Source organism: Microtus oregoni, unplaced genomic scaffold (genome assembly GCF_018167655.1).
Source record: "Microtus oregoni isolate MIOR12 unplaced genomic scaffold, Mior012 000060F_ref0000265, whole genome shotgun sequence".
Taxonomy (NCBI): domain Eukaryota; kingdom Metazoa; phylum Chordata; class Mammalia; order Rodentia; family Cricetidae; genus Microtus; species Microtus oregoni.
In genome coordinates, this window is record NW_024543870.1 from 6,820,010 (window position 1) to 7,108,367 (window position 288,358).

The 288,358-nt window shown below is 41.4% G+C and overlaps 3 protein-coding genes across 7 annotated transcripts; 1 reads left to right on the forward strand and 2 right to left on the reverse strand.

Annotated features, from left to right (window-relative positions):
• Positions 1-39,018: 39,018 nt before the first annotated feature.
• Itga4 (integrin subunit alpha 4) lies at positions 39,019-107,721 on the forward strand. Its single transcript, XM_041639799.1, has 29 exons — positions 39,019-39,428; positions 39,752-39,873; positions 57,108-57,214; positions 57,308-57,437; positions 59,082-59,149; positions 60,372-60,501; positions 62,240-62,325; positions 62,985-63,047; positions 63,135-63,272; positions 67,620-67,731; positions 69,550-69,644; positions 70,947-71,037; positions 71,622-71,667; positions 72,027-72,181; positions 74,706-74,860; positions 83,204-83,353; positions 84,483-84,559; positions 95,873-96,023; positions 97,073-97,168; positions 97,807-97,886; positions 98,153-98,242; positions 100,367-100,457; positions 101,322-101,429; positions 102,235-102,360; positions 104,046-104,165; positions 106,315-106,413; positions 106,835-106,954; positions 107,364-107,489; positions 107,582-107,721. Exons 1-28 carry the CDS (start codon positions 39,235-39,237, stop codon positions 107,457-107,459), a joined length of 3,096 nt encoding a protein of 1,031 aa, XP_041495733.1. The 5' UTR covers positions 39,019-39,234; the 3' UTR covers positions 107,460-107,489; positions 107,582-107,721.
• Positions 92,117-218,937, reverse strand: Cerkl (ceramide kinase like). Of its 5 annotated transcripts, XR_005973242.1 has the most exons (16): positions 218,829-218,937; positions 215,421-216,048; positions 179,705-179,947; positions 150,265-150,396; positions 144,007-144,070; positions 135,760-135,902; positions 120,270-120,344; positions 119,395-119,572; positions 119,261-119,320; positions 118,510-118,535; positions 118,316-118,424; positions 115,966-116,062; positions 110,501-110,679; positions 109,207-109,732; positions 108,356-108,423; positions 92,299-92,320 (listed from the first exon to the last, which is right to left on the reverse strand). XR_005973242.1 is itself a non-coding variant. In XM_041639798.1 (14 exons), exons 2-14 carry the CDS (start codon positions 215,614-215,616, stop codon positions 109,651-109,653), a joined length of 1,584 nt encoding a protein of 527 aa, XP_041495732.1. In that variant the 5' UTR covers positions 215,617-216,048; positions 218,829-218,937; the 3' UTR covers positions 107,793-109,650. The 5 variants fall into 5 exon arrangements, 1 of the variants encoding a protein (XP_041495732.1); XR_005973241.1 differs by having other exon boundaries at positions 92,117-92,320; positions 108,356-109,732; XR_005973240.1 differs by lacking the exon at positions 92,299-92,320 and adding an exon at positions 100,292-101,698 and having other exon boundaries at positions 108,356-109,732.
• Positions 218,938-233,344: 14,407 nt separating this feature from the next.
• On the reverse strand, positions 233,345-237,513 carry Neurod1 (neuronal differentiation 1). Its single transcript, XM_041639673.1, has 2 exons — positions 237,327-237,513; positions 233,345-235,736 (listed from the first exon to the last, which is right to left on the reverse strand). The coding sequence occupies exon 2, from the start codon at positions 235,723-235,725 to the stop codon at positions 234,655-234,657; it is 1,071 nt and encodes a 356-aa protein (XP_041495607.1). The 5' UTR covers positions 235,726-235,736; positions 237,327-237,513; the 3' UTR covers positions 233,345-234,654.
• Between the last annotated feature and the right edge of the window lie 50,845 nt (positions 237,514-288,358).

The following is a 288,358-nucleotide window of genomic DNA, read 5'->3' on the forward strand; positions in this document are numbered from 1 at the left end:
CTGCTTCCCAGGCCTATCTTCTTGAAATCCTTTGTGCGTCTTTAGAAATGGTCTATACAGATTCCCCTTGTCAGTAAATGAATCTAGATTTTGTAACTTCAGGAGAAACAAGCAATCTCTCTTATAAGTGAATTGGGGGTTGCTTAGAGAAAGCATCTGTTCATCTGTTTATTATTTCAGACATTTGCCCGGTCATCTTTAAATTCGACCCTCTTCCTCTTTGAAATACAATAAACTCTAGCACTGTGTGCTGTTTTGACAATTTCGCCGTGGTTTTAACAGAACACTTTTTAAGTGGGAGCCAGAAGGACATTTAGGGTGGGTACTGGGTATTGGGCAGCCTTATTGTCAGAACACCGCATTTTCCTCGGTCACGGAGATAAAACTTTTCACATAGGCGTGGGGAAGTTTAAAACAAACAAACAACCATATCCACATGGATTCTAAAGTGTCACGTTTGTGAAGCTTTTTGTAAATTTGTGGTTGAGGGATCATTAAGCATAGGGCTGACTCCAAGAACATGGAAACTTAAGAGAGAACCAGGAGGCTTCTTGTTGAGGGGGATTGTTGTCTGGATTGTGCCTTTTCTTTGCCTTGCTACTTGTGCATCCTTACTGGCCCTCACCTAGAGTCCACAGAGCCTAATTTTATTTAAGTGTCCGATCCCAAGCCATCCTTTGTCCTTGCCATGTTTTCTTCATTGTGACTCTAGCCAAGGTTGCTCTGTCATGCGGCTCTTGACCTAAGGCTATTTCTGAGGTTCCCCAGTGCGTCAGGTGGTCCTCTCATAGCCCTGTCGGTCCCAATCCTCTGCCTCCATCTTGATGACAAATCTTTCCATTCTGATCTTGACTTTTCTTTGCTCTCCTGACTGTTTAAAGGTCTCCTGTCTTCCTCCCTGTCTTTGCTGAGAAGTTTGCCTACCTGAACATATAGCCGGTTCCCTGTCCACTGTCACTTTGTGAATTCTTGTCTCTCCATTCATCTTCACTCAGAAATCCAGTTATGGCTGCAAGTGCCTCCAGAGACCTGGAAATAGGATCAGTCTCCTGGACCATAAGACAAAGAACAAGATTGAGGTGATTTTAGCAGTGGCCAACCTTCCCCTGGCTTCTTCCCATAGCCTCTCTTGTTTTCTGTTAAGCTATGTATCCTCACTTAAATGCAGAGACCCAAAAGCTGATCTTTCAGAAGTAGAAAGAACAGTGATTATAGAGTCTAGAAAAAGAATGGAGGAAGGATAGAGAGAAGATGGTTAGTGGATTCCCATGTGCAGCTGAATTGGAGGAATGGCATCTTATATTCTACAGCACAATATGGAAGCTATGGCTGGCAACAATTAATTGCATAATTCAAAATAGCTGTTAGAGAAGGGTTTTCATGCTCCCAACTTATACATACATACATACATACATACTTGTCCATCATCTTGATCATTACAAATTGTAGGTATGTATTGAAATTTTATTCTGTTATATACACTTACTATCTATCAATTTTAAATATATTATATTAGTTTAGTTCTGTTGAATGTTCTTGCATTAATTACATCACCTATATGTAACAATTTAAAGTAAGGTAACCAATGCTGGTAACTCATGTCCCAGCAGAAACAGGAAGAGGAGGGTGACCCAGAAGGGTCTGTGACAGTCTGCTTCTGTCATCTCTGCTTAGCTACTCTCAAGTCTCCAAAGGGCTTCCAATTCTGAAGCAAAAAAAAGCACCCTTCTCCAGGGTTCTCAGTGCATCCCATGCTGGGTCTACTCTCCCCACATCCTTCCCTGACCCACACTCCCCCGTGGGCATGAGTGTGACTATTGCCCTCTCACCAGCCTTGGCCTGGGTGTGAACACTGCTCTCTCACCAGCATTGGCCTGGGTGTGAGCACTGCCCTCTCACCAGCAGCAGGGCTTTCTGTAGTAAAGCAGCTCTGCCCTCTCACCAGCAGCAGGCAGGGCTTTCTGTAGTAAAGCAGCTCTGAAATCTGCTCAACCATGGATTTTACCCGAGTTAGTTCAAACCCGAGTGCCTACAGACAACTACATTACTAGCTGTACTTTCTCACCGTTGTGTTTCAACTTCCTACTTTATCCTTACACTTAGAGTCCCGTGTTTGCTCTGTGCCTCAGGTTTTAGGCAAATGCTCCCTTTGATGATAGCATCTTCCCTACATTAATCCTTTTGTGTCCCATTAATTCCTGGAGAAAAATAAAGTTAACCTCCCCACAGCCTGACTTTTCGCCCTCCAGGTGTTGCCATGTCAGATTTCATCTTTTTGTTGGGAGTGGTCGGCGCAGTTTGACACGTTGTTTCTCTTTTCCTCTCAAATTTGCATCTGGAGCTCAAACTGCTTCTGATTTCCTCCCAGCTCTCAGAATAATGGGGTTTGTTCCTTTCTTTCCTCTTCCTGCCCACCTGCCCTGTTGTGTATTTATTCCGTGTCCTCACAGCCTTCGTTTTTGGCCCGCTGTGTACTGACGGGTTGGCTACCCTCATATCTACTCTTTGCTCCTTTGTCTCTTCTTCTAGCCTCTGGCTCTCACTGGCCATCTACTGTTTCTTTGCTTTACTGAACTTTCCACTTGAGCATTCCCTTGGGATCCAAGGAACACTGTCCTATTTACTGCTTTAGCTTCTTATGACACCATTATGTAGGGGCCTCACTTCTGACTGAAGCAGATCTCCGAGACGCTGGTTCTCTACACTTGTGCACACTCCACTGTCAAAGCAAAGGAGACTTGGGTTCTAATCCCAACAGATGTACTCTGGTAAACCATTCCAGTGAGATCCCAAGGGTCCTAAATAGCTGGATTGATTTTGTCACATATCCAGTACGGCCCCCATTTTATGTAGTCTTTATGTGTGCTCTCACTGAATTCTCCTTAAAGCTGGGGTATGGAACATCATCAGCTGTATTCAAGGTAAGATCTTCAGCACAGAGGAGTTTGTGACTTCCTTGTTACGCAAGTCCTTATTAGTAACCAGATTTGGCCAAGGAAATTTGCCTTCAGATCCCATGCTCTTTATTGTCAGTGTCCACAGCATTTTTAATATCTATATTCCTGGGTTCCATCTCTTCTCTCAGTTCCTTTAAGTACTTTTAGAGACGCAAATCCTTTATTTGGCCACAATCTAAATAAACAGAGAAAGAAGAGTCCTTCTTGAACTCAAGAAATCGTACGACTTCCTCTTTATTCGTCAAACTTCTATTTCTTTGGCAAATCAAGCAGTTCCTTCCTTTGGATGACATGCCTTCAGAGCCTTGCTCATGACTCATTTTACCAAATATAGATGAACACTCGCAGTTCTTTGCAGACATTTCCTTTGTCAAGAAGAGCAGCCCGGTGAGAGCATAACTCCCCCTCGGATACTCACAGCCCTCATTTGAGCTCCACGCGCTCCAGATCCTATTTCCCTCTTTAGGTCATGTGTTGGCCATTGCACGGTTGACGTCATTTTGTAGCACAGAGGACCATTGTAACCCTCTGCTTCCCAAGAAAGGGTCCCACACTTCTTTGCTACTTTTGATTTCTTCTTACAATGGCTAACATGGACCCTGCTGATTTTTGAGTCCTTGATCTTCATTCTTCTGCTTATTTCCTTCTGTCTTCCAATCTAGAACTTTTAAGATATATTTTTCTGGTTTTCAGAGGCAACCAAGCCTTATGTTTGCTTTATTCTTTTCTATCATCTCTCCTCCTTATCCACACACTACTTACACCGACCTTTCTATTGTGGGTCACGTTACTTTTTCTACCTCAAGACCTTGCTAGCTTTCCTCTTTGGGGGACAGTCTTGTCTCTGACTTTCACAGAGGCTTTCAAAGGACACACTTCAAAGGCTCGATTCAGTGCCTCCGTCATTACACCTCATTTTAACTTTCTGTGCAGTTGTAAGGTCTTAAATTTCCAATCATGACTCGAGTTTCAAATGAGTTCACAAAACAGTAGGCAGAAGAGGTTTCCACATTGTAGAACGAGGTGTCAGACCACCTTCAGGACATTTAAAAGGTGCAGGTCAACTGGTTTTTCCAACTCCCAGCTGCACATCAAACTGCAGCCTAAACAGTGACCTGGCAGAATCGTGACAAACACTGGACATTAGCAGTGGCTGTTTCAGAAAGGACTGACGGCATGTTGTGGGTCTCTCCTCACAGACAAACACACTGATGGAGAAGGTGTGAATGTGGGAGTCATCATCCTCTGGTTTGCCTGCTGGAGATCACTGAGTAAAACTCTATGACCTTGACTTACATCCATAGTAGGCTAAGGATTACAAATGTCTACAGGTGAGAGGTGAGTTACTCTGACTGAGCGGCAAAGAGGGCACAGGATGATTTCCAGCATTGATCAGAACTAAGGACACACACACACAGAGACACACACATACACACTCCATTTTGGAACAGATAATGGTCACCGAGAGAGTGCCAACTGAACACTCTTTAAAATCCCGTCAATAAGAGCCACTGTGAACAAGGGAGAACTTGCAAAGACCTGGGTTACTGGATTCCCGGCAGCTGGAAGAGGAAGCGCATGCCATCACACAGAAGAACGGAGGCAAAGCTGCAGAATACATGCAATGATACATTCCTGATTCGATTTCTCTGTTCGTTCACTGCCCTGCTTTCATACTGCCCGTCACTTACGATTAGAGAATAAATTTGACAAGAAAGAGTAAGAACCTTGGAATGTCATTAGTATAGTTATGAATGAATAATTAATAGCTATTGATTGCTTGATTGGAATAGATAAAGACCAGGAAATCGTAAACTGCCTCTCAACTCACAAGGATCCACTGGCCTCTTCCCCCAAGGGCTGATATTAAAGTCCTGCCATCATGCCTATCCCTGGACCAAAATCATAAATATCAAATACATAAGTTTAGACAATGTGATACTGGAAAATAAGAGTTTATAACATCATAAGATTACAGAATATTATCCAAACGTTATGACATTTTAGAGCAAAAGTAAAATGTCAAATCTTAGCAAAAGTAATTTCACTTGTAATGAACTTAATGTAAACATTTACTTAGTACTCATAGAATTGACTTCAATTTGTATTCATGTGTATAAATATACATTTCATATATAATAAATGAAGCTAGTGTTTAAGTATATATTTATATATTTCAACTTATAAGAATTATATACTACTTTCTTAACATGAAACTAGAGTATTTATAGAATATTGATAGTTTAAACAATAGTTTAGATTTCAGATTTCAATAGGAAAAAGACGCAACTAAACTATAAGACTGAGAAAAAGTATCTAACAATTATTATGTTAGGTTATTCCCTAGCAGTAATTACTTTAAGTATAAATAAATACCCTAATCAAAAGATCTGTGGTCATTGAATATATTTTGAAAAAGGAAAAGCAAAACATAATTGTATGTTGTGTATAAGAGAATCATTTTATACTTAAAACACATATAGACTGAAGTTAAAGGTATTTGAAGAAATAGTTTGTGCCAGTGTTAGCCAAGAGAGCAGAGGTGGCTATACATGTATCAAACAAGATAGACTTCATGTCAGAAATTGTCACAAGAAACAAAGAGAAACATTATATTGTGAGAAAAAAATAGTTCATAAGAAAACACCACAATTTTAACTATATAGGCACCAAATGAAGAAAATACCACCTAAATATATAAAGCAAGCCCTGAGAGAACAGAAGAGATATAAATCAGTATAATAATGCGACAGGAGATTTCAAGACCCCACTTTCATCTAGAGATCATCTGTGTAGAACAATCCACAGGGAAATAATGGCTTGACTGGCAGTGTATACCAAATGTTTTAGGAGACATACATAGGGCTTTCTATCAAAAAAGGGCAGAATCCATATTCTTCTCAAGTAGGCATTGAATGTTCATCTTCAGGAGAGATGACGACTTTAATTTTAAGAAGACTGAAACCATATCGAATATTGACGCAACTGACAATGGAATAAAACTAGACGCAGGGAAATCGAAACAAAACCACAGATACATTTGAAGTTAGATTTCAGTGTCACTCAAGATGCCATCAAAAGGGAAGCTCAAAAAACACGGAGACAAGACACCACAGTGAGAGGGTGCAGGAGGACCAGGACCAAAGGGGACGCTAACATAAGGGTGAAGATCTGGATTTGATCAGTACAGTGTACACACAGGTTTTGCCTTGCTGCCAGGTGTCCTAGAAGTATTTTAATGACTAAAAAAGAAAATATCAGACTTGCTACCTCCAAGAAGAATACGTTAAGCTCAAAATTAGCAAAAGAAAGCAAATCCACACATTAGAACAGAAATGAAATGCAAAATAACAACGTGAGAGCTGATTTTTGAAAAGATTAAAGTAATGATAAACGATGTTAATATTGAAAAGATTGATAATGTCTAGTTAGATTAGAACAAAAGACATAAATAGATAAAGTCAATAATAAAAAAATCATCATAATCAACACCACAGAAATCAAGAAGGCTGTTCAGAGTCTATTAGAAGCAATTAGACTCCTAATAGAAACATTCCTCCTACAAATACAGTCATGAAGAAGTGGAAAATATAAACAGAGCTATAGCCAGAAAGAAAATTGAATCAAGAATTATTAATTAGCTGCTTTTTTTTTTCAAAAAAAAATGACATCCCAAAATTTGCAGGCAAATGGGTACAACTAGAAAAAACCATCTTGAGTTAGGTAACCCAGACGAAGAAAGACAAATATGGTATGTACTTATTTACAAGTGGATATTAGCTGTTAAATAAATGATAATCAAGCTACAATTCACAGACTCTGAGAGGCTAGGTAAAGAGGAGGACGCTAGTGGGGCTGCATGGATCTGCTGTGTAGAGGACAGAGATGTTTCAGGTGAACTGTGTGGCAAGTGGGAACGAGAACAGAAGGGACCAGGTAGAAGAGGGACAACTTCTGAGTGGCATTTGGTGGGCAGTCAGGAAACCTAGTGCTGTAGAAACTTCCCAGAATCCATGAGGGTGACACTAGTAAAGTCTCCTAGCAATGGAGTTTGAACTGTCCATCTTTTGTAGCCAGGCAAGGCTTCCAGTGATGCGACTAGGTTTCTTTCAGTTGAATTATTGGCCAAGGGGGTCCCATAGAGGTCCCTAAACAACCCAGGATGATGCAAGGGCAGAGATCACTCTCCACAAATTGACAGTAAACCCCACTGCTGAGACCAACATCTATTATATGTAGAGAGGTCGAGCGGGTGCCTACATAGGGCCTTACCCCTATGTTCTAGTCTTTGGTGTGGGCAGGTACTTTTCAGGATATGGAAAGAGGAACCTGGACACCAACCCAGCCACAAAACCCATGACCTACAATCTGTCCTACCTGATTGACGTACAAACCTGGACACCAACCCAGCCGCAAAACCCATGACCTACAATCTGTCCTGCCTGGTAGACGTGCTGGAGCAATGGTGGCCTAGAATTGTGGGGGTGTCTAACCAGTGTCCAGTTTAATCCGAGGCCCACAGAAGGAACTCATGCCCTATGCTACCAGGAGGGCCAGGAACTAGAGACTGGCTAGCCAAGAGACCTAGGGCAGAACCAAACACAACTAACAACAACAACAACAAAAAAAAAAAATCAATAAAATGATACCTAGTGATATTCTGGGATACTCATAGATCAGTGCCTTGTCCAGGCATCATCAGAGAGGCTTCCACTCACAGCAGAGAGAAATAGGTGCAGAGACCCACAGTGAGACATTATGAAAACCTCAATCAGGCCCCTCCCCTCAGAGATCCAGGGACCAGTGGAAGAGGGGGAGGACAGACTGTAGGAGCCAGGCATGGAGGACACAGGGAGAATATGGTTCCCTGAATCAACTAACCAGGGCTCATTTGGGCTCACAAAGACTGAAGTGATGATCCCGGGCCCTGCATGGGTCTGCACCGGGCCCTCTGTGATTATGACTGTTAGCTTGATGGCTTTGTGTGAATCCTGAGAGGATTGTGTGTCTCTGATGCATTCCTCTGTTCCTGGGACTCCTTTCTTCCTGCCTTGTCTAGCCTCACTGGGAGAGCGTTTACTTTGTTGTATTGTATTGTATTTTGTTATGTTTGGTTGTTGTCTCTTGGAGGCCTGCTCTTTTCTGAAGGGAAACAGAGAAGTGGATCTATGGGAGAGGGGAGGTGTTGGCAGGAAGTAGAGAGAGGGGAACCTGTGGTCGGGATGTAGTCTATGAGAGAAGAATCTATTTTCAAAAAAACCAGAGTGAAACAGAGAAAGAAACAAAAGCCAAGGGTAGAGTTACTTTTCTGATGAATTCCTCCATCAGTTAAAGAATAAATACATAAACTTTTCTTCCAAAATATCTAAGAGGGTAGGAGGCTTCTGAACTTATTTTTATAATATTGTTCTGATATCAAAACTAGGCATGGGCAAAGAGAAATCCTGTTGTCAGTGATTCTACGAAGCATTTGATGGAGAATGCTAGGAAGAGCAGGGTGGCCGGAAAAACTCACTGAAGAGGTGTGATGAACTACAAAGGATGAGGGTCCATGCATGGGAACTACCAGAGTAAAGTAAGCTGGACAGTCAGTGACTACGAGGAGGAAGGACAACCACAGCCTTGAGCGAGGCAACTGTTGGTCAAAGGAGCTCAAGGAAAAGCTGGGAGCTTCCATACTTGTGTGGAGTTTTTCTCTGCCAAGGCAGCCATAGATCATCTTAAGATAAAAATTATTAAGAGAAACGCACGCACACACACACACACACACACACACACACACATATATCACTGGGCTGTCAAGTTGAGATGTGAGTACATGTTTCACAGTTGTTTGGGACAACTTATTTCAAACACTATTTCCTAATCTGGCTTACAGATCTTCTGAACTAAGGCTTGAAATCTGTGCTTTAGAAAGTATAACAGGAGACGTGGGTGTGATGGTGCACACCTTTAATCCCAGCCCTCAGGAGGCAGAGGAAGACAGCTCTCTGAGTTCCAGGCCAGGCTGGTCTACAAAACAAGTACCAGTATAGCCAGGGCTACACAGAGACACCCTGCCTTGAAAAAACAAAAAACAAAAACAAAAACAAAAGAAAGAAAGGAAGGAAGGAAGGAAGGAAAAAAAGGAGAAAACAATTTCCCTTTGTCCATAAAGTCTGAATTATATAGCATTGTGTTAAAACCCCCTTCAAATTTGAACTCTATTTTCCTTACAGTTTCATACGCCATGATTCCATTTGAGGTTGTGTCTTTAATAAATGCTTTAATTAGTATATAAATGAAAGAATAACTGTATAGTATAAGCATGACTTGGCATTTTAACCAGATAAATATTTTATAAATGTATTTTAAAAGTAGCAATTTTCAAAACCAATTAGCATGAGAAATCCATATGTATTTCAAGTATTAAATGCCCACATTTTAAATTAGACCTTTGATAAATTTTATTAATGCAAAATAATAAATTTATTTATGCCTCTTCTAATTTTACCTATATATGGCTGGAAACCTGCCATAGAAGATTATTTACATGGTAGTGAGTGCTACAGCCTGTGAAAGGGAAGAAAGCAAATACCTGTAGTTTTGTTGTTTAAATCTCAGTGTTTAGAGAGAAACAAGGAAATAAATAAAACTTGCACAGAAGGAATAGCAGTGTTTTCTTCTGACACTTCTATTATTTATAATTTCTCATAAACAAGTACAGGAGTTCTTACAGTTATAATGATGATGATCACTTTTTCTCCTAAAGTCAGAAGGCACATTAAGCAATACAGTAACAATCTGTAAAACACATATAAATATATGCTCCAGCTCATAAAGGACCAATATTTGAGATACACTTTTCATAAACAGAAATAATGTATAGGAATTAGCATAAACTATAAACTATTGGGACTTTTGAAAGTACTTGAGAATAGCACAGAATAGTCTATAAAAATTATTTCCAATAAAATATAAATCGCCTCTACAGGTAGCATAAGCACACTAATTGCATCTTATCATTTAGAAGACTAATCTATGCAGACCTTTGGCTTTTGCTGTTCAGTGATTGACACATAGTGGGCTTTCCATAAATACTTTGCGAATTACTGAATACTCATTCCAGTCCATTCATATCATGAATTAATAAGGCCAAGTTCATGTTAATTCATCTCAATATCTTTGCCAGCAGAATGCACTCCATCTGTAATGCTAGCTAAAACCTAGTCTGTAATGTGTAATGTTGCTACTGCCCTGGTCACTCACTAGTCAAGAGGAACTGAGCAAGAAAATGCATTCAGACTAATAGACTCCAGCATGGCTTTCCCACAAATACCCATACCTGCGTATGTACACATACTCACAGAACATATATATTAACATCATACGCGTATAAAATTTTAATGTTAAACAATATTATTTGTTCAATAAACTATTAAATTTGCATTAGAAAGAATCAGAACTTAAGAGCTTGAGACACAATATTGGATTCTGAAACTGTGTTCTGAGGATAGCCTACCAAAGAGCTAAATATATTTAAAGGTAATAAAAATGAAAGTTGTAAAAATTACGTTAAAGCTCTTTACATAACAACCACTTCTACTGCACTCTCTGTCAAAGCTTAAGTGCTTCCAAGGGAGTAATTTGTGCATTTTCTGTTTCTAAATGCATCTTCTGTTTTGAAATCATTTATTGTTCTCGTTCAATGTTATGAGTGCATGCCAATTCCTCAAAATCCAAGCAAAGATAGTGGATGCAATTGTGTTGTACTCAAAATAAGTTCCTGGGGAAAGAAAATACTTAGCAATTGTCAAATATTGGCCTGCACATAGGAAAAAAAACCCAAACTCTTGTAGCCGTGAGAAACTAAAACTGCAATCCAGGCCTTCCTTCTGTGAAGTATAATTAGAAAACCAAGTGGGGAACTTCCCTGGGCCGCCTGGCTAGTTCAAGAAACCCCACCTGTTTTCCCCTTTAGAAAAAAAAAAACATTTCTGATTAATATGTTTAAATAGAGGAAGGAGTCAAAGCCATGTGGTTCAGTATTAGACAAAAGAATACCCTTTTGTGTGTGAAGAGGACAATGGATTCAGGATATACCTCAGGTTATATGTCCTATGAGGTATCAGTTATAAACAATGCGCATTGAGAAACAGTTGCATTCTGAGTTTGCCCAGAAGACATCGCCTGAACGACGCAACCATCCCACGTGACTAGTCTCATGTCCGACGACCTTTACATCCTTGCCATCAGTGTCACTATCGGGAAACTATCTATGATTTGCCGTGTTCCTGCCACACAACAGAAAAGATTCTCGTGAGAGACAGGAGTGTTCGTTCATACGCCGACGTTAGGTCATTGTACGCCCCTCCCACTCCATTACCCTTTCATATTTCCCTGTATTTCCTGCTAACACTCCTCCTCTCCCTATCAAGCCCCCTCCTACCTGTTTTTTCTAACCTGCATTTAAATATAGTTGCCTGCCCAAGTGTGACGAGGGGGTTGTTTACTGGAACATGGGCAGCTTATTAAAGACTATAGCACTAAAGAAAACGACAATCCCCCCTCTGTACCCACTCGTTGCCCACAGTCCCAGAGTGAGAGGCAGATTTTTCATGGGCTCCTCCTCCGTCCATGATGAAAGAGTGCTGGGCCTGGTCTCACTCAGGTCTCGTGCAGGTAACCATAGCAACAATGAGCTCATGAGCGCTACGGCTGGGACCTGCCCAGAAAATACTCTTTTGCACACCTCTCTCCAACTTCTGGCTTTCTACTTTTGTCTTCCTCCTCTAATATGTTTCCTAAGCCTTGGGAAAGTGATAGAGATGTTTAGAGCCCAGATTCCACGGTCACTTAATTTCTGCACTTTGGCTGGTTGTTTGGCACACTGCAAACGGAAGCTTCTTTGATGACATTTAAGAGCAGTGCTAGTCTATGGGTATAAACATAAACACTTGGGAAGAAGCTTTATACTAATTCCATTGAGCAAAACAGCACATTCGTTCTTCCCCTGGGTCTTTGATTTTTGAGTCACAGATTCTTGACTAAGTTTACCCTTCAAGGCATAAGTTTCTTCATGTGGAATGGGCCCCAAAACCAATCAGTTACCCCCATGATAATCATCCCGCTACTACATATCCTGTCAAGCAGATCATTCTTGTAGCTTTTGAGCTCCATAGATGTGTAGAGCCATTGAGGACTCTTCCACCTCTGGGGTTTACGAAGTACCCTAGGAAAGCTAACTGCCACGGTGGAAACTTCGGGCTCAGATCTGTCTTGATTTCTTAATGTCCTGCAACCCACGTATATGGTGTACCCAACAACCCTAGGGTCTGCCCATCTGATTGTGCTGGACAAGCAAGGGCCTTGGCAATCAACAGCCTGTACTGTTTGGGAGCCTCTGGGGCTACCTGAGCAAGAGCTCCTAGGAAGTGATCACACCCTTGGTACGAGGATTTTCATCTAGTAACCTTAGGCTTCTGGGAGGACCATTGCTTCTCCATGAAGGATGCTCCCATTCAAACTCTTTGTTAATTTTCTTAAAGAGAGAATTACAAAATTTTTAAGTTTCCATAAAGATTGTTCATACCACTTTAATTTGGCTTAGCCTCTTTCTACCTTTTCAAAATCCAAATTCCTCATCCTGATTCCCAGGTTCTGCCCTGTCCTTTATTAGGCGTCGGCATACTCCATTCCTGCAGAGTGAAATTTGTTCTATTTACATAAAGCAGGCAAGTTCATTATCACCCATGGGTCTGTCCTTTTCACTCTCGACTTGGTGTTTGGCCGGCCCATTCTTCTTCGCTTTGCCTTCAGGTCTCAGGAAGAACGTCATTTCCTTTGAGGAGTTTCTTTTCATAATTCCAACCTTGGTCTTATTCCTGTCCTGTTGTGGTTTCCATTCCTTACCGTAAAACATGTTTGTTCATAAGCCTTTCTGGGCTCTTAAGCGTTGTGTGCTCAAGGATGGTATTTTTCATTCTCATGGTTGTGTCCCTGCCATCTCGCAATGCTGCAAGCCTTTTCAAATGAGTAAGTGAAATCACCTCTGAGAATAGGAAGGCTCTTTACAGAGCAGGAGACAAGTGCACGTGGGCGAGGCTGGGGCGCGGGCGAGGCTGGGGCGTCTGCCTGCGTCATGCACTGATCCCGCCGCAACGCTGCCTGGAGTTTTACACTTATTCTGGGCTAGCGGTGAGCAGCAAAACGTCCATGAACAGCAGAGTGACGGGCAGACGTTGTTTTAGAGAGAGCAGTTTGCCTTCTGTGTGTGAGGAAAACGGAAAGAGAAAAGGACTTGAGGTTGGGAAAATAGCAAACTCAGGCAACGAGTGGAATTTTTGTAAGACTGTAAAAGAGGCTGGGGAACGGGGGCTGTCGGGAAAATACGACAAGCAGAGCATCGGCTGGAAAGGTGCCCTAGAAGGGGAAATGGGAAAAATGGCTGTGGTTGTGGTCCTTGGTAACCAAGGGAAACACCGCTGCCATTTACTAGAATAGGGAAGTTGGAAAGAGGAAATCATTTAGAGGAAAATTTATAAAGAAGTTGAAAGGCTACTGTGAGGTCATAGCATCTCAGAACAAACTCTCTTCTAAAGCATGGAATGGAGGACGGGACAGAAATATCACCATGGCTGTTCAAGAAGCAGTAATTCTTGGTAAGCCCAAAGCATGTGGCCTGGCTTCAATTCTGAGAGCAGCGCTCAAGGACCTGGATTCTTAGTGTGAGCTGATGTATAAATGCTGGGTCCTAGGAAAGACTGATACTGGTGTTGGACAGACAGAGGCGTAGCTACATCAGGTACATATGGCCCCTTCCTGGTGAGATGGTTCAATAAACAACAAGTCAGACAAACCCAAATCCCCACTACTTTCAATTTTTCTTTTGGTCCTTGAATTTCAGAGCTTTATTTCACAATAGAGAAGGTCACACTTCTGCCTGATGGCCCCTGCATTTTGAAATTCATATTCTTTTGAGATTGTTGATTTCCTAGTTACAGTTTCTGTTTCTGCAATGAAATACCATAGCCCCAAGCTCCTTGGAGAGGAAAGAGTTTATTTCTGCTTCAAATTCTACATCACAGTCCATCAGGAAGGGAAGTCAGGACAGGAACTCGGGACAAGAACTGAAGTAGAGACCACAGGAGATTGCTTCTTAATGGCTTGCTCCTCATGAATTGCTCAGTTTGTATTCTCATATAAGTCAGGGCCACCTGTCTAGGGGTGGCATCATTGAGCTGGCATTTCTTAATTGATAAGTTGCTTTAAATGCTCAACAAAATCTTCTTTTCGTCTGAGAGTCCATAGCTTGTGTATACACCCATGATATGGCATTATGACTTCTTCAGACTCTACCTTCATGGTAAGAACTTAATCATGACCTGACACAAGAATGCCTGCTACATGTAAAAAGTCCAGCAAAGACATTTAAAGATCAGATAGTGACTAGGTATGCATCCTTCTCTGCAATTTGAAGCTGTCTTGTAGGATCTCCTCCCGGAGGGTCAATGTCCTTTCAAGTTGAAGGGGCTCTTTCCCTTGTGGGCACTTCCTGGAGGCACCTTGAAGACTCCTTCCAACCAAAGACTTCTGTATGTCTCAGCATCTCTAGCTGGCTCTCTGTTCTTTGTCCTTTAGCCCCCACATATCTAGGCAGATATGGGGACTTTTTGCACCCCCGTACCCCAACATGCACATCAGCCTTCTCATCTAGGACTCAGGCAGGTTCCCTGCATTTCTCTCTTGGGTTCTCCATCCAGCCCCAGCAGGCCATGGTGTTACTATAAGAGCACACCCTTCTCTGTCATCATGAGTCATTTCAGCCAGCTACCTGCCTCAGCATCTTATGCCTAAGGTAGCCCACCGTACTTGAAAGATCTGGAGTCACATAGGAAAGCCTGCATGGCTTCCTTGAAGATCCTCATACGTTACCTAGAACAGCAAAGATGAACTTTTCAGATCCTCTGTGACAGTGGTTCTCAACCTATGGGTTGCCACCCCCGCAGGGGTCACATATCAGATATCCTGCATATCAGATATTTATATTATATTTCATAACAGTGGCAGAATTACAGCTACAAAATAGCAAGAAAATAATTTTATGGTTGGGAGTCACCACAGTAATGAGCAACTGTGTTAAAGGGCAGTGTTAGGAAGGTTGAGCATCTATAGCATCTTTCTCCAGAGAACCTTCCTGTAGTGTTTTCTTGTCTTCAGTTCTCGGAACTTCTTTATAAAAGAGAGTCCTGCAGATAACTAAGGGTGACAAAGACTTGTTCTTGCACTCGCCCAGCTGAAGTCAGTCAGCTCCCCATTTGCAGGGATAGCTGAAACCCCAACAGGAGCCAACCATAGAACATCCCGTTACAACAAAGTAGAGATACACTTTAGACACCCGCCAAGACCATCACTTCACTGTTAGGCTGCTCTGCAAATCATGGTCAGTAACTCCTAGAGAAGACTCATAGGGAAAACCATGGCATGTGGAATGGCAAAGCTGTGCTCGTGGGACACACACACTTCATCTAACCAGATCTACAGTGCTGTTCCCATAGAAACTGTGTATCAACTTCAAAAGCAGAATGAAGCCGCTATGTTGTAGAACATAACTGAAGGAGGAAGAGATAAGTCAAATCACGGATGTCAGAACACCTGCACGTGTTGAACCAGAGCACAAAGGAGAACATATATTAAATATAATCCATGGAATTGCTCAGGCTTGGAAATTAGTTTTCTCATAGCTCTTGTTTTTCATTTGCAGTGTTAGAGGTGAAACCCACATGGCAACCTTGAAAGCGAAGTCAACCGCTTTGCCACCGTGCCGCACTGCCCTCTCAATACCTGACTTTGTAAAACCCAGTGTCATCCTCAACAAGAAATCTGAGGATTTAGGAAGGGCTTTAGACCTTCAAAATAGGGTGGAGGGAATTAACAATTCCCAAAGATCTCATTGGGGGTGAGCTGCCATCTCCTGCTAGGTGTGCTTACTTCCTATTCCCTACACTGAGTGTGACTTCATTTGAGAAAAGGTCTTTGCATCCTTAGTCAGATTAGACAAAGTCATAGACTGACCTGGGTGTGACACCACACAATGAGAAAGGCAGAAAATTGTTGACATAGCCACTGAATACTGAGTTCCAGCTGCTGCTTCCAGAAACAAGGATGTAAAGAAGGATTTTGTTCAGAGACCAAGAGGGAACAGGGCCAGACTCACACCTTAATTTCTGAATTCTACCTTCAAAGCTGTGGAAGAATAAATTTCAGTTGTTTTACATGCCAGTTTTGAGTGCTTTGTTAGGGAAATCCTGGAAAACTAAGACAGGAAGGGAAAAAATCATTTGAAAATGCACAGTCGGAACCCAGTGTGGTTCCCTATGTGCCTGTAATCCCAGCACTTGGGAAGCTGAGACAGAATCACCGGAAGGCTGAGGCCTGCATGATCTACATAGTGAGTTGCAGGCCAAACAGAAAGAAAAAAGCGAAAAGAAAGCATGAAGACATGGCCTGCCTTGAGGAAGCTGCTTGAACCAATTGGCAGCATCCCCAGACATGTGCTGCTAGGACAGCTTCCACAGCTGTCTCTGCTAACCAGCTGGCCTCACCCTTTCAGGCTTGGGTACTGTGCAAATAGAGCTCCTTAGCGGTCAGGAAAGGAAACAGACTCATATCTTAGCACCATCAAAGGTCTGCTTGGCCAATTATTTTGTACAGATGTGAATTTCCTTGTCATAGGAAAAAAATCTTGTTTAGTTTCAGACATTTTGATACAATATAAAAATAATTCAGTCCAAACTCTAAACATCTTCATGGTTTAAAAATAAACTTAGATTACTGCATTCTCTCCCAATAGGTCTTCAGCTCAGTGAGAATCGAGCTTTCTGCATATTACTCTAACTGAAAAATGTACATATTAACTAATAACCTCACACTAGGAGCCTATTGATTATATGTTGCATTGTATTCTTAAAGGGGAATTAATTTATATGTAAAAATAATATACATTGAAAATTATAATATATAACATATTATATATATAATTATAATAATTATATATATATATATATATATACTTTCATTTTAAACCAAGGAGTCCTGTGGATCAATAGAAAAACCTAAAAGAATCAGACTTCAGCCATCATCACATAACTCACAATATAAACTTTTTGTAATATACATGTAACACGAACGAACTATGAAGTATGGAGATAATTAAAACCCAGACTCGGCCATCCTGGGAGGAAATATCAGCTGTGGAGTTCCTTGCAGACTTAGGGTTTAGAAAGAGGTAATCAAGGATGGCATTTACCTCATTGCGGTAACAGCCAAAGGGAGACAAAGATGTCACGAGTATGTTGCCACAATGTCTTGCAAAGACAATCTGGCTGCATAAGCCAGGATCTTGTCAGATGAAAGAAATTCCAGAGACAATGGCCCTCCAGAGGATAAATAAGTGGTTTTCTGCTATCTATAGCCTGCACCGAGGCGTTTGAAGACCTTTCAAGGCATTATCCCTGTCAGGATCTCTGTAGGGAAAACCACGCCAAATACATCAATCCATTTGAGGCTCGGTGGCATATTCCAAAAGCTACAAGCAAAACTGCACTAATACAGGGCGTAGTTGCCTTGGTTTTTAAAAATGGGGTGGGGTATGAGTGTTTCTCAAGGAGATTTTGTGGAGCCCTAGTTTAAAAAACCTTCAAAGCAACAGCTCTGTGAAAAGTATAGAAGTGGGGGAACAGGGGTTCAGGTTTGGTTCCATGCCATAACTGACTTTTATCTGCTAGTTCTGCAGTGAGTTTTGCTTTTTATCTTACAAGATCTTGCTAACGCCAGTGGCAGACCCCATTTTTACAATATTTTCTCATAGTTTGGTATGCAGTGAGAACCTTCTCTGATAAATTGTTTATGCAAGCCATTCTCCTCTTTAGTCAAGTAATCTAAAATATAATTTACCAGCTTTTCAAGTATTTGTTTTTTCACTTCTAGGAATTAATGACTTTGGTTACTTGGGAGACTATCGTGGCACATTTTCCTGCAAATGACTATTTAAATGAGTTTTCTGTACGGGAAAAATATGTCACTTGCAAGTAATAGATTCTGATTATTTTCTAATGTTAATAGTCATTAATAAAAATCATTTTCAGCCATTTAGGTCATATTAAACTGTTAAATTCATTATTATTATTAATTATTATTATATTATATTAAGTAAATGTGACTCAGAAATAATAAGGGATATGACTGCAAAGGAAATAATATAAGAGTAAAAAGTAACAGATTTCTGTCTGCCAGTGCTGTGTGTAGAGCTGGAAAAGCCACATGGTGATTAGTCTTGAGCTTGGGAACTTTATAACCTCAGCTTTCCCCTTTATAAAACTGAACGTCTTAGGGTATGGTCAATCCATATCACCAGATTTCTTTCAGTGTTAAGCAAGAAGTGCGGGGCACCCAATACAGAATGGCCCTCCAATGTGGTACTGCTTTACTAACGTGTGAATTTGTGTTTTCCGTTAAGATGATATTGCCTTCCTAAGTCCACGGTGTGAATACCTGTCCCGGTTATTCTTGACTCCACCCCCTCTCATTCCTGCTCTGCAGATGCCCTTGGAGCTAAGGAAGCAGTGTGTAGGCCCAGGAAAGGCACACCCCCACCTCTGATCTTGATCGCTCAGTGAGTCTCCTAAGCCGTCTCTCCAGCAGTGACCATGTGAGTGAGAGAAGAGGGAAGTGTTGAAGTGGGCTTTCAAGAATGTCACCACATCACAAGTATCTTCAGCCATGTCACCAAAAGCATTCTTCGATGTAATACAATTCCTATCAAAACACTAATATCATTCTTCACAGAAATAAAGAACACAATCTTAAACTCTTTCACCGAGGAGCACAAAAAAGACCAGATAGCTGAATCAACCCTGACCAGAAACCATGTGGGAAGTATCATCATCATTAATTTCAAGATATTGAGTGATACTACAGAGCCATGGAAAGAAAAACAGTGTGGTGCTAGCACAAAACAGGCATGTCAATCAATGGGACAGACCGGAAGCCCGGACATAAGCCAATGCGGCTGTGTCACTTCAACAAACGTGTCAAAAATCATGGGGGGGTCAGCTCTCCACACACAGTACTGGGGCAATACACACATGGGGGAACAAAACTGGGTTATCATCTCTCACCTTGCTCAAATCCAAAGTGGATCAAAGACCTTGGCATAAAAACTCTGAAACTGACAGAAAGAAAAACAAAGAAGATGCTGCAAAATATAGGAATAAGTGCATACCTTCTGCTTAGGACTCAGTTGCTTGGGAAAGAAGACCAATAGTGACACACAGGGCCCCATAAAACACGAGAGCTTCCTGAGGGCTGGGATATGGCTCAGCTGTAGAGCACTGCCCCAGCATAGCCAAGGCCCTCGGTTGAACCACAAGTCTCTCTCTCTGTCTCTCTGTGTGTGTGTCTCTCTCTGTCTCTGTCTCTGTCTCTGTCTCTCTCTCTCTCTCTCTCTCTCTCTCTCTCTCACACACACACACACACACACACACACACACATACACACACACCCCTACCTTTACAGCAAAAGAAACAGTTAAGCAAGAGAAGAAGCAGCCTGTAGACTAGAGGAGCATCTTTGCCCACTATATACCCGACAAAGGCTTGATACCTAGAATACACAAAGAACTCAAAAACACTAAACAAACAATGTAGTCACAAACTGGGCTGAGGAGCTGAACAGACTTTCGCAGAAGTAAGTTCAGTAAAACAAATCCAAATCAAAACCAGCATTTGGCGATCCCTTCCCTTCCACACAGCCAATTAATAACCACCGATTTAATGATCTATAGGCACAAACAGTAATCCTTGGTGCACTGTAAAGAAAGTACATGGTAAAACACTAAAAACTGCGCATGATCCAAATTTGTTGGAAGGAAACCCCTCTCTAAAAAACTAGAAGAATCCACCGTATAACCCAGCAGGACCCAGGGTTGCTGTCTAGAGAGTCACGTCCTTAGAAGAAGAGGGCACACAGTTTCCTGTGGGGGCTAGTTGAGAAGAGCAGGGCCACCGTTGCCTGTGAGGAACTGAGTGTCAGAGCTAAGCCTATGCCATCCATGTGACAATCTGCTTTCCTTCCCCCTACCCAGCCCCAATCTTTATGTAAAGCCAAACTGCTTTTTAGGATCAATTTGAATAATCATCAATTTTATATTAAGAGAAGCCTGAAAAAATATACTCCATTTTTCCTTGGCTGTTTTGGTATATTTTGTCATATTTTCAAATATTTTCTGTGTTTACAGACACTGAATGTCTTAGCACAAACCAGTCTCTTTCGCAGTGACATTTGTGTGAATTCCTGCAACCCACAGGCCATCAGAAAAATGCTACCCAATTCTGTCACACAGGGAAGAGACAAAATTGTTTGATTGTCTTTTCAACAATATGCCAATACGCTCTTCCTCCAAGTACTAAGAGCCTTGCCTTGGATATAGTAAAATCATAACCAAGTCTTAAGATCCACTGTATTCCATCTTCCTTTATTAAGGTTGATGACTTTGAATAAATGAATGATATCAAAGATTACACTCAGAGGACTGATTTCTTAAGAGAATATGTGAGACTTGGAAAGTTAAAACATTTTTTTTCATAGATACAAATGTCTTCCCCTGCTCATTCTCTGACCATGTGTGCATTCAGCTTTTCTCTACATTGCATCATGGGTAGCGGTGCAGGTCATTAGTTCAGGGTCTGGATATGTTCATTCACAAGATGAACTACTATGGCAGGCTTTGGAACCACAGCAATCAGTCAGGAGCATCTCATTTCACTTGGTCTATGTTTTTGGGTGTGTTGAATGTTTTGTAGATTTTACTATCTATAAAACAATCAATAATGCATTTAGCTCTCAGGCTCTGCATCTAGGTGTTAACAACACCATGCTGTAATAGAATATCAAGAATCCAAAGGCAGTGTGTAAATTATTTTAAAATTTAGAATGAACACTTTGTTCCTAATCCGTTTCCTCTTCCAAATTCAGACATGCTCCAGACAAACCAAGCTTCTTCTAACTCATTAAAGAACCTGCCTCTTGCATGCGGATGTGAGCTTTGATGCCTTCCTGGAAAGGATCTGCAGGGACTTTGAGAAACAACAGCCTAGATTTGTCTCTGATTAAGAATCTGCAAGCCATTTGGTTGACCCATCTGCTATGATGTGGTTAGTGACCCCAGGCAAATTCATACTATGGGGCGATCTCCTTACTTTTCCATGGCAGTATTCTTACGTGGTCCGTAGAAACAGCGCAACTTGGGGAACTGGTTTTTATAGAATCAGGAGGAAATCAATAATTATGTGCAAAGATGTGGAAATATGCAGCTCACTCTTCTGGACACTGGAGCTTTGTAAAGGCTGAGTTAGAAGACTCTGTGACAGTGAAGTAGTAGGTGGCATCCATAAAGAGGAGCTGTCAAGTTTCCACAAAGAGGTGAGAGACCAAAGTAAAATAAGGTTATCAAACCTTATTTCAAATAGTAACACATTTTACATCACAGCTCAGCACACACACACACACACACACACACACACACACACACACTTACATTTATTTCTATAGAACTATAACTAAAACTTCATAAAACAGTACTACTGGAATTATAACCAAAACACTAATATATTCAATGCCATGCACCCTGTTTCTTTATAAGCTGACCATGACCTAGTGAAACATTTCATCTCTCACTTAAGGACAGTTTCCAGTCCTGGAAGAGCACCATGACGTGGGTTACAGAGAGTGAGGAGGCTGGGAAGACAGTGTCTGGGCAGACACATCATTTCTGTCCTCATAAAGACTGGCTAAACTGAGAGGGACAGGCTAAGGTCGCACTCAAGTTCATGAGACCTTTCCTAGGTCAGTCCCCTTGGTTACCATAAATTCAGTTATACAGAGCAATTGTTAATTATTTATTTAGTCCAAGTCATTTGGTACAAGAATTAAGTCTGTTTTTTCAGTTTAAATTGGAAATGATTCCATAAGCTATTGGGAGAGTCCAGACCCCTTTCTGCTCCCTTCCTATTTTAAAAAGAAAGTCTGTCCTGGGATCCAGCCTGACAATCTGCAGGTAAGATTATTTGCATGCACAAGAGAAAAGGCTAGCATTGTAGAATATTCTAGTCAGGCCCCCAGAGGTTCTGGGAGCTCCTCCAAGTCCTTGTATTTGGGTTGAGATTCTATCTCTGGGGAAAATAAGTGCTGATAAGAAGAAAGGTCAGGGGCATTTGAAAAACTGAGCCTTTTATGCCAAAGGTCAATGGAGCAAGGCTCAAGGGGGGTAGAGGAGCAGAGGAGAGGACACTGGAGCTGATTGGGTACTCTTGTGACTTCCCCACGAGGAGGTAAAGAAGGGGAAGCCTGCAGAGAAGAGACTAGAATTCCTGTCCAAAAAGGAAAGTTATGTGTCCTGGGTGGGGACTGTGCGTAAAGCACGTGTGTGTGTGTGTGTGTGTGTGTGTGTGTAAATGTGTGTGTCCATGATTACATAGACGCCAGAGAATCATCTCAGACGTCATTTCTCGGATATCGTTCTGAGGTTTTTGTTTGTTTTTAAGATGGAGTCTGTCACTGAACCATAACTCAGCAAGTGTGGTGACCGGCTGGTGAGCCAGGGGATGCTTCAGTTCTGCTTCCCCAGTGCTCCTGGCTTTTTACTTGGGATTGAATTTGGGCTCTTGTGCTTGCAAAGCAAGAGCTTTGCCAGTTGAGCTATTTCCCCGGCCCCGTGTAGCATTCTTCATAGTGTAGATTTTACTAGAACATCTATCATCAAGTTCCTGAAACAACTACAAAACCTTTTGAAAACTAAGCTCATGTATTAATTTGAATCAATGTTCAGCAGCTTGAAAAGAAGGCTTTACGTTAAAAGTGGGTGTCTTCATTTGTTCCAGGTTTCTAATCTAACTTCTGTGGTAAATCGTGCCCCATATTTTGATATGTAGAACGAGAGACAAGGGATGATGGATTAGTAAGCCTTAAAAACAGTAGAGAAATCCTACTATGAGTTAAGATCTGACTATATCACCTGCTTTCAATGCACATAAGAAAAATTAGCTTGGGTTCTTTATATTTAAAACAATGCATAGCCCAGACAATTGTCTGGTAAATGAATAATCTAGGTTTGAATTTTAATGTCTTAGAAGATGTTTTCTAAGGAATATTTTTGGAGGAATGTAATATTGGAAATCAAAATCCAGTTGTTGGAAGGCATTACTGCTTATAACTCGGTGTCTGCCCATCTCAATATGGAGGATAACTCCAGGCCCAGCCACCTGTTCCTAAGGCCATGTAGGAGATTCCTTATTTGTCCTGATGCAGAAAAAGTCTCTGATTCCAACCCTGACATGTTCTTGTTCTCAGTAAGCACTACAGGTGTGAGCAAGGCCTGCAGGTGGAGTCTGACCTGAACGGGACTGGAAGCACCAGATTTCGAAAAGAAGAGTTGGAAGTGCTTTTTGTTTTGTTAACAATAAACTCAGCCTCATTCTCAGGTTTAGATGAGAAAAAAAAATCCCAAGAAAGTTTTTACTATTCAGGGTTCCATAGTAGAAGTCTTCATATATATATGAATATATCTATATCTATATCTATATCTATATCTATATCTATATCTACTATATCTATCTATATCTATATCTATATCTATATCTATATCTATATCTATATCTATATCTATATCTATATCTATATCTATCTATATCTCTATCTCTATCTATATCTATATCTATATCATCTATATCTATCTCTATCTCTATCTCTATCTCTATATCATCTATATCTATATCTACATCTACATCTACATCTACATCTATATCATCTATATCTATATCTATATCTACACTAATGTTTGGTACAAGTAAAACATTTTTAATCAATAGCTTTGTAGATGTCATTCATTCCTTCCGAAAATATCTTCAAGTCCACATTGTAAGACTATATTGTGGGTGCTGAACACTCAAAGACAAGGTCAGTTTGCGCTTTGATATTTAAGTAGAAATGGCACAAAATAAAGCAAAAAGTATGTTACAGGAAATTGTATTTCAACATGAAAGCAGACCACATTTTCCAAGCGTGTGTGTGTCTGTGTGTGTGGTGTAGAAGCACAAAGAAGCTAGGACTAGAAGGAAGCAAACAAAGCCTGAGAGGAATTCGTGAAAATTCACAGACCCTTTTACTAGCGACCAAGGTGGTAGAATGTAGTTAAACACAGGGGCAAAGCATTAAAGGGCTTGGGCAGGAGAGCACCATTATGTGAATTATGTTTCTTTTTTTTATTTTTTTATTTTTTTAATTTATTTATTTATTAAAGATTTCTGTCTCTTCCCCGCCACCGCCTCCCATTTCCCTCCCCATCCCCCAATTAAATCCCCCCCCCTCCTCAGCCTGAAAAGCAATCAGGGTTCCCTGTCCTGTGGGAAGTCCAAGGAACCCCCACCTCCATCCAGTTATAAAATGGGGCATTGAGCTGAACAGAGAATTCTCAACAGAAGAACTTCAAATGGCCAAAAGACACTTAAGGTCATGCTCAACTTCCTTAGTGATCAGGGAAATGCAAATCAAGACAACTTTAAGATACCATCTTACACCTGTCAGAATGGCTAAAATAAAAAATACCAATGATAGCCTTTGCTGGAGAGGCTGTGGAGAAAGGGGTACACTCATCCATTGCTGGTGGGAATGCTATCTTGTGCAACCACTTTGGAAAGCCGTGTGGCGGTTTCTCAGGAAATTCGGGATCAACTTACCCCTGGACCCAGCAATACCACTCTTGGGAATATACCCAAGAGAGGCCTTATCATACAACAAAAGTATATGCTCTACGATGTTCATAGCAGCATTGTTTGTGAATTATGTTTCTAAATGTGCATGCCAACAGCTGTGTTGGGGACAAAGGGGACAAGGATGAGACTGAGAGATAAAAGGTGGCCACCTGAACCAGCGCAAGAGCAGTGAAAGCAATTCCTCTTTGAGAGCTTCCTACAGGCATTGGTTAGCCGCCTTCCTGGAAGCCACCCGTCCCATTGCAGTCCTTCCCGACTGACATACGGAAGTCAAGGTTGCCTAACTCTACTCTGAAATCGCACTCCTATTATTATCCCTTCTCCTGCCTGGTGTCCAACACCGCTGCACAGGTCAGGTGTCCACAGAGCTTCTCAGAAAGCCAGCTGGGATATGTCAACCAAGAGTCTAGCTTTATTCCTGATAGAACGGAAGGGATTCTATCCAGCTCTGTCCTCAACCCAAACCAGATGGAAATGGTAAAATAGAAGAGGATCTCTGTCCAGGGTGTTAGTGGTGGACATACATAGCTAAGCATCTCTGCGATGGTTTACTTTCTCAACGCCAATGTGCTGCATTCACATGCACAGGACAGCACCTACATCCCCCTGACGGGTACGACAGCAGGACTCCCTTTTGGGAAATAACCTGGGTTGTAGAGCTAGTTCCCAGGATCCCATGATGGGAAAAGTAAAGGTAAACATGGCTGAGGAGAGCACGGAGCTGTCAGGGAGACCTCTGCAGGGTTTCCAGCCAGGTTCCTATCACTGTCGGAGAAAGAATGCACAAGTGTGCTAAAGCAAAGGATTGGTAAAGGCTGGAATGCACAAGGAAAGGATCCACTCAAGAGAATAATGTAAGCTACTCCATGGGGTGTCAGTCACGTCACGAGGGTGGGGGAGCAGCACTTTTCTAGGAACGCTTACTGGAGTAAAATCTTATTTATGATCCAAGGTAATAGAGTTGGCTCCTCTTTTCTGTCATTATGTGGGGTTCAGGCATGTGCTGTGGATTACATGTGTTTGCTAGCAATACTGATTGTGAAAGGTTAATGGCAGGGGGTGTTATTATAATGAAGCAAAGGACAGTTAGCATATCTTCTAAGTCTAGAATGTTGTCCTAGGTGGTTCTAGAAAGTTCTGAGTGTCACTGTTGTGACAGGAAATCCTGCAGTACAAATGTTCAGTTTAGGAATCAACCTCCAGACACCATGAAATTGCTTCTTCCCCTATGGAATCGAGCCTGCCTCGAAAGCAGTGGATTTTATAGCATCAAATAGCATTCCTCAAAATCATGGTACATCAGTGGTGTGCTCAGAAAGCCCACAGCAGGCTGCAAACATCTAAAGACATAGGTGGTAAGCCTGAGATGAAAAAAGATCAACTACTGGGAAAATCTACTAAAGTAAATGTTTGATGTTAAGATCTGAATACTCAGGAGTCTTATTTTTCATCAAGAATTGGAAGAGTTTTTAAAATCCAAGGTCCAGTAATGATGCAGGTAGAAAATTTCTTACTGGACCCTCCTTTTTTATTAATTAAATTCATTATAAACTTGAGTTTCTATGGAAACTCATATGTACCTTCTTCTCCTTCTTAGAAAAAAGAAATGGAAAGGGGAAAAAGGGAGAAAAGGAGAAAGAGAGGGAAGGAGGAAGGGGAAAGAAATGAGTAAAGCCCTTCACTAAAGGTAGTTTAGTTTGCGGTATAAAAAGCATTTAATTGACTTTAAAAATTGGAACTATCTTAGACATTGTATTGTTACAATGTCCAGAGGCAGGATTTTTAACACAATTCATTGATTCTGGTAATAAAAAATAGAAAGCTGTGAAATTTTATCTCATCATAAAAAGGATTAATATGGCTTATAACTAAATGTCAAAGTAGATTTCATTACATCATTCAATTTCTCAGCTCTGAGATGTTGGCAGAAAGGAACAATATATGCTACACATTTCAGTTCAGATTCCTTTTCCTTCCTGCCTTCCTTCCTTCCTTTCTCTATTTCTTCCTTTCTTCCTTCCTTCCTCCCTCCCTTCCTTCCTTCCTTCCTTCCTTTCTTCCTTCCTTTCTCTATTTCTTTCTTCTTTCTTATTTTTTGACAGTACTTCTGACATTAGGTTTTATACTTCATTGGATGAATTTGCAATGAAACTCAACCAGGAGTGTTGTCTTGAAAGTGTTCCATTTAGAGTATTATTCTCCATAGTTAGCAGCTGTGACGTCACAGAACCAGGAAGAATCTCAGGACCCATGGCAGACTTTCCAAGTGACGATTTGCATTTTGGCAAGGTCCCCATTGATCCATGCTCACCTGGCATTCTGAGGAGTTCCACCTCAGGAGACAGTCTCAGATGTTTCAACATCACGGTTCCTGCCACCAGTCTTCGGTCACTGAGTTCCTGAGAACAAGATCCCTACTCTGTTAGACACACTTGATGCCTAGACTCTCAGCTGAGGTTTAAGAAATTCTTCCAGCATATCTAAAACTCAGTCTGCCTTCAAATATCTCACCAGATTGCTTCTGTCATGGGAGCTCACTTAAAATTCCAAAATCTTCCATTTGTTTCCTTGTCTGGCCTCAACCCACTTGTCTAAAAGGCAGCAGTATAATTCCATGCTGGTTGCTCATGAGGATGGTAGCAGGATGATCTGTGCCATGAGGATGGTACCAGGATGAGTTGTGCTGTGAGGATGGCACCAGGATTATCTGTGCTGGGAGGATGGTACCAGGACGATCTGTGCCATGAGGATGGTACCAGGATGATTTGCAGCCATGTCCTCTAAAAATTTTGTATCACTAACCCTGCAGGTACTTTGCCTGGCATTCATGTTCCACATGTAAACCACTTCTCACTGCCCTTTACTCTTACTTTTCTGAGACATGTCCCTGATTGAACCTGATGATCCTTTTTATACCTAATTATGGGTTGTTTCCCCTCTGTCTGATCTTAAACTTTGTTATGCCCAAAGAGTCTTTCTCTAATTCTCTTCTGGTATCCTCAAAGATGCTCTTCACCATGCCCCAAAAGATTAATAATGCTATCAAAACAGTACCATTAGCTCAGGTGTCTCTTCTGAATTCCATACCGGGTGTGTATTTGTGTGTGTGTGTGTGTGTGTGTGTGTGTGTATGTGTGTGTGTGTACAAGTGCATGCATATGTGACACTTTACTTGCAAGCTCTCGGAACGTTCACACAGAACATAATCAAAGGGTACCAGAGTAACTTTCTGTCTCAGTCCACTTACCTAGCTATACCTTGTCACAATGAAGAGTCACCCAGACCTGTGGATACCAAGTCTTGCCCTCCCCCTTCCCTTTCTTTTCAGTTCTCTCACACTCATGTACCTTGAGTTCTGGTTATCTTTCTCCTGCATCAGCTATTTAACTAAACTCTCTAATTCCTCTTATGCTAGTCTTCGTAGACACACTATTCTACTACATAAGATTTGGTTTTTAGATTGCAGTAAAAATCCATCCTGCTTAGTTTGGCATACTTCATTTTCATTACCCATCCTCTGCTTCCTTCTGTGGATTTTCTGACCACCACAAGGTCCACGCCATGTGTATAAAGTATTCTAAATGGACTGTGTGACCTCACGTTTCCTGGTTCTCTGCTCTAGCATGTCTAACTATGGGCTAAGCACTACTCATCCCTAGTACCTAGCAAGCCCTGCACTACTCAGGAGGTGGAGGCAGAAGGAGCAGAGGCCAAGTCTAGCTTGTACTACATGGTAAGTCTGAGACAAGTCTCACTTCCACAGATCAATGTTCAGTGGGTATATGAGCATCTATTCATATTTATCAACCATGAAATGAAGATTCTAGGTAGCTTCCTTCCTTTGAAAGATGTTTTTCTTCACACTTCATTCTTAAGTGTAATTTGCATTGAAAAAGAAAAGCATTTTCTTTTGTTTACTTTTGTGTCTGTCCTATACATGCTTTCTATATTTTGATCCTAGTAAGTGTAGTGCTTGGATAAGGCGGATATCACTAAAAATTCAGGGAGTGAAAGGTGGACACATAAATATGGGATAAATTCAAAGACTGCAAACTTGATCTGCAGTTTAGTTTCCAAAGTCTAAAATGTATTTATCAGGACAAAGTCATCTTGAAGCAAATTCCTCTCATGGACTAACCATTGCTCACCTCTAGGCTCATGGGCTGATGTCAGAGTCATTCTAGCTGTGATGTGGGGATGTGAAGGAGGAGGACCACAGGCCTAAGGATTCCAGAACTGCTGAGTGGTCAGGATGGCTCCAAGAGACAGGGGCTAGACTATATCTGCTGAAGACATCAGAGCTACTAATACAGAACTAAAGAACCAGGCTTATCCTCCAACAAATGCTTCTCTTGTCCTTAATTCCCACACAGAAGGCCCTTTGATGTTGTTGTTTAAAAGGCAGACTTCATCTCAACGTAAAGCGTTGTCCTCATCCTTTGTAAACCCCATGTCTCCTTTTGCTGACTTCTCTCGTGAAAAGGGAATTCCCCTACTTGAAGTCAAAGCTCATTTAGAAATTCCATCTGCAAAAGATTATCAAGTGACGTTTTGAGATCTGGAAGAATTTTCTACTAGAGCATTCTCTAGTCTTAATAGCCTGGTGCTGAGGATAGTCTAGTTTGGAAAGAGAGTCTGCCATGAAATAGTAAAATGTAATCCCACCCCTACCTTCAGGCTGTTATTATAAATAGGTGATGGGACTCAGAGTTACAGAAATTCTCACCATTAATAACGACACGGACCCCATGAGAAGGATTCACTTCAGCAGAGCCAATTCAATCTTCTTGGACTTGGTAAAAGTGTGCTCAGCCACTCCTGGAACTATTGGTATTAGCTGGAAAGGAGACTGGAATTCAGAGCTTTGTAGGCAGCTACACTTCATCCATTCGAACACAGCATGAGGCTTGTGGAAGTGACGGTTGTACAAAATGATGTCATCAGTTTCACAGCATTCCCACCATGCTTTGCTCTGTCTACTGCAAGGCAGGTGGTTCTGCCATTTGGCTGGACCTTCTGCCCCTAAAGAATTCTTCAAAGCCTTAATGGAAGCCTTAAATGGCAGCCATTATATTATTAATTTGTGGAGATTCGATTCAGTTTTGCTAGAGGCCACTCATAATTATCATCATCAATACATGTTATGTCTCAAATGGGAGCAAAATGAAAGTCCTGAAAAGAATTAAAATAGATTTCTGTTCTGATATGTATACTTGAATCTGGATAGATAAGTGGGCCTACAGATTATTTTTAATAAAACCTTTAACTATATGCAAATATGACTTACAAGGATCTAGAGGGGCATTCTGATTTTATTTCTTTAGCCTCATGTCTTAGTGCTGTACACTTATGGGCATGACAAGCACTGAGCTAGGCAGAGTGGCCTTTGATATTTGCTAGAGAGAGAGCGAGAGAAAGACTGAAGAACTAGAATTCCCATCGCTTCTGGGTACTTAATTATTGAGAAAAATTTAGTCTAAAGTCAGATAAGCCAGAAGTTAAAATAGATTATATCAACATATAAACGTGTCATTGGTTATTTCATGATTATTAAGAACAAAGTCTTTCTCTGGTGACTTCAAACCCTGACACATGGATAGCATTGGCCCTAAGCACATGGAAAAGTATAGTTAGTAAAGAGCAGACAGTCACCTCGGACAGACAGACAGACAGACAGACTGTGGTGGTGCACGCCTTCAATCCCAGCACACTTGGGAGGCAGAGGCAGGCAGATCTCTGAGTTCAAGGCCAGCCTGAACAGAGAAAAACAACAACAACAAAAAAAAGTAGACAGTCTAAAGACCAGCCAGCCAGGAGTCTCATTTGGTCAGTTTTTAACACAGTGACTTTCTGGCCCAGAAAAACCCTGCATCTTTAAGACTCCAAATCCAGCAGAGATAAACCCCTGCAGCTTCTGCCCCTGCAGAGCCTCTACCCAGGTCCTCCAACTTGCCTTCTGCTTGACTGCTTTCTACCTGGTTTCTGTACCTCAGCTTTGTCTCCACTCCTCCTCTGCTTCTGCTCCTTACTGAGTGGATTGATCTTGGTGTCACAAACTGTAGTATGTTCTTCTTCCTGTTTGGCCTCATTCTGTCCTGAGGCTTGAAGCCTGCCACCCATTCTGATGGCTGTATCTCTGGATAGGTCAGTGCAGTTCTTATGGAAGGTACTCTGAAGAGTAAGAATATGAAGGTCATCTAACATGGTATAAACCATTGCCTGACCTGAATGAAGTAAAGAATTGTGTTTAGTGTTTTATAGTGAGTATCAGTTGAAACTATAATCTAAAAGTTACATAAGCCATTGGGAATACATTTTCATAGGCTGCATTTCCTGCTATTCAGGCATATGTTCTGGGTATCAGAGTTCTGATGGCAACCTCCATTCATACGATTCTAGACCAGAACCACTTATAATGATCACTAGTATCTCCATATTTCATAACTGCATTTTCAGGGCTGGGCTGTTTTGTTTGGGTAATTCTTATCTTATAGAGGTTTTGTTGATATTATTGTTTGCTTCACTTTTCATTTTGTGGTGTGTTTTCTTTTTGGAGAGAGGGAGAGACAGAGAGAAAGGGAGAAATAATATGCAGTTGGACGGGTAAGGAGGTCGGGAGGTCCTGGGAGGAGTTGAGAAAGAGAAAAGAATATGAAAAGTATATTGTATGGAAACATTTAACCACGGCTGACTAAATTCACAGAGAAATATAAACACAATGTGCAGTTCTTTTGCACTGCAGACTTCTAGCATCAGTGTGTCATTTCTGCTTCCTGTAAACTCATCGATAATCTCTGAGCTGCAGGCAGAAGCCATCGTGTTGCCTGTGTGGCTATGGATGCTTCTTGCCCTCTTGACCTGACTCTTCTGCTTTCTTTTCTTTCTTCGTCCTCATCTTGTGTCTGTATTACATTATCTGGAGCTGAGATGCTGTGTGCATGTGGGATGTATGCATTCATGCACAGGTGTTTGTATCTGTATGCGGCAGCCGAAGCTTAGCCATGGATGTTTTCCTCAATTGCTGTTTATCTCATTCTTTGAGACAAGGTCTCTCCCTAAGCTTGGAGCTCATGGATTCAGCTAGACTGGATGGTAGTGTGTTCTAGGGAGTTTTCTTTCTCTTAACTCCACTCCCAATGGACTTACAGACAAACAGCCATGATTGACTTTTATATGGGTTCTTGGGAGCCAAACTTAAGGTCATACGCTTGCATGGTGAGCACTTTCCTGGCAACCGTCTCCCCAGCTCCAACACTTCCTCTTAAGAGAGTTCAACACTGAGACTTCTCAGTCTTTCTATGCATAATGACTTGAAGTTCAGTGCTCTTTAGCCCAAGTTTCCATGTTCTCTGATTTCAAACTATAAGCTTTATTCAAGTCTATAATTTTCCTGGGACTTTAAAAAATGTTGTTGATCAGTCTGGGATAAATCATCCATATAGATTTTTTTTATTTGACATTTCTGTTTTTGAGTTTTGCAACACTGATTTTATTAATCACTTATTGATGAGAAGAGAAAACCCCAGGTTAAGCATTAAGTGAAAAATCACACCTGCACTTTAAAAACAGCTCAGGTCGTCTTGGCTGGCATAATGCCCTCTGCATCGTCTCTCCGCCCCACCCAGAACCCCACGGAATCCAGTTTTCCAAGTTTTAACCTCATAGCTACTTCGGTGCAGTTGGGAGCATATGCTCTTAAAATTATAAAAATTTACGTAATACCCATTTAATGTTTGATCATTCCCAAGAGGGCATACATGCACATGTACAAAGGGAAATGAACCTGCAGTTGAGAAACACTGAGGGAAAGTGCCATCCAACAACCCCGGGTGAGGTTAACGGTTTCTATCCTGCATATACCTAAGCCAGCACAGGAGATAGGCAGAAGAGAGACGGCAACAGGCGTACACAGAGATGTTGCTATCTAAACATCTGGACATTGGCATTGCAGATGAGCTTCATCTTCTGCACCTGCATGACCTCACCTGCTTGCACACAGTCCTCGGCTGAACTGAGGGGCCCTCACGCCTGTCTGGCTGCTTTCACGCTGTGCAGCAGACTGGGAAAGAATAGAAGTTTCCTGCCGCTAGCAGAGATGAAAGTGAGTATTTTAGAAATAGATAGCTCTTTACTTTTGTATCTCAACAAGCAAACTCTAAAGATATATGTGCGGTTCCGTTTTCAAGGTTTCCCGGAGCCTTATTTTGCTTATAAAACTGTAGGTTTTTATGTAGATCATGGAAGCTAGCAATGCTCACTATGTTTTAGGAACCCAAGCTCTCATGATTTTCTCGGAGTCTGCTGGACGCAAAGCTTCTCAGGAAACTGGCACATGATTGCTCTTGGTTCCCACCGCTGTCCCTAGAAAGCAGAGGCCTCTGTTCCTGTTTACATTCTTGCTCCCTTCTGTCTTCTGATGACACTTTGGTCCCTGGTGTTCCGTTACCTCTTTCATCTTGTCTGCAAAGACTAATCTGTGTCTTTCTTCATTTTAGTCTGGCAAAAAAGAAAGAAAATGAAAGAGGAAAGGAAAGCCGTTGACTTAGGGTTTAATTGAATGCTTTCTGACAACATTACTATATCATATCTGATGCTACACACGTAACTGCTGTGTTGGAAGCTTTGAAATTCTAGTAAGGTTTCAAGGTTATACGTCTTGTTTTTCTAGGCCCTCAAATGTTTGACTATGCCTTTAATTTCTTTCGTGTTTTCTAAGTCTTTTGGATACATGGAAATAAATTTGTATGATATCATTTTTTTCCTGCAAACTATTCTCCTTCCACTTTTCCACCACTCTCTTTTCTGAAATGACTATAAAACGCTGCTTTCATCCGGGGTCATATGTGCAGAGGCTCGGAATAAAGACAGTGTTTCAGGAAGCACATTTGCGTGGCCTCTACCCTCTGACAGCAGGAGAGAGTGGTGTTGTGAGCTCTGTCTCATGAACTGTTGGCATCATACTTGATCCAGTTGTTAAATCATTCCAGTGCATACATCCAATCTTCCAGGTCAGATTACTCATGAGATAAAGGGCTGTCACATAATAGCCATGTGCTCCGGGACAAGAATGGCCTTCCACAAGGTCTTTTAGACACGGTAACAAGAGAAGCAACTGTTTCTGTGTCTGAATTGAAGCATGAAATAGACTTGGTTTAAGATGTTATTGAGTATCAAGCAATTTCTTGAGTGTAAGTTTAAAAAAAAAACGTGATAAAAATGCGATTTGTTAAAATCACCCATCTACTATAGACGAGTTGCCCTGAACATACCACCCAGAGTAGAAAACTCTCCTACTCTTGAGTGACTTGTCTGCACCTCCTTGCCTGGCATCCAACAGTCCCTCGTTTGGGGTCATTACTTGGTCTCTACCAAACTAAAACAATATGACAAGAGGGGGGAAATGACTATGTTTGAGGCGCATAGAAAGCTAGTTTGAGAACCTCTTGGAGGGTGTTACGTTCCAGGCAAGAACTTAATGAGGATTTGAGTTGAGTTGAGAGGAACTACTAGAAGCATCAGAGGTGAAGAGTATGGTGTAGGAGAAACTATGTACTGACATATATATCCATGTACCAAAAAGTGAAAAGTTAAAAATGGGAAATATTTGTTAATCATTTATGGCTGCTCTATTGAAATCCATCACTCAATGAAATATGGGCCATATGCCCTTTAGCTTTACATATTGCTTGCTATGTTGGGAGCTGTGAACCCCTCAGATCCTGAATTTCTTGTAAACAACTTGTAATGTTTGCAGCTGCTCTGAGCACGAGACCCTCAGGAGTTCCTGATGGCAGGACAGTGGTTTCTGGTGCGTTTGGCTGGGGCATGGCTATCAGTTAAGGATCCTATATAAGCTGCCCCTGGACACAATAAAAGGGGGCATTCTGGCATCAAGGATGTCCTGTGTCTCTGTGAGTCTTTGTGAGTTTCAATCTCCAGCCCCTTGCCCGGTTCACAGACTGTATGGTAATGCAGAGAGTGCAGACAGACGTGGTACACTACATTGCTGTCTCAGTAACACACAGCCAACGCTCAACACATTAGCCCAACAACCAAAAAAACAAACAGGAAATACACATGGATACAATGCCTAGCAGTGCTGTTAGGATAAAAGGACAACACTTCTTGTTTCCCGTTGGGAGCTTCACTACGATGAGAAACAAAGTCTCACAGTATGAATCCATGAGAGTGGCCCTTGAACCAATACTTGGACACACAGTTCATCACAGGGAGGGACACATTCACAGGGGAGATTAAAAGAAGGCAGAGAGATGATAAACATTTTCCCTCATGTATATATTTTTATTTTACGTAATATTAATCATATAATAAGAAGCAGTTTAAACCACCACTCGTCAGCTGTATGCTGGTGTATTGTTGGTGCTCCAACAATACCTGGGTATATTAACTGTGGACCCCGGCCAGCGTCATCCAAGTACAGGTTTCTCCCTAGTCTGATCTTTCCCGCTTCTTCTCTGCTAGCCGTTCCTGATTTCCACGGTTCCACCATTAGCTCAGCTCCTGAGACTAAAGGAGCCCAGTCCTGCTCTGCTTTTCTGTGTCCCACCGTGGCGTGGCGGTATTCTCTGTGCCCCTCCCCCGTGCTCCGTGTGCTCCTTCATGTCCCCTGCCCTGCATATAGGGCTGAGAACTGATCTTCAGGTCTGCATGCCTTGCCTGTGGTTACTGCCTCTTCTCTCCCCACCATGAATGACAGTCACAGTTGGCCACAGACATCGCTCCCTAAAGCACAGATATTCTTTTTCAGTTGTAAGTGTTTGAGATTAGGATCTGCCTTTTGCACAGTTTGCAACCCCTCCCCCTCCCAACGTTAGCAAAGCTCCCGAAAGGGACATTCAAAAATACCCATTTGGTGAGTACTGTTTGTCAAGCACATCTGGGTGGCCAGGACGGCAGCAATAGCTCCAGTGTGTTCTCATTCTAGCAAAGACGCAAGGGAAATTAAACGTGGGGTTCCTGTAGAAAATGAACAGGGTTATCTGTCAGATGGCAACAGAGAAGGGAAAAAAAATCTCCATAGAAGGAGTAGAAGGGAGAGAAGAAAGACGGGAGGGAAGGGGGGAAAAAGGGAAGGAAAACCACATAAACTTAAAGTCAGAGAGGAACCATGTGCCCAGGCAGAGGGACAAGACAACTGAAGACCTGGAGAATAGTGGGAAAACCTTGGGAGATTTAATGGATTAAGTAAAGCTGAGATGGCCTAAGCAAAGGGGTCCAGGCCCAGGCTTGGCATAGTCTGGGGCTGTGTCACAAGGATCAAAGGGTTGGAACTATAGATCAATGGGAAGCTGAAGGAGCTAGAGAAATGGTTGAAAATGGATTTAAAATTTTACAAGTTCATCTTAGCTTCTTTGTAGAAAACTGATGACTTGGGGGACTTTAAAAGGAGACCAAGTAGCAGATTATTAAACAATAGCCCAGGTAAGATTATGCCATTGTAGGAAAGGGTAATGACTGTACAGCAGAGGTGTCATGGAAACTGAGTCTGCATCCACTCTGCCTCCAGAGCAAGAGGAGGAATTGGAGAGGGGGGAGGAGCAGGGAAGGGAAGGAAGGAGGAGGAGACTAGGGAAACAGGGAGGGGAGGAGGGAGAAGGTAGGGGAAAAGAGGGAAGAGTGAAAAAAGATGGGGAGGACATTCATATTATTCGTCAAATTAATAGGATTTGGTGGATTCACATTAGGGATGATAAGGAATCCATGATTTCTGGTCAAACTGGCTTTTTGTTGTTGTTGTCGTGGGGGAGATTGGCTGGAGGAAGTTCTGCTAGGGTGAGACAGAGCTCCAGTTTAGTTGCAAGCACGCTGGAGAAGCATTCTGAGGCGTCAGACAGCTGTTTGTAGACCAAGACCGGGCTTAAGGTCCAGGCTGGAGGCTTGAACTGAATACTGGTGATATTAGGTTTCGTTTAAAGGCAGGACAAGGATGTGTGTGTGTGTGGGGGGGGGGGGGGATAAATGCTCCTGAGTTAAAATAAACCCTGGGACTTTCAGTCTTTGTCTTGGAAGAAAAGGAGCCAGCAAAGGACTGTGACACTGTGGAGAGAGAGCATTGATTTTGGACTTTGTAAAGCAATGTCAAGCACCTTTTATTGCTCAGGGGACAGGCTTCGATGAGACTTACCCTCTGAGCGCAGCAACCACCATCTTGGGAAATTCAAACTGGCCAACTTGCAAAACAATTATCCCAGCTGGACTTGTTGACTCTTTAAACAGGCACCGGGGAGGGGGGCGTGTCCTAGATGCTCACCTGAGTAAGCAGGGGCTCCTTACCACCTGGTATAAGAAACTCTGCTTGCTTTAATTGCACTTGGTCTGGAGGAGGGGCTGGGTGAGAGGAGCCTGGGAAGACTGCGGATGGGGCTCCACTAGGGATGGAACTGCATCTAGGCCTAGAGAGAACCCCTCATTTCTGCTGCGGTCCAGCTCTTGGTGGGTACCACTCCAGGCTGTATTCTTGGTGCTGTAGGAAAGCAGTCTGCGCCATCAGGAGCAACCCGGTAACGTGGTCTTCTCCAGGTTCCTGCCCAGTTTGAGTTCCTGTTTTGGTTTCCTGCAATGGACTATGATTCAGAATATGTAAGCTAAATAAATCCTTCCCTCCCCAGGTTGCTTTTGATCATGGTGTTCTGTCACAGCAGTGGGCGTCCTAACCAAGACAATTCTCCAGGGTAACCTTTGGAACCGTACCTGGCTTTGTCACTGGGACATTAGAAGAAGGGGTAAACATTGCTTATGTCTCCCACCGGGAGGGATTTTTAGCAAGAGGTCTGTTTTCAAAGCTTAGGAAAGGAAGGACGGGTGTCATAGCGGGTTGCTTAATACCTCTGGAAACGTAGTAAATTGTAATCAGAATGGTAGAAGCCAGGTTCTGCCCACTAGGCAGCTATCATCTCAGACCAGAGTTTAACCCCTCCATCAGTGCCTGTGGGTGTCAGGAGGTACCTGCTCTTTTTTTCTCAGTTCTCCACCTGGCTAAGGAGCCAGTCCCATGAGTGTGTGTAGCCTGACTCAACTATCACTGTCTTTTAACCGGAGTCAAGTGTCCCCAAATATTCAGACTCTGTAGAACGTTTGTTTTCTACCACCTGGCCCATCTTTTACTGGATGCTTCTTCAGTCTTGCAGGTTGTCGGTGGTGTTGCGGGGACCGGATACGTCTGCTGCCTAAAAGGATCCAACTCAGTGAACAGCGACAACGCGGGCTGTGCGTGGGTTTAAGTGGCAGGCACACTCTTCTTTTTTCAATCGTCTTTTCACGCAGCAGGGGCAAGGAGGCCCGCGTCTCTCCTCCCAACAGCTGTCTGCACTTGCTGCTTCCTCCAGCACGAAACCGGGCTCACGTGGCGTGTGCTCAGCCGAGGACCATCACCTGGCTCAGGTGTGCTGTGTCTTAGGCCTCCAGTAGCGCTTTGGAGACTCGGTATGAGCTTGTTTCCTGCTCTGTCTACATTTCTGGTGGCGGGTGTGTCCTGGGGCAACGGAACAGCTCCCTGTACATAGGGACGGCTTATGAAGAAGTGAAGAGGGGGTGAGGGGGAGGAGATTGCTTAGTGAGGCAAGTCACAGAATTTCCTTAGCCAGCCTGAGTTTGGGGACAGGCTATTGCCTGGCTTGCTCATGCATACAGACCCTACTTAAGAGGAAGTGTGGAGAGGAAGGAAGCCAACACAAGAGGGTGCAGGCCTGGGAGCTTTGAAGAGACTAGTCATAATATGCGTTTGTCACCAAAATGCTCCCTAGGCTCCTCGGGGTATATGTAGGGGCAGTTTTTAGTTCGTGACAACTGTTTAATTTCTCTCGCTTACAGGGCACTTCATTGCCAAAGGAAATTCTGGAGGTTTCGCCACAGTCCTAGTCCCCAAATTGGGGGGACCGCTATTGGTCACAGAGGATAGCCATGGAGGTCAGTCACTGCATAAAGTACCTCAAGGCTGGCCATCGAGCCCTGGTCAACTTTGAAAAGGGAAAGTCCTGCCCCGTTTGTGTCCTTCTCAGGGCCATTCTTGCTAAGCCCCAGAAACCTAAAGCCATCCGAATGCTCTGAGGGTTGCCAGAACCTGGCCAGGATGTGAGTCCCGGTAACCTAGGTCCCCTAGCGCCCCCTACAGCTGCGGCGGGGTGGGGGTGGGGATCTGGTTGGGGAGAGCGAGCTGAGGCTGTGAGCCACAGCACCACACCCAAGACCCCACCCAGATCACAGGAGCCCCCAGGCCACAGAAACGGGGCGTGGGCCAGGGCCTGAGGCATCCCTGGCCACCACAATTGCTCCGCCTGTGGCCACCAGTTCCCCTCCCCTGGCGTCCCTCTCTCCGCCCCTGTCGCCTGCCAGTACCGGACACGCTGCTGCACTTCATCTCTTGGGGCGCTCTTCGCCTTGGCCAACCGTCGCATCCTGCGCAACTCTGGTCAGTGGCCGTTTGGTGTTGAATGTTCCCCACCAAGAGTGCATGGCTGCGGAACCGAGGCGCAGACCCGGGCCCCGAGGGGTCGCCCTCTGGGAAGCCGTGATGCTGTTGTACCTGGGAGTGCCTTCGGGGTACCCCTACAACCTGGACCCAGAGAGCGCGCTGCTGTACCAGGGCCCCTCCGGTACTCTGTTTGGCTACTCGGTCGTGCTACACAGCCACGGGGAAAAGCGCTGGTGAGTGCGCCCTCCCCAAGAGGCATGTGGCAGCGTCTCCGCCTCTGGGATTCCTTGTTTGAATCAAACTTTCCGCCCTCCTGGGAGATCAGAGGAAAGCCTGGCTCCAGCCAGTTGGCTCACTGGAGAGCCTTGGGACTAACTTATCTTAGGATAGCAGCCCTCAGGGTGCTCCGGGTACCTGGTCCCGGGAGTCTTTGAGTTCTGGGAGATGGTGATGGGCAGAGGACGTGGGCGCCACCTCCACAGCTGTGGCAACTTGGGGTAGGGTGGGTGGTCAGGCTGGCTCACATCTGAGCGAACTAGCATGTTTCTCGCTTTAGGCTCATTGCAGGGGCACCCACTGCCAGCTGGCCCTCCAATGCCTCAGTGGTCAATCCTGGGGCGATTTACAGATGCAGGATCGGAAAGAATCCAGGCCAGACCTGCGAGCAGCTCCAGCTGGGTGAGTTGGGTCCTGGACCAGGAGATAATGAACTTTCTCTCCCCCATGGGCCCATTGCTGGGCAAATCCTGGAAGGCGTCACGATGCCAGTTTCTTCTAGTTTAAAGTGCATGCGTTTCAGCTTTAACCCCGTGGCAGCTTGCTTCTGGTGATATTTGCCTTTCTCTTGCTTGCGGCTGTAGTTTAGTTGATCTCACTAGCTGGCATAGCTCTTTCAGGGAAAGGTTTGTAGGATGCCCTTCTAGCCAGCCACTTCTTATCACCCACCATGAAGAAAACCTGCCTCAAAGCCAGAGGATCCAGCCCAGGGGAGAATTGCTGAGGATTGTACTTGATCTTGGACTTTTCATCTTTGATATAGGATAAAGGGCACATCGGGAGTGAAAAGTTAGATTGATCATACATCCCATCATCTAGCCCAAGGGCTTTTCTTTCTCTTCCTTTGAAAAAGAAACAGATACTATATTTTTCCTCCGTAGAATATATACCATAAAAGAAAGGGAGGGGAAAATGGTGCGTCTACTGTGTTAAAATCATTAATATAGGAGGTCTAACATACAGTTACTAAATTTCCTCCCCTCCGATTCCCCTGTGAAGCAGGCCTGTCTTTGGCCCTCGTTTTTTATGTCTTTATTTAGGTTTGCAGCAACTTGAGACATGTGTGCTGCTGGGGGAGGGGAAAAGTTTCATGTTTCAAAGTCAAAAGCAAATTTGCTGCGCACAGGCCCATGGGAAAAGAAAGGGGAACTAATATCATATTTAGATCTATCTTGCTCCCAGTGTTAAGCGTTTGTCGTGTATATTGCTCAATGTTTCCCCCCTCAAAGCAACCCTAGGTTATGACTGCTTTGTTTCTGCTTTCCGCAGTGGGGATCAAGCACAGAGAACTATGGGTTCCTCCTTCAAAATTATGTATGGAGGCTTAGCCTTACACTTCAGTGGTACACATTCAGTGAAGATAGGACTAAAGGAAGGGTTTCGTGTGCTGTCCATAGGGATGCGCTCTCATCATGAGTTAGTTATAGGTAATAATTGGGATTTTTCTTTATCTGTAAATGGGCTATTGGAGATTCCCTTATTTTGTCTTTAACTTCTATAGTCATCTCCATGTTGTTTTCTTGCTTGTTTTTTTTTTGTTCTTTTTGTCTCTTCACATTTTTACTTCAGCACCCATAAAAAGGCAGGAATTGTCTGCTCATTGGCCTTGGCTGAAGCTGATAGAAAAGTACAAAGGCTATCGAGGGAGGGAAGACACAGGAGGAGGGGAGGAGGAGGAGAACGAAGGGGGGAGAGGGAGAGAAACAACATAAACAAATTTTAGTCAGGAAAATAAGAGTTATTATGAACCTTAATTCTTTGTGAAGGAGAGATGGGCCTCAGAGCATCATTAGGAACCCCTGGTCCAAGTGGTAGACTGGGGTGCATAGAAGACTCACAGAGATGTGGATTCGGAATGATTTTGCAGAGTATTTTCATTGCCTGAGAGAACTGTGCAATGAAGGAAGCCTTGATCTAACAGAGGCTTCCCAGGGTCTCCGGTCCTGGCATTCTTTCCAGATCTGTGACATTACAACTAGTGGTAGCTACATCCTGCCTGGAGGGCACTGGATCTATTTATGGATGCTTGTATTTAACTGGAAAGATCGTGCCCTGATAAATTATATAAGCTTTTAGATGAGGGCAGCTGCCAATTAAGGAAAACCTAAATCCACCGTATAGGGCACAGAGTTCTCCAGAGACACTGAAACACAGTAGTAGATACAGAAGGAACATTACAAGTTCTAGGATGGATGGATAAAGGAAAGGACAAGTCTTATAGTTATCAGCTTGATTAGTGGGTAAAAGAGTTAGCAATGGTAAGCCAAAGCGATATTTCTCACCTTCAACAACTGAGTGCATCACAAAAATGCCGAGATGAAAGAGACAATTGAGTGTAAGCTCCTAGCCAATTGATTGGTTCCAGTGTCAACTACGGCATCATTGAGAATATTTTCATAAGGGAACTGACTGAAGTCATTTCTCAATACAGTCTCAGCTTCTACAAGAAAAAAAAATGTTTATTAAGAACAAATTCAAATGTAATTTAAAGCTGTGAGGTAAAATATGGATGTTAATGTCCAAAAAGAAAGTTTAAAAAGTCACCAATTGATGAACAGAATGATATTTAAGACTGTAAGGTTTATAGACTATGGACTATTACTTAGGAACACCGTTTGTGTGTGTGTGTGTGTGTGTATGTGTGTGTGTATATATGTGTCTGTGTGTATGTGTATGTGTATGTATGTATGTATTGTGTATAGAGAGGAAACAGAAAGCTACCTACATGCACACACACAAAATCCTCTGTATGATTGAGCTATTTATAATTTTAAAAATATTTTTATTTATATTTAACTATATTACATAGTTATATTATGAATTACTATGTTAGCAATTACATAAATAATTGTAATTATCTTATCTAGAATGTGAGTGATTATTATAAAGTTTAAAAACACTTAGCCAGGCTTGGTGGCATATGTCTTTAATTCTAGCACTCGGGAGGCAGAAGAAGGTAGATCTTTGAGAGCTCAGATCTAAGCCAGCCTAACACAGGAGTCCAAGGATCGCCAGAGCTACATAGTGAGACCCTGTCTAAAATCCTGCTTCCCAAAATACTTAGTTCAATATCTGATACATATCAGACACTGAGAAATAATTTATTTTCTACTTAAAATATATGTGATATCTCCAACAAAATGCTATCAAAATAAGTAACTAGGGTCAACTAATGGCCTAAAAATAAAACGTTAGTTGCATAAACAAAAAAATATAACAAACTGAAATGAAGCAAAATGAAAAAGTCACTTAGCCCATCCAAAATAAAAAAAAAGTTGTAAGATAGAGCGAGCTATTGGAGCTATCTATCTCAGTTAGTAACCGCTTGTCTCTGGAATACCGTTACTTTTTATCACGATTCTAAAAGTGTCCAGTCTTGTAAAATGGTGCCTACCAGCTGTTTGGTTCAAAATATCCATCATGAGGTGTTTCCAAGTCTCTGTAGTATGTCAGACAAATGGCTGGTTTAGATAGGGGGCTATGCTCTCCCACCTTAGCCTGTACTGCATATCATGTTGTGTTCACTACAGCCATAATCAGAGTCAAGCAGGCATACACATTTATCTGGCATGCTCGGGGAGACGTTGGCAGTGCCCCCTAGCAGACCCAATTGCCTGCTGAGGTAACACTGACAGAGTTGCTTCTGTAGCACCCAGAGTGTTTTCTTCCTGTGTTCTCTCCCTCCCTCTAGCATCCTGCCTGCTTCAGAGGTGGCTGCTGTTTTTTACCCCCTTACTGCTTCCTCCCATGGACAAAAACATGGTCTTCCTTCAGGAGGCCCTGGGACTACATCCACTTGTGTCTAAATAGGTCACAGTGATTTCCACATGTCCATTCTCCTCTCTGTCAGCTGCTCTGTGCCCTTCCTGGGGGCTGTTGAATGAATTTGCTCTCTGATAGCTCCTGAGTCATGGTGTTAAGAATAGTGACTCAATCTATACATTTAAGCATGGTCCATGCTTAAAATCCAAATAGTTAGCCAAGCAGAACACAATAACAAGGCATGAATGATTATCAGATCTATCTGGGTATGAAAAGACACTCTGGATTTTTAATACTTCATAATTGCCACAGATAGTCTGTCTTCTACCCCCTGGGTGTGTGATCCTGTGTGTATTTGTGTGGGCGTCTGTGTGATCCTGTGTGTGTGTGTCTCTGTATATGTGTCTTTGTGAGCCTGTGTGTCTCTGTGTGATCCTGTGTGTGTGTGTGTGTGTCTCTCTGTATGTGTGTCTTTGTGAGCCTGTGTGTCTCTGTGTGATCCTGTGTGCGTGCCTGCCTGCCTGCCTGCCTGCCTGCCTGTGTGCCTAGAGAAGTAGCTCTGAATGACTGACTTACCTGGTCATAGAATCTATGAAGTTTAGTAAAGTAGTCTCTGGCCACATGTGGCTTTTGAGGACAGGAAATGTCCATAGTGAGTTTTATTCAGTAATTGACCTAGTAGATGTCTAAGACAGTACAAAGTTAAGAGTACCTTATGAAAGAGCTATCTTGAAGTAGTATTGATAGTTTGATATCTTGAATTGATTTAACATTCTTTTTACCTCTGTAATATGGCAGTCCTTCAGTTAAAAATGTCGTGTGAGCACACATTACATTCCTATCAGACAGCACGAATCCCCCTGCTCCTGTGTCTGCTCTCTTGGTGAGTAGGACCCTCACTTCCCCTGCAGATGCAGAGTTCTGGCTGCTGAGCTGTTAGGCTTCCTGTCTGGGCTTCTGTTTCTCTTGCTGGAAGACCAACGGTCCATAGCAACTTGGTCACTGTTACCGGTTTTGAATATATTTCTGGAAATAACATTGTCTTAAGAAATCTCCAGTTTCTGTATTTTTTACCCTACTTGGGAACAGGTCAAGTTTCTAAGCATTGCATCATTTCTACCTGATTAGCAGGAGTTGGTAATACTAAAATACAAACACCTAACTGTTAAAACCTTACGTATATTCTGAGCAATGTTCTTTTTGTTTGCAGCGAGATGAAAATTATAGTTTATAAAACTAAGATTAGTAAAGTTTGCTCATATTGAAAAATCATCCCTGAACACAGAAAATCATGGTATAGGATGCCATTAATAAACTGAGGTTAAAAGGTAGAAACTGGGGTTGGCCAAATGGCTTAGCTGTTGAGGGTGTATATCACTGTTCAGAGGACCCAAGTTTAATTCCAGCATCCACATCAGGAGGCTTACAGCTACTTGTAATGATACCTGTTCCAGAGACATCCAATGTGTCTGGTCTCCAAGAGTAGCTAAACCCATGCCCCCACCACATAAACACAATTAATATTTTAAAAGATTAGAAGTTCCCAACCCCCCATACTAGAGTTCTCAAAGGGAGAGATGTCCTTCTAATTGGAGAGATGCTTTCTTTTTATTATGATTATTATTTTTCTTTCTTTAAAATTCATTTTACCAACCACAGTTCCCCCTCCCTCCCCTCCTCATGTTCCTACCCACCTCCTTCCCAATCCCATCCACTCCTCAGAGGGTAAGACCTCCCATGGGGAGTCAACTAAGCCTGGCATATCCAGTTGAGGCAGGACCAAGCCCCTTCCCCCTGCATCAAGGTTAAGAAAAAGAGGTACAGATCTAAACAGAATTCTCAACAGAATAATCTCAAATGACCGAAATACATTTAAGGAACTGCTCAACACCCTTAGTCATCTGGGAAATGCAATTCAAAACAACTCTGAGATACCATCTTACACCTGTCAGAATGGCTAGGTTCAAAAATACTGATGACAGCTTATGCTGGAGAGGAGGAGGAGTAAGGGGAGCATTCCTCTACTGCTTGGTGGGAGTGCAAACTTGCACAGCTGTTTTGAAAATCAGTATGGCAGTTTCTCAGAATACTGAGAAACTGGGAATCAATCTACCTCAAGACCCAGCAATACCATCCTTTGGCATATACCCAAAGGATGCTCAATCACACTCCAGGGATACTAGCTCAACTATGTTTATAACAGCATTATTCATAATAGTAAGAACCTGGAAACAGCCTAGATGCCCCTCAACCAAAGAATGAATAAAGAAAATGTGGTACATTTATACAATGGAGTATTACTCAGCAGTAAAAAACAATGACATCATGATATTTGCAGGCAAATGGATGGAAGTAGAAAAAATTCATCTTGAATGATGCAAATCAGACCCAGAAAGATAAACATGAACCTTCACTCAAAAACTGATGAAAGCAGATGCAGAGATCCACAGGCAAGGACTGGGCTGAGCTCCTGGAGTTCAGTGGAAGAGAGGAAGGAGGGATTATGTGAGCAAGGCAAAGGAGAGGCAGGTTAATGATGGGGAAACCCACAGAGACAGCTGACCCAAGCTAGCGGAAGCTCATGGACTTTGAATTGACAGCTGGGGAGCCTGCATGGGACCCAACTAGGCCCTTTGAATGTGGGTGATAGTGTGTGGCTTGGTCTATTTGAGGGACTCCTGGCAGTGGGAACAGGATTTATCCCTGGCCCACAAGAGATGCTTTCTTAAATCCATTTCTTTTTGATACATGCTTCTATGCTCATTGGCTAATATTTCTAATGGTTAAGATACTTTTCCTTGGCAAATGATCTGGGTCCAGGTATTACTAGTCCATTGTGCATGTAGCTCTTGTATCCATCTGGTCATTAGCTGAGGGAGACTGAGAGACCAACTCTAAGGGCAGAGGAGCAATAGTACAATAGTTTGCCCACCTATACGTTCATTGTTGTAGGAAACTCTGATGGGAAGATCTAGGGACAAGAACAAAGTAGGAACTGAGACCCATGTGGGGCCAGAGGAAGCCTCAGCTGGAAGAAGAGATCATAAAATAATATGCCACTTAGGGTGTGGCCACTGGTTGGTTCCCATGCTGCAGGTATGGCTCCAAAGCCCTTGTACATATGGGCAGTTAATCGCACTTGGTGGATTATTAGAGACAGGAAGAAGGGTGGTAAAGGGAGGAGCAAGAGAAGGAGGAAATAGTCGCATGGGGAGAGGAGGGGTTAGAGGAAATGAAGGTACACCTGTTTATATTTCATTGCATATGTGAACAAAATTCTCACAGAATAGGAAAGAAAAAATATGCCAGTCAGAACAAGCATTGGGCATGGAGGTCTCTGCGAGCACTGTACCTCTGAAGAACTGAGAACCAGGCAGGATGGCATTGCAGCCTGATGGATTACAGAGGTGATGAGATTATTTCTGGAACAATTTGTGACTTTGAACCTTTCCTGTGAGATTTACAACTGGGAAGTGGATGTTCAGATTGCGTGTCTGACACTTGGGAGTCTAGTGTAGGGTAACGAATACATTGGAGTCAATGTTTCAAGACTAAGAGTGCTATTACAATTATAGGGCAAACCTCCTGTGGTAGAGGTTACTGAATCCTTAGCTGGGACAGCGGCAGGTGTGCTGGGGGAAAACCAGAGTTCTAGAGATGTTCAGAGGATGGATTCAGAAACACTTGGTAGTTCTTGAATGAGTAACACTAGGGAAAAGACATTATCAAAGATGTCACTAAAGGTTCTGAGTTGGGGGTACTGGGCAGATAACGGTGATAGGTACCCCAAAGAGGTAGGACAGCAGGGTTTCTGGGAAGGCAATGTATTCCATTGGTGTGAGGTTTATACAACACAAAACATAGATACCTGTGAGTTAGATTTTTATGCCTGAGGACCAGAAGGACTGTATCGGCAAGTCAGAGTCAAGGGAGATTGACGCGGAAGGGATGGTCAATGAGCTTAACCTGCAAACTGTAGGGGTGCAGGCGAGATCAAGGGTAGACCCTGGTACTCCTACAACTAGAGAAGGGCTTTCTTGCACTCAATTCCACTTCAACGTAACCTAGCCAATGGGCTTTAGGAATACCTGCTCTAGTGGCCTAGTCTCAAATTAATTGTCTCTAGGAGTCCATTCAAAAAGGGGATGCAGGAGTTTCCAGAGGTTCAAGGGTGATTACCATGTTCATCTATGGTGGAGAACCTCTGGAGACGAAGGGAGGGGCCTCGATAAAGACAGAGCTAAGAGGCAGCGAGAGAGTCAGGTGCCCCTGGAATTGTAGAAGTCAGAGGATGAGAGGGTTTTGAGAAAGCATCTGTGGTTGGGAGTGTTAAAAGGTTCTAGACATCACAAAAGATAAGAACGTAGGTAGTGTCTATGGATGGGAGAGAACAGAGTCATTCATAACCCTGGGAAGACTAGTTTTTCGTGGTGGCGGCTGTAAAGACTTGAGACATGAAGAGCGAGAGCAAAAGATAACCCTTCCTTTTGGGTTGTTCCTGAATAAGATGTGATTGAAGCCACAATGAAATCAAGTCTAGGTGGTGAGCGAATCATTAGTGACAAACCGGCAGGAGCAAGGATCAGGTCCATCTGATAGGTTTTTTTAGAGTGGGTAGGGCTGAGAAGGAAGCTGGTTTGCACTGGTTTTGATGACCATATGGGAAGAACTCAGTGTAACTAAAATGAGTGGATACAGTTTTCAGAGTTAGTAGTACTTTACAGACTTTGTGGCCAGTTTCAGGGTTCCCGCAGAGGGACTGAGTCAGCCTACATTCTGAAGACTTGGTGACTTCTCTCCAGAAAATGTCATTACCAACCTTGAGAGGTCGGTAGTTTGGAAGTGACTGTCTTAATGAGCAGAAAGTTTCAAGAATAATTCACTGTGGGGAAACAGAACATGGAAATGGGTTTGTAGCAACTGAATCCGGCTCCATAATTCCTTTTTTTATAAAAATATCCTTAGTTTATACCTATCTGTTTTTAAATTGTGCGAATTCCTTTTCAATTTTGAAACACTGTACTTCATAGTGAATGTGTTCAGAAACAATAAGAACATTTATTTTTCAGACCCTTCTTATTTGGAAGGGTGTCTATGTCTCTGAAGTGAATTAGAGATGCTCTTTTCAAATTTCACCTTGGGCAGAAGCGACATCTCGGTGGTTAAGGGCTCAATCACACCTGGCCCATAGACAGTGTGGCAGTTTGTAGCCCCTGTGGAGTCTTTCTAGCATGGCCTCACTCTGGGCTCAGGCTGTTTTCCTGGGAACATTGTCTAGTGGGCTTTATATGTGATCATTTTCGCATGCCAACTACGGTTTCTGCAATGTTTTATTCTAGTCCTTTCAACTTCCTACAGAGAAATACCCCTTGATATATGGCACGCCTCATCCTGGTGTGAGTCTTTAATGGCAAGGAAAATATGACAGCTCCTCAATAAAACTCATTATCCCACCATCTATAGCCCCCCTCACCTGTTCTACCTGACCAAAAAAATAAAAAAAAATTTAAAAAGTGCATAGCATTTCAACATGAGCCACTCTAGGTTTAAGGGCAAGCAAGTTTTCTTGGATTTAGTTTCTGTTTAGAATTTTGATTTTTGTCTTGCTTGAATGGGTACAAGTGCTTGCTGTGTTGACTAACAAGAGGTTGGGACAGGAGAATCAACTCGAGGCTCCTGGGCCAGCTGGCCTGCAGTATACAGGACAGCTGTTAAGAAAGAACCTGTCTCAGCAAAATGGAAGGCTAAAAGGCTGGGAACAACCTCTGACATACGGTTTCTGAACTACACATAGGCACCCTCCTGACACACACACACAAATATATTAAAAATTTAAGTTATTTAAAATGGCATTCATTTCAGTTTTCCAAATGAATCTTTAAAGCCAAGAAGTTACCAGAAGACTACAAAAGTAGGATTTTTTCCCTTTAGTATTTTCTAATGTCAGAAGCAAATGTTACTAAATTTTAGTAGTAAATTATTTTAGAAATATTTAGTACAGAATCAGCTTGTTAATAATGCCAGCATTTGAAAGGCTAACACTGAGAAACTGGCTGTTGGTGTTGACCTTTCTCCCTGCCCCCACCCACCTTGATTACCCCTCCCCCCCACACACATGTAAGCCTTCTCTCCCTGTTAAGACTTCTCTGCATTTGATGCTGGAATTCACAATACTTCAAGAATGCTTTGAAAAAAAATTGTTAATGCATGTGTTTACAGCTATTAAAACACACTCAGTGCACAGAAAGAATATAGTGCCCAGTAGAGTGATTCTCCTGTCTAAACTATTCTCACCAAACAGACCCATTGGAGTACACTTCCCTTGTAACTATTACAAAGAGTTGTTTGGGTTTCCTGGAGGACTCTGAAGAAACTTGTGACTAAGAGACCAGCAGAGACCCTGGACCTAGAATCAGGTCTGCACAAATGGCCTTCTTTTCTACAGTTTTGAGGCTTCAGAATGAAGGACCAAGTCACATTTACAGAGTTTCAACTTCACAACACCGTGATATTGGTCCACAGGGACCGTCTCTGTGGTGGGCAACTGTGTTTCAGAATAGAATAGAATAGAAAATAGAATAGAATAGAAAATAGAATAGGAAAGAGTAAGGGGACCAAAGCACCTGGCTTTGCCAGGCCTGCGGATTCCCGGATCACACAGAGACTCTTTCACAGAAAAGCATTTAGAACCTGCCCACTAACCATTATCAGATTCTGTTAGCCATCTTAAGACCACCTTTAAATATCTCTTTTGAACTCAAGAAAATTATTTGTTGAATGGTCTCTTGTTTTGACATTTAATTCGATAATTTCATTTTTGCTTGGCTCTTGATTCTCAGGAGGGAAAGTCTTGGACATCTGACAGTTTTCATGTTCTATGCCACCTCTAAAATGCTGGCGTTATGGCTTTCATTAACACCAAATCATTCAGATTGCCTTTGAGTTTCTAAATGTCCCTGTTATCTTTTGGAAGAATCGCCGCCATGTTTAATTTGATGTGTGTGAAAATCGCATGTTTTGAGCATAGTTTGTATAATATAATGGACTTAGTAGTAACTATGTTTTGAGAAGATAAACTAATCGAAAAGGCCATTTGGGTTAGAGCTGGAGGCTGCGCCTCAGATCTCACAGCACTGTGAGCGCCCCCTGGTGTCTACATTAAAATCAGCAGAAGGCGATTTCCTGGGGGAGTAGGAGCATTTGCATTGTTGAACACCTACTAGGTGCTAGGCAGTCGTGGATGAGCTGGCGTCAGTTTCTGTAACCTTCACCTGTATGTTTTGGTAGGCTTTAAAAGTTGTTAATTTCATCTGTCACTCTAGTTCAGAGGATCTTTTCATTAGTAATTATTACTTCCTTGAAAAAAGATATCTGAAGTTAGTGTCTCTATAGAACATAGGACAAAACAAGAGTTGTTCACTTTCTATGATTGACAAAAAAAAAAAAAAGACAGGCCAGTCTTAAATGTATGACATTTATTGTGCAATTGACTAGAACTTCAAATTCGAAAGACAAAAGTAACTCAGAGTGAGGGCTTTTGTTGTTTTTCTGAAAGCTGAAACTGTGTCATAAGTTCTGAAAGAGCAGCTGCACTTTCAAGAGAGACTTACGCAGTCTCTTACTATTCAGGGAGCGGGACTGAGCGCCCCTACCGAATGTCTGCTGGGGAAGCCACGGAGCAGTGACGAGGGTAGAAAAACCAGACAAACCATGACACAAAAAGTCCCAGCCTTCCCCCACTGCAAAGCACTTGAGTCAAGCCCTCAAAGGTCCAAGGCAAAGGGCCCTGGAGACTGGCCTTTCCACTGGGACCTTCGTTCTTCTGTAGAAATGTCCCAATACTGAAGGTGACTAACACATAGGGAAAGGGCAGGGCAGCAGGATAGGGCTCCTGAAACTGAAACTCTTCATGAACAATGCAGAGTTGACTTGATGAGTTCTGTGATGAGTTTCAGGCTAGCTTTGGAGTTAGAGTGAGCCCCTATCTGAAATACAAACGTTTATTTACATTCTTTTCAGAATTGCTATATTTTGCACATTCTCAGATGGAAAAAAGATTTAGGATGTGAAATTGAATTCAGCTAATTCACACATCTGAATATTTGTAGAGTCCTATTGCCAATGTTTTAGAGTCATGGGAAGCAACATAAAGATTGTTTTTTTTTATTTAAATTCTAAGGTTTTGATTTACTAGCTTCATAAATTTAGTCAAGTTCCTGGTTCCTTTAAGACTCAGTGTTGGGGGCTGGGGAGATGTTTCAGATGGCAAGGTTTTTTTTTTTTTTTTTTTTTTCAAGACAGGGTTTCTCTGTGGTTTTGGAGCCTGTCCTGGAACTAGCTCTTGTAGACCAGGCTGGTCTCAAACTCACAGAGATCCGCCTGCCTCTGCCTCCAAAGTGCTGGGATTAAAGGCGTGCGCCATCACCGCCCAGCTGGCAAGGTGTTTTCTGAGCAAGCATGAGGACCTGAGTTCAATTCCCAGCATCTGTGTAAAAGCCAGGCACTGTAGCATGCCTCTAATCTTAGTGCTGGGGAGGTGGAGACAGGAGACCCTGGATCTCACTGACTAGTCAGTCTAACTAAATTGATAAGGTCCAGGTTTTGTGAGAGACACTACCTCAAAAAATAGAGTAAAGAGCAGTGGAGATTCCTGGGCTAACCTCCGACTACACATGTGTATTCACTCATGTGCACACAGGATTTCACACATTCACAGGACTACATTTTCTCATGAATTAAGGGATTAATAATGCATCTTTTGGCCTTATTGTGAGAATAAAGTTGTGTTCATAATGAGGCTTCCCATAAAGTAATGGGCGATGTCTATTTTATATAAGAGGATTATGCTGTGACCTGTATAGAGTTTAGTGTATAACCAAATCCCTTAAGATCACATTGGTAATATCATCTGATGCTCACATATGTTCCAGGCTCAGTTCTTGTCCAGACACATCACATGGTTCCTTTCTTCCCAGAGTCCCTGCAGAAACCCACAGGTCCCAAGTGACTTGTTATCTTAAGTTCCTCTTCTCCCAGTCACACTTGGAAAGAACATCACACTCAAGTGCAATTTCCTCCGCACCCTTGGTGACTGTGTCTTAAATCTTCAGGAATTAGTGTTGTGGACGAGAGTGGGGAATAGAAACAAATGGACGTTCTTCCATCTCTAAGTTTAGTGAAAACACTGTAGTCCTTTGCTGTACCTAAGGGGTTATTGCGGTGGGGTAAGAGATTTCAAAGTCCTCCATCCACAAATATGCACCAAGTGCCTGCTTGGTATGTGAGTGGCAGGGTCCTGCGCTATGAGAATGCTGTGGTCAAGACACAGCCAGTCTCTACTGCTTGAGGTAGCGGGAAAGATCACATCTCTTGTCCTCCCTGGCCTCTACTTGATTTTTGGAGTGTTGGTAGTTATACCAAGGAGGTGAAAAGCAAAATAAAAGTGGGAGGAAGGGGTGGGAGGATGGAGAGAATCTGGTTAGCTTTATATTAACAATCTTATTTTTGTTCATTAAAATAACTAATTTTAATTTATGTATACATTTGTATATAAAATTTTCTTCCCCAATTTGAAAAAAAAATAAGAATGAACTTAATTCTTAGAGTAAAGGAGACAGCTTTACTGTGGATTTTCCCCTTAATTCATACTGGGAAAATGCACTCAGCTGTGCTAAGAATTAGCCATTCTAGTGCAAAAGAGTAGAGAAACATCACATGCTAATCTCCACCCACCTCTTGTTCTCAACCATGCTAAGTACTTTTTCAATCAAGGGACTGATTTGGCTTGCTCGAAGTTCAACTTAGTAATGTAAACGCTGACATGAAAACTGGATTACGAATCATTGCAGCTTGACATTGGGTAAAATAAAACATGAATTCATTTGTGGTCTCATCAGGAGCATTTATGAAATTGGGTTTTGTGTGACAGTCTGTGCAAGCATCGCCTATGTCCAAATGAATAGCAAATTTCTTCATAAAGAAAACAATTAGTGTTAAATTGTCTGTTCCATTATGTAGGCACAATCTACTAGGACAGAGATTTCTGTTCAATTCCTTCACATGGAAGGGTAGATTCAGAAGCATAGGGGTTGAGGGAACAAATCTCAGAGAGCTGTGGTTCTCAACCTTGTAGATGCTACAACCCTTTGATATACAGCTCCTTGTGTTGTGGAGAACTTCAGCCTTAATATTATTCCATTGCTATTTCATAACTGTAATTTTGCTACTGTTATAAATTGTAGTATAAATATCAGATATGCAGGATACCTGATATGTGACCCCTATGAAAAGGTCCTTTGACCCCAAAGGGTCTCAACCTGAGGTTGAAAACCTCTGTCCTAGAGACCTGAGAAAACTGTAGGATGTGGAGGTCTTGTCTTTTCTGCTGAGGTTCTTCTGGCACTTTCAAAGAGATAGGAAACTCTTCCAGAAACAAGGAAATTCAGAGCTGGGTGGTAAGTTGAGGACTGACTATTCCTGGAGCTGTTTCTGTCTAACAGGTAGTGCTCAAAGTCGCTCTGTGTTGTCACTGAAGTTGAGGGTTCCCTCTCTAGGAAGCTGTGTCAAGAAGTGAAAAGAAGAAATAGCATGACATGGATGTGGGTGGGTTTGTAGGTGTATATGTCTACGCAAGTGTATGCATGCAAAAATAACTCCTTACATTTGTATTATTTTCATTCCTCTGCAGTCTAATATAGTCATAATTTTGACACATATTTCAAGACATGCCACACAAATAGAAGATGGGTTTTTTCCATTTATAGACTTCTGTTTTCAGCACGTTGTCTGGGTTTTGTGTTGGGATGGAATGATGGCCAACATATCTGTGCTCGGCCAAGATGAATAACGTCAGTGCTAACCCTTGGAGGCAGAGCACACAAACAAATATCTGTAGCTAATCCCAGACAAACGAGGACCTCCCTCCTTCTGGTTAGCAAAGCAACCGAATTTCTTCCCAATCGTAGCCTATGCCAGTAAGAGCCTTTGCTTGCTAAGTCTTTTCTGTAGAGTAGATAAAATATTTATGTTATTTATATATTGATATATTATATTTTTAATTATCATAAATAAGAGATCTTACCTCTAGATTAGTATCTGTTATTTTGGAACCACATACTAACACATAGGAAATGCTCCGTCTAGTGCTCCTTCACCCCAACCCCGACACTCCCCACATCCCACTCACTGCGTGTTCATTCTGTTCAAGAGCAACTTAATCTCACAACTACAATACTGGGAAAGTCTGACCTCATTGAATGTCATGTAAACATCTCTTGTTGTGGCTTCTAAAGGGCTCTCTGTTCCACTTCTACGAATCATTACTTTTAACACAGAATTACGAGTAGGGGAAGACAGGGACGTTAGGCACACTGGAAGTAAAGACCCTAGGACCTTATGAGTTCTCAGAAGACATTCTAAATAAGACAGATCATATAGAAATGTTTATGGAGAGCTCAGGAAACCCCAGATACAGAGAGACGGGGGTGGGATGATAAGAAGGGGGCACAGTGTGCAGGAAGTCAGGCCCCGGCAGCAGTCACTGTCATCTGCAGGGCTAACACTCCTGAACAGGAAGCAGCTTAGATGAAACAGATGACAGCGTCACTTGGCAAAGGTGTCTCTAATGTTCATTTAAAAACATAGGAAACAGAACTCCGCCGAGAAACACATAACTGTGTGCAGTATGCTATTCTTGCACGTATGAACTTCTGGGCCATTTTCAGCTAGCAATTTGTATGATATCATTTTTGTGGTTCCAAAGCACTGTGTTTGTTGTCTTTAAACTTGGGTGACTGTCTCTAGGAGAGAAGATTTGTTTGCAAATATCAAATATAACCTTGAGGAAGGCACCCATTTTTCTCTACATGCCAACAGTGAAGGTGTCATTAGCCGGCCCATGTGCTCCTTTCTTTAATAACAGCAACTGAACTGGAGGTGAATTAGCTGGGTGTTCACTGTAATTTTAGAAATAGTTTGATGATTGCAGAGGTGATATGTCATTGATTCTTATGGTAACAGAGCTTCAACTGCAGGCAGGCTGGATCTACCTTTGATGATCTGTTTTTGATATTAATTTTTTAAATGTTGGTAATATTAGAGACAAGTCAAATTGAAAACTGTATCACAATAAAAATTAAAGTTTCATTTGGCCCATTCTTATTCCTCCTGTTTTGGTCTGGTCCATGTTGCTCCGGCAGCTCCCTATGCTAGAGTGGTTTTACCCTGTTGGTTGATACACATTATAGACATCTTTCATTCCTTGGCTTTCTTTTCTTTCCTCCTCCTCCTCTCTCCTTCCTCCACTAAGCTTTCTTTTATAATTTTCACACAGAAAGCTCCATGTCCATCTGGTCCATTCTTTATCAGGGTTTGGGCTAGAGCAAGTGCTCTCCTGTTGCTTAGCAATGCTCTTTCTCTGGACCGATCTACCTTCATCTCTCAGTCTATCTCTCCTGGACTACTCTATTAGTACTGGAAGACAACATCGTTTTCCAGGAAGCCAAACCAGAAAAGCATATCCATGTTCTGTTCTAACCATGCTCCTGACATGCATGACCCGGAGCAACTCTTGCAATAGACAGACTTGGCTGGACCCACAGAATAAGGCTCCAGAAGAAAGTTTGGGAAACTTCCTTCAGCTCAGTTGTGTAGAAGGATTAGGTATTTCTATGATAGTCCCAAATATCTTCCTATACTTCTTAACATAACATCTTTATGACTCAGAAAAGCTAATACAAATGATTTCATTTGAAATATAGCATCCTTATTGATGCAGGAACTGTGGAGTTTCCCAGAAAGCTGTACAGAGGGTTAAGGTTAGAAGAGTAATCAGGTACCTAACAATACAAAGACCAGTGCAGGAATTTTTGACATAACAGTATAAAGACTTCGTGACCAGTGTTCAAAGAAAAGAAGTCCAGATTCTTATATACTTTCCTTATCTGGTTGCTGCTAATGCATTTATCTGTGGTTGTAACTGAGCACAGAATATTCAAGTGTTGACTGAAAAGAATAAAATGTAAAAATAGCCAAAAGAATCTAGGATACTCATTCTTTCTCCATTTAATGATCAGAAATGACTTTAACACGGAGTTTTGCTAGAACTTCAGCTCAACAGCAAAGAGCTTGTTCTGGCAAATAAAAAAAATCATCACCGTAAAAGTAATTGTTGTATATTTTAGCAGGACTATGTCCCATCTGAGTATTTCCTCTTTGTTGTTTTTTTTAATTTTTTAATTATTTTTTGCAATTTATGCATTTGCCAAAGTGTGCCTACTGATGTTTTTTATTGACTACTGACACCATTTTGTTTTCAAAGACCTTTTTATTGCTATTGAAAACAGCAATCACTCCACTAGGTCTAGAGCACAGGGCATTCTATTCCAAATGCTACCATGTGTTGTATGCTGTGCATTCTGTATGCTCAGTCACCATTGTCCAGCTCCGTTAGATGGTCCTTCAGTTGCTGAGGACATTTTTGAAAGTGCTCTAGTGACGATGCTTATATTGATAAATGAGCAAGGCAAAAAACACAGATTCTTTCCCAGACATCAACCTCTGACTCTGGCAAACGGACCTTCCTCATCTTATTCAGGTTAATCAGCTATCTCCTGTATCGGAAGGCCACATCTTCATGGTGTCTTCGTCGCTCAGAGGTCATTTAAACAACGAACATTCATCACGTGTGGAGAACAACTCTGTTGGCAGAGAGTAACTCACTTTAGCCCTAAACTGTACCCTGAGTAGAAAATGAGACAGAACGAGCTGAAGAGAAAAGTCTGGACAAGAAGTGCCCAGCTTTAACTACTCTAGTCTTTTTAGGGTAACATTGTTTTCAATGAAGGTGACGGTAAACATATCTCTAAATGCTGCAGGTAGTCCCACTGGAGAGCCCTGTGGAAAGACGTGCTTGGAAGAGAGAGATAACCAGTGGCTGGGGGTGACACTTTCCAGACAGCCGGGTGAAAATGGATCTATTGTGGTAGGTGTTAAAGTGGACCCACTCATCAAGATCCTGGAATCAGACTTTCTAGGTGTGACCTTCACATGTTTGTTCTGCTTTTGTTTTATTCAGACTTGTGGGCATAGGTGGAAAAATATATATTACATGAAGAATGATAATAAGCTACCCAGTGGCGTCTGCTACGCGATGCCTTCGGATTTGCGAACAGAACTGAGCAAAAGGATGGCCCCGTGTTACCGGGGTAAGCATGGCATGATGTCGCTAGGTGGAGAGAATCCGTTAACCCCAAAAATGGGAGGAGAAAGACCACTGACCCAAATCATTATGGACAAGTTAATTAAAACAAGCAATTAAATCAAGCTTTTTTACTTGTGTACACAGGCTGCCTCCCCCTAAGGCAGGGCTCGAGAGGCCCACGTGCATAGGTTTTTGAAACAAAGGCATGGTTGCCATTTTCTGGAACCAGCAGTACAGAACCATCCATAGTTAAAGTTACAAGTGGCCATAGCCCACCCCTTGATAAACAGAGGTTTAATCATAAACAGGTATGAGCCAGGTGTGTCTTCACTATGAGATGGATTGAAGCCTAAAATGGGGGTAGACTCGTTCTTCAAAGCAAACGAAGGCTTTCAGTTGGCATTTCTTTGCGTTTTCAGTTTTGCCAGCTCACAGAGGAGGACCTTTGATATGGCCATCGTTTAACATAAAGCCGCCTTCTTTTGTTTACCAGTGTAGTCCCCATACCCCATAGAAGCCCTCTGTGCTTTTGAAGAGCAACCCTTTAGGTTCATTTGAATAACTGTGGAAGCTAGTTGATAATGATCCTCTTTTAGACTAAACTTATTTTCGAATCACTAAAAGCATGTCTAATGCCTAGGAAACACAGGATCCCTAAAATCATAAAATTACATAGAAAATTCTTATTAGAAAGAAAATGATTCCATTTCCTTTTTTTCTAGTAGCTTCTAAGGAGTCTTTAAAAGGATTCAAGACTTCAGTATAAGCAAAGTCTCCCTACTTCCCTTTCTCCCAGCTCATATGTATTCCTTGATGAGGTAAAGGATTAGTGTCTAAAGCACCTGGCCATGATCCCTTTCAAGTGGGAATATAGATAAAATCCAGAAAGATTCTTATTTGTCAGAATAGCTGTGTACTGAAAAGATGAGAAGTGTCTCCAAAGATGGCACGAGTACAAATTAGTGCAATATTATGAAAGACTATGGGCATGTCCCAAGATATGAAAATAGAAGGCCCACATAACTCAACAGTCCCTTAAGGAGTCTGAGAGGAAAGGACTCAAGAGTGGGATATGTATAGCACTGAGGGTTCTATTTAACGTTACAGCTTGTTGTGAAAGTTTGCCGAAAGGGTAGATTGCCATTGCTTTCATAAACAGACAAAAAATCACCATGAAGAGGTGTAGTAAGCTGCTTGAGTTCTACCATGTGAAGACACTGTTGGGCACCCCCAATATATATAGTGACTTGGAACTGGGAACCCAAAGCCAGAAGTATTACCTCTTAGGACAGGTGGCAAAACTTTCATCTGATGAAGAAGCAGAGGGGAAAATGCCTTTAATTGTGATTCAGGATGATAATTTGTATCTTAATACAGGAGAGCTGAATGGTGTAAATTATGATAATTATTATCATTTTCAAAAGTGAAGTGCAAAATACATATCCTAAGAGTCATGTCTGTGAAGACCTCTGAGAAAAATAAATTATGGAGATGGATATCATTACCATGAAAATTAATCCTAAAAAAATTAGAAGACTGAGTTAGAAGGGTCTTAGATTCAAGACCAGCCTGGCTGCCCTCTAACTCTGTGTATGTATGTATATGTATTCTCAATTCATCTAAATCAATATTTTATACTTTATTTTAGATTTTGTGAGAAAATTTGGAGAACATTTTGCATCATGTCAAGTTGGAATATCTAGTTTTTACACCCAGGTAACAGCCCGATATTAGCTACAGGTATCTCACATGGGTAGCAGTGTAATTCTAGGGGTTCTCTAGACTCAAAATTGAGTAACAGTTGAGTAATATCTCTTAAGCTGTAGACTGTTATCACCATATTTGTTCCATTTAATGTCCCATCTATAATTTTATAAAATAAACATGCAAATGACTGATAGTACAAGATCAACTAAAATCCACACTCAAATTATCACCTCCGTTAAGGACTTAATGGACACCTAAAGTAGCTAGTTACTTTGTTAATGTAAGAACTGAAAGCATCTACCCAAGTATATTGCTTTTTATTACTAATTGAGGGTGAGGAAAATATGAGTCTGTGTTTCATTAATATTGTAGTAGTAAGGCTTAACAGCTTGATTGTACCCTTGAAAATCAGATATAATCCGAAACACTTGTTACCCAAAACTCTAAAGTATTTATATATGAAGTCAGAGTTATATCTATCCCTCAGGTTAAATAATAAATGTTTCAGGTTCTCTCAAAAACCCATCACAATTTTATAAATGTTTTTTTTAACCCTGTGGAGATAATACAGCATTGTTTGGGTTGACTGTTCCTAGACATGTTAACACCTTTTACAAATGCTTATAACAATTCTTCTTTAGTTTATGGAATAACGATATTGAAAGTTCAGAATCACTTAGAAAATAAACTATATTTTTATTGGAATTGATTGCTATGGTTTGTTATACAATAGAGACAAGGACCTCCTCTCTCTCTCCCTCCTTCCTAGTTGTAATAAAATATGCCCTAAATTTCACAAGCCTTTCTATTATCTGGGCTGAAATTGTTAGGGACATTATTCAGTGACTTTTGCAAATTGAAATAAATTAAGCCCCCATTTCCTCTCTGGTAGCACACGATTATCCTGGTAACGAACCCTAATGAATTACACAGAGATGATTGTCCTTCGCTGACCCACAGCACCTTTGTCCCCAAAGCTTACTTTATTGTCTAATGTCCCTCCCTACCTTTGGTAATTGAAACCCACTGAGAAGTGTCAAGAGAGTGCCAGAATTTCTCCTCTAAAATTCTACTGTAGTGATTCTGGCTTTTTAGCATCTGGTTTTAAATTAATAAAAGTTGTCATTTCAGAGCTTCATTTCCTAATGATTTACCTAGAATGTTGTATATTTTCCAGAGGTTTGGGGTGGTGAGTTCTAATTTTCAAATGATGATGAGTTTTCTTTTACAGGATTTAATTGTGATGGGGGCCCCAGGATCATCTTACTGGACTGGTTCCGTCTTTGTCTACAATATAACTACAAACACGTACAAGGCATATTTAGACCTTCAGAATCAAGTAAAATTTGGAAGTTACTTAGGTACTATAAAAATTTGAGAAACTCAGATTGTTTGTGCCTTAGAAATTATATGTGCTATTCTAAGTATCCTGTCGTGCAGTAAGGTCAGACACTGTCTCTATTAAGCAGAGAGGCAATTATGTTTTCACTAATCCATATGTTATGCTGACGTAGGTGACTGCAGTTGTCACCACTATGATTTTATATAGGAACTGTTGAACACTTACTGTAGATGTCTGCCCCAACCTGTTGTAATAATAGGAGCGGCGGGCTGTGCCCCTGGCACCCAGCCGCCCGCATGGCTAGCTATAGCTTATGCCCCGAAATAATTACACGGAAACTGTATTCTTTTAAACACTGCTTGGCCCATTTCTATCTAGCCTCTTCTAGGCTAACTCTCGCACCTGGACTAGCCCATTTCTAATAATCTGCTGTAGCCCACGAGGTGGCTTACCAGAGAAGATCTTAACCCGCATCTCTTTGGAGTAGGAGAATCATGGCTACTCACTGACTCAGCTTCTTTCTCCCAGCCTTCCGTTCTGTTTACTCCTCCCACCTATGTTTTAACCTATGAGGGCCAAGCAGTTTCTTTATTGCTTAACCAATGAAATCAACAGATTGAAATATGACACTCCCACATCACCAGCCCTTCTTTTGAAGACAGGGTCCCACTGTGTAGTCCTGGTTGTTTTGGAACTCTCAGAGATCTGCCTACCTTTGCTGCCTGAGTGCTGGAATTACAAATTACAAATTAAAAACTTCTTGGGTCCCTAGTGAAATATGACACTCCCACATCACCAGCCCTTCTTTTGAAGACAGGGTCCCACTGTGTAGTCCTGGTTGTTTTGGAACTCTCAGAGATCTGCCTGCCTTTGCTGCCTAAGTGCTGGAATTACAAATTACAAATTAAAAACTTCTTGGGTCCCTAGTGAGTTTTTAAACCAACTCTGTATTAGTACACTCATCTAAACATTTGTCTATGAATACATAATCATAAATTCTTAGACTATCAATTGAAAACCAGTGGGCCTTATAAAAGCATTCTAGATAAAGGAGAACATTAAGTATAAATTCTAACAATTATTCTTCCACGTTTTCCTTATCAACATTTATTTTTGTTTGGAAAGATTATCTTAGGTTGTTTCTTGGGGTTTAATCATTTTTATTGCCCTTTTCCTCTCTGTTGTTATTTCACAAAGCAAGAGTATTATACTTTATCACCCATATTTCTACAAACACAAATTTTATGGCATTCTTTCCCTTTACAATAAGATGCATGTGTTCTGCAGTTTCTTATAAAGCATAGGTTTGTTTAGCCCTCATGTGCTTGAAATGTGAACATCATGTGCTCAGAAAGGGCATTAATGAAACAAGTAGCATTTTTATCATTTCAACAGAACCTATATGACATTACCTTACCTGTGAATGAAAAATGTCATGACTTTTTTTTGTAACATCCACACAATAGAAAGATGAAATATGTGACGATTATCAGATTATCGGTGCTGGAAGCTGGTTGCTCATATCACAGGGAATATCCCACCAAGTGTCAGTGTCGTATTCTCAATGCTGAGAGCTTGGCAATGCAAACCTACAGTATCGTTTTTTATAACGTGTATGTTAAAATTGCTTTAAATGATGATTTTCAGTTAATAAAAGTTTCTTGAGGCTCTACCTAAAGTAATAAGAAAAGCAAAGAATTAGAAAAGCACATGTCTATGGTGAACGAAGTCTCATGTATTTCTCTCCTGTAATGAAGGCTATTCGGTTGGAGCTGGTCATTTTCGAAGTCCACACACGACTGAAGTCGTAGGAGGAGCTCCTCAACATGAGCAGATAGGAAAAGTGAGACTTTTCTTTTTCTCTGTTTCTTCACAAAGTCTTGAATGGTTTACATGAATCAGGCGTTAAAGGGAAACTGTAATCATTTTCATGAATATAAGATTACAACGATGAGCAATGCATTGCATTGGCCGAATTTATGTAAAATATATTTATAGCCCTCAAAGAGATTGAATGGAAACCTTTAGAGGAAATCGTATAACTTAAGTGGGGCTTGGTTCTGAGTAAATTGCTTATAAAGTATCTATAGATGCACAGAGAATGCGATATCTGGTTATTATTTAGTAAAAGGGAGTTGAGACAGGTAACACTGCATGGTAAGACTAAAAAGAACAGATATTCTCTAGGATAATTCCAGTTCCATATTTTTCTGCATTGCCATGTGGACACTGGCGCTGCATTTTTTGGTAAACCTTTTTCTTTGCTTTCTCTGTGGTACCCAAAAGTAAATTCCTCAGAGGAGAGTGTTGGAAATCAAGCTTACTAATATGAATATTTCACATCATTCTTAAAATTTGTAGCATTAATAATTTATTGAACATTTAATATTTTTATATTTGTCCAATTATTTTTTATACATGAATTGATGTTTCAGTTAAACAAATTAGTTTTTTTAAGTCTGCTAAGGAAGTAAACATTTTGAATTCTTCCCCCACTTGCAGGCATATATATTCAGCATTGATGAAAAGGAGCTGAGCATCATCCATGAAATGAAAGGTAAAAAGGTAAATATGTCTCTGCCTTTGGGGTCGCTGAGGGCTTCCGTGGATAACGCTGTCTTCTCATTGCGCATGTGCTCTGCTTTGGAACAGCTTGGCTCATACTTCGGAGCATCTATCTGTGCAGTGGACCTCAACGCAGATGGCTTCTCAGATCTCCTTGTGGGGGCTCCCATGCAGAGCACCATCAGAGAGGAAGGGAGAGTATTCGTATACATGAACTCTGGCTTGGTATGTCTGAGTGTCTCCACCTTGGAAGACACAAATTATAATTCAGACTGAAACAGGTCTTCTTTCAGGGTTCTGAGACTACAGATTCTTTTTGTAATTTGTGTGTGTGTTTGTGGGTGTATACAAGCACATGATGTGTGTGCATGCATCTTTGCATGCCATGGTACATATAATGTCTGTGCATGCATCTTTGTGCATGCCATGGTACATATAATATGTGTGCATGCATCTCTGTGCATGCCATGGTACATACGATGTGTGTGCATGCATCTCTGTGCATGCCATGGTACATATGATGTGTGTGCATGCATCTCTGTGCATGCCATGGTACATATGATGTGTGTGCATGCATCTCTGTGCATGCCATGGTACATATGATGTGTGTGCATGCATCTCTGTGCATGCCATGGTACATATGATGTGTGTGTATGCATCTCTGTGCATGCCATAGTACATATGATGTGTGTGCATGCATCTCTGTGCATGCCATGGTACATATGATGTGTGTGCATGCATTTCTGTGCATGCCATGGTACATATGATGTGTGTGCATGCATCTCTGTGCATGGCATAGTACATATGTGTGTGCATGCATCTCTGTGCATGCCATGGTACATATGATGTGTGTGCATGCATCTCTGTGCATGCCATAGCACATATGATGTGTGTGCATGCATCTCTGTGCATGCCATAGCACATATGATGTGTGTGCATGCATCTCTGTGCATGCCATGGTACATATGATGTGTGTGCATGCATCTCTGTGCATGCCATGGTACATATGATGTGTGTGCATGCATCTCTGTGCATGCCATGGTACATATGATGTGTGTGCATGCATCTCTGTGCATGGCATAGTACATATGATGTGTGTGCATGCATCTCTGTGCATGGCATAGTACATATGTGTGTGCATGCATCTCTGTGCATGCCATGGTACATATGATGTGTGTGCATGCATCTCTGTGCATGCTATAGCACATATGATGTGTGTGCATGCATCTCTGTGCATGCCATGGTACATACATCAATGTCCAAAGCAATCAGTCCCCTTCTACCTCATGTTTCTGGGACCCAGCTTAGGTTAAGAAATTTTCACAGGAAGCACTTTTATTTACTGAGCAATCTTGCCAGGTCAAAGGTAGTCTTAAGTTTTTCTGATGGACCAAAGTGAAAGTTCTACTGCCATCCTGATGTTCTGAAAACGGAACAGAGCACAACAGTGAGCAGCTGTTTCAGAAACAGGAGACTCAGCACAATGGAGTTTCTATACACTGTTTATGTGGGCTCACTCTGCTAATTGTAATTTCCTTTAGTTTAATTTTGGCACAAATAAAATTTGGAAGCATGGTTTGTGTAGATATTTCAAAATAGATTTTTATGTTCTTCAATAATTACGGTCCTTAAATAATTTAGCAAATTGTAAAATGTTTGCTGTTAGGAATAGATGAAACAGTCAATGTTTTTAATGTTTTGACTTGCAAATAGGAATTAGGCACATTGATAAAATATTATTTCACAGTTCATGTGGGCTATATACTGAAAATAATCTGAGATTGGCATCATTCTGAAGTGGATACATTGTTAAATTAGATCACTACTGACTATTGCTCAACTTTAAGTCATGGGCATTGTTGGTAGTGGAAACACGTGACTTGATCATTCTGCAGAGTTCTGGCTTTCTCTGGAAAGCCTTGTTTCTTGATGTTAAATCAAGCAAAGATTGGATACTTAGTGGCACCTTCTTTGTTCCTGTGGTTTGAAAATAAGATCAGGCTTCATGTACTGGGACACAGCATCTTTTAGTTCAGAATTCTCAACGTGTGCTTGTAACCTTGCTTACAGAGAATTTGATAAGTTCTCATTTCAGACATCAAACTATAAACTCTGTATGATGCAAATGAGAAGGCTCCCAGTGGGATGAGGATGGAAGCCTGTCTATGTCCTAAATCTAGACTAGATTTGGAATGAGGATGGAAGCATGTCTATGTCCTAAATCTAGACTAGATTTTGGGTGAGGATGGAAGCATGTCTATGTTCTAAATCTAGACTAGATTTGGAGGGAGGATGGAAGCGTGTTTATGTTCTAGATCTAGATTAGAGCTGCACAGGCAGAGATTTCCTAGACGTTCTTTAAACTGTATTCTACGAATGACATATTATCGTCTGGACAGTGATCTCTTTGATAGCGCTTATTAGTGTTTATTAAATCCTTATTCAGTAAGTGTCTCTCATTTGTCCCCTGTGACAAATTCCTGTTAAGTTTCTCTTAACAAGGAGTTTAAAAACAAATAGTTTGACAGTTAGAACCATCCAGAAAGTTAAGGACCATTCCCCCACAAAAATCATAGACCATCCCACCATGAGGACAGGCAAAAGAGTTGCTTAGAGATCAATAGAAGAGCCTTTCCACAAGGCTACTCTCTCCCCTTCCCTCTGGCTTACCCAGAAGCACTCTTGCTGGGTGCTTGGATCAGTTTAGTAATTGGCTTCCATTTTTAAATCCTGCAGTGTGGATTTCTCTTCTTTTCTTCACATTTAATCTATTTGTAAACTCTCTGAAATGGCATTAGACACTAAGAAGCATAATATTTTCTTTACCTAGTTTGCTCTTGCCTGTGCTAACATGGGAGAGCAATCATCTGTTTGGTTTACCCTTGTTTTTTTTTTTTTTTTCTATGACTCCTAGAAGTCCTAGACAGGCAGGCCCTCCAGAATTATTTTCAATGAACTGAAAGAAAGAAGATTACTTAAATGGCTTGGGTTTTGACCTAATCTACTAAACAGCTCTCAAGGGTCCCCATCCCCAGTGAATACTTGGTTGCTGTTCTCAATGACTGTAGAATTCTTGAACAAGAGCAATCACCACTTTTCCTGAAATTCCTCTGAAACAGCATTGTCTAAAGGTTATACTCCATTTGTCTTCTCTGAAGCCCTGCCTCCCTTCCCTTTGTCATTTCCTAGGGAGCCATGCCAGTACATCCCCCGCTTCTCGGATTTAATTCCGTATCATGTGGGTGGTAGTGATTGAATCTATAGAGATAAATTCCAAAGTTTTAATTTATTTTTAAAAAAGTGACTGTTAGTGAGAATCTCTAATGAAACATAGTATGAAAAAAAAAAAGAAAAACAGCTGAAGATAATCCCAGCTGTGACCCAAGAACTTCGGGCCTGGATGAAATGTTAGTCATGGAGGTGTCATTGGAAAGCAGCATGGCAAATGGGAGGGGGGGGGTGATAAATACAGGAAGAGTGGGCGTTATTTGCTTTGGGCCAAAAATATTTCAAGGAAGTAGTATTTGAGTAAGAATCAAATAGGAATCTCCAATTATAAAAGAAACGGTGAAGGACACTTGGCCAAAAGTAGACTGTGTGCTTGTGGGATGAAGAAGAATGTGCCTGGGAAGAGGATGTGGGCTATGAGCAGCATGAGGAATTTGCTCCAAAAACATGGCACTGAACTGATCAGAGATCATTATTTACAGCATCATGAACTTACCTCGTATGTAATTACATATATTATATGTAACCACTAACTTTCAGCATTTGGGATACCAGTTGACCAATGCATTGATGCTAGGATACCTTCCAGAGGCCATCTTAAGTGATGTCACTCTTTTTTAAGAGGCCTCCCAGGGCTTCTTATTGTTCACTTCAGAAAATAAATTTACTTTTTAATCAAATTGCTATAGACTGTAGGATAACAATTTGGGTTTTGTTCTCTTGTTGATTATATATACACCACTCATATATTAAGTGATTTGCTGATCACCTTTTCTGTATATCAAAACCATACCGTTTTTGCAATAGCCTTGCATGGATACTTTATGCAGTTTCTCTCATCTTTTTTTTTTTACTCTTCCTTATTGGAATTCCTTCCTTGCTTCAGTTAGAATTATTTTTCTCTCTTCTCATTAGTGTGGAGCAATTTGTACTTCCAAGTCATATGCATGCTTGTGGTAAGCCCTCTTTGTAGCTGTGGCTCCTGGAGGAAACAGCATTTTATAAACAGGCTTCCAAGACCCCTTCACCTGCTCGCTCTGCACAGTGCATTGTCTTTAGCAAGAGCTCAATAAATATTTGTTAAATTGAATTATCAAAATGATTTATTGGATTTTTCAAAGCTAGGGATCATGAGCTAGACAATTTTCTATGTCCTTTGAGCTCTAATCATGTTATTATATGTGTTGACTTAATAAATATTTATTGAATTGAACTGAGATGTATGTTCTAAAGCTCAATTCTTGGTTTGATGCATTACAAAAATCCATATCCAATTATAGCCGTAAATCATGTGTAAAGTTGTCAAGGAGTTGTATATGACACCTTCCTTCTCTCTCTACCTAGGGAGCTGTAATGAATGAGATGGAAACGGTACTCATTGGGAATGACAAATATTCTGCAAGATTTGGGGAATCTATAGCAAATCTTGGTGACCTTGACAATGATGGCTTTGAAGGTAAAAATCTCTAATTAAAATCTCTAATTTTGGACTTGATTTCCACATTTAAAATTGTTCAGGGAAGAGAACATGATGATAGTTCTGTGACGTTTGCCTGCTGAAAATGAGGCCAGACGGTCTGCTATCTTGTTTTCTATACTGTTGGGTCAGTTGTAACTGCCAGTAATTAATCTTTACCATCATCTTGTTGATTCTAAAGATACTCATTGCTGATTATAGGCAGCATAATTCTTTACACATCTCTAAAAATTATATCTATCAAATTGTGATATGCATCATTTTTCTATTTTAAGAAGGATGGTGGTTTTAGAAAGAAAATATTAAGTGTATGTATCACTGGACAATAACATTTAGCTACCCGTACAGTTCAGAAACTGACCAAACATAACTGAATCTGTTTTCAAGCCTGAAGCACATTCTGGTGACCCCTGCAGTAACACCTTGCCTGGGCACTGCATTGCTATAGGATTTGGAAGAGTCCCAGAGAGAGTCCCAGACAACATTGTTGAGGGGTTTTTGTGAGAATCAGGGCAGTGGCTATCCACCAGTAGAAGCATTTCCATGGTGAAATAAATGGCTCTCTTAACATGCATGCTGCTCCAGACATCAGCCTCGATATAGAAACACCTGCCCTATGAGCAGCCTCTGTCAGTCTAGCGTTGGGAGTTAACTTATTTGATAAAACTGCACATTGATGATGAATATGTGTAAGAGGAGAGTGTGAAATTTCCCAGAGTGCAGTAATTTCTGACATTTTAGCATCTAAGTTCTTAATATTTATTTTTATGGCTTATAATTCTGTCCTCTTGATACTATCATGATAATTAAAATAATTGTATCCTCTTGATATTATCATTGATAATTAAAATGTGGTTTATATTAAACAGCAGTCAAAATTACAACCGTGGTTATGACAACATTTCCAGACAATAATAGTGGTTCCATGAAAACAAACTGTCATATGCTTTGGATTTCAGTTAAAATAATTAAAACCATTGCACAATTAGTAGATAAATTAATATACCTACATAGACCCGTGTGGCATAACAATGAAGTGATCTTGCAGCTATGGGATGCTATTTTTCTTCTTCATGATATATGTATTTACATCACTTAAACAACAAGGTTCACCGGCATGTCTGTTACTCTTGTGTTTTTACACATTAGATCATCATTTCTTTCTTCCAGTGTCATAATCCAATATGAATCACAATAAATTCTTTCATTATTTTTCAAAACAAGGCATTTTCTGAAATCCTATTTGTATGTATGACTGTATATCCCCAGTATATACTCCTGGAATAAGAATACATTCAGAAGTCATTTTAAAGGCATAGAAAAGTCTAGAAGCTCAAAACTAAGGTTCTTGTGGTCATATAATATCATGTTATAACCTGCCAGATGCTGTTCTATGTAGGGATGTATCGTATCCTTTCTTACTAAGCATGCATCTTGCTGTTATCTCATTCTGTGGTTGAGGAAGCTAAGACACACGTTAAATATTGGGGGGGGGTCCGTGGAATAGCAGTGCGCAGCAGCAGAGCTGAGATGGGCACCCAGAGGTATGCCTGGAGCCCCTGTAAGCTTTACCATGGTGAAAAGTGTCCTTCAAATCCACCCACTTTCTTATTTTCCATGGATTATCCTGAACTTTATGATATTAGTCTTTTTTTTTTTCCTGGAAGAGTGGTTGAACTTCTATGTAAGAGGGAGTTTTTATATTATGTCACATGCCTTTAGGGTCATGAAGGCAAGTTTTCAAAGATCATTCTTGGTATCAAGAATTTCTAAATTTTTTATGTTTAAATCAAACAGATATTGCTATTGGGGCTCCCCAAGAAGACGATTTGCGAGGTGCTATCTACATTTACAATGGCCGAGCAGATGGGATCTCATCCACCTACTCACAGGTAGGACAGGTCTTCCAAAGAGGCATTAGTTATTAACATACCACCCTCACCATGTGGCTGGTAATGTGGTAATGCTTTTCTCTTTCAAATACTACACATTTTATTTCACTATATAATATTGGTAAATGATCCTGTTTTAACTAACTCTCAGAACAATTTTCTCTAAGCCATTTATTCCCATAGAGTTCTAGTCGACTCGTATTCTTGCCCTTAGCCTAGTTCTCAAGTCTGTGTGTGTGCGATGTCTATGTTTTCTTAAGGCGATGGCCATGCTTTTGTAAGTTTGCCTATTTGGACAGCAGCTGTGCTTCCTTGCAGCTGAAGCTTCATGCTTCGCTGAGCGAGGCCATGGTTCTTTCAGTGGGCAGGAGTTTCAATGATAGCACCTTAACACAATTTTATGACAACCCTCTCATTTCACTTCTCTAACTTGAAAACTCAGAGCATCTCAGTGCATAAAAAGACCGACATTCAAATTCTGGGAAGAAAAGACTTTCCAAAGACTCAATAGCTCTATAGGCAAATGGACCTCCATATTTAACAGAGAAGTTAGGTATGCGTCACGTGAAAGATACTGAGTTTTTCTCACTGTGAACAGCAACCATGTGCTTCTGATTCAGCGTCCAGACATGTAGTGAAATGGATGGAGCAGAGTGAGGGCAGGGGTGTTCTTCAATGTTAGGAAGCAGTCTTCCCAAACCAGCAGACTTTCGTCATAAAACTAAATAGTAGGAACTGGTAAATAATAATAGACATCTTATTTTCCAATTAATTAATTTATTTATGTTGATTAAAGAAGCAAATGCAGAACTTGAAAAATTCAAAGACAAGGAATAGAAATTGTTTTGGAAAAATTAAAAACTGTACGTGAGATGTTGCCTTTTTAAAATATATTTATTTATTTATTTGTTATGTATACAATAGTCTATCTGTGTGTATGCCTGCAGGCCAGAAGAGGGCACCAGACCTTATTACAGATGGTTGTGGGCTCCATATGGGTGCTGGGAATTGAACTCAGGACCTTTGGAAGAGCAGGCAATGCTCTTAACCACTGAGCCATCTCTCCAGCCCATGAGATGTTGCCTTTTTAACAACATAAATTTTTAGTAATAAAATAGATTTCATCTCTATTTCAGTGTAGGAAATTTTGCCTCTTTTAAAGAGTTTGCTTTATTTAGAATGCATTTTGTGAGTTACTGTCTTCGAGAAAGCCTCAGAAGATCCATTACTTAACTAAGCTGACATCTTGTAAATATTAGCTATTTAATAACTATTTCCTGTCAAAATTACCCCTCCCCCCAGAGAATAGAAGGACTTCAAATCAGTGAATCATTAAGGATGTTTGGACAGTCCATCTCAGGACAAATTGATGCAGACAACAATGGATATGTGGGTGAGTAGAGACTGTGTCCAGTTTCTGGACCAAAGCAAGCTCCTTTGTGGATGCTGCTTTATTGTGAACATGCAAACCCGATGTGTAGGGCTTCGGGTCACTTTTAATTGTGTTTCTAAATGTTCAAGCTTTCGAGCTGGGCCTGAAATGATTAAGGGATTTATCAGTTTTATACTGTTAGTGACTGGATAGGAGAGCCCTTGTTCTTGAGAAGGAAGGAAGTACCTAAGAAATCAGTCAAACATGATGAAAAGAACAGAGAAATCTGCTTTAAAAGACACGAGAGGAGCCTTCTGGATGAATATTTCTCACTCAGAGCATCAGACGTCATTTGGTAGTGATGTCACAAGTCCCTAGCATGCAGCTTCTTTGCTTTCTTGTGAAAGGATCACTACTATTTGAGTGAATAGATTCTGGAGGAATGGTTCTGAGGATGCTATCTTGTCTTTTCCAGTTAATTTTTCTATAAATGATCTTTTGATACAGTCAGAAGGTGATACACAGTTAAGTATTTGTGGCTGCAAGGTAATTCCCTTTAACTAATGGTTATCATTAATCTTTGTTGCTGTTTCCCCCCCCTCCAGATGTTGCGGTTGGTGCTTTTCGGTCTGATTCCGCAGTGTTGCTAAGGTGAGGTGGATGTGCGTGAAACTTGCTTACTGATGGTCTGGCCTAATTGTAGATAATGAGGGGCAGGTTTCAAATACAGTGGCCTTGCTGATGCTCCTTTAGGCATGCTCGAGGTTTATTATTAGATTTGGGGGCATTTTTCTTACCTTGCCTAGATTTAATTAGACCATCTGATAAAGCCAATGCTTTTATTTACTTAAATGAAAACTCCTGATCTGTACACAAACTATAACCAAGCATGTATGCACATACTACTGTGTAAGCATTTAAATGGCATTGCTTGGTTGTTGGGAAAGTAATTATTGTCTTAAGGTAAAATGATTCTCTAATTGATATTAGTAATTTCATTGCCTTCTTAGGACAAGACCCGTAGTGATTGTGGAAGCATCCTTAAGTCATCCCGAGTCAATAAACAGAACCATATTTGACTGCACTGAAAATGGACTTCCCTCTGTGTGCATGGATCTGACGCTCTGTTTCTCATACAAGGGCAAAGCAGTCCCGAGCTACATCGGTAAGGGTGTGCCACCAAACTAACACGGAGCAGAAGCTCATTCCTCAATCTGGGAGTAAATTATGCTTGATTGTTTGCCATGGGCAGTTGACAATTCCTTGGCAGAGAATAAATAATCTTTGGATATATACCTCTTGCCCATCTTTTTTCGGTCCTCAAGTTGTTCGAATCAGTAAGTGGGGCACATAGAAGGTTTGGCACTGACGTCGAAAGGCGGTGCCAGGGGCTTCACTTGCTGCTTTTGTTTAAGTTGAACCCTCTGTACTTAACCTGGTAATTCTTCAGAATCAAAAGAGCACACCGCAGCTCTTCTGCGTGACAAGGCTCCTTTCAAATGTTTTTATTGCTATTACTGCTCTTCTAACAGTGATGGAGATGAACTGAGGGCCTTGAGGACATTGTGCAGGTGCCGCACTACCAAGTTACTTCCTCGGCTCTACTGCGCTTGTAAAACTTGGAGCTAGTGTAGGTAGGAGGGAGTTATTTTTTTAAATATATGCTGTCATATTTGGATAAAGAAGGTTAGCTGGAGAATAGTCCTGAATTTTGATATATATATATATAATTTATATTAATTTTATATAATTTAGTATATATAATATGTGCCTTTATCAGCTCTGATAATTGTACCCATTTTATTAAAGGGATCTCTTAATTGTCTGCCATAGAGAATGTAGCATTGATGTGGATCATCCAAGATGGTAATTAATCCAAACTCTACCACACGCACATGCATGCACACACAATATTAGAATAGCTACTAATAAAAGTGGTCCACAGTAAGTCATTTGTATACCTGGAATGATCATAATTTGACTATTAGTAATTGAAAAATTGATTGTGCTGTAACCTTATAGGCTGCTGTTATATGAAGATCACAGAGGCTGTCAAATACTCGTTGAGCCAGACTGTATGTATAATAGAGGGTTCAGGCTGGACAAAGGGCAGAGTGAACGCAGCATCTGTACCTTATGAGACACATTTTTAATAATGCTCTTGAAGAGCCCTGGCCAGAGCTGAGGTAATAATGAGACGAGCAAACCCTCATCTGGTGATTGGCACCTGGGGAGTGTGACCCCAGAGTGAATTCCACATTAGCATAGACAAGCTGGTGGATTATCTGGAGATACACATGGATGGACGTGGCCGCCTCCTTGCTCTTCCAACTCCATGGCACTGGATGGTTTTTCATCATGTCTGAAGGCAAACATACAAAACTCATGAAGAGTCACAGTGTTCTTGTAAAACATGCTTTATAATTGTCGTCAAATGAGTCCTTGTTGAGAAAAAGCCACACAATAGGGTTGTTTGATGAAGCCCGGGTGCTCTTCCTCTTGATGGGAAAAGGTTTTTATTTCCCTCTTTTGCATTACCTTTGCTTGCACCCAGGTGACGCATTTATAGATAGACCCTCAATTGTAGCTCTCGCTTGCTCTTTAGGTTATTAAATTACAGTTATTGAAATTTTGAAGTCAATTGATTTGGGATTTATTTTCTAATTAAATGACAGTTGACGGATTGATTTGGAAAGAAATGTAAGAGTAATGCAAGTCTTACGCTCATGTTGCCTTGAGATGAGAGGGTAAAATACCTTCAGAAATGGAAGTTCATCTAAAAATATAAATGAATGCTGCATGATTTATATAAATCCTGTAGAATTTCACTTACACATCCTTACTCCTGTGCAGTGAGGGCAAATCAGTGGAGGGCTATGCTCCACTCCCTTTGTAGAGGACTTGCTTAGATTCTGGAAATGGGCCTCACGTCCTTGCTAGAATCTGTATTGATGATTTTATGGAACTTCTAATCCTCCATTTTTTTCCATCTCATCTGAGGGTCTTATTTTTCAGCTAAATATTTAGTATGTCAGATTTGAAATCAGCCCTTCAAACCACTAGAATAGTCGAGAGAAAGTTCATTTACTTTTGCTTCTGCACAGATTAACTCTAGAGGGTCAGACTATGAGCGGCAAAGTCATAGAGGATGAGTTATTGGCATTGGACTGAAAGGAAGGTAATCGTTTCTTATAAAGGTGTAGCTTATGGCCTGTATTTTCATTTTATATAGGAAAATTAAAAATATCAAGCATACAAAAAAAAAAGCAGAAATAAGTGAACCCTGCTGCATTTCAAGTTATCCTTGCAATCACACAAGATGGGTTCACCCCTGAGCAGTGGTGGAGCTCAGAGCTCTAGCTGTAATTCTGTTCCCAGGTGCTATGTAGACAAGTGTGACCAAAGACTGTATTGTTAGTAATGATCTTGACAGTGTTTTTCACATTCTTACATGTGAAAGGCTTCAGCAAATAAGTAAAGATGTTAATAATGAAAACTTGAAAAAAACATTAATAAATATTTTTATTATATTAAAAACAGTTTTGAAGGTGTATTTTTTTAATATCAGTTTAACTGTGTAAAAATAATCTAATGAAGGAACTTGAGGTGTTTCCAGTATGGCATGTAACTGTTACCATCCCAGCATCTTGAGCAGGTATGCTAACCACGGTTCTTCCCTGTTTGTGCAGTTTTGTTTTACAACGTGAGCTTGGATGTGCACAGAAAGGCAGAGACGCCATCAAGATTTTACTTCTTCTCTAATGGAACTTCAGACATGATCACAGGAAGCGTGGGGGTTTCGAGCAGTGGAGAGAAGTGTAGGACACACCAGGCATTCATGCGGGTAAGGAAAGCTTATTATGAAATATCGATATCCATACTGTCCACGCGGTAGCAAATTACTGTATGATGTGTGTTTTATGGACTGTTAGCTTCCTGTGCCCGTTAACACATCAGGCACAAGAGGACGGAGAGTCCACTTCCTGATGTATCTTTGTCTCTGTGCCTGTGTCCTTGCATCTAGAGACTTGCCTTTCCCCTACAGCAGCTTTTTCCCTGCCCTCCTGACCCACCTGCTTGCGAACATTTCTGGGTCATTCTGCTGAGCCTCACCTCTTCTCTATAGTGTGTTTGGGGTGACATGTCAGTTTGTTTTCTGTGACCTCAGTTAGGGAGAAGGCAGCATGAATGCATCTGGATTCTTCGCTTCTGCTCCAGCTTTATTGGGGTGCCAGTGGGAGCTTTACAGTTGCGGTATGGTGGGGCTCATCTGTGGATCAGTGTGACAGCTCTCACCACGGCTTGGGAGATATTTATGCCAGAGCACAGTGAATTTCATGCTTCTTTTATTAAAACAGTCATTCCCAAACCAAGCATCAAGCTCCTCACATTGGTTAAATTTTAGCATATGAAGCTGTGCCAGGTTTTTTTTTTTTTTTTTCCATTAGGGAACTATGTACTTCATCAGAAAATCGATTGTCACAAGAAAACCAAACTATTCCTAAGAGCCCTTTTTGGGATCTGAAATAGTAGCCCCAGCTTGGAACATAATTTTCCCTCAGATGCTTTTTCCAGGAATAGACAAACATGTATTGATACTGGTACACTGTGCTGTACGGAGAGCACGAATCTCCAAGCCGTTTCCCCTTCCTTCCCATGGTTTGCTGCGTTAGAATAAAGCTATGGACAGCCAAACACAGAGGACGATATTAATGTAGCCATCAGTGGTGTGGTGGGGATCCGGAGGCTCTTTCGTTTTCTTCCTTCACAGGTGTGTTATGTCTTGTTTTAGTCAGTAACAGAGCTGGTGAGGCCATTTTCAGTGCGACATGAGGACCAGCATTAGAGGTGCTCAAGGAAACAGGTTGTGTTTAAGTTGTAAAAATAGCAACAAATGGAGCTGGTTTGTTTAGCCCTGTTCCCTGGCATGATTCCTACGAATAAGGGATCGTCCAAATTGCACATTTTCTTCCAAGCACATTTGGAGTGGAGTTATACTTTACCAGAGGTTTCTGTGCTCTGTTGTACGTATCCTTGCAGAGTTACCATGGCTTTTGTGAAAATAGGGTACACTGTTGACTTTGGGCCCTATCATGAATGTTTTATTGCTTATTATTATTATTATTATTATTATTTTCAAAAGGCTGGAAGCAACGACAGTCTGCTAGGCAGATTCTCCAGCACTTAACTGCATCCCAAGCCCTATACTGCAGTGATCTGCCTGGCTCTTCTGTCCCCTAAAGATATCTAATATCAGAAATGTACGCATTTGACTAGAATCCCGTAGAAGGAAATGTACTGATACTTCTTGACATTGTATTCAGAGGGCTGGAAATGTGACTCAGCTTGTTGATCTCCCAAAAGACATGAGTTTATTTCCCAGTATACATATTAGTTAGTTTATAATTGCCTGGGACTAGTTCCAGGGGCTTTGACCTTTTCTGGTCTCCCACACATCTCTCTCTCTCTCTCTCTCTCTCTCTCTCTCTCTCTCTCTCTCCCTCTCTCCCTCTCTCTCTCTCTCTTTCTCTCTCTCAATCTCTCTCTCTCTCTCTCTCTCTCTCTCTCTCTCTCTCTCTGTCTGTCTCATGCACACACATCTGTCACACACATTGTATACACACAAATCAATAAAAATAAATTTAGAATAGTGTACTCATGTCCAGGACACTTGGCATTCAGATACCAATTAAATTCAGTTTACTCATTCACTATGTTCTCTAGGTGATTATTAAATACATTGTATCATATTCTATTTGAGATGTTTACACATTATCAGCGAATGACAAATAACAAGAACACTACCTTCACATAGTTTCTAGGCTAGTGGTAAGAGGCAAAAGCATACTGAAAAAGAAATCTCGAGTATTTTAGAAGATTATACAGATAAGGCAAATATACTAAGAAGGAACAGACTACAGGAAAGAGCTGGTGCTGGGTAGGGAGGTGGGAAGTAAATAGTGTACAATATAAGCAAGAGTAGGGCTCACTCAGGAGGTGACATCTGAGAAAAGACTGAAAGGAGTGAGGATGTGGACCACAAAAGCAATGCAAGGCAGTGGCTCCCAACTTCAGTGCATAACAGCAACACCTATAGGACTTCGCAGATACTACATGCTTGACGGTGACGAGAATCATTGGCTGTGTGGGTCTGCAGAAGACATGATGATTTGCCATTCTTCCAAGTTCCTGGGTGATACCAGTGCCACTGGCTCAGGCACTGAGAATCTCAGGTCTAGGGATAGAAGGTTCTGGGATCTAGGTAAAATGCTCCAGGACAGGTCTAGGAGTAGAAGGTTCTGGGAGCTTAGGTAAGAAAATGCTTTAGGACAAGAAGGTGGCAGGTTATTTTAAGGGACAATGGAGAGGTGAAGTAGACAAAGAAATATGGGCAGTAGGGATGGGGGAGCACTTGCAAGGCAGACCTGATGGGATCTGTGGGTTTTCCTGAGGGAGATGAAGATCTGTTGTAGAAGTCTGAGTGTGCATGAGTTCGGTGTGACAGCACCCTAGCTGCTGTGCAGAGGGTTTTGGTGGATAATAGGTTACAAGCATTGACACAGAAAACATGACTGCTCTCACTGAGGTCAGATGAGGTTTCCATCAGAGGCAGAGGTGACAGATGGGTTGAGAGGTGTTTGAAGACACAGCCTGTGCTGTTCCCTAACAGATCCTACATTAGACACTTGAAAAGGAGGTTCACAAAGATGTCGACAGTTACCTTGTTAGCCCAAGGAACTAGATACACCATTTTTATTAATTCAGACAAAATACTGCACAAGAAACAACTTTCTCTTGGAATATTCTTGTGTTCAGTTGTCAACTTGCTGAGATAAAAACACGTTTACCTTGTCAAATTACTATTCGTTAACCATTGGTGCATACTAATCTGTCCTGGGAGACAGGCAAGAGCAGTACCTGTCATTGTCAATCATACCCTGAGGCCCAGGGCTTCAGTGCCTTTCCAGAATGCATACTAGTAAATCCTTAAAACCCACCTGCCTGCCTATGGAGAAGATTGTTAGCTTTATGCCACCATGAAAAAAATACTTGAGATAGATCAAATTATAGGAAGAAAAACTTATTATGGCTTCATTGCATGGTTGTTCAGCTCCATTGTTTGTGAGCCTTGGGATGAAACAGAACATGTTGGGGAAGAGGAGTGTGAATTGCTTACCATGTGAGGACCTATGAGACACAGCCTCTTCCCAACCAGGAAGCAGGCCTGGGTGGAAGGGCCTGGAAACAGGATAGGCCCAGCACCCACTCCTTTGAATTAAGGCCCACCTGCTCATTTGTCAGAATCTTCCCATAGCTTGTCAACATAGATAACCATAAAAGAATTACCCTGTTGATAAGAGGCCCAGGATCCAGTTTCATCCAGACATACCTCCTTTGTACTTTGCCACACTAGAGACCAAACCCAACAAATGGGCCTTGGTGGGACATGTCAAATCTGAACCATAATACCTTAAGCCCTGATATTTCTGAAACCTTGGTTTTTAAATGAAGCTAGCTTATTTCATCGGGTGGTAAGTTTTTAGATAACTTCTAAGCTTCATCTTCTCACCATAACGATTGTTTCAAGAATGATTAGTGTTTTGTTTGTATTATTATCTGTCACGATTGCTTACAGTTTTGAGCAACATATGTACATAGCTTAATGAACTGTTATTTGCAAAGAAGTTAGTTTTTAAGCACAGAAGACTATCAGCTGGTCCATATATCATAATTCATTTCTGCTCCAAGACTGAGTGCCGGAAATCTGTGTAACTACAGTGAGACTGTGTCATGCTGGTTACAGATTGAGTCTCGTAACTCAAGTTGGTCAGTCATACAGAGATGTATGAAAGAGAAAGAATACAGACTTTGACTAATTTTAAGTATGAGTTATTTTGCATTCCTGTGGGTGCTATGTTATGAAAATTCAAATAAAAATGTGTCATTGAATTTTTTTTAATTTTAATATAGTAGCATTGTCAGTTCAAGTACAATAAACCTTTAAGCAAGTTTCACAAATACTTACTCTGTCACTCTGAGACATTTTTACTGTTCGATTTCGCTTCTGTCTTTAGGTGGAGCTGATGAAGTTAAACAAGTGTGATTTTCTTACAAAAGCACATGCACATTCTTATAGTATGAGAAAGCATAATTAATAGCTAATTAGGATAATGAAAGTTCTATACACCAGATGTAGAGAAGACCTCACGGAGAATTAGTATGAATTAGATAACATGTGATTCGGACAAAGCAAGCTTGTGGAGAAGAATTCGAACAGTGGACACATTGAGGGACATTCAGTGACTGGCTAGTTCCTACGCCCAGGGAATAATTTAATCAGGTTCCCTATTGTCATACTCAGGGCTTCAAGCTGTTTCATTTTCGCAAGTGGATAACTAGGGATTTGGGTTTTGATTTGCAGCATTACAATATGGTCAAGGTTTCCTGTTGATATGATCATTTGCCAAGTAATTTAATAAAGAAACATCTGGAGATAAAAGAATAAAAAAGTAGTCAGGTATCTTGAACCACTTAGTCCAGTCTCCACGTCTTTCAGGTGCCATTGATCTATAAATCTAATAGTTGGTACAATGCCATTTTCTATATAATGTTCTTTGAGTGACAAGAGGCTCACTTTCTTATGCTTGCAAATGTTTCTTGGCATTTATTAAGCTAAATTTTAGTATTTGATTGGCTGAGTTGCTTAGCTACATTTGAAGTAATATATATGTAATATTGTAAAAATCTATGTGTTTTGTATATATTACGTTATCTAACCATCCCAGCGCTATGCAGACATCACGGCCATCATCGTTGCCATTGTCATATTCAGATAGCATCACAAAACATAAATAACCTGGCCTCGGTTATTTCAGTAATAAAGGACCTGTTACATGGTCTCTAGGTTCTTATCTTCCTGAAGTAAATAATTCAGTTGAGAGTGGAGACACATTAAGTAGAAGTTTATTTAATAAAGTAAAGCAAGGTTTTCACTCCAGAGAGACTGGAGAAAGCTCCCCCAAAGGAGGGCTAACTGCACAGATCTTTAAAGAAACTTTTATGAATCTTTAAGGCACGGGTGCTACTCAAGGGTAAGGTGAGTAACTTTTCCCATCACAAGTCATGGTGGGCCTGATTGCTTTCTAGAATATTTTTCCCATGATCCTCTAAAAGCCCATTTTAGAGATCTAAACCATGATATAAATGACATCACTATGAATCCAAGGTCTTTTCATGATAAAGACCCTTCATGACTTCACACATGTAGAACAATGTCCTGGATTCCTAGTTCTCATATGGTGGTATCAGCTTATCTCTATCACCAGGAACATTTAACCAAGGGGCATTCTAATGTCAGTAGACATAGCTACCAAGACTCAGCTATCAATCTTACATCTAACCCCTGTTTCAGACAGCTTAAGGATCTCATGACTATCAGTTAAGACTTTTTTTTTCAATTGAAGCTTTATCATGAAAACTGTGGCCAGGGTTTTGCTTACCTTTTCTGCTACAAACAGGAGTTCTACCTCTCCTGCTCTTCCTAACAGAGCCAAGTTTTGGACACTTAATTTCCTACCTTTAGACCAGATATTTTTTAATCATAATATATGAGTATCCATAATGTAAATGAAACAGTTCAATCCTTTCTATTTGTAATTGTGGAGATGACAATGAATAGAAGCAGTTTTTTATGTAGTATGTGCTGCCTTTGTAAATTTATTAAATTAACTTTATCGTGTGAGCAGTACAGCAGTAATCTTAAAAATAGGTTTTATCCTATCCATTAAATACTATTGATTGCTAGCTCATGAAAATCAAGCCATTTAATTTGCTTTTAGGAAGTGAACTCTGAGCCATGTTCCAATAGTGAAATGACCATAGAGAAAACCTGGACCACTGATGTGACTCAGTAGGAGAATTATGAGTCTGCTCTTAGGAACTCAGATAAAAGACTTTAGGTTCATGTGGGGAGACAAGGAAGCTGCGGAAGAATATATATGGAGCAGATGAAATTTTCAATGAATATATGTTGCTGACACGGGCACACCCATGCCAAGGACCCAATGCTTCAGGCTCATGGAAATGGCAAAGACTTCTTTATGTGGGTCAGACTTGGAACTAGCAAAACCTCCCACTGGTCCAAGGGTGAATGCTGATAGTGTGTGAGCATATGAGTATTTTTGTACAATTGACTGGTGTGTGTCAAAACTAGCAACAGCAACTTCTTCCTTATGGATGTTCCCAGCCCCAACCTTCTGGCTTTCAGAGACCTCTTACCAAGACTCTCTGCATCTGTGCTATGTAAGTGTACTGAGGTTCCCAGTTATTGTGTGGTTGGCCCTATGCCATCAACATGCACAGACCCCGTGACCCAGCTTTTCTGTCTGTGTGTCTGCACTTTCTTCATTTCCTCACTGTACATATTATGTCTTTCCTTGGAACTACTCAAGGATATGGCAGGAAAAAAAATCTGTTTGTCCTGGGTGCGAATAATTTAGTTCTTGAATAGCCTAGAAAGAATTTGCTGGATGCACTCCTTAAAATGGAATTCGTAAATTGACAAAGATGTAGGAAGTTTGCATCCATCTGAGCTTGATGTTTAAATGGTCCATAGGATGGACACTAAAATTTGTGCTTGGTTCTTCAAATTATTTTCTAGATATAGTAACAATTCTATGCCAAGGAAAATGAAGACTGCATGGATTTTCTACATGGTCCCGATGCTTGTGGACTTTATGTGTCAATCAAAACAAGCTCCCTCAAATTCTGAGATTGTTCTTATTTTAGCTTTTGTTGAGCTTAACATGCCTGTGTATATTGGGCTTTAACATGTCTTATTATGTGTAATGCTCAGTTGATTTCTGTTATAAATGCTCATGGATTGCTTTGTTCATGAGATCACAGTAGCCTCTCCAGACAAGGACAAAGGGGTATCTACCTGTCCATGTGGCTTCAGATATTCCATTTCTGTCTAGTGAGTCTTGAGCAACTGACACCAGGATTTGTATCTTGCCTCAATCCCATGCATGTGTTTTCAATTCCAGAACAACTTTTGAATCTATTGTGGTGCTGATTTCAATGAATCCTAAATGCTTTCAGGTTATTTCCACTTGATTATATTATTTCAATTTATACATATATCAGGTAATAAATTTGATAATAAGATGGCATAATTTTAAGATTATGTCTATTATTAACTATTAAATTATTATTAAGTAAATAATCAAATGCAAATACAATAAAACGTTCAAAGTTCATGAGAAATGTTTCTAAAAGAGATAAAACGAAAATATGCCTGTAGAAATTAAGATTAAAATATAAGCAATGATAATATTGAAATGAACCCATGAGCTGTGTCATTGAGGACATAGGAAAATGAATGCTAACCTAATCATTCACAAGTGCTATCATTCACATAGCAGTACGAATAGACACAAGAAGGGCTTTGTATAGATCAGGAAGCCACTACTTAGAAAGAACCCTTTACAAAGCAGAATGAATTTCTTAATGGTTACCACTGCTGTGAGATTGATGATAACTCTATGAACTCTCTCTTTTTGTGTATCATAATAGCAAGCAAACAATAAAACTATCACAATAAGAAAATTCAATTAACTTAGATGTACAAGGTTAACATTTTTCTTATATTATCAGCCATGATGTTAGATAATATAAGGGGAAAGGGTCATTACAATAAATAACAAAGAGAAAATTTTATAATAAATATGAACTTGAATGAATAAAACTGAATACAAAGTCTACTAAAAGATTTAAAAAAATCTTATTGAGAGATGTTACTTCTTTGTAAGGATATAGGGTGATATTAAATGGAATAAAAGTATTGAGGAAGATTTTGAAATTATTTGCTGAGTGTGTACATGAAAATGTTTATATTACAACACCAAACTGCAGGAATTTTAGAGAATAGCAGGGAAGGGAAAGTGCTGACACGCAGACTTCTGCAAATATTATTATATAGTAGCCATTTTCCTTTTTATACTCTTTGTTGTCACAAGCAGTAGAGGTATTTCTATAGTGCAAAAAGAACACAGAATCCAAGCTTTTTGAAACAATTCTGTTAAAACGTGGGTTTTGTATCTGTGTCTTGTGTCTCATCTGGACCTTTAGAAGGAGGGAGTTTTCTGTATCTATTCTTAATTAATCATATGGTTTTTAATTCCCTTAGAAAGACGTACGAGACATCCTCACGCCTGTTCAAGTCGAGGCCACGTACCACCTTGGGCATCATGTGATTACCAAAAGGAACACAGAGGAATTCCCACCACTTCAGCCAATCCTCCAGCAGAAGAAAGAAAAAGACATGATTAGGAAAACGGTATGAGTCTACTTTTTGCATTTGAAATATTTTGTAATCTAACTGAAGAATTTTTAAAATATGACAAAATTAATTGAATTGTTTAGAAATTTTGTGGGCTGTTAATTATTAATGAAAATAGATTTAAAATATGTCTCTCTTGGTCTCTTCTCTGTCTCTGTTTCTCTGTCTCTCTGTCTCTCTCTGTCTGTCTGTCTCTCTCTCTCTCTTTCTCTCTTTCTCTCTCTCTCTGTCTCTCTGTCTCTCTCTGTCTCTCTCTCTCTCTCTCTCTCTCTCTCTCTCTCTCTCTCTCTCTCTGTGTGTGTGTGTGTGTGTGTGTAATAGTCCCTTTGGGATATTCAACTGAATATGTTTGAACTTGTATTTAGCCACAAGAATACCTTCTTGTTTAAAAATATTTATGTAAAATGTATGTAAATTTTTCTTTCCTTGAAGAAATGTTTGACCTCGGTTGTGCTGAGAGTTAGTTACTTGATGTCACGCCATGAGCCCACCTCCTACTTTGTGTGCATGATCCCTCCTTTATTGTATCTTTCCCCTTCTTCACCTGTTTCCATCACCGTGAACTATTTCCTTTCTTTGCTTTTACATAGTGTATCCCCTTACGTCTTCCTGAGTAGTCCGTGCACACTACAGGGTGTGCATGGATCCTTTTAAATGATTAGTAAGCTGAAAGAACTTCATGACAGGCTACCATTTAATATCGTTCAATGTTTCTACAAAGCTATGCCTCTCACTTTGTATATATAGCTATAGTCTTGGATTCAATTCAATGCCCATCCCTGTGCTAAGACTAGGTAGATGTTGGACTTCTGGAGAAAGTGGGGGAAATCAGATTAAGGATGTTTCTGTAGCTGATATTCCAGATGGCTGCATGGTGTCTTTAATATAATTTCGCAAAGCTTTTTTTTTTTTTGACTTAACAAATTTAGTCCTGGAATTTACTAGAGGGACTGAGCTTCCTTAGCCCTGAAACTATGAATTTGAACTCCTGACTGATTCTCAGATTGAACCTGGGAGGAGGCATCAGTTATAATTTGAAGTGGAATTTTTATATTTGTCAAGCACAGACACCTTATTCTTTAAATACATCGAAATTAAGATAAAGGTTGTAATGTTCTATTTCCAGATAAACTTTGCAAGGTTTTGTGCCCATGAAAACTGTTCTGCTGATCTGCAAGTTTCTGCAAAAATTGGATTTTTGAAGTAAGTATAGTTTTCTCATTTTCCCTCAGAAGTGCATAGAGAGGAAGTGCACATGGGTCCAGTGAGAGGGGAGCTAACCCACGATTGTTGTCGTCATAAAAGCCAACAAAGCGGAAATGATGCCTCTGTCACTCATAACAGATATATATTTGAGTATTAACATTTTGAAAGAACGGAAGCCTGTGAGTGACCCTGGGGTTCTCTGAAGTAGGCTTTCATTTCTGTTTGTACCTTAGATTTCAGGATTTAATTGTACCTTTGGGAATCATTATCATGGTCATAATTATGTTTCAACATTTGTTGAGTGCCTGGTAGTAAGAGTTTTACTGGAAAAAATGAACTTTATTACATAGAGGTTAGTATGTTTTATGGGCTATGCAACTCAAGCTGATATGCAAAATAATACATTTTGACAAATTTGAGAGACATAAACTTACTTTTCTAAATTCACAGGATGATAAACCGAGTAATAGAGTACAACATGCCTAGAATAGCATCTGGCATACAGCAAGAACTAGATAAAAAGGGATGTCTAGTGTTACTTTATAGTGGACAGTAAAACACTGCAACTTTGTATCACGTAGCGATTACCTACATTCAAATTTTTTGTATATCTGTGGAAACAAAAGAAGGATAAGGATGTGGCAGTGTCAGGGGAGAATGAGAACTGGTCCAGGAGGGGGACATAAAGGAAGCCAGAGCCATTTGGAGCAAGTTCAATTCAGTGGATGTACTGTCACATTTTATGTCTACTTAACACAAGGAGGAGTCATCTGGGGAAAGCAAACGCCAGTTGAGAAAATGCCTCCACCACCTGGCCTGTAGGCAAGCCTGTCGTGTGCTGTCTTAACTGACTGATTATTGAGATTGCTTAGCTCACCCTGGGCAGTGCCATCCCTGGGCTGGTGGCCCTGGGTGCTATAAGAACACAGGCTGAGCGAGCCGCTTCTCCTTCATAGCTCTGCATTGGTTCTTCCTTCTAGGTTCTTGTCTTGAATTCCCTAGATGATAGACTACAAGCTGTAAGACAAACTTGATTATGGTCATGGTGTTCTATCACAGCTTGCCTAGGGGAGAAGAAATGCAAAATTCGCAGAATAAACCACTGAATATCAAATGTCAGGAATCCTGTCATTTAAAGAGGTTAAGGACGATAGGAACCCTTTTGAAAACTATAAATGATCTTCAGGGAATTAAGTCCTGCTAAGCAGTTGGAGATGTAAAAAGGTGGAATCAACATTAATGTTCCTTGTCAGCATAAGATAACGCAATGATGGGAAGGGCCATGGAGTTTGCATCTAAAATGCAGAAGGAAAGTGTCAGTGGCAAATTTTAAGATAAAATCTCAGGGCAGTAGTAGTCAAGTGGCTGGGTTGGTGAGAAAGACAAGAAGGGGATACTGGGCACAAGTGATAGGTTGTTTTTACATATTTCTTCTTCTTTCCTTACTCCCTCGTTCCTTTTCTTTCTTTCTTTCTCTTCTGTTTCTTTAGTTTTTATTTTATTTAGTATTTTTTCAGACAGAGTCTCACTAGGTAGCCCTGGCTGTCCTGGAATTTACTCTAGACCAGACTGGACTTGAACTCACAAAGATCTGTCTATTTCTGCCTCCTAAGCGCTGGGATTTAAAGTGTGTGCCTAGCTTTTCTAAGTTTCTTAGTGGAAAGGCATAGCACATGCAGGTCAGAGGCCAAGAAAGGCTAAATCTAAAAGGGTAACCTTTGCTCTCATCCCAAAGGATGCTTTCCAGGTCCTTCTTGAGCTTCCTCTGAAGCACCTGGTAGCCCTTCACGCCATCTGCTGAAGCTCCCTTCTTTTCAGCTCCTTGACAACATCCTGTGTGTTTCCTCTTCGAGCCTCACCTCAACTGTGTTCAGATCATCTTCGATTCCCATTCACGGTCACCTCATTCACTCATAGCCATATTCTTTCTAAGTAATCTTACAGCTGTGACTTCTCCTGATCTTCCCGCATTGCCTAAGCCTAAATTAGTACCTTGCAGCATCACATCCCATGGCCTGCTGTTTGGCAAGCACTAGAACCTGTAGATTGGTTCTGATTAGTCATTAACAAGAAATGGTGTGACCATTACTTAATTGCCTGAGTGAGAAACCGAGATTCAACCTTTTGTCTATATTTTTATTCTTGAGATCCTATAGGTAAACTTTTCTGTCCCGCCAGCTAACTCCCTAAAATCCACACAGAGACTTAATATTAATTATAAATGCACAGCCAATAGCTTAGGCTTATTTTTTAGCTAGCTCTTACAACTTAAGTTAACACATTCTAACACCTATGTGCTGCCTTAGCCTCATTTATGGATATACTTTACATCTGGGTTGCAACTCCTGCAACTCTGCCCTTCTTGCCAGTGTCCTACTCTGGCTCGCCTGCCCAGTATCTTCCTTCCTAGTCACAGGCCAGTCAGCTCTTTATTAACCAATGAGGGTAATACATATTTACAGTATACAAAGATTGTCCCACAGTAAGACCCTGCCAATTATTAAAATTTGAAGTAGTGCCACTTAAAAGTGCTATTTATCATTCCCTTCTCCCCCATCTGTCCTTGTTATTTTACAAAGCGCGTACCTAGTAGCCTGCTTGGATCCTCTAGGCTTCTGGCTTCTCGGCACTGTCATTAGTATTCTGACCTTTATGTGTCCAGGATGACCTAACATCTATAGTGGTGGGACAGGGAGCCCTTAACTTGATGGGCAAATGAACCCGGTACTTAGAAATGAAATCAGCTGGTCACTCCAGTAATTAATAAACCGTGACTAGCAACTGCTGTGTGCACAAGAGCATAGCATGAAACAACTTAGAGCTTCCCGTTAGTGTATTTGTTTTCTAAGATGTGCGTGGTCTTGGGTATATCAGAAGGCTTTGATAAAAGTTGTGCAGGTGTGTCTGTAGCACAGGAGAGTTTCTTAACCGCTGACGGACAGTGGTTTTCCGCACTCTGTGTCTTCCTGGTCACCTTTCACCGCAAATCATCCGGCTGATGAGAAAATGAGATTTCAAAACTTATGTGAAAAAAGTCACTAAGAATGTTTTCAACTCATTCAAATAGCGTGGAATTATTGATTCAGGTTTTCTATTTTCTTGCAAAAAAAATTGCCTACTTACCATTTTTAATTGGAAGTACTTTTCCAATTAAATTCAAGCCTGTGGTTTTTAAACAGTAGCTGGCCAAGTATAAGCTGGTGTTCCTTAGCGTGTGATCTCAAGGCGTATCCAGGATAATACTCACAATGCCTAATGGAAATGCTTATCCTGACACCGCAGAAAGTCCTTGTTGCTGTCTAGGGGACCCAAGGAAGAAGCCTCCACCATGAACAGAGCTTTAAGCTCACTTTTTAAAAGTTGGTCAAGAATTCATACATTCATACAATGTGTTTTGATCAAGTCCAACCTTTCTTCCCCTCCAACTCCTTCTCTACCCCTACCAATATTTCTTTAAAATTTCATGTGTTCTTTGTTTTTTTAACCCATATAGTCCACTTTGTGCAGCCAATGTGTGCTTGGGTGTAAGGCCACAGACTGGAGCATGGGCAGCTCCTCAGGGGCCGCATTGCTAAATGTGTTTCTCCCTCTCTGAGTAGTTGTTTTTGTTTTTATCAGGAGCTCCTCAGCTGGGGGTAGGACTTTGTGTTCCCACTTTCCCCACCCATGTCTGGCTCACTTTTGTGCATTTACTCATGGCTGCTGTCAGTTCATACGTGCAATTGCCCTGTGCAACCCAGAAAACACGATTTATCTGTAGTCCTCCACTGCCTCTGGTTCTTAAAGTCTTTCTGCACTCCCTGTTATGAAATTATTGGGAGAAGATAGTGTGATATGTATGTCTCATTTAGGTCTGAGCAGTCTGCCATTCCTTATCCTCTGTAGGTTGTGAGCTTCTTTGTTAATCACCACCTACTACAAAAGAGACTTCTCTGATGAAAGTTGAGAGATGCTCTGATCTAGAGGTATAAGGATTTGTCCTTTGAGAATTTGTTAACTACTATGTATATTTAGCAGAATAATAGTAACAGGTTCTCCCCGAGGTCATATGGTATACCTAAGCCTTGGGTCTTGGCCCCAATGACAGACTTAAGTTTCATGTTATGAAGTGGGCCTTCAATCCAATCATAAGATGGTTGGTTACTCCCATAATACCTGTACCACTATTGAATCCGTAGGTGTGTCTTACCAGAGTGGTCCTTATTGAAGTATGCAGGTCTCGCAGATGGGTAAGACCGATCATTACTTTTCTCCTGAATAGCATGCATAGCGTTTTCTGTCATGAAAGCTACCCAATAGGGATGAGGCTTCCAGATCAGGACCAGCTTGATTTCTCCATGTTCTATGCCTCTTTTGCAAGAGAGTCTTACTATCAAGTTCTAGATGATGACCAGGAGAAATGATAATACCCTGTAATGTTTTAGGGCCTAAGGGACCCCACTGACCAACAACTCCATAAGCAATAGCCTACTTCTGTCATTGAGACTTTATTTGCTAGCCTATGATTTGTCTGCAAAAGGAATTGCCTCCTCATTATAGGATAATGCATTTCATACATTTGTATGAGTATACACATCAGGAAACATCGAGAGTAATCGGTTTTCATTTGGCTTTTTAAAGGTTTTCAGTGTTATCCCTCTTTTACCCTGTCCTCTCATCCTTGACCCCTCTTGTTTAATAATTTTCTACAAGTTTTTCTCACACTGAAACCAGGGGAGCGATGTAATGATGAAGACTTTCCTATGGGAGGTCAAGCTGATCAGGCTCAACTCTCCCATCCACCTGATTAACAACAGTGTACCCTTTTGAGAGAAGCTTATTAGCCTCGTCTTTCTCTGCTATAAAAGAGTAGAAATTGTGCCTTCTCTATAAGATGTTTTAATTTTTAAAATGCACTTGATACAAAGCCTGGTACATCTGAGAGTTCACCAAAAGGTATCGCTGTTTTTAGTATGGGATGAATTCCACCGTAAAGGAGTAGGCACCAGTCCGTTTGTGTCAGTTTGGAAGGCTACAGGCTATTTCTGTGAGATTAATGATAACTCATTTAGGGGGATGTGCAAATGAGAACTCTTTGAATTGAGTTTTCAGAGCCGCACTGGAAGCTTTGACTGTGTTTGGAGTAAGTTATTCTGTGTCAGACAGAAACACAGCATCTCTCCATGTAGGTGTCTTCTCTCCTTTCTCAGCAACCATCTGCAAATTGGGGCCATATGTTGTATGCCTTCTTCTGGCTGTAGCTCTGCTGGCACTAATGGTATTATGTGTCCCAGATCTAGAAGCCTGTTTATGTAAATGCAGTTACTCACTAAAGAACAGGAATGTCTGATGCCTGCAATAATAAAATGTTCAGGGTATGAAAAGCAGTACTGATTCACGTCCCCTTGTGGTTCCACCAGGCTGAGGCCTCGTCTTGGGTGTCTAAATTCCTGGGACAATAAACCCGCCATAGGGGTTACCACGGTAAAATGACAGTGAGCAAGCATGATGTTATCATAATAATTGGCATTAGCTATCGAGAAGGGGTTTACAGTCTGACCTTTCATATAGGTCAGGATGTAAATGGCCTGGTTGTTTTGATAACGGTTAGGAGTACTTTTAACTTCATCTAACAGTCTTTGACTAACCACAACTTACAGAAATCTATGTGGTATAATTTCTGCAAGGAAATAGCAGTGACAGGTCTTATATACAGCTAGGAGGCCTCGGCAGGGCGGAGAAAGTTGTCTTGCATGTTCTCTTGGCTTTTTTAATGATTATAATAAATATTTTAACCCTAACATTCTCATCAAGAAAAAGGGTGCAAGAACAAGAGCGTTTTTGTTTGTTTTGCTTTTTTTTTTCTTTTTGAGGCTTTTCAGAAAAGACAGCCCTTCTTCTGCCTTCTCTAGTTTGATAGGCATGAACTCCCCCAAATCTGTCATGGTACAAGGAGAATGCAGTCATGATCATATTCGATAGCAGGCTTCATTTCTTATAGTTGAACTAGAAACTCTTGTTCTGTGATATCAAGGGAGTGTGGCCTATTGCCTGAATAATTTGGGGTTCTGTTAGCAGGAAATGGGGAGCTCACTGAGTAGACTGTAAGCAGTGAATGGCACCTGACACCATGTTTTTAACTCCTCAAAGGCTAAATCTAATAAAATTGTCCTTTTCAAAATAAAAGCCTCACTGACTTTACAAAGCTCAGGAAGAATAAATTGCATGCTTCTGCACAAAAGTCCACTCATTTGCTACCCAACTTCCAATCCAAGCTCTTTTTATTTTTTTATTGATTTTTATTGAGCTCTACATTTTCTCTGCTCCCCTCCCTGCCTCTTCCCACCCCAAGCTCTTTTTCAATTCTTCCCTTAAACTTATCAAGTTTGCTTCTATTCAGTAAAGCAGGATAATTAATTGGTCGATCCCAGCTGGAAGGAATCCTCCATGTTTTATTTCTGCTGCAATAATAAAGAAAAAGAGAGAAGAGTGTAAAATTTGACTTTGGATTGGAAGACACTTGCTGAAGGCAACTTTCTGTCTAATCTGCTCTGCACCTTTAAACATTGAAATGTAGGAAGCGTTCGCATTGATTTTGCTCTGGCATCTTTTTCTTTCTTCCTCATTCCTTCCTCCTCTTCCCGTCTTTCTTTTTTGGTCCCTACCATCCTGAACAAAGATAAGTAAGCTACAGAGACCAAACTGACTTTTATCAAGAAAGAATGTACTGATGATTCTAAGGTTTTAGGAACATCTTGTAAAATACAGTCACATTCACTGAGAGAACATGTATGGCCTGATCTTCCAGCTTGCTCGCTTCCTCTTTCGTTTATTAAGTTAGGATTCTGTGTGTGCACAGTACCTGGGTCCTTGTCAGTTATGTGGATTCTAAGCAGCTTTGTAAATTTCAAGCCTGCATTATGCATGCTTTAATGAAGAGTGAGCTGTGAGTCCCGAGGAAGCCGCTGGTTCAGTTGCGCCACCCGTCCAGATGTGCAGTTGGCTCTGCCTCTTGTCATGTAGGATGCTGACGGGGGCCTTTCCAACAGCATCTTGTTAAAGAATCAAAATCTACGGTGAGACGTACGTTTAAAAAGAGTAGAGTTAGGCCTGTGGTTAATTGTGCAAAATAGCTTAAAGTAGAAACTAAACCCGGGGTCTTGCTGACAGTGTGAGCCCGGAGCGGCTCTGATCGGCTGCTGTCTCCGCAACTGCCTGTGCGTGCCACGCTTCCACCTTCTGTTGCTTGTCGAAGTGCCAGCTTCTCTCCCAAAGGTGTTCACTGACTAATGCCTTGGTTCTGAGCCAGAATATTTTATAAACATCTATTTCTAAGCAGCTTTTGTACAAGTCTTAATTAAACTTTAATGTCAAGCTGAAGTTTACTTTTAGAGAACCCTGAAAGTCCCTTTGGTAGTAACGTGATGAAGGAACCGTAGGGGGAAGGCAGCGTGGCTCTCTCCTCTCCGTTTGACATGCACTGCCAAGGAGAAGCGTGCTAGCTAAGCCCAAAGGCTCACAACCTGGGCAAACCGCGCCACCTCCTAACTGCAGGGATAGCTCGTGAGCGCTCAGTCAATTCCAGGATGAAATGAGAGCCAGGACCTAGGATGACGACTCTGTTGCTTTTTCCATGTTCTTTGTGCAGTCTCTCAAATTCAAGGCTCAGGAAGAAGTGGTTCACATGGGGTGCCCTTTATTTTTTCTCTTCTACTGGGTGCTTGGGGGCTGGATTACTTTCTCTACTTCTACATGGTTTCTTAGGGGAAAGCCTATAGCCTGTGCAGGATAAAATAAAAGGAAACCTCTGTTGAGCTAAGAATGGACCCAGGCATGCTGACGTACACCTGCAGTCGGAAGTTCAAGGCCAGCTGGGACTACATATCACAAGACTCTTATGACTCTATTCCACAAAGAACATCCAACACAAAACAGAAAACAACAGCAAAATAATGGATTTTAGTTAAGGCTAGGCATACCACATTGCTTGTTTGACTTGAAATTCATTTTATCTGTCAGATAAGTTCTATAGCAGGGACTAGCCTAATCTTTTCTATCAAGAGAAAGTAATATTTTAAATTTCTTGGGACAGTGCACTCAGTCTCTATTGCTCCTCTGTGTTATTATTGTGCAAAAGTGAGAGGAAAGGAATGACTTCTACCGTTAGGCAGGAGTTTCCAGATGCCTGCTCTATTGACCTGCTTACTTTTAATGTGGCAATCTGTTAGCCTTATTTTAAAAATGGTTTCTTATAATATAATTTGTTATATGATTTATTTTGTTTGTATAACTTATTTTAGTTCCCTAAGCCAAGGTCCAAAGATTTTTAAGAAATTAAAGTTCTCTCAGATAAACAGAAATCCAGGGAGGGGGGGAGGAGAGGAGGGCGGGAAAAAGATAATACACAGCAAAACTTCATGTATATATTCAGCATGAGACTATTATCATTTTACACTGGCGATTGCTGAAGCCCTGAAGATCCCTGAGTGAGAAAGTCAGGGAAATGTCTCCTAGGTTGGATCATAGACATTTGCAATCACTGATTGAAGTTAATTTTATTGATGATATTTTTAATAAAAGAAACTACACTCAAAATCAAAGTTACAGAGAAGGATTACACACTCTCTAATATTTTATGAAATATAAAACTAGGCGAGTATTAGATTTTAAAAGTTAGTGATCTGGGCAGTAACTGGGGGAGAGGCCCCCATTATGTTCATGTGGAGAGTGTCTTTTCTTGGTTTGGGTTCCAGCTTCACACATGTATCCATTCTTATCACGGTTAATGAGCTTCTCCTTAGGATGTTTGCTTACCTCTATGCAAGCAGCTTTGATAGGAGAAAGTATCAGAATCAAAGGCACAGAATCTTTACCTAGTGAGTGAGTGGCCCTGTTTCTTAGAGATTTACTCTTGGACTTTTAAGTGTGGGGAAAGGGTTTGAGCTACAACATTGTCTCTGAGGTTCATAAGACTTATTAAGTTTGGAAACTAATTTTCCCTTTCCAATGTTGATTTTCCCTTTGTTGTATTGTGTCATTAGCCTGGCCATTTCAGGAGCTACATCTCTGCTAACATATTCAGATGTGGGTGAGGGTGGAGATCACAGGACTTCACAGTACTGGATATTAAGTTTCTTAGTGAGACATTTGAAATATCTGTATCACTTTAGAACAGACAAGCATTCCATCTAGCTACAATTCCACAGAATATAGATTGAAGGTTTCATGAGCCTTTAAAAGCAAATAACATATCCAATACATTTTTTGGCTTTTTTATTTGCCTCTTGAATGTAACTCAGCCCTTTTCATCTGGTACTCATTTGTTGACATGGTAACTATATTTCTAGGCTCATAGAAAACTCAGGTAGCCACAATCCAGCTTCTTGCTTCCATGACAATGTAGACTAGTGCTGAGAGAAACTGACTTGGCATTGTACGATAGGCTTCTCCACGTTTCCTGGATGTGACTGCTGCTTAAACTGACCACCCAGAGCAAGCTCAAGCTAAGCTGCTACCTAACAGGGAGAAAACACTCAAAGTGGCAGGAGCTTGGAGAAAGTTAGAAAGCATCTCGTGTTCAGGTTGCTGTCTGTAAGCAGATGCAGCTAAAACAAAGGAATGCCCTGTATGCTGGGGTGTGAGGCAAAGGCCAGCTCTCCAGGGCCCCAGGGTCATATTGAGAGGTGAGGCTGCTTCTCTCTCTCTGTCTCTCTCTCTCTGTCTGTCTGTCTCTCTGTCTGTGTCTCTGTCTCTCTCTCTGTCTCTGTCTCTCTCTCTCTCTCTCTGTCTCTCTCTCTCTCTCTCTCTCTCTCTCTGTCACTGGCAGCACTTGGCTGCTACAGGCAATTTCCAGTTGGCACTGTTGGTGTAATAGAGGAGGACAGAATGAGTGTGAAACAGAAATCAGAGGTAACCACATCGACTCCAAAAAGGTCAACCTTTTATTTTCAAAAAGATCATGAAGAGCAACAAACCTGAATAACCAGATAAATAGAAAAGCAAAGAATAGCAATGCTTTTCCCGCCCTCGGCGAAAGTCTAGGTCCTTACCTCCTCTGCAAGAGCTGGTCATTCACGAGTCATTCCTGTGTATTTCTAACAGTTATTAACAGTTATTCAGAAATATGTCCTTTATCTTTCCTGAGAGATGCAGAAATGAATTTTAACACAATGCTTTGTGAGAAATCAGCATAGTGGCTGACATACTACCTGGGTCCTGCAGTTTACAAGGTGATTCGTTCTTCGTTCACCTCCAAGAATTACTTTACATCACAGATCTTAAATGTGTTCTTATACATCCTTTTATGCCTTTTGGTTAGACTGTCTCCACCTGGTTGTTTTGGCATACATCCTTCTCTAGTATGAATTAATTAACCCAGTTTTCCTAATTTTGGAATTACTTGATGGCTATGGGGAAAATTTAGATTTAGAAAATCAGAACACATTGTAACTAGAAGTTATGAAAATTTTATTTTTATTTTTATTTATTTTTAGTTTCCCTCCTGAAAAAGGTAGACATCATGTTCTGAAGAAAGGAACAATCGGCTCAAGGGTTTAGAATATTCTAGCTCCTGTAGCTTTGAACATCTTCATTCTGTCCGAAGTTCTGCATACTTGGAACATTTTAAGGATTTTATGGAATGCACTTGATCCACATATTCACCAATAGTCATTTTATTGTCATTATAGATTGCCAAGGCCCAGCAGAGCTGAGTGAAACCCGGCTTCAGCCAGGCTGGTGGCTTTCCTGATGGCTGTGCCCACATGTTTATATCTCTAGTGACCTTTGTTTTGCAGTTCATAGGACAGTGAATCATTTCTGTCATTTAGCTTTGTCAGAGGCAACCAGTTAACTGCTCCAGCAATGTAATCTCGTTCAGTGGATCTCTGTACCACACACCTGTTGGCCAGCATGGTTCTCTGCTGTACTTCTGCCAAAATCCCCTTATGTTTTCTCATCCCCCCTCTTCCTCAAGTTTCCCCCTCTTCTAGGTAGAACCTAGTTCAATCAATGTCTTTTCAAAGATTAAATGAAAACAAAATATTGAGGAAAATGTATTAAGCAAAAGGGCATGAAAGCAATTTAATTATAACATTAATAAATAATAATAATAATTAAAACAATTTAATTATAATAACTAATTAAAAATCAAACAATAGTATCAAACTTTTCTTTGGGAGCAGCTGATTGAACATATCTGAAATGAGAAAAGGAAGTTTTAAATCTGCTTGTATGAGATCATCCATGGTTGTTTTTCTAAGTTAATAGTTTATATTATAAATGTTTTATATGGAGGAAGAATTTTTTTTACTTAAATTACTTAATTTCTAGGCCATATGAAAATAAAACCTATCTCGCTGTTGGGAGCATGAAGACCATAATGCTAAATGTATCTGTGTTCAATGCTGGCGACGATGCGTATGAAACGACCCTGAGCATCCAACTCCCCACAGGCCTTTACTTTATTAAGATCTTAGACCTGGTAAGTGCTAGAAACCACAATAGTAGAATGCAGCACTCAAGTTCAAAACAAATTTAAGGACCATATTTACTCCACTAATTTAATATAAACAAACTTAAGGACCATATTTACTCCACTAATTTAATATATACAACTGACGTTTTCATCTTAACGTTTCGACGTCCCTGAGTCTCCTGGTTATTTTGAGATGTTCTTTGTGCCCTGGCTCTGAGATACAAGTTCCTTGGAGAGAACTCCTTGAGTACCACTACTTCATCCCCGCCATGGTTTTAAGATGCTAATGATGCTCAACTTGGAGCATCCTTCATGCTAAGGAACCCAGAATTCCTGCTCTCCGTTCTAAGTGGAGGGTCTCAGCCTTCACTGAGTTCTTCCGGACTGTCAGCCTTCCTCAGTCCTGAAATCCCCTTTTCAAGTCTGGTTCTGGAGTACACATACATCTTATGTTACCAAAGCACTGAGATTATTGCCACTGTATCCACCAGTGAAGTACTGGTAAGGTGGAGCTTGCACAGAGAAGTCTCCAGCACACTTGCCTCGAGATCTCTCTGCCCTCTAGCCAGTCAACCCCAGAGAGCTGCCACCTTTTAAAGGTAGCTCTTTACCCCTCTTTCTAGACCACAGAACAGCCACTTCAGAGAGGAGGAAAAGTTCTAGGTACTCAGAACCTATACTTTGATATATTGCTATTATGATTATCTTACTACAATTAAACACTTTAAACACATTTCATATACATCAGACAGAAGGAAATTCAGACCTCTTGCTTCCTTGTCCCCTAATGTTTCAAAGAAGTTCCTCTTAGAGAAAGTGGGAAACAAGAGAGCTCACACCCAGGGGCTGTTTATGGGGAACTCACATGGGTATAACTATATGCATATTGCTTATATATACACATCTGTACTATCTGTTATATAATTCTACATATCATTTCCAAGCTAAGTAGAAAATTATTTGCTAAAAATAATTTTAAAAACCACCCCTAAACATGTTATGAATGTCTAACTCTCTTTTTCCCCCGACTGTTTTATTTTTACTTTTTCCTTTAGGAAGAGAAACAAATAAACTGTGAAGTGACTGGGAGCTCTGGCCTGGTGAAACTCGCCTGCAGCCTCGGTTACATCTATGTGGATCGTCTCTCAAGGGTAAGCATTTAAGTGTTCGTGATTTTCATTTGCCTAATAGGAATGTGTTTTTCTACCTTCATGTTTCATTAAAAATGTCTTTTTAAACGAGCTTAATTGTGAAGCTAAGTGTGACCGAAGTGTCCTGAAGTCTGTGAGCTTTGTGTTTAACTTCTTAGCAGTGTTCATTGTTTGGGGGTGAGGTGGGGGTGAGCGGGGAACCTGTTTATGTCAAGACAGGCAAGAAAATGTGTCAATCAGAATGCTCCTCGCCTGTTCACTCTTTTCCAACACCCCCACCCCCACCCCAGGTGGCCCTGTCTGCCAGGCATGTTACCTCTGCTATACAAAAAAGGTGTTTTTGGCAAGAGTCCTCAACCAAGTTGTTAAAGCTTTCCTAATGGTGTCCGTCTGGGCCTGCCAGTCTTCACATTTAGAGCAGGCTTTGTTTCTGGAAGTGAGGCATGGAAACACTGCTGCGTCCAACCCAACCGCTTCTGGGTCTTGCTACCCAGGGAAGGGTGGTGCTTCCACCACATCTGAATCTTCCACTCTGTTTTCCTTGAGAAACAACAAAATCTTTTAAGAGAAATGAAACATACTCAATCTGTAAAAATGTATTTTAGCATAAAAACTGGGTCTCTCCCTCTGCTTTCCAGACAGATATTAGCTTCCTCCTGGACGTGAGCTCACTCAGCAGGGCAGATGAGGACCTCAGCATCACTGTGCACACCTCCTGGTATGGTTCAGTGTGCAAGAACTAGCTGTTACACAACACAAGCCACATTCTGGACATGGCTTCCAGGGATCCATGAAGTCGTGTTCCGTTGTCCAAAAATGGCAACAGAACGGTTTCTGCCAACCTCGTCCTAAAATGTCCTGTTGTCATTTCTCGTTTGTTTCCTACTTTCCCCGATGCTACTAAACAGCCCCCTATTAAGTCTGCATAGTGTGCAGTCTGTGCTCTCTGTGGCTGAGTTCTCATATCATCTTCTGTTTCTACAGTGAAAACGAAGAAGAAATGGACAGAATGAAGGACAACAACGTGACATTAGTGATTCCTCTAAGATATGAAGTTGCGCTGACGGTTCACGGGTAAGCAGAGGCAGAGGCCTCTGGGTTAGAGAGGATTCCCCCTGCTGGCTCTTTCTTTGTATTAATGAAAGGCCTGTGTTTGAACACATCTACATGGGAAAGATACTGTGTCTCCATGATTGCCTCTGAGCGCAGTCGCTTGATTGGTGATTTATTATTTTAATCCACTCTGTAATCAGCTCTGATGCTACATCAAACTCATGGCCAGCTGCTAGAGATTTTGTACTGGAAGAGCCCCAATAAGCTCTCAGCGGGCCACGGCCATTCCTCCATGTGCAACCAAGGGGCACAGAGTTCCGTAGGGTGCAGCGGATGGCATGGTACCCAGTGGCCATAGTGGGGGAGACACAAAGGACTGGGCACTGAACTGCCACTCTCCAGAGACCACGTCTACCTGTGTGGCAAATGACTAAGAAATGAGAGAGCCGGCTGGGAGGTGCTTCTGTCTATTCCTGAACCCCAAGAGTGCTCCTCAGTTAGAATCCTGGGGCCAGCTTTACTGTTTTCTTGTGGTTTTAGCCATTTCTGAGTGGATTCTTCTCTGGTTCAAAGTGTATGGTTACAGAATGAAAGAGGGGAGTAACAAAACTTTCAATGACTCCACTGGCAGTTTGTCAAGCTCTTAGTCTGTGTCTTGAACGTTTTGGTTGTTTTAGAGACAGTTTCTCTCTGTGTGGTCTAGACTGGCCTGCGATTGATGCAGATGAGAAGGCTGTCCTTGAGGCTTTGGCCATCATCCTGATCATCACATTTGGCTCTGTGTCCTGAATGTCAGCTCTATACGCAAGAACCAGCATTCCCAATAGCCACCATACTACGTGCATTTAACTTTTTATTTTATGCAGTGTTTTGATCATATTCCTCTATCAATTCCTCTCCCTAACTCCACCCAGATCCACTCTCCCTCCCACCCAGAACAGCCCCAAATTCATGTCGTTAGAAAAAAAAAACCCACAAGCTCTAATTTACGCTGCCCATGTATTCCTGAGTATGGGGCCAGCCACTGAAGTACGATCAACCTACCCTGAACCAAACACACAAAGAATACTGACTCCGTCTGCAGAAATCCTTAGCTGTCCACAGCTTTTTAGTTAGGGATGTGGACTCATGAGCCGCTTCCTTCTTGGTGGTAGATGCGTGCATACATTTTTAAAACACTCGAAGATATGAATTAACAGAATAAAATGGACAAATTAATTTTATTGATTGCTCTAATTACAAAATATCCCTCTATCATTTTAACCATGCATGAAGCAGGCACCCAACAACATAAAATGTCACTTTCTGTGTAACTGATGGAATTGAGTATCAGTTCTATGAAGGAGGGATAATATGGTCCTTCCCAGAGAAGGCGGCCGTGAGAGTCAGCGGGGCAGCAAACGGAAGCTGATTCCTGTCTCCTAGCATCTAGCATCCACGCTGTTTCTCACTTTTCCACATGACAAGCACCTCCAGTTCCACTGGTCACATGCTGGTATTCGGGACAACGACAAGTATTAAACTGCACAAGTGTGTGTTGTCCAATTGTTTCTAACACCTTTCCAGGAGGCAGGACTCCTAATTTCAAATATGAAGAATTAGCTGCAGAATGTTACTGCCTTGTAGAGGAAGGAGTTCCCCAGAACAGCACTTTCTCAGTGGTGGTTACACTCAGCAGACATTTGGCTAATTGTGGATTAAAAAGTTTAAAAAAAAATTTCCAGCCAAAAAAATTTTTTTTAAATGTAATTTGGTGTTTGCCTTGTTCCCAGAATTTTGAGGTTCAGCCAGCCATTGAGAACTAGTGAACAGGTTACATGGCGCTACCACACCCGAGGGAAAGTTACAGCTTCACCCCAAGCTTGCCAAACGTGCACAGATCATTTTAGGGCTGAAGAGGTGCAAACGGGCAGCAAGCCAGCAGGCATAGCGAAGGCAAGGACATAGACTGGTTGGCACAGGCATGGCCCCTCGGGACAGAGCACCCGGCCTCCTGGTTTCATCAGTTCCTAGAGCTTTTATCTGACCGAGAAACTGAAAAGGATTCTGTGTTGCTTTTAAATGTGCTATATTCCAACTCTAAAGCCGGACTATATGGCCCCTCATGCATTGACAATACGTTCAAGCTGACCTTGTTCCCGGCAGGTTCGTGAACCCAACTTCATTTGTCTATGGATCAAGTGAAGAAAATGAGCCAGAATCATGCATGACGGAGAAGCTGAACTTCACCTTTCATGTAAGCAAAGCTGGGTTTTGTTGATGTTTGTAGCATATGGGAAGGAAGAAAGGATTGGCCGTAAGCCTTGCTCGGAGGAATTCCTGTCCCCGCTATCCCTCAGCTTCAGTTACTGGCTGGCTGCAGGGCTGCTGTTCTGTGACTCAGGCCCCTTCCTCTTAGGCTAATGTTGCTTTTCTCACTTTGCTTGTTACAAATTTTCTAAGATATGTGTACTCCTGGAACAGGGGGAGGTTAGGGTCTCCTGACCCTTCTGAAGTTACATTCGAGGGGAAATATGATTGTGAGTAAATCAGGAAATCTATAGTTGCTTCAGGCTCTTTAAGCAGCCCAACATTATCAAGGAATGGGAGCATTTGCCTTACCTTCTCCAGGATCAATGTGCTTAGCCTGCCGTCCAGGCTTCAGGATTAGGATAAGCTTCATCAGTATTGAATAATCTTCTTCTTTTCTTTTTTGTTCAAAAAATGTTATCATATAGAAGTATTATACTAATATGAAACTCAGTTTTGAAAATTTAGCTGTTAAGCAGAAAGTTTGGCTGGTCACAGATGTTAAGAGGTAGTGTCTACAGAAATGTTTGTCTTAATCAAAAGCACTGTCTGAGCAGTATAGCGGTGTACAAAATGCAAGTCTTGGATTACATCGTGAAAGTGTCACTGCTTGGTTACCAGATACGACGGTAAAGTGAAAAGCAGGGATAGGTAGATTGGAGGGGCTATCTGAACTGATAAAACTGGAAAAATTATGGCTATGGATATTCTGCCTGCTCTTGTGTTTATCTGCCAATCATATATCCTCCACTTTGGCTAGTAACTCTGCATTTATAATTATGAAAAACTTTTAAATTCTTTTCTTTTTCAGGTTATAAACACCGGCATTAGCATGGCTCCAAATGTTAGTGTGGAAATAATGGTACCCAATTCTTTCCTCCCTCAAACAGATAAGTTGTTCAACGTTTTGGACGTCCAGGTAAAAAGATGTTCCCTTTGTCTGACCTCTATTGTGAGTCTTAAATCCGAACCCTTTATCCTAAGGAGTGTTGTGAAGATGGACACTCCTGTTCACTTCAGCCCCACTTGATGCTGTGATTTCTGTATGCACTTGCTGAGAGGACCTTGGATAGTACATTTCGTCAGGACTGCAGCCCAGAGGTGACACTTAGGTTGTCATACACAATCAGAAAACCTGGTTCTTCCATCTTGATAAACTGTTTTACATTATCTCTTTGGGACATGAGCCTGTGGAGACAGAGTTAACAGAATGCTACATGAAGCTTGAAGCCACCACTATAACATGAATAGGAAGGGAAATCCTCTTTAAGGAAACATTTGAGTCGGTTCTTAAGCCAAGTTTCTGTGTTCGTTCATGAGATTTCCTCTAGGTATTAAGCAATAGCAATCCCCAGCAAAGCCTATGTAAGGGGTTTGGGAAAAAAAAACTTTTTAAAATGTACTTTGAATTCCAGATTTAGATGCTGGGATGTATAATTGTAGCATATTTTATTCTGTAAAACCAACTTAGGTTAGTGGTCACCTTCCATTTTTCTTCCCCTTTTCAGTAAGGATAGACCATGTTGTCAGCTAGGACCCACTGGCTATAATTTGTTTGGGGCTTGGTTTGTAGACTTGCCAAGAGATTTACTATTTTGTCAAATATATTTTCACAATTTTGGAGATGTTTAATGTGTTTTAGTAAAAATAATAAATTGAAACTTTTAAAGTCAAGTTGTGTCAGCTCTCTCTAAAGAGACATGATTTTTGTTTTCTGTCTTTAGGCGACTATGGGGCAATGCCATTATAAACATTATGGAAGAGAGTGTACATCAGAACAGCAAAATGGCGTAGCGGAGACCTTGACAGACATAGTCAAATTCTTATCAAAGACAGACAAGAGACTCTTGGTAAGTTTCCATTTTTCAGATATACAAAGAACTAAAACATTTAAAACCAAGTTCAATTATAGTCTCCCTAGGTTACACGCTCTGGTTTTTGTCTCAAACCTTCACCGGTTTCTCTTGTAAAGTCACTAAAACAGGGAGAGTGAGACTCTCTTGCTAAGAATTTGGCTGCCCAGGTGACTTGATGTCACAAAGGTTCAGGTGTAATGTCTGGGTGACACACTGGGAGCAATTGTTGGGTACCTTACTCAGGACGGTTTCTTTTCTAATTCCATTCATTGGCCTGCAAATTTCAAGATGTCATTGGTTTTTGTTGGGTTTTGTTTTTGTTTTTACCACGGAGTAGAACTCCCTGGTGGAAATGTATCACATTTTATTTATCCATTCTTCAGTTGAGGGGCATCTGGGTTGTTTCCAGGTTATGGCTATTATGAATAATACTGCTATGAACATGGATGAGCAAATGTTGTTGTGGTATGAGTGCGAATCCTTAGGGTATATGTTCAAGACTGGTATTGCTGGATCTTGAGGTAGATTCCCAATTTTTTTGAGAAATTGCCATAATGATTTCCAAAGTGACTGCTGTGTAAGTTTGCAGTCTCGCCAGCAATGGAGAAGTGTTCGCCTTACTCTGCATCCTTTCCAGCATAAGCTGACATTGGTGTTTTTGATTTTTAGCCATTCTGACTGGTGTAAGGTGGTATCTCAGAATCATTTTGATTCACGTTTCTCTGATGGCTAAAGATGTTGAGCAATTCCTAAAGTGTCTTTCAGTCATTTGAAATTCTTCTGTTGAAAATTATGTTTAGATCTGTACCCCAATTTTTAATGTCTAGTTTGAGTTTTTATATTTTGGAGATCAGTTTTCTGTCTGATGTGGGGTTGAAGATCTTTACCCATTCTGTAGGCTTCTGTTTTGTCTGGTCGACTGTGTCCTTTTTCTTACAGAAGCTTCTATTTCAGGAGATACCATTTATTAACTGTTGCTCTCAGTGTCTATGCTACTGGGGTTATATTTAGGAAGTAGTCTCTTGTGACCACTTTCTCTTCTATGAGGTTCAGTGTGGCTGCATTGAGGTTGAAGTCTTTGATTCATTTGAACTTCAGTTTTGTGCATGGGACTAGATATGGATCTATTTGCATTCTTCTACATGTTGACATCCAGTTATGCCAGCACCATTTGCTGAACTTCTGAACACCTGATTTTTGACAAGCTAAAATTATACAATGGTTCTGGGATTTTGAACCCAGGTTTTCAGGTTTGGCAGCAAGTACTTTGACCTGCTACTGAGTCACCTTGTGGCATGCTAAGGAGATTTTTAACCTATGTGAAGTAGGTTTTCAGATTTAAAATTCATGCTTTAAATTTTTGGAGAATGCAGGTGTGTTGCAGTGCATGCAAGGTGTTCAGAAAGAAACCATAGGGGTTGGCTCTCACCTTCTACCTTGTTTGAGACTATCTGCCCCTTGGAACTTCTTTCATCTCTACCTGCCATCTCGTGGTCGAGACACAAGTGGGACTAGAGGTGCATGCAGTCTCCCCCAGTTTTGCACAGGACTGGGGGATTCGGATTCTTATTAATCCTTATGCTTCACGGCAGGCATTCTGTTCACTGAGTCGGCTTCTCCAGCTGCTCATCTTTCAAACGCAGAAAATGTTAATACAGTGCTTTTACATTCTTTTCAAGTATTGCATGAAAGCTGACCTACACTGTTTAGATTTCTTATGCAACTTCGGGAAAATGGAAAGTGGGAAGGAAGCCAGCGTTCATATCCAGCTGGAAGGTCGGCCATCCATCTTGGAAATTGTGAGTCTAAAATCAGACGCATAGCGTTGTGATGTAGAGCTACAAACTTGGTCATTTTCACATAGGCGGGTTAATATTCAAACACACAACAAACTCCAGAGAGAAGAATGCAGCTTGGGAAGAAAGCCCAAACCTCATTACATCAACGGACAGAGATAAACTGTGGATCACTAGGTTTGGGTTAGAATGGATGCCACTCTCTACCAATTAAGTAAGCAGAGGAACTTGACTCCGTTTTTGTTCACATAACCTTAAATCATCCTTTAGAAGATAATGTGTAAAAACTAAAACCAAGAGGTGAAATTAAAATTTGATTTCAAAGAAAAGAAAACTGAAACATCAAAATGTAGCAGCTAAACCTGGGTGTAGTGGTTCTGCCTGCAAGCCCAACACTTGAGAGGTGGAGGCAGGAGGATTACAAGCTTGAGATTATCAGATACATAATGAATGCAAGACCCTTTTACACCACGTGAGACTCAGCCTCAAAAATAAATATCAACTATAGCATAATTTGGTAACAAAATATCATTTTGAAAATAACAAACTTTAAAACTTCAAGTTAAAAAGGAATTAAACGCCTTTTGAACTTTTTGCTCTAAAAGTATGTTTTGTGAAGAGCTCCTAGATGACAGGAGAAAACCTGAAGCATTTTTTTTTCCGTTTCCCCATCTGGTCAGCATAGTTAGTGTCAGTGGCCACTATAGATAAGACTGATGCAGATTGAGACAAATTTTGTTCCTATTCAGTAGCATGTTTTGAGATGACCACATAGTGGTCAAGGAGTATTCTATCAGACAGTGGAAGGAGACACAGACACTCATCCATCTCAATTTCAGATACTCCTTAAAGTCCCAGGACTAGCAGCAAGCCATTCCGCCTTGGTAGCTGCTTCTCATAAGCCCAAGTTTCTCTTGGCACAACTGACATGGTGGACAGAAAAGTCTTCCCTGTCAGGCTGTCATACACACTGCAGGGCATTTAGTAGTGCCATATGTACCAGGCAGTTCCCACCACTGTTCCCATCCCTACAGTCAAAAGGTGTCTCTACACAATATACTGCCCGTGGAGAACCAGTCCTCCAAATGAAAGAAAGCTCTAGGTCTAGGTGAGGTTTGTATTTCTAGTTCTATAGATGTCAAATAACCTTTACCTAGTAGACTTTAGCATTTTGGGGTGATAGACCTCCTTAAGAATATAGAGACTAGGACCAAGGTATAGCTCAAATGGGGGAGTGCTTGCCTAGCATGCACAAAGCTGTGGACTCAATCCACAGCACTGGCAGAAACTGGGTATGTGGTACTTCACACTGATGATAGTTCTAGCACTTAAGATTAGAAATTCAAGGTCATTCTCAGCAACCATGGCAAGCTGAATGTCAACCTGGCTACGTGAGATTGTGAGATACTGTTTCAAAAAAAATAATAAGCTTGGCAAAATCGCTCAGTGGTTGAAGCCCTTCCATCAATCATGCTGGCCTAAGTTTGATGACCAGGAACCACATGGTAGGAAAACGATCTCCACCAAGTTGTCATCTATCTCCACATGTGCATCAAAGCAAATACATGGTGTTACTTTTTAAAATTAGATCTAAATACTATACTTACTCCCATGCATGTGCAAATATATATATACATTCATAAAACCTACAACGTCCATTCACAGATCCCCAAGCTTTCTGGATTCTTTTACAGACTCCCTACTTGAAATAATAAAGCTCAGAATTCAGCCACACATGATCATGCACATGGGTTTTATTATTAGAGTGGGATATTGTCACTGAGACACTAAGTAGGATGCATGGACTTTATTCAGAAGCAAATGAAAGGCAAGCCTTTGTGAGTAAATGTTACCAGATCAAGAAGGCTTGTGTGGGGGTTAAAATTTAATATTACTGAGAAAACTATATTGATCACTAATAATTTATTGCACACTATAACCTGGGGAAAATATTTAAATCAAGTGATTTGCAACATAGCCACACTTAATTAAAGGGGACCCATGAAATAGTCATACCTTTGAGTCCAAAGGAAGCCATTATAGTTTAGTAAGTTACAGAGATTCTAGATAGCCAAGCTGGCATTGATATTGACCTGTCTGCATGGAATAAGACTATGACTCAAGCTCTGTTGATTATCTGATTTCAAAACAGGATGAGACTTCATCGCTCAAGTTTGAAATCAGAGCAACAGCTTTTCCAGAGCCACACCCCAAAGTTATTGAGTTGAATAAGGAGGAGAAGGTTGCCCATGTAAGTTCACCCTCTTGGGGGCTGCGTGAAGACTGTGTGGGAAACAGTCTGAGGGAATTTAGAAGTAGTGCCTTTGGGGGATCCGAGTAAGGAGTCAGTGTGTGACCAGGTCATAGAGGACTTTCAACACTTTACCCACTTTCCGCAACTGATGGGAAGAACACGGAGAGTGTTTGGGTAGCTGTGAGAAGAGGCAGGATGGGAAGAAGAGTCACAGAGCCGTTCTGCTCACTGCTCACAAGGACTGAGACTAGCTTCAGGACAGGATGGGAAGAAAAGCCATAGAGCCGTTCTGCTCACTGCTTCTAAGGACTGAGACTAGGTCCAGGACAGGATGGGGAGTTCCCTTCTCTGTTGCTGTCTGGAGGCTTTTAAGGGAAACTCAGCACTGCTCTGAGTATGTATTTGCTCTGTTGTGCAGGTTCTCCTGGAAGGGCTCCATCATCAAAGACCCAAACGGCATCTCACCATCGTGATTATTACTAGCAGCTTGCTGCTGGGACTTATCGTACTTTTATTAATTTCATGTGTTATGTGGAAGGTAATCCTTTAGTAATTATTTTCTTGTGTTATATGAACAGTTCGCCTTTAATGATTACCAATAATTAAATTACTCAGAATACCTCTGTTGTATCAAAGCCAATTAGGTTGAGTATATACTCTTCTTGTTTTTAATCTCTAGATGAATGTTTAATACTGATCTCAGATTTATTCTAAGAGTCCATTTGTAATGTATATAATGTTGAAAACCAATATTGCTGTGGTATGTATATATCACCGATAAGCCCAGGGTTAACCTTGCACATCCTACACGGATTACTACCTTTGCAACTGTCTTTGCAGCCTGTGAAACACGGGGCAAAATTTTAAAAGTATTCTACACTGATTAGACATTTGATGTGAATATTATGGGTTTGAAATTATACACTCGTTATCTGATCTGTTTTCAGGCTGGGTTCTTTAAAAGACAGTACAAATCTATTCTTCAAGAAGAAAATAGGAGAGACAGCTGGAGTTATGTCAACAGCAAGGGTGACGATGACTAACGACTCGAGAGCAATGAACAAAGACCTCAGGTAGATGGGGAAAGACCCTGCTCATGAGACCCATGGTAATTTCTCTTTTTACACATACTTGTGATCTTGTAACATATTATGTCTTAATGCAGGGAAAATCTCCAAAAAAAGAAAATACACCAAGGCTGCTTTACAGCAGTCAAAAGTAGAGAAAAACACTAAAGCTATTGACTTACTCAAGAAAAGTGAACTTAGAAGGTAACTTGAAAGAAACTCCAGATTTAGCCAAGCAGATTTAAAAGGAACTGTCTTTCAAGGAGACATGGACTACACGAGCTCACGGCGGTGAGATAAATGCCACAGAATGGGCACTTGTGGGATTCAAATATACTTGAGATATTTTCAAAATATAATGATGACCTTTGAAGCCACTTAGACTCGTTAAAGAACTGTTTCCAGAGGTTTCTGATGGATAAATCATTTTAAAACAGTGGAATTAAAACATTGGAAGATTGTCATTGGTGTGCGTCATCCCTGGGCTGTCTCCCTATGGCCCTTTTATTCTGCAGATGTGAGTTTTAAATGCCTGCTACACAACATCCGTGCAGCGCAGGATGGCTTCTGGACAAGTGTGGATTCTGCGTAAGTGGCCAGCTGTGGACTCTTCTTTTTATGTATATACACTTTTCTAAGAGATACAGTTACCACCCACCTCTTCTTTTATCAAGAGCATCCAGGAATATTTTTTTCAATAATCTATTTGTAAAACCAGTTCTTAAAGACTGTCTTCTCATTACGGATCATAACATCACACTTTAGCTGTTATAATATGAACCATAACTCACTGGTGATTTCAAACTGCAAAGGGCCAGGGAGCCGACATGTCATAGAATGTTCACTGTTTCAAACGAAACAAACATGAATACCTGTCATGACGTTGTTGTTTCCCTTGTTCTGTTGAAACACGCAGTAACCAGGGCTGTAAAAAGCAATGCTATAGAGACGGAGAAGCACAGACAGAACAGCAAGTCACTGGTGAAGCTTATACACAGAGACGGGATGTGATCAATGTTCCCATGAGATATGTACATTTGATGCTATGCAAAAGTGAAATGTCTTCTACCAGGGTTTTTACATAACCATTTTTGTACTGTTTATCCCATACACATGGTCTGATAAATATTTCTCATCTGGATCTATTATGCATAAGAAAGCTACAGTCAGATTTTGAACATGGGTAGGATAAAAGTGGCAGCCTTCGCTGTTAAGAAGAAAGATTGCTTTACAGGAAACCCCTGCCGCCAGCTGGCCCTTCCTCGGCGTTTCCCAATTCATAACAGTTGCCTGCTCACGGGCCCGCGGTCTGTGGCTGAAAAACAAGTGTGTGCTGGGGTTTGGGAGCTATGAAACTTGAGTACAAAACATCAACTCCCGGTGCGCATGCACAAAAAAACATTTAATTGTTTGTATTTGTAAAGAATTTTTTATAAAAAAGGCATATTTATGATTTTCTCATGCAAATACAAGTAGTTATCTCATGAAGGTGTCAGTTTTAATCCATGAAAATCAGTATCAGTTTAGACCTATTTTTTAAGGGATGGTCTCTGAGGAAATGAAAATTTGGATCATTACACTGAAAACTGAGTGCTGTAACTGCTCCACCCCGCCTGTCAGGTACAAAGGAACACAGCTACCTCCTGGGCCAAGTTTCTGCCCAGTTAGAAAGATACTTTATGTATATTTTTAAATAAAACTTATTGTAAACTTAGAATTTTACCTGTATAATCAGCTTAAACGTCTTGTTACTTCCAAAGATGCCATTATGGACTTGGGTTGGGGGACAATAGCCTAAGTGGAAAAAGCTTTTTTTTTAATTAAGTGGCTGTTCATGGTTATATTACTAGCTCCCTGTGGAGTTGGAAATTTTATAAAACCTGTATTTTATCAGGCTATAGGAAATCATTAAAATTAATAACAAGAATTATCTTCAATAATATTGATATAGCAGGATGTTTATATTAGATCCAACAAATGCCTTCCAAATATCAGAGTTTGATTATTCATCGATTTCATATTTTTATCTTGATTTTCAAACATACTATTTTTAATTACATTAAAATAGATGTTTTAGACATTTTCATTCAAAAATTCATTTCCTATTTGTGTATATATTGCATACCAAATTCCTTCATAATATATTTATACTTCATATAAATTTTTTCTATATGCAATTACACGCTACTTTGGAATCATTCGTTTCTTCCAGGCCTCCTCCATAAAGCCTGATCAGTCTTGGGTGCAGTCTATAAAAAAATAACATAAAATTGATCATTTCATTTACCTGCAGCTGTTATTTTCCACACACCTCATGTGTGTGGTACATAGCGCACAGGTGAACAACACAAGCCTACATTCAAAGCAGGACCACAGCCAGCAAGCTGAAGGATCAAAACTTCATCTGTGACCATTCCAGAACCTTCGTGATCACCTTTCCTGCCTGGTCTTCTTCAGCATTTCTGTGAAGAGCCAGTTGTTTGAGAACACCCCATCTGGGGGTGCCCCCCCCCCCAACATCAGTCTGCAACAAGCCATTAAGGCTTGCTAGGATAGAGTGTGGGTTCCTGTCCATCACATCCCTCTTGGCAATATGTACAATGAGGCTAATGCTTTGCCAAACTTGACAAAAGCCCCCATTATTTTATATGCTGACTTGCTTTTTAATCAAGTCCTTTTTAAACTCAATATTCAACAGTATTATAGTATTTCAGCCCAATTTGGGGAAGAGGGCTAGAAACTATGGAACGGTATTGTTTTCAAAAGGCTTAAAACTACCCTCTAAGTTAAGGAATGTAAACTGTAAGCAAATTATTTGTATAGCTCATGCAAAATAATGATTTGCGATGCTGGTACAAAATACTCCTATTTGTATTTATCGAAGGGTATGCATGTCTTTTTACAGTTTGCTAACTTACTAGTTTGTAATCTATTTGGACAGTTAAGAGGGAAGAATCCCCGTCTTCTGTTACATCTGCTGCTATGCCACACAGAGACGGTGAAGCAGTCGGGCTTACCTAATGTGGACCTCGGAGGCAGCTTCCATTAAGTCACCATCTACATTCCAAGGAAAAGTGTTTTCTGGAAGAGTTGCTTGGTCCCCACCCTCCTCCTGCTGATTGTGTCCACTGCTATGACTCTTTGGGAGAATTTTCACTTCCTCAATGGTGTAAGTCTCCACAAAAGGAAAGTTGAACTACATAGAAGAAATTAAAATAGTGATGCTTTGTTGTGCCCCTTATGACAAATAAGGTTCACCATTGTAATGACATTTTTATCATTTGGAAACTCTGACCAAGTTGCCCCAGGTTTTCAGGAGAAGAAAAAAACAAACTTTCCAGACTTGATCATCACTACTGTTACAGACAGTTCATACTTGTGAAGGACTTCCAACAATATTGATGCTGTAATTTCAACTTAATGATTGACTTTTCAGTTGATCCCACAGACTTCATTATTACCTTGTTTAGCTAATGTGAAGCAAACTTGAGCATTAAGTTTCACACTTGGAATTTAATTCAGAAGAACCTAAATCTAAACTTATAAAAAGTACATAAGAGAAAGGAAAAAAGGCAATCAAATATGAATTCCCAGGTGTTCATCTACCAATTTAGCAAATGGACACAAAGCTTAGACAGTTGTGATTAATCGTTCTAGAATGCCACCGGGTAATATTTATGTTGTATTTTTTTTTTTTTGTTGCCAAAGGAAGTTATCAGGGGTTGGAAAAACAGTGAATCCTCAAAGTGAATCCTCAATTATATCTGCACAAAACCTTCTTCTGAACAGGATGAGGTGCGAAGATAACAAGGGTTGGACTTGAATATCTGGGTAGGCAATAGATGTGACTTAGTCCCTCGCAGTCAGCTCTTGGTAACTCATGAAAATGCATAGCCTTCAAAATGAATGATTACACAGTAGCTTCTGTAAGCATGAGGCAGGCATTATCCCCAATGTGGAATATCTAATTAGAGTCATGATGCAAGTAGTCTCAAGATCCAAGCTATAAGTGTTGGTTGGAGTTGAGGTGACCATGGATTTCAATTGGTAACTTGGTACAGTTTAAGCTATGATATCTCCTGAATCTTTGCTCTTTGTAAACATGGGTTTGGGGGAAATTTCTATAAGTTGATTAAAACAAATTAATAGTATATTTTGCTTCGTTGGGGTTTATATGCAGAAGGGGGAGGAAGGACTATGTTTATTAAGGGATAATTCCCAAGCCATTGTTCTAAAATCTGAAATGATCATTGATTAGTAACAGTAACTGTATTCCCAATAAAAATTATTTGGTTATCTTAAGTACTTTGAAGAACGCATTTACAAAAAGATTTAGCATAAATTGTGTCCCCTAGTTAAAAATTCATATGCTGAAGCCCTAACCTTGAGGGTCTTTCAGAACATAACAGTCTTTGAAGATAAGGTTTCTAAAGACACAATGACATTAAACACAGATCTATGTGGCAGAGCCCTAATCCAGCATGACTTGTGTCCTTGTGAGGGTGTAAATTTGAATTAATTGGAAAAATACTAGGGATTCTTGTGTCCCAAGGGACAGCCGCATGAAAATATAGTCAGAGTTCTCGAGTACTATGCTCCAAAGAGACAATGCCCTCATGAAAAATTAAATCAGCTGATAGTCAGTCTTAGCCCTGGAAGTGTGAGAAATGGTTTATCATGTAATCCATGATGAGGAAATATCGTCTATTACCACTTGTTAATAAAGAAGCTGATTTTGGCCTATAGCAGGGCAGAAACTGAATGCCAGGAGAAAGAAAGTGGAGTCAGGGAGAGATGCCATGTAGCTGCTGAAGGAGACAGATGGCACAGCATTACTGGTAGGCCACAGCCTCATAGTAAAATATAAAATAATAGAAATGGGTTCATTTAAGACATAAGAGCTAGCTAGGAATACATCTGGACTGTAAAGGGTAAAAAAAAAAATAGCCACATAAAGATGGAAAATACAGAGAATCTGGATTATGTATATTGTTTTTTCTTTGAATTTTTTGACTGCAGAAAGACATTTGATTCTGAGGGCAGCTAAGTTAAACCAACATATATATCCTAAAGGTATCTTAACTTCAAAAGTTGAGTCTTAGAATATGTTGCTTTAGAAAAGAGGTCCTGCTTTTGTTTCCACAGAGGATCAAAACCTGTGGATTCCTTCCATACTAATGTGTTTTGATTGGCAAGACCCCTGAAAGGTCTTCACGAATCCTAAAAATACTTCACCAAAAAACAACAGGAATCATTTGGAGAAAACTACATCCAAATTCCCAAAATGATTGTTTATAAATATTTGTTTTAATTTAAGAGGGGCTATGATATAGAAGTGAATACTTTACATTGGTATGTATCTTGATTTATTGATACAAATTTAAGGTCAATTTTGTCATATATATATATATATTTATATGTATATGTATATATTTCTACTCTTTTTAAAGGTATGTTTATACAGCTCATTTAAAATTTAATGTGTAATTAAAATTATAGGTTAATAGATAATCATTTATAGTAGCCAAACTTGTATTCATGTTAGCTAGGTTCTCTAGATTATACAGATATATTTCAGTTAGATAGCCTTCAACTCCTCAGAAACCTACAGAATATGGCATTTAAAATGTTTTAAGAACTTAGACTTTTCCTGACAGTGAGACATGTCTGCTTCAAGAGGATGATAGTCACCTAAGAGTCTCCCTATGGAGTTTACTAGCCATTTGGGCAAGAAGCTGCTCTTGTCTGCACTGCTTGATGGGATGCTGTATGAACTGGACTTACAGGACCCACAGAAAAGTGACTGCTAAATTTTCCAAAAGATGGGATTGTCCTTCAGGGTTCCTGCTTCACAGAGGAAACTGCCAGCCATTCTGCAGGATACAGAAGAAAGCAACTGATGAGCTTTGCCAGTGCATGGCAGAACAAATCTTCACATTTCCTGCTTCACTGAAAAGTGGGCCGGATACTATGGGCCTACAGGCTGAAGATGGATGCCCCAATGATGCAGAACGTTGGGGGACTGTCCAGGCAGTAAGATGTCTCTGTCAATTCTAGAACTTTGAAAGTTGTTTACAATGTACTTCCTGTTTACTTAGGTAATAGGAGTTGAAAACTAGATAGTTATAATTATAATAAAAGATAAATTAGATACAAATATTGTAACTATAATTCTTGCTTGATACCTGTTCTGTTATATGTAATTTTACTATGTTAAAGTTAAAACCTTCCTTTTTATCAGATAAAAAAAGGGGAGGGAGATGATGTGGGATTCCCCTCTGTATGCTGTGAATATATTTTATTACCATTGGTTAATAAAGAAGCTATTTTGGCCTATGGTAGGGCAGAATAGAGCTAGGTGAATGAACTAAACTGAATGCAGGGAGAAAGAAAGTGGAGTCAAGTAGATGCCATGTAGCTACTGAAGGAGAGAGATGCTAAAGCTTTACCAGTAGGCCACAGCCTCAAGGTAAAATCTAAAATAATAGAAATGGGTTTAAGATATAAGAGCTAGCTAGGAATATGCCTGAGCTGTTGGCCAAGCAGTATTAACATAGTTTTGTGTGATTATTGGGTCTCGGTAGCCGGAAAATGAAATTGTAGTCTCCTTTTACAGTCCCTGTTGAAGAGTTAAGCAGAGGAGAAATCAGCTATTTTAGGAAAACTCCTTAAGGAGGAATTACAAAAGACAAGACAAAGAAACTGAAGATATACAAGAGGTAATTCTAAGTGAAAAGAAGGTTTGAATTAAGAAGACAGAGAAATAAAAACATGAGAACCAACAGAAGCAGGCAGAGTAATGTACTGAGGAGATCAGGGCGGGGTTTCAGACAGCTGCCGCAGTGAAAAGAGTGAGGAAGGGGAAGAGTCAGGGTAGCTGTGGGTCTGCTGGCCTGGAGGTCAGTGGAGGGGGCCTTACACACCTTACAGCACGGTGGCCTTGCAGATCTGAAGATAGGCTCAGACCCTTGAGGAACTGAGCACACAATTGAAATAATGGGAACGAAGAGATCACCCAGGAGATGAGGTCCTAAGAATGTAAAGTTCATTTAGAAGTTTTAAAATCATTCGCCAATGGAGGCCACGGAAACCAAGAAATGTGGGGCGAGAGAAGAGCCAGGAAGAGGGTGCAGTTGAAGGGACCCTGAAGGTTAGTTTTACCCTCCATTTTACTGAGGTGGGAGTTACTATAAAAACTGTGAGGTGATCTTCAGTTGCTCTACAGCTTTTCACAAACATTGATATTCCTACCATGAAAATGTGCTCAGAGGGTGCAATGCTAAAGCAGTGTAGAATTTGTCTCCTTCCCACACACCAGCCTGCTGATTGATCCCACAGCAGTGAGTCCTACTGTAACTAACACATATGTTGTCTTACATGGAAAAGTTTTTTTTTAAACATTACATGCTATTAATATTTTTACATTTGTTTATAATTTATAGAAATCACTATGTGAATTAAATATGATTATAAATACCATATAAGTGTAATTGTTTATTGTAGTGTGAAATTGAGCTCGGGGGCTGGAGAGATGGCTCAGTTGTTGAGAGTGCTTGCTGCTTTTCCAAAGGACCCAAGTTTGGTTCCTAGTACAAATGTCAGACAGCTCACAACCACCTCTGACTGCAGCTCAAGAAAATGCAACTCCCTCTTGTGGCTTCCACAGGTAGATACAGACACACAGTCAGTCTCAGTCTCTCTCTCTCTCTCTCTCTCTCTCTCTCTCTCTGTGTGTGTGTGTGTGTGAGAGAGAGAGAGAGAGAGAGAGAGAGAGAGAGAGAGAGAGATCAACAATCAGCCTCTGATGGTTAGCTAGATTTACTGTCCTCCTCCTGCCATTGGTCCCCTCCTAACTATATCCAAGCACCATTTATATCCTTAAGAATTTGTCATACCATTGGGTTTTACAGCCACCCCTGTGTACTTTAAGACTCAGGTGGTCATACTGTGAGCCTGAGAATATAGCTCATCATAGGTACTATTTCTTTTTTAGTCTAACCACTTAAGTGGAAATCTCTCTTCATGCATTTTGAATATCATCTATAAAATGGGTAAGCACATATCTGCAAACCTATTGTAATCTGTGAATACGAAGCCAGTTGTCAGCAAGTGCCCATAAAACCTAAACATCCCAAGTTTAGGATCTGCTGTTGTGAAACCAAGAAGACAAAACTCTCGAATTTCACTACTTTTCATTCTAAAGAACAGCTTGTGTGTGTGCAATTGTATCTCTCACTTCCTTTGCTTTTCAATGTAATACTAGAATTTTGGTTTTTCTTGGCACAAGGGAAAAGAAGTATAACCATATGTCAGAAGAAGCAAATGCATGGCAATGCTGGCATACACATTTCAAATTTTGAATGAAAGTCTAGGAAAAGAGATTAATGTAGGCAGATGAAAACAGACTTGGTGTTAATATCTGAAGCGTCTTTCTCTTCATAATTATTAGCCTTGCAAAGAAGCAACAGAAAGATGGCTGTACCTGATTCTTTATGCTGGAGTACCTTTTCAGGTGCTTTACAAATTCTTGTCGAGTGGTGTTCCGTACAACTATGAGAGCCATGCTTCCATTGTTTAACCTGAAATTAAACATCTGCGCTTGAGAACCAAGAAGTTCATCAATGGACTATAACTAAAACTACCCCATAGCGTTTTGGCTAACAAATGTGCTCACTAGAGGATACTGACCAATATTTAAAGCATTACCATGTTGAACTGACCTAAAAATTTTTAACCACATATTGCTGTGCTCTTGAAGTGAGAGAGCATTTTAGATGACTTTTATTAATCCCTGGGATTTCTTCTCAGCAAAACCTGACTGCAGGGCTCTTTGAAAATCAAACTTTCACACACCTAGTCACATCCAAAAGTAATATTAAATCCACCACAACTATAACTATTTAAGAATTCTAAACGTGAAGCTTTGTACACTTTTTAAAAAGTGTATTGCAGCATGCTGTATATTCACAAATGATTTGAGATAACCTGCAGGTAGATGTTTTTCTAAAATCCAAACTGTGGTTAAAATGTTTATTTATGAGCAAAAGTTCTGTGTGACATAGAAAACAAAATAAACCACGGTGCCCTGGGTAGAGGAGATGGGGGAACAACAGCTACCACATATGTTCATTCAAGTGATGGAGCATTTTAATCTCGCATTTTAATCTTGCATATAATCTTCCACCCAATAAGAGAGACTAGAAATCCTAGTGTTGTCTGGTGCCAACATAGCCACCCACAAATGCCTTAGCTTTAGGAGGCATTTTGCAGAAATACTTGCAAACAATTTCATGCTTAATTTCAGTGCAAAAACAAAGTTGTCCCGAGAATAACAATGACATTACAAGAAAGCATTAAATACATGGAGGTCAGAGCTGTGAAGAGCCTCCGAAATCACCTCACTGCTTACTCATCCTGTGTAAGGATGGACCATTCCCAGTGGGAGGCACACAGTGGCAATCAGAAGAATTGCTCAAAGCAAAGCTCTTAATGGCTGGGTTAAGTAGGGTCCGGCACTCCTACTATCCGCCTTCTGTCTCTTCCCTCTGAAAACAGCAGCAGGGTGCTCATGGCATTGTCTTTCTGGGGCATTTTTCTTAGTTGTGTGATTTTATAGAAAACCATCCTTTCTCATTGTGCTACCTGTTTGCATTTGGAAGAGAACTACTTTTGGATTCAAAATGGACATTTGCTTAAAAAAAAAAATGTGCAAAGCAAAGAATGCCTCTAATTCTGTGAGGATATCAAATGCCCCATGGCTTATTTCACTGAAATGTAGCCAAGAGTCTCCTATCCACCCTGTTCACATTAAGTGAACCAAAATGTTCTGGTTTCTGACTGAGAGCATCAAGATAACCCAGCCCTATGCCAGTGGAGCACATGTCCATAAGAACTTGGCCGTCTCCAGCTCTCATGCCAAGGGCATGCCTATATTAGAATGGGAGAGCAGAGACATTCACAGGAAACGTCAGCATTTAGTATAAGATCCTCAAGGAGGAGTGAAGAGAAAGCAAACAAAGGAGGCACAACACACAGGCATGTCAAGAGACCCAAGGGATGCGTTAGCCGGAGGGTTAGAAAGCCAGTGGAGACATGACAGTTTTTACATTTCAAAAATTGTTCACAATCTGTTCTACACATGAATCCTTTAGGAAGATTTAATTATTGTACATAGACAAACTACCTTTGCAATCCATAGTCCCCATTCTTTTAAAAAATTAATACTTTATTCTTTGAGTTTATATGATGTATTTTGATTATTAACCCTGATTTCTTCCCCTAATTTCTCCCAGATCCCCTCCTTACATTCTCACACATCCATGTTGTCTTTCATCTTCCAATAACACACTAAAGTCTAGTTTCTGTTGCCCAGCTCATGAATGTGGGTCCACCCACTAGAGCATGGTCAACTACCAGTGGCAGTGACTATTAAGAAAACTGACTCTCTTTCCTCCCAGAAGCCATCAACAGTTCCTCCCCTCATCATGAGCCCCTCCCTGCACCATGCTAACAATGACTGGCTGGATCTTATACAGATCTTATGCATCAGTGCTCCTGCCCAGAAGACACTTCCTCTCCAATCACCCTCTGACCTCTGGGTCTCACAGTCTTTCCACCCCTCTTCCACAATAGTCCTTGAGCTTTGGTGGGGGTCAGGAGAATGATATGGATATCTCATTTGTAGCTGAGCACTCCATTCACTGACATTTAGTCTCTGCACTTTTATCCGAGTCTACATGCTTAACACATTTCTAGCTAGCTAATAGTTAAAGCATTACTAAGGAGGTAATTAGTTATAATATCTAAGCATCAATAGTCCTCAAAGTACTTGCCTGGTGTTGGGGGCAAAGCCCCTGGGTGCCACTGAACACAGACAGGGGATTGCCATGATGCTGATGTTCAAGAACTGCCCTTGGATGGTTTGCCATTGACCAGCACTTTCTAAAGAAATTGGAAGTGGCTGGTTACTTTCTCTCCCCAGTCACTAGGGCTGGGGAGGGCTTCCAGCACATTCTTTCTGACTCACCAGACCCTGGAGATTGCTGAGCATCTCTATAAGTAACAGGAACAAAAACATGTCACATTTGTGCAAAGCCAGCATCCACTACACATGAGGAGACTACAGAACCCATATAATTTTGCACAAACCATTCCTTAGTATACTATCACTAAATGTACAAATGTGTTACAAGGAGCATTTTCCATTTTTTAATTCCTGGAACTCTTCCTCAATGCTGCTTTAACATTTAAATTCCATGCTACTCCAAAAATTCTCATAGGGACCAAAACTGTGTTTGCGGCTCATGTTTGTACCCAAAGTCTTGAGTCATGATGGGCACTCAAATAAGTGTCAGATGGGTAGATCAGTGGATGACTGATTATCTCACTGTCATTCTGGAGGAATGGTTGCTTCTGAAGACAGGAGGTAAACTCCATGTTTACTAGAAGATACAGGAGTATATGATTCTATACTCTTTATTAGTATTTGAGAAAATAGCCCAAAAGCACAAGTCTAATAAACCACCTAGGTCACTGTAGTTCATTATCTGAAGAGAAATAAAGTGGGGTTCAGGGGTTCAAAACACTGTTCTTGCAGAAGGCACACATTCCGTCCTAGCACCACATGGCCGCTCACAATTATCTGTATCTCTGGTCTCCGTGGGCACCAGACATGTACATGGTGCATACAGGCATACAGGTGCATACAGCCAAATCATGTGTATGTATTTTATTAAAAATAGAGATGAGTAAAGATATTAGACAGAGCTTTTATTTACCTTTCTTGTTCATCCCGAGAGCATCCAGCTGGTAAAAATGATATTTTGCAATCCTCTGGCCTAAATAATAAAATTCATTATTAATAGTTATTGCCATTGGGATATAGAATTTTTGCCACAAGGAAAGTACTTACTGAAGTTTGGCCAAGGCTTTGAGTACAGCAAAGTCTCTCCGCTGACTAGGGGACATCCACCGGTATTTCTCTGCCAGAGCCAAAGTCCTTCCACCAAAGCCGAACATGGCTGAGAACCCAAAGCGAAGAAGCTTGCCAGCAGAGCTGAAGCTGCACACGTCTACTGACTGTATGTGACCTTGAGAGGTATATTCGGTCCACCAGGGAGTGGTTGAGACAGCAGACATCAGAGAGAATGTTTACTTAAAGAATTATGCCAGGTACTGTACGTCATAGTTACTTATTTTTGCTCTCCTTCACCTGTCTCTACTATAAAAACTGTGAATGCCACTTTCAACTTTTCCAGGTGCTGAGCAAAGAAACTCAAAGTAGTAAATCTTATCTATTTCCCATAAAAGGAGAGGGCGTGTGATGGTGGAGCAGATGCACCAGGAAAACAGAGTTAATATTAGCTTTGCATTGCGTTTATCCGGATAACTTATGACCTGCAGGCATGCCCTGGTAGTTTTCCTCCTCTGATAATGTGCTCTTAGTCCTGAAGTCTTGGAACAGTCAAACAATAGCGCAGGTTATATATGCAAACAGTATGCGTGGACTTTATCCATTGTGTTTTAAAACTGTGATTTTTTGAACATCATTACAATATTTTTTCCATCAAGATAATAGTAATAAACTTCATGTACTGCTCTTTCCAAAGCATGTGGTTGAACTGAAAAGCAATTTAACTAGACGATGGCTTGCCTTTGAGCTTTAGACAAACATTTCTATGCTTAGAGACAGAGAACATTCCATCCCTGGATAAGACTGACAGAAACACAGCTTCTTATATGAACAAAAGCGTGCGTATTCTACCTGGCCCTCTCTAGAATTCTTACCCATGATAATGTGCATAGTCGAAGTCACCACGTGAGGAATTCCACAAAGAGAATGTGCCAATACATTCGTAGATCCTGCCAAGACAGTTTTAAAACATGGATCATCAGTAGAGTCTGTGTTTTAAATTAACATGTGCTCTTATTACACATAGCCACAAGCATGTAATAGTCAGATGAAAATTAATGGAACTTTATGACAGAAAGTTGATTAAAATAATTACAAATACAGCTTTCCATTTACAGCACAGATGCATGTCAAATGTTTGCAGAACTATCAAATTTCTAAATGATTTAAAAGTTAGGAAAAACTCCTCCACTTGCCCCTCTGACACCTACAACTGGTGATGACCTGACCCAGTCCCTTACCAGCTGTAATGCTCGGGAGAATGGGCCCCCTGCCTCTCATGGGCAGCCATATAGAGTAGACAGGGGTCTGAGAGGGGCGTAGCTGGTATTGTGTGGTGATGTGGAGGAGGAAAAGATGCCCGCCCCTCTTGCCCCTTCTGCCTTTAGCTGGCAAAGATGATGACTCCTTTAACAGATGCTGTACTCGCGTCTCGTTCTGGCAGTACAGTGGAGATGACCCTGTTGATTCGGGCACAGAATAGCCAGTCCCGAGAATGCAAGCATGGGAGACCTAACCCCATCCCTCAGCTGCCATGTGGTGGCATGGGTTGGGGAGAGATACCCATCAATGCCTGAGGCAGGAGGGAGAGCCTGCCCCCACCAGTTCAAACGTTCAGGAGAGCAGCACAACAGAGCTGACCCTGTTGGTGGGGGTGTAAGTGATCCAGCTCCAATGTTGTGAGCAAGGGAGAGCTGTCCACATTACTCCTCTGTCACGTGGCACTATGTGCTGTAGGAAAGCCTACAGCCAGTAGTTACCCGTTCACTGGGGCGTGGCCTCTTATACAATCAATCCTACAGCCAGTAGTTACCCGCCCACTGGGGCGTGGCCTCTTATACAATTTGTAGAGCATGCATTGGGCTTCTTTTCCGGCTGCAGGATTCTGTTTCTGATCTCCGTTCCAGCAGAGGATTCTGATTTGTGAGTCTACCCATAAATAAATAACCGTCTATTTCTCAATTCTGAGCTAGTGTGGGATTTCTTTTAAGCCTCCTTCTTCAATCACGGGTAGAGGAGAGATATCTTTCCCCCTCCCTCCAGTCTGTCAAAGCCCGAGGCAGGTAAAAGAGCTGGCTCTGAGGTCTTAAGAGCAGGAGAGCTGTTTCTGCCCCTCATCAGCTGCAACACCTAACAGAGCAGCCCCTACACCTCTCCTGGGTAACAGCAGAGAGGTCCCCGAAGGTGTAGGTGTGGGAGATCCTGTCCTGAGGCTTTGTTCATTGCTCAGGGGTGATCTAGCCAGGGAAATCGTGAAAACCACAACCTGATTGAAAAGATGGGAGAGCTGGCAGGCTGACCAACCCTGTAACTACCTAGGTCCAGAACCAGGGTTAGGTGCTGGCCCAGCCCAACACACACCCCATCTATGAACTCCTGGAGCACGGGATTGGGGTAGGAGTGGGGACTGCTGTAGACCCAGGGCTGCACAGTCTCCATTACATAGGGCATCAACGGGACATTCAGGAAGAGTTCCAGGAGGAGCCCAGTGTTGATGGTACGGCAGAGACCAGGGGCCTCAAAATAGACCAGTGATTCTTTGGGTTAAATGCCTGCATGTGAAAATCTATGGAAAAGGGGTTTAAAAATAAGTTAGAAAATGCCACAAAATATTAGAAAATTGAACTGGGTATATCAGTCTAGTAGTAAAGTGCTTGCTACCATATATAAGGTCTGTATTCCCTCCATGGTACCACAAATTAGAGAATAGTTCACTGACTTATAACTATTTTGATGAAGATATTTATATTCTCTCAAATTTACAACTATATAGAAGCTTACTCCATTCAACTTTACCGAATAAGCAGTAGCAGCAGAAGAATGTCTGTATGAGCAAAGACGAGCACATAGATATTTAAATAAGAAAAAAATCAGTCATTAAAAAATACATTATCGGTCTGCGAGCTGCCCAACCAGCACGGAGGCCTGATCTTTCGGCGCCAGGAGACCTAGCATTGGGGTGAGTTTCTGGCCCACGGCGCCAGCCTGGGACGGGGAGCTCGGGGGTTTCTTGGCCCCCTGTCCTGCTTGGGCTCTCTGCAGGGCCTCTACTCCCCGGGTGCTGCCTCTTTCTTCCTGGCCCACCCAGCTTCCGTCCAGAGCCCTCCCCACTTCGCCCCCACTGCCCTCTTTAGGCGCGTGGCATCGCCCAGCCCAGCCTATCTGGGCGCAGGGTCCGAGTATCCAGGGCTCCCGGGCGGGCAGCAGTTCCTTTGTTTCTGTGGCCTGCCTGCACCAAGCGGGGTAGGCGCTTTGTCTGCGAGCTGCCCAACCAGCACGGAGGCCTGATCTTTCGGCGCCAGGAGACCCAGCATTGGGAGAGCCAACATTGGGGAGAGACAGCGTTTGGTAGGCAAGGAGACCTAATCCGGTAAAAGAAGATCCATAGGGAGCATTTGGAAGAAGAGATGGGCCGACGTCAAGGCAAGAATTCGCCCAACAAGCTGAAAAGCAACATGAAGCTACCAGAAACAAGCGACCTCACAACGGGAGGACAAGAACCCCTTAATCAAGAGGAAGGAGAAAAGATTGACTTCATGAAAGTGATTGACACCCTTAAACAGCATGTAAAAAACGCCCTTATAGAAATGGATGAGAAATATAACAGAAAGTTTGAAGAATTGAATAAATCAGTGAATGATACCCTAGAAAACCAAGGAAAAACAATCAAACAGATAATGGAAACAGTTCAAGACCTGAAAACTGAAATGGAGGCAAAGAAGAAAACACAAACAGAGGGCCGTCTGGACATGGAAAATCTAGGTAAACGAATAGAGACTACAGAAACAAGCATAACCAGCAGAATACAAGAGATAGAAGAAAGACTCTCGGATTCTGAAGATACCATAGAGAAAATAAACACACCGATCAAAGAAAACAGCAAGTCCAACAAACTCTCATCACAAAACATTCAGGAAATATGGGACACAATAAAAAGACCAAACCTAAGAATAATAGGAGTAGAAGAAGGAGAAGAAGGGCAGCTCAATGGTCCAGAAAATCTATTTAATAAAATTATAGAAGAAAACTTTCCCAACCTAAGGAAAGATTTTCCTATGAAGGTGCAAGAAGCATACAGAACACCGAATAGGCTGGATCAAAAAAAAAACATCCCCTCGCCATATAATTATCAAAACACAAAGCATACAGAATAAGGAAAGAATATTAAGAGCTGCAAAGGAAAAAGGCCAAATTACTTATAAAGGTAAACCTATCAGACTTACACCTGACTTCTCCATGGAAACCATGAAAGCCAGAAGGTCCTGGATAGATGTACTGCAGAAACTGAGAGACCATGGGTGCAAGCCCAGATTACTATACCCAGCCAAGCTTTCGTTCACTATAAATGGAGAAAACAAAATTTTCCAGGATAAAAACAAATTTAAACAATACGCAGCCACAAATCCAGCCTTACAGAAAGTAATTGAAGGAAAATCACTAACCAAGGAGTCCAACAATGACCACAATAACTCAGACATCTAGAGACCCTTCACCAACACAAAACAAAGAAGGGAAACACACAAACTCTACGACTAAAAAAAAAATGACCGGAGTTAACAACCACTGGTCATTAATATCACTTAATGTCAATGGACTCAACTCACCTATAAAAAGGCACAGGCTAAGAGATTGGATAAGAAAACAGGATCCAACATTCTGCTGTTTACAAGAAACACACCTCAACCACAAAGACAGGCACCTACTCAGAGTAAAGGGCTGGGAAAAGGCCTATCAAGCAAATGGACCTAAGAAACAGGCAGGTGTGGCCATACTAATCTCTAACAAAGTTGACTTTAAACTTAAATCAATCAGAAGAGATGGAGAGGGGCATTTTATACTCATAACAGGAACAGTTCATCAGGATGAAGTCTCAATCCTGAACATCTATGCCCCTAATATAAAAGCACCCACGTACATAAAAGAAACATTGCTAAAATTCAAGGCAGCCATCAAACCGCACACACTAATAGTAGGAGACTTCAACACTCCTCTCTCACCAATGGACAGGTCAATCAGACAGGAACCTAACAGAGAAATAAGAGAATTAGTGGAGGTAATGAACCAAATGGACTTAACAGACATCTATAGAACATTCCATCCAAATAGGAAAGAATATACCTTCTTCTCTGCAGCTCATGGAACCTTCTCGAAAATCGACCACATAGTCGGTAACAAAGCAAACATCCACAGTTACAAAAAAATATTAGTAACCACCTGTGTCTTATCAGATCACCATGGATTAAAGTTAGAATTCAACAATAATGCTACGCCCAGAAAGCATAGAAAGTCATGGAAACTGAACAGTCAACTATTGAACCATAGCTGGATTAAGGAAGAAATAAAGAAAGAAATTAAAGTCTTCCTGGAATTCAATGAAAATAAAGAAACAACATACTCAAACTTATGGGACACTATGAAAGCAGTCCTAAGAGGAAAGTTCATAGCACTAAGTGCCCACTTAAAGAAAACAGAGAAAGCTCACATTGGAGACTTAACAGCCCACCTGAAAGCTCTAGAAAAAAAAGAAGCAGACTCACCTAGGAGGAGTAGAAGACTGGAAATAATCAAAATGAGGGCTGAAATCAACAAAATAGAAACACAGAAAACAATACAAAAAATCAATGAAACAAAAAGCTGGTTCCTGGAGAAAATCAACAAGATTGACAAACCACTATCCAAGCTAATCAAACGGCAGAGAGAGAATTTGCAAATTAATAAGATCAGAAATGAAAAGGGGGACATAACCACAGACACAGAGGAAATTCAGAGAATCATTAGATCTTACTACAAAAGCCTATATGCCACAAAATTGGAAAATGTAAAGGAAATGGATACCTTCTTAGATAAATATCATATACCAAAGTTAAATCAGGACCTGGTGAACAATCTAAATAGACCTGTTAGTCGCGAAGAATTAGAAGAGGTTATCAAAAACCTCCCTACCAAAAAAAGCCCAGGACCAGATGGTTTCAATGCGGAATTCTACCAGATCTTCCAAGAAGATCTAATACCTATACTCCTTAATGTATTCCACAAGATAGAAACAGAAGGGTCATTACCAAACTCCTTTTATGAAGCCACAATTACTCTGATACCAAAACCACTCAAAGACTCAACCAGGAAAGAGAACTACAGGCCAATCTCACTCATGAATATCGACGCAAAAATCCTCAACAAAATACTGGCAAATTGAATCCAAGAACACATCCGAAAAATTATCCATTATGATCAAGTAGGCTTCATTCCTGAGATGCAGGGCTGGTTCAACATACGAAAATCTATCAATGTAATCCAGCATATAAATAAACTGAAAGAAAAAAACCATATGATCATTTCATTAGATGCTGAAAAAGCATTTGACAAAATTCAACATCCATTTATGTTAAAAGTCTTGGAGAGATTAGGGATACAAGGGTCATACCTAAATATAATAAAAGCTATATACAGCAAGCCGACAGCTAACATCAAATTAAACGGAGAGAAACTCAAAGCCATCCCACTTAACTCAGGAACACGACAAGGCTGTCCACTCTCGCCATACCTCTTCAATATAGTGCTTGAAGTTCTAGCAATAGCAATAAGACAACATAATGGAATCAAGGGGATTCGAATTGGAAAGGAAGAAGTTAAACTTTCGTTATTTGCAGATGATATGATAGTCTACATAAGCGACCCCAAAAACTCCACCAAAGAACTCCTACAGCTGATAAATAGCTTTAGTAATGTGGCAGGATACAAGATCAACTCCAAAAAATCAGTCTCCCTCTTATACACAAAGGATATGGAAGCAGAGAGGGAAATCAGAGAAGCTTCACCATTCACAATAGCCAAAAACAGCATAAAATATCTTGGGGTACATCTAACCAAGGAAGTGAAAGATCTATTTGACAAGAACTTTAAGGCATTGAAGAAAGAAATTGAAGAGGATACCAAAAAATGGATGGACCTCCCTTGCTCTTGGATTGGGAGGATCAACATAGTAAAAATGGCAATTCTACCAAAGGCTATTTATAGATTCAATGCAATCCCCATCAAGATCCCATCAAAATTCTTCACAGATCTGGAGAGGACAATAATCAACTTTATATGGAAAAACAAAAAACCCAGGATAGCCAAAACAATCCTATACAATAAAGGATCTTCTGGTGGCATTACCATCCCTGACTTCAAACTCTATTACAGAGCTACAGTAATGAAAACAGTGTGGTACTGGCATAAAAACAGAGAAGTCGACCAATGGAATCGTATAGAAGACCCGGATTTTATCCCACAAACCTATGAACACCTGATTTTCGATAAAGGAGCTAAAAGTATAAAATGGAAGAAAGAAAGCATCTTCAACAAATGGTGCTGGCACAACTGGATGTCATCTTGTAGAAGAATGAAAATAGACCCTTATCTATCACCGTGCACAAAACTCAAGTCCAAATGGATTAAAGACCTCAATATCAGCCCGAACACACTGAACCTGATAGAAGAGAAAGTGGGAAGTACCCTACAGGAGCTGGGCACAGGAGATCGCTTCCTATGTATAACCCCAGAAGCACAGACATTAAGGGCAACATTGAATAAATGGGACCTACTTAAACTGAGAAGCTTCTGTAAAGCAAAGGACATAGTCAATAAGACACAAAGGCAACCTACTGATTGGGAGAAGATCTTCACCAACCCCACAACAGACAAAGGTCTGATCTCCAAAATATATAAAGAACTCAAGAAACTAGACTTTAAAATGCTAATTAACCCAATTAAAAAATGGGGCACTGAACTGAACAGAGAATTCTCAGCAGAGGAAGTTCAAATGGCCAAAAGACACTTAAAGTCGTGCTCAACTTCCTTAGCAATCAGGGAAATGCAAATCAAAACAACTTTGAGATATCATCTTACACCTGTCAGAATGGCTAAAGTCAAAAACACCAAGGATAACCTTTGCTGGAGAGGCTGTGGAGGAACGGGTACCCTCATCCATTGCTGGTGGGAATGCCATCTTGTGCAACCACTGTGGAAGTCAGTGTTTCGGTTTCTCAGGAAATTCGGGATCAACTTACCCCTGGACCCAGCAATACCACTCCTGGGAATATACCCAAGAGATGCTCTATCATATGACAAAAGCATTTGTTCAACTATGTTCATAGCAGTATTATTTGTAATAGCCAGAACCTGGAAACAACCTAGATGCCCTTCAATGGAAGAATGGATGAAGAAAGTATGGAATATATACACGCTAGAGTACTACGCTGCGGTAAAAAACAATGACTTCTCGAATTTTGCAGGCAAATGGATGGAAATAGAAAACACTATCCTGAGTGAGGTGTCCCAGACCCAAAAAGATGAACATGGGATGTACTCGCTCATAATTGGTTTCTAGCCATAAATTAGGGCCACGGAGTCTACAATAGGTGAACCTAAAGAAGCTAAGTAAGAAGGTGAACCCAAGGAAAAACATATAGTTATCCTCTTGGCTAAGGGAAGTAGACCCAATTGCCGGGGAGAAAATTAGGATCTTGGGGGTGGGGTGGGATGGGGGTAAGGGGAGATGGGGAGAGAAAAGGTAGAAGGGAAGGAGGGGGGACTTGGGGAATCAGGAGAATTGGGATAAAGGAAAGGTGGATAGGGGAGCACGGAACCACAATTCTTAGTTAAGGGAACCACTTTAGGGTGAGCAAGAGATTTGACCCTAGAGGGGCTCCCAAGTGCCCAACATGAGGTTCCCAGTTAGTTCCTTGGGTAGCTGAGGATTGGGAACCTGAAATGACCCTATCCGAGAGCAATACTGACGAATATCTTGCATATCATCATAGAACCTTCATCTGGTGATGGATGGAGACAGAGACAGAGACCCACACTGGAGCACTGGACTGAGCTCCCAAGGTCCCAATGAGGAGCAGAAGGAGGGAGAACATGAGCAAAGAAGTCGGGACCACGAGGCGTGCACCCACCCACTGAGACAGTGGAGCTGATCTACTGGGAGCTCACCAAGGCCAGCTGGACTGTGACCGAAAAAGCATGGGATAAAACCGGACTCTCTGAACATGGCGAACAATGAGGGCTGATGAGACGCCAAGGACAATGGCACGGGGTTTTGATCCTACTTAATGTGCTGGCTTTGTGGAAGCCTAGCCAGTTTGGATGTTCACCTTCCTAGATATGGACGGAGGGGGGAGGACCTAGGACTTACCACAGGGCAGGGAACCTGGACTGCTCTGTGGACTGGAGAGGGAGGGGGAGAGGAGTGGGGGGAGGGGGAGAAGGGTGGGAGGAGGGGGAGAAGGGTGGGAGGAGGGGGAGGGAAATGGGAGGCTGGGAGGAGGTGGAAACTTGTGTTTTGTTTATGTTTTTTTTTTCTTCTTTTCTTAATAAAAAAATTATTAAAAAAAAATACATTATCGCCGGGCGGTGGTGGCGCACGCCTTTAATCCCAGCACTCGGGAGGCAGAGGCAGGTGGATCTCTGTGAGTTCGAGGCCAGCCTGGTCTACAAGAGCTAGTGCCAGGACAGGCTCCAAAGCTACAGAGAAACCCTGTCTCGGAAAGCCTTAAAAAAAAAAAAAAGAAAAAAAATACATTATCATTGTAAACTCTGACAGGCATGTTCAAAATACATTCTGTGAAAATTAGAGGGAAATTCTCACTTCAAATAGGTTTCCTTTCATATCTGAGACAAAAACTGTTCCATGTGAAGAAAATATTTAACTTGATTATTATCCTCTAAAAATGTGTACACAGAATATAATTTCTGATTTTCATAATTATTTGGATGATTCAAAATACTCCAGGATTCTTCCATCTACCCACAGAAAGGGAAAGCTCCCCAGTGAAGGCCCTGTGATGTTTCTGTATGACCCAAATCATACACGCTTGCTTCCAAAGGGGGAAGGAACAAATCCTCATCTCCAGGCTGGTAAAGGCATTAGAAAGTATGGGAAGAGGTTGAATTGGGCAACAGGTAGAAGTGAATTTTCGCCAAGAACTGTGCAGCCTGGGCCTGTTGCGCACTCATCACCGAGCCAGGGCATTTCTGTGACCATGAGCAAGGGCTCCAGCTGTGTCACCTGTGACTATGTCCTTGGGTGTTCATTTGCAGAAGCTGCAGAATCTCTACGACTACCACCGTCAACGAAGATATCGTCAAAATAAGCCTTATGCCACTCAGCATTGAACAACAGTGAGCACATTTTATTTACTAATGAACAATAAGCATGATCAAATCAGAACCCTAGCCACAACAACGCAGGCACCACCAAAGTTCAACTTACTGACTGCTAACATCATTCTGACTGAGTGACCAAAACCAAGATACATTCTGGTTCTAATTACTTAAAATGTGGCAACTGACTGTTTACTGACTGGTGCTCGCTGGGAACAGAACAAAAATATCAATCTCACCAGTTCTATTCAAAATCATCCTAAGAGCTTTGTTCTGAACAGTTAGTCAAGAGGGCTATATAAAGAAACTGGAAAGGAAGGAGTTAAATTGTCACTGGTGTAAATAACATGATCACTTGGAAAACCCCAAAGACTTTGACTTCAGTAAGGTTGCAGGAAACAAAATTTATATATATATACATACACACACACATATATATACATATGTGTGTGTATACATATATATGTATATATGTGTGTATGTACATATATATAGTGTTTTTATTTACTTATAGCAAAATGTCATAAATAAATCAAGACAATAAAGCCATCTGCAAATACTACCAAAGATACTTAGGAGCAAATTTCTATAAAGAAATAAAGGACTTGAAAACTTAAAGTTATAAACATCAATGAAAGAGGCTGAAGCTCGTATAAAATAAATGCATACATCTCTTGTGTTCACAAACTAGGAGAGATAATCCTGCTAAAATATCCATAGTATCCTAAACAGTCCCTCTCAAAGGATCCAAAGCAATCTCCATGGAAATTACACAGTTTATCACAGAAACAATTTTTAAAAAAAAAAAAAAAAAAAAGACCAGACTCCAAGTATCTACCAAAATCTTGAGAGAAGAACAAAGCTTGTGGAGGCAATATACACCTTCAAAATCAGCTGTGAAACTAAAGTCATCGAAACAGCATACTGTTGACATTAAAACAGGTATACTTATCAGCAGAATATAATACAAATACCCTAAATGGAAAACTCCCATACTTATGGTGAACTGATATTCTACAGATTAAACACACACAAAACAACAAAAGGAAGTTACAGTCACTAAGACTGGACACTTGGTGTCCACGTGCAGGAGAATGAAATTAGACTCTCACATAGCTTGTACACTATGACAGTGGATTCGATACTGGCAGACCTTCAGTGAGAGACAGCAGAGTGGGGGACTCCGTGCTGCTGTTCGAATCCCCAAAGTACAGGTGATTAAGAGCAAAACTGTACGCATACATATACCCCACTGAAAAGCTTCTGCACACATCAAGAGACTCTCAGTGGAGTTGAAGATAGCCTGGTGATGTGTGACAATGTGGGCAGATGGACAAACTTGTAGGATATTATGTCAGCTAAATACAACAGGTATGAAGAAACAGACACTGTAAAAATCTTAGCAGGGAGTAGGTGACAGTGGTGGAGAGTGGAGAGCCACGCTGGCCAAGGAGGCAAAGTGCAGGTTAGAGAGAATAACAAGAGTTCCATTGTAAAATATGCTGACGACAGTTAACGTGGAACATACATGAAAACTACTAAGAGAAGAATCCATTTTCTCACACATAAGAAAATTATAAATACATAAGGGAGTGAATATAGTAATTAGTCCAAATTAGTCATTCCACGATGCCTAGATATTCCAAAACGTGCTGTACATAGCCATGGACAGCTTTTAGTCAATTTAAAAATAAGTGGGGAAAAGCCACTTAAATCAACCATGCCAGAAATAAACTAACTTAAAAAAAATGTGTTTCCCAGGCCCCACTTTAGATATAGAGTCAGTCTGCAGTTTCTAAGATGCCCAGGTGAATTTTCTAGAGGCGCAGTCTATGAAGAAGCAGCAGCAACATCACCTGGTGCCTAGGTTCCACCCCCTACCTGTTGTATGAATTGAGTGTGTGCGTGAGCACACAGAGCAGGGCAGGTAAGTGTTTGAACAAACGCTCACCATGATTTTTGCGCTCTCAGTCTGCAAACAAGTCGCCTAGAAACACTCGTGAGACCTTTGGTATGAACTCCCCATGAACTTTTGGAGTTTACTGCCTGGGTGTTATTCACATGATTCATGATGAATCAATTATTCAGAAGGGGAAAATTGTTCTTTTCTTGCTGCATCAAATGTACAGTAAAGGCTTTGGAGAGAAGACACACTTAGACAGGGGTCTTTAGTATTATTGTTCGCAGTATTGCATGACATCATTTCCTCCATTCCTGAGGTTGAAGAGGGCTGTAAGAGCTATCTTCCAGAAAGGCCTTAAGATACTTAATGGGATTCCGCGGCACACAATAGCTAAGGACATGAATCATGACTCAAGAAAGGGAAGACAGCTCCCTATGAGCTTGAAGTGTGATGAGTACTCAAGCAATATCCTTTTGAAATGCCGAAATCAGTTTGCTCCCTGACCTGTCAAGTGGTCCAACCATCCTCCAACGTGGTTGAGTTGTCATAGGAAGCAAGACCACATCATTCATCATCTAATCATCAAGGCGTTACCTTAATCGTTGAATGTGACTTTCTTTAGCACGCTGAAGAAAACACAAAAGTTCATGAGAAGGTGCGCCTGACATTAAAAAATTACAGATAGTATTATTACCCTCCAGGAACGTGGAGACTATTTGAAAAGATGTCGGCAATAAAGAACACTACACTGTTCACATGAATAGCAGAGGGTAAACATTTTAATTAGCAGGAAACATTATTTTTCTGAACACTACCAGCAACTTTGCCCACCAGCCCCTCCCCCACACCTGCTGAAATGTGCTAAAAACAAAGACCTGGGGTGAGCTGGGGGGGGGCAGCTGTTCTTGAAAGAGAAAGTGAAACCCTTACTGATAAAGTACTAGGCATCATGCACAGAAAAAAATAAACAAATGAATGAATAAATAAGTAAATAAATAAATAGATAAATAAATGAAAAAATTGTCCTTGGAAGTGCAAGCTCTTCTGCAGAACAATTAACTTAATTAACCAGACAGCATGAATATTCATAAGGCGGTTAATGTCTCCTACATCCAGGCAGATAAATGTGCTGTAATGACTTCCTAGTCAAGCATATCTAAAATTCTCATGGAAGCAGCACCTACACATCGGTTCTTTGCCTTAAATCTAGAAATTAACAGTCCCTCGGCAATATTTTATTTTCCCCAAATTAATTGGAAAGCATGAAATTTATTTATGCAAACTCTACAGGAATCTATGATTCAGAGCCATCAGTGTGTGGATTAAGTCTTGTCTTACAACAACTGGATTGCTTCTTTATTTTTATGTCCTCTCAGGCTTCTCTCGCTATCCCCCATTCCCTTCTAATCGGACTCTGTCTGTATAGTTCCTCAGTGCCAGTTCCCATAGCAACAAACACAATTCCTAATAGCCAGCAGTTCAAATACAGGCTTTCCCACATCGGATACATTTGAGTCTGAGGATAATTCAGCAGCTTAATCTGTTGGCTCAGTGGAGTAATTTACTAAACCCTCTCCCTCTGGGTGTCTCTCTCCAGGAGGCTAATGGCTTCAAAGGTAGGCTGTCTCCTCATGGGCAGCTTGGAAACTTCCTGCCTAGCTCTTGTTCCCATTCTTCATCAAAAGCCCTGACTAGGCATAGCATTCTCGTATTAAACGACCCTTCCTATTAGACAGAATTAGCAAGGCACAACTCCTAGTCAACAGCCAGAGTTTGGCAGCCTGCTGTATCTTCCAAACAAAAAGATCACAACGCCATTCCTGGAAAAAGCCACTGAAAAACGGGCTATTTTCAAATTGTAAATAGGCTTTGAAATGAGGGGAAAAATCCCCAATGCCTCAACATTATGCGTTTGTAAAAATTGGTTACATATGATAGACATAAAGATAATGACCAATTTTTATAAGCAGCTCCTTTCCATGTCAAGCGCACGCTTCTGAGAAACTGCCCTATGCATTCCTGAGCCTCGGTGGTTAGTGGATGGCCTCAGAGTCAAGTGCTAATGAGAACAGCAGCAGCCTGGGCACACAGACTGCCAGAAGAGCCCACCAGCTACGAGCAGAACTGCTAAAACGACACTGAAGGGTCAAAACCAAACGGCATGAAACAATGGCCCAAACTGCATCTCCCTCCCTTACAGTCAAGGCTGCTTTATTATCTTCTTGGAGACCATTATTCCTTTTGGTCTTGCTTTAAACTGTCAGGATGTATTAGAATCTCTCTTCCCCTTTCAATTAGTGGCTTTGTGAAAAACTTTTTACTCTACAAAGGCATTTGGATCTGTTCTGATTTGCTTTTGTTTAAAAAATGGTATTTCTATAGGTATCTACTGAATAACTTATATACTTGCAAAATCACAGATATGCTTTACAATAATAAAACCCTAAAGCTAATTCCTTAGGGAACCACTTACATGTTAAACACGTAAGGAGAGCTACTGCAATTCTAAATGTTTGGCATGGCGATGGTTATTACACAGAGCGTTGAATTTTCTTTTAAACACACACATTTTTTGTTTTCATAAGAGAAAATGTATTTTACTGGTTTTGTCTATGATTTTTTAATTGGTTAGTTTTTTGTCAGCTTGAGAGAAGCCAGTTATTTGGGCAGAGGGAATGTCAACGAAAAGTCTCCAGCCACAATGAGCTGTGGGCATTTTCTTGATTGAGGACGGATGTGAGAGAGGCCAGTTCACCGTATGTAATGTCACCATTGGACAGGTGGGCTGGAGGCTATAACAAAGCAGGCCAGTCTGCAGCATTCCTCCATGGCCTCCGCTTCACTGGCTGCCTCTAGGCTCTTGCCTCAAGTTCCTGCCATGACTTCCTTTCATACTAGACTACAAGCTATACGCTGGCTGAAATAGAACATTTTCTCCTCAGGGTGCTTTTGGTCATGGTGTTTTATCACAGCAATCGAAACTGTAATCTTTTAAAATGAAAAAACTAGCAAATTCCCTCTATTATTGCTCAATGGAATGAGTGAATTATGTACATAACAGCATATTCTTTTCTTAACCATACATTATTTTGCCCTGTTTCCCTTGCTTCAACCTCTGCTTTCTCCACAAGATATTCTGTACCCTGCATCCAAATTAATGCTCTTGAACTATGCTCCATTGCATGGTTTCCCCGATATGAAGTATACCATATCTCTCTTCTGCTTCTCAGGTCAAACTCAGACCCCTTTCTGTGGCATGTCTGCACAGTGTCCACCAACTGGCCCGCCAGTGCACGATCATCTCCCATCAAAGCCTTCTTTTCTTTGCCTCAAGTGTTCCCAGTGTTCGCCTTTGCTTTAATTACGGTGGAGGCTATAGTTTAAGTGTTCTGTGTATTCACTCAACTTAATAAACATTATTGCATACTCCCTGTGCTAAGGTACCAGGGATGTGCTTGGGATAAGAGATGAGGACTGGAAGGAGTTTGCCCTCCAGAACCTCAGATCTCTTTTCAGGCACAAGAGTTCCCTATTAAAGTTAGAGTCGTCCAAGGTTGCACATTTTACCTCACAGGACCCTGTAAACACCGTAGGCAGAGTAGCCTGATTTTGAAACTTCTCATCTGGTTCTGGGGGTCATTAGGCCTTTTCATAATGAAATAAAAATTCCACCGATAATTACTTAGGTGCCATATATCCTTTGAACACCCCAGACTTCATAGTACAGTGATCTTGTAATCACGTGGGTGTTATACAGGATTCCCCTAATAGAGATTAGGAAAAAAAAATGAGGCCAAAAGATTAAATGTCTTGCCCCAAGTTTTACATTTGCTGTGGAAATGCTGGACGATGCGTGACGCTGTCGAAGAATTTGTACATTTGAGTATCATTAGGAGGTAGGAAGTGGAATTACAGAAGAGAATATTGTTTGGGTTTGTTTTTGTCAACAGGACACAAGCTAGCACTGTCTTGGAAGAAGGATTCTCCACATCAGATTGGCCTGTAGGCAGGTCTGTGGGATATGAAGTATTTTCATTAATGATATGGATAGCTCAGCCCACTGTGGTTGAAGCCAGCCTTAAAAAGTTGGTACCCAGTTGTAAAGGTAGCTGAAGAAGTCATGGAGAAAAAGCTAGTAGGCAGCATTCTTCTATGTCTCTGCTTCCGTCCTTGCCTTGGCTTCTCTAAGTGATGGGCTATAAACTAGCTCTAAGATGAAATGAGCCCTTTTCTCCCCAGCTGGGTTTTGGTCATAGCAATAGAAAGCAAACCAGGGGGGGGGCAATTTAGTGAATCTGTGGGGGGCTACTCCTTGCCTGCTGGTATTAGGCCAAGTGGAAGCTGAGCTCTCGTGGGAGTCAGGAGGTGGTCCATCTCTACACCAGCATCCTTCTGAGCTCTGAGGAGCAGGGCATGGGCGGCTTCACTAGCAGATCCATCTCCACCAACACAGACAATGCTGGGAACACAGAAGCAAGCAGAAGAAAGCTGATTAGTTGATATTGAGGAAATCCAGAATTTAAAACATTTTCTAACCTTACTTACATAGTATATGGGACTGTGTAGTGGATAGGATCACTCAAAATAACCTCAAGCCTTTAGTAAGGGATAATGAATGACTCAGAAGACACAGCACTACACAGATACAAATACTTTACAAAACCAGACCCTCCACAGTGCTCCATAGACAAAATAGTTACAAGGGTTTAAACAGAGAACATTCCAACTCACATCTAACCAGCATGTGTTTGTTCACATCCAAAGCATGTCAAACCAAGTTTTTGAACTCTGTCGGGTTTCAAATTTTTTCCATGAGATTTCTCAATGTCTTATGAACTTTGTTAATCCTTATCCATGACTATGTACATGTTGTGTGTGATCTACAAGGACCATATAAACCCTTCCTTTCAAAAGATATAATTTAGCTTGAAAGAGTTTGATTCTTAGATGCTTAGGATGGCAACCCATGACCACACATGAAACCACCACAGGTGTGTAAGAGTCAGAGGAGATCATTCCACGAGTATTCCCTAGACAATAAATGAGGATATAACCTGGGAAATGTTGTCATGATACAGATGTTAGGAGAATGCTTTGCAATGAATCCAAATGATAACTATAACAACAGAACAAGAGTGAATAAGTGCCATTGTGAATACCAGCTAGTGGCTATGACTGTCTACATATCCGACACTGTTCTCAACTGTTGACTCTCTGGGTGTTAACTTCCTTAAGTGATAGCTGTAGACACTAGATATTGACAGCCTCAATTCACAGATCAGGAAGCTAAGGCGTAGAGAGATTAAGTAGATTTCCCGTGGTCACCCACTTTAAGTATCCATACTATCATTCAATAGAACGTTCTAACTTTCTTTTTTCTATGTAAGAAATACAAAGACCGTAGCCTTACGGGAACTTTACTACTTTGAAATCAATTTGAACCAGAAAAGTCAAGATGAAATAGAATGAGTTAGAAAGGAATAAATATATAGCTCAATAAAAACAAAAATAAAGTACCAGAAATTAACAGATTAAAAAAAAAAGGAACACATATAACGACTCATGTCAACAACTACTAGATCACGGTTAACGCTCACTGTCAACTTGACTGGGTTTAGGATCACAATGGATATATACTTTTGGTCAAGTATGTATTTCTAGGGGAGATGGTGTGGGTAGCACCATCCTATAGGCTGTCGTCCCTGACTGGATACAAATAGAAGTGAGCTGAGAACCAGAATTCATCCTTCTCTGGAAACAATGTGAACTGCAGTCTGACACCCCTGCTGCCCTGCCTTCCCACCATGAAGATGCTACCACCTTCAAACTGTAAGCCAAATCAAACCGTTCCTTCCTTAAGCTGATTTCTTAAAATGCCCAGGTGATTTTTACCACAGCAAAGAGGAGAAATGGCTAACCACATTGCTCAGATTACATCACGTATATGACACAAACCCAATGCATGTTTAATATACAAGCACCATGGAACGGGATACTACAGGGAAAGAAAAACATCATCCTTTTGCCATAAGCCACTCTACCACTGAAGAGCTACTCGAGTGACCCCTTTGCATCTGAGAAGTCTTGCTGTTCTCAGGATGAGTAAACTTTGTCACTGGCCTCAGTAGAATGATTCTAGAAAAGTGGAATCAGGGTGTACATTTCTTTCCATTTCTAAAAGAAGAATAACAAAGGACTTTAAGGGACTGCTTGCATATCTTCTATCACAACCAATATTATCTTTGAAATGTTGAATTTCAGGTTGTTTTTTTTTTATTTTTGGGTCAGGGTTTGGCTTTAAAAACACTTACTTGCTATAACAAATACCAAAGTCAACCTGAGAAAATGTCAGTGCTAGTCATGTAACATCTACATTATAGTTTATATATCTCATAGTATTATGAACAAAATAATGCTGCTATGTAATCCAGAAAATTACACACACACACACACACACACACACAGAGAGAGAGAGAGAGAGAGAGAGAGAGAGAGGAAAAGCAAACATTAGTATACTAACAATAACATAAACAGTACAGGTTGTTTTAACGGTGTTCATCTTACAGTGAATGCAACTGCCACAGCTTCACGTCTCTTCTTTGCCCTTACATAACTATTTTTAATGAGACCATGGAAATAGGGGCAATATGGAACCTAGCCTCCCCTAGCTTTTAGCCATGGATTCCACAGTGTTTGCTAGAACACACTGGAGTGGGACACCATCTGTCATTGAGTATTGATCTGCTGTTTCTCTTGGCTTTCAAAATATATCACAATGTGTCTTCACAGAAGCATATGGAACTCGTTTTTAAAAACTCTAAAATCTTAGGAAATAGTATTTCTTAAACATCATCTACCAAACTGTTTCACATTGCTGACTAAGCTATACTGAAGCTTATTTTGGATTGCAGATTCTCAACCTCCTGTCTAGTGGCCATGAATAACTTACTAACCACTTCCAATCAATAACTCCACCGCTGCCAAACAGGGATGTCACAGACGAAATCTCCTGAAGGAAGTGATCCCTGGGTCACATACCGTCTTTAAATTTTTTATATAAACTTTTTCAAAAATATTCCTACTTTTTCTTTAATTGAACCCGGATCCTTTGGAAGAGCAGCCAGTGCTCTTACCCTTAGTCATCTCTCAGCCCCCTTTTTTATTCTCATCTATTACATCCTGACCTTGGTTTTCCCTCCTTCCTCTCCTCCAAGTCTGCTCCCTGTTCCCCTCTCCCCTAAATCCATTCCTCTTCCTTTCCCTTCAGAAAAGAGCAGGCCTCCCAGGGATATCAACCAAACACAGCACAACAAGTTACTAGAAGACCAGGCACCTCCCTCATGTTGAGACTGTACAAGGAAACCCAACAGGAGGAATACAGTCCCAAAAGCCTGAAAAAGAGTCAGAAATAGCCCATACTCCCAATGGGAGGAGTCCCACAAGAACACCAAGCTACACAACATAACTTAATGCAGAGGACATAGGTCAGAACCATACAAGCTCCCTGATTGTCCCTTCAGTCTCTGCAAACCCCCATGAGCCCTGGTTTGTTAATCCTGTGGGCTGTTTTCTTGGGGTGCCCTTGACCCCTTTGGCTCCTACAATCCTTCCTCTCTCTCTCTTCCGCAGGGTTCCCCGAGTTCTGCTGTGGGTCTCAAGATGGGCTGGAGGGTAAAGATAGCATAGAACTTGTGGAAGTGGCCAACCAATGACTCGTCCAAATTGATAGCCATGCCATGTTGGAGGAGGCTGCTTGTTCGTTCTTGGCTGCTCAGCCCCGAAATAGTCATGCAGAAACCATATTATTTTCAATACTGTTTGGCCAATAGCTTAAGTGTATTTCTGGCTAACGCTTATATCCTAAATTAGTCTATCTTTATTAAACTGTGCATCACCACGAGGTCGTGGCCTACCCGGTAAAGTTCTGGCATCTGTGTCTGGAGGAGCTACATGGCTTCTCTCTGACTCTACCTCCTTTCTCTCAGCATTCAGTTTAGTTTTCTCCACCTACCTAAGTTCTGCCCTATCAACAACCCAAGGCAGTTTCTTTATTCATCAAAGGTATTCACAGCATACAGAGGGGAATCCCACATCAATGCCATGAGAGGGAACCCATGTCTGACACAGCCCTACAGGACCAGGAACCAGAGTCTGGACAGCCTGGAGACCCAGGATAGAACCAAACACAATCAGAAAAAATAGCCAGTGAAATGAGTCCTAGTGATTCTCCGCTATAGTCATAGCCTGGAGCCTAGCATAATCACCACCAGAGAGGATTCATCCGGAACAGACGGGAGCAGAGGCAGATACCTATGCTCATTCTTTAAACGGGTTCAATGAGGGACATTTCCTGTCTGAACAGTTCCTGTTAGAAACTTGTGCTTTTGAAGTGTTTACTGAAATCATGTTTCCACTGTTTTCACCAGTGTCTGCATATTTCTGAGGGGAATTATAATTACCTTTTAATTAAAGTGATTGCTCCAACAATACCGATTCCTATTTGGTAAGCTAAACCCATCAAAATGAATGAGCTATTCAAAATATTTGGAACAGGGATGACTTCTAATAGAAATTTAAAATTATTATACAAAGTAATATCAGTATACCATAGGATTAGAACAAACTAGGAGACTTACTTAGTTCACATAACAGGACAATTTGGTTTAAGGATATGTAATAACTAAAAGTTCTATGAATCTTTTAATATCACACTGAAAAATAATTTCTACATAGGAAATAAAATTAATATGTTTGGATAGAGGGAAAGCTCTTTCTCCGCATCTCAACAGTCGTTTATCTTCTCTACAGGCCCTCTACATCCCCATAATGGTGCAACTGTCAAGAGAAGACACCGACAGACACCACACTCGGCAGAGCATCTCATGCCAGCAGGGAGTAAGTTCAGGTTTTATATCTACATCTGTTATCCTACCTTTTATAGCCAAGGTCCAAAGCAAGGGCTTAGCGTGAGGCCATGATTTTCTTACGCCTGTGGCTTGGGACTCTGGACCACAGTAAGTCACTCATCATTCGGCATAAATTTACCAACCATAGTTTTTATATGTACACTTCCAACATAATTTCTTCAAATGTAACCTTTTATCCTTCTGTTCTCTTCTAGGTATGAAATCTTAGTAATTACCCAACTTGTCCTCTTGTTCATCAATGCTTGTTTAGTATAGCCATCTAGTTTTACTGCCCCTTTTATATCCCCTTTGGTTTAATCATGATTTACTTTCTAAATCTTAAGTCTCACTCAGCACTACTTTTTTTTTTTACTGCAATTCAGTGTTTCTTTTGATGGTAACGATAACGCTCATGTGTCTTATATTTCTTTGGAAGCATTAAACCTGCTTTTTCATTTTGGGGAAAATGAAGATCGCATACCATTCAAGGCCTCAGTGGTTCACTGGTCTTTTCTTGCCTCCTCCCCATTACCATGTGGCTATCCATCCACATACCATCCTTCAAAGCTCTACATTGTAAGTCTTGCATAAACATCCTCCCCAAAGTAATGTTTTCATTATATACGTTAATCAATTCTGTATCTCATTGCCTTGTTCCTAATGTTCAATTGCTGGTGAACAATTTCATCACACTCCAACAAAGCATTGTAGACAAATTTCTTTCTTTCTTTCTTTCTTTCTTTCTTTCTTTCTTTCTTTCTTTTACATGGGAACTCTCTTTATTCTCAGGTTCTCCCTGCCAGAAGGCCAATCCCTGAAAGGTTCCACACCAACTCCCAGTACTGACACTTTAGCAAGTGGGTTCCAAATGTGGGAAGCTTTGAGAGGACATAAGGCATCTCCAACCTGCATCAGGAGAAGCAAAACATAACCAGTGTTCCAGAGTCTGTTACAAAGGGCAATTTACCATATACATTGTTACGGTTCCGGCTCCAGAGTCTGTTACAAAGTGCAATCACGAATTAAGAGAATGCCCTATAGGCTTGCTTACAGGCCAGTCTTTTGAAGGTATTATCTTAGTTGAGGTTCCCTCCTCCAGTTGACATAACCTCTCCAGCACACCCTCACTAATGACAGCCTGCTGTGGGACTAGCTAATCCAGTCCCATGAGAAAGACACTGGTTCCTTCAGACTCACTATTTATTTGTGAGTTAATCTGTTGTGATAGTGCTCCTGTTACACAGCCTATTCTGACTTCAAACTCAACCCTCCGGTTTCAGTCTCCCAAGTGGAACTGGAGTTATAGGGATGTGTCACTACGCCCAGCAACCATTCTCTTAACATCCACAGCACCCTGTAAAAGACCCATCACCTCTCAACACTGCTATAGTGGAAACCAAATTTCAACACAAGTGTTCAGTGGGTCCATACCATATTCAAATCATATCAAGCATCATGGGCTTTTCCTGTGAGAAGTTGTTAATACATGAGAAATTTGAGTTGCCTTTATCAAAATGAAAAGGGAACATGAAAACAAGACAGCTTATGTAAAATCATGGCTACTAACTAGTGCTTGCTTTAAAGCAGAACTGTAACTGTCCAATGGCAGTCCAGATGAGTAAGTGCCAAAACTACTGACCATGCAGAATGCCCGAGAGGATTTGAGGAGGAAGAGCATGGCAGGAAGCTTACTTTTCCGGCTCAGTTCCTTAGCATCAGGCTACTGTAACAATGTATATGGTAAATTGCCCTTTGTAACAGACTCTGGAACCGTAACAATATATATGGTAAATTGCACTTTGTAGACAAATTTCTAATGCCAGCTATGAATGTCTAAAATATCTGCTTCCACGTGCTCAAGCTGAACAACCTGGTTGGTCTCTGGTACCACAAGCAGTGTCACAATGCTGTGTTTACAGCTCAACACCAACCTGGTGCAAGCTGGTGGTGAACATGCCGCCCTTCCCATGTCTACAGTCCTTCATGCCCAGTTTTGCCTCCCACACAGCATCCCTGGGAAGTCAGTATCCAAAACAAAAATAGCAGTTACTTCGTAGAATGGATTCCCAACAGCATCAAAGTGAACTTGTGTGACATCTTGTCCCAGGGCCTGAAGATGGCCTCCACCTTCATTGGCAATAGCACTGTGCATTCAGATATGCTATTCAAGAGCATCCTAGGCAGGTCTTGACCATGCTCCACACGAGGCCTTCACACACTGGTTCATAGACGAGGGGAGTTCACCAAGGTTGAGAGTAAAATAAATGACCTGGAGTTCAAGCATCAGAAATACCAAGACACCACAGTCCAAGACAGGGCAGAGTGGAAATAGAGGTTTCCTTCCCGCCCGCTAGTTCCTGAATAAACACTCAGAGGCTTCATATTAATTATAATTGTTTTCACCAGTGGCTCAGGCCTATTACTGACTAGTGCTCTCAATTAAACCAACACATTTTCATTAATCTATTGTCACATGGCTATGGCTTACTGGTAATGTCCTGGTATCTTACTCCTTTGGCTGCTACATAGCATCTCTCAAACTCCACCGTCTTTCTCTCTTTCTCTCTGTTTGGACTTTCTGCCTATCTATATTCTGCCCTGCCATAGGCCACAACAGTTTCACTCGTCAACCAATAAAAGCAACACATATTTGCAGCATACAGAAGCACATCCCGCATCAAAAGAGGTTTTTGAAGATGATGAAGAAGAGACCAATGAATAGGAGATTTTATGACGCTACCAGCACACCTGCTCTTTACTTCACCCTGCTACAGGAATGGTGCCCTTTTAAGCATGAGGTCCCTCTCAAATCAAACACACCACGCTGTTTCCCAGATTAACTGGTGCGCTGTTTTCCCTTTAGCAGAGAACGAACAGTTCCACCAGACCAGAGAGATTTTGTATGGAAACACTTGAAAGCAAAGCAGGGAGCCACACAGGGCTCACAAATTCCAGTTAAATGTCCAGCCATCAGAGTTAGCAGGGGAGTTAGAATAATGACATGCTTTTAATCCTTGGTGATAAAAACTAAAGTCACACAGTGTTGCCTTAATTGATATGTAATACAGAACTTTGTGATAAACTATTCATAATAAAATGTTAAACCTGCAAAACAAAATAAGAGAGAAATCAAAGCCAATAAGTTATGTAATAATTAAAACCAGCATTTTATTTATTTCTTTTATTCATTCAGAAAATAGATTTGTTGTTATAAAATATCTACTCCAATCAGTCACAGCAAAATTCACTATTGGGTATCTATTGAGCTGCCAGTAAATTTGCAAAAGACGACCACAGCATTGTTATGTTATATGATAAACAGAACAGCTTTCAGCAATGTTCTTCTTTATTTTGACATTTTCAAAAGTCTAACACTAAGGATTTTAAATGTAAATTTATGCAGGTTGAGTATAGGGTAGTACATTGTGGTTTCTCAATATATATAATTTCATTGCTCTTTTTGAATCCCTACGCAAAGTCCTTAGAGATGGATGGCCACGATATATCAGCATTAATTATTAGCACATGGATGTGAACAAACAGAGCCTAATTCACTATAATGCTTTAAAAATTATCAGATCTAAATATGTGACTAAATGCTATGAAAAATTTACTATCATAACTTTTATGTATGTGAAGATTAATAATGTAACCTACCCATCAAATCCCTGGAGTTCACATCCGTCAAGCAGGGACAGGGCATGCCCTTCATATTCTGTTACTATTAAAGAAAAACACAGAACAGAAAAATGAACATTATAAACAACAATCTACATTTTTAAAGCTTGGTTTGACAAAATATTATGTTCCAAACATATGGTCAGGTAAGAAAACAGCATTTATTCTTGAATATTTGAATCATAGGACAGAAGATTAAATGTTTGTTATCCGATATTTTATAACTTTATGTAAAGAAGACCACGTAGTTGTTGTAACCATATAAGTCATTTAGGAATACCCAACACACAGTGTTTAGGGCATTTATCTTGGTGCTTGTCTGTTTAGCTTTCCCTAAATAAGACGCGTTTCCTTTCGATCCGAAGCTTGGGAACAGGACTATTTTGAAAATACAGCATATTTGCTGGCATTGAACAGTCAATGTTAAATCACTTTGGCAACCTTACATGAATAAATTAGTTGAAAGGTTAGTGTAAGATTTACATACCAGAAGAACATGTATCTGGAGTTGCTAGACTCAAAACAAAAAAAAAAAAAAGGAAGCTGGATGTGAAAACACGAAGTAATGCCAACCCGATGATAAGAAACCCAAACCCAAGGGAAGGCCAGCATCCAGTACGGGAGCCCGGGTCCACAGAGGGGACGAGTCTGTCGTACCACATCTCTGTTGCCACAGTCACTAACATCCCATGCAGTGAAGGCAGGATGAGTGGGCACGCTGCAGATGGCAGCGAGCATTACCAGCGCATTTAGCATTTTCTGGGGCATCCTTGCCAGAAGAGGCAGCCCAGCTGTATCCACCCATCAAAGATTTCCGCTGCCTGACATGACACTGCAGATGGATTTTGTTGTGTAAGAATGCGCATCATTATATGCGAGATTACATTAATCTTTCATGCCTGTCTATCCCTGCAGCCAGCATGCTGCAAGCTTTTCTTGTGATGTTTTTGGATATTGTTAAAAATTATTAGTTGTGCTGTCTGGGAGAATCATTCTGTATCCAGCCCTGTTACATTGCTATTCTCCCCAAACTTATTAACCAGGAAAAAACCTGTTAAATTCCAATCAGAGGAAAGATATAAGAAAATTCAAAATACCAATATTAATAAATTTTCAAGGGTACAGCATCAAAAAGATGTGTGCTGATAATTCATTTATCGTACAACCTTAAAGTGCATTGTAATAAGTGTTCCTACACACACACATGCTCAAGATCATTAAGGTTGTTGTGAAAAAAACACATGGGCTGTGAAGCAAGTTTTCATCTCCGGGTTTTATGCCAAAGTTTACTTTTAAAAACATTTCAAATACATTATGTTTAGACTAAAAGTTTTCTTTTATTTAGGTGAGAGTTAAAATATCCTGATTTTCCCCTTAACATCTCAAATGGCATTTGATTATACACTAATGGAACACATTTAAGTACGGGAACCTTAAGGGATATTGAATATGTTAAAAAATAAATCATTTTTCTGTCTGACACAAAAAGAGGAAACAAAACCGACTAAGAAATGCCCAGATGTAAAATGTTTTAACAGGGTGAATAAGATAAACGGCCTCTGTGGAGACAGAATATGTTCTAGTGATGAAGGAGCCTATGATGTGAAATAGCAAAAAGTGATCATAGAGAAAGAGAATGCAGGGGAAGGGGAAGTGGTGATTCGATGTCTATGTAAAGTAGAAAGAATCAGAACAAGTAACCAGACGAGGTTTTACAGGCTCTAGAATCAGACAGAGTCACGATCATCCCACCAAAAAGATCATGAAGAGGGGTTATAGGCAAATCAATTTTTTTTACTGTGCTACTGCCTTTCCATCTTCTTTCCCTCTTCCCGTGAAGCCAGCACTCTGTGCCATCTCTGTATTATTTAGAATCTACACTTCCCTGTTCTTTACCTCAGCTCTCCTCCACTTCAGCGTAAAGGTCACTACCCCAGTCTGCGCCTAGGGCAAACAGTGTACATAATGAATTTGAAATAAAATCAGACACAATATGTTTTAGAGACAAAGAAACATGTCTTTGTCTGGTACTCAAATTTTATCATGGGATAGGATACTGAAATACCATTTTTCTCTTCCTACAGGCATCCCGGGAAGCTCAGAGCACAACCAGACCAGGATGCTCAGTTTCCAGCTCCTTTCATAACTTGTTCCCCTACCCCGTACACATACTTGGTGACTGAATTTCTCCAGATGGCCTCGTTTTCTTCTGGGTGAAATAAGGAAAGAGAAAGGTGTAAGTAGAGCCATGGAGAACAAATGAGAAAGAATACAAAGTCGCAAGGCCTGAAAGCCAAGAGCATGACCACGTAACAAGAGCTCCACTTTCTGAACAACGCCGTCCATCACAAGGAGGCAAAACTATCAGGTGACTAGATATCCCCAGAGACCCTGACCTGGCAGTGATCATGGCGAAGGTCAAGCACCTTCGTCAAAGTCAAGGTGACTGATGATCAAGAAGGAAGGGCACAGAGCATGGTGACTCCACACACCAGATAGAACGCATTCATTTTGTACTAATACAAAGAACAGCATTAGTTACAGTAGGTAACAATTGTAAGATGACTGTCGATTCTCACATCCTCTGTACTGTGTGGTATGGAACTAGCACAAGTCATTCAGCAAAGAGGACAAGTGGATTTGTGATACACACAGGGTTCCTGACCAGCAAGCTATGCGGCCTTGGGCTGAATCAGCTGATACATAAGATGTCATAGAGGAAGGACCTTTGCTTACTTTGCTTACGTGCACAAAGGCAGAGACAATGCACTCAAGGACATCAAAGTTGGTCAGTAACATGGCTTCTCCCACTAGCATAGGATCCCACCTTGACACCCACAGGGAGAGACAAACACCTCCCCTGTACTACAATCTGCTATCTCTACTCTCTTCAGCTCCTCTTCACAGGCAGCCTCACGACTCCAGCAGGGAACCTGGAGCTATCTGGTCTTGAAATTCTTTTCTCTGATTTCTCTACTTCTCTGACTTTTCCACTTTGTTGTCCTGTGTATTCTTCCTATCACCTAATCAACTCTCAGAACTCCAACATCTTTTGTTGTTGTTTAGTTTACCAGAGTTTCACTGTGTATCCCTGGCTGACCTGGAACTCACTCTGTAGAGCAGGGTGACATTGAACTCAGAGACTCACCTTCCTCTGCCTGCTAATTCCTGAGAATGAAGGGTCCTTTAAAGATACAGACTCTAATATCTCATAATAAAATAAATATTTTGAGAAACAGAAAAGGGAATATGTTACATGTCAGCCTGGATTTATCATTCATTCTCTCCTTTGACCCCTGGACTAAGGTATTACCAGAGTTAATGCCTGTTCCTTCTAGGCATTTCCAGAAGCCTTGCTATTGGTTTTATTAGAGAAAATCCTACATTAGTGGAAGTAGCAGCATGGTGGGCTATAGTTTTAACTCAAATATTTCCCAAAGTGCTGGTCTATATTTAGAAGTGGCTAGGATTTTAGCAAACATTAAAGTGAATCATAAATTTATTTATGTGTAAGATCTATGTTTAAAATAAATGTATGAAAAAGCATTGTGCAGAGGTGCGATATTCAAATCACGCTAAATAGTTACATAGCATGACTTTCCCTAGTAAACTGTTATATAGAATTTAGGCAATTGATATTCCACTTGGAATCACCAGTGCAAAGGGGCCATGTCAAATTGGCGTGCAGTAAATGTGTGCTCTTTTGAATTATTCTTCATATATTTTCTTTGCACTAAAAGGCGAATTGAATCTTGCTACATAGTTTTATGAAAATTAAACTCCTAAACTAAGGGCCACATTTGTACGACACTTTAAGCAAGACAGGCAGAAAAACTAAAGCACTTCCAGCAGCCCCATGTTTGTGCAGACTTTCACACAAAAGGAGAACATTTTGCTGGTATACAAAAGAAAATCCACCAGTTCCTTTTCTCTTATCTCCCTTTTTCTCCTCATCTTCCTCTTTCTCTTTCTCCCCTGATCTTGATTCAGCTGGTAGACTCAGCTCTGCCAAACAATATTACAAAACAACGATTTTTTAAAAGCCACTAACTGTAGATCAAGGTGTGATGGGCAAATTGCTTAGTGTAGCTTTGGATTCAGCCATATCTGGACTCCAGCTTCTGTGGGATACGTTGGTGGTGGCTGGGGGAAGGGGACTTCTCAAAGCCACTTTGCCCTTCTTCCTTAATAGAATTCAAATTCAATCCAGACATCGTCCTTCAGCCTTCAGTAAGTGGGAATCTGCCCTTAGCTCCAGGAAAGAAAACATCTGTCCTATGTTGAACACAGATAATCAAACCAAAAGAAAATTTGGCACATGTTAGGGTCCCCCTTTCTCACATATAAATGCCTTTCTTCATCCCACTAGGTAAGAATAAGAAAGACTGCAATGTTAATGGTCAATGTTAATGGTTATGAAGGTGGGACAAACCGGGTTCAAGACAAATTTAAAATTATGAAGGTATGGCCAAAATTACAAACCCCCAAGATACCATGATATTATGGTTCTCTTGATGATACTACCCCTTCCTATCTCTGCCCCCTTATTTAAACATGCCTGCTACCCTACTGTCCCCTCCCCATTTCTACCTCCTTTGCCTCTTGCGAAGTATCTGGAACACGTGGTTTTCTTGAGTCCTCTCATCAAAATCAGTATCACCTTCAGACACCTTAGGTTTTTATGCGCATGTCAAAACCACAATATTCAGCTTTTAGTGTCTGCTTGAATTCTCAATGGCCATGTATCCTGAATGGAGCAAGAATGCCACCGAGATTATTTGCCTGTTTGTCAGGATGACTTCAAAAGCTTGGGTACCAATGATGTACCTGCCTCAATGTCCCAAATACAAGGCACAGTGCCTAGGTTCCTGTGGCAGATTCAGCAACTGATACATAGCAATGCCTGTGCAAATGCCTGAGTAGTGTTCACGTATGAAAAATCTAACAGTGGTTAATGAGCTTGGCATTCATCTAAGTTCTAATTGTCTCATCCCAACACGGACCTCAGATCTTTGCAGTCTTTGGAACTACTCCAGAGCCAATAGGGTGGACCTGGGTTGTGCATTTCCCGTGGGACACTCACCTGCACACCGAGAGTTACAGCCATTACCGGCTATCCTTTTCACTGCAACCTCATTGAACTCAGAAATTTATTTGAAGTGTTTTTTTCTTTTATTTTAGTTTTGTTATTCATTTATTTTTAATAAGACAGGGTTCTGTTATGTAGCTCAGACTGACCTCAGAGCCATAGTCTTCTTCCTCAGTCTCCCAAGTTCTAGGATTATAGGCATGGGCTTCCATTGGTGGTCTCCTCTTTACCCTTCATGATGGCAGATGTCTTTTGGGTGACTGAACTTCCCACAAGGCTTCTTTGGGGAGGAGGGTCCTTCTACCCAAGTGCTTCAAAGGCCTTATTAACACTGTGAGACCTATTTCTGTCTATCACAGCTGAGCAAAGCCAGGTCCTTCCTCCATAAACATGTCATTATGACCAGGAGACTCAACTTACTCTGGGCTTGTCTCCCGCCTGGTTAATTACATAATAGACTCCACCGACTGCAGTGTGAGGCAGATTCCCTCCGCTGTGGCCAATTCACATGGGAAGAAAGCCACGAAAGTTCTGGCTTTAGGCAGTGTCCACGCTGGGCATACAGTGGGTGTTAATAAAGCATGGGAATTTGGCCACCAAATGTTAAATGTCCAAAAGATATTACTAACATTCTTTCCATTTGTTTGGTGATTAGCAAACTCCAGTCTTCCTTAGCAAGAAGCTAAGCACACTCTTACTTTTAACAATGGCTTCAAGCTCCCCATTTCTCCCAGATCAACTAACAGGGGCAGCTTGGTGCTTAGTTTTGACCTAACCAGCAGGGGTCAGGAGCAGAACAAAAACAACCCAAGGGAAGAACCACAGAAAAAAACATTAGGCAGAAACATGAATACAGCAAGTAGAAATGTGGATATAGCAAACATCTCCTTGAAGCTGTCAAAAACCAGAGTTTCCTTTCAAGTAACACTTAGTGATGGTTACTGTGGAAGAGGTCTAAAATGTTGATATTTCAGTACAAAACAACGCAATGAAAAAGCCAACTAGATGAAAGGCCACTCTGGAGCTGGCGATGGGACACATGAAGAACACTCTCCTGTTTGGAGCAGCTGCTCATGCTTAGCAAGGAAGACTGCGTGGGCGCGGTGTGGAGTTTTACACAGTGAAGTCACACAGAGCAAGCCACTCACTTGTCACATCTGTCTTTATCCCCGCGAGTTTCAGCAGAGGCTCCACCTTCTCGTAGTAGACTTGGACAGACTCCTTCCTGTGACTCTGAGGGTTGAGGAGGATCTTTAGCGCCTTAGGCCTGCTTGGGAAACCTAGCATGAAAATGAGCATAAGGTTAGAGTGCCCGTCAGAGTATCACACAGGTATCTGAATAGCATTTGCTATTTGCATCTTAGGTTCTTGCTTGAGTGTGGCTTCTATTTATTTTAACCATCTGCTCTCCTAGAGGCGAAACATGATGCTTCCACTCCTCAGACAAGTCATGCATTATAATCAGCACGTTATTCAGAAAGCAGGGTATAAAATAATAGCAACCTGTAAACACGGAAGCGAGACTGATGCACACTGACGCACGCTGATGCACGCTGAGCCACTCCCAGAGGAGGCACTTCTTTGTGGAGTCGGGCTGAGAACCGTGACACACAGAAAGGTACCTTCTCTTCTCCTTAGATAGAAATTTACACCAGAACTGGGCACCTAATGACCTCAGGTCTGCCGACATCTGACCTACGCTGTGACTCGGGGGACAGAGTGAGCAAGCAGGGGCCAGTCGCTGCTATCCTCCAGTGCTGGTGACTCAAAGGGGGTAAGGTCAGAGTTCAAATCCCAGAAGGTGGCAGGGGAGAAGGCGCTCTTCTCCTGGGGAGTAGGAAGGCATCCCCTCTCAGAGCCCAGTGGTGATGGGCTGCCTCACAGTTGGGACTGAGATCTGATACTGCAATTTTCTGGGCAGGAGGCTTGGCACTGAGAACCCACTTGGAGCAGGTGTACAGCCAATTGCCTGCTGTTAGGAAGGGGCAGGAGCCAAAAGAAAGCTGACAACCATTTCTTTCATGGTAAGCTGCGCTCAGACTACAGCAGCTTAAGGTTATAAAAGCAGTTAGCATTTGTTTTTTTTTTTTTTTTAATAAAGCCATCACTAAAGATAAATGGAAGGAAATGCCCGTTTATAACAAACTCTGTGTTTCATGCTTCACTTAAGGAGAATGTTGCCCGGTCTCGTGATATTTGATGTAACGAGCATCTTTTATCAGCACACTCTGAATTCAGGGGGATAAGGAATGGACAGAGCCATGCCAAAGTCTTTGGACACTCCCAAGAAACCTTTGGAGGGATCTCTGTTTTGATAAGGAGCCATGGCTGTCCAGATCACACATGCTAAGACCCCATCCATTCCGGATGTCTTGCTTTTTTCCAGTTCCTGTATTTCAGTGAGTTCTGAGAATCCTAGCTCCCAGGCCTCCTGAATATATCACCATCAAGCCCTCTGATGCAGGTTTCTGGCACCTGTGCCCTGTGCCCTGGGTCGCCCCCCCCCCCACTCCCTGGTTTGCATAGCTCCCACAGAGCAGCTCCTCCAGTGTTCCAAAGTAACCCTAGCAACTCTCTGCTGGGGGCACTGTGCAGAACCCTTAAAATGGCCTCCAGAGGTGGCCAATCCTATCCTAACCCAGCTCCTCTCTTCTCACAATCAACATTCATGAAAGACACATCGAACTTTTGTGTTCCAGCCTGGGAAGAAGGGACAGAGAAGATGCAGCTGTTGCTTCAAAGGAGACAGCAGGACCAGTGGTTCTCAACCTTCCTGATGCTCCAACCCTTTAATACAGTTCCGCACGTTGTGGTGATCCCCAACCATAAAAGTATTTTGCTGCTACTTCATAACTGTAATTTTGCTACTGTTATAAATCATAAATATAAATATTAGACATCCTGGATGGTCTCAGATGATTCCTCTGAAAGAGATCAAGGAATCAAGATCCGCCTGGGTTGAGAACCACTGGTCTAGACTCTCAGCAGAGGCCTGAAACACAATGGGAGTATATATGGTGCAGTATTGCTTCTTGGGGGTTTGGAAACGCCCCTTTGACACAGGACATTTTCCTCTACCTAGAATACCTTTCCCTGTTACTCTCTGGACTCATTACCAATCTGCCCAGGCTGGAGATTGTATGTGATCCCAGTCTAGCTCAGCACACAGAGCTGTGTTAATATAGCAGAGGCTCTTCTGGGGCCGGTTCAGCTCCTTATGACGACTCCATCCATTTACTGCGGCAGATGGCAAAGCGGGGCCTTCTCCACTCAGGTGTTTTTGTTTTGGTTTCAGACACATTTTAAAAATCAAAATTCTACCATTTGTTTTTACAAGGCTGACTCCGAACCCCACATCCGCCCAGCAGCCTTTCTTTGCTAACCCCAGAATGCATTCCTTTCTCCACTCTGCGCCCAATTACTCCAGGCTCTTGTGTTACCTAGTTCCTGTACCACTTATACAAATCTCTGACAGAACATCTTGGGACTCCCACTAACCAGCCACAGTTCAGTTAAAACTGTGAGATGTGACAGTAATACATTATACTTTGGTGGATTTTAAGCATTCCACTTGACAGGCTACACGGACACTAAGCAAACGATGAAAAGGGAACATTTGTCTTAGAATAATAATAGATATGGGAGGCATACCAAAGCTAGAAAAATCTTAATTCTAAGCTGGGCGGTGGTGGCGCACGCCTTTAATCCCAGCACTCGGGAGGCAGAGGCAGGCGGATCTCTGTGAGTTCGAGACCAGCCTGGTCTACAAGAGCTAGTTCCAGGACAGGCTCCAAAACCACAGAGAAACCCTGTCTCGAAAAACTAAAGAAAAAAAAAATCTTAATTCTATGCCAGGCCTCCTTAGCCTTATTCCTCAGAGAAAGGTGAGTACACTATCCACCCATTCCGCAGCCCCTCAACTCATGACAATCAACGAAGGACAATCAGATCTGCACAATCAGACACAAAAGGAAGTCAAGTTAAAGCAGGAACTCAGTTTATTACTGAGTTAAAAAGGTTAAGTGACATTGTGTGATGTGGGGTACCTCCAGCCAATGAGAGACAGCCAAGCCCTCCTTCTGGCTGGAGGAGCATCTACCTAGATTTTACAGTCTCATCCCTGCCGGGTAGCTTTGAGACTATCCTTCAAACTTGAGCCAGGCTTTTCTCTGTCCTCCAGACCTCGAGGCCCTGAGATCATTTTGGCCCAACAATTCTAGACATTAGGAAAATTGATTCAGGCAAGGTACAGGCCCTGAGACCATTTTGGCCCAACAATTCTAGACATTAGGAAAATTGATTCAGGCAAGAAGTAATGGGTGCCAGAACCATCTGGTAACAACTGGGAAGGCTACTTACGTATCCCTAAACTCTGTCCTATTACAGGACACTGAAGCAGCTACAGACACATGCCTCCACGGGAGACTCTGGGTCCAGGGAGAATTCCATTGCTGTCTCTTAACCAGGAAGACTCCTGGTTTGATCTCACTAAACCACAACAGAGCCAAGCACTGGCTTTAAATTCTAGGCACCAAGCGTCAGAAGGAACGCCCTGCTCCATCAGCTTTAAGTGGGACGTTAACCTAAAGGTCCTCTTTCCTTTTATGGACAGCCCCCACAAGTTGCTATTGTAAAACCTGACTTTAATTTCCTCATTTTCCCATGATCCTGATTTCCTTGCCAACACCTCCACACCTGTTGTGTGTCAAGTAGAAGCAGGGGCTTTGAAACTTCATTTGTGAAGCCCCTGTCCTGACAAAGGGGACATCCTAAGGGCCGAACACAAACAAAGGAATTCAGCCTGGGCTAAAAGGTGTCTGTGCTAAGGACAAAACTGTAGCCTAGGCAAGAGAGACGGTAGAGGTGAAGGGGGCTCCCTGGACGGGAGAGTCAGGTCCCCCAGAACCTTTCAGGTGTTTCCAGGGACTTTGTTTTTTGTTGCTTAGTAAAAGATGTCTGGTCAGTTGTAAGGAAAGCAGTACTATAACCAGGCTCACTCTGGTGTCTGTATAGAAGGTCAATGCAGCAGGACTATGGGAAAACAAAGTCAGCACAGCTAGTTAACACTTAGAGGAGAAAACTATTGTTCTTGGAGGGGAATGGGTACAACCAATGTTAAAACAAAAATGAGATTTTACATGCATTTTTAAGTAGAACTAACCAGAAATATGGTCTTTGGGCATGGCCCCTGAAATAAAGTGTCCTGTGAAGTCTAAGGTGGGTAGACACGGGGAAAACAGATCTGCAAGATGTGTAAGAACTAGAGGCATGGGGAGCATCTTCTCAGTGGGCTGATGGGCTTTAGGAGATGTGATCAGGCAGGGTAAGAAGACCCAAGGAGACAGGCTGCAGGGAGTGGGTCTGAAATTGAGAGAGAGACCACTATGGGTGGTAGAGATGGGAAGCTAAGAACTTAAACAAGCTCCATGTGAGGCTAATGGGCTCTGGGCCACACTGTGACTGTGTCCATGGTGAAGTACAAATATAAATATGTACAGAATACTGCTGCTCATATCTATAATCCCAACACTCAAGAGGCGAGGGCAAGAGGATCATTGTGAGTTTAGGGCCCATGTGAACTCCATAAAGAGGTCTGGGTCAGCTAACTATATGGTGAGACTCTATCCAAAAGGACAGCAATCACATCAAATAATTATGGGACACTCGAGAACTTTGTGAAGGAATAGACGCTGAGCCGGAGAGCATGTGTGAAAACATCAAATACCCCCCACAGAGTAGAACAGTAGAGTATAACAATAGCTTTAGTCTTTAAGATGTTAAAAAAAAAAAAAGAATGACCCAGGCAATTGTACCAGACCCCTTGTAGCAGACAGTGCTACCTGGAGAGCTGATGGGTTGGTGGCAGCAGTGAGTGCTTTTAGAGGCAAGGGAGAGAAGAGGAGGAGGATCCTAGCTAACATCATCTTCTAGGAGGACCGGTTCAGAGAGGCGGTCATCCTGTGAGAGGACTGCAGGGGGAGCTGTAGGCCCTCGGGAGAGCCGGGTCACTCACTCCTAAAGCAAGGAAGAATCCAAATACTCATGTGTGGGGTGTGATAAGCAGATGAAAATGTAGACTTTGCTAATGGTGTGCCATTCATCCCAGAGGACAGAGCGGAGGTGTCTCAAGTTGATGAAGGCAAGGAACAGAGCTGGGCTAGTCTTGCAGAGCCCCAGGGGATGGTGTCGGTAATAAGGAGTCTCCTGTGGCGGTAGGGTAGGAATAGCACTGTGTACAGTTCTGACCGGAGACAGGGCTGGAAGGTCTGGTGCTAAGCAGTAGGGCTCTAAGAACCTTTCTCTTCAGTAGGGCTCTAAGAACCTTTCTCTTCAGTCACAGACAAAACTAGCAGAGGCTAAAGACCTCCATAGGCTGCTCAGCAGCTGCACTGCCCAAACCTGAAGCCAGATTCCTGTGAGGCCGTAGGGCTGTGCTTTCCCTTTGCCTGGAATGACCTCAAGGAAATGGGTTTTTGCAATCGTTTGTAGACAATCAAAAGCATAAACAAGGGACAGAGTTAAAAAATCTCCTTAATCTGCCTCTTCCAGGATACCCAGCTTCCCTCCTAGAAGGCAAACACTGATAAGGAATTCTTCTAGAAATACAGGCACACACACATGCAGTCTGCACATATAATCTAAGTCACTATATGCCTTGTTTCCTTTTAATGTGTTGATTTTAAAGACAATTTCAGGGATAGTGAGATGACTGACTCACTGGTTAAAGTCTTGTCTCAAGTCTGATGACCTGGGTTGGAACCATTTCTGCTCTTTGACAATGATATGCAATAAAAGCTCTATCCAGTCTAGTTTCAACTGAGCATTTTCTTATGAGAGACTTTGAAAAACTGCAAATATTTAAGGGTAACCCCTATTTTTCTGCGTGCTGGTATTTCGTGTCATTTTTCCCAAGTGTCTTCTGTGTGTTTTCCTGGTTGTATTAATTACAACAGTGGATTGGCATGTAGGAAAATTATTGTTGCTTGCTGTTTGAGTTACAGAGACATATTGCACGGTGCCCTTTGCCTTGGGTTTTTATCTATGGCATTTTCTTTATGCAGACATTTCTCAGTTTTATGTACTTACCACTGAGTTTCTCTAGCATTTATTCTATGGATTCTGCATCCTGTGTCATGTTTAAAAGTCCTTGGAGACTTTAAAACCCTCCACTTTTCTTTTAATGCTTTTGTGGTCTCAATTTCCTATTTTTAAAGATGCTAGCTGAAATTTATTTCAGTAGATGAAACAAAACAGGAATTTGACTTTATTTTTTTTCCTCCAGTTGGCAATACACCTGACCCAACATCATTCATGAACTGATCTGTTGTTTCCCACGGATTCTGCCTGGTTCTGTTCTTCCCTTTTAGATTTTTAACCGTTGAGCTGGGGATAAAACTCAGGCTCTCGTGCATGTGAAGCATAAGCTCATCACCAGGCCCCAAGCCCAGCCCCTGGCCACTGAGGTCAAGCTGCTCTTAGACGCACACAAACACTGAAAGCATCTGTATCTACTGAGTTATGTAGTCTGAGGCCTGCTCAGTCACCTACATGTCCGTACCCCTTTGCTGGGGTTGTTTGGGCTGCTATGAATTGAACCTAAGGCCTTGCACATGCTAAGTGCTTGCTTGAGCTATACCCTACATGATCATTAAAATCAGCTTATCTAGCACTATAAATACTTCTGGTATCTTATAGGATTACATTAAAATAAAATTTCCTTAAGAACTTTATGAAGTTCAATTTTTAATATAAAATGCATATTTCTGATTAATTAATTCTTCTGTATACCGCAGTACCATGATAACTATTTTTGAATAAATGCTACACAGTTGTACTATTTCATTTTTCTGTTGTTGATATCAATATAGTTCCACCCATTCATCTAATTATTTTATATAAGCTACAGAAATCAAAACTATTCATTTCTGCACAGAACCTATTTTTAATTTTCTCACCTTTCCAGTCTAGGTTTTCCCTGTAACCTCTTAGGTCTTCCTAAGTTGACTATTACTTTTATCAGCAACAGTGATTATTTCACACTCGCTTTTTCCAGATGTTCAAGATGCCCACTTGCTCCAGATTGTCTCTGCAGGGGTTGGTCCCACCTGTGTAGGCCCCCATTTAGCCATACTGATAACAAAAACAGTCCTGTCACCTCTAGAATCTGAGAGGGACACCTTAGTGTTACCCAAAGAGGCTTTTGAGTCAGACACATATTACCATAGTGCTAAAACAACCACCTTGGCATTTAGAACCAAGGCTGATCCCAGTTTTCCCTTTTCAGACTTGTATTGTCATGCTGGTATCGACTTTCTGAAACACTATGAATAAAGTCGGAGTTTTGCCTCTTTTCCTCGGCAACCTTATTTTCTCTGGTAATTAGAAATACCCTTTCAAGTGCAGCAACTCATTTCTCAATTCACATATTGGGTCACAGGTTGACATCCGATTCAGTAGGGTGGGCCTGCTTGTTTGAAATGTCCAACTGGACTGAGCAGCTCTCATATGTTGATGAGAAAGCATCCTCAAGATGAGAAAGCATCCTCAAGATAAAACTTCTAAATTAGCAGAATAAAGTCACACCAAGGCAAGAAGCAGACATCACTGGATGAGAACACGAGAGATGCTGCTTTGGCTTCTCCTCCTTGGTCCACAGAACACACAGACTGTTGGGGTTGGAACTACAAACTTTGCTGCTAGAATAAACTCTTTTCTTTCTTTCTAGAATACAGTGTTGTGCAATAGGCAGAAGATAAAGCTATTGAATCCCATCATTGCCCAATCACCTCGCTTCTTTTGAGTTCAGCAAGCCCGTTGTATTGCCAAGGGTTCAGCCGTGTTGAACTGAGCCTTCAGGAGGTTCAGGGAGAGTGTTGTTAGGGACATGGCAGACAAGAATGCAGACCTACATCCAGGTTATGTTTTAAGAATAAAACACGAACCTTATACAAGAGGAGAGCACAATGTACTCAGCATAGTCAACATGCCACCCAGTGACTGGCCAGGTCCTCTGGGACAAGGTCTCACATGCAGGACTCACAGCAGAGATGATCCCAGGAAAGGCAGGGTCCAGTCAGTCATGGTCTGTGCTTCTCCAGCGCTTTGCACCACTTGGTTCCTGCATCTATCTTCTATGCTCCTCTGTAATGAGGGAGATTCACGTCTATGGGATGTGGCATGCTATTTTCTCCACGAAACGAATTCCCCCTACCAGACAGTTATGTAGAAGAGATGTACTCTTTCCTTGGCTGGAAGCCTGCTTCCTGCCTCATCCTTACTGTCAGCTCTTTCTTCAAGTCCCGACGGTGCGGCCATTCTTTTCACCGCCATCCATACACTCCAGCCATCGTGTCCTGACAGCAAGTAGTAGCTGTTTGACATGTGGCCATCGGTAATTGTTTTGTTTTTATTTTTGTTTTCTAAATTCCCTGCTTTTTTTTTTTTTTTTTTTTTTTTGGTTTTTCGAGACAGGGTTTCTCTGTGGTTTTGGAGCCTGTCCTGGAACTAGCTAGCTCTTGTAGACCAGGCTGGTCTCGAACTCACAGAGATCCGCCTGCCTCTGCCTCCCGAGTGCTGGGATTAAAGGCGTGCGCCACCACGGCCCGGCTCCCTGCTTTTTTTTAAAGAACAGTTTTGATTTAGGTTAGCTCTCTGGCAGCTCGCTCTTCACCGTATGCTGGAGAACTGACTAAGCTCACTCATCTTCACTTGCTCAGGTGGAAGACATCCACGCCTGCTTTGAAAGCTCGTCATTGCAAATTAAGCCATTTTTAATTTGTCCTGTGTTTCTAGGAAACAAAATACCCCAAGCTTAAGAGGCAACATCTTTTTCCTACAAGGATGGCACCAGTTCAGATTTAAGGGATGAACTGAAATATCTTCGCTGCCCCTGATTCATTCGATGAGGCAGGGATGAATGATACCTCTCACAGCATTATGTGGAATATTTACTGAGAGCTAGATGCTCCTGCAAACCCTAAGAACCCCTCGGAATGTACTCATTTTAAAGGGAACCACCCCAACAGAAGGATCTGTGAGCACGTGTTTAACTAAGGTATCAGTTTGCCTCACCAACAGTGGGCCAGTTATCATCACAGTGGGAAGTCCAGAGTGCCATTTACAGTTTTATAGGAATGTCCAAAATGAATCCTATTCAGCTTTTGAATGAAAAATCCAGTTTCATACATTCCAAGGACAGAAGAGCAGGTTAGATGGGGCGGCGAAGAAGCATCACCCAGCCTCTCCTTAGAACCGCTGTAGATACAGTGCGCCAGGATTCCTGAGGGCCAGCAAGCTGTGTTTAGACACGCTATCCTAGTAACCCTCACATCCACTAAAGAGTCTACAGAAGCAATAAGCTGGGCTCTTCCAAAGTCAATGTGAAAGAAAACACAAAAGCTGGGGAAAGAAAGGGACTATCATTTACATATTTGATTAGGTGAAAGAGTCTTAATAGAAATTGACTAGAAATACATTGTAGAAAACAGGAATGTTTTGGACTGAGGAGTTCCATCTGGACCGGTGAGTGTGTGCTTTCCAGGGGCGGACTGTCCCGGAAGAGAGCACAGGCCCCCCTCCCCCAGCTCCTTCTGCAGGGCTGTCTTTCTTACACATGACCCCCCCCCCCCCCCCCCAATAAGCCTGTGTTTTCTGCTAGGTCCTTTGCTCAGGAACAGTTTTCTGCTCCTACAATAAGGCGACCCACCCAGAGCAGTGAGTGCCTGCCTACCGGGCAGGCCTCAAGGACCCCCCCCCCCCCCCGAAAGGGAGCCCGGGCACCTTCAGCTTGTGCTCCAGGGGTGCCTGTGTTATGCTGGATCTCGTCCCCCCTGCATGGTTTTTTTTCCTTTTGTCCCCGGATCATTGGGCTACCAGGCAGCCCTGTTTAGGTAATGAGGAGTTCCATCTGGACCGGTGAGTGTGTGCGATCCAGGGGCGGACTGTCCTGGAAGAGAGCACAAGCCCCCCTCCCCCAGCTCCTTCTGCAGGGCTGTCTTTCTTACACCCGACCCCCCCCCCCCCCCAAGCCTGCGTTATCTGCTAGGTCCTTTGCTCAGGAACAGTTTTCTGCTCCTATACTAAGGCTACCCACCCAGAGCGGCGAGAGCCTACCTAAGGGGCAGGCCTCAAGGACCCCCCCCCCCCCCAAAGGGAGCACGCGCACCTTCAGCTTGTGCGGCAGGGTGTCCTGTGTTCTACTCATCCCCACCCTAACCCCCAAGTTCCCCCTTTTGTCCTCGGGTCATTGGACTACCAGGCATCCATGTTTTGGTGCTGAGGAGTTCCATCTGGACGGGAACGGTTCCTGCTTCTACACTGAAGAGATAAACTCAGAGAGTCAGTCACAGCAAAGACTGGACCAAGACACCAGGCCTCTCCTGGCTCCATTTGAAGGAAGAGATGGGAAGGCGCCAAGGCAAGAATTCCTCCAACAACCTGAAAGGCAACATGACATCACCAGAATCCAGAGATCCCGAAATAAGAAGAATTGTACACCCTACTCTAGAAGAATTAGAAGAAATCGACTCAAAAGTAAATTATATGAAAAAAAATAGAAGACCTTAAACAGGAGGTGAAAAACTGCCATAAAAAATTAGAGATCACAAACAAAAAGGTAGAGGAAATGAATAAAGCGCTCAAAGATACCCAAGAAAACCAAGAGAAACAAGAAAAAGCAATCAAACAGGTAAGGGAAGTGGTTCAAGACATGAAGAATGAAATGGAAGTAATGAAGAAATCACAAACCGAGGGAAGGATGGAGATGGAAAATCTGGGTAAACGAACAGGAAATGCAGAGACAAGAACTACCAACAGATTACAAGAGATAGAAGAAAGAATTTCAGACACTGAAGATAACATAGAGAAAATAAACACACCGATCAAAGAAAACAGCAAAGCCAACAAATTCTCATCACAAAACATTCAGGAAATCTGTGACACAATAAAAAGACCAAACCTAAGAATAATTGGGATAGAAGAAGGACAAGAAGTACAGCTCAACGGTCCAGAAAATATATTTAATAAAATTATAGAAGAGAACTTTCCCAACCTAAAGAAGGATATTCCTTTGAAGGTTCAAGAAGCATACAGAACACCGAATAGAATGGACCAAAAAAAAAAAATAATAAAACCATCTTGCCATTTAATAATCAAAACACAAAACATACAGAATAAAGAAAGAATATTAAGAGCTACAAAGGAAAAAGGCCAAATTACTTATAAAGGTAAACCTATCAGACTTACACCTGATTTCTCTATGGAAACAATGAAAGCCAGAAGGTCCTGGATAGATGTGCTGCAGAAACTAAGAGACCATGGATGCAAGCCCAGACTACTATACCCAGCCAAGCTTTCGTTCACTATAAATGGAGAAAACAAAATTTTCCAGGATAAAAACAAATTTAAACAATACGCAGCCACAAATCCAGCCTTACAGAAAGTAATAGAAGGAAAATCACTAACCAAGGAGTCCAACAATAACCACAATAACTCAAACATCTAGAGACCCTTCACCAGCACAACTCAAAGAAAGGAAACAAACAAACTCTACTACTAAAAAAGTGACCGGAATTAACAACCACTGGTCATTAATATCACTTAATGTCAATGGGCTCAACTCACCTATAAAAAGGCACAGGCTAAGAGATTGGATACGAAAACAGGATCCAACATTCTGCTGTTTACAAGAAACACACCTTAACCACAAAGACAGGCACCTACTCAGAGTAAAGGGCTGGGAAAAGGTTTATCAAGCAAATGGACCTAAGAAACAAGCAGGTGTGGCCATACTAATTTCTAACAAAGTTGACTTCAAACTCAAATCAATCAGAAGAGATGGAGAGGGACATTTTATACTCATAACAGGAACAATTCATCAGGATGAAGTCTCAATCCTGAATATCTATGCCCCTAATATAAAAGCACCCACTTACGTAAAAGAAACATTACTAAAACTCAAGGCTGCCATCAAACTGCACACACAAATAGTATGAGACTTCAACACTCCTCTCTCACCAATGGACAGGTCAATCAGACAGAAACCTAACAGAGAAATAAGAGAATTAATGGAGGTAATGAATCAAATGAACTTAACAGACATCTATAGAACATTCCACCCAAATAGGAAAGAATATACCTTCTTCTCTGCAGCTCATGGAACCTTCTCGAAAATTGACCACATACTCGGTAACAAAGCAAACTTCCACAGTTACAAAAAAATATTCGTAACCTCCTGTGTCTTATCAGATCATCATGGATTAAAGTTAGAATTCAACAACAATGCTATCCCCAGAAAGCCTACAAATTCATGGAAACTGAACAGTCAACTACTGAACCACACCTGGATCAAGGAAGAAATAAAGAAAGAAATTAAAGTCTTTCTCGAATTCAATGAAAATAAAGAAACAACCTACTCAAACTTATGGGACACTATGAAAGCATTCCTGAGAGGAAAGTTCATAGCACTAAGTGCCCACTTAAAGAAAACAGAGAAAGCTCACATTGGAGATCTAACAGCCCACCTGAAAGCTCTAGAAAAAAAAGAAGCAGACTCACCTAGGAGGAGTAGAAGACTGGAAATAATCAAACTGAGGGCTGAAATCAACAAAATAGAAACACAGAAAACAATCCAAAGAATCAATGAAACAAAAAGCTGGTTCCTGGAGAAAATTAACAAGATTGATAAACCCCTATTCAAACTAATCAAACGGCAGAGAGAGAATATGCAAATTAATAGGATCAGAAATGAAAAGGGGGACATAACCACAGACACAGAGGAAATTCAGAGAATCGTTAGATCTTACTACAAAAGCCTGTATGCCACAAAACAGGAAAATGTAAAAGAAATGGACACTTTTTTAGATAAATACCATTTACCAAAATTAAACCAGGACCAGGTGAACGACCTAAACAGACCTGTTACTCGCGAAGAATTAGAAGCTGTTATCAAAAACCTCCCTACCAAAAAAAGCCCAGGACCAGATGGTTTCAATGCGGAATTCTACCAGAATTTCCAAGAAGACCTAATACCTATACTCCTTAATGTATTTCACAATATATAAACAGAAGAGTCATTGCCAAATTCCTTTTATGAAGCTACAGTCACTCTGATACCAAAACCAAACAAAGACTCAACCAAGAAAGAGAATTACAGGCCAATCTCACTCATGAATATCGATGCAAAAATCCTCAACAAAATACTGGCAAACCGTATCCAAGAACACATTAGGAAAATTATCCTTATGATCAAGTAGGCTTCATCCCAGAGATGCAGGGCTGGTTCAACATACGCAAATCTATCAATGTAATCCATCATATAAATAAACTGAAAGAAAAAAAACCATATGATCATTTCATTAGATGCTGAAAAAGCATTTGACAAAATCCAACATCCCTTTATGATAAAAGTCTTGGAGAAATTAGGGATACAATGGTCATACCTAAATAAAATAAAAGCAATATACAGCAAGCTGACAGCTAACATCAAATTAAAAGGAGAGAAACTCAAAGCCATCCCACTAAACTCAGGAACACGACAAGGCTGTCCACTCTCGCCATACCTCTTCAATATAGTGCTTGAAGTTCTAGCAATAGCAATAAGACAACATAATGGGATCAAGGGGATTCAAATTGGAAAGGAAGAAGTTAAACTTTCGTTATTTGCAGATGATATGATAGTCTACATAAGCGACCCCCAAAACTCCACCAAAGAACTTTTACAGCTGATAAACAGCTTTAGTAATGTGGCAGGATACAAGATCAACTCCAAATAATCAGTCGCCCTCTTATACACAAAGGATAGGGAAGCAGAGAGGGAAATCAGAGAAGCTTCACCTTTCACGATAGCCACAAACAGCATAAAATATCTTGGGGTAACTCTAACCAAGGAAATAAAAGATCTATTTGACAAGAACTTTAAGGCATTGAAGAAAGAAATTGAAGAGGATACCAGAAAATGGAAGGACCTCCCCTGCTCTTGGATTGGGAGGATCAACATAGTAAAAATGGCAATTCTACCAAAGGCAATTTATAGATTCAATGCAATCCCCATCAAGGTCCCATCAAAATTCTTCACAGATCTTGAGAGGACAATAATCAACTTTATATGGAAAAACAAAAAACCCAGGATAGCCAAAACAATCCTATACAATAAAGGATCTTCTGGAGGCATTACCATCCCTGACTTCAAACTCTATTACAGAGCTACAGTAATGAAAACAGTGTGGTACTGGCATAAAAACAGAGAAGTCGACCAATGGAATCGGATAGAAGACCTGGATATTAACCCACAAACCTATGAACACCTCATTTTCGATAAAAGAACTAAAAGTATACAATGGAAGAAAAAAAGCATCTTTAAGAAATGGTGCTGGGCACAACTGGATGTCAACCTGTAGAAGAATGAAAATAGACCCATATCTATCACCATGCACATATCTCAAGTCCAAATGGATTAAAGACCTCAATAGCAGTCCGAACACACTGAACCTGATAGAAGAGAAAGTGGAAAGTACCCTACAACAGATGGGCACAGGAGATCGCTTCCTAGGTATAACCCCAGCAGCACAGACATTAAGGGCAACATTGAATAAAAGGGACCTACTAAAACTGAGAAGCTTCTGTAAAGCAAAGGACACTGTCACTAAGACAAAAAGGCAACCTACTGACTGGGAGAAGATCTTTACCAATCCCGCAACAGACAAAGGTCTGATCTCCAAAATATATAGAGATCGCAAGAAACTAGACTTTAAAATGCTAATTAACCCAATTAAAAAATGGGGCATTGAGCTGAACAGAGAATTCTCAACAGAAGAAGTTCAAATGGCTAAAAGACACTTAAGGTCATGCTCAACCTCCTTAGCAATCAGGGAAATGCAAATCAAAACAACTTTGAGATATCATCTTACACCTGTCAGAATGGCTAAAATCAAAAACACCAATGATAGCCATTGCTGGAGAGGCTGTGGAGGAAGGGGTACACTTATCCATTGCTGGTGGGAATGCAATCTTGTGCAACCACTTTGGAAAGCCGTGTGGCGGTTTCTCAGGAAATTCGGGATCAACCTACCCCTGGACCCAGCCATACCACTCTTGGGAATATACCCAAGAGATGCCCGATCATATGACAAAAGCATTTGTTCAACTATGTTCATAGCAGTATTATTTGAAATAGCCAGATCCTGGAAACAACCTAGATGTCCTTCAATGGAAGAATGGATGAAGAAAGTGTGGAATATATACACAGTAGAGTACTACACTGCGGTAAAAAACAATGACTTCTCGAATTTTGCATGCAAATAGATGGAAATAGAAAACACTATCCTGAGTGAGGTAACCCAGACCCAAAAAGATGAACACAGGATGTACACACTCATAATTGGTTTCTAGCCATAAATAAGGGTCACAGAGTCTACAATTGGTGAACCTAAAGAAGCTAAATAAGAAGGTGAACCCAAGGAAAAACATATAGTTATCCTCTTGCCTATGGGAAGTAGACAAAATTGCTGGGGAGAAAAGTGGGATCTTGGGTGTGGGGTGGGTTGGGGGTAAGGGGAGATGGGGAGAGAAAAGTGAGAAGGGGAGGATAGGGGGAACTTGGGGAAACAGGATGATTGGGATAAAGGAAGGCTGGATAGGGGAGCATGGAAGCACAATTCTTAGTTAAGGGAGCCACCTTAGGGCTGGCAAGAGACTTGAACCTAGAGTGGCTCCCAGGAGCCCAAGGCGATGTCCCCAGTTAGTTCCTTGGGCAGATGAGGATAGGGAACCTGAAACGACCCTATCCTATAGCAATACTGATGAATATCTTGAATATCACCATAGAACCTTCATCTGGTGATGGTTGGAGATAGAGACAGAGACCCACACTGGAGCACTGGACTGAGCTCCCAAGGTCCCAATGAGGAGCAGAAGGAGGGAGAAGATGAGCAAGGAAGTCAGGACCACGAGGGGTGCACCCACCCACTGAGACAGTGGGGCTGATCTATTGGGAGCTCACCAAGGCCAGCTGGACTAGGACTGAAAAAGCATGGGATAAAACCGGACTCTCTGAACATGGCGGACAATGAGGACTGATGAGAAGCCAAGGACAATGGCACGAGGTTTTGATCCTACTTCATGTTCTGGCTTTGTGGGAGCCTAGCCAGTTTGGATGCTCACCTTCCTAGACATGGACGGAGCGGGGAGGACTTTGGACTTTCCACAGGGCAGGGAACCCTGACTGCTCTTTGGACTGGAGAGGAGGGGGAGAGGAGTGGGGAGAGGGGGAGAAGGGTGGGAGGAGTGGGAGGGAAATGGGAGGCTGGGAGGAGGGGGAAACTTTTTTTTTTCTTTTCTCAATTAAAAAAAAAGTACAATTAAGTGTCCAAAGACAAATAAAAGAATCTAAAATAAAAAAAAAAAGAAAACAGGAATGTTTTGGTATGGACCAGGAACAATAAGCAATTTTGGTGCATAATGATATCTGGATGTTTGTAAGCATCTTGTTTGAAAGGTACATTTCAGAGTATTCAGGTAGAAATATTACAATCTCTAGGATTTGCTTCATAATGAACGGATGCAATGTTTAACACAAACACAGGAAAGACTGGGGAACTATAGCGTCACGGTGTCAGAAATGCAGCTGCTGTTCCAGAACACCATGACCACAAAGCAGCCCTGGGGAGGAGGGGATCTGCTTAGCCCGCAGACCCAGGCACAGTCCGTTACTGTAGGAACACGTCACAATGACAAATGCTTAGCTTCCGTGTCCTGGGAGCCACACCATCACTTGAGAGACTGGAAAGGTATTCATGTGATCTTCGTGACTCCTCTTGTGGTAAAGTAGACAGCATCCCCTGGAGTCAAAACTTCGTGGTTCTGTTTTTTGCTATATTTAATAGTCCATCGAAAGGTTATCTGGCACTCAGACGGTTTGCAATAAATATATCTGCTAACACATACATATATACTGATTTTATATATATCTATATTCAGAAATAAAGAGAACTATAAAAACTGAGGTTTCAACTGCAAATAGAGAAACCTAATAAGAGAAATTAACATTGATCAACTGTAATATAGAATAATTTCCAAATTGCTGTGATATAAAAAAAGACAAAAAGCATGAAGCACTTATATTAATTCCTAAAATAAAACAAAAAGGTTAAGATAAATACTTGATGGAGAACTAAAGATTTACCAAAAACAGGTTTTGTGACAGACATCTAAACCCACTGGAAGTTGTATTAAGCATGGGAATGGTAACGACTTCCTTACTGCCCGGTTAATGCAACTCAACCTCTATCTCACACTGATCCTCTGTATCTAGAAGTTAAAGCTGATAGAAAATATTGAATTACTAGAAAAATATTTTCTAAATTAATGTAAGCATGGGAAATATATACTTGTCCTTTTGATCAGAACTTAAATCAGTTCGCTTTCCAGAAACAGATCATCAACTATACTCCAAGGCGGGCAGCAGAGTTGGCGTACAATGCTGCCCTTATACGCATGAAACTGTGTGCTTTGCACAGCAGCCTCCGTCCTTCAGTCCCTGTCTGAGATGCAGTGTGATGCCCCTCAGCCTAGCTGGGCATTCAGCCTTCATCATCTCACGATGCTGAGAAGCAGGTGGCACTGATAAGCAGTGAAGCCAAGGCAGAATTTGCCGCTTCTTATTGCCAGATGATTCTGCAAGCCTATTTTCCACAAAAAGAACTGTAACCATGTAAAAGTGCTCAGACTCAACAGTTCCAGTGAGGCAGGTAAGGCATGGTTCTTTCAGTTTTACGCAAAGGAAAGAATTACAGGACAGAAACTGAAAGGGGTGTAGTTTATTTTCTTGATGAGAAAACAGGCATGCCCTCTGGAAAGAACAGAAACATTTTTATCAAATATAGAAATATAGAAATGCTGTGAGGATGTGTATGAGATCAGCAGCTACAAAGAATCCAACCATAAAGAATCCAACCATAAACATTTTAGGAGGTTGCAACACCAGGCAACAGAGTTGGGACCTCATCCAGGGACAGGCTGGTTAATATAAAACTATACCGAGAGATTTAAATCCCCACCCTTAGAAAAGAAAATGAATTTCACAGTGGCAGTGATCACTTATTCATAACTATACAACAGTATAAACATCTTCCCAGTAGATAATCCGAGGTTTAAATAGAGGCACGAGTCAACATTAATATGCAACCGACTGGATCCCCCGTCCCTTGGTAACCTCTCAATTCATCCTCTGGAGTAGAGACCTTTTTAGCAAGCCAGTTTGCAGTGAGCCAGCAGTGTAAAACAGAATGGCCAACTGCTCCTCTGTTAGTAACAAATGTGCTAATATGTACTAGTTTAAACTTGATCTATCAGTGAGTCAATGAACCATGAAGGGTGGGGGTTAATCAGGGTGTTCTCCAAACAAAGGCTCCTGAGAACTGTAGGGACGCCACCCCCAGACTCACATCTGTGCTGTTTTGAGTTCTGTGTGATGGAAACACAGTTAAGAGCCCAGAATCCTGAAATAGTCTTGTAGATATTCACTACTATTCACACAGGAAAGCGACCAAAGTATTGGAAAGATAAAGTCCAAACAGGAGAAACAAACTCCTTGCTAACCACACTGCTTAAGAGCTTCTGAGAGTAAACTGTGTTCTGTTAATAAGTAACAGGGTGGTAAAAGCCTTTCACGGAAGATCTGAGTAGTTCCTAGCAGAGCTCAGAGGAGGGGACTTACACTAAAATACATTGATTTCCCTTTCTTTTCAAACAAAAGCATATGCGTACTGATCTTTACTCCTAGAGATATAAATAATTCTAATGCCACAGTTTAATTTAAAGTAAAAATAAATTCACATGTAGTTTGCTAGTGTAAACAAAACTCTTTTTCTTATAGCTAACAAGAAAGGACCAACAATTACTAGAAAAAAATCACCTGCCAGTGGAACCATTACCTCAACACGACAGGATTTAGATAATAAGGGATCCAACACCAGTTAGAGCTGGAGGGAACAAGCCAGAGAGGAGGGATAGACAGGAGCCGGTTCACCCAACAGGCCAAGTTACTTTTTACCAACCATAGAATCCGTTAAAATAATTAGCATTTAAATACAATTAACATCTCAAGAATCTAATTTAATGGCATAATTGGACATTTAATCACCCACCAAAGTAGGAAATTATAGAATAACAGATAATAATTTCATGAATGTTTCTAATTTGATGATTTGGTCAAGTGCGTAAAGTTTGACTAAGGCAGCCTCTCTGGATCCTTTGTAAGCACTGGAACTGGGAGTGATTTCTAGAGAGATGTTTTCAGTAATGACAAGATCTCAAAAGTGTCCACCCAGCCAAGGGACAAACACTTAAGTGAAGAGACAGCATGCAGGATGGGGAAATCCTCGTCAACCACACACCAGGTGGGGGTCAAAACCCACACTACGGAATGAACTCAAAAAAAATCAAACACTAGAAAAACAAATATTCCAATCAATAAACGAACAAACCGAATAAAAAGAAGAAAATACAAACAGCGGGTAAATATTTTTTAAAATTAATATCTGTGGTGCCTGTGCCTAACATGCCGAACATCTACAACAAATCCTCTTAGCAGTTGCCCTGCAAACATGGTGAAAGAGGCCACAGAAACATTTTGAGGACCAGAGGACCAGGGAATCCGCTGTGAGATAGTCTCTTCTAAAGCTAGCAAGAAAGCAGGACACAAACTAGAGGGGATCGAGAGGAGGGGTGGGTTTGCAAGGGATTGCTGAGAGTCATGGGAGTCAAATGTGGGTGAAGACAAAAACTGCTGCGGGAACATCCCAGTGCAAGCAGGTTATTCTCCCTCCTTCTCATCCCTTCTCCTCTGTCCCTTCCCTCTTTCTTCCTGCCCTCACTTCCCTCTGCTGATGTTATGACATCAAGGAAGTGCCCTGAGCATCTGAGTGATGAGAGAACCAGCCTGCAGTAGACACTGCAAAGGCCCCAAAACCACACAAGCAGACTTTGCTTGTTCCCTCTCTTTTGGAGGGAAGGAACTAGTGTAACTAATAGAGATAGAAAATAAATGTTTTCAAGAAATGTAATTTTCCACTTGAGAGAGATCTTTTTAAATGAACTAAACTGGATGCTCTTTTGATTTTTTATTTAGGCGCTTCTTCCCCCTACTGGGGCTAACTGGCTAATCTGAGAAGTAACTGCACATTCCTGCAGCCTCTTATCTACTGAAAATATTCCAACTCTCTCTGCCTCAAACAACAGCAGAGCCATTCAAAGACGACTGTAACAAGATTCCTGAAGGTGCATTTAATAGATATAAAAACATCACACGATTATGTCAGCATCAGTGGTACTCTAATGAATGCCAGAGGGTAACAACAACTTGTTGCTAATATGAAATATTATTTATTTCTGTTTGCACATATTATAGTTTTGTCACCTTGTTACCTTTTATTTCATTTATTAGACCAGCAGTCTGTTTTAGCTTCATCCAAGTGTTTGAATCCCTCCTACATATATGCTTAAGGCATTGGAACCAGGTTTGGGTAGCTCTGCTAACGGTAGGAACCCAACAATTAGTCACAGACCGGTGTGCTTATGCATGCTTTTCCAGTTCCTCTAGGTCAGCATAAAGAAACCATTGTCACGTCTTCCATAGTGCCTGTGCGTTTCGCCCCAAGATATTTGAGGACTCTCAATACTGATTCACAATGAGAAAGTTACATCAGTGTTGAAACAGGAAGTGAAATATTACTGCTGGTGCCAAATTCTGTTTATTGTATGACTCTAAAGTTCTAATCCACAATGTTTGGAACAGAACACGAGAGATGGATTATCTTCAATGAAGATGACATTGATGACAAGGGCCTGGCATCTATTTGAGTGGTAGAATCCCAACTACCCAATAATTGTGATTGATTGAAGTAGTACTGTAACTTATACAGAAGGAAGAGCAGACATATGGCACCTATATAGTCAGGAGGAGGAAGGGGGAAAGCTGTAATTACGTGCTGGTAAGAAAAGATATCATTCAAACCAAGCCAATGCCATTTTTCAGAAAACCCTGTCTCACTTTCAAAGCCAGTTAAAAGTAAGGTTTTTGGACTTACATTTGACCAAGAGTAATTTTTAAAGTAGCCCTAATTTTTGTTTTTGAAGATGACAGGACACCCTAAGAAGATCAACCTCACAGAATGCAGATTTGATCTAATGGCTAATGGGTAAAGGACTCATTGGATGACAGGAACCATTTTAACAGTCTGGAGAACTACCTCAACGGGTGAGGTGCCACACGCCTTGCAAGGGTTAGAATCTGAGTTCAAGCCCTACAACATACGGAAAAATGTCAGCTGTGGTAACACAGAGGTCTAACCTCAGGCAGGCAGAGACAGCTGCATCCTTAGAATACACTGGGCAGCCAGGCTAGCCAAACTGGTGTGCTAAAAGCCCTTAAGAGATCCTGCTTCAAAGGCAGTATTACTGTTGATGAGACCCTTAACCTCTTCCAGCCTCCATAGTCACATATAAGCACATTAAAACTCTTTTAGACCATTTTCCTTTTCTTGGGTATGAACTAAGGAATGATAACTGTTGTAAGTTATTCAATTTCACTATTTCTTGCCATGCATTGTTTCAGTTCCTCACAACAAAACTCATAGGTAATTTTGCTCCTGTACATCTAAGGGAATATTTTTATAGTTCTTGATGCCTACTATGAGGATTTAATGAGATAATTCATAAAATTTGATCACGAAGTATGGGGCATGTAGTAACTGTTTAATAAATCTCAGTCATTATCATTAGTCTGAGTTTTAAAATAATGACTCTCTGATATTTAGTGAAGTCGTGTTTAACTCATTTAACAGCATGAAAACTTAATTCAACAGTTTTACTGGAAACATTTAGAGGATTTTCCTTCAGCGCTCTGAATCTAATCACATGGCAAAACCTGACAAAGACTACCTAAATTGTTTCTTCAAGAAGCTGAATTATACAAAAGACACTGTCACCCAGGCTGCTGCCTTGCAGAACGACTTGACATTGATCGTCTCTAAAATGAATATGCTCTTCAGTTTTTATTCTCAAGGTACTCTGTCAATGAGGGAAGCAAGAATATAATTTTCTTGTACAATACAGCAATTAATTTTTTCAATATAATTATAATCAATTACATAGAAAAACATATCCCTCCCTTAGGATAGGAATGCCACAAAGGGTGTTGAGAAGCCCTCGGGAAGACTGCCGAGATCTTTCATTTCAAGTACAAACAAAACCGACCGTTCCTAATGAACTAATTCTCGCTTCCTATCAGCTTAAACAGCAGAGGCTGTGAAAGGAGGAGCTAGAAGTAACTAGAAGAAGACCCTCAGCAGGTCTGTCTGTAAAGACCAGAATGGGGGAAAGGATTTGGAAACAAGCAATGACCCAGTGTGACAGAAGGAGAGATGTTGGCTGACCTTTAAGAACATTTAAAACAAGTGCGTGAATATTCTACATCCTATCTGTCTGCACAGGCATCTTCAGTAAGTGTGCTGAGTAGGGGTTTGCATATGTGCACCAATGAGACTGGGCTGTTTTAAGTTGCCATTACCCAGGGATCTTGCTCCCAGCAACACAACAGATTAAGGAGTTCCTATCACATATCCTGAGCTTGAACTTGTTCTATCATGTGATGTTCTTGGGGGGGGGGGGTCGTCTAATGCTATGGTTTGCTGTGTTTAAAGATTGACACTTGGTAAATTTCCACACTACTAATTGCCAGAATGGAAATAATTCAAAACGTGAAACTAACGTGCTGTAGGTTTAAGATAAACCGAAGCTCTTCTCTTGCCTTATTAACAAAAATTACATGATTGCTGTGCTTTCCTCTTAGAATCTCAGCTGCAACTATGACAAAGCTGGAATTTTGAATGAACTTTCTTTCGCTAAGACAGTAATCCTTCAAGAGTTAAGTGGTATTGGTAGTTGTTCACCATTTAATAGATGCATTTCCCTCTTCTCCAGCTCAGTCAACAGAAAATGGAGCTCCAATTACGTTGAGAGAAATTTGTTTTTTATTCACTTCCTCACAAACTCCTCTCAAAGTGATTGGAACTTCATCCTCTCCAGAGGAAGAGAAAGCTTGTAACACACCCCTAAGGTGCCCAGATCAAGACACCTTCCCTTGGGAGCTCATCACAGTCCTGATTCCACTGTACCTACTGTTTTTCAAGTCATTTAGCAGACCCTTTTATAGCTTTTTTCACTTTTAAAATTGTCCTATTCTTGTTTCTTTAGATTTCTTTCAATTTTGAAGATCCAAAATATCACTTGTGAGGCTGTCCGAGGTCCATACTAGAAGACCCAATGGAACTCATTCAAGTCTAGATTATCATCTCTAGGGAAAAGCCTGGATCAGGGTCCAACGGAGCTTCCCAATTACCATTACTAGGAAACTCAAACCTGTAAAAATAGATTGTGCCCTAATGGGATAAGAATGGACATATTTGGTAATACACATACTATGTTTAAAGCTGTGCAGGCACTTTTTTAAAGTCAGAAACACTGTGTTAGACCACTTTTGATATACTGATGACAATTGATGTGGGGTGTCCTTCTGTATATGTGTTGCTTTATTGGTTGATGAAGAATGCTGTTTTGGTTAATGGCCTAGCACAGAGTGAAACCAGGCAGGAAATCCAAACAAAGATAAAGAGAGAGTGGGCGGAGTCAGAGAGATGCCATGTAGCTGCCAAAGGACAAGGACACTCAGGAAATTTAAGACCGTTATCAGTGAGCCACAGCTTTGTGCCCATACACAGATTAATAGAAATGGGTTAATTTAAGACATAAGAGATAGTTAATAAGAAGCCTAAGCTAATAGGCCAAGCAGTGTTGTAATTAATACAGTTTCTGTGTGATGATTCAGGTCTGGGTGACTGGGAACAAAGAGCAGCCTTTGTCTACAGACAATCGCTTTAAAAAGAAAAACTGTAATTCCTCTATCAATGACTATAGTTTGCTTGAGTTTGTTTGTTGTCTTCATTGCACATTTGGTCCAGTTATTTTTTTTATTGATTTTATGGAGCTCTCCATTTTTCTCTGCTCCTTTCCCCTCCCCTTCAAACCCCTCCCATAATTCCCATGCTCCCAATTTAATCAGGAGAGCTTGTCTTTTTCTGCTTCCCATGTAGATTAGATCCATGTATGTCTCTCTAAGGGTCCTCTTTGCTGTCTAGGTTCTCTGAGATTATAAATTGTAGGCAAGTTTTTTTTTTTGCTTTATGTCTAAAAGCCACTTATGAGTGAATACATATTGTATTTGTCTTTCTGGTTCTGGGTTACTTTACTCAATATGGTGTTTTCTAGATCCATCCATTTGCCTGCAAATTTCAAAATGTTTTTTGTTTTATATGTTTTTCTGCTGTGTAAATGTACCATGTTTTTCATATCCATTCTTTGGTCAACGGGCATTTAGGTTGTTTCCAGGTTCTGACTATGACAAACAATGCTGCTACAAACATAGTTGAGCACATGTCCTTGTGGTATGATTGAGCATCCTTTGGGTATATACCCAAAAGTGGTATTGCTGGGTCTTGAAGTAGGTTGTTTCTTATTTTTCTGAGAAATAACCATACTGATATCCAAAGCAGCTGTACCAGTTTGCATTCCCACCAGCAATGTAGGCATTTTCCCTTTGCCCCACAACCTCTCCAGAATAAGCTGTCATCAGTGTTTTTGATCTTGGCCATTCTGACAGATGTAAGATGGTATCTCAGAGTTGTTTTGATTTGTATTTCTCTGATGACTAAGGATGTTGAGCATTTCCTTGAGTGTCTTTCAGCCATTTTAGATTCCTCTGCTGAGAGTTCTCTGTTTAGGTCTGTACCCCATTTTGTTATTAAATTATTTGTTCTTCATGAGCAAGGAAGTCAGGACCATGAGGGGTGCACCCACCCACTGTGACAGTGGAACTGATCTATTGGGAGCTCACCAAGGCCAGCGGGACTGGGACTGAATAAGCATGGGATGAAATCGGACTTTCTGAACGTGGCGGACAATGAAGGCTGATGAGAAGCCAAGGACAATGGCACTAGGTTTTGATCCTAATACATGAACTGGCTTTGTGGGAGCCTAGCCTGTTTGGATGCTCACCTTCCTGGTCCTGGATAGAAGTGGGAGGACCTTGGACTTCCCACAGGGCACGGAATCTGGACTGCTCTTCATTCTCGAGAGGGAGGGTCAATGGACTGGGGGGAGAGAGGGGTAGGGGAATAGGGGGAGGGGGTGATGTGTGCGAGGAGGGGGAGGGAAATGGGAAACGGGGAGGAGGCGGAATTATTTTTTTGCAACAACTAAAAAAAATAAAATAAATAAAAAAAACAACAAAAAAAGAAAGTTAAAAAAATTATTTGTTCTTTTGATGACTAATTTCTTAAGTTCTTTGTATATTTTGGAGATCAGCCCTCTGTCTGACGTGGGGTTGGTGAAGATCTTTTCCCATTCTGTAGGCTGCCGTTTTGTCTTCTTGACCATATCCTTTTGCTTGCAGAAGCTTTTCAGTTTCAGGAGGTCCCATTTATTAGTTGTTTGATCCAGTTTTAAAACAACATTCTCTTATCTGTCTCCATGGCAAGAAAAATTTGAGGAGTACATCTCCATTTTTAATTTTCCCCATTATTTTTACTGTGCATAGCTGTGAGTTTTTATTTGCAGGTGGTGCAGGGTCATTGTGTGCACTTGAACGCAGATGTCAGCAGAGACAAGCTGCATTGGATCCCTGGAAATTATCATTCTAGGCAGTTGTGAGCCTGCTGGTGTGAGTGCTGGGAAGTGAACTCAGGTTCTCTTTAAAAGCAGTACACACTCTTCACCATAGAGACATCTCTCCAATCCCACATTATTTCATTTTTGGTTTTGAATTTTCTGTTTGTTTGCAACACACAGCACAGAGTCTGGTGCAGAATTTGTGTTGTGTGAATGAAGTATATTGCTTGCTAGATGTAAAATTATAAAAACTTTTCTATGACGGAAGTTGAAAAAGAACCTGGGCACACACCTGTAATGGGGGGGGCTCCAAAATGAAGAATCTGAGTTCAAGGTTAGCGTGAGCTATCCACACCTTGTCTCAAAAATACAAATAAAACAAAGTTAAAAGATCCTGTGCTCAACTATACTCAGAAAATAGGGTCAAGAGTGAAATTAATTGATGTTTAGATAAAAGAAAAGTGTTTTTTTATATTTATAAACCTGTAATTATTTAGTCAATGTTAATTAGTTTTCAAATCTCGAGTATTTTGATATTGCTTTCTTCCTCCAGCTACTGCTGCCAATTTTCCCTTAAAAATTATCACATCTTATTGCTTGCTCGGATTCCAAGCATAACTGTTCATATTTAGAAATAACAGTGTCATAACTATATAAAACTGTAATTGTTAGATTAATTAAGACGAGAAGACCACCCACTTGAGGCTTGAATGTCTCCATGTTTTTCTCCTTAGAAAAATAGATGGAAAAAGGTATAAGTCCTGGCAATAAAAAACAAAAGTCTTCTTGTTCAATCAAGACAAAATTCAAAATATTTTTTAATTCAATGCCATTTTCAAGACTGACTTGTTTTTACAAGCAGACCCAGTTAGAAGAAAGAAAGAACTTTGTCCTTGGAATTAAAATATGGTTGTCTAATATTCACCTGAAAGTTTTATATATATTTGATATGCAAAATCTTTGTCACCTCTCAAATTTTCTACACACACGCACACACATACAAAAAAAAGCCCTCTTTAGGTGGGGACTACTGGGCAGGGGCATAAGAAATGAGCAATCTCTCTCTGCCAAAACTCAAGCACTGTGTCAAGAAGCAGGAAGGTTGGATATAAGGCAAAGAGACCAGGGTCCAAGGAAAGATCAGGAGGAGTTGGCAGCAGACCTTAGTGCTCTGCCTGAAAGGAGACAGGGTTTCTGCCACTCACAGAAGAAGACTGGAGCCACCAGGATTTCATTCTCAGCTGACAAACAGTTTAATACATTCTTGAATTATATAGATAGTAAGAAGGATGTGAAAGCATTAGACTCTAAGCTGGAAAGGGGAGATCTGGCATGCTATAACTGGCAAGAGAGCTTGGCAGCCTTAGACATGCCCCGTGCCCCTGGAGATGACCCAGACAGCCTCCGACGGGATGAGAAGCCGACCCTACAGGACACTCTGGGTCCCTAGATGAAGGAACGGAGGACACTGCCATCTCCTTTAGCTTCCTTCACTGTCGCCAGAGGCTTCCAACCCTGATTGTCTGCATTGGTTGGTGTTTAGAAGCCAATCTATTTGCTTTCAATGAGCAAAATAATTTTGCACTTCAGGAGAAAGCCAAAGAAAATGAGCCTATATTATCTCACTGTTCCCTTCTCTTATCTAAATCAAAAGTTCAAAGTGAGATCCCCAGAGGACGTTTGGCAAAGATGTGTAGTTTATTCATCTCTGTAATTTCACTAGATTTTTAACCCTAGATCAAGACAAAACATCGTTCATTAAACTAAATATTTGGACAGTGTTTTCAGAGGTATTTTGTTTGGGTTGTGACGAGTCTCTCTACTCCTTTAACATTGCTTTTTACCAAATTGAGGTTTGCTCAGATCTCCTCAGCTGGCTTGCTCTTGACTTTATGAGTTAAGATATATTGAATCTGTCCCAGCCAGCTCTTCATAAGCCCTCTGGGAGATTTCTCAGACCTTCAGCACAAGGAAGAGGTTCACTTTCCTATGCAAATGATACATTCTTAATTTATTGACTGTCCAAGCCTCCGGAATACCTACTCGTGTTAATAAATTTAATTGAAAACTAAATACAGCTTTGAAAAAAATAACTTATTACAATGGATTATTTTTTCTAGTTACAAACACACTTTTTGTCTGTTTGTAGAGAGATGAGCTAAACACTGGCCTATGTATACTCCTGTCCTTTTGAAAGGCAGGTCCTCTAAAGACCCCAAAGGACCTGATGAGGAAGCCGACTCTCCAGCCTCATCAGTCATGAGCAAATGTTTAGCAGCTATCCATCATGGGCCAGTGGGACCCCTATGATATTCTGGCTCAGCGCTGTTGAGGCTAGAAGCTCCTGATGTCACCAGGACCTGTTTTCTGTCTGCTATCCAGCACTGTCATCCAACCCCAAACTGTACCAACTACCCCAGCTGCTTCTGCACTGCTAAATCTGATGGATCAATGAGAAAACAATCTCTAATCTCCAAATGAGACCTTTTAATTAGGTAAAGTCTATACATCTGAAGTGCATGATATTTAAGACCTCTAGCATCCCAGATATAAAAAAAAAAGTCACTTCAAAATTTCAAACACATTAGATCCCTTATTTGCCATGCCCTCATGAACATACTCGGGCATTACTTCGAAAAATCTACCTAAAGCTAGGCAGCTCTCAGCGAGGAAAACACGTAGCAAATTACAGATGATCTTTTTAGAAAACATTTTCATATGCCCAACACATAAACACACTTTGCTAGCAATGTGTGGATACGAGACAAGTTAGTTCTAAAAGAAGCTCAACAGAAATGTGAATTCGGACAATGCAGATGCTTCTAAAAATAACTCACAGGGCTGGAAAGGGGAGTCAGCAGGAAGTGTGCGTGCTCTGGAAACCTGACCACCAGAGTTCAAGATCCAGTACCCACAGGAAAGTAGGAAGAGAGAGTTAACTCCACAGAGTTCTTGTTGCCTGGTCTCCACATATGTACTATGGCAGATATATCCACATAAAAAAATAAAATTTTAAAACACAATTAAATTATTTACAAACTTTTTAGGGAATGGCTCAGTGGTCAAGATAAGCCAGGTTTGGTTTGTAACCGCAGTCCCAGAGGCTCCAATGCCTCTCTATACACATGGTGCACAGATACACATGTAGACGAAGCACCCATACACATAAATAAAATAAGTATCTGTCTTACTTCAGATTACCAAAACTCCGTAAGTGGGGCTCTTCGGAAGTTAATTTAGAATTCATTTTATAAGACCAGGATTATTCAGCTGCCCAAATCAGACAATTATACTATTAAAAATCTAAAGGTAATACCTTTTATGGATACTTGGGGAAGAATTCTTTAACAAAGTTTTACCAAATTAATTCAATAGCATATTTAAAAGAATTCTATGCCGTGATAAAGTGAGATTTATTCTTGAATGCAAGGATGGTTAAATACACAATTATCAATCACTGTACTATGTCAATCATATCAACAAAATACAGAGAAAATTATGATTTTTCTTAGCTGACATTATAAAAACCACTTGGCAAGACGCATGATCCCCTCGTGATGAAAACAAACGGGAGACAGAGAGGCACCCATGGCAATCAAACGTTCCTTTTGCCCAGAACAATAACTTCTGATTTTAAATTCTTATTTTATGTTTTATGGGTGTTTGGCCTGCATGTATGTCTGTATCATGTATGTTCCCGGTGCTCATGGAGTCCAGAAGAGGGACTCAGATCACATGGAACAGGAGTTACAGATGGTTGTGAGCCACTGTGTGACCACGGAGCCACCTCTCCAGCCCCTGACATGAGATGGGACTTACCTGCATCAATGAAGACCATGTTCAGTAAAAATTCCTGTGACGGGTACTTACCTTCCAGAATTTTCTTGAACTCTCTGAACCATATGTCGCAGTGGTCTTCACTCAAGTTGATAAGATCAAGCGTAGAATCCTTTAGCTTGTTTGGCTGCTCCTTCATGCAGATGAAAAGGGTGATACCCAGGAGCGTGCCTTGGCCCGACTGCTTCACAGAGCAGCGCCGCTTCAGCTTCACGGAAAATATGCCTTCCAGTTCTATGGACTCTTCTCTGCCTGGCGGGTGACACTTGGAACCTCCTAAAGAGAGATTAAACTCTCAGTCAAAACCGTTGCTTCCCTATTTCAAGTGTATAAAAATGTTTGAAACCCGCAGAATTTTAATCACTTGGAATTTTACGCTTTTGCCTTTTTTTTCAACCTCAGTCTCAGCATGAGTTAGAAATTAGAGAGATGAAAAATCAATTTCCTCAAAGATAATGAAAACCTGAAGTGCATGGCACAGAGTCTCTGTCACACAAGGCTTATGACCTTCAGAATCTTAAAAACGCACAATGTATAAACAAACATACAAATAGCCATAGACAAAGCAACCTTTTAGTAAGAAATTAGCAGCATGACAGTGATTCCTAATACTGAAAAAGTGAAAAACACAGACTTTGCTCCTGCACATGAGTCTATGATAGCTTGTTAAAGCAGAGGAAAGACCTTTAAATGTGCATATGACATGAAAGCAGAAAAGAGCGGTTTAGGGGGAAGAGACGGCAAGAAGATGGTAGAGGGGATGAAGAAAGATACTGGGGAGCCATGAATGAGAATAAAGTATACCATATACTTATATTTGCACACACACACACACACACACACACACACATATATATATATATGACTTTGTATGCTAGCTTTAAATTTTATTTAAGGGTAAAAAGTGCACGGGGTTGGAGATGTGTCTCAGAAAAGAACAGACTCTGATGCTCTTGTAGAGAATTCACAAGTCCTCGGCTCCAGTTCCAAGAGCTCCCACACCCTGTTCAGGCTTTTATGGGCATCAGGCATACATGCAGCTTCTATACATAGGTATGTAGGCAAAACATTTATACACGCAAAATAAAATAAACAATTTTTTAAGAAATTAAAAGTACATGTCTTAAAAGTTTTTAGGTTCACCTCTGACCATGAATCAGAAAACAAGTGTGGTAAATGAGCGCTTACAGGAGAATGGATTTATACTTTGAAACAACTATGTCAGACAGTAAAGAATAGCAGAGACCGGCTTGACACAATCAGAGTGCACATGAGGCTGTCCCTTGGAGTGGACACCGTACATCATAGTGTCTGGCAGGGTTTCCAGCCACAGGACAGGACAGAGGGCAGTAGTGGGGCTTATGGTCACAGCGTTGATTGAACAGGAGTGAGTGCTTCACAAGGGCCAAGCTGATCACAGATCACAGGGACCACACTGCACCCGAGAACGTTGTAGAGGACTACAGCAGCGCGGAGCTCTGGCCTGAGCCAGGAATTGCCTTGCACTGTGTGGAAGGCCAGAGGAGGAAGAGCTAGCTACTAGAGAGACTAAGTTCATAAGGCTCAGAAATCACACAGGTGTCCCTACCAGGCAAAGTAGCAGAAGACAGATATCCACGGGGCATGGGGACAGCATTTAGAAAAGTTTCTCATCAATGCTTGATTGCAGGCTGATAGGGTTCTCTTAACAAGGCTGAAAAGCAAGCCTTGGAGGAGCCACACTGTTCCCAGTAAATCAGACATGTGAGGGCATTCATGGGCACATTAAAACATCCAGTATCTCCAACAGCCAACCCCACATAATAGCATATACAAAGATGCACGTATGTGCGTGTGTGCGTACGATTGGGTATAGGAGGAAACATGAGGAGAGCTAGCACACAGGAAGGGCAGGGCTGCTGAAGCAGCAAAGGGCGGAGAAAGGCTCACGCTCTTCGGTGTCAGGGCTTCCTGCAACCTGGGAAGAAACTCTCCAATGAAGACAGGTGTATGTGTTCTGCAGGTTTAATTGCCAAGACTGCTTTCTAAGCTTCATCAAGAATGGTGACCTCATCTCCTAACCACCAAATAAAATATAGCCTGACTGACAGTGAGCACATGCAAGCTCCTGGAGGGAAAAATGGAGAAGAACATCTCTTTTCTCCATAATTAGGCAGAAGGATCAGGCAAACGAAAAGTCCATTTTTCAAACCTGTCATTTTTAGAAGGCTCAGGTTTCTGGTCTGGCTGCAATCTAGTGCTCCAATCCTTTGGTGACTTAATCAACACATTCACTGTATCAGTGCCAATGCCTTTTCTCTAAACATCCAGACATTATACGTCATAGAAAGTAAGAAACCATATGATGATAGTCGCCACCCAAACTGATCAGTAGAGTGAGCCTGTTAGACGTGAAGTCATTCACACACACACACACACACTTTTCTACAGATGCCCACCAAACACCCTCCGTCATTCAGGAGGACTTTCTTCAAGCAGAGACTTCTCACACTGCCATGCTCGGGATGGATTGTTCACATGTCAAAAATAAAGGACCTTGTGTAACTTTCATTTCTGTAGGCTATATGCATCTGCATTAACGTTTGGAAAATTAAAGCTAGACATTTTAAAGCACACAAACACAAAGACTGTCTATCACCACCTTTGCTACTTCTGATTATCTAGTCTTTCTGGCTAACTGCTTAGGACATAAACAAAAAGACATAGCTGACGAAGGAGTGAGAGGGAGAACCCCAACTGCATTATAGGCTAGAGCACAATGGACTTATAAGATTCCAAAGAATCAACTGAATCTGTAGACATAATGAAAAATGCAGACATATGTCTATATCCAAAAACACGTATAAGGAAAAAAGAAATTGCATACAAATTAGCATCTTGTACTCTGAATAAGTTAGCAACAATTGATGCCAGAATTGAAGGAAGGAGGGAAGTCATTCAAAACTGACTGGAAGACAAACCGAGTAGCGGGAGCTATGGCAAGTTCCAAGACTACATATCTTGCAGGTCTACTATCTCCCTTCAAGAATATTTATCATACGACTTTAAGCCAAAATCTCAGTAGACATTTTTCTGTTTGGATGAGCAAGGAACCAAATCAAATGATGTTCAAGTTCTCTTGGGAGAGCAGACTTCGTTAGGGAGAAAAGGTTTCTCCAAGGAAGACAACTGCCTGCCCTGGCAGGTGTCATTTGTGGAATGGCAATCTTTTCCATTCTAGAAAGAGAAACAAGTGGGCCAGAGAAATATGTCTCTGCACTTGAAAATCCACTAATGTGGCAATGGTGGTGGATCCAAACTAAGTGGAAATGAGTGAAAGGTGGTCAAGAACTTACCAATCATTTGAAGAGATGGAGCCCTATCCAATAATTATCGCAATTATATAAATTAAGTTTGAAATGTGTCAAGTATACCAAGACAGTTAGATCAAGCTAGTTGGCCTAAAAATTATTTAATCACTTTAAAGTCCCAAAGATTCATAAAGAAAAGTCACAAAGAGAGCAAAGGCCAAAGGGAGATATTTGCAATGCTTTCATGGAAAATTACATAAAAGACTCAAGCAGGCATTCCACAAAAGAAGGAATGCGAATCGACCAGCAAACATATGAAAAAGTTCAACCTCATTAGTAATCAAAGAAATGCAAATTTAAACAACAAGACACCACTCACTGCCTTTTAGATTGGCATGGGATCAAAAGTAAGGGTGGGTGATGGTATAGCTAAAGGGAAGCAGCCTTGGTGCTGGCGAGAAGGCACAAATGGAAGCTGCTGGGGAACACGTTGGGAGAACCTATCAAAAGATCTCCAAATGTTAATTGCCGCAGTACCCGTAACAGCAGAACTATCTAAGGCCACAGTAGCGTCCGACAGTTGGAGGATGGCTGATGGAATCATGGCTGCCTTCGGTAGCTCTTAACTGAACAGGTTTCATTGCTGTGTCCCCATCCCAAAAGACAGTGATGCTAAGAAGAATGAGTGCTTGCAATAAAAGCAAATTACACAGTTGTGTGTGAGTAGGGGGTGGGGCTTGATCCCATTTACATAATACTCACAAAGAACAGAAGAAATAGCCACAGGAAATAGCGAACATCAGTCACCTTTTAAGAGAGATAAGATCAGGAACATGAGGTTGAGTTTTTCTTATAAATTTTCATTAGATTTGCCTTCCAGCAAACAGCAGGACATGTAATCTTAAGCATAGAAAAGGAAAAAAAAAAATTGGGGGCATGGTGGCTCAGTGGGGAAAGAGGCTTGCCTCCAAGGCTGTCAGCAAATTCTGAGCAACTCCTGATGGGGCAACTCCTGAAAATTGTCCCCTGAAGTCCTCCTGACACCCTCACACATGCTCCCTGATGGAAGAAGGGGGAGAGAGGAGGAGGGAAGGAAGGAGGGAATGAGGGAGGGAAAAAGGGAAAACGCATGGTTTTAATCAGAAATTTTATTTTTCAGAATTTATTCCAAAAGAATAAATAATAAACACAACTGAAGTAAACGAAAGCTCCCCCAAGTGTTGTTTAGATAAAACTTGGAAACAATTTAAATGTGCAATAGTAGAATGTGATAGAAACACGTCAATGCAGCAAAAGACTATAGCACAATTACAATTTAGCCTTCCCAGTAGAAAGGGGTTCTAAAAAGCATGTTGGTATTCTTGGCTTTTAAATGTTTTTATCTTAAGGCTCCAGCCTAAATGTTTTACCATCAAAGTGGGTGGTGTTTAGCTGTACCTTTTTATTTGTTAAAGTTTGTAAGCTATAAGCCGTAAACCTACCGGCTTTAGAAGTGAGGTTAATGAAGGTCTCTTCCAGAACCCAGTGGAAAGCCCTCGGGCTAGCCTTAGGAAAGGCTAAAGGTTCTGGAGATTATCTGATGGGCTGAACTGAAAATCTTAGGTCATTATTGCTTCTCAGCCGCTACTCCAGGACACCCTTTGGACACTCTCAGGTTACACGGATACTTATAACAAACACGAGTAAAGAACAAAAGACGACAAATTTTTATGTTGCAGAAGGAAGTCGCAACTCAATAAAGACTGACCAGCTGTCTGAATCTCTGCAAGGATTACTTTAAGAATGATGTGGATTTCTTCTGTTCTACAGAGGAATCACAAAAAGGCTTCTGAAAACAAGGAAGCTATTTTAAGTGTTGGATGAGAGGGTAAGGGCTGAAATCTGCTTGAATTCTCCTCTAAGGGCCTGAGCTGACTCACTCTGGCCACTCCTGGGACAGTGCCAGTTTCTGACCCAAAGCAAAGGTTTTCATAATCACACGCGAAAACCGTATTTCCACGAACAACCTGACACAAGCAGACTGGAGGGAAGAGCCGAAAGAAGCAGCTGGTCTCTTGGCATGAGTCTTAAAAAAGTTTGACTTCCACCTTAAGTGGTACCTTGGTTGCGGGGAAAACTCTGGAGTCAAACTTTAGAAATCGCATTTGACCTCAGGAGACACAAATACGGAAATGATCTCAGAGGCATCGCTTTCGGGCTACTCATGTTAGCTCCTCACAGACCGCGGCGGACAGCTCTGCTTGGTGGCATGTGGCTTATTATTTGAAATCTATTGGCTCGTTAGGATCATATTGGTTGTTGCTAGCCGCTTCAGAACACTAACTGTCCTCTCGTATTACTTACAGAGATACTGGGACCATCTGTTCTTGCAAGGGATTTAAGTATGCGTCTATTGGATAGCATGCTATTTATTTAATTCAGTGCCCACTTCCTATTGTATCTTCTTGGGGGGGGGAGGGGGAGCCAATTTAATTACAGGAATAAAGATAACCTTTCCTGGCAGGTTACCCTGTCACCATGAGAGCAGAGCAGAACCTGCTCAAAGTGGGTTACAGAGGCCAGTAAGGAGGGCAAAGCCCCATGATACTCGAGGATACCGAGCAAAGGTCTAACAAAAATAGGACAGTGAGTGGCACTTTTAAAAATATTACTGTAAGCCCGGGGCTTGTCGGCATCAATCTTGGCACATCTGCCTGATGCGGACCGTAAACAGGATTAGAGCTGGGCTTCTCTGCCTGGTGCTAATTGTGGTCACAGTTCCCCCACATGTCCACTTTTTAAAACGCTGCCTGGAAAACAAAACAAAACGAAAACCCCCAGCCTGCTGGATAGATGGCTCCGGCACAGCACCCTGGACGCACACCGTCATTATTGTGGGCAATATGATGCCACCTAACAGGTTTTTTGGTTTGGTTTTTTTTTTTTTGTCTTGGCTCTTCAGAATTACTTATCTAATCCCCTAATTAAAAATACAAAATTCTGTTTGAATACACCACATACTGAGATAAATCTGTGAAGCAAGGGACCAATAAATTTGAAGACACTCTAATTGTAAGAAGAAAACACAACGTAATTGTTAATAATCAGGTTAAACTACGGTTTAGACAAATAGGGCCGACCCTGTTGTCAGCTGAAAACCTGCCTCAATGCATTGCTGCCCTGGAGAATGTGGCAAAGCGTTTGTTAGCAGAGAGGCTCAGAGTCCCTAAACACGCCCGCATATCAAAATGCGAATTTGGAGAGCTAGCATTCCTGTCTAGTAAAAAGATACAGAAACTTTTATCTTATTTTGAGAGAAAAACAGATTTCCAATCCGCTACCAATCTCACATTTTCACTAGATCAAATTTAATATTAATGACGATGTTCCTGCTTCTGGGTTTCTTCCATTCTTTTATTTCAGTCAAGTGTAAGCACCTCAAAGACGTCTCTTAAGATTATAAACATTCGAGACTATAAAGGCATTTTTGCATCAAGTTAACAATGAACTAAAGAAAAGTCAAGGAAATTTAAATATTCTCTTGTTGTTTGAACATATAAACATGCCAATTCTTTATTCAGAACAAGACTCACATTGTAGGAAGTGAAATAATTTAAAAGACAGTCTATATTTAATCATAATTATTACAACATTGGCATTAGAAAATATAGCATTGGTTAAAATATTAGGCAATGACTCTAATTCCACACAATCTTTTATGCTAAATCTATTTCTTGATATAAAGTATATTCACATTCCAGATACCTTGGCCAATTCTGAGAGATCAGTTTTCTCTAAATCTCTGCAACACAAAAACATTTAAATTTTCTTGACTTTTCATAAGAGACATATTGGAGGTGCTTAGACTTCTAGAAAGCACAGACACAAGAGAATTTCTATGCTATTGAAGATGGCACTTCTCCATGTCCGCCGTGTTGACATCTATTGCAGAAGCAATAGTGGGTGACTAGATCCCTGCTTCTCGCGAGACCACAGACAAGACCATTCACTTTGACTAATAATCACCAGCCTCCTCTACTAGTGGTCCTTGATGAGGAAGAAGGCTGTTTATTAATGTTTAAATCCCATATGCCAAGGATGGCTCTCTCCAGGGAAGCCCAGACGCTACCCGAGATGTGGCTGATCTCCCCATTAGTCAGGGAACACCATCTCTACGCAAAAGACCAACTGACCGGGAATGTATCTCAGAGGACAGAGCGCTTGCATGGCATGTAGGAAGCCCTCCTTGGGTTCGGCCACAGAAGCACATAATCAGGTGTCAGAGTACACATTTGTAATCCCAACGCCCAGAAGGTGGAGACAGTAGTAGTACCAGAAATTGAAGACTATGAGAGTTCAAGGCCAGGCTGAGCAAAAGACCGCTGACAAGGAAGGCTTATAGCATTTGGTCATAGCTATTTGCCCAGGGTTCTCTGGAAAATGAACAAAACTAGTCAAAGAAAACAACGGAAAGTGTCTAAAATAAAAAACAAGATTTTGTAGCTATGACTCCAGTCCCACAAATCTTCTATGCTAAAGCTATTTCTTGATATAACGTTTATATCAAGTTTTCTAAAAGATGTGGGCTTTACAGCTTCCTATCATAATGGAATTTTCTGGAGAGACTGACAAGGATTATTAGTATGTTTGACTTTTAAAAAGTAATCTAAAATAAAATGCATTAAGATCCTAAAACTCTAACACAGGAGTCAGTTTTCCAAATGGTCATTTTATAAAAAATCATGCAAGAATAATTGCTCTGCTCAAACAGCAGGATGAGATCAATTAATTGAAACTGTTGTGATTCCACACTATAACTCCCCGTTGAGAAGCCAGTACTTGGTGTGTTGGCTGTGGTTTCAGAGTGGTGGTTACAGGGGATATGACGTGATTTCCTTTCCTACACCTGAGTGAAGCTGGATCTTCCTCAATGCATCAACCAAGACAAATGCTCCCAACAGACTGAAGCAGAAGAGGGAGACGCCAATGCCATTCCCTAGCCCACCAGATGTTAACGAGACTCCCAAAGCTATAGGACAGTCCAAAGGGTAGCACGGCTATTGTGTTGTTTGGAGAAATGTCTTAAATAATTAAATAAGTATGCTATTTATATGAATATATAGTAGACTTACTACTATCATATTTCTTTCCTGTGATGCTGGGCATCCAATCTAGGGCCTTCCATATGTCAGGCAAACATTGTTGAGCTATACCCCCAGGCCTTTAGTTAATATTTTAAAATGTATTTTATTTATAACATAACAAAAAATCAGTGGATCTAACTCATATAAATTGTGGTCTTCAATAATTTATCGTTTCTCCAAATCAAAGTTTAGAACCCCTGATTTGCATAGAAGACACAACCTGAAGAACATGCTTTAATCTGTTTTTGTATTAAATAGCTACAGTTTTATTGTTATTGTTGGATTTTTTAGGTTTCTTTTATATATGAAAACTGATGAAATATAATAACACTTCAAGTTATTTCAGATTCATAGCATGATTTTATGCAACACAATCAGGCATTGTCATTCCTTCAAGAAGGGTACATGGACCACTTCTGCTGGGACCATTGATTGTTCACCTTATTGTCTTCCTGTCCCCTTGTATTCTTTCCTATGTCACTTCCATCTTGATCCCTTAATAGAAACACTGATAAATCCAAGGGCGGAGGGTTCTACAAATGCCATTCACAGGAGATATGAAATTAATGGATCCACTCTAATCTCATAATCAAGCTAATTCTTGGCCTTATCAGTTCATATATGTTTATCAGGTTGTACACGCTGGTAACTTATATCACACCAGATGCCTGTCAGACGGATTCTCTGTGCGTCTCAAGAGGACTTGTTCTGCTAGTATGTTCATGCCCGTTCTCATCTGTGCTTTCTGTATCCCAGTACTTCGCTCTGTGCTTCAGAAATAGGTCAGCCTCCTAATAAATACTGATTGTGAGCATAGCCACAGCGATCAAATGAATCCTAATCACACCATGCACATGGCCACCTCTGAACCTTTGCTCCTTCATTTCCTGGCAAACGGAAGGCCTTCTTGACTCCAGTCTCTTCAAACATTAACCAGCTCTCAAAGCACATTAGGTCAGTATTCCCAGGAATACCCTTCACTGCTGAGTCCTTCTAAATCCTCCAATCCAGAACTACCTAAGAGTCACACACCAGCTTCTACTGACAGCATTCTGTTCATTTTCTGTGCATGTTCTCTACACTAATCAAATGATTCAAAACTTATACCACAGTTACAGCTAAATTAGAATGCAGGAGTTTAAGGCAAGCACAAAAGCTTTATTCTTTTATTTGATCATTTTGGACATTGACTATATCCCAGATATTTCTTTTCCATATTGAAGTGCTGTTATTTTTTTCACTTGACCTTATGGTCAACCACCTGTTTGAGAAGAGCTAGAGTTCCTTGGGTTTTTGCCCTTCAACTTGCTAGCCTGGGATCTGGGACAACGATGATAATGTCTTCTATTGGGGTGTGTACTATCTACTTTATCAACACTGCTACTTGATGCTTGGCAGGATCAAGTCAGGGGAAGTAAGGCTTGTTTTGACTCATACTGTGAAGAATGCAGGCCATGACGACAGGAAGGTATGGGGTATGCCACATTTCGGCTGCTTCAGATCAACAGTCAGGAAGCAAAGAGGTGTCATCTGGACAGAGCCAGCTGGGCAATACCATAAATCCTGACCTCTCATTGTCCTCCAGTGACCTGCTTTCTCCAATTACGCCCCACCTCCTAAAGGTTCCCCAACCTCCCCCCAAACAGTGTCACCAGCAGGGAACCAAGTTGAAACACAGGTGCCCATGGCTACCTTTTACATTTAAACTATAATGGATTTTGAGGAAGGTGGTCTGAACATGGGCTTGGAGCTAAGCCAAGACAACACTTTAATTCCACAGTCCAAGCCAATTTGCTCTTCCTCTTTCTGGAAGACCTCAGGCTAGTCACACCTTCTTTGCTTTCAATTATGGCATTAGTGTCCACCAATGTGATGCTAGTGCAAGCTAGTTGTCCCTTGGCCTTACAGAACTCACAGGGAGTTCATATAGCCTTTTATATTATTATCCCAACGCTCCTGCTAGTTAAAAACACTGCAAGGTTCGACTTATCCTTCCCTCTTCCATGTAATTTCACTTTTGAGACTATCATTTGAGCCCATAAAATTATTAGAATAGCTAAATATTTGCTTCTGTCCAACTTTACTCCTCACAAGCAGATTTGAATTGTTGGAAGACAGCAGAACCATTGCCAGAGAGATAGAAGAAATTTTCCACCTAGAGGACAGGACTTCGAGCCAGAATGGTGTTCATCTATGAACCAGAATGACCAGGAGCAAGATGCCAAAATTCTGACCCTGTGTTAAAGGCTAGAAAAGAGGCATGCAGTCTCCTAAGACCTGCTCTTAGGAGCCCCTTTCACCAATGCCGAGGCAAAACTGTGGGTAAATGGACCTCTGTGTGGCTAAGATGGTGGATGACAGGAAGGAGGAAGAGAAATTAAAGAGAGATTTCTAGAAGCCATGTACATTGAACATCCAAAGCAAATATTGAATTCACATAATCCATGATCATATAAAATATTTGAAAATATTTATTTACTACCTGATTAATATTTGCAAGCCTAAGATTTATGGAAACACAGCAAGGGAGAAGTAATTGGATTATAGCTTATCATGCTATTTTTAATCCAACTTAATAGTCAAGACAAAGTTCATATTTATTTTTGATATGCTAAACAGTGGTATGATATGAGCTTTTATTTCATTTCTACCATTAAAAGCTTATCAATGACAAATGTATCTGAGTTTTGATTTGTTTCTGACATTTAAAAAAGTCTCAAGTAAATGCAATATGAATGGTTCATTAAGGAAGAGAACTGATAAGAAAATTATCTATAAAATGTAGTCAAATTTGCGAACTCTAAATTATTTATTTTCAATCACAACTGGTTTCAAACTAGAAAAATTTTAAGAGAAATATGATTTAATAAAGTAAATGTATGTTAATAAAAAACTTTAAAATAAATTTCATACATTAAGCGAGTGGCAAATTGGTATAATCTAGGCTCTTATCTACAAGAAACATGCTGCTCCTTACTTTCACATTTGAAATATAATCACGGTTTCAAAGTCATTTCGGAATAAAACCAGAGCTCGATTTCTTCCTTTGAAGAGTACTTAAAAATTTAAAGAACGTACTGTTAAAAATAAGTTTGATGTTTTTAACTTAATCCTCCATGCACGGTATTTATACAATATGAGCTCCACTCAAAAAAAATGGTTTTAAAATAGATTTTTCTGCAAGTCTTTTATATAATCTCGATCACACAGCACAAGAGGCTAACACTAAAGATAGAAGCAGGGGGATATTGCTCGATAAGGTGGGGTGTTTTAAAGAAAGCAAATCCTCCAGATCACGTATTGTACATGTTTAGCTGGGCTGGGTAGCAAGTGAAGAGCATAAAATGGCTGACAGGGTCTCAGCAAGCCTGCTTCTCCTCTGGGCTGTGACGCTACCGTCGGTTTTTTTAGAGAGATAAATTTGATATCAATACAATATGACAGAACTGCATCAAACCTTAATTTCACTCACAGTGAGAAGTCGCAGGATTAAATAACACTGTGCAGTCTTTCAGAAAAGTTTATTGCTTCCAGATGGATTCAAGTTTCCTTTCAGCCCTGATTACATCTAATATGCACAGGGTGCCAACATTATAAAGGACAGAATCAAAAATATTATTTATATAGATAGCGAGGGGCTGCTGGGCGAACTCTTGCTTTCTAAATAGGGTCTAGGACTTAGGTCTTGACTACTTTAAAGACATAATAATAAACATTAAACTTTGTGTTATATTATTTAACTCTCTTGGATAATGACTTTTGTATGAAAAAGAAAAAGGGAAACCACAATTCTACAGGGAAGTAGCCATAAAATGACTCCTTGCTCAAGCTGCATGCTCTTTCCCCCATGTGGGGCTGTGCCATGTGTCACACAGCATGCGGCTTGCTACCAAGATGCCCACCTGTGCCTGTGTGGCCAAAGAGGCTTTCATTTCACTAACAAGAACACTATTAAATATCAGCCACTGCAATCAGAAATAATGCCTTCAAAATATTGACCTCACATTAAAACCTGCAAGCCGACTTGCTGCTTACATTTAGTGTTTGGTTTTACTTTCTTCTGTAATTCTAGTAACACTACATGAATGTTTGCTTATATCTCCCCAAAACAAAGTGCTCTCCCATAATGTGAAATAAGAAATAAAGTTTCAAAAAAAAATATATATATATATAGTTAAGTAGGTAGGTCAGATAGATAGATAGATAGATAGATAGATAGATAGATACAAACATACATATAGATACATAGATGGATAAGATAGCTAGATGATAGATGGATAGATAGATAGATAGATAGATAAGAGAGATAGATGATAGATAGATAGATAGATAGATAGATAGATAGATAGATAAAATTGCATCTGCTCTAGCTAGTTTTTGAGAGAAAGGCAAAGGAAAGAGAACTTCTGTTTGAAGAAAGTCTTAGCCAGTAGATCAGGAGTCATTCTCGAAAATACAGCAAAACTATAATAGGATTTCCACTCTTCTTCATCTCGCAGGATGCTTAAAGTGTTCTGAAAAAAATACACTGCAAGTCTGAAATCATCTGACTATAAATGAAAAACAATTTATTATGTATCCTTAAAGTGGATTAGGAATTCAAATTCAACTGTGGTCCTGAAGCTGGAAGAAAGGGAAAAGAACATAATTTCTAGAAGGACATAAAAATGTACTGGCTGGAGAAATACGAGTGATTTCCATTGTAATTGCTACTCATGTCTAACTCCCTCCTGTGAACTGTCAGCAGAAACAAGACAGATATCACTGTGATAGCTTATTATCTTCATTTTCTTTAGAGAGAAGAAAGTTTCTTGATGTAAGGGATACAAATGAATGTTAAATGTCAAGTGAGGATCAAAGTACTCTCAGATGTGACTTACAGTCCCATGTCAAATCAATAACAGATCAATGAGAGAGCTCAACTGGTTACGTTACAAGCACTAGAGGACATAAGGCATGAGTCATTCACCAGCATAAAACCCATTAAGCATTTCTGACATCCCCAATATTAATAAGTGCTTGCTTAACTACCACCAATAAAATGGTACTTGCTTACCATAATGGTGAGCTTTCCTTAACATCTTCAACAGAACACCCTTTTTAACTAAGAAGTGATTTGTGTGTGTTTATACGTGTACATTGGAGGTGCACATGTTTACATATGAACACAGATACTTGTGTGTGTGCATGTACATACATGTATTTGTGTGCTTGTACGTGCAGACCAAAGGACAACCTTGGGTGTCATTCCCTCAGGAGCTGTCCACCTTGTTTTTGTTGTTGTTGAGACACAGTCTGCCCCTGGAACCTGGTGCTTGCCATGCAGGATGGGCTGGTGGGCCAGGCTCCAGAGAGTCTCCTCCTTCCACTTCCCTATTGCGTGGGTTACAAGCACATACTGTCCTGCCCAGCAAGTTTACATAGGTCCTGGAGATAAAACTCAGGTCCTCACGCCCGTGCAGCCTGCACTGTACAGACTGAGCCATCTTCTTCAGGCCTAGAGTTTACTGTTTCAAAACTAACTTCAAATTATTGGTTTAGGAGAAGAAGCATCAATATTGGACCAAATCTTGAGAGAAGCGCAAGACAGGAATAACAGATTTTCAAGCTTGTAAACACTTTACAGAATGAGATCTTTCTCCTCAGCCTAGACTGGGTAATGTTAATGTTTCGTTCAAAAATACTAATATTTAATTAGGAAATGTTACCATTGGCTAGTTATGTTGGATACCTTACAGACAACAGATTAGTAAGTATTTAAATTTTAACTCACAGCTAGCTCCACGGGCTTCCTGACGGAGCAGGTGTAAACGCCTTGTGGGAAAAGTATATTTTGGGTATTTTTTGAACAGTCAAGATGTGGATGATGCTTGGGAGAAAGGGGCGGGGAAATTCAACATGCAAATAGAAAGGTCAGAAGCTGGTACGTGACATCGGAGTATGTGGACTGTGCTAGAGGCGCAGGATTTTACTCTTGTTGAGCTAGTGGCTTCATAGGGAATACGCTGGTGAGAAGATGGCCAGGGAGGGATGAGGGACAACAATGGCACAAGACTCCACAGTGCCTGACAGTTGTGTGGAGTGAAGAAGAAAGACCTGGAGCTAGACGTCCTCCCGCTGCTTCTAGAACTACAAGATGAGACCCTTGCTAACCAGAGGGGCAGAATTCACAGCAGTGCACCATTGGGGGCTACAGGGGGAGAGGTGCAGTTTTCGTTACAGAACGCAGTAAGCTTAAGAAGTCTACTTGAAATTAGGAAGGCAGTTAATCCATATTATTCTTGTGTGATAATCTATATTATTCTTGTGTGTTTTGCATAACTTGATTAATATAATGACTTACCTAAATGATGAATGAATTTGGGAGTAGATTATGCAATTAATTGTCCATTCTAGTTTTAAAGAAATCATACCAATTGAGGTTCCCTTCGCACAAATGACTTTGGCCGTTGTCAAGTTGATTAAATAAATAAATAAGTAGACAAACAAACACTAACTGGGACAGTCATTCTAATTCAATCATTGCGCATTAAGCTTCCTTCCATGGCAAGTTCGACATCTCTTCCAAACCAAGAAGGAATGGCCCATTCTTGGGCAAGCTCAGAGGGTCACGTGGTGTGGTTGATATTTACTTACAGTTATCTGGTTTTGTGATCTTGAGATTTTTCTTGTAGACCCCAGATTTTGTTGTGTAAAAACACATTGGACTGAGGAAGAAGGCATCCTCAGACAGTGGTACTAGACCCCAGACCACAGCACTGCTCTGAGCGCTGAGACACTGAATGAGGTAGCATGTCAACCCTAAAATGTGCGACTTATTCATCACTGTGGCCTATCAGACACATGAAAACTATGCCATAGCAACGGAAGAGGCTTGGTTGCTAAGAATTTGAGGCCAGGTGATGGCCTACCTGTGAGATGATTATCAGCAACAAAATACAGGCTGATCATCTCAAATACACGAAATAAGACAGATAGCACAATTATGTCAGAAAAGCCTTCCGGTATAAATAATATCTGTACTGGAGGCTTCATTTACTTTCAAAATCATATTCTTGGAAAAGTAATATAAACAATTCTATATTTAGGTGATCTTGATACTAAGTGGATAAGTAGATCATGACCGCAAACAAACCCAGATATTTAAGCCTCAGGCTCCAAACCCAACACAATTAACTTCTGAAATACTGGTCAAGATTTTTGAAACTTTGCAGCTTACAACACTAGAAAAGGTTCACAGAGTAGGTCTCAAAACGATGTCTAGACAGTTCTTCTGTGACATTGACCTCAGTGGGGGTGTTGTACTGAACAGGAGAGGGCAAAGAGGGTACACTGACTTGGAATCAGAGAAAAGCGATCAAAGCTAACTCTAGTCAAAGAGTTACTAAGGTACTAGATCAGAGAGGAGTTCAATTGTTTAACAGGCTTCTTGTGCCATGGGTATCCTAAAACAAAATGACGTCCAGACAGCATCCCGCAAAAGCTGTGCCCAAAACCTCAGCATCAACCTTTCAGGATTTGCTGTGTTGGAAACATCTTCCAAAAGCTGTAGAAAGAACTCTCCCGACCCAAAACTTGAACTACAAGAATTGAGCTGCTGTGAACTCAGGGCAGAGTTCTAAGTGACCTCTATCGTTTCCCTAAAACATGCAGCGTGCAGTTACTGCTTACACAGGATTATTGTAATCTAGCCCGAGTGGTTATTGCTGACACCAGCAAGGTAGTGCCCTTTGTTTGCCAAATTTTTGTTTTCCTAAGAACCAATCCTACTTCATAAAGATACGTTTCCAGGATACATATAATTATGCTGCATTTAACATCTGTCGCTTTGCATTTCCAGAGCCTCACGGAGCCAAGATAAGGATGAGGTTCTAAGTCTGTGTTAAAAGGGAAATGACTAAAAGAGTAAATGATTTAATACGCAGAGCAGTTGCTTCAAAGAAGGCTTGACTATGTGCCATGGTTACTTTTCACTACTTTCAAATACAATCAAGTCATCTGAGTCTCTAAGATTATTCTGACATGGCTATCATATTGTTTTTTAGTTCTCAAACATCTTTCCTATGATTTCATATTGGAATCTTAGGGAACCTTGCATTTGGGTGTCTTCCAAATCCAGCCACCTGACATAAAAAAATCACTTCTGATCAAATATAGCTGGAAAAAACATACTGGCAGCCTCTTTTCTAATATTTCACCCTCAGGAGCACAGTGGATTCAGGTAACAGCACAGCACCACCTTTGCAAATGTAGGTCAGAATTCTGACTGAGCTCAAATGGGTCTTGCTCAGATCTGAAGAAAGCAGAATGTCCACCTAGGTCACTTCCCCTGTAGCTGTTTAGTGATTCAGGAATAGAATCTGGTAGCCCCATGAACTTCGCAATACTCAAAATAATTGGCAATAAAACTCACATCTAAGACGTGGAGATAAAGGAATATTGATTGTGGTACCGAAAAGAGAAATAAGCATCTAATGAATGGCAGGGGACCAGAGAGTAATCTGTGTCTGAGCTCACCAATCATCTTCGCAATCAAAGGCAAAGCATGGTAGCTCCAAGCTCACACTTCGCTAAACAATTGGAAAATGAGCGGTCATGGCAATGCTTGCTAAAAGTACTCAGGTTCTTTTCTTCTCGCACTTCTCCAGTCTGTGCAACTGAAAGATTTGTGTTCACCCTGTATTTAGACCGATCAGAATGACCAAACTCCTCAGAGCCCAAGCCGAAAAAACCTACTTAGAATAAAAAAAATATATATTTTCCCAAATTATCTCAATATTCTTTATTTTGTTTGGGTACCCTAGCAATGTTTATTTCTTGTTTTTGTTTTTCATTTTGTTGTTGTTGTATTCATATCAAATGTATCAAATGATAAGCCACACCTCACAGGAGTAAAGGTTCCTTGCAGAGTTGGAGAAGATTAAATTACGATTTTGTAGTAGACTCATCCATTACGGGCTGTATGGCCCAGAATTCATACAACACCCATCCCACCACTGCCCAGGGGAACTGTATTTGGAGTGGGAGCAGTGACGCCATTAGCTAATCTGAAGGGAGTCTCAAGGGAGAGCTAGTGTCCTTAGAAGATAGACAAGATCTCTCTCTCTCTCTCGTGTGCTCTAGCTGTCTCCAGACCTAGGGGAAAGGCAGCACAAAGCTTGCTGAAGGCAGCAGCCTTAGAGCCAGTGAGAGACTCTTTATCAGAAATCAGCCCTGGGGCACCTCGGACTTTCAGCCCCAGAAGCTGAGAAAGTCATTCCCGCTGTTAAAAACCATCCTGTCTGTGCTCCTTTGTTAAGGCAGCTTCAGCTATTTAATTAGTAGCCCCACTTCCGTACCTTACCCCACATTAATTTCTTACTCTTCAACATTTCCAAACTGTCTTTCACTGAGTGGTCCGTTCTTTTATCATGATACTGAAACATGGCTGCCACAGAACTCAGTGATTTCCCTTCCCTTGCTCTGGGTTCCAACACCTCCCCCTTTGTGGGTACTGAAGAACAGCCAATGCCAAAGAAGAAATACTTTAAATACATGCTTAGTTACTGCTGACTCTAACATTCAAGTTATATTGAGAAGCCGTTGAATTATTTTAGATAGCAATTCATCAAGATAACAAGGGCTGCAATACACCCAGATTAAGGTAACTAAAACTTGTTTAAGATTGAAAGTATCATTTCTGATACGACTCCCAGTGCTTGCCAAATGGGTCAAGCTGAAATCTCTTGATATTCTGACCCCTTGATATTTCCACCGTTGCTTTTTTAAGTCATCTACTAGAGCAAGAGTTTCTGAGCTTCCAAACCTAAGAACTCCTACACGGAGCTTCTAGCCAAGGCTAGCCTGAAACTCCATGGATCTGTGACCGCCTAGGACTGTTGTCCCTCACCCCCTCAATGCAAACGTCTTTGCCCACAAATGCAGTCCTTTCCTGATTTGGGGGCTGAAGGAAAGGCGTGATGGGGTCCTAGATGGAGAAACTGCCTCATGCACAATATACCCCCACTTTTAGGGTGTCCGCCTTCAGAGCGCATATGTGAAATTTTTCAAATCTCATAAAAATACTCCACGGTGTAGAAAAATAAAGAAGTCTGGGGTTTATTCTGCAATCTTTCCCTGAAAGCAACATGGTCAGATGTTTGCATTTTGACTTTCCCTATAATTTTCTAACCCTTGCCCGTTTCAAATTTAAACATAGTCTGAGACAAAGTCATTATAAGACATTTGACATATGGAATATAAAGTAAATATAGTATTAGTATGGTAATAAATATAGTGTTGTGGTGAAATGATTAAATAAAACTGAATAAATTGATATACTTGGATAATTTATTATAGAAATAAGTGTGTTTCCATTTATAAAGTGTTTCCACAGCTCCAGAGATGTTAACCAAGTTCTGTATCTTTGCCTTTTAAATTTAAAATACTTACTGACTTACTTACTCCTATATCATAATCCATAAACTTTAAAAGGCATTATTAAAATTCAGTGCTTAAGAGGGCCTTTTAATTTGGAAATATTTATTATCCTAAGGCACAACTCGATTTCTTCCTTATATATAGGGATCAGAGAGACAAAAGGAAGAAATCCAATTATTTAAAGCAGTAATCCCTTAACGCTAGGATTTTGTTTTAATTATGAAGAGTGTGTCTTATTAAAAACAAAACAAAGCCTTGTCCTTTAAGGGAAGAAACCTGATGTTTCTCTAGTGAACATGTAAACAAAACTTTCTAAATAATGCTTAAACAAATTAATTTTGCTATTCTTCTATTTCCCGTGGTATTATTGGCTTTTTAAAAGAGCATCAGATAAATAATTGCAGGCCCACCTGCTCAGGGTAGCTACAGGCATGACACAATCTTCATGGAAATATGTTTCTTCCTATTAACCCCATCCGTACGGATAGCACAGACAAAATTAAAATTCACCGTGCTAACAGCTAATCAAAGTGTAGGAAACAAGGATTCATTGAAAAGAGCTAAGTAGTTATTTATATAACAAATACCACTCCAGATATGCACAACACCTGAAAACCCCTTCCAAGAATGTATCCCCAAGTCTCTCACTCCTCAAATACCTTGTTGGGGGAGATGGTTCAGAGAAGCAGATATGATAAAGCAAGCTGTATCCTCAGGAAACAGGGAGTCTCTGGGAATGGCTCTTATTCAGGCTCGCTTCGGTTGTACACAGAGACAAACTAAACCACAATTTGGGAAAATGATATTCCCTTTGGACCCATCCAACCAGCCCACTTAAGCGGCTGAGTGTTGGGCACAGAAGGCAGAAGCAGATCCTTATTTCTCAAGGGACCCCCCAGTCCCTGGCTCTCCTATTTCACGTCTAGATGAAAAGCTACTCAGGCACTTGGCTTCACTTAGGTCTTACCCTCAAGACTAACTCTTGCAGGGATCCTAGTCTCGCCACCCCCTGCCCAGTAGAACTAAGTTCTTGATGAGATGCCATGGAAGCCAAGGCTGAGCCATGAGAGACGGGCACGGAACATGATGTCAGCCGAGCAGTGGCCAGCTGAGCAACAGAAGGTTATTCTAATGATGTAAGGCACCCAAGGGGCCTAGGGGGACCTAGGAAAGCCAGAACTACTGAACGAACATGGAGATTTCAATGATGGCACTGCTGAGACCCTGCATGTGAAGAAGGCCAACAGCTGAGACAGAAAAGCGTTAAGCAGAAAATAAGAGAGTGCTGTTCCAGTCCCGTCAAGACATGTTGTGGGAAGGTGAACATCCAAACTGGCTAGGCTCCCACAAAGCCAGAACATGAAGTAGGATCAAAACCCCGTGCCATTGTCCTTGGCTTCTCATCAGCCTTTATTGTTCACCATGTTCAGAGAGTCCGGTTTTATCCCATGCTTTTTCAGTCACAGTCCAGCTGGCCTTGGTGAGCTCCCAATAGATCAGCCCCACTGTCTCTGTCGGTGGGTGCACCCCTCGTGGTCCTGACTTCCTTGCTCATCTTCTCCCTCCTTTCGCTCCTCATTGGGACCCTGGGAGCTCAGTCCAGTGCTCCAGTGTGGGTCTCTGTCTCTATCTCCATCCATCTAGACATGGACGGAGGGGGGAGGACCTAGGATTTACCACAGGGCAGGGAACCCTGACTGCTCTTTGGACTGGAGAGGGAGGGGGAGAGGAGTGGGGGAGGGGGAGAAGGGTGGGAGGAGGGGGAGGGAAATGGGAGGCTGGGAGGAGGGGGAAACTTTTTTTTTTCCTTTTCTCAATAAAAAAAAAATAGATACAGCATGATGGCTAAAGGAAAAAAAAAAGACATGTTGTGGACAGGACCATAACCACTGTGTTTGCTTTATCAGGTTCAGGTTTAGTGGTAAGTGTACAGGTGACGCATTTAACTAATGATGGCTTTTAATAAAATCAGACGGAAAGTCTATCAATTTCCCAGGGGAAAAAAAAACCCACAAGGGCACATACTATTCAAGGGGAGTTTGGGGCTCTCATTTCATCAATATTCTACACTCATTTAAATGCCTCAAACGGTAACATATTTATGCAAAGAAAATAATATGCCGTGTAAACGGAGGAACACAAAAGGTAAAGGGAAATGAGAGCAAGAGAAAAATAGGAAATAAAAGAAAATGCCAGTTAAAGGTCTTAATTTCTACTGTTCTCCATCAAGGCTGGTACTGAAGGAAGGGCCCCAGACTGTCATACACGACCCCCTGTTAGCTACAGGCTTCCCTGGTGCCTGTGAAAACAGATTCCAAAGCCTTTTCACTCCCATTTCCTTTGCCTGACCTTGCACAATCACTAAAGACAATAAAAAAAAAAAAAAACAAAACACTAGCAACCCAACAAGATGCGAGTGAACAAAAGCTAAATCACTACTAAACATACGTGTTGCTGTGTATAGACAACAGTATTGTGTGCACTGGAAAGTTATCTGGGGTTTATAGGGTTCCTAAAGGATCCATTAAAAGAGCATCTTTTATTTTCAAATGTCAATCAATGACACAGTTGAAAAAGCAGTCACAAAAGGGGCTTTTAAAAATACCATGTGTAGGTAGCATCGATTTTTCTTCTAGTTATGAGATAGCAGGGCTGGCTAAATTTATTAATATCAATATATAGAGCATAAAATGAGGCTAAAAGCGGAATCTCTTATATTTGCATTTAAAATGTTGAGTGAAAACCTGGAAGACTTAAAAAGGAAACTGTAGATACCACCACAAAGCTAGCAGATGTGACTTCGGGTCATCTGTACAAAAACATAAGCATATGCTAAAGAAATCTGACACTATCGTGGAATCAGTTGGTGTCTAAAATAATAGCAGCTCCTTATGTCAATGTGGTAATATCCGTATCAAATGCACAACGCATTATGTTGCAACAGTGTATGCAGACAAAAGAGCATGCTAGCAGAGGAAATGGCCGGGGCTCTGGCTAAGCTGGAAACGGAGTACAAGGGTACTTGGAGGAAGCAATCTTTGTGCTGAGTTGAAAGCGATGCATGGCTTGGATTTTCCGAGATGGCATTTCAACAGCCTTACTTCGACTTTTATAAAGGCAGAACAGACCACATATCAGCGTCTGAGTTTCTATAGGGACCCCCAACATGGCCTTATTTACTCAAGAATAATGCCAAGGATAGGTGCTAAGTTTAGAATATAAACAAGAACCCCTTTACCGGTGATTTGAGTGTGGTATCCTGTATCTATTGGCTGAGCAATATGTAACTGTTGGCCCAATATCTTAACGTAAAGAAGCACACAGCCTTAGAAGTGCAGAATCTACTTCAACACAGAAGGCTGAGAACTTCTATGGTACTAATTTGGGCATAGTCATCTCACCCCAGATGAAGCTGTGAATAATAAACACAATGGATACTAATTAAAATGTGTTCACTGAAGGACTTCAAACCCTCAGATGCAAAAGGCATCCCATAGTTGTCCTGGTTAGGATTCACACGGTACACCTTGGGTTCCAGAACACATCATTCCCCACGTATAATAGGATGCAGAAGTACTGCGAGCACCTAAGATTCTCAAGTACCAAGATGGCTCCAGGAAAACAAAAGTTGACCCCCAAGGCACTGGTTTTCCAAGATGTTTCCAGGACCAGAGTACATTTGGTCCTGACGCAAAACATTCAAACAACCGGAGAAATGATAGCTCTCTTTAGCTTAGACGCTAAAGACATTTTTTTCTGAAATGTGACAAATGCTAAAGTTAATAAAAGTAAACAACCTTTATGAAAAATTTAACCTCTACATTTTTATTAGAGTTTCCTCAAAGTATTTAAATGAAATATTTAAATATATGTGGACTATTAGTGGCTATTAAAATATATTACATCTAACAAGACCTTCAGCATTATTTTGTCTGTCAAGGTAACATCACAAAAATATACTGTCACCCCTTCTTACTCTCAGAGCATGAAAGCATATATAAAATATAAGAAACGCCAATACATGGCAGCAGCCGCTCACTGCTGCTGCTATTATTCTCCCAGCACATACGGACATGATAGTTTGAGTAATGTTTGTAACATCCACACACAATTGAGCTAAACATTAATGTTTGCGTCAAACCAAAATAAGATTTTAAGAAGTACATGACCTTTTCATAATCTCAAAATACTATAAAGTTATTTTCTATACTAAAAAGCTGACATATTTACAAACTGCAACTTTACACTTTTAGTTTTCTAATAACTGCTGGAAACGTTCAAAGATCATAACCTTATCAACAGCTAACATTATTTTCTAGATATAAAAACTCTAAGATTCCATTAATCCCAAGCAGCAGCTTCCATTCCAATAAGAATCAGGACACAGGCAGGAGAGACCCTGAGGCTTCTAGAAAAGACAGACCTTAGGTTTATGTGGCTTGACGTACAGTCAGTCTTTCAGGAGTAATTCCTCCTGAAATGCCTGCTCGAGCACTTTCCCTTCTGCTGGGCATTTTACTAATCCCTGACCCATTTGATGCAGGGTCTCTGGGAGGATTTGTAGCAGAAGCAATGCTTTGTAGTCTATCCGTGGTTTATAGATTACCACACTGAAAAATGGCGTCCCCATTGCAGCGTTTCTTTCCCTTGGGCCCGACATCCTCCAAGTTCTGTGACCATTTGCCATGCATCCATCCTCCCTGTCTCCACATACTGCCCCTTGGTCTTCTGGTATAGGAACCACCGTCCTCTTCCACAGCCCACTGGTCTATCCTGCCTGCCACCTGGATTGCCTTTCCAAACCCAAACAATAAAACAAAACAAACAAAAACACTTGATTTGCACTAACATCCATCCTGTGCTACTCCTATTTAACATTCAGGTTGAGAGCACGTGTTAGCGCTGTATCCAAGTTTTGTGTTATTACTGTCCCTTCTCTGTCCTTCTAAGCCTACATAATCCTACACAGACCGTGTACTTACTCTCCAAATAAGCTCATTCTCAAAAATCACTCAGCATATTCTCAAAAAACTCTCAGGACTGTTCCCTTCTCTCTTTGTCAATGTTGCTAACTCCCAACCAGGCTCGGAGGCCATCCTCAAGTTCACTCTATCCTGTTGGTTCCCCAGTACTCCCTTCTGTCCACAGAACAAGATGCTTTTCCTTTCTCTTCAGCTGTTTGTTCATGATCATCTGCAATGCCCTGCAATACCTCACCTGCACAAAAAGTAAGCCACCAAGTTATTTTTTTGCTGCTGTCTCTCCAAGAGATTCTACATGCCTTGTGGTAGAAACTGTCAACCTGATTATGGCGTCTAGCAGAAACCCCAGCATGTAGTGAGAGCTCCCTAAATGAAGTAAAAAACAACAAATCAGTACGAGAAATACAAATTAAAGTGTGCAGAAATACCGTTCTCATCTCTCAGGCTAGTTTTGAGGAACACCCCTTAGAAGAACATTTCAGGAGCCCTCAAGTGCTAATGAGAGAAAATCTGAAAAGCATAATGCATTCAAGGGATTTGGAAACCTTGGAGAAGTTTATAGACATGCATTCTTTGATTCAACAGTTCCCTTTCTAAAAAAAAAAAAAAAAAAAAAAAAAAGACTGTTACAAAGGCGCACTGGGAAAAGCACAAAAGTGGTCGCACTGGGGCTTTTGTTGCACATTGTTCACAATACCAAGCATCACAAGAAGTTCAAACCATCACTGGATATCCTGCTGCACTGAACCGTGGAACACATGGGATAGTGCTGAGGAAGAGGAAATGGCTCTCCCTATGCCATGGTACAGAGCATCCTACGACGGCGTGCTGCAGAGCGCCCCAACACAGCATGCTGCAGAGCGCCCCAACACAGCCTGCTGCAGAGCGCCCCTCTACGTCATGGTACAGAGCACCCCACTACAGCATGCTGCAGAGAACTCTGTAGAGTGGAAAGATGATGCATGGTGTCATATTTTAATTGTAAAAGGCCAGCAAGGTGGGATAATAAAATATATGCATGTCTTCTTAGCTTAAAAAGCAATAAAAGAATAAACCCCAAAGTTGGAGAAATGGCTCTGTAATTAAGACCTAGTAGTGCTCTTACAGAGAACCTGAGTTACATGCCAGTGCCCACTCTGGGTGGTTCACAACTGCCTGTACCTCCCACTCTGGGGGGTGCCACAACTCTCACCTAACAGACACTTCACACACATGCACAACCATATACTCAGATACGCATACGCACACGTAATTAAAATTTTTGAAACTAAAACTAAACAACTTATTAAAATTTCTCTTTTTCATAATTGACTCAGAAATTACAAATTGAAATTACAGAGAAGTGTAACAAACTCTCTTGCTAACTGCCTTAAATTCTGAAAGAAAGCATATGATCTTGTCTTAAAGGTTTTAGGATTCAAGTTGGGACCCTATCACTATGTGGGATATGGGACCAACAACTCCCGAGGGTACTAGAGGACTCTAGGTTCCCTGAAGGGTCAGCAAAACAAGAACTGCAGGCACAAGGCGAGGTTGTCAAACTTTGGATCCAATCAACTCCATTGCTAGTAAATCTTGGGGCAAGTAATTCAATGTCAAGAGTACTAGGAATAAAGTTCCCTTCTCTACTACAAAGGCTTGTTGCAAAGGTTAAGCAATATAAAACACGTAATACAGAACCTGGTGGGATAAACCCCAGTTGATTTGTGGTTGCTATTTGCAGCCAAGCATAGGGCACTGTTGTGTAGCTGCTGTAGAGTTTACACAACACTGATTCTGGTGCAAAACCATGGAGCAGTCACAGGACTCCCCTGATGCCAGCTGGTATATTAGTTTAGACTTTGTGCTTACTGTAAGTCCATAGCATTATACTGATGACACAAAAAATGAAATGTTGTGAAAAATATTTTCTCTGTATATATGTATGTGTGTGTTTGTATGTGTGTCTGCCTGTTTGTATACATGCCCGCCTAGTTCTATATTTAGTTACTTCTTACATTGAGAATAACTAAGGTCTCATTTACAAGTCAAACTTTAGCAGAAGGTTCAGTTTCCAGCAACTCCTTCTCCTTTATTTCATTCCTGATCTTCCTTTTGCACAATTGAACTTTGAAGGAACCACAAGATCGTATTGTAGGAGAAATCACAAGATTATAGGAAGAATTATAGCTAGAATTCCTTTCCTCTGGTACCACACGTATGTATGAAAGTTCACAGAGGCAAAACCCACTCCATCATCACGCAACACTCTAGTGCCAGCTCCACACATCTAAAACTGTACCAGTCACGCAAAATGCTTTTCAGGGGGCTGCATTTAAAACTTGGCGATGATCTGCCAAATTGTCAAGGAGATCTGAAGTGCTATCTAGTCACCAAACATTAGGTGCAGTGACAAGCAGAAGCAGCCACACAGCAAGACCTCACAAATGCAAGTTGTATCTGCAATATTCCTGGTTCTCTTTAACAACGCTAACCCGCTCTTGTCAAATTCCGTAGATACATAATTGTGCCAGTGTAGGAAACCATCTCCCACATCCAATAGTACTCGGTTGTCTGTAGCCCTTGGCTCAGCTCTTTGAGTCTCTCTTTGCCCTGTTTATATTTCTGTCGTCCTCTGTAAGACCTCAAGCTCTGGACAGAGCCATCTGGATCACATCTTTATTCTACTGACCTTCGCCATCCTCAGCCCCCGAGTGACTCTCACTGTATGTCCCTGAGGGGCCGAGGAAAGATTTGCCCCCTCTCCCATGGGGCACTTGTGAACCAGTGAACCAGTCCCACTTCCAAAGGGTCCACAGGAGTAAAGAGAAGGGGGAGGAAAAGGGAGAACAAAACAGGTTAAGTCTGAAAGTGTTGTCTTTGGATGGGACCACGTGGTCTCCTCATCCTTTGGAATAAGCACGAGTCCACAGAACATCACAAGGTCAGACCGGATGCTGGCCATTTCAGATCAGTAGCAGATAGATGACTGTCAAATTTCAGTTCAGACACGAAGCACATGACTGTGGTGAATAGTACAACGGTTGTGTCCTCTATCACTAGCTATTAACCCACAAGTAACAAAAGCTGCCGTGTGGACTCAAAATAGTTTAAATTAGCTGCCGCTTTAGGATTTCCAGGTTTAAAATTGTTCATTTTTGTTTGTTTGTTATTGCTTCTGATTTGAGTTTGGAGCTTGAGCTCCTCTGCCTTGGCCTCCTGAGTCCCACCATCCCCAGCCTGGCACTCAGTTGCTTTCCTCATTAACCAGCCACTCAAATGGCATGACTCTCTCCATCCTGTGCTGGGACGAACATTTTGAAAATTATGCCTTCCTGAGTAAAAATACACATTAAAATTACATCCTGAGAAGATAGAAAGCTTTTTCCTTTGTTCTTAGCAGTACTAGGGACTGAACCCAGGACCTCGCAAGCATTTGCTCCCTGAGCCAAATCCCTAGCTCAGAAAATGAACATTTCTGTCCTCTGTTTTATTGTGGCGTTATCTACTGCACTTGCCTCCCGCCTCTTCATGTGTTAGACTTCTGTAAATTCAAATTCAACCTCACTTCCACTTTTGTTCCGCACTCTAGCATGGCTCTGCTGCTCAGACAGCTGCCGGCAGGGGGTGGGGCCGATTTAAAAGACAGCATCCCACAAGGTCTGACCGGCAGTCCCACAATGGAGAAGTCACTGTTTGTGATAAGTTGTTATTGTTTGTCTGCTTATGATGAAGACCATCCTATCTTAAAAACAAAGACCTTGGGTAATTTTTACACGACAGACACTTGAAAAACTTTTATTAACAGGGTAAAATACAGTTACTACCTAAAGTTGAAACTTCATATCCGATGTCTTTTAAGAATTCCTTCAAGTCTGATCACTTTGGAACATCCCACAGCAGGGGATTTTCTTGTTAATGTGTAGGATGACGACTCAAAGCCTCAAGTCTTACTAATTACCGCTTCCCTAATTCACACGAGGAACAGGTCATTTTGGGGGTTAGCCCCTGCTTCCATTATTTGTGACCACACGACCCTCTGACAGATGTCTCAGTTTGGATGTACACAGCAGAGCTCTGGGTATCTATTTCGCTTACATCTGTTCCCAAACAGCTTAGGCAGATTAATGCTTAGAATATGTCCCGCTTAGCAGAGTCTCAAGTGATCAGCAACTCCCCTTGTCTTCACAATAATCATTTCTGAAAAAAAAAAACAAAACTTTTTTTTGCTTTCATATTTTTCTACATTACTTTCTTGCTGCTAAGTTCCCAGTAAGTAAATGTGTTTGTATCAACTTGTAGATGGAGAAAATCACTTTGGCTCATAACAAGAGATCCTTTCAAGTCTCTGTTATGAAGCCTGGTTTCCTGGATTTTACTGGTCACTGATCTAATTCAGCTGAGCTCAGAGCTGTGGTGGTAATTATTTTTTTTTTTAAAGAAAACGACTTTAGATTATGTCAGAGGTAGTAAATGTGTAAAAATAGAATTGAGAATCAAAATTAAAAGCCGAAACCCTCATTTTCTATAAAAATGATTGAAACATAATATTTTAATGTTAACATAATTATAGAGTCTGTTCAGAAGTTTGGGAGAGATCACGTGATAATAAAGCAAAATTAAGATGGGCTAAGATGTCCCTTCTGTCTAATATGTGACATTGGCTGGCAGACAATGTCTGTGGGGGAGCCCTGGCCTATTTCTCATCACGCCCTGGTGCTGGGGAAGTGAAGGGCTTCCTGTTTCCCACATGGTTCTTCTAATGAGAAATTCACTCTGCTACAAAGTTTCTGCCATAAAAATAAAAGTTTCTCCACACACACCAAAAGCCTACACACACTGGCCTTTCAACCCTTACTTTATTTTGTTGGACAAAAATGCCCTGGTTTCTATTCTTTAGACTACAGCTTCTCAGGTGAACAGAACTGGTGGTCTTTGGAGACGTTGGTACAATGCAAATCCTTCATTTTGCAGGGGAGTAAACTATCACTCAGCTGGCTTAGCTGATTTGTCTAAGTCATTTTCACACTTGCAAGTTCCAGAGTTAAGACCTAACAGCCTTCTGTATCCAAGCCTAACACTCTATACCACACATGCAAACAGAAGTGTAGGGCTCTGATAATGAATTCACACACGCCAAGGTGGTGATTTTAGTGCACTGTGAATCTGGTGTAATTTTATTACAGCTCACCACATATACTGAAAATCTGAGTGACCTTCACAGCCCAATGGTGAGACTTGCTTTGGGAAAGTTTTCTTTTAGATGGCCATATATGGGCACAGGTGTGGGTCATCCTTTTCTGTTCACCCAGAAGTCTCAGAGCAATGAGAAACGACAGAGGAGACACGTTCCCAGCATGAGAAACATGGGAGCTATGGACACGTGCAAGGGAGATCCCTAAATCCATCGTTTGTAAAGGAAGTACAACCAAGCTTTATCCAGCCCAATGCCCCCACGCTCCTCGCTTTCTCTATCAGTCACTTTTGTTTTGCCGTAATGATATAACATCAGGTCACAAAGGACAATAAAATACCTTCTTGCTTGGGATGTACAAAGTCTTGCACCTTCTGCTCCAATCTAACGCTCCAAACTCAAGATCGCCACATGACAAACACATGCTCCTAGGAGTGTGTCGCTGGCTGAGACAGCAAACAGTGCAATAGGCAATCATTACTATTGAAAACATTGAACAGTGGAAACATTTGCACTAGTAACAGCATAGGCGATCAGTCATAGAATAAGACAGATGAATTCGGCAGTTTTGACTCTATGCACTATGTCTACAAAAGGACTAGGTTATCACAGTTCATCACAGGTCCACGAGAGGCCTGTAGAGCTCTACCCCTCCCAGTGAGCTACTGTCTACTGATGGATTCTGAGAGAGGAACAGTCACGTCTCTAATTGTGCAGTATCTGAGGAGCCCCCCAGGCTTCAGGGGATAGATGAAAACTCGATCGCACTAACGATCCCGGCAAAATTCCATGGGCCTCAAGAATTCAATGCTTATATTTTAGGTAGGAGAGAGACATTTGACAAGATATGAGACCACAATAACCAGAATGCACATAGGAAATAGCCAAATAACAAATTCAGTAAAAGTTGAGCTGTAAACAGGTAAATGGCAGCTGTACCTGTCCACATCTTTCTGAGCTTCTCTGTGAATCTCGGCACCGTACACCCTGTCCTGCCACCACATGGAGAACTGCCTAGACTGGGCTTTGCCCCTGACCTGCTCTGTCTTGGCAGAGTTCAGGTCTCAGGTTTATGTGACCAAAATTTACATTTGGTCTCAGAAATCTCGCCTTATTCCACAGACAACTACCTTGTCAACTACCTTCTACCAACAGGAATAAACCCATCTATGATCCACAAGTAAGGCAGTCACAATTTGCAGGTCTAATCAGAAGATCATTAAGAACCATTGCAGCAATAAATAAAAATCATTCTCTGAAATGGATAATGCTTTATGATCTATATAGTTTATATGACAGTGCTAGATTTCTGGTCTTTATAACCCTGAAGCTGAACAAAACAGAAACTCCCTGCTAGACTCCCACAGCAAAAAATACGGCAACACTGACTCTTACGTTAGAAATCTGGAAATAATATAAAGACGTGCAAGGAACTTGTCTTCTGATGAGAATAAAATGGTTATTCATGTTTCAGTATATGAAGCCCAAATGCCTAATGAGAATGGGGGAAAATATATAATGAATCTTCATTAGTTTTAATGAGTGTAAACATGGAAGCATTGAAAGAAGAGCAGAGGAAGCTAACTCTGGGTAGCAGGGGTTACATGAAAAAGTTAGTCTATGGGGCTCTATCTCTGTCATCTCACCTATAACACGGTTCTGAAGTCTGAGGACCACACTGAGAAATAAAGATGCAGAGCCAGACAGGTGTGTATCACCTAGACCTTTTGCTATGTTAGAGCGTCTCCTAGCCCATTCCCTACTCAGTGGGTTTTCAAAGAAACAAACATGGTACCATTAGGCAAAGTGGAAGCCAAGAAGACAGACTTATCACTCTAACCAAGAAACTTTTGGGGCTGGAGAGATGGCTCAGTGGTTAAGAACACTGCTTGCTCTTCCAAAGGTCCTGAGTTCAATTCCCAGCAACCACATGGTGGCTCACAACCATCTGTAATGAGATCTGGTGCCCTCTTCTGGCCTGCAGGCAGAGCTCTGAGAACACTGTATACATAATAAATAAAACTTAAAAAGAAACTTTTGCTTTTATGTGCTATATATGCTGTGGAATAATCCTTCTGTACACTGTCAAAATGTGTTGTTCTCATTGTTAAATTAGATTTGGGGGGCAGAGAGAATACTGGCAAGAAGGGTGGACTCAGAGGAGTCGCCAGAAACAGAGGAAACAGGAGGTGCAAGATGAAAGAGAGGTAACACCACACACATAGCAGAATGTAGTGAATAGAGAAATGGGTTAATTTAAGTTGTAAGAGATAGTAATAAGCCTGAGCTATCGTTCAAGCATTTGTAATTAATAATAAGACTCGATCTGGTTATTTGGGCGTGACTGCTGTGACACAGGGAAACTCCACCTCCAGTTACACATTGGAGATGCGCTTCAGAACATTTTTTTATAGAGTTCCAGTTCATTTATTTTTCTTTTTTGAGACAGGGTTTCTCTGAGTATTCCTGACTACCCTGGAACTTGCTATGTATATCAGGCTGACCTCAAACTCAGAGATCTGCCTGTCTCAGTCTCCCAAGTGCTGGGATTAAAGGTGTGCACCACCATAGCCTGGCTAAGAGTTTTGATTCTTAAAGTGGAGAAGGGAGGTGACAGTCCTCCTATGGATGATGAGGAATTGCTACTTAGCAATATGTATCATGGTGCAAGGCACCAGATAAAACCGAAGCTTATGCAGTCAGCAGTCAGTCACAGACTTGTTCACCCAGTGAATGTCTGTGCATCTGGTACTTGCCAGGATGCTGAGAGTAAAGAAAACAGATTTCTGTCTTCCTTTCTCCAGATCTGGACTCTGTCATTCTTCAATTACACTGTACTTAAAGAGCCACATCATGTGAATGGCAGCAAGTGCCCATCCTCCTTCTGCCTAAGGATGCTGACCTTGGGCACAGACATCACCCTAAGGTAAGTGAATCCTAACTCCCTTTGCTGTAGTGGAAGTGAATCCGGTTAAGGAAAAGGTACAGCATAGTGGCTTTATCCACATGGTCTCTAAACTCAGGCCTTTCACTTTGTCCCTTGACCTAAGTATAGCACCCCCTACTGTTTTTATTATTAGCCCCAATAGTTCTTTCTGGGCTCACATCTTATTTGACCTTCAGAAATGCAGTAATCCCCCTCTTTGTCCATCAGAAATGTGTTCCAGTGGGTGTCTCAAACTAGGAATGGTCCTGACACCAGCTCTGTCAAACAACAGCAGTTGATCAAATATCAAAGACATCCACAAAGCTACTTTGGGGCAATTAGTACATACAGTTTTGATATTCCGAACAGTTGGAATATGCATGGGCTACACTGGCTGGAAAGCATATGTAGAGTCACAATAGAGCAAACTCCTTGGGAACACCAAAGTATGTAGAATGAAGTCCCCAGTGAAACTAAAGAGCTAGGTGCTTTTGGCATCAAGCCAATGGAGTTACGGTCATAGGAAGGATAAATTCATAAAGAGAAGGACTGGAATTTCCCATTGGATTGAACGATCAGAAATTGCATCTAACATTTTCCTGGACACTTTCAGCAAAAGAAAGAGAGCAGAGTTGAGGGATAAGTCAGTGGTAATTCAGAGGAGTTGTATGATGCCATTCATTGAGAAGATCGAGAAGATCATTAGACAAAGAGAAAAGGAGGTAGGGAAACAGAGAGAGGGAATCTTTGAGGACCCAGACCATGGGCTGTAGGGAAGGGCAAGTCTTGAAAAGGAAGGCTAATGCCTAAAAACGAGGAGACAGCATCCTTCCTTAACCCGAAGAGAGACTTCAGTGGTGGCCTTGAGAGATGTACAGCCATGGATAAGCACACATGATGGGAATAGAAACCAGTCGTTAACACGGAAGAGTCCTAAGGTGGGCAGTTTCAGTAGGGATGGGGGAGACCATCATCAGTGAGAAGCCGTGTGCGAGAGATGCTGTGAAATAATTCTAGAAGAAAGAAAAACAAGAAGACCTTTATATTTTCTACTTAATTAAACCGGAATTTCTTGTCCTCAGGCCTCTGTTGACGTTAGCCATATTCTATTACACTCTTGACTGTTGCTTACCAGTTATTATGCCTAGGCAACAACCTTTCATTTTTCACTCTTAATTTATTCCTTTGACATAGGATGTCTTTCCAATATATAACATAAATTTAGTGAGTGAATTGTCTCCTCAAAATTCAGATCTTGTTAGAACCTCGGTTAGATCCATACTGGGAAATAGTATGCCACTGCAATTCAGCTAAGAGATTATCCTAAGTTTGGGTGACTTTGACCTATGACACCAACTGACCTTACAAGAATGGGAGGGAAGACATGGAGACAATGTCAGTCCATGTGAAGACGTGGAGCTATGGAACCCACAAGACAAGGAATGCCAAGAAGCACCAAACCTAAAAGACACAAGGAAGGAGTCTCTATTCTTCAGAGGGGTATAGGAACTGAGCTCAGTATCTCACACACCCCAGGCAATCAGCAATCCTCTCTACCACTGAGCTACACTCCAGACCCTCACTTAACATCCTGATTTCTGATAATACTGCAAATCCTTATGAAATATCATTAAACTCAATTTTCCTGCCTCTCCCCTGATTATTTGGGATGTAGGGACGTAAACAGCTAATCAGTCCTTTATGCTAACTTCCCGGTTATAAGCAGATCTCTTTCCTTCAAGCACAGTAAATTCTTCAAGAGGACACCCACATTAGATCACCTCACAAAATATTGTTTACTTCACGTTTGGGGGATGAGTGACTGGTCACAGTCCCAACCTTTGGGGTCATGTATTTTGGTCACAGTTCCAGCCTTTGGGGTCATGTATTTTGGTCACAGTCCCAGCCCTTGGGGTCATGCATTTAGGTTTCAGGCAAAGACACTAATCCTTGGGTTGTGTCTTCGAAACATTCATCAACATATCTGAGCACTAAATAGCAAACCATTTAACCTGTAAGGGAAGAACTGCTCACAGGGCTAATATCATCCTTAACAAGACCTAATAAACTAAATGGAAGACATTTCTTTGTTTAAAGACAAAAGGCCCAAATTATGTGCTGGTGAGTCTAAGACCCCCACCTCCATCATCAGTAGGGCCTCACAAACCTCATCTCTACAGAGGATAACACAGTGGTCCCTCTAAATCAGCTTCGAGTCCAGGAAGGGAACAGCAATCTTTGTGGTCACTCGCCTTCCCTGCCAAAAAGACCGTCAATTTGTCCTAATTCCGGCAGTGCTGACCTCCAGAAAAATACATTAGTGTCTTTGTTCATCGCACTCAAGATGGACAATATGGGGAAGGCCACATAGTACTTTGTTCCATCAATGAAACTGCTAAGATACTACAAGCTTAAAAGTTGAATGCTCTGATATCAGCTCATCTACACCCTGTAATATTATTCAGAGACCTCATCACCCAGTCCTGCCTTGGGATGCCAGCCAGATACCTGCCAAGCGACAACAGCCAAGGCCTCCTCCACCACACACCTCAACACCATGTCCTCCTAAGTGTGCTAGCGTGGGTACAGACTTTCCCCTGCTCTGGAGCTCCTTCGCTCATTTCTCATCACTCCCGTCGACACTGCTGCACCCCATTGCACCCCATTGCACCCCACTGCGTTTAGTAGAATGCCTCTTGAGCTGCTGGACAAATGAAAAAGGCAGGCTTCTGAAGAGCCAATATTAGAAGCTCAAGGTGTGTTAAATACCAGGTGTTAATTGCAAAGACAACAAGCGTGCTCAAAGGGAGGGAAAGAAAACCGAAGGGTCTGAGGGCAAAATTAAACAGAATAAGCATTTGCAAACTTCGGAGCAATAAAACTGTCAAGAGAGCTTTCAAATTCTATTACCAGGAGTGCTAATTAAACCTATTTTTCCTAAATCACCACTGCTAGAGAACAGCATTTCTCCGCCACGGTTTGCCTCTGCGCTGCAGGCCCAACCTACCCAAGGTCTCCCTGCACAGTCTGAATGCTCTTGGCTTGTAGGTTAAATTGGTTCCCTGGGCTAATCCAAATTCTAGTTATAAACATTTACATCCCCTAACCCAGGCTGACTTACAGACTAAAGGGAAGAGTCCACAACCCGGCGCCTCGCTTGTAATTTCAAAGGTTCAGGATAATACTTCATCTTGGGTTTTCAAAACACGTGAAAACATTTTACTTAAAGCCCAAAGAAGCTTTACTGAAGTGAATGTCACTGCGTATGTTGCTAGGCTGGAATTCACACTCCAGGCTTATGCTGGGCCCTGATGATGGTTTCAGTTTGTTAGACTTTTGAACTTTTGAAACTTTAAACAATGGCTTTACCTTTCTATGACAAACAGTAGTACCAGGAGTTTTCGCTCAGGGGCAGGAGGAATCAGCCGTTTTTAATTTTATAATCACGTAGTTAGTTAAAATAGGCTGTAAACCACATTCCACTCTTCTCAAAGGCACCTCTAACTGGTGACTTGAAATATTTCTAACTGCAAATTGCAGCATCGTGTTTTCTAATTAAAACCTTTAAGACGGTAAGTTTAAGTAAATAGAAAAAAAAATCTGCGATGCGATATTCTTCAGAAATTCATTAAAAATCGGGCTTCAAAACTTGTTACAAGTAGAAGGTGAACTGCAACTTCCAGGTTTGCAACCACCCCCCCCCACCCCCCACACACACACACCAGGAGGCCTGGAGGCTGAAAGTCAGCTGGGTTTCTGTGTCAGGGAGGAGGCAGGAGGACATGGTGGCTGCGAAGTACAGGGGGCAAGGGAATATTGGGGGGCTCGCCACTCACCCGCTGGGAGCTCTGGCTGGATGCGCCACCACCGCAGGGTTTTCTGGCCCAGCACCACATCACAGCTTTCCCTCTGGATCTCGAAGATGCCCCGAAGCAGAACCCGCTCAGACACCGCCTCTGGGAGCTGCGGGGACGCGAAGGGAGTCTTCTCCTCCAGGGCGCCCACCCGGCTCCCGCGCTTCCCCCGGAACATAGCGCTGGGGACCTGGGGACGTGGGGCGAAGCTGGGGACCCCAGGAAGCCTTTTGGGAAGAAGAGTGTCCACAGCGTCTGTCTGGGCCGCGTCCCGTGCTGCCCGGGCAACCGTGCAGGGAGCACGCAGGGAGGCGGGGCGGGAGGGCGGGGCCGCTGGAGTTTCCCCGTGCTCTGGGCCTCCAGTGTGCTCCCTAGGCCATAGTTGCCCAGTAGGAGTTCCTAGGCTGTGAGCATTCTCCAAATTGGCTTGGTAGGCATTGCCTGGCCTGGTCCTTGTTAAATAGAGTGCAGGTTCCAAACTGGCTTGGTAGGCATCACCTGGTTCTTTCTTAAATAGAGGGCAAGTTCTTAGGCCTAGTTTAGTACTAGCGCTCAGGAGGCAGAGGCAGGCCGACTTCTGAGTTTCAGGCTTGCCGGTTACATAGTAAAACTGTCAAAAGAAGAAAAAAGGGAGGAAAGGAAGGAGAGAGAGAGAAAGAGAGGAAAAAGAAAAAGAAAGAAAATCTGTATCTCTAAGAATCTACTTATTGGGTATTGAAGAACTAGCTGGCCACGAGACACAAGAGTTTCAGTGTGGCAGGCTCGGTCCACCTTACCAGGGTTCTCCTCGGAGATTCGCCCAGGAGCTACGTTGCCTCTATGACTATGTCTGTGTCTCTGCCTAGGAGTATCCACAAACTCCTGATTTGCTCAGACAAACGTGCATCTTACAAAGTTACTATTAAGAGCAAGCACACCCCTGGTGTAGTGTAGCTATTCAGAGCCTTTCCCCAGATGCCCCCTCTTCAGCCTTGGCTGTGCCTGCATCTGACACTGCTTTTGCTGTCTTTGAGAAACCGCAAAGAGCAGGGCGTGTTCAGTGAAACACGGCCACTGTTCAGCAGTGAGGCCTCTGTGTTCACCTGTAGCTTCCTTCTGCCACTAGGGCCGGCTCTCCGCTGTGATTGCATATTTCAGTTACCTAGGAGTGTTTTGCTGTTTAATCCAGTTGTCTTGACAACTTTTAAAGACGCTTAAATTGCTATCTTCAGGGATGGCATCCAGATTTCACACACAGTTCCACGTGTAAATCCAGTTTTTGTTCAGGACTGAGACTCTCAACCAGAAAGTAAGAGCGGACTGGGCGCTAAAGAGGGATTTACAAGATCTTCACAGTGCTGTGGTGTAGGGGAAGTTAGGTGCCGAAGGAGGACTTAAAGCCAGGCTCTCCAGAAGATTCCATTCACCCCAAGGCAGCCAATCCGCACTCTGTTCTGGTCAGACTTGGTCAGAAGACCTAGTTGCAGGAGTGTTGGGACCATTTGGAGTCCAGCTGCTCTTCCCTGCTAGAGATCTTCACTTTCCTTCTGATCTGAGTTACTGAAAGCTGTGTCAAAGTTGTTTACCAGCTCTGCTTCACGGGCACGTGCTGTCTTGGCCTTGAGGATCAGAGGATGAGGTTTTCACCTGTTGGCCCACCTGACTGTTGGGTATATGAGCCTCCGTGGTGCTATTGAATAAAGGGCTTCTTACCAGTGACTAGAGATCCGTGTCCCTGTCTCTCTGTGTGTCTTTTGTTTGTTTCAACCTCCAGTCCCTTGTCAGACAGGCATTGTGCACTGCACAGGAGTGTTTTTCTGGTCTCAAAGCTCAAACTGTTTGCTGTTGCCAAATCTTTTCCAAACATAATCTCCAACATGCCAGGCCTGCAGGGACTTAGGTCCAAGGCACTGAAGGCAAATGCTCAGCCTTCCTGGGTAGTACGAATTCTAACTGTTCTTAATAATAAAAACCCAGAGATAGCTATAAGGGTTAAAGCTGAAGATCAGAGAAGCAGAGCAGCCAGCCACTAGAGAAGTTCTTACCTCTACAAATGCCCAGACTGAAGGGGAAATCCAGTCTCTACAAATCCTCTGACTATATCTCCACACTGCGTCTGACGGCTTGACTCCTCCTATCTTATATTCCTTTCTCTGCCTAGCCTTATCACTTTCTGTGTCTACCTCTCCCAAGCTGGGATTGAGGTGTGAGCCACCACCACCTGACTCTGTTTCTCTTTGAGTCTGGATCAATCTAGTGTAGCCCAGCTTCTTATACCTTCATAGGGATATCCTTCTTTAGGTTGGCAAGGTTTTCTTTTGTGATTTTTTTGTTGAATATATTTTCTGTGCCTTTGATCTGGAGTTCTTCTACTATCCCTATTATTCATAGATTTGGTCTTTCTATTGTGTCCCAGATTTCCTGGATGTTAAGAATTTGTTTGATTTTATGTTTTCTTTGACTGATAAATCTATTTCCTCTATGGTATCGTCAACACCTGAGATTCTCTCTTGCATCTCTTGTATGTTGGTCATGCTTGCCTCCGCAGTTCCTATTCATTTACCCAGATTTCCCATATCCAGAATTCCCTCTGCTTGTGTTTTCTTTATTGCCTCTATATCAGTTCTCAAGTCTTGAACTGTTTGAAATCTTTGCTTTACCGGTTTGATTGTCTTTTCTTAGTTTTATTTGATTTCTTCCACGTTTTGTTTGTCTTTTCCTCCATTTCTTTAAGGGAATTTTTCATTTCTTCTTTAAAGGTCTTCATCATCCTCATAAAGTTGCATTTAAAATCATCTTCCTCTGTTTCTTCTGGGTTAGGATGACCAAGTCTTCCTGTTGTGTGACCCCTGGGTTCTGGTGTTGCCATCTTGCTTTTTAGGTTGTTGAATGAATTTTGCATTGGCACCTACCCACCTCTTTTTCCACTGGTGCCGGCAGTGTCTTTGCCTCTTGGTCCAATCCTTGCAATGGCTGGCTGTGACTTTGGGAACTGTTCTTGGTCTGCTCTGTACTGTTGCTGTCTGTGTCTCTGGGAGCCACTGAGGTCTCTCTTGGCCCGCTCCTTGATCCACTCTGTGCAGTCACAGCCTGTGCTTCAGAGTTTCTCTCTTGGTCCCTTCTGTGCAATTACAGCCTATGCTTCAGGGTTCCTCTGAGGTCACAGGGGATAGGAGGGTTCGGGGGTGGAGTGGAACTGGTAGCTTACAGAGTCCTATCAATGGGATGGGGGTATTGGAGCAGGCTACCTCCACCCTTTCCTTTTTATCCTTTGTCTCATGCCTCCCTCTCAACTCACTACAAATCCTGTGCACTTCACCCTTCTGACTCACACCTGTCCTCTGACCTCCTGTGTGTGCACTAACATGCACAGAGACAAAAGCCACATAAATGGGATATGATGGGACCTACCTGTAACTCCAGGTCTCAAGCAAGGAAGTGGAGGAAGGGGAGTCAAAAGTCAGGATTTTCTTTGACCATATAATGAGGTCAAGATCAGCATGGGTACATGAAGATCTGTCTAAATCCAAAAGAAAATTGAGGTGTCAGTGAACCTCCCATTTTTCTTGGGGAGTACTTATTTTATGACCCTTCCAGCTCCTAGAGCTGTGCTGTGCTTCTGGGCTCTGCCCTTTCTTTCATCTTCCAAACCAGTAGTTGCACAATCTTTCTGTTTCCATTCATGGATCTCTTTCCTTTGCCTGACTTTGAGCCTACTCTGGCCCTCTTAAAAGAAAGGGTGTGATCCCATGAGAATCGCCTAGGTAATCCTTAGCTCAATGACATCCACAAAGTCACTTTTGATGTGTGAAACAATGTATTCAGCAGGCTCTGGCGATTGAGATCCACAAGGCTGTAGGCTGTTGTTAATCTACCTTATTGTCCTCTATTTGTCTTTAAAGAAGTTACTGTTACCTGTTATACACTGTCCTATATTTACTTCTTCATGCATTGTCTAACTTCCTCACTCACTTAGTGTCAGGGCTGCAGTATAATTACTTGATAGACATCCCCTTGTTGCAGTGGGAAATGAGCTCCTTGATGGCGGAGCAACTAACTTGTCCACCACCGAGTCCCCAACGTTTAGCATAGCTCCTAGTATAAGGTGCATGCTCAGTGAATATCTGGAAGGGTTAATGAACTCCTTCAACTTTTGTAACAAGGAGTCTAAAGTATCAAAAACTTGTTCTCTTAGTTCCTAAAGATGACTTGACTTTTGAAGTAGGCTAATGGTCTCTACCTTCATTCCTGAAGAAGCCAGCAACAACACCGCCTAGTTCAAAACTGTGCACAGTAGAATGGGGTGGTAATTATGCGACAGCCCCCTTAAAAAGTGTTCTGTGTAGCATAAATAGCAGAGAAGAATCCCTGGGAGACAAGACACTTGGCTTATTTGAGGGCCATGAAGGACAGAGCAGGAAAACATGACCCATGTCCCAGATTGCTTTCCATTGCTGTGATAAAACCCGGGGCCATATTAGTTACTTTCTTATTGATGCCATAAAACACCACAACCAGAGCAGCTTACAGAAGGGTTTATGTGGGGCTTACAGATCCCAAGGGTTAGAGTCCATAACCGCAGATTAGAGGTGGAAGACGGCAGCAGCTGGAACAGCTGGGAACTCACACCTGGAGCATCACACAGGAAGCAGTGAGAACTAGAAATGAATCAGGCTTCTCAAATCTCAAAGCCTGTCCACAGGGATACACTCCTTGCTGCAAGACCACACCTCCTAAGCTTCCCCAGACAGCCACTAACCGGGGATAACAAATGGCCAAAACCTATCAGGAACACCTATTTCAAACCACTACAATGACCAAACCAACTTGGGAAGGAACAAGTTTATTTCCACTTACAGTTTAGAATCCATCATGAAGGGAACTCCAGTGGAAAACTGAGGGAGGAACCTGGAGGCAAGAATTGACGTCATGGAGGAATGCTGCTTCCTGGCCTGCTCTCCAGGCTCACATTCAGTCACCTTTCTTCTACACCCCAGGACCCAGGGATGGCATTGCCAATATTTGCCTGGGCCTTCTCACATCAAACAAGAATATACCCCTATGGACACACCCACAGGCCAATCTGATGGAAGCCATTCCTCAAGTGCCTTCCCTCACCTGACATGATTCCAACTTGTTTCAAGATGAACACACACACATGCATACACACATACACACACACGTGCATATACACATATGCATACATATAGTCACAACCACACACACAGACACACATATGTGCACACATATGGCAGACACACCCTGAACCATGCACACACAGACACATATGTGCATACATACAGACACACCCACATTCACACACACACAGACATACATATGTGCATATATGCACACACAGACATACACACATAGGCACACACACAGGGACACACATATGTGCATACACACACACACACATACACGAACCACCACAGATGGTGAAGCTGGAGGAGGTCAGCAGGAATGAGATCACAGGGGTTACATAGGTCCTGTTTCCAATGTCCACTCTTAAAAAATTATTACCCAATGAATTAAACTCACTCAATCCTTTGTCAGCAAAATTTTGAAACTCACAAATTTTGGGAGATTGAGGGACTGGCACAGAATTGACTGTTCACTGGCCAGGGTTCAGAGCCATTGCAGTTGGTCCCCACAAAAAAAAAAGCTCCTTGTCCCCTGCCCCATTGTGGTGTCTCTGTTGGCAATGGAGTCATCTGTCTCCATCTGACACTTTGGGAAGCAGTCCAGACTTATGCAGGCTGTTCCTGTGGCCTATGGCCCTGGAGTTCGCCTCGCCTCTCTTATAAACTGGGGTATTTTGTTCTCAGAACATACTTAGGGTCCTCCTGAAAATATTATTATTAAGGTTTATTTCTTGTTTTGTTTTGTGTGTTTGTGAAAGTGTGAGTCCAGGAGAGGGTGTTAGGTCCCCTTGAGCTGGAGTTGCCGGTGATTGGGAGCCACTGGGCAGAGCTGATGGGAAACAAGCTGATGTCCTCTGTAAGACAGTACGTGTTCTTAACCTCTAAGACATTGCTCCAACCCAAGAAAATACTTTATTGATATTAGAGATATTTCATGGTCTTCCAATTAGACTTCTAAGACATCTATAACCAAATCTTTCTGGATATAAACAACCAAGTGACTGTTGGATTAGCATTCTTCCTATTCAAAGCTCTGGAAACAAGTACCCCATAAATAATCATAGCAAAGAAAGAAATATGCAGGATGCTTCCTAAAAGACTTTTGAAATCAGATTTTAATGCATTAGTATATTATAAATATGAATCATAATCCCAAATGACAGAACACCAAAAGTTACCATTCCAGTGAACAACATCTGTAAGGCTAAAGATTACAAAATGGCAAACACCCAGATGAGTAATCATCAAAGAATTTTTTTAATTTAAATATTTATTTGTATGTTAAAGGGGTATTAATTTAGATAAAAATGACAGAATTTCATAGGCTACTTATAGAATAAAACAAATGATAATGACTATATATATTACAAGCATAAATATTCTGCTATAGTAAACACAATTGCTCATCCCTGCGGTAAACCAATTCCCCCTTCCTCGTCTACACTGACCGCCTGAGACACTATCAAGGATGGGGCTGTGGGACTTTCCTCTTTCCGCCTTGGCATTTCAGCTGATGTTAGGCGGCAGGTGTTGTTTGTATGACCCTAGTATTGAGATTTCCTGTGTGCAGCTCCCCTGTCACATCCAGGAGACCGGTGTCCTGGGGCTCTGGCTCTTACAATCTTCCCCTCCTCTTTTCCAAGATTTACCCTGTGCTTTAGCTGTGCAGATGGTATCACAAATGTATCAATTGGGTGCCCTCCCCATAACCAGTCATTCATTCTCTGCATTTTGACCTGTTGTGTCTTGGTAATAGTGTCTATTTCTTGCAAAAAGAGCTTTCTTTGATGAGAGGTGAGAGCTACCCTTATACATTGGTAAAAGAATGAGTTCTTAGAAAGCAGTTAGAAATTGTACTGGTTTAGGAAGCTGGCTGTAGTAGGTTCTCTTCTGGAGTCTATGACCATGCCAGACATGGGTAGTTAGCTGGGCTTACAGCAACAAGTATGAATTTGCTCCTGTTAAGCAGGTCTAAAGTATGATTAGACATCTGTTGGTTAATCCCCAGGATAAAAGTGCCCTTATTGCCCCATTAGAGACATCTTACCAGTCCAGTCATGGTTGTGACTCCTAAGCTTTACAGCCGGGCAGGATCACCAAATTCTCTCTCTCTCTCTCTCTCTCTCTCTCTCTCTCTCTCTCTCCTCTCTCTCTCTCCTCTCTCCTCTCTCTCTCTCTCTCTCTCTCTCTTTCCTCTCTCTCTCTCTCTCTCTCTTTCCTCTCTCTCTGTCTCCTCTCTCTCTCTCTCTCTCTCTCTCTCTCTCTCTCTCTCTTCTCTTTCTCTCTCTAGCTTGAATAACAGCTATTGACACTATTAGAGCTTGTACTCAAAGGTCAGGCTTCAGGTCAATGCCAGCTCCATTTCTTTAAAACTTGTATCTCCAAAGTTTGTGGTATCCCCAGCAATAGGATCTTACCTTCATGTTTTGGCAGGCAGCCAAGGGCATTGGCCATAGCTCATGTTTGAAATCTTTGTATGTCTCTTTCTCCACATTCTTCTATCATATTGCTACCTTAACTCTCGGTGACCTAGTTTGTTTATTTATGCATCTATCTCCTGTGCTGAAAATAATGCTTTTAGGGTGGAGGAGATGGTTCAGTGAGTAAAAACATTTGCTGCATACACACCCCTGGTGACCTGAGTTTATATCCCCAGAACAAACGTAAAAACATCAGGTGCAGCAGCATGCACTCCTGTGCTGATATGAGAAGCTAAGTCCAGAGAATTGTCCAGAAGCTTGTGGACCAACTAGACTTCAGTATGTAGTACAGCAGCAGAATGAAGAGAAACCATCCCTCAACAGGGCGGGAGTTGAAAACTGACTCCTGGAACTGTCCTCTGATGCATACACCCTGTACACACACACACACACACACACACACACACACACACACACACACTGCATACATGTAATACTAATACTAATACCACTAATAATAATGTTTTGATATAACAAATGTTCAATAATTAGGTTGACTGTGCCAATAAATGAATCAACTTAAGTTCTACTTTAATTTCTGATCTTACTAAATGTACTGTGCCTCATGAATAGGAATGACAGGAGGATTCATGACAGAAGCCAGTATTTATTTCTGCACATCAGCATGCATTGGGAGGTCAGTTTGGGTCGTGTCCACCTCTCAGTTGCTCCTGATGCTCTATGGGCCCATTGTCAAGATATCATGGGGAATGTTTCCTTCTCATGCTGAGTGGACATTTTGTCAGAACGTTCTTGGCACTGTGGCTCCTGATGCCCACAAGGTAGAGAGCCATATGTCCCTACAACAAATGCCGAGAAAAATAGAACAACTCCTAGAATCCCACCACGTCAGAATGTCACATTTTTCTCAGTGTGCCAGGTTCCCACTCTCCCCTCAGATTGAAACTGTTGCAAATGAATTGCTCAACTCCATTCTAGTACACATCGCACAGTGATACCCGGTGTCGATACCAGGTGCCGCGGTGGGCAGTAACGGAGCAACAGAGCGAGGAAGGCTGGATCTGCTTTCCCTTCTCTCAAGTGCTTTAAAATCCTCTCTAAGGTGGTTCTGACATTTGTAAAGTACAGCTTCCACTGAGCGGAGAATTTGAAGCTCCTCACAGCCACTGCTGGCAAGGCTGCACTACAGAATCTCAGATTACGTATAGCCAGGCACACAAGTAAGGCAGGCAGTTACAACCACAAACCTCCCTTCATTGGCTGTACTAAATGAAAAAAGAAAAAAAAATCTCCGTGTCCCTTCTCACTGTTGAAAATAGCTACTTGTTTCCTGGCTTGTTACCCATAGGCAGCAGGGTTTGTGCTGAACGAGATGGCTTTCGATCTTACTTCATTAGCTCTCCTCCTTTTGGATATCTGCCAATATATCCAACTTAGACAACTGAACGTGCACCAGTTTTAAAGTGAGATTGTAGTTCTTGCATAAAAGGTATTTTATCAAGTGGTCCAGAGTCAGAAGGTTGCTGTGTCACCTGTGTTGATGATGCCATTATGAAATAAGGGCTTTGTGATGTTCTATTTGCCGTCTTCACAAAGCAGCCAGGACTCCATACTGGCGGCATCAAAGTGGTTCCTAAGGTGCTGATATCTAATGCTCTCCATGGATGTGTCCAAGAACAAGAAATGAACGAGAGAAAGGAAGGTTTTCCTCGAGCCAGCCCCCTTCCTTCTTCCTCCCATATTCTCTCTGAGAAGAAAGTATTTTTCAAAATCACATTGCTTTTCAGGTACTACAAATTAGCATCGGGCAATAGAGCTGGGCCGTGGGAGATGGGGAAATGAGTCTGTAGCTTTCAGGTGGGAAATGAAAGCTTCCCATATACAGAAAGAAATTGGAGATTTTCCTAGGTTGCTTTCTAGACCTGTGGTAAAGAGATGATCAAGACCAGCACGAGGAGGGAAGGATATATTTGGCTCATATTTCCAGATCACAGTTTACCACTGAAGAAAGCTAAGGCAGGAACTCGGGGCAGAAACTGGGAGGCAGGCAATGAAGCAGAGAACAAGGAGAGTGATCTACTGACCAAGGAGAAGATCTCTTGCTCTTCTCACACCTCCCAGAACAACCTGCCAAGAGTTGATTGCCAAGAGCAATCAACAAAATGTCTGTGGGGACAAGCATGCACACAGGCCAATCCAATGGAGGTAATTCCTCAATAGAGATTCTGGCTTCCCAGATGTGTCCAAGGTTGTCCAGTTGATAAAACCCATGACCACAGAGATAGGCAATGACTGAGGGGGCCCCCGCCAGTCCCCGGGGCTCTCATTCCCTCAGGTTGCATATTTTCTATGTTGGATACCAACCTCCAAGCATTTCGATTTAAAACCATGGCAATTTTTTATTTCTCGTGATTCTGCAAGTTGGCTGAACCCAGCAGTGTGGCACTGCCCCATGGATTGTTAATCGAATACACCGGTATTTGGCTGCAAAACATCCGTGATGGACTCGCGTGCCTTCCTTGTCCAGTGGGGTTGCTGGGTTTTAGGAAGACAGGCCTGCATCTCTTCCCATGTAACCTTTCGTTACCCGGGTGTTCATCCTGGGCTTTTAAAATTGAGTCAGGAAGCAGGATGTAAAGCTAAATTGTCTTTCTAATTCTAAGTCTGCCGTGTAATTTTTGTTTCTGAGTGGCAGATAAATGCATACAAATAGGGGGAAATATCAGGGCCCAACCCTCAGGCAAAGGCCTACAGGCAACTGCTGAGAGAGAGAGAGAGAGAGAGAGAGAGAGAGAGAGAGAGAGAGAGAGAGAATTAGGCTCTCCCACAGACAAACTTCCTTATTGGTCATCATACAATACAAAACGGTCAGCCCTGAATCATATATACACAGACAACAATATGGCTTAGCAGGTTGTATTTTCATATTGTACACACATGTGTATAAATATATAACAATAATAATCAAAGAAAAAGGGGGTTTTCAGCCAGGCATGGGGGTGGAGATCTTGAAACCCTTCAATTACTATGAAGATAGACCAGATAATCACAAGTTGGAGAGCTGCCTAGTCTACAGAGAAAATTTAATGCCAGCTAGAGCAACTTAGTAAAAGTTTATCTCAAAATAGAGTAAAAAGGAGTAGAGATAGAGGTCTCTGACAGAGCACAGGTGTGGTGGGCTTGAAGCCCTGGCTTAACTGCTGCCCTTGGTTTTCCCCATTACCAGAGGCCTAATGGAGTCTTCTGTACGTTTCACTCACAAAGTCTAACCTCTTTATCCGTCAACAATAGGAAGGGGGAGAGTTAGGATTTGATTCGAGTTTAAATTTCTCCAGTGGCCTAAAACAATACTCAATAGTATAAGTACGGAGCAGGAAACTAGAAAGAACTCTAACATGAAGAACCAACTCCAAAATCAGAGGTTTCAATTGTGGCAGCGCACATCCTTAATCCTGGCACTCAGGCGGTAGAGGCAAGGATGTCTCTGAATTCAAGGCAAGCATGGTTTACAAAGCTGTGGGGCTCTCTGCAGAAACCACAGCCCTGAGAGCAACAATTCATTTGAGGCAAGAAAGCTGTCAGCTTTAGCAAGACTCAGTAGCCTCTTGTCTGACACTGGGTAATTTATTTCAGAAATATATAATCAAAACACAATTTGGGAAAAAAAGTTTTCTGGTGATAATTAACTCAATTATGTGTGCACAGTAAAGCTTAAGACATGATTGCATCTAAAATCTCTGTAAACTACACATGATATCTTCCATAATGATGAGGTCTCTAGCTTGAATACATGTAAGGGTCTGGGGGACAGTCTGGTGTAGTCTTGCTCATACAGATAGCTCAAAGTCACCAGGTTATGAACCACTTTCATTCCCAGACTTGTAGGCAGAAAACAGGCTATACATCTCTCCACCTGAAGAGACAACCCTCCGTGTTTAACATTCCTGTTTCCCCCAGTGTTTCTCTGTGAGTACAAGAGCCTCCATGCCTCCTACATAAAAAAAAGTTCTAGGCCAACTAGGGCGACATAAGGAGACCCTGTCTCTAAAAGCAACAAACAAAAACAAAACATGAATTCCAGATGTATAGAACAGTCACACTTTTAAGTGACTATCAAGAAGAGCAGGAAGAGGAGGAGGAGGAAGGGAAGAAGTAGAAGGGTGGGGGAGGAGGAGGAGAGGTAGCAGTAGAGATGGCAAGGACAGCTCACTGCCTTGTGTTCAGAGCAATAAGGACAACCACATCACCCAGTGAGGAGCGCTCCATAACTGCATCTCACATTCGGGCTTCGAGCTTAAAGTTGATAACTGAGTAACGACCTTAAATAGCCCTGAAAAACACAGGCAGAACTTTGAAAAGCAATGGCACTTAAATTCATGAGGACCACAAGCTTTAAAAAAATAAAAAAGGCCACAAAATTGTGTGTTAGATGAGGTTTTTTTTTTAACTATGTACGTGTGACATTTCTGCAGAGGTTTTGTTTAGTAGAATCCCTGCTGTCCCAGGAATAAACATTTTCATAAGAAGATTATGTAATAGCTGATATCTGATACTTTATATAAAATATGGCACTGGGAATTTTTAAGTCACCCTCCATTAAATAAAATGTTATGTTCAAGTTCATTCATGTAAATAAAACCCCCTACAACTTTTATATAATCCAGGTAATTACTAAATAGTTAGTCTTTGCCATCCTATTAAAAAATAAAACAGTCCTAGCTAAAATATTCTGGTGGTGACAGACATGCATCTGGATGCTCACTGTGACATTTTCAAGGTAACTATTAACTTTTCTACACTTTCGTATGTTCAGTACCAATTTGAAGCAGATTTTATTTTTGTGTTTTGGCTTCATAGGGCTATTATAACAAAGTACCACAAACCAAGGATCTTAAACAATTGCAATGTGCCATTGTGCTGATGACCAATGTCTGAAATAAGGTACTGGTAGGGCTGTTTCCTTCCTAGAGATTCAGAGGTAGTCTTCTAGTAATTAGCATGGGTCAAGGTCCCCACAATCCTCTAGATCATAAATACATGGCTCAGATCTCTGTCTTTCTCTTCGTCTGCTGTTACCTCTGTGTGCTGTGTGTCTGTATATTCTGTCCTTTTACAAGGATGTTAATGATTGCATCTGGGGCCCACCCCAATCAGGGTGACTTCATCTCAAGTTTCATCTTATACCCTAATCATCTGTGGGAAGATAGGTATGTAGGTAAATAAACATAAATAACTAGGCAGACAGACAGACAAGAAATGTAAAGATAAATGTACCGCTAGTCCATTAGGAAGTAAAGCTTTCTTTGCTCAACAGTTAAGAGTCAGAGTACATTGGAATAGATACCCTTTAACCAAAAGCTCTCATGTTCACATTCAAAATATGAATAGAAGCAACCTTGGCTTTATTCAGAAACTACTTTAGGAAAAAGAATGTTTTGAATGTCACCATTAAGAATTTATTACAAATTATATGTATCTGGAATTAATATTATTTGTTATCATTTGTCATACAGGATACCAATGGTCTTGTCAGTGTTAACAGCGCTTGCTGTCCCCATTCTGCTTCTACCTGTTATTTTGTCCATTGTTGGGTTGAGCATTGCTTAGTCATGTACTCCACACCCACAGGAGATTATACTTCTACCATTCCCTCCTGTGAGCAGACAAGCTCTACAGTTGTTAAGGACACCAGTGGAAAGTAATTAACAGCTCCCTTAAGTACTATGAAACCCGTCCATTGACGTCACTGTGACCTTATCTGACATCACCGAGAGAACACTACAGGAATAACAGTGATGTGCTAAGTTTATAAACTGACCAATTTAAAGGAGAGATTAAACTTTGGTATAATTTTATACAGCCCTAAATATAGAATAATAGGAATGCTCAGAAGAGTGATGAATAGGAGAGAAAGGGGTGGAATGAATTCAAGAGAATGCTGAATCTGTAAAAGGGAAAACCTGGTCTGAAGACAGTCTATCATACTTTAATCTTTTCATCCAAGTCCCCAATTACATTGAACCAAACGGTACAAAAATAAATGAATGAATCAATCAATAAATAAGAAAGAAAAGAGAACTGCTAGCTCAGGATTTCTGATTATCAACGGGAAGAGAAACTCGCACAGTCTAAGAGATCTGTTGCAATTGTTCTCTTGTATAGAATCAATGTTCGTGGGGATGAGCCTCGCTTTTGGTAGATACCGTTTTCGGTGGATTGATTTACGGCACTGTGATAATGGCAGCAAGGGAACAATAGAAAGCTCCATCCAGATCTGGAAAAGTCTGTTGTATGGACAACGAGACAGGTAGTTTAGACTAACCTTAACAAGCAAATAGATATTACTGCATAGAGCAACACTCCAGCAAATAAAGGAGGGAATGATGTAAGCAAGTACTTTGGGTACAATTGAAGGTGTTGGCTACATTAGATGAATGTCAAAAATGTTTGAGGGAGTAGCTTTAAATGAGAACCTAAAGACAAAAAGTTTCAAACACAAATACCAGACATGGAAGTTTCCTGCTAGTTCCCATTTGTAATTTAAGACCCAAGACAATTATGATGATCCCAGGTACAAATGAACAAAAAGCACTGAACACTGACCTAGTGTGGGTGGCCAACTTCCTGGGAGTTTCCTGCTATTTCCCATCTGTAATTTAAGACACAAGTCAGTTATGATGATCTCGGGTACAAATGAACAAAAAGCACTGAACACTGACCTAGTTTGCGCGGCCATCTTCCTGATGCGTTATCCTTAATCAGGAAGTCTACATCAGTGTTGGCTTTGACTTTTACTACCAATGACACCAATTCCTCAAATAGACTAGATGAGTATATTTTACTCTTTTCTCAATATTATTTTCATTGGACCTATCACTTTGGATTGTTTCAAATCTGGAGGCTTATAGAAACGGTTACTGTCAATATCCTTTTAAATTGTAGATCCCTAAATTAGTTTGGCAATAGTATGTACTTGGCCAAATGCACACTTAATGTATCTAAAGATTTAGTCCATCATTAACATAACATTCTGCATTTCAAGGCATTGGTAAATTAACAATTTATTCAGAACTCCCCAGGGACTGTGGCCTTCTCAGTGCCACTAGCTTGGCTACACTGTTAATTCCATCAGAGCCATTTGAACAAGGGTTAGTGTATGAGGGAGAGAGTGCATGAGTCAATTGCCAGCACAGAATTCTTCCTGACGTAAGAAGGCATAGCGTCTCAACTTCTGAGTGCAGACAGTGCAGACTTCTAGCCGCGCGGTTCCTGACAATGGTGTCCTCTGAAACATACTGCCTGGCCAGGAGCCAGTGGTGATGCCACCATACAAATCACTGCTCATCTGACTCCAGTGCCTCTTTGCAATGACGATGTGAGTTCTCAGTCCTGGTGCCCAAAAAGATGTTACATTGACTCTTGGATTTTTTTCATGGATACTCAGACTGAAATTTTTATTGAAACAATTTTCAGGAAATAGGAGATGATGGATGCATAAAAAAAAGCAATGAAGAGAGATTTAATGTAACTTCAAAAACAGCTCTGTTATTTTCATTTTCTATTTCCCATTAGAACAAAATCACTCTGTTTTTGAAACCTGGTTTTATTAATTGTTTAATAGTTATTTTCACTTTAAATTTCTCATATAATTATAGAACTAAAACAGCTCGGTTCAAACTGTTAGCTAATGATCCAGATATCATTTCAGTAATTGCAAAATTTAGACATCTTGCAGAAGATGCATCAGTTTTATAGGAACTTATATAGACATTCAAATGGTGAAAACATACTGATGTTTTCATCAATAAATTATACTATTTAAAATTTTACTGCAATGTTATTTTCCTGCAATATATTATAAGCATAAAAATTAGTAAGCTAGCTTGAAAATGTGATCTTTCATGAAAAGTCCTAGGTAATTATCTTTTTAATGGCTAAAATAGATACAGGATATTATATAAAATCGAAATTGATATAAATGAAATCTAAGTTTTATGGAGTCATCCTATTCAATTGGAATTATATACTAGTTAAACTATTTAACCAAACTTTGTCTCCAACTCTGAAATAATCTTTCAACTCAAATGCCAGCTTCTTCTAGGGATAACTCCTCTAGGAGTGTTAACATTGAAAGATATAAGCATTTTCAATGGTGGGAACAGCAATTGCTCAAAAGGAACACAGAACTCAAACACTGAACAAGCAGCCCACAGTAAAACCGTAAGGATTATTTTTTTCCTGGATACAGTCAAGGCTATCAGAATTCTTTCTTTCTCTTTCTGTTTTGACTGGTCTTCACCAAGCAAACTGTTTTCTTATCCACTCCACATAAGAACTAACCAAATGTAAAAACTGTAAAAGCCTCTTTAAAATATGGTTAATAATTCATAAAAGAAATGAGGGAGATAATTTAAAAGATGTCTTATGGTTTGAAAAGGCCTTCCAAATATTCATTAAACATTTAAGTAAGTAGATGTGCAGAAGATGTTTCTGACATTGGCGCTGGTTCGGTGGTATTTCTCTCATCAGATGGAAGTGCTGTGTGTTATGCAGAGTGCATGTAGTTCATTCATGCATAAACAATATCATTTTCATAAATTAAAACCTCCCCTGCAGAAGGAACATCTGTGCCTGCCTTTGAATAAAAGATGGTGGCATGTGAGCTACTCCCCGACTGACTGAAAGAATCCCTATGCTTTAGAGTGAAATTATAAACACAAAATGAAAGACAAAAAGAATGAAACGGAACCTTCATCCTTCGTTTCTACCTTTAGCAAAACCCAGAGTCTAGCTTTCGTTCCTTTCTGTTTTAAGTGTCCAGGTTCTCAAAGCTCTGCTCTGGGTTCTTCTGTTCACTATAGCAACAGTTTTTAGTTTACATGGAGATGTCTAATTTTAATTACAGGTGAAACTGAGCTGCTTAATAGATCAGATCAGACCTGAATGTTCACTTCATGGTTTCCTGTGCTGGCAGGCAGGAAGTATTAAAATACCAGCATTATGTCTCTCAAAGTCAGAATGGGAGAAGAAGCCAGGATAGGGGAAGCAACAGCTTGATTCCTAAAGAACTGCTCTGATTCACTTGGAAAGAGATTGCTGTATGTGGGATAAAGTTGGGGCCAACGTAAATGTATTTCTGTGTGTGATGAAGGCTGATGGAAAACATGTGTAAACGATGTATGTTAGATTACACTCATTTTTTGAACGTTGCAATGTCCCTTACTGCTGCTGTTGCAGCATGATGCAACCCCATTGGCAGTGTTGTTACGGTGGCTAATTGTTCCTGTCCATTAGATTACCCACATTTTTCTGGAGCAGCTTGCTAAACGAGGTCAGCTTTCTGGAACCCTTAAATCACCAATGAGGAGATGAAAGGAACATGGTCGGGAAGGGAGGTAGGCATCCAAGGGGGCCTCCCAATGAGAGCAGGAACAATGGAGTTACTAAAGACAGTAATCAGAGAACCACAGTAGAGCCAGGGCACAACTGCCAAAATGTTACTCCCTAGGAATCCAGACTGCCAGTCATTTCTCATGGGAAAGGAAATGACAGACAATTTTTTAAGTTGACTTACCAATGGAAAGATGTTAAGTCGTGGGGAGTGTGTGTGTATGTGTTTACGAAATCAAAATTCAAAATACTAGGGCTGCAAAGGAGACTGGGGAGCAATATACCTTCCTGAAACAGAACACAAAGAGTATATTCTTATGTACAAAAAAATCACTAACACTTCTGTGGAAAAATTATTGAACTCATCTCAAGACACTTATAGAGCAATTAGAAACGGCCACATTTTCTGTGGATCTTTTAATTAATTAATTTCCCTACAATATCAGATAAGTTTTGAAATTATATCACTGTTTTGAAAGAAAACTATTGAGTTCAGGAAAATTTACAGGTAATAGAACCCTAAGAAAATATGCAAATTGTTTGTTTTAAAAGTCTAAACAAACAATTAAACTAATTAAATTAGTTTAAACAAATTAAACTAAGGCATTTGTGTGTTTCTGGCTAATAACTAAGTAAATCCACCTTAAAAATAAAAGAAACAATAATTTCACAAATGGTAACAAACACGTGGGCAAAAAAAATAAGAGTCTACCCAAAGCTAAAGAAATGCAAAGAAAAAGCACAATTGTTTGTCCAGTTTCCTATGCTGCCCAGTATTCCAGAGACTGAAAGGGTAACTAGCTCTATTACCTATGAAGAAGTGATGACTCCCTAAGCAAGGGGACTTTTCCAACTAGTGCTGGGCATTGTTAACTCAGCAAATGCAGAAGCCGATCCCCCTGGGTACAACTGTATCCTTTAAAAACCACTTTTGGGAGAAACAAAACAATTGTTTGGATTTTCAAGACTATTTTTATTGCAACTGCATGAGTGTTCTCTAAATTGTGCATCACACCATAACACACAGGATTACAAACAAGATTACAGTACAGGTCAGCTCCGGTAGGACCAGCATCACGTTGCAGACAGCACTTACTCTGCACTGCGTTTTCACATGCGATAGCTATTGTTCTAATTAGGAATTCAATGATTTGAGCTTTATTTACGCTACTGTACTAACTGACTACATAGGTATAAATCCAACAGTAACAACCTGAATAAATTTAGGCTCAGATTTATTACATGAATAGATGACAAACCCCACCATTTGTTGGACTATGTATAAAATCATGCATTTATATTTTCTGGAAACATCAATAGCTTCAGACACTCCATAAAATCATGGAATTCAAAGAAAAGACTAAAATGAACAAGTGCAAATTGTATGTGATAGTCAAGCAGCTTTTGATTTAAAGGAGTGTGTGTTGGCATTTATTTATAATATGTATATACAAGCTTGTGCAAGTCATGAATTGATATGTTTTGATAAGGAATGCATCTTTTTTTATCTTCTTGAGTGTTATGGATCTGGTTTCTATTTTAAGGAGAAGGGACGACTTTAAAGTGAAATGGATTGCTCAAATTGTGCAATTTGTTTTGTGTATTTTTTTTTTACAATTAGAGAAGAAAGAAGTGCTAAGGCAACGCAATAACTTTCTAAGCACTTTTCTGCTGGTTTAAATTAGTTAAATTATTTTGTATAAATTAGATATAATTCTACTTTTCTGATATGTATAAAAATTGATGAAGCTGCATGGTTTTAAAATAGGAAATCCACATTATAAAAAGTCATTAAAAATTCTGTACAAAATCACAACAAAATAATTCGGCATGGGAAAGGTAACAAGTAGTAAAATGCTGGTTGAAAAATATAGATTTATATATATTTTAATTGGCCCATTACTAGTTTAAAAATTGCATAGATCCTAATTATTGCTTGTGATTTTTTTATCCCGATCAGATAATTAATATGATCTGAATACAGCTACACGAAATTCGTGGTACACATTTCCTTTTTTACTTTACTGTATTGTTATTATTTTTAAAATAGAAGAGCTATAGAAAACAATACATAAGGTGAACAGGAACTTTGATTCCCTGTCTCTTCCAAAGGCAGTAACGACAATAAATACATATATCACTTGAAGCTTCGAGTATTTGCCCTTTGCAGCAATCATAGCAAAAAGGCTGCCTTCTGTAAACAGGACAGTCACTGTAAGCACAGTAGGTTCGTTTCCCGGGCGTGGTGAAACTGACGTGCCTCTAATCGTGAAAGATGGCATTGAGCTGGGCACTCATGACTCTCTCATGATGCGAATGGCTATCGAAAGACATAATATTGTCTATGGGGATCTCGCAGCGAGGGGCAGCGGCACCAGAGAAGATTGATCCGTGGCTTTGGGGCCCTGCCAGGGTCGCTGCAGGGTAGTGCATGGTAAAGGCATAATTTTTTTCAAACTCGGCGGATGGTTCGTGTTTGAAAGAGAAGTTGCCATTGATGCTGAGCGGCGGGCTAAGGGGTCCGTCAAAGGAAGGACTGGTGCAATCAGTCAGGGGGCTTTCAAAGAAGGGCTCTAGGGCAGCGCTGTAGGCGTGTGGCGGCGGCTTGACGTGGAAGACGTGGGAGCTGTCCATGGTGCCATAGGGAGGGCTCGGTAGCCCAGGGGACTGGTAGGAGTAAGGGTGCATCGGAAAGGAAGCGCTGGCAGTGGGCAGATGCGGGGGCATGTCCGGGTTCTGCTCGGGCAGGAAAGTCCGGGGGTTGAGCTGCAGGCAGCCAGCGACCAGGTTGGTGGTAGGCTGGGACAATCCTTTGCAGAGCGTTTGAACGAAGGAGACCAGGTCAGGGCTTTTGCCTGAGCGCAAGATCTCTGACAGAGCCCAAATGTAGTTTTTGGCCAAGCGCAGAGTCTCGATCTTGGACAGCTTCTGGGTCTTGGAGTAACAGGGTACCACTTTGCGCAGGTTGTCCAGTGCTGCGTTCAGTCCGTGCATGCGGTTCCGCTCACGGGCGTTGGCCTTCATGCGCCTTAATTTAAAACGCTCTAGGCGCGCCTTGGTCATCTTTTTCTTTTTGGGTCCCCGTCTCTTGGGTTTTTGATCATCTTCCTCCTCTTCTTCCTCCTCCTCTTCCTCCAGGTCCTCATCTTCATCCTCCTCTTCTCCTCCATTTCTCAGAGAGTCTTCCTCCGCATTCATGGCTTCGAGCTCGTCCTCCTTCTTGTCTGCCTCGTGTTCCTCGTCCTGAGAACTGAGACACTCGTCTGTCCAGCTTGGGGGACCTTGGGGCTGAGACTCGCCCATCAGCCCGCTCTCGCTGTATGATTTGGTCATATTTCCACTTCCTGTATTCAACAGGGAGGGAGGCAAGCAGAAAGAAAAAGAAAGAAGGAAAATGCAAAAAGAAAAAAAAACCCTACTAAATTTAAAAGTTAGATAAGCCTTCAACTCCCTCTCCCTAACCCTGCAGAAATGCATACGATTGGAAACACACAAGAGTCCGCTGCAAAATGGATGCCCCTAGGAAAAGTTGAACACAGCACTTCATGCTGGCGTGTTTGTGCCTCGCTGCAGCGTAGTAGAGACAGTGCTGGGGCTGTAGGGATGGCTGTGGGTACGTTTCCTAGTGATCAGCTTAAGTGTGTGCAGGGCGATTCAATGCCTGATCAGATGCCTGTGTTGAAACAAGTGCTGTATGTATGTTTTTTTGCAAGTGTCCCAAGTCACTCCCAACACTCTCTCTCTCTCTCTCTCTCTCTCTCTCTCTGTCTCTCTCTCTCTCTCTGTCTCTCTCTCTCTCTCTCTCTCTCTCTCTCTCACACACACACACACACACACACACACACACAAATGACTAGTTTGGAAATGGAATATTCAGACCCCATCTCTGTTCTGGTTTCTCTGTACTTAGAGGTTTAAATAAATAGAAGAACCATTACGTAATTTACTAACACTGACCCGGATTTGTAAGAAGATTATCCAGAAGGGAGGTTGGAGGCCAATGCAGGAGCAAAAGTAGTTTCTACCAAATTATGCTCCTATCAACGACACATTTGGCCACAGAAGTGGGCACACGCCCTCCATCTTTCCCTTGCCTTTCTTTCCTCTCCTCACACCCCCTGCTAAATTCCCACCTTGTACAAAAGCTCTGGCTCCCAGGCGAGGCTCTCCCACGCGCCGGGGATCAGGTGCCGAAGGCTCCTCTCTAATAAACAGCCCATTGAAAGGGCCGCCTGCTCTTTATTGGGGCTTTTCAAAGTTCGCCTCAAACCTCCCTTTAAAAGATTGAGTAATTACAATGGTCAGCGATTGGCAATGGTGAAGGTGCCGCTTCTAATAAGGACTGGAAAAAGCCTTTAGTAAAACAATTGAATGTCTGGCCCCAGCAGAGGCTGCTGGGGACTTTGCTGCCTCTGGAGCAGTAACAGGTAGCAGGCGAAGTCCTCTTTCCTACCTTTCTCTTCCCTCACATTTGAGCTAAACTATCTCAGAGTCCGATCAGTTTCCCAGACTGTGCTTACTCCATGCCCCTGGCATAAATAGCTTCAAATTCACAGTGCACCTAAATATCTGCACACAAAATAAAACTCTGGGGAGCAGGCAATTCTTTCCTCACCGGAATAAGTGAGAACGTGAAGTGGTTGCTTGCTTTAGGGACTTTCAAATAATCGCTTACAAATAATTACAGTTCCCCCCACAAACATCCTAAAAGCTCCTATACTATTAAAAATTAAATTTAATTAGAAAGCCTGCAGGGGGTACTTGAGTGCTGGGACTCATTATGTGCGAGAACTTGTGGGCAATTACGGGGAGGGACACTGATCTCAATACACCGACGGTCAGCTCCACGAATGTGCGCGTGCAAAGTACCAAGGTACAGTTCTTCAATTAATGCTTTTATTCTCGAGAGAGGAAAAAATAGGAATCGTAATTACCTGTTGTTAGACGGTCCTGAGCAGTGACGATTTCATAACCCTGGAGCCTCGGGACACCGTGCCTTATTCGTGGGCGAATTTCTCGTGTCCCGGTGGCGCGGGCGCTAGGGTTATATAGCCGTGTTGCTGATGCTGAGCGCGGGCGGGGCCGCGAGCTGAGCAACGAGCTGGTCTCTGCGCCCCACAATCGCGCACGCGTCTGGGCTGAGCGCGTCCCGCCCCCACTCACCCCTCCGCAGAACTCCTCTCCCGCCCCCTTCCACTACCACTCCCCTCACCCCCACAGTACCTCCGCCCCTGCTCCTTCCTCCCCGGCATGCGCCATATGGTCTTCCCGGTCCAGCCAAGAGCCGGGAACCACGTGACCTGCCTATTTGTATGCCGCGGAGCGCTCCATTCCGGCCCCTTTGTGGCCAGAAGAAAGTGGCCCATCTGTCGCCAGTTAGAGACTCCGTGGACCTGTTTTTACCCGCAGGAGAGATTAACCCTTTGTGGCGGCAGAAGGCAGAGGACATAGAGGAGGGGTTTGCTGGAGGGGAGCGGGAAAGGTTAAGATGACTGTGTCTAGGTCCTAGCCTGAAGCTTGTCTAGCGCGGAAAGGGAGACAGGTGAACCAGGCACAATCAGTAAGACTGGGGTGCGCTGAAGAACACTCCTCTTGACAATGGTCTGTGCAGCTTGACGCTCTGTCTTCTCCGAGAGGCCCATCTCTTGGCTTCTATCCCTTGGCAGCCGCTTTGCTCATTGGCACCAAAGGGTGGCTGGCTTCTAATCTCCATCACCCCTCAAGGCAATCGTATATTTCATATAAAAATGACCTCATCCGGAAACATAGCTTTGACTAGTTCTCACCCTTCCTGACTAGATTACCCTCTCCCACCTGCCACTGAACTCCCAAAATGTGACCCTTCGTATTCTAGTCTTCACGGGCTCCTATTCCCTAAGACAGTTTTCAAATCTGACCCTTAGAATTCTGTGCCTAAAGCTAGGTTTTTCCAGCTTCCCTTGGTTCCATTGGCCTTCAGAAGCTTCTGTAGAAAAACATGACCTCACCTAGCCTGTCTAGGGAATGCTGAGATTCAACAATCCTGTGGCCCCAACTTGGCATTTTATTCCTGACACAGACCTTAATCTCAACCTCAGTCTTCTTCTAGCCCATGGTGCTCAATCTCCAGAATCCTCGATCAGAAAACTCTTAAAGAGAGGTTGCAAAGGCACTTAATGTAAGTCCTCTTGAAAGTGTTAGCACGTCTTTGTTTGGAGGGGTCTCCAAGACTCCAAGCCCCTGGTTTGACCAGGCCTCTCTATCTTTTGAGTCAAGCAAAGCCTATTCTGGAAGAAAGATCTTTATCTATTCTTAAATAAAGATTCTCTTTTGTCTCCTTCTGAACAAGGCAAGTTCCAGAAGAATACCCCTCCACACCTCCGTGCAATGCAGGGAGAAGAGGAGGAATGGTTGGCTCCTTTCTCCTCCAGTTCCTCTTCTAAGTAAGCCTTCCTTAAGTTCTTGCCCTCTTCAACCCCTTCGCAATGATCGCATGCTACTTGAATTGCTTACGTAAAGGAATTGCCCTCGAGTTTGCAAACAGCGTCAGGGTTGAAGGACTGGAGTGGGATAGGTATGGGAAGCGGGAGGGAGAGAGGGTTCTAAGGAGATTCGCAGCACATAGAGGTATTGGATATAGTCTTCCAGACCCAGAAAAGCAAGGCATTGTGGGAGTTTTTTGGTGGCCCCAAATTTGGCACCCATAGTTCTGTGGTTCCTGAGCAGAACTGACTGGAATTTTGCCTTTTCTTTGTTCTGTCAAATGTCAAAGAGCAGAACGAACAAGAAGCAGTGTCCTTGATTTTACTCTGGGGGCTGGGTTTAAACCATGGAGACCTCAGGATGCTAGGTCCCTGCTAAACCCCAGGGTCTATGCACAGTGAAGATCATTGGATTCTGACTATTACCTCTCCGTTTTGGAGGAAGCTACAGAAGAGTTGCTGGGGCAGGATAGAAGAGATGGCTCAAAGATTTGGGAAGGTTAAGTTACATCTAGATATTCCTAGGACCTGAAGTAAGGTCTTTCATTGAGCTTCCCAGCTTGCTATACTGTGATGTGGCCCTGAAACCAACCAAATACGAGTCACAAACACCAAGGCACCATGCAAGTGTCTGCTGAGCTATCTGGAGGCAGCGACTGCCTAATAAGAATGGCAGTTAAATTTTTTGATTTGTGTGTGTGTATTCGGGACACGGGACAAGACCGTGGGGCCTCCTGAACTGCACCCAGCTGGAGGCGCGGTGGAGTTCACACTGGGGACCACGTCCCTGGCCAGCGCGCCCCTGTGCGCTACTGAATCTGCTGGCATGGTGGCGGGGCGGGTAGCCGCACTCCCCCAGCTCTGGCCCCACCGGCGCCCTAGGCAGCCGGGCGGCACGCGAGCTGCACGCGTAAGCAACAAAAGCCGCTTTTCATGACTCAGTGCCCTCGAGCAATGCCCTAAATCTGCCACCCCGCCGGGTCCTCGTCCCCAGCGCGGCAATGGACCCGCGTCCAGGCCGTTACTGCCGCAGCCCTGGGCGCCCGCGGGGAAGCAGAGGCTTGGGGAAGAGATGAGAGAGGAGGGCAGAAGGGACAGAGGAGTGGAGTGTGGCCTGTCCTTGGGGCGGGAGCACATTCACGGAGCTAAGATAAAGAGCTGGGTCTCGGCTGGCGGCGTCCAGGGTGGTGACCTGTTTTTCTCAGAAACAGATGCTTGCGTTCCATGAAAGGACCCAGTGTGTCCATGGCTGCCCCACAGACTCAGAGTCTCCGGAGCCTCTCCCTACAGGGCCCTGGGGTCAGATGGCCTGGCCTGGGCACGTTCCATTCGCAGGAGGCCATGGGTACCCAACACAAGGAGTACTTAGAGACCTTAGGGCGCAGTGGGTCGTTAGGACCAGCCGCTGAAAAGTAAAGCCCCCCTTAGGCCAGGTAGCTGCAGGGCCCATAGAAGGCCAGAGGATGCTTTTGGGATCAGACCTTTATGGTGACTCTGGCTTTGCTCCTCAGCCTCTCCGGAGGCAGTTGGACTCCAAGGTCCTGGCCAGAAGCTGAAGTTGCCTGGACTCGACAGTCAGGCGACAGGAGAGAGCCAGGAGCAAGAGAGACGCTATTAAAATGCCTCACTATCGCCTGGAGCGCAAAACCCGTTCTCCCCAAATCTCCAGGGCTTGCGGCATAATCTTAATTAAGATAATTGATTCATATTGCACCTGCGAGAACGGAAAAAAAATTGATTCCAACCCCCAACTCCACAAATTGCTTAGAGCTATTGGATGGAGGACGACGAGGCTGTGATTTGGGAAGTGATTTAATGCAGGGTTTCCCCAGCTCGGCCTGCCTGGGCCCTTTTATTTATTATTTACGTTCTCTAGATCCCGCTGGGGCTTTCGTGGGCCCCCTCCTGGCGCCGAGAGACCTCAAGAGAATACACCTCTGCCTCACTGTCAGAATTAAGGGGCTTCCTTTAAATCCATCCAGCACTCGGAAACAACAACATAAAAATAAACGCCGCCGGAGCACCTTGGCAGACGCCGCTTTCAGGCACGTTTGTTATCGGAAAGCCTGCCTGTGAAAATGCGTTAATGTGTAGTTGTGGTTGAGTGTTCAAGCGTGAACCTGAGTGGGAACGTATGAGCACGGGCGGGATTTTATAATCGTGGATAAATGATTACGTGCGTGTTTGTCGACGTGTATTCGAACATTTGAGGGCATAGATGTGTGTTTCAGTGCTGCGTATGTTGCAAGGAGTGCTTATGCACTCAAGGCTTCCCTTCTCAGGAAGCGAAGAACGGCTTCTGGTTCAAAGTTGTCCTCAAGCACCCAGTATTTACCAGTCTTTGCCATAACGGAAAAGAAAAAGGGGGGGGGGTAGCAAAATCCCTAGTAGATGGGTATAGCTTCAGAAGTTAAGAGCCGGCGAGGCACACCGGCTGCCCTTAACAAAGGCTGCCACCTTAGGCTGGAAAAAGAGCTGAGCAGGGATTAAAGAAAAAGCAGAAGGCTGGCCAGTCAGACTTTGAGCCTAGGCAGCATAGGGAAATGGCTTCCTGGCAGTATCAGCACCGTGGACAACTCCCACCTAGTGGCTCCTGACACCCGCTTTCAGACTTACTGAGAACTCCCCTGGATGTCTTCTGCTTTTTTCCTAATGGCTTTCTTTTGCTAAATCATTGATCACCTTTAGTCCGAGAGCCTTTCACGGTTGCATCTAGTTAACGACCTTAACAGTAAGTTTCCTGGAAACTGAGATACCCTGATGTGGAGCAGGGAGAGAGTAAACAAATTCCAGCCAATGTGTCGGAAACAAAGACAGAAATTGAATAATTTCCCAAAAAAGCCAGTATTCTAACATTTGCTCCTAATTGCCACGGGACTTTTCTGAAAATAATAAAATTCTTCTAAAATGGGTTTGATGCTATTTTACTGAGAATGTAAATGCTTCTTTATCACAATTATCAAATCAACTCTCTGGTTACTTTATACCATAAATGATTTACGTTGGTGGGGGAAATGATATTATTTCCTCAGATTTGATAAATCGCAAAGATTTAAATACTGCATTGGTACACATGGCTACTCTAGAATATGTTGGGAAAAAAATCTAGTGCTGCGATTCTGCGAAGACTAAGCACCTTCAACAAAAACTCAAGTGTTTGCTAAATGTGTATCATACTCCCCGCTCGGTTGGAATTGATCAAGGCAATGGAAATAGAAGCCTGACCTCATTGGAAGCAAATTGTGTTCTAATCAGGACATATATTTATTGATGTTATTTCCAAATATGATTAGCAAATAAAATCCTCATCGGCTGTTGAGACAGCATTGTCATTTAAAGGCATAATTATTTTAGGTTCAAGAATTCACCCCTAGAGTTTCACCTTCTTTAAATAAAATGTTTTCTCTCTTTTCTCAAAAGATGTATTTCCACTTGAATTAAATATTGATAATTTGACCTTTTGTGTTTTTAACTCATCAAAGTGGGAAAATTCCAAATGTAGACCTTGGAGTTTGGCCCCGGTGGGTCTTTCCACTTGAATAGACACTGAGATTAAAGCAGTCCAGCTTCCGCTTTCACTGCTCTCTCCTTGCACTAATTGCTTATGCAAAAATGCAGATTTGTATTAATTAGTAACTCCACTGATTAGTTCTGTGGTATTTTCACATAATAAATCATGCTGCAGACATGAATTTTGGCACATCACCCAACGGTGGCTCTGGCTGTAATGCAGATTTCATATTAAAATTAAATCTCTGACTGAATCTACCTTTCTGATGCAGGTACCATGAGAAGCCACCTGCTGGGAGCACCTGCCATGGGAAGTTATTTTTACCCAGTGACAAGCCACGATGGGGCCCCAACAGAACAATCTGATTACAAGGTTAGGCTCTAATAATAAACAAATAGTTAAAGGCAGGAAGACATAGCACAAACATGGCTTACCTTTAGTCATTTGGCAGACAACATTATTATAACAGAGACTCTCACTGTGGTAGGACTTGCTTTTAAAAATAACTTCACAAGTTATCAGTCAACACCTCTGTTTTGATCCCAAGAGCATATGAGTCCTCTGTGAGAGGAACTGAGGTTCTAGGCTTTTCTCATGACATAACTCACAGCCCTTGGCTTCAGCTCAAATAGGCAGACCAGTTCTGAAAAATTAGACCATCACAGCCCTGGGAATGATCTGTATGCCGAAGTCCACCCCAGAGGAAGCTGGTCACCATTGCCATCCTAGCACAGAGTACTGTGAGGGCAGGCACTCACGGTTGTGCCCCCCCCCCCATGAAACAAACTATCCTCCCTGAGTTGGTTGCTCTGAGCTTCTACGCACTTCCCTCCCTTCCTCTCAAAAACAATTTGACAAAGCAGCTTCTAACAGTGCTGCCCGGACTGTGAATGAGATCCAGGTGTCTCCTGTGCTGCTCACCCGCCACGTGCCCTTGTTTAATTGCCTCTGGCAACACTTTCCCCAGGACCTTTAGGGTGCTCTCATCACCCCCCTGTGCTTTCTGCTCCCCGGCTTTCTAAACCTACTGTCTGTTGCAAGGAAGCGACGAATCTATGCATCTTAAGTGGTTGAGAGAGAGGGAGAGGAGAAGTGTATAGTGTTTAATCTGGGGCCCCTATCTGGAGTCACGGACTATAAAAAAGTAATAAATATTTAAGGTTGACCTTCAGAGATTAATAAGAACATGAGGGAGCTACTATCTGCGTGGGGGCCGGGCCCCATTCTCTGTTCCAGAAGCGCTGTGCAGTTACTGTCTACTCTCAAGACTTGTACTTGGGCTGTTGCCCTGTGGCTGGTGTGAAAGTGAATAGTCCCCGAGTAGGTTCTCTCTTAGCCATCCTTCCTGATCCTTTTGGGTGCTGTGCGTGCGTGCGTGCGTGCGTGCGTGTGTGCGTGTGTGTGTGTGTGTGTGTTAGGGACTCTTAGTTCTTAGGGCTTTGCACAAACAAAACTGATAACTTATGGTGGAAAAATTATCCTAGATTTCCATGTTCTCTTAATGCTGTAGTGTAATAGCTACACAGAGAGCCAGGACCGGTGTGGCCTTGGTTAGAACACTTGGTTTCAGATCTCTGTTTTGCGTTGTGTTTTGTCTATCACTGATCAGAAGCTGTTTCTTCTCCACGTGTCTCACTCACTGTTTTATTCTGTGAGAAGAACCATGAGCAAGGCAGTTTAGAAAGTGTTTGATTGGAGTCTTTCTTACAGTCCCGGAGGGTGATTCCATGACCACCATGGTAGGGAGCATGGCAACAGGCAGGCATGTTGTTGTAGCAATAGCTAAGAGTTTACATCCTGATCGGAGATATGAGGTGGGGTTGCTGGGGGATCAAGAAGGAAAGGGAGAAATACTGGACTTGGTGTGAACTTTCCAGACCTCCAAGCCTAGCCTCAGAGTCACAACTGCTTCATCAAGGACACGCTTCCTAATCCTTCCTAAATGGTCGACCAATTCCACCAACTCAGGTCCAGACATTCAAACATACAAACCTGTGGGGACAATTCTCATTCAAACTACCACACTAAGTAACAAACACTTTCAGTGAATCTCTTTGAGTACTACCAGATGGCGACACTGTATTGTGAGGTGTTGTGCAGAGGAAGAAGAGTGGACCACAGGCTTGAAGTTTTTGAACCTTTCTACGCAACAAGAAGGATTTAATAGAGTTCATTCACAAGTGAGTCTTTACCTACCAATTAACAAACTACACAAGGAACTAAGAGATGAAGATAAAAATACTTGGCCTAGACAAGTGTAGAAAGGCCATTTAGGAAGAGGGGTTTTATGAAAGGAGAAAGGGGCTGGGGACTGTCCTGAGGGAAGATCTTCCGGTTAGTCAAAAGACAGCATGTAAAGTCTTAACTCGATGTTAGCAAGAAAATCATCCTTAATAGTAAGAGGAAGTAGAATGACAGGAAGAAGTGAGGCAGTCAGGGAGGAGGCAAAGTCCAGAACCTGTTTTCCAGAGAAGAGCTTTGATTGGTGAATACGGCGAGATGGAGACTTGGGCATGATTCATATAGTTAGAAAGATTGCTCTAGCTGGAGGGCATCATACTGGTTATTGCAAGTTTCCTAGCAACACACTGTGGTGTTTGACCCAGGCTGATATAGAGGAGGTCAACAAAGCAGAGCACATAGCTCAGAACATGCAGAGAGATTACACTAAAATGACAGCCAGTTTTATGCACCGTATCCAAATGGGTATACAGTAACGTGATTATTTTAATCTTGAATTGGTGTTATTTGTCTGCTCAGCAATTGTATACTAAATCAAGAATTCAGTCCTGATGTGAGCACTTTGCAAAGCACGGAGCATGACGACCACCACCCACATTGCTTCAGTACTTTGAAAGGTGTGATTCTTATGACAGGTGAGAAAAACCCAGTTTAGGCCACTTCAGTAACATGCTCTGCGCCTCCTACATTCTCAGTGCAGATGTGAACCTCAAGCCCAGATCAGTGCCACCCCCCAAACTGGTGTCATTCAGATACTATATTGTAATGGAACCGAGTCTAAATGAGATTACTTACAAATTACGCTTTGTAAAACCATTCTTCAGGTTTGTTTCTAGGAGCTAAGTTGAAGTTGGATGGTTTTAGTCAATCTGAAAATAGCAGAGAGTTGTGACATCACTTGCTTGTCCTTCTGTAGGAAGCTTTGTAGAAATGGTAACCAAAACTTTAGGCACTTGTGTCTTCCCAGGTATCATTGCCATTTAATTTGATTGACTTATCAGTTATGAATATGATGCAGATAAGTCACTGTATATCCTTGCATTAACCTTTCTCATTAAAAGCTCACTGTGCCCAACTTTATTAAAGTTGGTTCTCCTATACAAATTCAAATTGTTTTGGCTCCAATTGTATCTGGCTTAGAACATTTTTTTCAAGTAGCATAGATGGCCAACACAAAACTAACTCAACTGTATTTCTGGAGATGTTTTGTCTCATACAACTTTGTTTGGACTTTATTTTTAACCTAAGTTGTCTTTTGTTCAAATATTGTAGTTTTTGAGTTTATGTTTTTTATGGGTCTTGTGTTTGTGTATCTGTATGTGTATGTATTTTTCAAGCTTTCTTTTAATATTTATTTTCATTTACTTTGTTTTATTCTGTTTTTTATTGGCCTAGTGTTTTCCAGAGAGGGAGTGAGGAAGAAAGGGAGGAAAGAAGAGAAGGAGGGAAGGAGAGAGAGGGTAGGTAGGCAGTATCTGGAAGGAGACAAGGTAAATTGTGATCAGAATGTAGTATATAAAAATATTTTCAATAGAAAAAGAAAATTAAAAATTAAAGCCTTTTTAATGTGTCTTTTTTTCAGAAAAAAATACATCTTGTTTAATTATAACCCAGCATGTGTTTCTAGAAATTTTCAGTGCCTACAGACTGACAAAGGAAGGTGTTTTCAACTGAAATAGGAAGACGATAAAGGAACAGTGTTTTGCACCTCTTTATCAGTATCATTAATTAATTTGCTGCTGGTCTTAGATTCTAAAATGCAGTTTCCAGTTGTCAAGGAGACATGTATTTCAATATGGGTACTTAGCAAACCACATGTATCAAACTCACAATGCTAAAATGCAAAAGAAGAAGGCTCATGTTTCCTTCCTTGCAGATAATTAATTTGAGTTTTATGGAAATCGTCTTGTAAAAGCTGTTTGTCAGGCTGGGTGATATTTTGGCAGGTAAAGTGCCCGATGTCTAAGCTTGAGGATCTGATCTCTACCCTTGTCATGTTTGCAGCTTTGGACAAGTTACTTCCCCATCAGTACAATGACAGTAATAGTTCATTTCCACAGAGTCCATATAAAAAGTCACTTGTCATCCCAAAGCTGGGGAGATGGAGGGGAGGTGGGCAAATTCCCAGAGCTCATGGGTCAGGCTAGCCTAGCTCAGCCTATTTAGTGAGTCCCAAGCCAATGGGGAACCAGTCTCAAAAAAAAAAAACAACAAAAAACAAACAAACAAACAAAAAACACTGTCATCACTACCACCAAAGCACAAGATGGCCCTTGCTTGAGAAGAGCAGTCAAGGTTGTCCTTGGTCTTCTACATACACTCATACACACGCTTGCAGACACACACACACACACACACACACACACACACACACACACTAAAGTTATCTATCGCATAAAGCCCATTGATTATGACCTGCTGGTCACAATATTGATTGTCAGTATCCCATATACTTATCTTAGTGCACACATTATGACAGCCCATATACTAGGTTTATTGTCTGTTATATATTATTATTTATTTTATAGTTGTTACTCTCATGATATAGACAAGGAAAAGCCTGTCCAAGCTGCACATTTAGAAAAGGAAGGGTAGAGTTGTTTTAAAAAAAAATTGTGATGTGGGGGCTGGAGAGATGGCTGCTCTTCTAGAATGTCAAGTTAAGCTAGAATCAAAGTTGAAAACACATGAGGAGATACTGCTGTGGCCGTTGGTCATTTCTTGACAGCTTTTCTCACCCCTCATAGAAATACTATCTTCAAATTTTAGCTATGAAAGTAGCCATTTAAAACACAGACTGCATCTCTGCATTTTTTTGCCACATTGCGTTTTGGGCCAATGACGTATGAATGAGGTCCATGAAAGCAATCTGTGGATCTTGTCGATCAAATGGACCGATGTGCCCATCCTTTTCCATTTGTACCTGCTGAAGTGTAAATAGTCACCAACTGTTGTGTGTGCACCGTGGCAACAAGATGTCAGGAACTGGACTGCTATTGCGCACCAAGCATCATTCCTGTCTACTTGTATAAAAGGCCTTTCAATTGCATCAGAGACACATTTCTCTTATAATCATGTTTATTCTTTATCACTTTGGACCAATCTCATGCAGCTGAATCTATCTGCTAACAGATATGGGCAGCAATCTCTTTCAAGTCCTGTTAGAAACATGTATTCCCTTTTCTGCTTTCTATAGAGATGAGAGTTGCCTGCTGGAGAATGTCAACGGATTGCTGCAAGCTCAGTCAAATGATTTATTTTTAAATGGGATTGCTAGTTCACATGATCTCTTTAGCTGAGCGAATCAGCAACACATCCATGAACTCCGTATTCAGTTACTGTTCCAACAAATGTTTTTCTTTTCTTTTTTTTCTTCTCTTTATCTCAGCGAGGGAGACTATCAGATCAGCTTGCTGTGAACTATTCTATTTCAGATGCACCAATCCTCAGGCTGCGTGGGGCAGCTTAGCTTTGAGACTTTAGCCACACCATCATTGCGCAGGTCTGCACGCTTGTCCACTGGACCACTGGCCTTGGATGTGTACATGGGGAATTTAGGTAGCAGCAGCCCACTGTATCAAAAATGTCCACGGTTGCTGGTGGGTGGGAAGTAAAGCCAAGTATAGTTTAGATCCTGACATCTCAGTGAAGGATTCAGCCTGTGAGTTTGGTAAGCAGATGTTCCTTCAACATAAAAGGCATTTTGTTTTACTAGCTAATTCCTAAGGACTGGAGGGACTGGGCAGTTGTCACTCAAAACCTACTGAACTGTGTTCTTTAAATGTAAGGCGAGAGCAAGGTAGTTAAAGTGATTGATTGTTCTTACGAAATTTGTCTAACTTAGCTTTGGATTTTTGATGTTATTGTTTGTTTAGTTGGATTTTTTGTTTGTTTTTATGATGAAAAAAAAAGCAGTTTGGGCAAATAATCTGAACTATGAAAGCCCTGACATTCCTCGTCATTTGAACGAGGAAGTTCTATGCAGCGTGGGGTGAGCAGGCTGTAAGCTGTTTACATGGCACTGAAGACATTGTATACTAAGAGCTTAACCTATGGAATGGGAAATTCAAAGACACAAGGGAAATAGGACATATTAGGATGAGAAACAACATAAGTGGAAGAAAATGAGAGGAAATAATCATGCAATTGTTTGAAGAACGATGCGAAAGAATCTTCATACATTACTGATAGGAATACAAAATAGTCTGGAAGCTTCAGAAAGTGTTAAAATTGTCATATGATACAATCTAACCCTAGTTATTATCTTGAAGAATATTAAAAAAATATGTCCACACAAAATTCTGTGTGCAAACAACCACAGCATCATTATTCATAACTGCCCCAAAGTAGAAAGAAAAGGACACAAATGTATCACACAGCAAATGCACATGCATATACTACATTATATAAAGCAATATTATTTAGTCTTAAAGATATTCTGATACCTGCACCCACATGGATGGACTGTAGAGACATGTGGAGTGAAATAATACAATCACCAAAACCACAAACCCTGTTCGATTGCATTTGTGTGAAGCGGCCTGGCCTAGCTAAGGTCACAAAGACAGGACTTCCCATGGCTAAAGTATAAAAGAGATGAGAGAGAGGGAAACACGAGTGTACATGTGTTCCTTTGCAACGAAGAAAATATTCTGAAATCAGACAATGGTGGTAGCTGTGGATATATTGAAAGTCACTGAGTTGTACACTTTGAAAACATGAATTTCATGAGATCTTAATATAGCTAAGTTTTAAAAAAAATAGCCCAAGTTTAGCTGAAATACCCACTTTTCCCTTGTAGTCATGCTCCTAAATGTGTCCTGTCCCTTTGACTGTTTTCTATGGACTACTGCCAGGATTTTTCTCTGCTTGGCCATAGAAATGCCTTCTTCAGGATGCTAACCTATGTCTTCTCTGGTTTCTTCTTACACAACCTCCTCACTAGGCAGCAAGGCAGCCATTGCTCTGGACACTAAGTTTACTGCTGCTTAGGTAACAAACACTGGCTCATGATAACATGACTCGAGTGCTAGACACACGGCGTATAAACCGCACGTAGTTGCATTGACTTCAGTGCTGACTCTTCAGCCCGCAGACCACCACAAATCAACTGCCTTGCACTGACTTCAGTGCTGCCTCTCCAGCCCACAGACCACCACAAATCAACTGCCTTGCACGTGCATTATTTACTTTGCTTTTTGCTGGGACACAACACCAGGGAAAGCAACTTCGGGAAGGAGAAGCTTACCTTGGCTCACAGTTGAAGGTACAGTCCATTATTTCAGGAAGTTGCTGTGTCAGGGACACGAGGCAGATATTCACATTGCATTCACAGTCAAGAAGCATATGGAGATGATCGCTGGTGCCGAGTCTACTTTTCCTTTATTCATGCCAAGACCCCAGACCATGGAATGGTGCTGTCTTCATAACAGTGTGTGTGTGTGTGTGTGTGTGTGTGTGTGTCTTCATGTCTTTGCAGGTGCACTTGTGTAATTGGATATACATTCATGTGTGTGCATATGTAAATAGAAGCTTGAGCCATCTACATTCCTTCTCACCGAGGAACTAAGGAAAAATGTTTTCTATCTTGAGAGATCAAAGATGTGCTGTAATTTGCAAGTTGATAAGGAAAAAAAACATTCATTTAAGGAAATAGGGGTAGAGTGTTGTGATAGCCCTAAACAGCCGTCAGAGTGGTTAATGCAGAGTGTGTTGATATGCGTGGTTATTGGGACATGTGCTACAAGAGAGGAGCAGACAATGGAACAGTTTACAATAAGGCTAGAGAAATAAGTCAAGGAGGAAAACCATGCAAGTCCCTTCCTAAATTTCTTCTTCTGAGTCACACGGCAACCCAACATGTCCCCGGGGCACTCACTATATCTTTACCTTTAACCACATTCATGGGCATCATTGTCTCGCATCTCCACCTGGACAATTCGCCGTGTAACTCATGAGGACTAAAGCACAGCAGTGTGACTGTGGCACCATTTTAAGTCTTCCCTAGTAGTAGAAAAGGCAAAATTCAAATTGGTATTTGTGTCAGTGTTGTGAAGTTTTTAAGCATGCTTGAGATCTCTTGGCTGTGGTTCTGTTTTTTTCAACTGTAAGCTAATAAAACGTAACAGAAAAAGCAAATTCAGCACACAACTGAACACTACTATAAATGGAAACTAAGGTCTCAATAATGTTTTGAGGTGATTATTTGATAATATTATTTATTTTAGATATATAATATCAAATATTATTTGATAATATTTTCACCAGTGCACTTAAATGAATTATTGATAATAATTTTACTTATAATTAAGCTGCCTTGTAGAATAGATGTTAGAAAATACCAATTACATATCACACACATATATGACTCATTTTGTATTCTGCTAAATATATGTTCTGTAGGGGTAAGAATAAGGACCACTCATTTATTGAAAAAACTAAAAAACATTCAGTAGGTATCATCCATTTGTAGGGATAAGTCCCGCCCCTTAAGGGGCGTGTTCGCCTTGGGCTAATGTCTGCCTATAAATTTGGCGAGCAAGCTCTGAGCGCTCGCTTCTGCTTTCCTGGTCTCCGCGGGAATGGTGGTTCTGTAAGTCTATTTCTACATTAAAGCTATATATATATTTTTACTCTCTGTCTGCATTTGTTTACGCCGCTACATTTTGGCGCCCAACGTGGGGCTCGAACCCACGACCCTGGGATTAAGAGTCCCATGCTCTACCGACTGAGCTAGCCGGGTGGTGGTGGCGCACGCCTTTAATCCCAGCACTAGGGAGGCAGAGACAGGCGGATCTCTGTGAGTTCAAGGCCAGCCTGGTCTACAAGAGCTAGTTCTAGGACAGGCTCCAAAAACACAGAGACCACCACTGGCAGGAACCGATCATTGCAGGTAAAAAAATTTTCTTTTATAAATAAAATGTCTGAACACATTACTGTTCAAGAATTTAATGATTTTTTTAATTGTACCATGTGGGAGATTTTACAAGAGGTGTCTATCACCCCACATATATGGATCCTTCTGGGATTCGTAGTTTTCATTGGCACCAAATGGTTTGATAATAGAAATATGATAAAGTCTTTACGAGACGAATCCAGGATTCTTAAGGTAGAGATTGAACGCTTAAAAACAATTGAGAATGACAACAATCTTCTCAAGAATCAGTTTGAAGTTCTCCAGGCTGACAACAATCTTCTCAAGAATCAGGTTGAAGTTCTCCAGACTGATAACAATCTTTTCGAGAATCAGTTTGAAGTTCTCCAGGCTGATAACAATCTTCTCAAGAATCAGGTTGAAGTTCTTCAGGCTGATGTTAAGGAGAAATTCATTACTATGGAAGAGGGAACAGCTGATCTGGACCATAAGATTCAGTCCCTTTCTGTAGGAAATGAAACATTAACTGAGAGAATCAAAACTGCTGAATGTGACAATCGGATTTTGTCTAAAGCTTATGACAGATTGACAGAAAGATTGTCAATACAAGAAGGCATGGTTTATGCCATAAAAATTATGTCCAAAGATGAGATGTTATCTCTAACGGACAAACTTCATACTTTAGAATCCTCAATGAAGGCTTTGGAACATAATTCTGGACAGGAGATTCAGACATTGCAGAAGGCAATGGTGAATAGAATTGAAAAGATTGAGGAATTTCTAAATTCTGATGAGGAAGAGCAAAGGGTAGAAAGGCAAATTTTAACTACATCTGTGGGTAAGTCTCTCCGGGACAATTTCCACAAAGCTCTACCTACAGCTCTACCTGCCTTTCCAGTAATAACAACAGAGAAGGTGATTGGTTCCAAAAACCCTAGGGTCATCAAGGAAGATACATGGGAGCCTGTGCGTATGAATGATCTCAAGGAAATAAAACAGGCTGTCATGACTTTTGGGATGCAAGCCTCTTTTGTGAAAGAGATGCTAAGATCTTGGGCCACGACAAGCAGAGCAACCCCCTCAGACTGGCTCCAGCTGAGCTCTGCGGTACTCGAGAGTGGACCGCAATTGAAATGGAAATGCTTATTCAGGCAAGAGGCTAGACTCTTAGAACAGCAGGAAAAAGCGAAGGGAATTGACATTTCCCTAGATCAAATTCTAGGTGAAGGGCTCTTTTCCGATCCTCAGGAACAAGCTAATTTGGATGAAAACACACTCTCCATGTGTACTACAGCAGCCTTAAGGGCTTGGGACAGGGTACAAGACCCAGGACAGAGAATGGAATCATTTGTCAGAGTTAAACAGGGTCAGAGAGAACCCTTTAGTGACTTTTTACAAAGATTAACTAAGGCTGTACAAATAGGAATATCTGACCCAGAAGCAAGACGTATAATGATTGAGTCTTTGGCTTATGAAAATGCAAATGTGGAATGCAAAAGGATTTTGGGTCCTTTAAAGCTCAGATCAGCGCCGTTGGAAGAATGGGTCTTGCATACACTCAATGTTGATACATTTGATTATGGCACTGAAGCATGGGTAGAAGAAGCAATTTCCAATGGTAAAAGGAGACACCAGAATACCAAATGTTTTAATTGTGGAAAAATGGGTCATATTAAAAGGAATTGTAGACAACGTATTTTCAGAAGTAATAATAATAATGCATCTTTCAGAAATAATAATAATAATGCATCTTCTAGAAATAACAGAAATAGGAGGACTCAGCCTTCAGGTTTATGTAGAAGATGTGGAAAGGGCAGACATTGGACGAATGAATGCAGGTCTACAAGAGATAGACAAGGCAACCTGATACAGCCGGGAAACGTGAGAGGGGGGGCCTCACAGGCCCCCATGGCAAACATGGTTCAGTCATATCCAGTTTCTGCAGAGAACGTGCCTCATCAGGACAATTAGGAAGCCCCATGCCTACTGTTACAAGCAATAATGATCAGAAAGATAAGTTACGTGTGTTTTGGCAAACTTCTATAAATGATCAAAGACCTAAACTGAGAGTGTGTGTAAATGGCATTTTTATTACTGGCCTGCTCAACACAGGTGCTGATGTAAGTATCATTACCCCAGAATCTTGGCATCCGTATTGGCCTCTTCAGAATGTAAATGTTCAGCTCCTGGGAATTGGAACCCTATCTCGAGTAAGGCAGAGCTCGAGATGGGTTGAATGTATAGGGCCAGAGGGACAAATAGGAAAATTAAAGCCATATGTAGCCAATATCGCAATGAATTTATGGGGTCGTGACCTATTACAACAATGGAATACCGAAATTAACATTCCTGCTAAATCTAGAGCCTATATTTCTGAGAATAATATTAAAAGATATTACAAACGGAGAAAACCGGCCATTCGAGCTGTACAAGAACAAGCAATTGATGTCCCTTCAGAGATACCAACAGCCTTGCCTCTAAAATGGTTGACTGAGAAACCAATATGGACAAAGCAATGGCCTTTAGCTGAGGAAAAGTTACAGGCTTTAGAACAGCTGGTACAAGAACAATTAGATGCTGGACATATAGAAGAATCTACCAGCCCTTGGAATTCTCCTGTATTTGTGGTTAAGAAAAAATCAGGTAAATGGAGAATGGTGACAGATCTCAGGGCCATCAACAAGGTTATTCAACCTATGGGCCCTCTGCAATCTGGAATTCCTTTGCCCTCTTTATTACCAAAAGGATGGCCTCTCATAGTTATTGATTTAAAGGATTGTTTTTTCACTATACCTTTGCAAAAAGAAGATAGAGAAAAATTTGCCTTCACAGTGCCTACTTATAACAATTCTCAACCTTCGAGGAGGTTCATTTTACTTTCACAGGATCCCCCAGAAAGAACGTCGCCCCTATGACAGCTGGAAGTAATTCTAGAGAACGACGTCCCCTCTCCCAGTAAAGTTTGCCCTTGGGTTTAGGGACATCATTTAGGGGTTGATTATAATTAGTATATGATTGAGGGTTGGGGGAGGAATTTTATAAGCTCAGGGATCATTTTGAAAAAAAAAAGAGGGATGATGGGATAATAGACAAATATATTGGTATAGATTCTTGTATATTGATACAAAGTTAAATTATATTGACTATTGTACGCATGCATGTTTCTACCTCTGTTTAAAACATTTTTATGTATTGACATATATTGTATTGATATATATATATATTGTATATATTTACCATATTGCAGTGTACATTTCTACCTCTGATTAAGATACTTATATAATATTTGTGTATTGATATATATTTACCTACTGCAATGTATATTTGTACATTGTTTATATTTGGAGGTCATTGTCCTCATTTGTTTCACAGTCGTTTATTGTCTTATTTTTTAAGTTAGATAGATATTGAGAATTACATAGACTAATTGTCATCTAAGTTTGTCATTTATAATTAGACTAATCAGGTTCTTTAGATATATAGAGATTATACTCAGTATAGATAGATAATCTTCAACCTCTTCAAAGAGCTGTAGAAAATGGCCTTTAATCTAACTCAGAGTTTCGTGATAGTGAGACACAATTGCTCCTGGCAACACTGCTCTATTCCCGAGAAAATGTTGAGCACCAAAAACACTCCACCTGGAGCCTTTCTATTTGGCAGAACTGGCCTTTGGGCAAAGAAATGCCCATACCTCAACCACTGACACAGATACAGAGCGTGCATCAATGGATAAAACAGGACTGTCATATCCTGCCAAGACAGGGTAAGATAGTTTTGAAAAGTTCCTTGCCTTTAATAATGGTATGTCAGTTATGTTAGGCCTTAGCCAAAATTGGTTGACTCAACGTTGCAAATGAGACTTTGGGTGATTGCCCAGGTAGTCAGTTGTCTCTGTCAATTGTTGCACATTTTGGATATATCTCGTTTGTTGAGTAGTGTTTATTCCCTTCTCAGATCTTTGACTGAGTTGAAGATTATATAATTGTAGTTACTCTTTACATTATTTGGACTTCTTGAGATAGAATGTTTAGCAAAGCTTTTGTTCTCAATATTGTTTGTTGTATTTATTATTTGTTGTTATTGTATGTAGTTGTATTTGGTTTAGTTCTGTCTTATTTAGACAAAAAGGGGAGATGTAGGGATAAATCCCGCCCCTTAAGGGGCGTGTTCGCCTTGGGCTAATGTCTGCCTATAAATTTAGCGAGCAAGCTCCGAGCGCTCGCTTCTGCTTTCCTGGTCTCCGCGGGAACGGTGGTTCTGTAAGTCTATTTCTACATTAAAGCTATATATATATTTTTACTCTCTGTCTGCATTCATTTACGCCGCTACATCTATTGACCTAAGCATTAATTTAGGATACCATTAGTTCTTCTTTCATTCATTCATAACTTCTTTTTTTTTTTTTGAAGACTTTGTAGACCAAGGTGGCCTAGAATTCCTTAGATTGCTAGGATGTCCTTAAACTCCTGAAATTGTCCTGAATCCACCTCTGGAATTCTGGATTAGAGTCATGAGCTTCCACGATATGAATCCTTAAATCATTATTTTGAATTAAGTATTATCATTATCTACTGTGCACATGTGTCCTATCTACTATGTGTATGTCTGTTTCCACAAAGCCATTAATTTAGCTGCTCAAAATTTTGACATTTCAAGCCGGGCGGTGGTGGCGCACGCCTTTAATCCCAGCACTCGGGAGGCAGAGGCAGGCGGATCTCTGTGAGTTCGAAGCCAGCCTGGTCTACAGAGCTAGTTCTAGGACAGGCTCCAAAGCCACAGAGAAACCCTGTCTCGAAAAACCAAAAAAAAAATTTTTTGACATTTCATATGATATTATTCAAATGTATGCCAAAACATGTAATAAGGAAATCCAGTTTTCCAATATGAAAACGAAAACAGTGTTGGTATTTTGGGTTGATTTTCCTAAAAGTAGGCCATAAACAAAAATTCAAGTAGTCAGTTGGGAATTTGGAAGTTATCTGAGAAAACCTGCATAAAGGTGGAGAAATTTCATAAGAAAATAAAGTTAATCAAGACTGTGGTATTAGAGGCCACTGCTAGTCATCCCTATCAGTATTCAGTTCATGCTCTCTGAGATGATAGAAACAGAACTGCCACACTTCACGCTCAAAGGCAGCAGAAGCAGGAGTAAGGGGAAGCAGTCTCCTGAGGACCACTATCTGAGATGGTTTCTCGGCAGCAGGGAGCTTTCTACTTCTGGGGAGACTGTGAGCAATTTCAGAACAGTCCATCTAACTGGAAGAGAGATGGGACGTGGGAACTCCAGCTGATTTCAGTGACTTAGATGGCTGCTTCTTCACTTGGGCAGAGCCAAGGAGGTGCGTGGAGGCAGTGGAAAGTCTAACCAGCACGCAATGAAATGGCCAGGTCTGAGAAGTTATGGCTGATAAACCCATCCACAGTCTGCAGCGTCAGCAAGGCCAGAAAGGCCAGAGGATGAAGTGAAAATTGGGACCCGCAGAAAAGAAAAAGAAACAGAGTCAGAGAGCACGGACTCTGAGGGAAGGCATCTTAAACAAAGCGTGGGTGTTGGTTTTGAGCATTCCCGCAGCCTTGAGCACTGGCAGAACAGAACTGTTAACTGTGCCACTCCCAACACGAGGCACACTAAACTTTGCGACTTTCCTGGCATTTGAAGAACAACTCCTGTTTTTCCTACTAACTCTGGATTCTGAGCAAACTAAAACTGCATTTCCCCTCTTAGAAACAGTAGTCCTTGAGACCTGGGATGAAAACAAGGCAAAGAGGCCACACCTCAGTCCACTGCTGGCATGATGTGATCCGTCTGTTCCAGTGGAAGAGGACTTGCCCAGGAAGACAAGCATCACATGTACCCACTCAGAAGTGGCTTTCAGATAGAAAGCAAAGGAACACCAGCCTACAGGCCACAACTCCAGAGAAACTAGACAATGAAGAGGACCCTAAGAGGGAAGGAGAAAAAGATGAGATCTCCTGGGTAAATTGGGAGCATAGGCGTCATGGGAAAGGGTAAAAGGGGAGGGGAATAGAAGGGAGAGGAGTGAAGAAAACTGTATAGCTCAGTAAAAAACAATAAAAAAGAAAAAAGAAAAAATCTTATTGAGATCCTTCTTGGATGTTTGTAAAATAAAAGCACACATATTTTGCAAAAAAAAAAAAAATTCACAGTTTTGGCTTACCTTTGGCCCAATCCCAATTTTACCTGGCATTCCTATGTCAGAAAATACTGCTGCATTCCCAGCAGGACTAGTGTGATACAAATCACAGGAAGACAATGACGAATGACGCTGCACTGACATAGCTGGAGGAAATAACTGGTGTGCTCTCTGTTCTCGGTTTGTTCATGAGGTTAGCTTCTGCAACCCTTCATCCATATTCACTCCTCATCGTGTTGCTCTTCCCCAGGTAGGAATCAGAGGCTGAACTGTGTCAATGGACAGGTGACACACCCTGACACTCCAGGATCCATTAGGGTCCTACGAGCCAGAATCTGTTATTCTACAAATGCCAAGTATTTTTGCTGTCTTTTCACAGGTTGCCTATGAATGGAAATGACATGACAGAAATGTTGGATGAGCCATACATGCGTCGTTCATGGGAGAACACATGTCAGATCTGACTATAAAACACAGAGAACTTTAATCGGATGCCATGAAACAGTTTCTCAGCTTCCTGTCTCAGCTCACCTGGTGCAGGGCAGGGCGTGTCTACAGTGGGACTGTTGGATTAGGTGATGGTGCTCATTGCTCCATACAGTTCTTGATGTACACAGAATAGTGGAGAGTCTCTTACCTAAAGAAAAGTCCAGGACCTTAGAGAGCAATGCCCCGAGTTGTACACACAACCTTAGGTTTTAAGAGCAAACACAACAGAATCTTAATGCATTCTCTCTGAATAACTTTTCCTGAATGGTGATGAGAACATAGCAAAATCATGTACAAGTTAAGTCACTGTGAGAAACAGCTTCTGCAAAGTTGCGAGTCGAATCAGAACACTAGAATATGCATTGTTTTCAGAAGAAAGTTATAATTCAAAGCAGCATTGTGCAGCACGTACTGTTCATCTCCAAGTGTCTGACTTAAAGCAAATAGTCAATAAAACAGGACAATTGTGAGATTAGGAGCTCAGCAGTAGGGCCCACAGTGAGCTGGGTTAGGAGGCGAATGAAACTACCGAGAAGGCACGGTGAGTGGGCTTTGATCCCAGAACCTTCACACAGGTGGAAGGAGAGAACCAAACCCTCAACACTATCCTCTGACCTCCAGAAGCACACATGGCAGAAGGCCCACCTTCCTTCTACATGACACGCATAGTCAACAAAGATAAGAATTTAAAATGAACACCACCGAGGAGACAAGAAAACACAGCGCTTAAGTTAGCAGCCCCCTTGCTCTGTGGTGGCACTTCCCAGAGGTGGCCTCAAGGAACAAAGAATTTGTTTTGAAGGCATTTGTAATATAGCCCATAAATTTATCCTCTGTTTCCAGGTTCATAAAAATGAGAGACTCTATTAGAAGAAATTCATACAGGGCCTGGGGCTGTATATAGCTCAGTTGCCTGAGTGTTTGCTTGCCTGGAATACAAGATTCCCACTACCACATACAACTTGGCATGGGGTGCACTATAATCTGTGTACTCAGGAACTGAGGCAGAAGGATCAGATAGGTGTTCACAGTCATCCTCAGCTACATAGTGAGATCAAAGCCAACCCAGTTTCTGAAAACCCATCTCAGAAGTAAACAAAATAACCAATCAAACAAGAGCTAAACCAAAAATTTCCAAATATACAAATCTTTAGTCACTTGCTTGGTGAGAATAAAAAATTATAATCACTTTCAATAGGAAAATAACATTAATTAATATGGATGAAAACAGGCACTTTACAATTCATTTCAAACACAACTCTTGGCCCACATCACTGCCTCTGAAAGGGGGCAGGAAGAAGAGGGCGCATCTCCACAGTGGTTTTACTCTGCCTCTTCCACCCGGACACTGTGTTGTATTGGGACCTTCTGTAACCTACAGCCCAACTTCTTCAGTCCATCAGAGCTCAGCTCTGGCTCCATCTCCTCTTCTGTCTTGTTAAGAGGTTAATGTATCCCTGCACTTCCTCTCTAGGCAACATGTCTGCATTTCAATAGACTTCTAGAAGTTACACATTTTACCAAAGGAATCATTCAGAAGGTGTGTGTTGAAGGGAGCCTACCAAACTACAGCAAAGTATCTTGGAGAAGGCTGGTCTTTCTAAATCCTGCACACATCCCACCCAGATCTGCACTGGTGTTTTTAAGATTAGGGTTTCCCAAGACATGTGTGGCAAACTTTTAGTTCTTTTAATTGTTGTATAGGAAGATGAGTTTGCTTGATCAGACAAATGTGGAGAGTAGTTGGCAGAGTGATTTTCCTTGGAGCATCATAATGACTTTAACAGAGAAGAACCCTAGGGAGTGATGTCGTAACGATCAGAGCCAGGGATTTGTCCATTTCTAGATTACCACTAGCCTACTGACATTTCATAAATGCTGACAGAAGACTTGAGATTCTTGGTTCAGAGAGGGAAAAACTTTGTGACAGCATGACCACTAGACTACGCATGCAGCATGCCTCCCTTGCTCCCCTCACCTCCAAAGATCCATAAGGCTGTGCGAAAGACAGTGAAGGGATGCTGTACCAGACACTAAGAAATTCTCCCTTAAGTTTTGAGGATGCAACTGTTTTCTAGCAATCCTGCTCTTGTCCCTGAAGGACACTTTATGTCTTGACTCAAGGTCACTCTTTGCAAGATTGTTCATTGAAAATACACCATAAGGGGAAAAGGAAAAGAAGCCCCGAGTGCTGTGACGCCGACACACCATGATGTTGGCAGAAACACACGACAATACTCACATCCTAGGTGTCTTTTAGTAGAAAAAAACTACATTAATTTCCTTTACCCATGAATTTCTGATATACTTGAAGAGATGATAACCTTTAGTGGAGTATATTTTGGGGACAGTTGATTCCTATTCATTGATGCTGTTGGAGTCTATGCTGTGTCGATGGGTCAGTCTTTCACTACAGGTTTTATGACAGATTACGAGGGAAATATATGAAGGGGAATATTTCCACATGAGCCCAGGCAGACAGCTCCCCACTCCCAGGATTTACCACTTTCTTCTAGTCAGTTTGTCTTTGGGCCAAGTCTGGGCCTCTTGTATAGTCTACCACCATCAAGACAGGGAAACGACTTGTAAGACCATGGAAGACTGGCTGTGGCGTTTTCAGCCTGTAACTCCTGTGATTTAGATGCCTTCTGAGTGGAATTTCCACTAGACTTTTGAGGATCACTTACCTTCCAGCAGCTCCATCCCATCCTATGTGCCCTCTTTTCTTCTATAAATATGAAGGGTCTTTGAAAACACAATTCACTTGCTTTGCCCCAGAGTGCAGCTCTATGAAATGAAGATAAAAACTTTGTGTAATAATTTTGTGTATTTCATTAGCCATTTTCATTTTACTTCTGAACTTTTATTGCAATCACCACCAATCCTGGGGATTTCTTTTTTATGTGTGTGGGTGCGTGCGTGTGTGTGTGTGTGTGTGTGTGTGTGTGTGACCAGACGGCAACTTTGGGTGGCATTCTCGGTTTGTGTCTTATTTTTATTTTTTGAAACAGGACCTCTCACTGATCTGAACCTTTCCAAGAACACTAGACTAGATGGCCATTGCCTCTGCCACCCTAGTCTGGGATTACAAGTGGGCATCACTACCTACACCTTTATTTAAAGGGGAGTCCAGGATCATGCTCTGGCCATTGTGTTTGCAAGACAAACACTTTACTGAATGGTAGGTATATCATCCTGACCCTATGTGGGATGCTTTTGAAAGTTATTTTTTTCTATTTCCCACGTTGGTTTCTTGTCTCCATTACTGCAGGTTTGGTGCCATTTCAATGTAGTTAACAGGTATATTTCCTTTCCTTTACTGCTGAACTCTGATGATTCCCACTGTCTTGCTCATTTCCCCAATCTTTACCTGAGGGCTCACAGCCCGGCTGTCACTCACTTCCTGACCTTTGCCAGAGCAACTTCAGCAGCCACTGCTTTCGCCAATGTTTTTGTGTTTACTGTACCCACATCACTTCTTTTTCATTGATAAATTGTGCCATCGTGCAATAATGAATAGCACAAGCTGGCCTTCACAATCCTGTGCTTACACTTCCAACCAAATATGACATTACATTTTCTTCTTTCCTTGCAGGCTTTCATAGACCAGAACTCATATCTTTTAACAATGAAAGTATTTTTAATGTTCCCACCACAGATAACTCATAAGTATCTAGAGATGTTTGCACTGATATCAATAATGTACAACAGACACACACGGCATCCTATAGAACCTATACAAAATCTTCTTCCTTCTTAGTTAAAAGAATAAAATTGAAATATTACCATTTCACTTTGACATCCCATGATATGTGCTAATTCCTGGGATTTCTCTGTAAAATATTTTACCCCTCCATATTGATTTGTGCTTAATTATGGCTGCAGTATGATGCTCCCTGGAAATTATGGATCTTGACATCTGTTTGCTCACCTTACACCTCTGTAACTTCTATGATAAATCATTGGTCATGAGTGAGCATTATACATTGTGGGACTGTGTCTCAATTTCCCTAGTGTTGATCAATGCAGGCTGTCAGCTTTGTTGTCTTATACCCGGATTCTTCTCTGTCGTTTCTTCACCTGGATACTGGGCTCTGTGCAGCTGCACAGGTATGCTGGCTTGAGCAGCATCGCATTTCCACCCAAATGACCGAACTGGCTGTACTGAGCAGCAACCACACTAGCTTTAGCATAAAGGTGGCTAAACAAGCAGGTAATCCAAGGCTTTCTGAGTGTCCCTGGATCTGTCCAAGGGATGATGTGGTTTTTTTTAGCAGGACTCACTGCTGTGGCCTCAAATCAAGCAATCTTAGTTTTCAGGAAATTTTATTTTTGGAAGCAAGAGAAATTCAAACAGCCTCAGAAATTTATGCTTTGATATTTTCATGGGAAGAATTATTTTTAGTTCTGGTTTCTCCAAGCCTTCCTACTCTCCCACTCCCCAAAGACAGATGAGTTCTAGAAATAGGAAATTGGTCAAGAGGAGAAAAAAAACCTTTCCAGGAGTACATGAATTCTCTGCAGCTATGAATTAGAATGTTTTAGTACTTCTGCCTGCAATAAGATAAAATAAAATAAGCAGTCTATAGTGTCAGTTGTTTGGGAGTAGTACAAAGATTCCACAGAACTGCTCTGTACTATTCAAAAGAGGTCAGTGCACCAACAATGAGGGTTATTGCCCTGTTTTCCCTGGGCTTTCATTCTAAATAGAGAGAACCAACAACAGTCGACAAAAAAAATACTACATAATCCTAAGAACTAAGGAGAAGATTAAGCAAGAAGAGAGATAGGAACCAACAGGGAAATACAGATGACATGGGGGAAAAAGAGCCCACTGAGAAAATGATATTAAGATAGGGACATTAAAGCAGGTGAGGGAGGGATCACAGAGAAGGCTGGGGAGGTCTTTCTCAGTGGAAGGAGCAAGACAAAGGCCTTTGGGCAGAATCATGTCTGGCAAATTCAAGAAGAAGGGCAAATCCAGAGAAAGCAATATCAGGAAATGAGCAAGAAGGCTGGAGAGCAGAGATGCAGGGGATGTGTAGGAAGAAAGCCAGGAACCTTAAGGTGATCCAAGGTCACTGTGAAGATGCTGCATTCAGGCATGTTGGCCCACACATACGGTCTCATCTCTTTGGAGTCAAAGGCAGTTTGGGGCCAGGCTAGACTGAGCTACTCAGGGAATCTCTGTCTTGAAAAGCAAAAATAAAGAAAAAACACAAAAGGATGTCATGAGCCAGTGAGACCCCTCATTGGGTAAAGGCACTCACTCACAAACCTGATGGCCTAAGTTTGATCTCCAGGACCTCTTGGCTAGAAGAAGAAAACAGATTCCTAAAGTTTTTCCCTCCAGCCTGCTCGTGTGTACCATACACACAAACATATGCTTACACACAAAAAGGTAGAGGCACTGGCTAGTCTTATGTTGACTTGACCCAAGCTAAAGTCAACAGAGAGGAGGGAAAGTCAATGAGGAAAACACCCCTAGAAGATGGGGCTGTAGGCAAGCCTGGAGGGCATTTCTTAATTAGTGATTGATAGAGGAGGCCTCAGCCATTGTGAGTGGGGCCAACACTTGGCTGGAGGTCCTAGGTTCTATAAGAAAGCAGAGCAGCAGGCTGTGAGAAGCAAGTCAGTAATCAGCACTCCTTCACGGCCTCTGCATCAGCTCCTGCCTCCAGGTTCCTGCCCTGTCTGAGTTCCCATCCTGACTCTCTTCAGAGAAGGACTACAGATGTGGAAATGGAAATACAATGAACCCTTTCCTCCCCAGCTTGCTGTTTGGTCGCCATGTTTTGTTACAGCAATGGAAACCCCGACTAAGACAGAGAAGAAAACCTGTAAAAGGAACGGTGCATAAGGGAATTTTCCACACCTCTAGAGTTCATACTATATCAGAGAGGAAAATAACAAGTAAAAAAAACAGAGGGTTGGGCCCTTTGAAGTCATGGTTTGGGGTTCTAAGACACTCTGGGGGTCTTCTAGAGAGGAATAGCATTCATGTTGAAATGTAGCCGCGAGTCAGGTAAGTGGAGCTTAGGTGCTGTCTGTGCAGGACAGCAGTGAGTTGCAGCTCTAGCTGAAGCATAGCCAGCTGCGCTAAGAATACAGGCAGGCTTGCTATGGACAGGCCAGTGATTGACAAGCAGGCTCATGATTAAAGCAAAGAACGCAAAGAACAGCAGGGCCAGCGTGGCAACGCGAAGGCGGGAAAATGGAGGGCAGCTATATCGCAAAAGGTGTTGTAGATTCCAAAAGAGTTCACATCCACCCGAGAACACTAGGGAGACTGATGATCAGGCGTGTGTTTTCTGAAAGGTCACTCGTGATGGAGAGTAGGGAGCCTATGGAGAGGAGGAGTTACCACCATCCTGAAGTGGACCAGGGAACAGGCAACATTGCTGGTAGCTTGGAGAATGGAGGGGTGTGGACACACCTGAGCCTTTTAGGACCTGAATGTGGCATCACTGATGGGAGAGGTTAAAATAAGAAAATGTTGAGGACGTCATTTCTCATATTTCTGGCTCAGTCCACTTGACTCGTGGTCATACCATTGACACTGACCACGGCAGAAAGAACAAGGGCAGAGACGGCTTGGGACACTCGGAGCCTGCTGTTGATGTCACTCAAAGCACTATTTCCTGCGATTTCTTTTTCTGTACTCACTCCATCCACTGGGAACTTTCAAGATAATCCAATCATATGTCATTTCTTGGGTGAATTAGTTTAATCTTCACGCTTTAACAGAGGAATTTTATTTCCAGGCAACAGCCCATGCAGATAACGCGTCGGTGTTTGGAGCTTGGTGATTTCACACTACAGCCTGAAGGGAGCAGACTTTTCTAAAGCTGAGCACGTGGCGCCATCTTCGGGACAGTTTGGCAAACCCTCCTGAACTGAGCTGGCTGCTAGGCGAGCCTGTCACATTGGAACCCTTTCTATCCAGAGACTCCGACTCCATCTTGTTGGGTAATTAGCTGGGAACAATGCTTCTCTCAGGTACAGCTGTGCAAGCGGAGCCTTGGTCTTCGCAAGGACTGAATTTTAACACAGGACACAGGAAGCAAGGGAAGCAGATTCGACTTCAGAATCTTTCTAGTTTTGTGTTTGCCATGTGGAAAACAAGCTGTGGTGTGGAAAGACTGCATAAGGAAATTAAGGCAGCCTGCCTGCCTGCAGGTTTCTGCCTTCTTGCTCAGCTGCTATGCAGCTGCCTGGCTTCTTATTCAGAAGCTGTTACTGCTTTAAATAGCAGCTAGGTAGAATCTAACTTACACAAAAGAATGACTTACAAATGCCGAAATATAAACATTAGAAAAAAGTCATTTGGTTTGGAAAATGTAATCTCACAAATGTATACAAACTTCAATTTGAAAATGAAAAGCTGCAAATAAGACATCTCTATTCTACCCAGAGCAAACTGCACAATGAAACTGACCCATTGAGAACCTAATCATTGACTATGGTCTCACATGCGCCCAAAGAACGGACAGAGGCAAGTTCTATCCGCCAAATTCCCTCTTTAGAATTCATTGTCTTGATAAAGCCGTCCTCCTGTTCTTTACATGGAAGGCATCCACCGTGGCACACTCCTGGAATTAAGCCTCAGCTAAAGCCAGCCTACCGGTCTCAGCAGAAGGTTGAATCAGAGCTCTGTAGACAGACCCTAGAACAACTCACCCCAGTGTAGACTTCCTTTCCTCAACTCTCAGTTGTTCTGCTCCAGCCATGCCCTGGACCGGGACATCCTCACGGGATGTATGCCTTCAAGAAGTTGCGCAACACAGAGACCACTGTCTGCACAGCTGGAGGACGACCTATTCCCTGATCATAGTCTGTTCTAGATCACATGCAGAGATAAAGAACCAGGGTCCCTGCAAATGAACTAAATAACACACGCTTAAGAGTTGTTCTGTCCATTAAGGAGGGCCAGAAACTAGCAACATATTTCACACTGAAAGAAGCCATTTTTTACACTTCCAGTTAATTCTCCTATAAATATGATGAGAGTGAGCTTGTTTCATGTGGAAAGCCCTTCTGTACAGAAGGACTATGTATTGTTTTTATTGGTTAATGAATAAAGAAGTGATAGGGCAGAATAGAGGTGGGGGGACACTAAGCTGAATGCTGGGAGAAAGTGGGCGGAGTCAGGAGAAAGTAGGCGGAGTCAGTGAGTCAGTGAGTCGCCATAGCTGCCAGGGACAGATGCCCAGAGCTTCGTTGTAAAATATAAAATAATGGAAATGGGTTAATGTAAGATAAGAGCTAGTTAGCAATACACTTAAGCTATTGGCCAAGCAGTGTTGCAATGAATATAGTTTCAATGTGACCCTTTCAAATCTGGGTGGTCAGTAAGGAACAAGCAGTCTCTGACTACATATGTTCAATGCAGATCAGAGAATATTGTCGTCTGCAGGTCCCACTGCCCCATGTGGGACCTTCCTTAGCACCATGGTGTGTTGTACCAGAGTACTCTAGCACACTGGGCATCTCAGGACAACTGCACTTGCTCATCCTGCCTCCCTCCTGGCAGTGTGCTTTCTCCCATAGGCTCACAGGACACTGATCATTGTGTCCTTGGCCTTGGGTTCAATACTCAGCAGCTCTAGATATTTTGATCTTTTATATAGCTCTTTTTGGATTTGCTGCTGTTGTTGGCAAAGTCCTTTTTGTAAAGTTTTTCTTTGATGGAAATTTTTAATGGCTTATATTTTATGAGGACCATGATACTAGTTTTTACAGTTTACAGCCTTTGAGTGAAAAACATATCATTTAACAATTGATCCCAGCACCATACTTCTTATATACCCATTTGGTAGTTTGGTAAAATCCAACTGGGCATTCCCTTCTTCAAGGAGAATTTTTGTTCTTTGAAAGCAAAGCAACTACACCAGTTTCTCAAGAGAATTACCAAATAGCAAGCACAACCACAAGGAATATAAAAATATCCCCTGCATATGAACGTAAATATTCTGATATGAGCAGTACCAAAGCAAGATTATTGGATCTTGTTTATAATCCTGGTTTTGCTAAAATAAGCAGATGATAGCGTCTCAGTAAAGACTTGTCATTAGCAAGTCCTAAGATTCAGCGTACAGTGGTGAAGTTGGTTGTTTGGTTTTCCAAACACCAGGTGAAAGACATAGTGTACATTTAGGTTGAATATCTAGATCAAAGTCTAAGTTTCATGTCTGCACAAGAAGGGGGAAAAGGGTGCATTAACTCTCGTAAATCATTTAACAATTCTCTAATATTTGAGGACAAGTATTCTTTATGTCCTAGTAAGCAAGAAAAACATGGCAGCCCCATCTAAGGATTCTCTTTTTTGAATGAGTGAAATGTCCATTTTTAGCATGTATGTAGGAAAAATATTTATGAAGATGCAAACGTAGATGTTAGAGCATTGCCATTTCAAACAAAGACTATGCCCAAAAGATACTTCTGGGAAAGTTTAAACATCAATTTATAACACTCCTGTGGTGGGTTGAATAAGAATGACCGCAGAGGCTCTTATAGGTATGGCCTTGTTGGGCAGGTGTGCTCTTGTTGGAGGAAGCATGTCATGGAAGGTGTGTTTGAGGTTTCTAAGTGCCAAGCCCAGTCTGCCCCACTTCCTCCCTCCCTGACCCCCTCACTCTCTGTCTCTGAATCACTCCTGTGAGCTGCCACGCTCTCTGTCATGTTGGCAATGGACTAAACCTCGGAAACTGGAAGCAGATCCTTATTAAATGCTTTCTTTATCTAAAACTTGCCTTGGTCATGGTGTCTCTTCACAGCCATAGAACAGTAACTAAGACAACTCCCTACAGATTTTTGTCCTGGAATACTTTGTTTTTTTTTTAAGCAAACCACAATAACATGTATAAATGTACATAGAAATTAATAAAATCATATACCTTTAGCCACCTGGAATTAAAATTGACATTTCTCTTTGGCAATGTAATTCGGAAGTGTTTCCAGGAACAAACAGAAGAGGCCAAAGAGAAGAAGCCAAGACATACTCACAGCTTAATGTAAAATGTTTCGAGTAAGGCATTCACTGCCCTGCTGCCCCTGACCCAGAGGCCAGGAGTGGGATGCCCATGCTCTCTGCTTTTGTATGGGTGAGGACATGGACTCCGAACCGCGAATCTCAGATCAAAGCTGAGTTATCTTGCATATCTGTTGTGTTATCTTCACTGACTGCTTATTGTTTTTGCTTGAATTCCTTCATTTTTTAAAAGTAGGAATAAAATAATTCCAGTTACCTATTCACTGGGCATGACTAAAGAAATAATATAAAACAATTAGCTCAATGCCTGGCATTAATAAGCACTTGACACCTTCTTGTTTCACAACAGTGATTCTGAAATGTTTTTTCCAATTATACATGAAATTATTGTTATAAAATAGGTCACTTTGCAAGAGAGCTTTCAATTAACAAAGCATAGAATACCGTAACCGTTGAATCAAAATTGAGGAGACTAGTTACATCAAAAATGGCACACTGTTCACCAGAGTTATGTGGCTACTTTCTTGGAAGCAGAGTCTTTGAATTTATAAACTAAGAGCATGCATTGCTGACTGAGTAAGGATTCCTTCAGCAAGAACTCAAGAGAAAATGAAGCTAAGAGCTCTAAGCTAATGCTTTGCTTGCAGTTGGATACTGCCCATCAGTTCAGGTCTATTGTGAAATAATATTTATCTAGAGGTTATAGGAAAATAAATTTAAAATATTTAGAATGCTGAGACTCAGGTGGCAAAGCGTTTGCCTTGCAGGTGCAAGTACTTAGATTCGATCTCCAACAGCATTCTTTCACAAAGGTGAAAAGGTTTCTTTTCTATAGTCAGTGTCTTCTAAAAGAAATGTTATCTGTAGACAGTTCATACCTTTGTATGTATGGCATAAAAAGACAGATGCTCTCAGCCCCAGCTTGATTAGCTGTGGAGGGTGTAACTAAAATGACCAGATCTAGATTTAGATGTTATGTTTTTTGTGTGGCTTTAGCGAAGCTGCTGAATGTTCTAAGTCTTGGTTTCTCATCTACACAGTAGAGATACAAACACTGTCTGTGGCCTAGTTTTCTGGTAGGGTCACAGCTTCTGTCCATGTAAAATACACAGCTCTTTGTGTATAATTAAATAGTAAGTGATGCTTACAATGCTACAAAGAATTTACTTTTAGTTATTTATAAGTTATACATCACTTTAAAGAGACTTAACTACTATGCCCATCCAGAGGTTCTGATATGAGGGGTAGGCCTTCCATTTGTAACGGCAGTGAGTAACAGTGGAGGAGCAAGTATCTGACTCTGTGTAACTGAAAAAGCTCACTGCATGGCAATCTCTGCATCTCCTAAGGAAAGCAGGTCACAGTCTGGTGGGCTCAACAGAGACAAAGTTGAAAGGAAAAAGAACTGACAAATGGAAGGAAGGGGATCATGAATAAAATAAAAGGTGAGGTTTCCTTTATGGGAAAAGAACCATGGATGGTGGATGGAAAAATAATGAAATAAAAATGGTTATGGATACCACAAGGTTTCCACTGAAACTGTGTCGGTTTCAATGATCCTAGAGGCTGTCACAGGCACAGCCTGTGACACAAGCAACACCATGCAAAGGAAGTATTTCCTGTTCATGTTGCAGGGAAGTGCAGTGGTTTCTGGCCCAGCTTCTCTTCTGTCTGGTTTTCACTTACGGATCTTCCTATGCAGAGCCCACAGGCCACCTTGAAGGCATGTCTACTCCAATCAGCCTGGAATGTTGGGGTATCAGGCTCCTACAGGACCCAGACCTGCAAGTGCTTACCGTTTCTCAGATTGTTTACCAGTCGGAACCTAATCTTACAGATTTATCCACAGCTATCTCTATGCAGAAGAGAAAAGATACAGGTTTTGATGCACAGCATAGCCTCTGCCTCCACTACTATTATACGTAAGAAATATGTTGTTTTTCTTAATGTAAACCAAAACAAATTCAAAATCCATCTAGGAACAAGAGAAAACAGAATTGCATCTGGAAATCTGGGGATAATTGGACTGGCTCTATCTCATAACTACAAATTACAATGTGTGGATTAATTTTTAAGCAAATAGAAATCCATCTTCTTCAGCATGCCCCTTCAAGATAGATAGATAGATATGCAATAATAATAACTAGCACTGAGCGTTTAGTTTGCATGAAGAGCCATGCTGAAAGACTGGGTACACTGCCAAGTTTATATAGGATATTAAACTGATTGCTGAATTAAGATGGTCCCAGCACTGAGAAGCTAAAGAAGAAGAACCATCATGAGTTGAAGACAGCATGGGCTACAGAGTGAGACATTGTCTCAAAAAACCAAACTCCTGAACTTTTAGAAAGGTCTCAGTTGCCTAATATCACAGAGATATGAACTGATGCTGTGGGAGAATGGTCTGTACCCTGTCACTTGTATTTTAATAAAATGCTGATTGGCCAGTAGCCAGTCAGAAAGTGTAGACAAGGCGACTAGGCAGGAAGTAGAGGCAGGGCAAAGAGAACAGGAGAATTATGGGAAAAGGAAAGGTCAGTCTGCAGTCATCACCTAGACGCAGAGGATGCAAGATGAGAATGCCTCGTTGATAAAGGTACCAAGCCACATGGCTAACACAAACAAGAATTATGGGCTAAGTTTAAGAGTTAATAAGAAGCCTGAGCTAATAGGCTAACCAGTTTATGATTAATGTAGACTGGACTGAATGCCTACAGAACCAGGTAAGACAGAAACTTCTGACAACAAGCTGACTGAGCAAAGATTCAGACATAGATTTAACTTCCAAAGCCCTCAGGGTCTATGGCCTCCAGAGACTTCTTCTCAATTCAGAGTTTCCTCTTATGCTTATTTGAAATGGTATTGTGTGCATTGCTGAAAATTTTGGTATGTATATTAGTTCATGAGATATAATCTTTTGTGTAACATACCTTCTTAAAGTCAGAACTTAAGATAAAAGTCACTTGTCATTTCTCAAATGTATAGGTTGACTGGATGGCATCAAATTCTGATCACTACTAGCCCATGTCTCCCACAAGTGATTGGAAGGGCCAAGAAGGACTCCTCAGAATCCCAAAGGCTTGCTTCCACCACCACACCCCATCTCTGATAGTCTCCCTTCTAGGACATCTCCTTATAGCCTCTTTAAAAGGACAACATGGTCTTCCTTATTGCACAGAGTCATCTTCCAGTATGGCAGAATGAATGTGGGCCCAGAGTTGTCTCAGCATCACTTCCGACACACTCTTTTGGCCAAAGAAGTCATGATGCCATCTCAGCGTAAAGGTTCAGGATGGAGACTTTGCATTTTAGTGAAAGGAGTGGCAGAGAATAGGCCGCCATTCAGGCCTCCACCACACAACAGTCTTTTTGCGCCATCATTCCACATAATCCCTAGAGATGTGCGCTGAGTCTCACAGCCTTGATGCCACAGCGAGTTCTTAGGACTCTGCAGTGGGAAAGCCATAACCTACTAAGTTTTAGTAGAAGAAAAAGAAACCTGACATATGCTTAGGGTTCCCATTTTGAACTTCGGTAAGCAACCCTTTACAACCGTTCCTTTGCAGAATGAATGAGGGACTGCCTCTGCATGTCTTCATGACTTTCTGGATCTGTGCTTACTTGTTTCAGAGGCTCACCAACTTGTTTGTGCTAAACCAGGGTACTTATTGTATATTTTTGTCTGAAAACCATGATATGTGACACATTTTGGAATTTAGACAAAAGGACAACTAAACAGTTTAAAATGAACCAATAATCCCAATGGGAAGACTCTACTATAATAAGATCTCTGTCCGGATTTTATGTTGACTGCTTCCAACTAAAATCTAAAATTAGCTCAGTGTTGACATTAGAATGTATCTTACCCTCTCATTTAATGTTCTTGAAGCGTAGGTAGTCACACATCTCACCCTGGGCATAAGATGTGACTATGCAGTGTGACAGCAGCCTATGGTTAGTTACTACTTTAGAAAAGACTGTTAGGTGTGCACACACAGGCATGTACATGCATGTAAGCCAAGATTAGGACAGATGACAAAAGAATGCATCTGCATGAGTATAAAAAATAGAACTGAATAGAAATAGAAAATTGGGTAATCTTATTAGTCCAAGGTTGTTGGCTCTCAGGGAAGTGAAGCACATTTGTCAAGCTTCCCTGCCTTCTCTGCACTTCATATCTTGAGCCACGCACTACCTGGGCGCTGTTGTGCTGCAAGTAAGACCTTTCTCTTCTGCTAAGGCCTCTTTCTTTGACAAAATCCCTATAAAGAGATAATGACAAAAAATTATGAGGGTTAGATGCAGAAGCAAAGGCCTGGGGCATATTGTCGGGAAGATAAAGACTGCTCATTTGGGAGCTATCTGTTCCTTTATTACCTGAGAAAAGATGGAGTGGTAATTGACATGTGGTTCTTGACAGATGTTGACAAGGGAAAAACATGTAAGTAAAGCCCTTGGAGTTTTTTCAAAGAATGATTATGACGCCTGTCTCCATGTTCCAAAACCTCCAGGGTACAATCAAATAACCCCCCTTACCCTGAGTGCCGAGCAGGCATCCATACAGATGTTGTTGGACTGTATCCGCACCTGGATGAAGAACAGAATTCTCGCATCTCACATAAAAGGCACGCACAATAGAGACCACTGAAGAGAGTGTGGCGTTGCTTTCATAAATTCGATTGCTAACCTCTCCTGAAATAGATGCAGTGTTATGGAGAAAGAATTCATCCAGCAAAATTCTGTTTAACTTTCAGAGCTTGTATCTGGGTTTGCATTATGTAATTAAGCAACTTACTGTTTTGTTCCAAAATAGTATCCATATTTTACTTGATAAAATCACATGGTGCTAGAAATATTAACAAACATGTTATTAGGATAGCACTGCACAAGAATGAAAATTAGATTTAGAAAGGGAAATTTTCTCCATTTTGCCAAACATCCAAATGAAAACATTTCATCCAAATGAAAAGTTAAAAAACTGTCAGTTGCACAGATGTTCTAGATATCCAGATGCTGTGGAGAAAAAAACTTCATTCACCCCTCTGCTTAATTCTATATTAATTTTGTAGACAACAAAAATAATGTAAATTATAAGTATATATTTTAAAATAAAAGCCAGAAATATAGCAATACTATTTTTACATTTATCTTCAGTGTGTCCCTAATAGGAGACTAATAGTATTTAGGGTCTTAATGAAAGAAAAATTATTCATGATGAATAAATTATAAAAGGCATTAGGCTTCTCTTCACATTCATTTCTTCTGGCCTATCAGACTCTATCCATCACATTTCCAAATCCTAGTATTAGACGTCCACTTTTCGCCTGGTATTTTCAAGTTTCCTTTCTCTTCCCACATGTAGTCTAGTAGCGGCTTTGTGGGTCATTACCCGAGAAAAGGTGCATCTTGGAGTGAAAAGACCAAACTTGGATTTGGTTTCCAGAGAAATGATTCTGGTAGGTATATGCAAAATAAAAGCAGATATTTTTCTGTTTATCCCTAGATTGTGAACTAAACCCATACTGCCCCTGAACAGGGCATTGGTAGATTATGTAACTATGATTGTACTCGTTAGCTTAGGTGGGCTCAAATATCTTCAAGGAATCATGCAGCTCTGTATTTCTCTCCTCTTACGCGTCTATCATGGGTCCTACCCACTAGATAGCCTTGCTGATGGTGCAGCCCTTATTTAAAACAATGACTTTCTTATGACAAGAAAAGGGGATGAATAATGGTGAATTATACAATAGCTCTTAAAACTTCTGCTCAGAGTCGCCCATGTCATTTGCACTCAAATTACCAGAAAAAGTAATTTATACAGCGAAACCTGGTATCTCTGTCAAGTACCAACCTGTCAGTGGAAGGAGCCTCAAAGGGGGAGAACTGGGAGGGAGGGGCAGCAAATGCTTTCTAATTAATAATTGCTTATCACAACTATCATTTTAAGTATGTCTATCAGCTTAATTGTTCAGGTTACTGGTTTGAGTATGTCAAAAATAATTACTCCCTTATGACATTTTCCCTTTGCAAGTCTTCTTGTAACGTCGTAAACGAATGCAGACAGATTGTAAAAATATATATACAGCTTTAATGGCGAAATAGACTTACAGAACCACCGTTCCCGCGGAGACCAGGAAAACAGGAGAAACGGCTGGGAGCACTCTCGCCAAATTTATAGGCAAACATTAGCCCGAGGTGAACACGCCCCCTAAGGGGCGGGACTTATCCCTACATCTTCTGAAATGAGAGAAACACTAATTCAGACCCTGGGTGGGGGAATAGAATTATGATGCCTTGGGTGTTCCCACATAGCTGTACAGTGTTGTGTCTGATCACGGACAGGCTGAGAGTGAGATCAACTCCAGACTCAGAAAAAACAAATAGAAGGAAACTGATCTCTCAAGTGGAATTAGGAGAAAATTTTGAAGGAAAGATTTGTATGAATTGTTTGAATGGAAAGGGGAAGCAATAAATAACAGTAAGCATATTTTCAGTGCCCCTTAACAATTTACACTTGGTATTTTATTTAATAGTTAGCATATCCACCTGTGGGATTTGCTTCCATTTGGAGGCAATGGCACTGATACTTGGTTCAGATGACTTGCCCATGTTTTCTAGAAGCCATTAAACCAGGATTTGGGAAGTCTGTTTTACTTCTATGTACTGTTGTTTTAGATACTGAAAGAAAGACAAGCAGGAAAAGCATGCAGACAGTAGACCCTATCTGAGAGAATAGGCTGGGAGAACAGCCTGGGCGCAATGCTAGACTCCTCGTGATATTCTTCTACATGAGAAAAATGAAGGAAATGTAGCTGTCTAGAAGATACTCTGTAATACTTTTATAAATGCAGCCTTTGAAAATTTAATACAAGTAGAATATATTCTGGGGGAGGCCGGTGATCTTACAGAGGTCATAGCTGTGGGAAGCACAAACACTCACAGTGTATCATCGAGTGGGATGGCATGTGGAACCAACATTGGTTTCACTCTTGGTGGACAGATGTGTAATTCTTTTCTTTTTCTTTTAAACGGATTCACCGAGAAGCACTGACCAGTGTATAAATTTCTGATTTAATGCATGACTTGATCCTGAAAGGTGGTACCTTGTACTTGAAGAGGATTCTGATCTGAAGTTTCAGCAACGCCTTTAAAAAGCTGTTCTAGCACTCTTGGAGGATGGTCCTTCTTCATTTTGTGTAAGTTCAACAGACTCTTTGGCCATGACTCCAGTCTGGATATTGTGGTCTATAATAAGGTCCATGGATGCTGCTGCTATAGATTCAGTCCTAAAGATCTTTTACTAGAAAGTTCTGGATAGATGTCATGTTTTCTGGGATACATGGTAGTCATTAGTTCCTAAACAGCGGGCTTAGGACTCTGCAGGAGGAATAAGAAGACCTATATATTAATAGGCATTATTTCTGTGATGGTGAACCATTGGCCTTTCTGTGATAGAAGGAGCCCATGATATCCAATCTGCCTGGCAGCTTGATCTCATTAAGAAGCAGAGACATGCCAGGAAATCCGAACCATAATTTGTAGGCGAAAGTAGATACATATGCCTCATGAAAGTATCTCCATGCTGATGAGCCCTTAAAAGCCTCATTCATTCTCATTATACACATGTACTATAATGCAAGTTCTTTGGTGGCCAGTGACTAAAAAATAGCTAACATCCAGCCACCAAGCAAGTTATTTTATGGACTTAATTGCCTAATACCACTGTAAAGGTAGACATTTTCTACTAATCATTCATATGCAGTGCAAACATTTCAAATTTTATTACTATTACAAGCCTCACCTGCCTTTTCTTAAGCCTCTTTTCTGTTATTCTAGTACGCTATTTTCCAAGTCCCTAACAACTGGCCATTCTCCTGGACTCTGTATATTCTCATCTTGAGCTACTTCTTCTACTGCCAGAAGATAATCAGATTCATCAGTCTTAGCTCTACCTGCTCTTTCTCTTCACTGCCTCGCAAAGCTACACTTGAATGTGTCCCTAGTCGGATCATGTTCTGTGTTAGTTTTATCACAGGAGGAAGGGTTGGCATTAATTCACAGTTTTTGAAGGTGTAGGTCATGGTCACTTGGTTCAGTGTTTCTGGGATTGTGGTGAGGCGGAACATCACGGCAATGGGAGCGTGTAGAGAACGGATGTGTTTATCTCATGCAGAGAGCAGCAAAGCTCACATCATGAAGGAAGCAGGGCATCCATCATGAGAAGGGCCAGGTGAAGACAGAGCCCTAAAGGCCATGCTCCCAGTGCCTTAGCTCCATTGTGCACATTCCATCACCTCCTCCAGTCTACTTAAGATTTTAATCCACCAATGGGTTAAGCTATTCATTATATCTGAATCCTCAACACCTAAGTGCTCCTGTAAATAAACTCAAAACATACCCAGGAGTATGTTTTACTGATATCCTTGGCATATCTCAATCAAGTTAACTTGGAAACTAAAATTAACTACAAACCTGTCCATTTTCATTGAATAATGTTTTGTTTTTGACCTGAACGTCAAATCTCCATCAGTACAGGGTCTAGCTATATTTTAATTCTTAATTATGAGAATCTTTGAAAAACCTTTATAAAATTATCTTCCTTATACTATAGCTTACAAATTATGTGTTTTCTGTTTTTTTTAAATCTCCTTTACATTTATCAGCTGCCCCAACTACTAGAGTTCCATACTTAAAGAGCAGGAAAAATAAGCACCTTTTTCCAAGACTGAAAGCTTAACAGCATTCAGGAATATATTATTTCTTCTTTTTCTTTTTTTTTGATTTTTATTTATTTTTTTTTTTTTGTGATTTTCAAGACAGGGTTTCTCCGTAGCTTTTTTTATTTATTTTATTTATTTTTTAAATTTTTTTATTTATTAAGGATTTCTGCCTCCTCCCCGCCACCGCCTCCTATTTCCCTCCCCCTCCCCCGATCAAGTCCCTCTCCCTCATCAGCTCGAAGAGCAATCAGGGTTCCCTGACCTGTGGGAAGTCCAAGGACCACCCACCTCCATCCAGGTCTAGTAAGTTGAGCATCCAAACTGCCTAGGCTCCCCCAAAGCCAGTACGTGCAGTAGGATCGAAAACCCACTGCCATTGTTCTTGAGTTCTCAGTAGTCCTCATTGTCTGCTATGTTCAGCGAGTCCGGTTTTATCCCATGCTTTTTCAGACCCAGGCCAGCTGGCCTTGGTGAGTTCCTGATAGAACATCCCCATTGTCTCAGTGTGTGGGTGCACCCCTCGTGGTCCTGAGTTCCTTGCTCGAGCAGAAGAAGAGGAATATATTATTTCAATGCACAATGGTTTTATTTTGATTTTAAAAATTTACACAAGCCCAATTCGTGCTCTCTATGTTTTTCATTGGTCATTCTTCCATTGTACTATCGCCCATATAGTACATTAAGGAACATCCTGCCCATGCTTCTTATTATAAAGCAGATCCCAATTGGAGAGTCAACAGTATGAGAATACTAAAAATTAAACATGCCAAAGAAAGGCAAAATATAGTTATATTCATTGTTCACTGTTTGAAAGCCTGACACCTATATGGACCATTAAGCACAGAAGTAGAAATTATAAAGAACCCAATTTAGATTGAACTGAAGTATGTTTATAACAAGGTTATACAAATGCAAAGGTATGTAAAAGTACCACAGATTAGAGGGGAAAACCCCAGTGTGCAGGAAGAGGCCACCTGATGAAGTTTGCAGACTTTTTTGTAGTCACACACTATGGAGAGAGAAGGAGAACCTGCCCCAAAACTATCTTAAGAAAACCCAGCACGGTGAGATGGGCACAAGTTTAAGAACTAAAAAGCCATGAGTACTTCAGAAAATTATATAATTTCTCTCTTGGATAAGTTGGAATAACAATAATGTCATCTTGCAAGATGACCCAACACATAGCTAAAATAAGTGTCTAGTAGAATGCTCAGCCCACAGCTGAGGTTAATGAAATTTCTTATTATATCTGATTTTACATAGTTAAGCTTCATGAAACTGACAATTTTTGACCTTATTAAGCAGGAAAATGGCAATTTTATGTGATTTAATCTGGCATTATTGATGAAACTGGGTGTAATTGAGTCTTAGGATCTAACAGTTTAACAGTCAGATTTGGGTCTAGGCATTTCCAGATTCTTTGCTTTCTAAGGACTCTCAGTAATTTTAGGTTTTTTTAAGCTTAGAACGATAAAGCAGAAGTGAGAATTCTCAATTTGGGCTGAATGAACTTCCAAGTGATTAAGACTGGCTTCTGAGCTATGATCTATATATTGGGTTGCTTGTTGGCCTAGGTAGAACTCTAAAACTCATGCTCCAAGGATGCCCATCTCACAAACTAGGAAGAGCAAGGGACAGGCATGTGTGGAAACAGGCATGTGTGGACACTACCATCTCCCATTCCCCAGTCATTTGCTCTGACAATTAAAGCAGCTTACCCACCAAAATGGAGCCAGTCATTTAGAGGGATATTTATTGTATTTATACACTTGCTTTTTGGAGAGGCTGGGAGTAGAATAAGGATCATAGATATTTTTATAGGACAGAAAATCTTCATAAATTGCAGCATTGTACTGAATTAGAATAGAGTCTTGGGATTTATGATGTACCATGAAATAGAACTGCCATTTTCCATATCTTCAGCCACTACTGAAGCCATGTGCGTCCATCTGAGGCACATGCATGGGTGTATTTTAAGGCCATCTGTTGTCTAACATGAGTAAGTGTTTGGGACTTTTAATTATAGCGTGTTCAGGAGGACCTTCTATTTACCTGTCTGTTGATCAAATTTTCTAAATTATGGCAGAGTGAAAATATGTATGCCAACTGTACTTAAAGAGAAATAACAATAATTTACTCATACGAGAAAATTATAGAGTATACATAGTAAGTTATAGTGAATAGGGCTTTGGTAAACCATGTTAATAAGAGTTATATGATTATTCTAGAACATAGACTTTTAACCATTCATAGTAAAACCAACAAAACAAATAAATCCTAGTACTTTGGTTCTTTGAAAATACAAAATAAATCAACATTAGCAAAAAATTCCTTTACTTATAAAAATGATTAATAATGACTAATAATTTATGTCTTAAAGGACAACTTAAACTGTGATCTGGTACACGAGGAGACCAATCACTGTTGATTTGATGATTCATTTATAACAAAAATGAATAAAGAATAGTAGAAAATACATTTTCACATGACAAATTCTTGAGAGCCTAAAAACTAGAAAGGGTTCCTGTGTTATCTGAGGAAGTTAGGCCAGCAACTTTGACCTTTTTGTCCTCAGTTTCCCGGTAGATCAATTCAGGTTGGCAGTAAGAACTCTGTGTATCAACATGAAGGTCACAACAGAGATCTAGAAGAAAGGGGAAAATGACCAAGAATCAAAAAATGAAAGAAAAGGAAACAGCACAGCTGCTGGTGTAGGACAAAGGAGATGACTGAAGTCGGAAGTCGCATATCAACAGCATGAGTCCAGGTCCAAGCCACAAGGCAGAAACGGCAAGAGTGAAACCAGGGACTCAACCTCCCAAGTTAGGAACTGAAGCCAAGTAGAGGTATACAGTCATTGTGCCCACGGGGCAGACCCAAGAACAGCAGAGCCTTTTGTTTCCTGCCCTTTAACATAAAGGCAACAGAGGAGTATGAGTGACCAGGTCTCTCCAATGTGACCAGACGAGGAGCCAGTACAAACTGGCTGAGATAATTTAATTCTCTGGAAGGCATGTCACGGAAGATGGGGCACAGTCAGACAATGGACCTAACACAGGTGACATTTTCTGTGTGTTTTCCTTATTCCAGTGCAGGAGAGGACCAATAATCTCAATTGCCATATATGGTAAACGTCAACAGGAGTCTTCATGTTACAAGTAATATCTCTTAAATTATTTTTACCTAGCAAAAGGACGGAGATCCTGTTCTGTGTTCAATAAACTAGAATCTGGGTCTGCTCAGTCCAATGGAGAGATGCACCAGAAGAAAGGGGAACGGGGATTTACTTGAATAGTTTATAATTTTTGAAACACTCCAAACTTGGTCGCACATTCCATGAGAGCCCACTTGCTTTTCCTGGGCCCATCTTGATGGATGGCCATTCTTCTTGTCATCTTGGCAGATCGCAGAGCACTACAGTGGGAGGCTGAGAGGCACCACCACACCTGCTCCTCTCCTTAGCTCCTGAGCGCACACTTTCCAGCCCCAGCCTGGGTTTTTCACTTATCAACAAATAGAACTCCCAACGCCTCCTGGTAGTCACTGTATTAATCTGCCAATTTTCTCCAACAGGAAGCTTTTTTTCCCTGATATTATCTAAATTTTCCTCTACCTAATTCTATCTTACTGTTTACTCCCATGGTTTTATCTCTTTGTATACTATAAAACGTTATCAACGCCTTTGTCTGCCTCCTATTTTTAGACCTGGCTCGCTAAGTCCGTATAGTCAATGGCTTAAATTTAGCTCTTAAGTTTCTCCCATTAGTCATTGAGAGTGCCACTCCTTTAGGCATTTTTGTTGCTTGGTTGGTTTCCAGTTTTGTGATACTTGGCCTTAAGAATGAAAATAGCATGTCAGGGATAGCTCATAAGGGTGGAGTCAGTTACCATAGTCTATAGATGAAGTGGTTCTACGTATTGCTTAGAAGTTTGTTTTCATTCTTTTAAAAGCCATGTTCTTTCCATCTTACATGACTAGTTTTGTTGCATGAGTTCCCATGATGCATTGCCACCCTCAGACTTTAGCACTATACCTGGAACAGTTCCAACTCCTGATACATTTGATAAAGAAATGGAAAAGTTAATGGTTTAAACATTGCTGGTGAGAGAAATATAAAATGCTCTAATTTTCCACTTTTAAAAATCATCTCTTGTTATAAATTATAGGCAGATAATAAATTGATAGATGGATGGATAGATAGATAGACCGAGAGACAGATAGATTTAGATTTAGATTTTAAGCATATATTCTTGCCTGGGAAGTGGTGTGGAAAGTCAATGTTAGTTATTCTAAGATTTCATACACTCTAAATCTGATACCTATTCATACTTACTCTTGGTGATGACATCATATAATCTCATGAGTTTTAGCCAAAGCTTTCATACCACCCAGGCATTCCCCCACCTTACATCTGTAGAGACAGCTGCTGTTTAAATGCTTTTATCCTGTGTTTCTGACATTTGGAAGTTCTCTGGGAACCTGTAGGGTTAGTCCTGAGGCATCTCACATAAGCACCGTCATTCAAGAGAGCAGAGAGTAGACCTCTTGCACTTATGAGACTCACTATAGTTCACGCTAAGCATCCGTCTTGCTATATGGCCTCCTATCCCCCACAGCATTTTCATTTATATATTTGCTATTCGGGGTTTACAAAAAATTAATTGTGTGGTTGGTCACTTGGTGGCGCTGTAGTTAATAGCTTGATTTTCTTTTGTGTTGTCCTATGGCCTTCTTAGCTTTTGTTTTTAAATGGCAGTTACATGAAATATACTCCTGTTTTAAAATTCTGCTGCAGGTGAAATGATTTAATGGCTCTTGACTCCTGGATTAATTTTGAGCATTAGGAACATTGTAAAACAGATTCTTGCTAAGAATGATCATTATCGTAATAGCTTGGGGCACAATCATTTACCAACATTAGCCAAGTGATTAAAATCCATCATGAGTTTAATTTGAGAAGATTTAGTTCCTTTGCAATAAATGGCTAATGATATTAGCCTCATCCGCATGGGGCCAAAATTTATCATTCTAGAACTTTGAGCTTTCACTACTGGATTTCTATCCACTCCTGCTAGCAAATGCCATCTATGCCTACTGTTTACCAAGCATGTGACATTTCCTATAGTAATGTCGAATAGGGCCATATGGCATACAAATACAGGCAGTCATCAATTTTTATGACCTGCTATTTCGTAATTTGTCATTTCATAAAACAAGTGACCTTAACAGATGTTAAAATGAATAGCCATGGTCAGATGAACCTTCAGGGAAAGGGAAGTATTTTAGCTTTATGACTCTTCCTTTCTTTTTTTTTATATTATCAAGACTAGACATATTTAGATTTATCAGATTTTAGTTGGTAGAATATTATAATTAACTTTGTAATAATTCCTTTTAAATGCATTTGATCATGGAAATAATTTTTAAAACCTTCTTATCTAGCCAAAGAGATTTAATTTTTATCCACAGAAGATACTGCCTTTCAAGTTTAAATTCACCTCTTTGCTATCGTTTCAGCTGATGAAATCACAGAAATTACCAAGGTGAACGGTGCTCTACCAAGTAGATACTCCATCACATCCCTGATCTTTCTTCTAAAACTCCTTAAGAAACTTAACGAGGGAAGACTATCACAGACAACACTGAAACTGTGGAAGGGAAAAAAGAAAATCTATCTTTAATAGACACTGTTTCATTTCCACAAGTTTCCCCTCAAAGTAAGCAAGCTAGTAAGTTCTTCACACTAAGTAGAGGTTAGCCCTCTTGAGGTTCACTGATGTGCTCTGCAATCCTATGGTTACATAAGCTGTGCCCTCCTCAAAATAGGCCAGTGTTATTGGTACCATTTTGCAATGAGCTAAGAGACTCATGGTGAGGAATGAGCAGGCTTGATGTTGTCTAGAGCATGGGAAAGGGTCTGTCAATTAGCTGGTCCTTGCCTATGTGAAGAATAAATGCTCACTGTCTATTCAGCTTCTTCCAACTGCTTAAAAAGTTCAGTTTTCCAAAATACTAGACTGAAATTGGACAACAGGTTTGGACAGACAAAGAGAGAAAAAGAAATTCTAAGGATAATTCGATAATTTAAAACTCACATGCAAAATTTGCTGTAATAATTAATCAAAGTGAAAAATACAAACTTTTGGTCAACTTCTAAAAATCAGTAGTTCTGTTGAACTGAAGTTATCTCCCTTCCCCCTCCCTCCCTCCCTCCTACCCTCCCCCCTCCCTTCCTCCCTTCCTTCCTCCTCCCTCCTTTCCTTCAATCTTTTAAAACTGTGTGCAGTACGCACTCCACAGAAGAGACAGGGATTTAGCCAAGTGAGGGAGATTTGTGATGATTTATACTATTGCTGTTCCCACACCAGCTAGTAAGAACCCTGCTCTAAATAGAATGCCTTTTAGTTGAGAGTAAACTCTACGCAAAGGTTTAGCATAGAGTATTGGAATAGAAGCAACTGTGGGAGATGAGGAAACTAAGTTCTAGAAAAATAAAATTCCTTATTACATTCTCACAGTCTGGGGTTGTGAAGAGAAAGTGAATCCAGCGTGTTTGGAGTTCACACTATTATAAACTTTTATACCCCAAAGACTTTCGAAAATCTTTGGTGTACATGCAGAACAACAGTTTCAATTCCACAAGCTTGTATATAGTAAGTGCATACTAAGATAGAAGATACAGGAGATTATAATAGTGTATATTTATATTAATATCTATTTAAGTATGAATGAACCAGCTACACTATTATACAACTTAAAGGCTGGAACTTTACACTCCTGCATGTTACAGTTTCAATAATGACTTCAGTTAATTAATGAATGGAAAATATTTCTCTCTTCAAGTAAAGACAAGGGAGAAGACACACCCTTCTATGGTGGCTATGAATTTGTAGTTCTTCATATGTATATTTTATGCCATTGGTTATTACTGCTGCTATTTGAAAGCTCCTGGCTGTTATTATTTAGTAGCATCTAGTCATTGAAAGTTTACATTTTCTTTCTATGCTATGTAAAACATGTTTTCTGTTTACTACTAAATGGTTATAACTATTATCTCAGTATATTTAAGCATTTGAAGATATGAAAATAATTTATGATAATGATATTAAATAATTCCAGCACTTGGAAAGTTGAGGAGATCAGCTTGGGCCTCATAGTTAAATGCTACTTCTTAATTTCAAGGTATTGATGTGAAATCCAGAATCCTTGGAGCACAGAGTGAACCGGGATGCCGAGGACAGTACTGAGCGCCTGGCCCAGAGCACAGAGTAAACCAGGATGTTAGGACAGTACTGAGCGCCTGGCCCAGAGCACAGAGTAAACCAGGATGCTGAGGACAGTACTGAGCGCCTGGCTCACTAAGACTGCGGTGTAATGAATGGTCTAACTACTTATCTGCTTAATTTCCTGCTAAGCCAGACATGATCACATCAATTTCCTTTATGAGCAAATGTTACACGATTACAACCTTGAGGGGGAGCAAACTCATTCTGAACTCTAAGCAACAGGACCATGAATTAATTGAGTGAATACACCTGGAAGGAAAAACTCCCACCCTAGCTGGAAAGTTTAGTTGTAAAGAAAGAGTGTAGCATTTGCGGCACCGTGGAAGAGGATTTGCCAATTAAAAAGAGAACGGAATCAAATCACTGTTTAAATTAATCACATTTTGAAGCTTCTTCTTGTTGCTGTCTGTACACATTAGTTAGGAAAATGAATTCTACCCAAGAAGAGAGTTTAGTTTTAATTTTTTAAGTGTTCACAAACAAACAAACAAACAAACAAAATAGGTTGGCCTCCAGCAACAAATAAATGAAAACTTATCCTTGTGGCAGATGAATTCCCATAGCCAGGGGAAACAAGGAGATTACCTGCTGAGTTCCTTCCTTCATTTGCTCTCAACAGTTCATTGCCTTCCTTGATTACTTCCCTGCCTCTCTAGTAGAGAAATTATAGTTCAAATGTGCGGGTGTCTGAGCTTAGCAGAAGTGAATGCTGTTCTCTGTGATTTGCTTCCCTCGTTCACAATAATATCTCAAGGTTCCTCTGTGTGGACTTGGCCCCGTGAGTCATGTCTGCACCAAGACATCAGTGAACCTCGTGAAACTCCCTTCTTCACGGCCTGATTGATACACATCTGCATATGATCCAGCGCATCACCGTTGTGGGAGAAGCTCCAATCTGGATACATCTCCAACTGCACATTTGTGGCAGCTTATCCAGGCTGTGTACCTAACGGTGAAGTGGCTGAGCCGGAGGGTATTTGTTCCATAACCATTTTACAGCTACCCAGCCACAAGCAGTGGACGCGAGTGTGGCTGCTTGGCCTTGCCGACACCTTCATATTTCCCAGCTTTGAAAAGTCTTGACAAGGCTGAAGACTAAAAATGTTATTCATTGTGGTTTAGATGGCAAGTTTTTCATCTCCAGGAAGGCTACTTAGCTTTTCCCCACTTTCTTGTGCTTGCTTGTTGTTGTAAGGAGGGGGCCGTTTGGTGGCTCTGGGACGCTTAGCCCCGAAATAATCACACAGAAATTGTATTAATTAAACCATTGCTTAGCCCATTAGCTCTAGCTTCGTATTGGCTACCTCTTACATGTTAATTTTTAACCCACTTCTAGTAATCTGTGTATCGCCACATGGCTGTGGTTTACCAGCAAAGTTTCGGCATATCTGACTCTGGTGGTGGCTCCTTGGCTTCTCTCTGGCTCCGCCTCCTTTTCCCCAGCATTTGGCTTAGCTTTCTCCGCCTACCTCTATTCCCTGGGCAGGCCCAAGAGAGTCCTGTATTAACCAATGGTATTCACAGCACACAGAGCTGATCCCACATCACCCTGTCGTTTTTGTTTTTTCTTGGTTTGAGAATTTTTATTAAGTGTGCTAGCTTCTACCCCTCTGTTATTTGTATCTTGTTCCAGTACTGCTGTATCTCCCCCTTTTGTGGCATATGTTATGAATGGGCACATTTCGGCTTTTCCATTTTACCCTGTGGTACTAGGAATCTGACCTAGGCTGTCATGGGAGTCAGTCAGAACTTCACTACCCAGCTTCTTTCTCAGTCCTAATGAGAACCTTGTCATTTTGATGGATTATCTTTGTGTCATGATTTGTACTATTTCTTTCTTAAGAAAAGACATTTTTATCTGAAAGCTTTGAAAGGATTTCCTCTATTTCTTAAGACTAAAATTTCATAAGACTTTAATCCATTTGGAGCTGATTTCTAAAGGAAATTTTTTTTTGAGTTTATCTGGATAGTGATTACTTCTCTACAATGTGTTTTCTTAATATTGGAAAACAACTATAGGGCAATATATTAGAATAAATCTTTCAATAGTAGGCACACTGAAGAGGGGGGGGAACTCCTATGAAGGAAACAATGTCTTTGTGCTTTAAGTGTTCATTTAATTTCTCACTTAAATTTCAAGGTCTACTTCAAGCCCCAAATCAAATCTCCACAAACAACAACCAAAGCTAGAGCTATGGTTCCAGTGTGTTCATGATTAGCTCGAGGACAGCAAACAGCTTCACATCAGCGAGTCTTCATGATCCAGTCATGAGTCTACAGCACATCCTTCCATTTACTTAACCCACCTTTAATGACCCTCAATCCTGCCTTCAGCTCCAGCCTTATTTGCCTAGCCACTCCCTGGTGCCAGCACACTCGGCTCTCCTAATGACGTTTCGTGTCTCACAGTCACGGTGCCTTCTGTCTCCTCCACCTTTGTACACAGACGGCTCTGCTCTGCTGGGAACACCCTCTGCCCTCTCCCTCCTGCCCCTGACTCAGACACGGTTCCACACCGGGTTCAGCCTCTGCGTTAGAGAAACTTAGCTAAGAGAGTGTTCATTTTCTCTGTCCCGACGACCCCGATTCTAGTCATTGCTCTAATTAGATGTGAATGCTTATCTATTGATATGCCAGCAATAAACTAGCAACTTCAAGACAGGGCCTATGTTCTGTATCAGGGTATTGGGGACATCCCGCTGATGCTCATTCGATAAGTGAATGTTGACATCTGGGAGATTTATCCAGCTTGGGTATCACTGGGATGACAGCTACTGCCACAGTCCAGAAGAGCCTGGGCACCTGAGCACTTGGTGTTTCTGGAAGTTTCCTCCCTTAGAACTGGTTTCAACTATACCTCTAAGAATTTGCCGCTCCTTAGAACATTTTATACTACTTCCAGCTTCTGTTCCGATTACTAAAGACCAGCCTGCTTCATGCTTAGGAAGTGAAGGATTGAAATGAGAAGTGCTTGCTCTGGAAGATGGAGGTGCTTCTGGAAATATGTTCTTGAAGACTGGAACCTCTTTCAGGCAGGATGCTTTAGGTGGTAGCCTGCCCTTGCATTCAGGAAACTTTCACAAGCTGCTCCCACTACTGGAGACCTTAGTGCTGATGAAGAAGAGAATGTCCTGAGTTTAAAATGGGTGCACAGCAGAACAAACATGAAATTGCAGCTTCCTCCTATGGGGTTGTGTGATAAGTAAGATATGAAGCATCATTCACTGGCATTTCTGAAAAATAGAAGAGAAAAGCTCCTCTAAAGGGTTCATCAGCAACTGCAGCCTTCTGTCTCTGCCACGTGCTAATGGAACTTGTGGCTTTTCTATCTTTTACTGGCCAGAGACAAGGGTCCTCTGCTTTCCCAGTCTCAGCACTGCAGACGTGGCTTTTGTCACTAAGAGGTTCCATCGTGGACTTCTTTCTTCCTTGAGAATGTAACTTGATAGAATTGTTGTCAGCAATGACACCCCTACCACATTCACTTTGGTGGTTAATATCTCAGATTAGCAAAGAGCGCAGTGTAAGAATTGACAGAGTCAAGATCTAGTCCATTCAGAGAGTTCACAGTGTGGGTGGACTGGAAATTCTCAGAGATCAGACTTTGTAACCTGGAAATGTTAAATTCAATACTGAGAAACATTCTGCTTGAGAAGGAATTGAACACAAAAAACAAAGATAAATGAACACATTCTATTTAACCATGTGTTACAGCAGATAAAATTATCTTAGAACCAATTGTTCTGAAAAACCAGGAAAGAAACCAAACAGGTAAGATCTAGTTCTTTTAATGCTTAAACATGTGTTCTGTTTCTCCTTAAGGTAGCCCTAGCACGGAAACTGCAAACATAAAAAGACTTAATGAGGTGGCCATCATGCAACAGAACCCCAATGTGCCCACAAGAGGAGGCAGGCAAACACCCCTAAGATAATGGGAGGTAACATGGAGCCAGAAGGGAGAAAAGGATCAGAGGAGAGATCTCACAGTCCTGGGACTCAACTTCAGGAGCACGGACAAGGTGCTACCAAGGCCTCTTCCCCTCCTTGCTGAAATCACTGTGCCAGTCCTAAGGGGAAGCCAGGCAGCTCCTTGGTATACAGCATATGCTGTAAGGGGAGTGACAGACCCCATCATATTTAGGGAGGATGCCCATGTCCGGTACAAGCTTCCTTGTCCAATGTATTTGCAAAGCAAATGTTCCAAGTCAGAAGGTTCTCAACCTTCCTAATGATG

Coding starts and splice junctions, on each gene's coding strand:
- Itga4 (XM_041639799.1), top strand. CDS start 39,235: ATGGCTGCGGAACCGAGGCGCAGACCCGGGCCCCGAGGGGTCGCCCTC. Junction 72,182..74,705: donor AGCAGTCCCGAGCTACATCG/GTAAGGGTGTGC, acceptor CTGTTTGTGCAG/TTTTGTTTTACAACGTGAGC. Junction 96,024..97,072: donor TTATTAAGATCTTAGACCTG/GTAAGTGCTAGA, acceptor TTTTTCCTTTAG/GAAGAGAAACAAATAAACTG.
- Cerkl (XM_041639798.1), bottom strand. CDS start 215,616: ATGTTCCGGGGGAAGCGCGGGAGCCGGGTGGGCGCCCTGGAGGAGAAG. Junction 118,536..119,260: donor TCTCGGGATGAACAAGAAAG/GTAAATAAAAGC, acceptor TGTTACTTATAG/AGATGCTCAGCAATCTCCAG. Junction 116,063..118,315: donor GGCTTTGCCCCCAACACCAG/GCAAGTACTTTG, acceptor GTTTAATTTCAG/GTTAAACAATGGAAGCATGG.
- Neurod1 (XM_041639673.1), bottom strand. CDS start 235,725: ATGACCAAATCATACAGCGAGAGCGGGCTGATGGGCGAGTCTCAGCCC.